General features: G+C 43.5%; 4 protein-coding genes across 10 annotated transcripts; all 4 read right to left on the bottom strand.

Annotated features, from left to right (window-relative positions):
* Window positions 1-39,415: 39,415 nt before the first annotated feature.
* On the bottom strand, window positions 39,416-115,135 carry LOC106606438 (E3 ubiquitin-protein ligase rnf213-alpha). 3 transcript variants are annotated; one of them, XM_014202643.3, is made up of 67 exons: window positions 114,979-115,135; window positions 113,669-113,790; window positions 108,167-108,327; window positions 106,914-107,852; window positions 105,082-105,275; window positions 103,072-103,242; window positions 102,678-102,880; window positions 100,655-100,944; window positions 99,823-100,082; window positions 99,353-99,562; window positions 94,287-94,479; window positions 93,021-93,076; window positions 92,748-92,925; window positions 91,940-92,107; window positions 91,718-91,816; window positions 91,506-91,628; window positions 88,230-88,413; window positions 87,513-87,686; window positions 87,093-87,245; window positions 86,290-86,918; window positions 85,531-85,690; window positions 85,082-85,299; window positions 84,825-84,962; window positions 84,420-84,584; window positions 82,964-84,248; window positions 82,661-82,839; window positions 82,370-82,525; window positions 78,651-82,268; window positions 77,836-77,960; window positions 77,629-77,742; window positions 77,409-77,533; window positions 77,154-77,276; window positions 76,970-77,034; window positions 76,160-76,313; window positions 72,982-73,123; window positions 72,586-72,777; window positions 72,159-72,289; window positions 71,399-71,556; window positions 70,985-71,197; window positions 70,157-70,344; window positions 69,742-69,862; window positions 68,029-68,129; window positions 67,517-67,699; window positions 65,783-65,952; window positions 65,593-65,695; window positions 65,367-65,481; window positions 63,636-63,843; window positions 63,080-63,276; window positions 62,644-62,766; window positions 62,065-62,175; window positions 61,550-61,792; window positions 60,901-60,976; window positions 60,757-60,791; window positions 60,530-60,630; window positions 60,094-60,250; window positions 59,297-59,471; window positions 58,886-58,980; window positions 58,286-58,537; window positions 57,718-57,850; window positions 57,324-57,407; window positions 56,979-57,159; window positions 56,117-56,318; window positions 54,891-54,968; window positions 54,521-54,718; window positions 50,357-50,446; window positions 49,815-49,993; window positions 39,416-40,943 (listed from the first exon to the last, which is right to left on the bottom strand). In XM_014202643.3, the coding sequence occupies exons 2-67, from the start codon at window positions 113,769-113,771 to the stop codon at window positions 40,790-40,792; spliced, it is 16,002 nt and encodes a 5,333-aa protein (XP_014058118.3). In that variant the 5' UTR covers window positions 113,772-113,790; window positions 114,979-115,135; the 3' UTR covers window positions 39,416-40,789. The 3 variants fall into 3 exon arrangements, with proteins under 3 accessions (XP_014058118.3, XP_014058119.3, XP_014058122.3); XM_014202644.3 differs by lacking the exon at window positions 114,979-115,135 and adding an exon at window positions 114,244-114,857; XM_014202647.3 differs by lacking the exon at window positions 113,669-113,790 and having other exon boundaries at window positions 114,979-115,108.
* Window positions 115,136-115,877: 742 nt separating this feature from the next.
* LOC106606439 (B-cell receptor CD22) lies at window positions 115,878-128,825 on the bottom strand. Of its 4 annotated transcripts, none has more exons than XM_045719849.2 (11): window positions 128,486-128,824; window positions 122,616-122,975; window positions 122,265-122,510; window positions 121,902-122,168; window positions 121,491-121,602; window positions 121,346-121,391; window positions 120,603-120,736; window positions 120,471-120,515; window positions 120,325-120,366; window positions 120,014-120,073; window positions 115,878-116,399 (listed from the first exon to the last, which is right to left on the bottom strand). In XM_045719849.2, the coding sequence occupies exons 1-11, from the start codon at window positions 128,547-128,549 to the stop codon at window positions 116,315-116,317; spliced, it is 1,461 nt and encodes a 486-aa protein (XP_045575805.2). In that variant the 5' UTR covers window positions 128,550-128,824; the 3' UTR covers window positions 115,878-116,314. The 4 variants fall into 4 exon arrangements, with proteins under 4 accessions (XP_045575805.2, XP_045575804.2, XP_045575806.2 ...); XM_045719848.2 differs by having other exon boundaries at window positions 115,881-116,399; window positions 120,275-120,366; window positions 128,486-128,825; XM_045719850.2 differs by lacking the exon at window positions 115,878-116,399 and adding an exon at window positions 118,059-119,683 and having other exon boundaries at window positions 120,275-120,366; window positions 128,486-128,822.
* Window positions 128,826-132,073: 3,248 nt separating this feature from the next.
* On the bottom strand, window positions 132,074-164,063 carry LOC106606440 (guanine nucleotide-binding protein G(o) subunit alpha). 2 transcript variants are annotated; one of them, XM_014202653.2, is made up of 10 exons: window positions 163,844-164,063; window positions 163,545-163,689; window positions 160,124-160,215; window positions 159,195-159,287; window positions 156,600-156,760; window positions 149,152-149,280; window positions 144,407-144,536; window positions 144,025-144,096; window positions 137,028-137,115; window positions 132,074-132,602 (listed from the first exon to the last, which is right to left on the bottom strand). In XM_014202653.2, the coding sequence occupies exons 1-10, from the start codon at window positions 163,880-163,882 to the stop codon at window positions 132,412-132,414; spliced, it is 1,140 nt and encodes a 379-aa protein (XP_014058128.1). In that variant the 5' UTR covers window positions 163,883-164,063; the 3' UTR covers window positions 132,074-132,411. The 2 variants fall into 2 exon arrangements, with proteins under 2 accessions (XP_014058128.1, XP_045577259.1); XM_045721303.2 differs by lacking the exon at window positions 132,074-132,602 and adding an exon at window positions 136,794-136,863.
* Window positions 164,064-166,513: 2,450 nt separating this feature from the next.
* On the bottom strand, window positions 166,514-207,794 carry LOC106606425 (ethanolamine-phosphate cytidylyltransferase). The gene is made up of 13 exons (XM_045719846.2): window positions 207,432-207,794; window positions 196,733-196,821; window positions 191,414-191,575; window positions 189,681-189,747; window positions 188,387-188,471; window positions 186,646-186,687; window positions 185,522-185,660; window positions 184,085-184,167; window positions 183,121-183,198; window positions 182,852-182,917; window positions 174,236-174,301; window positions 172,518-172,606; window positions 166,514-171,653 (listed from the first exon to the last, which is right to left on the bottom strand). The coding sequence occupies exons 1-13, from the start codon at window positions 207,551-207,553 to the stop codon at window positions 171,539-171,541; spliced, it is 1,203 nt and encodes a 400-aa protein (XP_045575802.1). The 5' UTR covers window positions 207,554-207,794; the 3' UTR covers window positions 166,514-171,538.
* Window positions 207,795-208,116: the final 322 nt, after the last annotated feature.

The following is a 208,116-nucleotide window of genomic DNA, read 5'->3' as shown; positions in this document are numbered from 1 at the left end:
GTATTGTTTGTGTAACGTTTCTATATACAGTTTATAAATCCATCATAAGGGGCACATTAGGAGCTTAGAATGTATAAATAGTATTCATAAATGGATTGATTCAGAGTCAGAGACATTTCATTATAAAGAGAGATTATTTTTTTTACCGAGAGACTTGGAAGGGAATCGTGACTTGCCATGGAAATATTGCCTCTGTCGACAAAAGAAAAATATACATGTTTCATTTTGGGAAATCAGAGTACAGAACATGAGTGGCCTGCCAGTGCAGCGGCAGTAATAACCAAATGATTGGCCCTGGCAGGAAATGACACGTGTGTCGTTCCTGGACATCACAGGGTGGCGATGACTTGCCCAAAACGCGCCCTGCCAGGATCAACAATGGCACACGAATCTTCTTATGGGTGTCACAGGTTAAAGAGCAAGAGGAGGTTGGCAGAAGTTTCTTTCCCTCATTATTTCCATCTATTCCCCCCTCGCTTAAAAAATCCTCAGCCCATCGCTAATAGCCAAGACATCCAACAAATCACCGTTCTATGGTCCGACTTGGACAGCCTGGATCTCCATGATTATGTGTTCCAGGCTGTTGGTTGGTTGTCCAGGTCAAATGCAATGGATGATTAGGACTATTATGGGGTGCTTTGAAAGTAGGCACGTACCGGGGCACTCTGAAATATCCAGTAAGGGGGCACCAAGTTGATTAAATGTGGACCTGTGTGTGGAGTGAATAGGGGACTTCCCCCAATAGGCCAGCATCCCTTGAGGATGGCAGCAGCCGACATGTTGGGGCTGGCTTAAATATTGAATTCAATACATATAAAATGCAAAAGCTAGAAAAACATATTTTTTTAACCCCAATAGGCTACATGCAGTACAGTCCAATATGTCTCATAAAAACTTCATACGGAATACAGTGCAAGTTTGCATTTCATTCACACACACAGACACACACAGAGACAGACACACACACCCTCCTTACTCGGCTCACAACAGCACAGCTTTTCACCGCAGACTGAAATGAAAAGTGCTGAAAGCTTGTTTTCCAAGCAAGCGGAACTCCAATTGAGATTCCTGTCCACCCCTTGCACCCCTAGACTACTCAGCTCCACACAAAACCGACAATCTGACAGCGTGATTTCCTCACAGGCCATTATTCACTGTGATTATGGTTGAGAACGAGGTGAGCCGCTCTCCGTTCAACGAGTGTTTAGCCAAGGGAGTCTTTTAAGCAAGGTCTCAGTCTGCAGGAACTGCAGGAACGGCATACATTTCTCATATACCTTGGAACACGTGTTTGAGCGATTTACAGCTTCACGGTTTATGATTTTGTATTCAACTGAAGTCCTTAATACACTTATCTCTGACACCCCACTGTTATTGGGTTAACAGAAACGTGAGGCTCTTATACAGAGACTTGCTCTGAAGGAGCATGCACCTTTTATTTGAAGGGATAGTGAACTTTTTTCAAGTTGTGACTTATCTAAGGTGGTGACCTTTAACCAAACTTTATTTAGGTTTTTCGACATAACCCTAGGTAAAGTCGGATATTTCTTTTTTACTTTTAACAGCAAAAAACAGAACCCTCTTTAAACTGTGGCTACCATACATGTGGCCACCTACTATAGCTATGGCTGGTGGTTTTAAAGTCATACTTTCCAACACAGCCACTTATGGCTAAAGGATAAATCTACAGCAAAGTGCTTCGTACATGGCTTAATGGCTACTTTGCTTATTTTCCTCCCAGTGAGTCCTAGTGCAGATTCAGGAGTAGCCGAGCCCAGCAAGGCCTCAACCAACGCCTCAAGGTCACACTCCTACTCCCAACTACTCCCACCTCTGTCACTGTACTACTAGTCAAGAATCCAGATCAGCAGAATTATAATTGAGCACAAATATTATTCTGTGCAATGGGAGAGGGCTTTGCGTATTTACGCTGGGGCTGAGACAGGAGGGTTGGGGAACCAGACACCGACAACAGAGGGAGAAGAGGTGGCTGAAGTAAGAACCATCTACCGCAGGTGTCTCCCTGTAGTATCCATAGAATACAGAGGGTGAAGGGGTCAAGGCTAATGCCGCCTGCTGCCGACACCTCCTCCACACCTCCAGCTGGGAATGAAAGCTGCAAATAAACCACTTGAACAAGGAACAGACCATATAGAATTTACTATATTAACAACATTACGTTTTTGTCATAAACATCCAAATTATCCAAACCACAAGCTAGAACGAGTGCATTTTCATTTCACTAGTAGAATCGGGAAGTTTCAACTTCCTGTGTATTCGGCTGCTCATAGTGAACCACAAAGTCTGGCATTTCTAGCCAATCAAGAACGATGTGTAACGATCGTCGTGCAGGAAGGAAGAAGTGGACCAAGGCGCAGCTGGGAGCGAACTCATGTTATTTATTACAGACTGAAATAACACGGTCAAAACAGAGAATAAACGTATCGCTACTGCTCCAACAAAAAGAGACAACAACCCACAAACATCGTGGGGGGAAAAGGAACTTAAATATGATTCCCCAATCAGAGGCAACTAGTGACAGCTGTCTCTGATTGGGAATCGACAGAACCCAACATAGAAATACGCCCCAAAGCAAGGCTATACCAAAAACATAGAAAATAAACTATAGAAATGCCACACCCTGACCAAAATAGAAGAGTTCACCTGGTCAGGGCGTGACAGTACCCCCCCTCCAACGGTGCGTACTCCCGGCGCACCAACCTAAAGTCTATTAGGGGGGGGGACCCGGGTGGGCGCCTCACCCTCGGTGGAGGCTCTGGCCCCGGGCGTGTTTCTCCCCCTGCCTCCACCCTAGCCCTACCCCTCTGGCCCGGACTGGACCACGGTGGAGCGGCATGCTCAGGCTCCGGAGCGGAGCCGCCGACCGGAACAGGACTGGTCACCGGTGGACCGGACACAGGCCGTGCCGGACTGTGGACACGCGCCGTGGGCCTGGTGCGGGGAACAGGGACGGGCCGGACAGGACCGGGGACACGCACCACCAACCTGGTGCGGGGAGCAGGGACGGGCCGGACTGGCCTGGGGACACGCACCACCAACCTGGTGCGGGGAGCAGGGATGGGCCGGACTGGACTGGGGACACGCACCACCGGCTTGGTGCGGGGAGCCGGGATGGGCCGGACTGGACTGTGGACACGCACCACTAACCTGGTGCGGGGAGCAGGGACGGGCCGGACAGGACTGGGGACACGCACCACTAACCTGGTGCGGGGAGCAGGGACGGGCCGGACTGGACTGGGGCCACACACCACTGGCTTGGTGCGGGGAGCAGGGACGGGCCGGACTGGACTGGGGACGCGCACCACTAACCTGGTGCGGGGAGCAGGGATGGGCCGGACAGGACTGGGGACACGCACCACTAACCTGGTGCGGGGAGCAGGGACGGGCCGGACTGGACTGGGGCCACACACCACTGGCTTGGTGCGGGGAGCAGGGACGGGCCGGACTGGACTGGGGACGCGCACCACTAACCTGGTGCGGGGAGCAGGGATGGGCCGGACAGGACTGGGGACACGCACCACTAACCTGGTGCGGGGAGCAGGGACGGGCCGGACTGGACTGGGGCCACACACCACTGGCTTGGTGCGGGGAGCAGGGACGGGCCGGACTGGACTGGGGACGCGCACCACTAACCTGGTGCGGGGAGCAGGGATGGGCCGTACTGGACTGTGACCGCACACCGGCGACACAGTGCGCATAAGCGGCGCCGGATATCTTGGACCGAGGAGGCGCACTGGAGGTCTGGAGTGCACAGCTGACATCACCCGTTCTGGCTCAACACCCACCTTAGCCTGGCAAGTGTGGAGCGTTGGCACAGAACGCACTGGGCTGTGCAGCCGTACCGGAGACACAGTGCGCGTCCTCGGCGCAGGATACATCGGACCGAGAAGGGGCACCGGAGGCCAGGAGCGCTGAGCCGGCACAACACGTCCTCGCTGAACACTCCCCCTAGCCCGGCAAATGTGGGGCGCTGGCACAGAGCGCACTGGGCTGTGCAGGCGCACTGGCGATACCGTGCGCACCTCTGCCACCCAAGGCTCTTCCTCCACGCTGTCCCTACGCAGGTCCTCCAGGACCTGCCACATCTCTGCCTCCTCCTTCGCCGTTATCCCCCACGAGAGCAGTGGTCTGGGCTCTTCCTCTGCCCTTCCGGACCACCCCATTAGCCCCCCCCAAAAAAATTCTTGGGGGTGTCTTCCGGGCCTCCTCGACCGCCGCCTGCGACTCCTTCCACCGGCTGGCATCACCTCTTCGACCTGGGAATCCTTCCGCCAGGGTCCTTTCCCCGACATGATCTCCTCCCAGGTCCAGAACTCCTTTCCCTCGCGAGCCCATCTCTCGCGCTCCTTTTCCTCCCGCTGCTTGGTCCTGGTTTGGTGGGTTGTTCTGTAACGATCGTCGTGCAGGAAGGAAGAAGTGGACCAAGGCGCAGCTGGGAGCGAACTCATGTTATTTATTACAGACTGAAATAACACGGTCAAAACAGAGAATAAACGTATCGCTACTGCTCCAACAAAAAGAGACAACAACCCACAAACATCGTGGGGGGAAAAGGAACTTAAATATGATTCCCCAATCAGAGGCAACTAGTGACAGCTGTCTCTGATTGGGAATCGACAGAACCCAACATAGAAATACGCCCCAAAGCAAGGCTATACCAAAAACATAGAAAATAAACTATAGAAATGCCACACCCTGACCAAAATAGAAGAGTTCACCTGGTCAGGGCGTGACACGATGCTTACGGTGACCGAAGATTACCCGACGGGATTTTCAGGCTGACAAGTGATGCGATACCATATTCTTTCCCCGAAAATTCTCAAATAGAGGCAACATAATGCTAGCTAGCATGCTAGCCTAGCTGGACTAGGTAAGTCAGATAGCTAGCTAACGTTACAATACTAAATTGAACTCTGAAAGCCATCAGCTAAATCATATATCTAGCTAGCTATCTTTTGGATACACACCGTCAATCAATTTCGCCTATGCCATGGTAGTCACTGCTAGCCTGGTATCTTCAGCAGAGTAAACGTGTTTGTTTCTTTATTCATTCTATCTTTGACTAACATTAGCTAACGTTAGCAAATAAGAGTAGCTCAATCTGGTAGCCATCTATGTACGTACGATATGTACGTACGGTCACAATGGGGAAGACGTCATCGATGCACTTATTGATGAAGCCGGTGACTGAGGTGGTATACTCCTCAATGCCATTGGATGAATCCCAGAACATATTCCAGTCTGTGCTAGAAAAACAGTCCGGTAGGGTAGCATCCACATCATCTGACCACTTCCGTATTGAGCGAATCACTGCTTTGCCAAATGGAGGGCAAGCTTTGTATGTGTCTCTGTGTTTTTTGTATTTAACACGGCAAGTCAGTTATTCTTATTCCCGCAAATTCTTATTTACAATGACAGCTTAGGAACAGTGGGTTAACTGCCTTGTTCAGGGGCAGAACAACAAACTTTTACCTTGTCAGCTCAGGGATTCGATCTAGCAACCTTTCAGTTAAAGGTCCAACACTCTAACCACTAGGCTACCTGCCACTACCTGCCTTTCCTCTGTGTGTGGAACAAAGGTGGTCTAGAGGTTTTTTTGTCTGGTTGCACATGTGACATGCTGGTAGTAATTAGGTAAAACGGATTTAAGTTTTCCTGCATTAAAGTCCCCGGCCACTAGGAGCGCCGCTTCTGGATGAGCATTTTCTTGTTTGCTTATGGCTTTATACAGCTCGTTGAGTGTGATCTTAGTGCCAGCATCTCAGAACTTCGTGGTGGTAAATAGACGGCTACAACAAATATAGATGAAAACTCCCTTGGTAGATAGTGTGGTCTACAGCTTATCATTTTTTTTATTTAACTAGGCAAGTCAGTTAAGAACAAATTCCTATTTACAATGATGGCCTACCGGGTTGAAATGCGTCCATGGTCATAATCATAACCAATGTCAATCCTCATCAATTATGTTACATGGTTAGTTAGTCAAATTATTTACCGTTGCTGATGTTACACATGTTTGCTAACAATTTTAAAGCGTAAGGCACTGCACATAACAAGTTAGCAGGTGCCAGGTTAACTATCTAGCCATCTCCAGTCATGTGCTAACGTCTTCTGGTAAACCTAGCTTTAGGTGGGTGGTTGTAACGTTGTAGCTTGCTGTTTAGCAGCCATATCTATGACTAAAAAGAGAATACATTTTACAATTGAGATACAATTTATCTATTTTTTGTCATAGATATGGCTACCTGTAATTGATTAGCTAAATTAGCTAGCTAGCTAGACTAGCTAGATACCTACCTAGCTAGCTAGATAAGTTAGCAAACAGAAAAAGGATTTGATTTCCCCCCACTGTAACACAATAGTATGTTAGCCAGCAATAAAAAATATGGGCTTCAATAGATAAACAAAAGTTAGCTACCTAGCCAGCTAGCAACCTTAATGTTGATGAGAGGAATCACTCGAAGCCATTGCAGTCTGGTCAGTTCTTTCAGTTTTGCTCAACAGATTGTGTTGTTAGTGTCCACCTCCCTTTCATAAAAGCCTGCCTTGCGGGAGGGTCGGGGCCAGAGCACAAATCACCACCACACATGAGTTGTAGTTTTTCTTAGAGATTGGAAAAAATGTGTCAGCTGGTAAATTTAGTAATGAATCCGCCGATAGGAACATTGCTGAAAGACGTCCAATGGCTCTATCGAACAAGGACAACCATATCTACACACACAAAGACATATAGTGTGATCAGTATCACATAGAGCCTTTGTGAAATGCCACATAGCAGGACTACATTTATTTTCAGATGTCGCCACCACCCATCAATATACCGGAAGCTGTCATAGGGTGTATCATTCAGTGCACGAATCCCAGACCTGCCTTCCTCCAGGGCTATTCTGTGTGAAACACATCTCACTGACCTAAAAATGCCTCGGACATGATGAAAACAAGCCCAGATTCCACCAGGTTGAAATTCCCCTGTAGCGCCTGCAGGTAAAATGTAAATGCTTTTTTTATGTCTTAAAATAAGGCTTGTATTGCGTTATGTTTCTCAGGTATCACTGCTTTAACTGATTCCAAAAGGCTTGTATTTAGTCAGGGTCATTATTAGATGATTATAAGGTTTGTAGTTCATACATGCTCATGGCAAGTTTTACAGTGCATTATAACTGCAGATAAGTAAAGTGTTACCGAACAGACCAGCCAATCGCTCTCTCTCTCTCTCTCTCTCTCTCTCTCTCTCTCTCCTCCTCTCCTCTCCTCTCTCTCCTCCTCTCTCTCTCTCTCTCTCTCTCTCTCTCTCTCTCTCTCTCTCTCCTCTCTCTCTCTCTCTCTCTCTCTCTCTCTCTCTCTCTCTCTCTCTCTCTCTCTCTCTCTCTCTCTCTCTCTCTCTCTCTCTCTCTCTCTCTCTCTCTCTCTCTCTTTTCCCCCTTCTAATTAGCCTTTCATCGGAGGGGTAGGGAAAACATAACCCCATAATCTACACTCTCTAATCTGGTACAGGATGTCTTTCACCACCTCTATTGACTGTGTGACAGGCTCTCCAGGCTTATTATGACACTGGCACCAAGGTAATCATTCTAATCCTCTGGTACCGGCCATGTAAACAGAATCTGTCTCACATCCGTAGCCATTATCTAGTCACCGCTACAAGGCTGTCAGGTAACAACGCATCTCAGGAAGAAGAGAATGAATCGTGAGAAAAATAAATAGAAATGAAAAACATGAGGGAGGAAGAGAGGGAGAGGAGAGAGAGAGAGAGAGAGAGCAGCGGGACCTTTTTCAAGACTTGAATTGCATTATATAAAAAAATATATATATTTGCCAGGCTAGCATCAGTGTTTCTCTTCAGGCAGCGAGATCTTTCTCTTGTGAAAGTAAAGTCCCATTTCGCCTCTGACATTTCTCATACCTATAAAAATGGATACTCATATTATTCTGTTATTTTAATTTATTTTTCAAGTTATTCATAGAACTCCAAAACGAAAACTCTATAGCCTGTTGTCTGCTTTCTGTAAAATCCCACACAACTAAGAGATTGTTGGCCACTGTTTATGACTACCTGTAAGCATTTCACAGATGATTACCATATCAGTGACTCTGATCTGATCCTTTTAAATAAAGTGACCCTTAAAATATTATTTAAAGATAATATTACCCTTAAAGGTTACCCTTAGTCCCTATCCAAAGGGAACCGCCTAAGTCTCCACAGTCACAATCACAGAAAGGGAGAGGCAAAGATGATAATGAGATGTCTTTTTGCTCCTCTTCAGTCAACTTTCGTCAAGCATTTTAGAGAGGTTGTTAGGAGGTAGATGTGGCTGCTGTATGTTGTCAGTATTATGACAGTCACACTAACATGGAAGTATGGACACCAGACAAGTGTGACTTTCTGTAGCTCTTTAAAAGCCGTTGTCTCTCTTCACGGTGCTCTGTGTGGCCTGTGGTGCTAGGACCCATTAAAGGGGCACTCTGCTGTTGATTCATCCATTTTTGGACTTATAAATGAACGATATGTACAAATTGATTCTTGAAGAATATAATTTATAAATAACCCCATCAGAACCCAAAATATAAGCTTGTTTTACTCTGTTTTTAAACAAAGTAAATGTAAACAAACACTATACATCCTCAAAACATGGTTAAAACTAGAATGTTGATATCATGGATGGTCAGTCCTTGCATCCATAGCTGTGTCTAAGAATTTAAGAGTGGTTACATTTCTTCAGCCCCATCCCTCAGCTTTTTATCGCAACAAGGGCGGGGAGTCCACTTTAATATTGTTTCAACTGCTGATTGCCGTTATAAGAGCCCAGATCCAGCAGAACCAAAGTGCTAATCCCTCACACAGGAATTGAAGGGAAAGTGGGAACAGCTGAGGATCTACTGGAGGGCTAGAGAATGAGGAGCAGCTGCTGTGCCTCACTACCTCTCTCAGTGTCTCACAGCATCACCGCTTCTATTCTTACCTCAACGACTGCATCGCTGCGTCTCTGCCTGCCTCCTTCCGTGTCTCTTTCTCTCTACAGTACCTCCCTGTCTGCCTTACTGTCATGGAGGTGGGAGTGTTGAGGTAGAGCAGACAGAGGATTGGTTCTAGATGTAATAACACGATACAGGGTCAGGGGATCAGGATGGACTCAGGAGGGGAACATAGCATTTTTTGGTGATAGCAGATAAGAGAATTTCTGTGCAGTGAGAATATAATGCTAATAATAGAATGTAATATAATATAACAGAAAAGTAATGTATGCTGGACAGAGATATTTTGTATCTGAAACCCATTAAAACCTCACAGGGTGAATTGGGTTGTAGGGAGCAGATTCTTAATATTCCCTGGTTATATTCTGTGGCTTGGGAGACCAGCAGAAAGCACTTCTGTTTCAGCACCTTATAAAAATATTACTCTTTGAGTCGTCGGCCTTGAAACAGAGTGTTCCAAACTTTTCCCCTTCGCAAACAAAATACAATCCTGATGAATGTGCAATGGGGGGAGAATAAGAGGAAGACTGTGGGGTTCTTTCACAAAACAAGACAGAGCGAGAGAGGCGACGGCTTCTCAAAGGTTGTAAAATGTAACACCACCTGACACAGCAGCCCTGCTGGGATTCTTCTTATTGTTATTTGGGAAATGCTAGACATATTTCTGCAGCTTCTCCTCTTAGCATAACCAGGCCAATTCAATATGGCGCTATTATTGCTGTGTGGAGTGCAGGGCGGCAAGGGCCAGAGCTGTCTGCTGGTTGCAGACGGTTTGGTATTGAAATTCAAGTGTTCATAATGAAAGTGGTGTGAAGTGGGGGTTAAGGTTTCATAGCCAGGGCTGGCCAGGGTTTAGGCAGCAAGCCCCTCCACCTGGCCTGTTTTGTAATTACGCAACCACCATAGACATCAGCGAGCAGAGTGCTAAACGGGAGAAAGTCCTTGATCTGAAGGATATCATTTGTTTTTGATATACTGTTTATAGTTATGTTACACTCCTCAGTCTTATCAGTGTTCTACAGCGCGCAGGCCAGGCCAGGGTGGCGTTGTGTGTTGACAACTGGCTATGGAGTAAGAAATCATTTTGATCATGGCCTAGGAGCTAGTTCAGAGTTACATGTCCTGTTGGCAATAACTTGATGAGACAACAGAGCACAATGCGTCAAAGCATATTTGTAAAACAGGCCTTTGTGACAACAATCAGGACTTCCCAAGAATTTCGACTTTTCGAGAGAACAATGGCAAAGAAAAGACAATCTACAAAGCAATATTAATCAAAGCAATCGATGCAAGGCTGGAATTTTGTCATGTTTTTTCCTTTTTCCATGAAAAATGTACTCACTCTGAAACGCTGTGCCTCCCATAATCCATTGTGGTATGTTCCCACTTAACTTGTAAATGTATTTTCTCATCCTATATCTAATAGAAGATGGCAGCGCAACAATCTTAATTTCTTCATTGTGCTTAGAGGGCAACCCAAGTGTTGAGCGCTAAGGAGAAGTGCATACAATTAAGCTAATATAACTTACAGATGTGGTGTATTGGCTTTTGGTGTGGTTTTAGTGCTCAGAGGCTAGAACATAATGTATGCTGGGAGACCTGAGTATCTTGACACCGCAACTAAAAGCAACCTCTCCACTCACCCACTCCTTACCTCACCTCACCCTGACCTAGATACATTTCTAATGATGTCGTAATTAAAATACTCATTTCATAATAATGCAATAACAGAAGCACCCTGGAGGGCTTTTTCAAAGAAAACTTTTATCCAGACCACCAGTAAAGTGTGTGTAATTCCCCAAAGAGAATACAGTAGCTTATGTTGGTGTGTTTTTGGGGGGCTCTGGACCTTTTCAGGGGACGGATTTCATACGGTAATCATTGACATTTTCACTCCCTATTGGCAGGGCTGGTGTCGACCACCCAGTGGATGATATTGGATCCCTAAGGACATTGGTATTTGAAGGGTTGTTGGAAGCACTTCCCAGATCACTGAACTCAGGCCTGAAGTAGGCTATGGGTTGGTGTTTGTAAGGTTGAATTATATATATTTTTTTACAGGCCGTTGTTTCGAAGATTTAGAAGTGGTCTTCTGTTTTCATTGTCGAGGGGTGAGCTAACGGCAGCTCCACTAGCTCCAGGTAGGAGATGGCTCTGGTTAATGGGCATATAACCCTCTAATAGATATGAAAGTGGAGCAATGTCGAAGGCAGGCTGATGACCTAGATTGTAACCAACTTCAGTCATTTCTTATTTGCCCTGGAACACAAAAAGCAGCAGATAGAACTACGTGACACTACTTAAAGGGATAGTTAACCCAAATTACAAAATGACACATTGGTTTCCTTACCGTGTAAGCAGTCTATGGGCGAGATATGGCAGCAATCCGTGCTCTGGTTTAGTTTCTCTGGCACTGTTTCCACACGCTAACGTTTTAGCATGTGCAGCACAAATCCCATTCAAGCCATGGGACCGATAATAGCTTTTTCACGCATGTTCAAATCATCTACAGCATAAGAGACATTGTTGAGCTTCACAATCAATTTCAAATACTTTTGGATGATTTGGACATGATGTGTGAAAATGTAATGCCAATATCAGTCCCATGACTTGAATGGGATTTGTGCCACTAATGCTAAAATGTTAGCATGTGGAAAAAGTAGTAGGGAAACTAAACCAAAGCATGAATTACTGTAATACCTTGTCCATAGACTGCTTACAGGGTAAGGACATTTGGGTTTACTATCACTTTAACGTCCATATGTTGGACCATCCTTATTGTTGGGTTGGGGTACTGTCAGCTGAGTGGGCTTTGCTGTTACAACCGGCTGTTATAGCTGTTTTTGGAGCTGTTAAATCTCTATTCACAAACAATGTAAATGGGATGGGTTGTCATTGTCCTTGGTTTCTGTCTGTTTTCTCTGAGCGTGTGATGCTTGTGATTATCGGCCGATGTGACCCCAATAAACCAAGCCAAACCCATCTCATCAGACAAAGCTGAAGGACACTACTCTGATTGTTTTGTTCAGAGAAGGCTAATAGTGCCATCTAGTGGTCCCAACTGGCCCTGCAGTTAGTTCACAGGGACAACACTCCTCCTTTTGATATAGAAAATAGTATGTCATCATGGGAGGTTTGTGAGTAACATGATGAGATTTACAAAGTATCTATGAATGGATGTAAAAATGACTGCCACACTCATTGAGGGTTGTTCTTTTTCCATGAAAGGAGAGCTGGTGATGGTGAGCAGCTCAATGTTCTGTCCTGGCTATTGGCAAGATAGAGACAGAATCCCTTCGCCCTTGCCAGCTGTATCTCAATGATGCCAGTCCATTTTTTACCAAAGCATCAATCTTTACCCACCGGTCACACACAACCGCTCCATGAATATCATTAGATGTCCCAGATTCCGTGTTGCATTTTCAGCCCTCATTTATTCTCATCAAGGGGACAAAGACAATGAGGCGCAGGGCATCCATTTTGGCTCCTTTGTTTGCAAATTGTTTCAGGCCTTTTGTGAGGATCCGTGCGGCCGCTCTGCTCTAAAGACCACAGAAGTGGAAGGAAGAGGGATTGAGCTTGTTCACTGAGCCTTGGTCATCCAGGCCTGAGCGCTGTAGATCACGTCTCACACCCCATTGTGGGGGTGTTTGTTCCATGTGCTCCCTCAGCGGGGCTCGCTAATGAACACGGGGGCAGCGGGGGTGGTGGCGAGGGTGGCGGGGAAAAGATGTCCACCGAACTCACTGACAGGTTTGGCACACTGACAAGAACTGAACGGGCCAATGCTGCATGCTATTGCATGGGGGCATCATGGACATCCTGCACAGTCTCTCTGTCATTCCACAGGTCAAAATAGAAAACCTCACAGCTGAATATTCATAAAGGCTACTTTATGAATAGTAGGCAGACTATAGACCGCCTGGCATGGACTATAAGACTATAGACCGCCTGGTATGGAAAGTCCTGACCCTATTTTTTTTTGCCATGATATAGACAAACCTCTATAGTGATGTTTATTCCCACTGTTACCATGATATAGACAGCCAAACCTCTATAGTGATGTTTAACTCCCACTGTTACCATGATATAGACAGCCAAACCTCTATAGTGATGTTTAACTCCCACTGTTACCATGATATAGACAGCCAAACCTCTTTAGTGATGTTTATCTCCCACTGTTACAATGATTTACACAGCAAAACCTCTATAGTGATGTTTAACTCCCACTGTTACCATGATATAGACAGCCAAACCTCTTTAGTGATGTTTATCTCCCACTGTTACAATGATTTACACAGCAAAACCTATTTTGTGACATTTATCTCCCACTGTGTTAAATTCAACACCTTAAAGTGAAACCATCTGAAAAAGTAAAAGATGTACACTTAACCCAACCAAGACTGTGGGTGTTGAAAATGTAACACTTTAAAGGTGTCAGTCACAATCAAGAACACTGTAACTTATGTTTAAAGTGTAAGGCTCCCAAGGGGTGTTGGGGGGTAAAAATTATGTTTGAGTATCATTATCCAATTTATTTATGCTTGATACACACAGGAAACTGTTGAGCATGAAAAACCCAGCAGTGTTGCAGTTCTTGACACACTCCAACCCGTGCACCTGGTACCTACTACCATACCCGGTTCTGAATGGCACGCATACTGTACACAATCCATGTCTTAAATATCTAATACCCCTTCATTGACACCGATTGAAGTGGATTTAACAAGTGCCATCAATAAGAGATCATAGCTTTCACCTGGATTCACCTGATCAGTCTATGCCATGGAAAGATGTTTTGTACGATCTCTTATTGACGTCACTTGTTTCAAATTGCTCCTCTTAAGCCTACATTTTCCAAGTCAAAACACAGGCAACATACTCTCTATTTATTTATTTTGAACACTGTCACACATTTTCACGAGTAAATACATTATATCTAGTCATGTATAATTTACATCATATTTGTTGAAGTAAAATATCTGTGCTCATAGGTCTAACTGAAGAACTTTAAATATGGAAAACAGAAAGGGGCATGTAGACATGGTCAAATGTACCACAACCTGTTTGCATCTCAGACAGATGGTAAACAAAGGGAACAAACAGAAACCACAAAATGGAAGAAAGAAACTCATACCCTATGACTCATCTTGAGGCAGTTTATCTAAGAGTATGAGTTTTGTATTTTCATTGGTGTTTCCTATGGTCCTGCCTTCACTGTGTAATTACTTGTTCTTGTCATGTAGGGGGCTCCCTTGAAAAATATACCTTCTTCTCAATGGGACTCCCCGCCTAAATATAAGGTTAAATAAAATAAAATATTATTCATTAATGGTCCAATGCAGCCGTTTTTTAATCTCAATATCAAATCATTTTTGCTAATAATGAAGTATCTTACTGTGATTGTTTTCAATTAAAACGGTCAAAAAGAAAAAACTTCTCAATCAAGAATTTTGCGAGGACTGTCTGGGTGTCAGTATGCTAAATTAACCTGTGATAGTGGAACTGGCCCCTTCCCTCAAAATTCAGTTTAGCATGACATGCCCTACGTTACAAAAATATCAACGCTAAAGGGATAGTTTACTCATATAAAAAACAGTTGGTTTCCTTCCCTTAACACCACCTGACAAGATAAGACCGCAATCCATGCTTTGCTTACCTGGCAACTGTCTGTAAATGCTAACTGTTTAGCATTTTAGTCCAAAAACCAATGCCAGTCCATAGCAGAGGTAGTTACGTGTTTTGAGTCCAAATCTTCCCAAGAGTCTAAAATGTATTGTGTGTAGTTGAATAAAGTCACTATAAGATGATTTGGACATAAACTGTGAAAAATGCTAATATCCAGGATATTAACTTGCATTGGTTTTTGAACTGATGGCCAGGTAAAAAAACAAACAAATGGCAGGTAAATAAGCTACAGCATGGACTACTGTCTTACCTTAACCATAGACTGCTTACAGGGTAGAGAAACCATTATGCAATTTTGAAATTTGGCTGAACTATCCCTTTGACTATGTTTCATATTTTGTTAACTTAGTATAATTCCTCATGGCTTCAATGATTTTACAGCCTGTTGGGCTTTGAGCCAAATATCAGCTACCCTCTCTCGGAAAACAACCTGACCGATGCCCAGGTTTAAAGTGGTGCCGAACATGTAGAGAGAGATTACTGTATACAAGGTTTTATCGTCAAAGTATGTAGAGGAAAGAACGTTGCTTAAGTAATGAATTAAAATCCACACTGCTGTAAAGAGGAAGATAATTCCCTGCAGGATACCGGCGATGGTGACCCTCATCTGACTGTGGAGACTGGGAGAGGAGAAGGGGCTGCCGCTCTCTTTCATGATCTTCATGTGTCTGTGCAGGTAGCACACCGTGGCACAGCTCGACCCCACCATCACACAGAGGCAAAAAAAGACATAGATCATTTCCAAAAACAGACTTGCTGTCGATGCGTCAAGCAGGACATCTTTTAGAAAGGCAGCATCCTCTTTTGGAGTGGCATAAGTTGATGTGAAACCTGTGCTATTGGTAGGCCCCTCTCCAGAGGAATAAAATTCTCCTGCAGCCCTAACAGCAAATTGAAACATAAAGAACATCCTGTCTCCAAATAGGCCCCAGTAGATGATGCTTTTGATGTTCCTCTTCACCCAGGTGAAGAGAGCTCGCTGGGCAGGGACGATCTGGGTGTAGTAGAAGAAATTCAGCCATACAGATGTTGACATGCTGGTTGATGCCATGTACACCATTGTTAGATAAGCTGCATAGAAAAACTCAGAACTGGCAGAAACCATCCACAAGCATTGTGCTGCAATGAGAGAGAATAGGTAAACCGTGGTACAGAATACCATAGATCCCAGCAGTAACTTCACAGGCTGTTTGAGTCCCTCTCTGCCGTGTGGTGGACAGAGCATGCAGAAAGCAAAAAATATGTTTGCAAAGATGTTTAGTATGGTGAGTGGTCCGTTGACTATTTTCACAGACAAGTCGTCCATCGTTATACGTGTCATTTTTGAAGAGTTTATGTGTGCAGGGATTGCTTATCTTCTCTCAGCGTCTGGTGTTCAAATGCTGTACACCCCAAACCAGCCAGCTGTCTGACACACCAGGAAAACAATCTCAAACGTAGCACAACCTATTTACATTGCACATACCCATATGTAAATGATTAAGCTGTACATCAACCCTTTAGGAAAACAATGGGTGACACTTTCAAGTACGCAATAAATGCAATAAATGCCTTATAAGTGCATTTATAATGCCTTATAATACACATTCTGTATAGTGCCTTATAATACTATGTATTATAAGTATTTAAATCATCCTCATAATACATTGCTGTAATGCATCATATGCCCGGAGAACTTAGCCGTCCTGATCAGAAAATGGGTCTGTCACAGGTTGCATAATGCTTATAAGGCACTATGCCACAAGGGTATTATAAAGCGTCTTATAATAGACTTCATACTTAATTTATGATGCTCTATGAAACATTATTCATGTGTTATTGTTTGCTTAAGTAAAGGAGTTCACTTATTTATAAAACACTAAATAGGTATTTGTTGGCTTTAATTAAAACCTCTTCAGGATTGGACATTATTTTTTTTAAAATCATTTTGTATGCAAAGTTTCAGAGTGATCGAGTGAATATTTATATCACTACACAATATTTTGTATATTTTGTATCAAGTCTGCCAGGAGTTTGCCCAGATGTGACAAATTGGTTAACTTATACATTACATAACTATAAAGAACATACAAAAATGCTATGGTAATACATTTATTTGTTTACACACTCCCAGGAATGTCATATATGATGGATCATCAGTTTCCCTACAGAAAAAACACTAACCTTCACACATCTAGATGGCCGGACGGAGCCAGAGACAGCAGTGGGGTCAAACTGTAGAACCCAGTTCCACATTTGAATATAATTTTTTCACACAAACCTATACTACATTTTATCTCTGGGACCCTCAGGATGACAAATCAGAGCAAGATTACCGAATGTAAGTACATTATTTACATTCAGAGGTGAATGTATCAAACCAGTTGCCGTGATAAAAGTGTTTTGTTGTTGTGCACTATCCTCAAACAATAGCATGGTATCTTTTTTGCTGTAATAGCTACTGTAAATTGGACACTGCAGTTAGATTAACAATAATTTAACCTTTCATGTAAGAATTGTCTATGTCCCGGAAAGTTGGCTGTTGTTAACAATGTTTTCTAGTCACATTTTTGCATATTGCGCAACAACTGTCTCAGTTTAGGAACACCGATCCCGTAAGTAAAGTGTGATCATTGTCACAATGGACAAAAAACTCACAACGCAGTTAGCTACCCTGTTAACATTCTTTTTGACAGTGTCAAGTACAGGGATACAGGCAGTTTAACTGTATACAGGCAGTTTAACTGTGAGATTCTTGTTTAGTCATTTACACCCATAGCAGATTATGAGCACGAACAGCCCCACCAATGACTAGCTAGTAGATCACATTTCACATCACATTGTAAGTGTGTGTTTGTCGCATGTGCTACCTCAGCAGGAGCGAGGGTGCCGGGGACAAGATGTCTGCCGATCTCACTGACAGCTTTGGCACACTGACTGAACAGGCCAATGCTGCATGCCATTGCATGGGCCGTCATAGACATCCTGCACTGTCTGTCTGTCTTTCCACAGGTCATATAGAAAACTTTACAGGTGAATATTCATAAAGGCTACTTAACGTAGTAGGGAGACTATAGACCGCCTTGCATGAAAGTCCTGTGTCTACTGACCCTATTTTATTTTATTGTCATGATGTACACAGCCAAACCTCTTTAGTGATGTTTAACTCCCACTGTTACCATAATATACTCCCTTGATCCAGATGTTCCGGCTCCTTCATTCCTGGCGGCTTCCGCTTCAAGATCAGATCTGGTGTTACCTGCGCCTTCGTCCTCTGTTCTGTTTCCCTCTTCAATGGCTTCTAACTTGGTTTCAGATCTTCCGAGCTCCCCCCCTCATCGGACTGTGAGGGTGTCTGATACTGCCGCCTCTCCATCAACCATGATGGATTCTACAGCTGGCTCGGGTCCATCGGGCCTCACCGCTCATCGATCCTCGGCGGGTCTGCGAGGCCACTCGAAGCGAAAGAGCAACCGCACCTCCTCAGCCTTTGCACCAGCTGTTGTCATCGGCAGCTCTATGGTGAAAACATCTCGGTTCCCAGGGTAAAAACCCTGTGCTATCCTGGGGCACGAGTACAGGACATTACAAGGCTGCTTCCAACCGTTCTACGACAAATGCCAGGGTCTGATGCTGTCGTAGTCTATGTAGGGTCAAACGACATTAGGAGGGCTAGCTTGGAACTGCTGAAAATTGATTTTAAAGAACTGATTCTAGCACAGAAAGATTCCAAAAGCGGCCAATTATTTCAGGCCGGTACCATTGTTGGGACGCAGCTGTGAAAGATTCAGCAGGCTTCTGGCCTTACACCTGGCTAAAATATTATTGTAGCCCTGTTGGCATAACTTTTATAGATAACTTGGACACCTGGAAGCAAAGATGCTCTACAGGAATGACAGAGTTCATCCAAATAATCTTGGCTGCTGGACTCTGTCCACACATTTCAAGGCTGCATTGATACAATGACTTATCAATGACCCAAGCCCGGCTCAGATAATCCCTACCATTGTGTCACTGAGTCATAATGCTGCAGCAAATGTGCACTGTCCCAGTAAGTAAAGTAAAAAAGAATACAATAAAATAACAATAATGAGGCTATATGTAGGGGGTACCAGTACTGAGTGTGCGGGGATAATAAACTGCGAGTAGCAGCAGTGTAAAAACAGGGGGCAGGGGGGCCAATGCAAATAGTCTGGGTGGCCATTTAATTAATTGTTCAGCAGTCTTATGGCTTGGGGGAAGAAGTTGTTAAGGATCCTTGCGGACCTAGACTTGGTGCTCCGGTACAGCTTGTCGTGCGGTAGCAGAGAGAACTGTCTATGACTTGGGTGACTGGAGTCGTGGACCACTCTTTGGGCCTACCTCTGACACCGCTCAGTATATAGGTCCTGGATGGCAGGAAGTTTGGTCCCAATGATGTACTTGGCTGTACGCACTACCAACTGTAGTGCCTTACGGCCAGATGCCGAGCAGTTGCCATACCAGACGGTGATGAAACCAGTAAGGATGCTGTCGATGGTGCAGCTGTAAATCTTTTTGAGGATCTGGGGACCCATGCCAAGTCTTTTCAGTCTCCCGGGGGGGAAAAGGCATTGTCGTGCCCTCTTCATGACTTTTTTGGTGTGTTTGGACCATGATAGTTTGTTGGGTATGTGGACACCAAGGAAAATGAAACTTTCGACCAGCTCCACTACAGTCCCGTCGATGTGAATGGGGGTGTGTTCGGCCCTCCTTTTCCTGTAGTCCACGATCATCTTTTTTGTCTCCCTCACGTTGAGGGAGAAGTTGTTGTCCTGGCACCACACTGCCAGGTCTCTGACCTCCTCTCTATAGGCTGTCTCATCGTTGTCGGTGATCAGGCCTACCACCGTTGTGTCATCAGCAAACTTGGTGTTGGAGTTGGTGTTGGAGTCTTGCTTGGCTACGCAGTTGTGGGTGAACAGGGAGTACAGGAGGGACTGAGCACACACCCCTGAGGGGCCCCCGTGTTGAGGATCAGCGTAGCAGATGTGTTGTTGCCTAACCTTACAACCTGGGGCGGCCCGTCAGGAAGTCCAGGATCCAGTTGCAGAGGGAGGTGTTTAAACCCAGGGTCCTTAGCTTAGTGGTGAGCTTTGTGTCGAACGCTGAGCTGTAGTCAATGAACAGCATTCTCACATACGTGTTCCTTTTGTCCAGGTGGAAAGGGCAGTGTGGAGTGCGATTGAGATTGTGTTATCTGTGGATCTGTTGAGGCGGTATGCAAATTGTAGTGGGTCTAGGGTTTCTGGGATGATGGTGTTGATGTGAGCCATGACTAGCCTTTCAAAGCACTTCATGGCTACAGACGTGAGTGCTATGGGGTGGTAGTTATTTAGGCAGGTAACCTTCGCTTTCTTGGGCACAGGGACCATGGTGGTCTGCTTGAAACATGTAGGTATTATAGACTCGGTCAGGGAGAGGTTGAAAATATCAGTGAAGACACTTGCCAGGTGGTCCACGCATGCTCTGAGTGCACGTCCTGGTAATCTGTCTGGCCCCTCGGCCTTGCGAATGTTGATCTGTTTAAAGGTCTTGCTCACATCGTCTACGGAGAGCGTGATCACACAGTCGTCCAGAACAGCTGGTGCGCTCATGCATTTTTCGGTGTTGCTTGCCTCGAAGCGAGCATAAAAGGCATTTAGTCCATCTGGTAGGCTCACGTCACTGGACAGCATGGCTGGGTTTCCCCCTTTGTAGTCCATAATAGTTTGCAAGCCTTGCCACATCTGACGAGTGTTAGAGCCGGTGTAGTAGGATTCAATCTTAGTCTTGTATTGACGCTTTTCCCGTTTGATGGTTCATCTGAGGTCATAGAGGTATTTCTTATAAGCATCAGGATTAGAGTCCCGCTCCTTGAAAGCAGCAGCTCTAGCCTTTAACTCGGGTGAGGATGTTGCCTGTAATACATGGCTTATGGTTGGGATATGTACGTACGGTCACTGTGGGGACGACATCATCGATGCACTTATTGATGAAGCTAGTGACTGAGGTGTTATACTCCTAAATTCCATTGGATAAATCCTGGAATTTATTCCAGTCTGTGCTAGCAAAACAGTCCTGTAGCGTAGCAACCGTGTCATCTGACCACTTCCGTATTGAGCGAGTCCCTAGTACTTCCTGTTTTAGTTTTTGCTTGTAAGCAGCAGGAATCAGGAGGATAGAATTACGGTCAGATTTTCCAAAAGGAGGGCGAGGGAGAGCTTTGTACCCATCTCTGTGTGTTGGAGTAAAGGTGGTCTAAAAATGTTTTCCTCTGGTTGCACATGTGACATGCTGATGGAAATGAGTTAAAACGGATTTAAGTTTGCTTACATTAAAGTCCCCAGCCACTAGGAGGGCTGCTTTCGGATGAGCATTTATTTTTTGCTCATGGCTTTATACAGCTCGTTGAGTGCGGTCTTAGTGCCAGCGTCTGTTTGTGGTGGTAAATAGATGGCTACAAAAAATATAGATGAAAACTCTCTTGGTAGATAATGGGGTCTATAGCTTTTCATGAGGTACTCTACCACAGGTGAGCAATACCTCGTGACTACCTTAAAGCCTCTTCAGGATCCGCCCCCTTTTTTTCAATTTTCACCTAAACGGACATACCCAAATCTAACTGCCTATAGCTCAGGCTCTGAAGCAAGGATATGCATATTCTTGGTACCATTTGAAAGGAAACACTTTTAAGTTTGTGGAAAGGAATGTGGGAGAATGTAACACCATAGATCTGGTAAAAGATAACACAAAGAAAAAAACAACCGGTACCGCTTGCTGTGCTGTAGCAGAGAGAACAGTCTATGACTAGGGTGGCTGGAGTCTTTGACCATTTTTAGGGCCTTCCACTGACACCGCCTGGTATAGAGGTCCTGGATGGCAGGAAGCTTGGCCCCAGTGATGTACTGGGCCATTCACACTACCCTCTGTTGTGCCTTGCAGTCAGAGGCTGAGCAGTTGCCATACCAGGCAGTGATGCAACCAGTCAGGATGCTCTGGTGTTGGATCGTGCCTGACTGTGCAGCAATGAGTGAACAGGGAGTACAGGAGGGGACTGAGCAAGCACCCCTGAGAGGCCCCTGTGTTGAGGATCAGCGTGGCGAATGTGTTGTTACCTACCCTTACCATCTGGGGTGGCCCGTCAGGAAGTCCAGGATCCAGTTTCAGAGGGAGGTGTTTAGTCCCAGGGTCCTTAGCTTATTGATGATCTTTGAGGAAACTATGGTGTTGAACACTGAGCTGTAGTCAATGAATAGCATTCTCACATAGTTGTTCAGGTGGGAAAGGGCAGTGTGGAGTGCAATCGAGATTGCATCATCTGTGGATCTGTTGGGGCGGTATGCAAATTGGAGTGGGTCTAGGGTTTCTGGGATGATGGTGTTGATGTGAGCCAAGACCAGTCTTTCAAAGTACTTCATGGGTACAGACGTGAGTGCTACGGGTTGGTAGTCATTTAGGCAGGTTACCTGAGTGCTCTTGGGATCAGGCACTATTGTAGTCTGCTTAAAACATGGTGGTATTACAGACTCGGACAGGGAGAGGTTGAAGATGTCAGTGAAGACACTTGCCAGTTGGTCAGCGCATGCTTGCAGTACACGTCCTGGTAATCCGTCTGGCCCTGCGGCCTTGTTGACCTGTTTAAAGGTCTTACTCATATGAGCTGCGGAGAGCGTGATCACACAGTTTTCCGGAACATCTGGTGCTCTCATGCATGTTTCAATGTTATTTGCATCGAAGCGAGCATAGAAGTGGTTTAGCTCATCTGGTAGTCTCGTGTCACTGGGTAGCTCTCGGCTGTGCTTCCCTTTGTAGTCTGTAATGGTTTGCAAGCCCTGCCACATCCGACGAGGGTCAGAGCCGGTGTAGTACGATTCGATCTTAGTCCTGTATTGACGCTTTGCCTGTTTGATGGTTCATCGGAGGGCATAGCGGATTTCTTATAAGCTTCTGGGTTAGAGTCTCACTCCTTGAAAGAGGCAGCTCTAGCCTTTAGCTTAGTGCGGATGCTGCCTGTAATCCATGGCTTCTGGTTGGGGTATGTATGTACGGTCACTGTGGGGACGACGTCATCGATGCACTTATTGATGAAGCCAATGACTGATGTGGTCTACTCCTCAATGCCATCGGAGGAATCCCGGAACATATTCCAGTCTGTGCTAGCAAAACAGTCCTGTAGCATGGCATCTGCTTCATCTGACCAATTTTTTATTGATCTAGTCACTGGTGCTTCCTGCTTTAATTTTTGCTTGCAAGCAGGAATCAGGAGGATAGAATTATGGTCAGATTTGCCATATGGAGGGCGAGGTAGAGCTTTGTATGCGTCTCTATGTGTGGAGTAAAGGTGGTCCAGAGTTCTTTTTCCTCTGGTTGCACATTTCACATGCTGATAGAAATTTGGTAAAACGGATTTAAGTTTCCCTGCATTAAAGTCCCCGGCTACTAGGAACGCCGTCTCTGGGTGAGCGTTTTCTTGTTTGCTTATGGCGGAATACAGCTCATTCAATGCTGTTTTAGTGCCAGCCTCTGACTGTGGTGGCATGTAAACAACTACGAATTATACAGATGAAAACTCTCTCGGTAGGTAGTGTGGTCTACAGCTTATCATGAGATACTCTACCTCAGGCAAGCAATAGCTCGAGACTTCCTTAGATATCGTGCACCAGCTGTTATTTACAAAAATACATAGTCTGCCGCCCCTTGTCTTACAAGACGTCGCTGTTCTATCCTGCCGGTACATTGTATAACCAGCCAGCTGTATGTTAATATTGTCGTCGTTCAGTTCTTAAGGTGAATGCACCAATTTGTAAGTCGCTCTGGATAAGAGCGTCTGCTAAATGACGTAAATGTAAATGTAAAAAAGTCCATGAAGCATAAGATGTTACAGTTTTTAATGTCCCGTTGGTAGTTTAATCTTCGGCTTAATCGTCAATTTTATTCTCCAAGGATTGCACGTTTGCTAGCAGAATGGAGGGAAGTGGGGGTTTATTCGTTTGCCTACAAATTCTCAGAAGGCAGCCCGCCCTTCTGCCCTTCTTTCTCTGCCTCCTCTTCACCCAGATCACGGGGATCAGGGCCTGTTCCCGAGGAAGCAGTATATCCTTCGAGTCGGGCTTGTCAGAGTCGTGAAAGGAAAAAAAATATTTTGCTAGTGAGTAATCGCAGTCCTAATGTCTAGAAGTTATTTTTGGTCATAAGAGACGGTAACTGCAACATTATGTACAAAATTATTTGAAAAATAACTTACAAATAAACGAACAAAAAAACACAATCGGCTGGAGGCACGTAAAACTTCTGCCTTCTTCTTCGGCGCCATCTTACCGAAAGCATCTGGGACAAATCGTTCACTAAACCTCAACTAAATCTTGTAACGAATAATGTGGAAATTGAGCAAGTTGAGGAGAGTAAACTGCTTGGAGTAATCCTGGATTGTAAACTGTTATGGTAAAAACATACAGTATTGATGCAACAGTAGCTAAGATGGGGAGAGGTCAGTCGATAATAAAGCGCTGATCTGCCTTCTTAACAACAATATCAACAAGCCAGGTCCGACAGGCCATAGTTTTGTCACACCTGGACTACTGCCCAGTCGTGTGGTCAGTTGCCACAAAGACTGGCCCAGAACAGGGCAGCACGGCTGGCCCTTAAATGTACATGTAGAGCTAACATTAATAATATGTATGTCAATCTCTCATGGCTAAAAGTAGAGGAGAGATTGACTTCATCACTACTTGTTGTTGTATGAAGTATTGACATGTTGAATGCACCGAGCTGTCTATTTAAACTACTAGCAGACAACTCGGACACTATGCATATGTAACCGATGTGAAATGACTAGTTAGTTAGCGGTGGTGCGCGCTAATAGCGTTTCAATCGGTGACGTCACTCGCTCTGAGACCTGAAGTGGTTGATCCCCTTGCGTTGCAAGGGCCGCAACTTTTGTGGCGCGATGGGTAACGATGCTTCGTGGGGTGTCAGTGGTTAATGTGTGCAGAGGGTCCCTGGTTCGAGGCGAGGAGAGGGACGGAAGCTATACTGTTACACATACCCCACAAGACATGCCACCAGAGGTCTCTTCACAGTCCCCATAGCTAGAACAGACTATGGGAAATGCACAGTACTACATAGAGCCATGGCTACATGGAACTCTATTCCACATCAAGTAACTCACGCAAGCAGTAAAATTAGATTTAAAAAAAAACAGATAAAAATACACCTTATGGAAAAGCGAGGACCGTGAAGTCACACACGGGTACAAACACAAGCATAACATACACACCTGGATTATGTGTAGTAGTAGAGTAGTGTCCTGAGGGCACACACTTAATGAATTGTGAAATCTGTTGTAAAATGTATTTTAATGCTTAGAAATTGTATTATAATGTATATTACTGTCTTAATGTTTTGTTGGCAGCAGCTAATAGGGATCCAAAATAAATACAAATACAGACAGTCAATCCTCTTCAGTGATATTCAACTCCCACTGTTACCATGATATACACAACCAAACCTCTTTATTGACGTTAAACTCCCAGTGGTACCATGATATATACAGCCAATCCTCTTTAGTAATTTTTAACTCCCACTGTGTTAAATGCAACACTTTAAAATGTATACATGGACCCATTTGAAATAGTTTTGAATGAACACTTAACTCAACACTTTAAAAGTGTCAGTCATTCAATCAAGAACATTGCAACTTATGTTTAAAGTGTAAGGCTCCCAGGGGTTGTTGGAACATTTGAATATGTTTGAGTATCATCGTCCAATTGAATTATGCAATGTGAAGTAAGTATGTCCTCCATATGTCCATCCACTACAAGACCATAGTGCTTGCCTACGGAGCAGCAATAGGAAGTTCCCCTCCCTACCTTCAGGCTATGCTCAAACCCTACACCCCAACCCGAGCACTCCGTTCTGCTACAGCTGGTCTGTTGGCCCTCCCACTCCTACGGGAGGGGAGCTCCCGCTCAGCCCAGTCCAAGCTCTTTACTGTCCTGGCACCCCAATGGTGGAACCAGCTTCCCCCTGAAGCTAGGATAGCAGAGTCCCTGCTCATCTTCCAAAAGTGTCTGAAACCCAACCTCTTCAAAGAGTATCTTAAATAATCCCCCCCATCCTTCTAGCTCTGACTTTGCTGCTTTGCTGATAGCTACTTTATTGAGGAAAAGTGTACTTACTATGCCCGTGATATGTGGTTGTCCCACCTAGCTATCTTAAGATGAATGCACAAACTGTAAGTCGCTCTGGATTGGTGTGTGCAACGCCAGGGTTGTGGGTTCGATTCCCACGGGGGGCCAGTACAAAAAAAGAAAAAAAACGCATGAAATGAAATGTATGAAATGTATGCATTCACTACTGTAAGTCGCTCTGGATAAGAGCGTCTGCTAAATGACTAAAATGTAAATGGATAAGAGTGTCTGCTAAATGACTTAAATGTAAATGTAAAAAATTCTAATTGCTCCTCTGTAACGATTGTCTGACAGAGGGGACCAAGATGCAGCGTGGTAAGTGCTCATATTAACTTTAATGACACTTTAAATAAAACAAGAAAACGAAAGCCAACAGTTCTGCCAAGTGAAGACAGAAAACAACTACCCACAAAACCCCAAAGGAAAACAGGCTGCCTAAGTTTGGCTCCCAATCAGCGACAACGATGTACACCTGTCCCTGATTGAGAGCCATACCAGGCCAAAACAAAGAAATACAAAGCAAAGAAAAAAGGACATAGAATGCCCACCCTAGTCACACCCTGGCCTAACCAAAATAGAGAATAAAAACCCTCTCTATGGCCAGGGCGTGACATCCACTTAAGCATAAATGTGCTTATAAGGAAGTCTCCATCAGCCTAAAGTCAAAATACAGGCAACACACTAGCTATTTCTTTAAGTAAATACAATGTCATATTTATAAAAAATTGCACACAAGAAAAAGTGCAAAACAATATGATGAAGGTTTAAAAGATAGAATTTCCATTACTTTTGTGGAAGTAAAATATCTGTGCTCATAGGTCTAACTGAAGAACTTTAAATATGGAAAACAGAAAGGGGCATGTAGACATGGTCAAATGTACCACAACCTGTTTGCATCTCAGACAGATGGTAAACAAAGGGAACAAACAGAAACCACGAAATGGAAGAAAGAAACTCATACCCTATGACTCATCTTGAGGCAGTTTATCTAAGAGTATGAGTTTTGTATTTTCATTGGTGTTTCCTATGGTCCTGCCTTCACTGTGTCATTATTTGGTATTGTCATGCAGGACTCCCCTGCCTAAATAAAAGGTTAAACAAAATAAAAAATATTATTCATTAAAGGTCCAATTCAGCCGTTGTGTAACGCCCTGGCCATAGAGAGGGGTTTTTGTTCTTTATTTTGGTTAGGCCAGGGTGTTACATTGGGTGGGCGTTCTATGTTCATTTTTCTATGTTTTTGTAATTCTTTGTTTTGGGCCATGTGTGGCTCCCAATCAGGCACAGCTGAAGTTCGTTGTTGCTCATTGGAGTCACACATAAGGAGCATGTTTTTCCTTTGGGTTTTGTGGGTAATTGTTTCTGTTAGTGTTTTGCACCTGACAGGACTGTTTGGCTGTCGGTTTTCTTGGTTTGTATAGTGTTCTTTCTGTAATTAAAATAATGAACACTAACTCCGCTGCACCTTGGTCTACTCTCTCTCCCAACAGCCGTTACACGTTATTTATTTCAATATCAAATAATTTCAGGGTAATAATTAAGTAGCTTACTGTGATTGTTTTCAATGAAAATGGTAAAAAAAGAAACAAAAAATGGCTTCTTGGCAAAGTAATTTCTCAGGCAAAATGTTTGCTAGGACTGTCTGGGAGTGGTCTGAGTAGTGAGGGGGATATGAAAACTAGCTGTTATTGGTAGAGGTATCTAACTCTTATTCTTATTGGTGTATTAAGTAATTTACTTAAATTATTTAATACAGGCAGGCCAAAACTCCATCGCACCAAAAAAGTCAGACATTTCAGGTGGTCTTTTCAAATAGCTTATACACTAAAAGGGCATATTCATTTTTTACAGTATTATTCCAACCTCAAAGTGTGGAAATATTTAAAACACAAAAATCTAGTTTTTGACTGCATTAGGCATTTAAATTATACATCATGGGTTGGTTTCATAGAGCCCAGTTGAATCAAAATCCATGTGTTGTAAAATGGTATTTCATTTAGTTCATTCATTCATTCCAGTCCCTAGACTTCCTGGCGCTGACGGAAACATGGATTACCACAGATAACACTGCTACTCCTACTGCTCTCTCTTCGTCTGCCCACGTGTTCTCGCATACCCCTAGAGCATCGAGCCAGCGGGGTGGTGGCACTGGAATCCTCATCTCTCCCAAGTGGACATTCTCTCTTTCTCCCCTGACCCATCTGTCTATCTCCTCATTTGAATTCCATGCTGTCACAGTTACCAGCCCTTTCAAGCTTAACATCCTTATCATTTATCGCCCTCCAGGTTCCCTTGGAGAGTTCATCAATGAGCTTGACGCCTTGATAAGTTCCTTTCCTGAGGATGGCTCACCTCTCACAGTTCTGGGTGACTTTAACCTCCCCACGTCTACCTTTGACTCATTCCTCTCTGCCTCCTTCTTTCCACTCCTCTCCTCTTTTGACCTCACCCTCTCACCTTCCCCCCCTACTCACAAGGCAGGCAATACGCTTGACCTCATCTTTACTAGATGCTGTTCTTCCACTAATCTCATTGCAACTCCCCTCCAAATCTCCGACCACTACCTTGTATCCTTTTCCCTCTTGCTCTCATCCAACACTTCTCACTCTGCCCCTACTCGGATGGTATTGCGCCGTCCCAACCTTCGCTCTCTTTCTCCCGCTACTCTCTCCTCTTCCATCCTATCATCTCTTCCCTCTGCTCAAACCTTCTCCAACCTATCTCCTGATTCTGCCTCCTCAACCCTCCTCTCCTCCCTTTCTGCATCCTTTGATTTTCTCTGTCCCCTATCCTCCAGGCCGGCTCGGTCCTCCCCTCCTGCTCCGTGGCTCGACGACTCACTACGAGCTCACAGAACAAGGCTCCGGGCAGCCGAGCGGAAATGGAGGAAAACTCGCCTCCCTGCGGACCTGGCATCCTTTCACTCACTCCTCTCTACATTCTCCTCTTCTGTCTCTGCTGCTAAAGCCACTTTCTACCACTCTAAATTCCAAGCATCTGCCTCTAACCCTAGGAAGCTCTTTGCTACCTTCTCCTCCCTCCTGAATCCTCCTCCCCCTCCCCCCCCCTCCTCCCTCTCTGCGGATGACCTCGTCAACCATTTTGAAAAGAAGGTTGACGATATCCGATCCTCGTTTGCTAAGTCAAACGACACCGCTGGTCCTGCTCACACTGCCCTACCCTGTGCTTTGACCTCTTTCTCCCCTCTCTCTCCAGATGAAATCTCGCGTCTTGTGACGGCCGGCCGCCCAACAACCTGCCCACTTGACCCTATCCCCTCCTCTCTTCTCCAGACCATTTCCGGAGACCTTCTCCCCTTCCTCACCTCGCTCATCAACTCATCCTTGACCGCTGGCTACGTCCCTTCCGTCTTCAAGAGAGCGAGAGTTGCACCCCTTCTGAAAAAACCTACACTCGATCCCTCCGATGTCAACAACTACAGACCAGTATCCCTTCTTTCTTTTCTCTCCAAAACTCTTGAACGTGCCGTCCTTGGCCAGCTCTCCTGCTATCTCTCTCAGAATGACCTTCTTGATCCTAATCAGTCAGGTTTCAAGACTGGGCATTCAACTGAGACTGCTCTTCTCTGTGTCACGGAGGCTCTCCGCACTGCTAAAGCTAACTCTCTCTCCTCTGCTCTCATCCTTCTAGACCTATCTGCTGCCTTTGATACTGTGAACCATCAGATCCTCCTCTCCACCCTCTCCGAGTTGGGCATCTCCGGCGCGGCCCACGCTTGGATTGCGTCCTACCTGACAGGTCGCTCCTACCAGGTGGCGTGGCGAGAATCTGTCTCCGCACCATGCGCTCTCACCACTGGTGTCCCCCAGGGCTCTGTTCTAGGCCCTCTCCTATTCTCGCTATACACCAAGTCACTTGGCTCTGTCATATCCTCACATGGTCTCTCCTATCATTGCTATGCAGACGACACACAATTAATCTTCTCCTTTCCCCCTTCTGATAACCAGGCGGCGAATCGCATCTCTGCATGTCTGTCAGACATATCAGTGTGGATGACGGATCACCAGCTCAAGCTGAACCTCGGCAAGACGGAGCTGCTCTTCCTCCCGGGGAAGGACTGCCCGTTCCATGATCTCGCCATCACGGTTGACAACTCCCTTGTGTCCTCCTCCCAGAGTGCTAAGAACCTTGGCGTGATCCTGGACAACACCCTGTCGTTCTCCACTAACATCAAGGCGGTGACCCGATCCTGTAGGTTCATGCTCTACAACATTCGCAGAGTACGACCCTGCCTCACACAGGAAGCGGCGCAGGTCCTAATCCAGGCACTTGTCATCTCCCGTCTGGATTACTGCAACTCGCTGTTGGCTGGGCTCCCTGCCTGTGCCATTAAACCCCTACAACTCATCCAGAACGCCGCAGCCCGTCTGGTGTTCAACCTTCCCAAGTTCTCTCACGTCACCCCGCTCCTTCGCTCTCTCCGCTGGCTTCCAGTTGAAGCTCGCATCCGCTACAAGACCATGGTGATTGCCTACGGAGCTGTGAAGGGAACGGCACCTCCATACCTTCAGGCTCTGATCAGGCCCTACACCCAAACAAGGGCACTGCGTTCATCCACCACTGGCCTGCTGGCCCCCCTACCTCTGAGGAAGCACAGTTCCCGCTCAGCCCAGTCAAAACTGTTCGCTGCTCTGGCACCCCAATGGTGGAACAAGCTCCCTCACGACGCCAGGACAGCGGAGTCAATCACCACCTTCCGGAGACACCTGAAACCCCACCTCTTTAAGGAATACCTAGGATAGGATAAAGTAATCCTTCTAACCCCCCCCCCGCCCCCTTAAAAGATTTAGATGCACTATTGTAAAGTGGTTGTTCCACTGGATATCATAAGGTGAATGCACCATTTTGTAAGTCGCTCTGGATAAGAGCGTCTGCTAAATGACTTAAATGTAATGTAAATGTAAATTTACTCATATACCTGTTATGGTGTTACAATAATCCTATGATGGTGGAACCGGCCCTTTCCCTCAAAATTCAGGTTACAAAAATATAAACGCTAAAGGAATAATTTGCATTGGTTTTTGGATTGATGGCCAGGTAAAAAACAAACAAGTTACAGAATGGATTACTGTCTTACCTTAACCATAGACTGCTTACAGTGTAGAGAAACCATTATGCAATTTGGGTGAACTATCCCTTTAATGTATTAAATGACTCATATTTAGTTAACTTAGTATCATCCTCATGGCTTCAATTATTTTACAGCCTGTTGGGCTTTGAGCCAAATATCAGCTGCCCTCTCGGAAAACAACCTGACCGATGCCCAGGTTTAAAGTGGTGCCGAACATGTAGAGAGAGATTACTGTATACAAGGTTTTATCGTCAAAGTATGTAGAGGAAAGAACCTTGCTTGAGTAATGAATGAAAATCCACAGTGCGGTAAAGAGGAAGATAATTCCCTGCAGGATACCAGCGATGGTGACCCTCATCTGACTGTGGAGACGAGGAGAGGAGAAGGGGCTGCCGCTCTCTTTCATGCTCTTCATGTGTCTGTGCAGGTAGCACACCGTGGCACAGCTCGACCCCACCATCACACAGAGGCCAAAAACAGACTTGCTGTTGATGGGTCAAGATGGACATCTTTTGGAGAGGCAGCATCAGTGGCATTAGCTAATGTGGTTGTGTTATTAAGCAGCACCTTTATGGGAGAGACATTAGCAGTGCCATTCATTGATGTGAAACCTGTGCTATTAGAAGGCCCCTCTCCTGAGGAATAGAATTCTCCTGCAGCCCTAACAGCAAATTGAAACATAAAGAACATCCTGTCTCCAAATAGGCCCCAGTAGATGATGCTTTTGATGTTCCTCTTCACCCAGGTGAAGAGAGCTCGCTGGGCAGGGACAATCTGGGTGTAGTAGAAGAAATTCAGCCATAAAGATGTTGACATGCTGGTTGCTGCCATGTACACCATTATTAGATAAGCAGCATAGAAACACTCAGAACTGGCAGAGACCATCCACAAGCATTGTGCTGCAATGAGAGAGACCAGGTAGACAGTGGTACAGAATACCGTAGATCCCAGCAGTAACTTCACAGGCTGTTTGAGTCCCTCTCTGCCGTGCGGTGGACAGAGCATGCAGAAAGCAAAAAATATGTTTGCAAAGATGTTTAGTATGGTGAGTGGTCCGTTGACTATTTTCACAGACAAGTCGTCCATCGTTATACATGTCATTTTTGAAGAGTTTATGTGTGCAGGGATAGCTTATCTTCTCTCAGCGTCTGGTGTTAGAGTCTTGACTCTAACCTTTCTCCCATTTGCCTGTCTCCCCATTTCATTACTGTCTGAATAAAGTGTCAAACCACCTAAAGAAAAAAAAGGAAACAAAAATATTTGCGTTCTTCAAATTTCATCCTCCAAAAATCTCAAAGTAACAATGTTATCACATTTTGAGTGTTAATTTAATATTCAAAGCATCCTGAATATGCCTGACCTGTGGTTCATGTCAAAATATGTAGAATTGCAGGAAATTACTTTAAAACAGTAAAAGATTCATGGGGGAGGACACCCAGACCCCTTGTCTAGGGGTTGTGCCAGGTGGCGATGAAATTCACATAGCAAATCTCACTCCAAGCTTTCTTCAAATGTTGGCAGCACTGTAGTAAAATGCAATAATTTCAACAATGGATATAACAATGCACAATAACACACACATAGCTACCCTGGTAACATTTTATTTCACAGTGTCAAGTACATGGAAAGTGCGTGTTTAGCAAGCTAGGTGGTCACATGCATCCATAACTTTCCCTTCCACAAGTCTGTAGCCGGTCTTCTAGCTAGCTCTGAGCTCTATCAAGTCTGCAGCCAGTCTGCTAGCTAGCTTCCAGCTCTTTCAAGTCTGTAGCCGGTCTTCTAGCTAGCTCTGAGCTCTATCAAGTCTGCAGCCAGTCTGCTAGCTAGCTTCCAGCTCTTTCAAGTCTGTAGCCGGTCTGTTAACTAGCATCCAGCTCTATAAAGTCTGCAGCCGGTCTGCTAGCTAGCCACTTAAGGATCGTAACATTGGCGTCTAAAATGACATACCCAAATCTAAATGCCTGTAGCTCAGGACCTGAAGCAAAGACATGCATATTCTCGATACCCTTTGAAAGGAAACACTTTGACGTTTGTGGAAAAATGAAATTAATGAAGGAGAATATAATACATTAGATCTGGTAAAAGATAATACAAACAAAAAACGTAGAGAAAGGCCATATAATCAGATAGGAGTTTAGACACAATTTAGATTTTGGCAAACAGATGGAAGCAGTGTGTATGCAAAATTCCAAACTGATTCAGTGAAGCATTACTTTACTACACTATATATAGTCTGCCAGGAGTTTTTCCAAATGAGCCGTTTTTCCAAATGAACTTTTGATTTCACCAAATGTGCATTACAGTGGCTAATGATGGCAAAGTTGTTTTCTACAAATTATTTGCCTACTTTAGCACTGTGTAATTTAGATGAAACAGTCATTAGCAACCATTCGGAATGACTGGGCATCAGTCATCAGTTGGACACAAATATGGCTGCAGCTTCTGTAGAAAGTTCATAACAATGTCAACGATGCAACCAAGCAACCCATGAATAGTGCCTTTTAAGCATTATGCCACCTGTGACAGACCATTTTCTGATTAGTAGGGCTGTAATGCATTATATGTTATACAATGTCTCAAGGATGCTATACAAGCAATTATATCGTATAGTGAGTATTATAAATCACTATAGCTGTATACACTTATAAGGCATTATATGTGTACGCATCAAAGTGTTACCGACCATTGCATGACATTCCTGCATGTGTAAAATTAGCTAATATGCTATGATTGGTGGCAGAGGGACTACATCAACATTTCTGAAAGGCTCTTGAAATCTCAGGTTGATTGCTTTTACGGAGGTATCGCTCTTCTAAAAAGGAAATAGTCTGTATGCCAGTATGAAAATGGGTTCAAATGTTCCATAACCTGTTTGCATATCAAAAACAGATGGAAATACCAACCAGCTTCCAGTTGCTGGCGTGCCACTGAAGCTAAGCAGGGTTGGGCCAGGTCAATCCAGGGGTGTATTCATTCTGTAGTAAAAAGGTTTCCTAAACAGAAGCAAACGTAATGAAACAGAGCTGGACCAACCTGAATTTGTCCAATAGAAACTTTTGTTTTGCTTGGTTTGCTTCCAATTGGATCTTAAGCGATAAACTGTTTCCGTAATGAATATACCCCAGGTAAAATGCTTCTGGAAGTGGTGTTGGAGGGCCAGTAGGGGGCACTATTCAAAAATCCCAATGCCCCAGGGCGGTGAATGGGAACCACTGCCCTGGGCTCGGTTTCCCAAAAGCATCTTGAGGCTAAGTTCATCTTAGAACCATAGGATCCTACGGTGCTAACGATGAACTTAGCCTTGTGGGAACAACATCCCATTCATAGAACATGTTGTTCCCACTGACGATTAGAATTTATTCAAACAAAAAACTTTGGGTAGAGCGCAGCATTCACGTAAAACTGAAAGACATTTACCCATGGCAAGGTGACTGGGAACATGGACATGTACAAACAGACCAGCTATGCCCGCCGTAAGGCAATCAAACAAGCAAAACGACAGAACAGGGACAAAGTGGAGTCGCAATTCAACAGCTCAGACATGAGGCATATGTGGCAGTGACAATCATGGATTATAAAGGGAAAGCTGGCCATGACACCGACGCCTTGCTCCCGGGCAAGCTAAACACCTTCTTCGCCCGCTTCAAGGAAAACACAATGCCGCCAATGCAGGCCACCGCCACTCACGATGACTGTGAGCTCTCGTTCTCCGTGGCCGACGTGAGTAAGACATTCAAGCGTGTTAACCCTCGCAAGGCTGACAGCTCAGAGCATGTGCAGACCAGCTGGCTAGAGTGTATAATGACATATTCAATCTCTCCCTATCCCAGTTATAGTCCCCACTTGCTTCAAGATGTCCACCATTGTTTCTGAACCCAAGAAAGCAAAGGTAACAGAACTAAATTACTTCTGTCATCATGAAGTGCTTTGAGAGGCTAGTTAAGGATCATATCACCTCCACCTAACCCGACACCCTAGACCCACTACAATTTGCATACCGCCCGAACAGATCCACAGATGACCCAATCGCCATCGCACTGTACACTGCCCTATCACATCTTGAATAGAGGAATACCTATGTAAGAATGCTGTTCATCGACTACAGCTCAGCCTTCAACCCCATAGTGCTCTCCAAGCTCATCACTAAGCTTGGGGCCCTGGGTCTGAGCCCTGCCCTGTGCAACTGAATCCTGTACCTCCTTCCGGGTCGACCCCAGGTGGTGTAGGTAGGCAACAACACCTACGCTACACTGATCCTCAACACGGGGGCCCCACAAGGGTGTGTGCTCAGCCCCCTTCTGTACTCCCTGTTCACCCATGACTTCGTGGCCATGCACATCTCCAACTCAATCATTAAGTTTGCAGACAACACATTAGTGGTAGGCCTGATTACCAAGAACAACGAGAGCCCACATGGAGTAGGTGAGGACCCTAGTGGAGTGGTGCCAGGAAAATAACCTCTCCCTCAACGTCAACAAAAATGCAGAGACAGCAGAGAGAGCACGCCCCCATCCACATCGATGGGGGCGCAGTGGAGAGGGTGAAAAGCTACAAGTTCCTTGGCATGTATATCACTGACAATCTGAAATGATCCATCCACACAGAAAGTGTGGTGCCTCCTCAACCTCATGAAGTTGAATAAATTTGTCTTGGCCCCTAAGAACGTCACAAACCTCTACAAATGCACTATACAAACTTCTACAAATGCACCATTGAGAGCATCCTGGTATGGCAATTGCAGCATCTGCAACCGCAGGGATCTCCAGAGGTTTGTGCAATCAGCCCAACGCATCGCCAGGGGCACACTGCCTGCCCTCCAGGACATCTACAGCACACAGTGTCAAGGACCTCATCCACCCGAGTCATGGCCTGTTCACCCCACTACCATTTAGAAGGCTTCCCACGGCTGCATTCTTAGGTGTTGTTAGGCCCAAGACAAAGTCTACGTGACAACTGGAGATCAACTTTTAATATAGAAACAATGTTGCAAATGTCAAAGAGACAGACAACAAGGTTTATACAAATTAATCTCCACTATTGAAAACGAAATGTTACTCTAAAAGAAATGTGAGATAACATCTAGATGCTTTTTATATTGGAGGTCAAGTTGATAAATTGCTTGGCTGGGCTGATGAGACAGTGGATTGTACAGTCAGATGGAACAGAGTAAATAGGCGTTTTAACGTCATAGATTTAGCCGGTGGTAACTTGTGGAATAGACAACGGCGGTAATGAGGTTTTAACCAATCAGTATCCAGGATTAAACCCATCCGTTGTATAATTCTTGATACACACAGGAAACTGTTGCGTGAAAAACCCACCAGCGTTGCAGTTCTTGACAAAAAACGGCGTGCCTGCCACCTACTACCATACCCTGTTCAAAGGCCCTTAAATATTTTGTCTTGCTCATTCACCCTCTGAATGGCACACATAGACAATCTATGTCTCAATTGTCTCAAGATTTAAAAATCCTTCTTTAACCTGTCATCTACACTGATTGAAGTGGATTTAACAAGTTACATCAATTAGGGATCATAGGATTCACCTGGTCAGCAGGTGTTCTTAATGTTTTGTCCACTCTGTATATATTTATATTCCTGACTGACTCGTTCTGATATTTCATTTCTTTAAATTTTTGGGGGATTTGTGTGTATTATTAGGTATTACTGCACTGTTGGAGCTAGAAACATAATCTTTTTGCTTCGCTTCCAATAACATCTACAAAATACGTGTATGTGACAAAGCATTTACGAAATGTTTTTTACAGTCCGGGTTAAGTTGAATCCTTCTCTACCACTAATGGTTGCATAAATTATGCTAATGATGCAGGTGACTTATGCAATAGTTGCTTTTTGTGTTGACGTTACACCTCAATCATTTGCATGTATCTGCAATGTAAACAGGTTACGCTACGTTTGAGTTTGTTTTCCCGGTGTCTCAGACACCAGGCTGGGATTTGGTGTCCAGTATTTGAACACCAGACACTGACAGAGAAGATAGGCAATCCCTGCAAACAAAGACCTCTTCAAAAATGACACGTATCATGATGGACAACTTGTCATTCACAATAGTCAACGGACCGCTCACCTTTCTCAACATCTTTGCAAACATATTTTTCATCTTCTGCATGCTCTGCCCACCGTGTGGCAGAGAGGGACTCAAACAGCCCATGAAGATACTTCTGGGATCTATGGTATTATGTACCACTTTCTACCTGGTCTCTCTCATTGCAGCACAATGCTTGTGGATGGTCTCTGCCAGTTCTGAGATTTACTCTGTGGCTTATCTAACAATGGTGTACATGGCAGCAACCAGCATGTCAACATCTGTATGGCTGAATTTCTTCTACTACACCCAGATCGTCCCTGCCCAGCGAGCTCTCTTCACCTGGGCGAAGAGGAACATCAAAAGCATCATCTACTGGGGCCTATTTGGAGACAGGATGTTCTTTATGTTTCAATTTGCTGTTAGGGCTGCAGGAGAATTCTATTCCTCAGGAGAGGGGCCTATTAATAGCACAGGTTTCACATCAATGAATGGCACTGCTAATGTCTCTCCCAAAAAGGTGCTGCTTAATAACACAACCACATTAGCTACTGCCACTGATGCTGCCACTCTAACAGTCCTGCTTCACACACTGATAGCAAGTCAGTCTTTGAAAATTATCTATGTGCTTTTTGGCCTCTGTGTGATGGTGGGGTCGAGCTGTGCCACGGTGTGCTACCTGCACAGACACATGAAGAGCATGAAAGAGAGCGGCAGCCCCTTCTCCTCTCCCCGTCTCCACAGTCAGATGAGGGTCACCATCGCCGGTATCCTGCAGGGAATTATCTTCCTCTTTACCGCACTGTGGATTTTCATTCATTACTCAAGCAAGGTTCTTTCCTCAATATACTTTGACGATAATATCTTGTACACAGTAATCTCTCTCTACAAGTTCGGCACCACTTTAAACCTGGGCATCGGTCAGGCTGTTTTCAGACAGAGGGCAGCAGATATTTGTCTCAAAGCCCAACAGGCACTGAAGCTGTGACCTGAGATGATGCTACAATAAGTAAATATAAGTGTTTTAGTAATACGAAATTAATGTTTGTCATTTTATTAACATGTCATGCTAAACTCAATTGTGAGATAAAGGACCAGTTTAACCATCTCAGGTTCTCTGGCAGGAATGTGAATTTTTGTTATGCCATTTTAGAACTGGATATTGATTTAATGTGGCCTTGTGAAACAGCCCATAATGTTTCATCTAATTCAGTGGTATTCATAGTAAAGGTCGCAATGCCTAGTAGAGTCAAGGTTGCGGGGGAAATGCAGTGAGGTCCACACCTACAAATAAAATAAAAAACAAGAATATAGATTATTGTATGGGACAATATAAATATCATTTGAAAAATAACATCTTGCATAACCAATCTCAAAATAGCCTACTCACAGTACTGCAAAATGTTATTTTTACAGTTAACTTTTGAAATAGTAGCTAGCCAAATGAGAACATTTAGTTAGCATGCCATAGCTGAATACAGAGTTTCAACACACTAATTTCCCACAATGACTTTAAATCGGTAAATGACTTCCATTCCATTTACTTTTTGTTGTAGTTCTCAGGACAAAACATTTAAGCAAACAATCTCAATTCTAGTACAGTAGCAGCACAGTTTCCAAACCAGAGGCCCAACATTGCCAGACTGTTTATTTATTTAGTTGATTAAATTGGCAGTTTATTTTGTGTTAACATTATTCGTGAAAGTTCTAATATTTATTGGTTCTCTTCATTTTTATGAGAAATTAAAATGGAATTAATTTAATATTGGTTGATATAAAATTGAACATTTACAGATTTTTTTTAAGTGGGGTCCCTACTAAACAAGTTTGAATAACACTGATCTAATGTACGTATAATCAGAGGTAAACTGCCTTCTCCTGTTCATAATGAGGCTTATGGATTTAGTACTTTTTTCCTTTTTTGTATTTGCCATTTCTTCCTTTTCCATTATATGCTACTTATTTTATTTCTGTTGCAATGTTGAGGTAAACCTGCAAGTCAGCATTTCATTGTACTGTGTACACAACATGTATCCTGTGCATATAACAAATAAACTTTGATTTTAGATTTTACTTCAACTATCATAATCTAATAAATATAATTTATATTTGTCCAAATGTGTGACTGCTTTGTGTGCTAAATAAAGAAACAGAACAGAGTTTGTTGCCTGCATTTTGACTTTGGGCTGATGGAGACCATCTGGTCAGTAAAAAAATAATGATGCTTGTATTATCTTCTTTTCACTTATGTGTTACACATCACAAACAGAAACATTTGATTATGACTCACAAAAATGGGACAGTCACTTTAAATGTTAATTTTCTACAACCACAGTCCCGAACCTGACGCTGTTCTTTGATCGAATGACTGTCATTTTTAACAGTCTTTAGCGGCAAGAAAGACCAACAAATTGCCAACAAAAAAAGATTTGCTGAGAGGCAAACAATTTATTTTGTTTTAACATAATAATCACTGCATGTCACGCTCTTCAGCAATGAAATGGAACACAGAAACAACATTTGGTCCAACTTTAAGTTCAACAAGAAGAACTTAAACTGCAAAATACAATGAGCATGGTTTATTCTGTAAGGCAGTGATTCTGAAAGTGGAAACTGTTATGCCATTTTTGACTAGATGATTGAAGATGAGTCCGTTATGAAAGAACAAAACATATCACTTGAGGCAAAGCCATGTAAATAGAATTCTACAGTGGCCCTAAATGAACAAAGTGAATTTTAAAACCTACTTTTCCATTGGGGACACCGTAGATATTAATAACAAGGCAGCTTCAGAAATGTGCAAACTTATTTCCCCCATTAGAAAACATCACCTATGATAAATCTTGAATATTTTCTTGATTGCTGTTTGGTTGAGATAAAAATGTCAGACCCCAGAGTTATAGCCCAACATCTCACCTAGTTGCATCCCTGAGTCTAAGACCAAAAGTCTATCGATATAGAATTCAGTCTTTCCCTCCACTACGTGGCAGAGAAATTCACATTGGAAAAGTGCACAAAAGACCATCAGCAAGCAAACATTTTGTGCATCCCAGGAGATTGGTGGCACCTGAATTGGGGAGGACGGGCTTGTGGTAATGGCTGGAGAGGAATAGGTGGAATGGTACCAAATACATAGTTTCCATGTGTTTGATGCCATTCCATTGCCTCCATTCCAGACATTATGAGCCATCCTCCCCTCAGCAGCCTCCACTGGATTTGCATATTTATCAACTAATAAAACAAATATTTGCTAACTACAACTTTCAAACCTTCCTCCCCTTCACTCATTGTACAAATCACATTTGACTTTTTAGATAGCAGAATTAAACAGTTTATAGGTATTGTACATGAGTAGAACCTGCCTGCTGGCACTTTGAAAGTGCATTTCCGAAAAGGCACTCATTTCATGTTCCCCTGTGTAAAACATATGCATCTATATCCTATAAATGTATTCTTAAAACATGATTGTAAACATATCTGTGGCCCTTACATACAGTATACAGGGACTATAAAGTCTGTACAAAGTCTGCATCTGAAATGGCACCCCAACCTGGTCGGTCAAAAGTAGTGCACTACATTGGCGGAGTCTGGGGTTTGGAGCTTTGGCTATGCTCCCTTCCGACTTGTCATTCTTCCAACATAGTCTGTCCCCCTGACTTCATACTGTCCTGTCTAAAAACCAATAAAAGTATGAAATGATGTTTGACTCTTCAGGAAGAAAAAGCAGTGCACTATGTAGGGAATAGGGAGCCATGTGGGATGCACCCAAAGGCAGAGTAAAATCAGTGAGGAGGTGGTTGAGCTATCTCTGGCTGCGCTCCTGTTTGAAGGCCACGGTGAACTTCCAGGCTTCTATGTACTGAGCCAGGGTGATCTCTCCGGGGAACAACTCGTCCACGTCGTGGGGAACGTCAAGGTCTTTCCGCTCCATGTAGGACACCAGGGTGTCTTTCAGGCTGCAGGACAATGGAGGAGAGGATAATGGACACATGTTCGACTTTCCTGTGTGTGTGTGTAAGTTTTCCAGACAGTGTTTGCGATTTTTACTTTCATCAAACATGCTTCACACTGAGATGTTTGTGGCCCTTATGAAACATACAATACCAGTCAAAAGTGTTAGTACACCTACTCATTTCAAGGGTTTTTCTTTATTTTTTACTATTTTCTACACTGTATAATAATAGTGAAGATGTCAAAACTATGAAATAACACACATGGAATCACATAGTAACCAAAAAAAGGTGTTAAACTAATCAAAATATATTTTATAGCAGCCACCCTTTGCCTTGACAGCTTTGCACACACTCTTGGCATTCTCTCAACCAGCTTCATGAGGTAGTCAACTGGAATTAATTTCAATTAACAGGTGTGCCTTGTTAAAAGTTAATTTGTAGAATTTATTTCCTTCTTAATGCGTTTGAGCCAATCAGTTGTGACAAGGTAGGGGTGGTATACAGAAGATAGCCCTATTTGGTAAAAGACCAAGTCCATATTATGGCAAGAACAGTAACATTTTTATTTTACCTTTATTTAACTAGGCAAGTCAGTTAAGAAGAAATTCTGATTTTCAATGACGGCCTAGGAACAGATTTCATTTGTACCTTGTCAGCTCAGGGATTCAAACTTGCAACCTTTCGGGTTACTAGCCCAACGCTCTAACCACTAGGCTACCCTGCCGCCCCATGCAAATAAGCAACGAGAAACATCATTCAAATCAAATTTTTATTAGTCACATGCACCGAATACAACAGGTATACAGTGAGGTATACCTTACAGGTATACCTTACAGTGAAATGCTTACTTACGAGCCCCTAACCAACAACGCAGTTTAAAAAAAATACGGATAAGAAATAAAAGTAATTAAATAGCAGCAGGAAAATAACAATAGTGAGATTATGTATATACAGGGGGGTACCGGCAGAGTCAATGTGCGGGGGCACCGGTTAGTTGAGGTAATATGTACATGTAGGTAGAGTTATTAAAGTGATTACGTATAGATGACACCAACAGAGAGTAGCAGCGGTGTAAAAGAGGGGACGGGGGGGACGGGCAATGCAGATAGTCTGGGTAGCCATTTCATTAGATGTTTAGGAGTCTTATGGCTTGGGGGTAGAAGCTGTTTAGAAGCCTCTTGGACCTAGACTTGGCGCTCCGGTACCGCTTGCCATGCGGAAGCAGAGAGAACCGTCTATGACTATGGTGGCTGGCGTCTGACAATTTTTAAGGCCTTCCTCTGACACCGCCTGGTATAGAAGTCCTAGATGGCAGGAAGCTTGGCCCCAGTGAGGTACTGGGCCGTTTGCACTACCCTCTCTGTAGTGTCTTGCGGTCGGAGACCGAGCAGTTGCCATACCAGTCAGGATGCTCTTGATGGTGCAGCTGTAGAACCTTTTGAGGATCTGAGGACCCATGCAAAATCTTTTCAGTCCCCTGAGGGGGAATAGGTTTTGTCGTGCCCTCTTCACAATTGTCTTGGTGTGCTTTTACCATGTTAGTTTGCTGGTGATGTGGACACCAAGGAACTTGAAGCTCTCAACCTGCTCCACAACAGCCCCGTCAATGAGAATGGGGGTGCACTCGGTCCTCTTTTTCCTGTAGTCCACAATCAACTCCTTTGTCTTGGTCACGTTGAGGGAGAGGTTGTTGTCCTGGCACCACACGGCCAGGTCTCTGACCTCCCTATAGGCTGTCTTGTCATTGTTGGTGATCAGGCCTACCAATGTTCTGTCACCGGAAAACTTAATGATGGTGTTGGAGTCACGCAGTCATGAGTGAAGAGGGAGTACAGGAGGGGACTGAGTAAGCACCCCTGAGGGGCCCGTGTTGAGGATCAGCGTGGCGGATGTGTTGTTACCTACCCTTACCACCTGGGGGAGGCCCCCGTCTGGAAGTCCAGGACCCATTTGCAGAGGGACGTGTTTAGTCCCAGGGTCATTAGCTTATTGATGAGCTTTGAGGGCACTATGATGTTGAACGCTGAGCTGTAGTCAATGAACAGCATTCTCACATAGGTGTTCCTTTTGTCCAGGTGGGAAAGGGCAGTGTGGAGTGCAATGGAGATTGCATCATCTGTGGATCTGTTGGGGCGGTATGCAAATTGGAGTGGGTCTAGGGTTTCTGGGGTAATGGTGTTGATGTGAGCCATGACCAGCCTTTCAAAGCACTTCATGGCTACAGACGTGAGTGCTACGGGTCGGTAGGCATTTAGGCAGGTTACCTTAGTGTTCTTGGGCACAGGGACTATGGTGGTCTGCTTAAAACATGGTGGTATTACAGAATCGGACAGGGAGAGGTTGAAAATGTCAGTGAAGACACTTGCCAGTTGGTCAGCGCATGCTCACAGTACACGTCCTGGTAATCCATCTAGCCCTCTGGCCTTGTGAATGTTGACCTGTTTAAAAGGTCTTACATCGGCTGCGGAGATAGTGATCATACAGTCTTCTGGAACAGCTGGTGCCCTCATGCATGTTTCAGTGTTATTTGCCTCGAAGCGAGCATAGAAGTTGTTTAGCTCGCCTGGTAGTCTCGTGTCACTGGGCAGCTCTCAGCTGTGCTTCCCTTTGTAGTCTGTAAGGGTTGTATTGACGTCCTGTATTGATGCTTTGCTTGTTTGATGGTTTGTCGGAGGGCATAGCGGGATTTCCTATAAGCTTCCGGGTTAGAGTCCCGCTCCTTGAAAGCGGCAGCTCTAACCTTTTAGTTCAGTGCAGATGTTGCCCATAATCCATGGCTTCTGGTTGAGGTATGTATGTACGGTCACTGTGGGGACGACGTCATCGATGCACTTATTGATGAAGCCAATGACGGATGTGGTGTACTCCTCAATGCCATTGGAGGAATCCCAGAACATATTCCAGTTTGTGCTAGCAAAACAGTCCTGTAGCTTAGCATCTGCTTCATCTGACCAGTTTTTTATTGATCTAGTCACCGGTGCTTCCTGCTTGTAAGCAGGAATTAGGAGTATAGAATTATTACTAAGACATGAAGGCCAGTCAATCCGGAAAATGTCTTCAAGTGGAGTCGCAAAAAAACATCAAACGTCAAACTGTCTCAAGGAAGACCCAGAGTTACCTATGCTGCAGAGGATAAGTTCAATACAGTTAACTGCACCTCAGAATGCAGCCCAAATAAATGCTTCAGAGTTCAAGTAACAGACACAGCTCAAAATCAACTGTTCAGACGAGACTGCGTGAATCTGGCCTTCATGGTTGAATTCCTGCAAAGAAACCACTACTAAAGGATTCCAATAATAAGACGAGACTTGCTTGGGCCAAGAAACACGAGCAATGGACATTAGACCGGTGGAAATCAGTCCTTTGGTCTGATGAGTCCAAATTTGAGATTTTTGGTTCCAATCGTTGCGTCTTTGTGAGACACAGAGTAGGTGAACAGGTGATCTCCGCATGTGTGGTTCCCACCGTGAAGCATGGAGGAGGAGATGTAATGGTGTGGGGGTGCTTTGCTGGTGACACTGTCTGTGATTTACTTAGAATTCAAGGCACACTTAACCAGCTTGGCTACCACAGCATTCTGCAGCGATACGCCATCCCATCTGGTTTGCGCTTAGTGGGACAATCATTTGTTTTTCAACAGAACAATGACCCAACACACCTCCAGGCTGTGTATGGGCTATTTGACCAAGAAGGAGAGTGATGGAGTGCTGCATCAGATGATCTGGCCTCAACAATCACCCAACCTCAACCCAATTGAGATGGTTTGGGATGAGTTGGACAGCAGACTCTTTATGTATTATTTCTTACACTGTTACCCCAGGAAATCTTAAGTCGGGAAGAACTATTGGATATAAGAGCAACGTCAACTTACCCACATTACGGCCAGGGATACGACTTTCCCGAAGCGGATCCTCTGTTTGGACCACCACCAGGACAATGGATCGGATCCCAGTAGGCGACCCAAAACAACAACGCCGCAGAAGTGCAGACGGAGCAGTCTCCTAGTTAGGCTCCGTAGACGGGCACATCGCTCACCACTCCCGAGTATACTACTCGCCAATGTCCAGTCTCTTGACAACAAGGTAGACAAAATTCGAGCAAGGGTTGCCTTCCAGAGAGACAGCGATTGTAACATTCTCTGTTTCACGGAAACATGGCTCACTCGGGATACGTTATCAGAGTCGGTACAGCCACCCGGTTTCTTCATGCATCACGCTGACAGAAACAAACATCTCTCTGGTAAGAAGAAGGGCGGGGGTGTATGCCTTATGATTAACGAATCGTGGTGTGATCATAACATACAGGAACTCAAGTCCTTTTGTTCACCTGACCTAGAATTCCTTACAATCAAATGCCGAATGCATTATCTACCAAGAGAATTCTCTTCGATTATAATCACAGCCGTTGTATATCCCCCCCAAGCAGACACCTCGACGGCCCTGAAAGAACATCATTGGACTCCATGTAAACTGGAAACCACATATCATGAGGCTGCATTTGTTGTAGCTGGGGATTTTAACACGGCTAATCTGAAAACAAGGCTCCCTAAATTTTATCAGCATATGGAATGTGCGACCTGGGCTGGCAAAATTCTGGATCATTGCTACTCTAACTTCCGCAACGCATGAAAAGCCCTCCCTCGCTCTCCTTTCAGCAAATCTGACCACGACTTCATTTTGTTGCTCCCAGCCTATTGACTGAAACAAAAACGGGAAACGCACGTGCTCAGGTCTGTTCAACGCTGGTCCAAACAAACTGATTCCACGCTTCAAGATTGCTTCGATCACGTGGACTGGGATATGTTCCGGATAGCCTCAGACAACAACATTGACGTATACACTGATTCGGTGAGCGAGCTTATTAGCAAGTGCATCGGTGATGTTGTTCCCACAGTGACTATTAAAACCTTCCCCAACCAGAAACCGTGGATTGACGGCAGCATTCGCGCAAAACTGAAAGCGCAAACCACTGCTTTTAATCATGGCAAGGCGACCGGAAACATGACCGAATACAAACAGTGTAGCTATTCCCGCCGCAAGGCAATCAAACTAGCTAAGAGTCAGTATAGAGACAAAGTAGAGTCGCAATTCAAGTGCTCAGACATGAGACTATGTGGCAGGGTCTATAGTCAATCACAGATTACAAAAAGAAAACCAGCCCCGTCGGGGCCACCGACATCTTGCTCCCAGACAAATTAAACAACTTCTTTGCTCGCTTTGAGGACAATACAGTGCCACTGACACGGCCCACTACCAAAACCTGCGGGCTCTCCTTCACCACAGCCAACATGAGTAAAACATTCAAAGGTTTTAACCATCGCAATGCTGCCGGCCAGACAGCATCCCTAGCCGCTTCCTCAGAGCATGCGCAGACCAGCTGGCTGGTATGTTTACGGACATATTCAATCAATCCCCATCCCAGTCTGCTGTTCCCACATGCTTCAAGAGGGCCACTATTGTTCCTGTTACCAAGAACGCTAAGGTAACTGAGCTAAATGACTATCGCCCCGTAGCATTCACTTCCGTCATCATGAAGTGCTTTGAGAGACTAGTCAAGGACCAGATCACCTCCACCCTACCTGACACCCTAGACCCACTCCAATTTGCTTACCGCCCCAATAGGTCCACAGACGACGCAATCGCAATCACACTGCACACTGCCCTAACCCATCTGGAGGAATACCTATGTAAGAATGCTGTTCATCGATTACAGTTCAGCATTTAACACCATAGTACTCTCCAAACTCGTCATTAAGCTCGAGACCCTGGGTCTCGACCCCGCCCTGTGCAACTAGGTCCTGGACTATCTGACGGGCCGCCCCCAGGTGGTGAGGGTAGGAAACAACATCTCCACACCACTGATCCTGAGAACGCCCCATAAGGGTGCGTTCTCAGCCCTCTCCTGTACTCCCTGTTCACCCATGACTGCGTGGCCATGCACGCCTCCAACTCAATCATCAAGTTTGCAGACGACACTACAGTGGTCGGCTTGATTACCAACAACGACGAGACGGCCTACAGGGAGGAGGTGAGGGCCCTAGGAGTGTGTTGTCAGGAAAATAACCTCTCACTCAACATCAACAAAACAAAGGAGATGATCATGGACTTCAGGAAACAGCAGAGGGAGCACCCCCCATCCACATCGTTGGTAGTGGAGAAGGTGGAAAGTTAAGTTCCTCGGCGTACACATCACGGACAAACTGAAACAGTCCACCCACACAGACAGCGTGGTGAAGAAGGCGCAACAGTGCCTCTTCAACCTCAGGGGGCTGAAGAAATTTGGCTTGTCACCAAAAACACAAACTTTTACAGACGCACCATCGAGAGCATCCTGTCGGGCTGAATCACCGCCTGGTACGGCAACTGCTCCGCTCACAACCGTAAGGCTCTTCAGAGGGTAGTGAGGTCTGCACAACGCACAACCGGGGGCAAACTACCTGCCCGCCAGGACACCTACACCACCCAATGTTACAGGAAGGCCAAAAAGATCATCAAGGACAACAACCACCCGAGCCACTGCCTGTTCACCCCGCTATCATCCAGAAGGCGAGGTCGGTACAGGTGCATCAAAGCTGGGACCGAGAGACTGAAAAACAGCTTCTATCTCAAGGCCATCAGACTGTTAACCTGTTGGGGCTAGGGGGCAGTATTTTCACGGCTGGATAAAAAAACGTACCCCATTTAATCTGGTTACTAATCCTACCCAGTAACTAGAATATGCATATACTTATTATATATGGATAGAAAACACCCTAAAGTTTCTAAAACTGTTTGAATGGTGTCTGTGAGTATAACAGAACTCATTTGGCAGGCAAAACCCTGAGACAGATTCTGACAGGAAGTGGATACCTGATGTGTTGAATTACCTTTAAGCCTATGCCATTGAAACACACAGGGGATTATTAATGTTTTGGCACTTCCTATTGCTTCCACTAGATGTCACCAGCCTTTACAAAGTGTTTTGAGTCTTCTACTGTGAGATCTGACCGAACAAGAGCCTTGGAACGGTGATGGCCGATTAGACTCTGGCGCGCGAGGTCATGTTGGGTACCCTCGTTCCAATACGTTTTAAAAGAGAATGCATTCGTCCACCTTGAATATTATTCATGTTCTGGTTAAAAAAGGCACTAATGATTTATGCTATACAACGTTTGACATGTTTGAACGAACGTAAATATATTTTTCCCCCTCGTTCATGAAGTGAAGTCCGGCGGGCTTAGATCATGTGCTAACAACACGGAGCTTTTTGGACATAAATGATGAGCTTTTTTGAACAAAACTACATTCGTTATGGACCTGGGATTCCTGGAAGTGACATCTGATGAAGAGAATCAAAGGTAATGGATTATTTACATAGTATTTTCGATTTTAGATCTCTTCAACATGGCGGTCAGTCTGTATCGCAAAGCGTATTTTTCTGGGCGCAGTGCTCAGATTATTGCAAAGTGTGATTTCCCAGTAAGGTTATTTTTAAATCTGGCAAGTCGATTGTGTTCAAGAGATGTAAATCTATAATTCTTTAAGTGACAATATAATATTTTACCAATGTTTTCTAATTTTAATTATTTAATTTGTGGTGCTGACTTGACTGCCGGTTATTGGAGGGAAACGATTTCCTGAACATCAACGCCAGAGTAAAACGCTGTTTTTGGATATAAATATGAACTTGATAGAACTAAAAATGCATGCATTGTCTAACATAATGTCCTAGGAGTGTCATCTGATGGAGATTGTCAAAGGTTAGTGCATCATTTTAGCTGGTTTTATGGTTTTGGTGACGCCTGTCTTTGAATTGACAAAACATTACACACAGCTATTGTCAATGTACTCTCCTAACATAATCTAACTTTATGCTTTCGCCGTAAAACCTTTTTGAAATCGGACAACGTGGTTAGATTAAGGAGATGTTTATCTTTCAAAGGGTGTAAGATAGTTGTATGTTTGAAAAATTTGAATTTTGACATTTATTTGGTTTCAAATTTGCCGCTCTTGAAATGCACCTGCTGTTGATAGGGTGCACCACGGGTGGCACGCTAGCGTCCCACATAGCCCCAAGAGGTTAAACAGCCATCAATAACATTGTGTGGCTGCTGCCAACATACTGACTCAAATCTCTAGCCACTTTAATAATAAAAAAATTGGATGTAATAAATGTATCACTAGTCACTTTAAACAATGCCACTTTATATAATGTTTACATACCCTACATTACTCATCTCATATGTATATACTGTACTCTATACCATCTACTGCATGTTGCCTATGCTGTTCGGCCATCACTCATCCATATATTTATATGTACATATTCTTATTCATTCCTTTACACTTGTGTGTATAAGGTAGTTGATGTGAAATTGTTAGATTACTTGTTAGATATTACTGCACGGTCAGAACTAGAAGCACAAGCATTTCGCTACACTCGCGTTAACATCTGCTAACAATGTGTATGTGACCAATAAAATTTGATTTGACTGAAGGAAAATCAGCCAACAAGTGCTCAGCATATGTGGGAACTCCTTCAAGACAGTTGGAAAAGCATTCCAGATGAAGCTGGTTGAGAAAATGCCAAGAGTGTGCAAACCAGTCATCAAGGCAAAGTGTGGCTACTTTGAAGAATCAAAAAAATATTTTAATTAGTTTAACACTTTTTTGGTTACTACATGATTCCATATGTGTTATTTCATAGTTGTGATGTACAATGTAGAAAAAATAAATAAATAAAAACCCTTAAATGAGTAGGTGTGTCCAAACCTTTGACTGGTACTGTCCATGATGTTCATATGATGTAAACAATACTACAATATCAAAAATGGAACCGCTAAGAGTGTCAAGAAAGACTACACCATGCCAGTTAGCTGTTATCCCCTTGGCTTACCCCCAGTCAGGCCTGTATGTGTCGGGGGCACGGGGGCTCTTCAGGACCAGCAGCAGAAACTCGTGCATCTCCAGCAGGAACGAGTCAGCGCTGCTCTTGGTGAAGAACGTAGTGAGTAGCCTCCGCTCTCCATCTCCCAGGGGATTCCTGTATTCCTCTGAGACCCCCACAAACGGGTCCTGAGGATGGGGAGGGAAGGAGGGATGGAGAGGGGGGGTTTAGTGAAACTTTAATATACACTAGGGTGTAACATGACATTATGATCATTTTCTATTTATCAGATTATGCAAGTTAGTGTAACTAAGGTTAGTTTAACTGAATTTGGTAAGTTAGTGTAACTAAAGTTAGTGTAACTGAATATTGTAAGTTAGTATAACTTAAGTCACAATGTTACAACTTGTATTGTAAGTAATACAAGCACATCTCACCCACACAAACAGTAATCCAGACAAACAACTTTATAACCAGTGTAAAAAAACATGACCCTTACAAAATCATGTGAAGACTTGTCTGGGTGAATGTGTGGTGTCTCGTTGTCTTACCCTCTTCAGGCGCAGCAGGTTCTCAGACTTGAGTGAGGTGAGGAGCTGCCACAGGGCCACACAGTGCTTCAGACTACACCTGCTCAGGGCCTGCATGAGGACAACAGGACAACACAGTGTTTCAGACTACACCTGCTCAGGGCCTATATGAGGACAACAGGACAACACAGTGTTTCAGACTACACCTGCTCATGGCAACATTGCACTGGATGTGTGCTAAAAAGGTTAGCATTTGAAACAGTGGCCAGGTAAACAAAACCAAATAATGCATTGCTGTCTTACCTTGTCAATAGACTGCGTTAATAGACAGGGTCAGGAAACCAACATGTCCTTTTGTAATTTGGGTGAACTATCCCTTAGTTTAATATAACCTCTAATCACATGGTCAGAAAACATGAAATCACTGCCAATGGGTTCTCTTGAAAGAGCTCACCTTACCGAGGGATGTGTTGTATTAACTTTCAGCTACAATTAATACCAAATTAGGCTAGATACTGACTGATAATATGCTAGCTACAGTTGAAGTCGGAAGTTTACATACACGTAGGTTAGTCATTAAAACTCGTTTTTCAACCACTCCACAAATGTCTTGTGAACAAACTATAGTTTTGGCAAGTCGGTTAGGACATCTACTTTGTGCAGGACAAGAAATTTTACCAACAATTGTTTACAGACAGATTATTTCACTTATAATTCACTGTATCACAATTCCAGTGGATCAGAAGTTAACATACACTAAGTTGACTGTGCCTTTAAACAGCTTGGAAAATTACAGAAAATGATGTCATGGCTTTAGAAGCTTCTGATAGGCTAATTGACATCATTTGTGTCAATTGGAGGTGTACCCGTGGATGTATTTCAAGGTCTACCTTCAAACTCTGTGCCTCTTTGCTCGACATCATAGGAAAATCAAAAGAAAAAAGCCAAGACCTGGAGAAATAAATGGTAGACCTCCACAAGTCTGGTTCATCCTGGGGAGCAATTTCCAAATGCCTGAAGGTACCACGTTCATCTGTACAAAAAATAGTACGCAAGTGTAAACACCATGGGACCAAGCAGCCGTCATACCGCTCAGGAAGGAGACGTGTTCTGTCTCCTAGAGATGAACGTACTTTGGTGCAAAAAGTGCATATCAATCCCAGAACAGCAGCAAAGGACCTTGTGAAGATGCTGATGGAAACAGGTACAAAAGTATCTATATACACAGTAAAACAAGTCCTATATCGACATAACCGGAAAGACCGCTCAGCAAAGAAGAAGCAACTGCTCCAAAACCGCCATAAAAAAAACAGACTACGGTTCGCAACTGCACATGGGGACAAATGTCCTCTGGTCTGATGAAACAAAAATAGAACTGTTTGGCCATAATGACCATCGTTATGTTTGGAGGAAAAAGGGGGAGGCATGCAAGCCAAAGAACACCATCCCAACCGTGAAGCACAGAAGCACAGGGGGGCAGCATCATTTAAAAAAACATTTTTTTTTAACCTTTATTTAACTAGGCAAGTCAGTTAAAACCTGTTGGGGATAGGGGGCAGTATTTGCACGGCTGGATAAAAAACGTACCCGATTTCATCTGGTTACTACTCCTGCCCAGTAACTAGAATATGCATATAATTATTGGCTTTGGATAGAAAACACCCTAAAGTTTCTAAAACTGTTTGAATGGTGTCTGTGAGTATAACAGAACTCCTATGGCAGGCCAAAACCTGAGAAGATTTCAAGCAGGAAGTGGCCTGTCTGAGAAGTAGTGTTTCATCTTGGCTCTTTTTATTGAAGACTCAGGATCTGTGCAATAACGTGACACTTCCTACGTCTTCCATAGGGTCTCAGAGCCCGGGAAAACGTTGAACGATATCGAGGCAGGCTCTGGCTGAAACACTTTATCGCTTTTGGCAAGTGGCCACTCAGAGTACTATGGGCTTAGGCGCGTGCCCGCTTCGACCGAATGGTTTCTTTTCCTTTGTCTGTTTATCTAAACGCAGATTCCCGGTCGGAATATTATCGCTTTTTTATGAGAAAAATGGCATAAAAATCGATTTTAAACAGCGGTTGACATGCTTCGAAGTACGGTAATGGAATATTTAGAATTCTTTTGTCACGAATTGCGCCATGCTCGTCACCCTTATTTAGCCTTTAGGATAGTGTCTAGAACGCACGAACAAAACGCCGCTGTTTGGATATAACGATGGATTATTTTGGACCAAACCAACATTTGTTATTGAAGTAGAAGTCCTGGGAGTGCATTCTGACGAAGACAACAAAGGTAAGAACATTTTTCTTATAGTAAATCTGACTTTGATGAGTGCTAAACCTGCTGGGTGTCTAAATAGCTAGCCCTGTGATGCCGGGCTATCTACTGAGAATATTGCAAAATGTGCTTTCACCGAAAAGCTATTTTAAAATCGGACATATCGAGTGCATAGAGGAGTTCTGTATCTATAATTCTTAAAATAGTTGTTATGCTTTTTGTGAACGTTTATCGTGAGTAATTTAGTAAATTCACCGGCAGTGTTCGGTGGGAATGCTAGTCACATGCTAGTCACATGCTAATGTAAAAAGCTGGTTTTTGATATAAATATGAACTTGATTGAACAAAACATGCATGTATTGTATAACATAATGTCCTAGGGTTGTCATCTGATGAAGATCATCAAAGGTTAGTGCTACATTTAGCTGTGGTTTGGGTTTATGTGACATTATATGCTAGCTTGAAAAATGGGTGTCTGATTATTTCTGGCTCGGTACTCTGCTGACATAATCTAATGTTTTGCTTTCGTTGTAAAGCCTTTTTGAAATCGGACAGTGTGGTTAGATTAACGAGAGTCTTATCTTTAAAATGGTGTAAAATAGTCATATTTTTTTAAAATTGAAGTAATAGCATATCTAAGGATTTGAATAACGCGCCACAGGATTCAACTGGCTGTTGAGTAGCCCTAGCCCATAGAGGTTAAGAACAAATTCTTATTTTCAATGACGGCCTAGGAACAGTGGGTTAACTGCCTTGTTCAGGGGCAGAACAACATATTTGTAGGGGTGCTTTGCTGCAGGAGGGACTGGTGCACTTCCCAAAATAGATGGCATCATGAGGATGGAAAATTATGTGGATATATTAAAGCAACATCTCAAGACATCAGTCAGGAAGGTAAAGCTTGCTCGCAAATGAGTCTTCCAAATGGACAATGACCCCAAGCATACTTCCAAAGTTGTGGCAAAATGGCTTAAGGACAACAAAGTCAGTGTATTGGAGTGGCCATCACAAAACCCTGACCTCAATCCCATAGAAAATTTGTGGGCAGAACTGAAAAAAGTGTGTGCGAGCAAGAAGGCCTACAAACCTGACTCAGTTACACCAGCTCTGTCAGGAGGAATGGGCCAAAATTGACCCAACTTATTGTGGGAAGCTTGTGGAAGGCTACCCGAAACGTTTGACCCAAGTTAAACTATACTGCTCAAAAAAATAAAGGGAACACTAAATTAACACATCCAAGATCTGAATGAAATAATCTTATGAAATACGTTTTTCTTTACATAGTTGAATGTGCTGACAACAAAATCACACAAAAATAATCAAGTTTGATTTCACAGAAGTGTGATTGACTTGGAGTTACATTGTGTTGTTTAAGTGTTCCCTTTATTTTTTTGAGCAGTGTATTTAAAGGCAATGCTACCAAATACTATTTGAGTGTATGTAAACTTTTGACCCACTGGGATTGTGATGAATGAAATAAAAGCTGAAATAAATCATTCTCTACTATTATTCTGACATTTCACATTCTTAAAATAAACTGGTGATCCTAACTGACCTGAAACAGGGAATGTTTACTGGGATTAAATGTCAGGAATTGTGAAAAACTGAGTTTAAATGTATTTGGCTAAGGTGTATATAAACTTCCGACTTCAACTGTATATACCACAAAATGCTAACGACAACAAGACAGAAAATTAAGTTACTATGTTTCTCTTTAGGGTATCCATCTGTTTACTGGTTCCTGTAAGGAAGCCAATGAGGAGCCAGCTAGATGGAGAGAGCACTGAAACAATCAGGCTTTAGGCTCTCAACTAGCTGCTTAACCAGAGGAAGAAACAGAGTATAGGGCACAGAGCTATGTTACTGCTGCACCCGGACAGTCTGTGGGCTCTGGACGGAGGAAGGGGGCTGACCTTTAGGATGTGTGGGCCAGTCTGGTCTCCCATCTGCAGAACCTCCTCCAGGTAGCGCTCCAGCTGGAGCTGGGGCTCGCCTCCCGTCATGGCCAGGAAGCCTAGAGCCACCTCCACGGTGGAGAGAGCCTCACACACCTCGCTGTATGACTGCAGCTCCCCGGCCAGCGCCGACAGGGTCAGGATGGGCAGGGGCTCCTAGGGACACAAAGGGAAATGACAGAGACGTGGACCAGGCATAGAACAGGGTCAACTCAACCTCATGCCAGGGTTGTGTTCCAAAATTGGATGTAGTGTACCAATTCTAGATTTCATATCATGTTCATACTGTACCATGTGACAACATATCACCAGAGTTATTGTGACTTACCTGTTGAACCTTTCCTTTCACATCCTTGAGGATATTTTCATAATTGCGGTCATGTCTGTTCACCAGGGTTGGGATTCCCTGTATGAGGCGGTAAGCAACACATCAAAACCTGTCTAATACACGGTCATATAGTAACTCTTGTCTTTAACCTCACTTTGGCTGCGTTTACACAGGCAGACACATTCTGATCTTTTTTACTCTAATTGGTCTTTTGACCAATCACATCAGATCTTCTCACATCAGATCTTTTTCAAAGCTGATATGACTGGTCAAAAGACCAATTAGTGAAAAAAAGATCAGAATGTGAAAACGCCGCTTGTGACAGCTAAGTGTTTCTGTAAAAAGGGAAATCTATACAGTTCTGGTCTAACCTCTACCGCACACTAACTTCAGTAAAACATATGTTTATACGTGGATGTAGTTGCACCATTTAAGAGCATATTTCAAAAATGTATTTCATTGCATTTGTTATTGTTAGACGATTGCTAATGAACTTGGCGTTACCCTACGAGATAGTTTGTCACATTAACAATGTACCCTGTGTGAATTTAGGTATGCTCCCTAATTCTCTCGGAGGAGGAGGACCTGAGCCCTAGGACCATGCCTCAGAACTACCTGGCCCCAGTCCACCTGGTCATGCTGCTGCTCCAGTTTCAACTGTTCTGCCTGCAGCTATGAAACCCTGACCTGTTCACTGGACGTGTTACCTTGTCCTGGACCTGCTGTTTTGGACTCTCTCTCTCTCTCTCTCTACACCGCACCTGTTCTCTTTAACTGAATGATCGGCAACAGCCATTTACTCCGGAGGTGGTGACCTGTTGCACCCTCTACAACCACTTTGATTATTATTATCTGACCCTGCTGGTCATCTATGAACGTTTGAACATCTTGGCCATGTGCTGTTATACTCTCCACCCGGCACAGCCAGAAGAGGACTGGCCACCCTTCATAGCCTGGTTCCTCTCTAGGTTTCTTCTTAGGTTCTGGCCTTTCTAGGGAGTTTTTCCTAGCCACCGTGCTTCTACATCTGCATTGCTTGCTGTTTGGGGTTTTAGGCTGGGTTTCTGTATAGCACTTTGTGACATCAGCTGATGTAAAAAGGGCTTTATAAATACATTTGATTGATTAACTGATTGATTGACCTTGCTGCAGCACAGGCATTTAGTAACTTTGTCGATGCCGAGAACTGTACATTTGACTGACCGAGTGCTGACAGACAGACTCACGTTGAGGGTGATGAGTGGCTTTCCCTGCAGGAAGCGGGCCAGGATCTGCTGCTGGATCTTGGGCAGGTCGTACTCGTGCAGGGTCTCCTGGCCACGCTCCACACTGTACTGGCAGTTGGACAGAACCAAGGGCAGCAGATCCCTCTCCGGCTCGTAGCGGATCACGTGCAGGTCGCTCAGGTCTGCCGGGCTCACCGTGTAGCTGGGGGAGAGAAAGGGGAAGAGTGAACTAATGTGGTGATGTCAACCATGTCTGCTTCCTATCAGTTCAGTAGGGGTTCCCAACCAGGGGTACTTGGGAAGACTCAAGAGACCATAGTCCTACTGGTAAAATGCACGAGGGGGTACTCTGGGCAGAGTAAAATTCAGTTGGCAGTATAGTAACCGAAAAAGGTTGGGAACCACTGGCCTTGCGGTTAAGAATGTTGGACCAATAACCAAAATGTCGCTGGTTTGAGTCCCCGAGCTGGCAAGGTGGAAAAATCTGCCGTTCTGCCCTTGAGCAAGGCAGTTAACCCCCAACAACAACGGCTCCCCGGGCGCCGATGACGTGGATGCTGATTAAGGCAGCCCCCCACACCTCTCTCGGTTAAATGTGAAAGACACGTTTCAGTTGAATGCATTCAGTTGAAACTGACTAGGTATCCCCTTTCCCTTACCTTTCTGTCTGTACATCTCAGACCGACCATGCATACAGCATTTTTTCTAACAAGCCTAATGAGACCAGGGGCCATATGTATCAGAGTAGGAGTGCTGGTCCCGGATCAGGTCCCCCCCATCCACGTGATCTTATTGCGATCCTAAAGGAAAAATTATCCTGAATCAGCACTCCTACTCTGAGATAGGACAACAGCACCCTCACCTGGTCTCCTCTCCAGTGTGCTTGTCCACGCAGTAGACCAGTTCGTTGTGCAGGGCGATGAGGTAGCTGACCAGCGCCGTGGAACATAGGCCGGGACCCTGTCGCCGTGGCAACAGAACCAGGAAGTCACTGGTCAGGTCCAGGTCCTCCCGGCAGAACTCGCCAGGGATTTTAATCTCACCTGGAGCAGAGCCAAAACACACAGATTATAATCACAAAATAGCAGACTAAGAAATCATGCATGAATGCCCCTCCAAAGAGCATATTTTGAAATATTGTATATATTCATATTATTCATTTATTAATAGAGCCCTAGAGTTGTGCTATGATTATCTGTGCTCATACCGTTGGTTGCCAGGGAGACCCGGAGCTGATTCCATGTTGTCAGGAAGATTTTGACCCGTTTCTCGCACAAGGCTGTGAGGGAGGCTGTGACAACAAACATAATAATCCACATGGAAGCCTATATTGTAAACAAACTGGAATACCCTTTTGACACTAGTGTTCTGGCCTGAACTGTACTGAGCTGACTCTTCTATTATATTTTCCAGCCTGTATGGTGGAGGTATAACCAGGCCACTACACTACAGTACAGTTTAACTCAGCTGGCCTCAGTAGAGTGAAACGAATGATACATCTGCTCGCTGTACCATGCCAATAACACAAACAATACCACTGATTGTTTTCAGTTGGACATACAGTACTGTGACTAACCCAGAAGTATAGTTTAAACTAGTACCTGCTTTCTGGCAGTGAAGGAAGTCAGCGATGGTACGGCAGGTGAGGTCAGTCACGTTCTGGAACCTCTTCACCAGATCTCTCTGCAGTGCCAGGATGTCAGGAAGGAACTTCACCAACCGCAGCTCTGCCTCCTGTCACCAGACCAATCACAGGGAGGGTGATGTTACGGCGACCAATCACACGGTACGATAAAACAAACCAACTGCCAATCACACTGCACAGAACGAAGGTCTGACCAACATTGTGACTGTCAATGAGACTGTAAACACGTTTATTATAATTATAATGAATGTTTTGGTTGAGTTTCACATTATTCTGTGCCCAATAGAAATTAATGGTAAATAATGTATTGTGTCATTTTGGAGTCACTTTTATTGTAAATAAGAATAGAATATGTTTCTAAACACTTCTACATTAATGTGGATGCTACCATGATTACCGGAACAAGGCGAGACTACAAGAACCTGTCCAATAAGAAACACTCGCTTCCGATGCAAAACATTTTGCTACGCTGTGCACTAATGAATAAGACCAAGGTTTCCGTTCAGCGGTGCCTCAGCTCTTACCCTCTGCAGGAACCGCCAGAGCATGGGCAGGGTGTCCCTGCCGTTGTGCTGCTCCACGATGTGGGCGAGGCTGAGTAGAGACACCCGCTCCCTGCAGCTCCACACAGCCGAACTGTGGATCAGAGACTCCCGGGGCAGAGAGGCCAGGAAGAGGCGCGGGTCCCCGAACACCAGCCTCATCACAGGGTTGGAGGAGACCCGCAAGTCGGCCCGGACGAAGGCGTTCACTTCCTTCAGCCGCCTGTCCAGGTGCTGGAGACGGGAGGAGGGGAGAGACAGAGGGGGGAAGAAAGGGTCTCATTTAGATAATGTTTCTGTTATTCAGGGCAGTGTTCATTAAACACTAAACAGAAGAAAACAAATTCAAAAGAGAGAGGGACTACCTAGACTTGTCAATAAGAAAATGCTAAATGTTTTTTTTCTCCATTGCAAACATTTTAAAACGTTTTCCATTGCGTGTTCTAATGAACACGACAGTTATAGATGGACCACCGAAAGAAAACAAATATTGTTGACTGTATTAAAAAAGGTACTAAAGTAATTTATTCATCTAGAGATGATGAACTGAGTCAAATGGTGACTGATGTAATCAGTTGGTACCTTCAGCTGAGGTGTGATGATGTCATTGCTGACGGTGGTCTCCCAGCCGTTTCGGGCCTCCTTGGTGGAGAGCAGGTTGTCATAGGGAACAGGCCCTGGAGAGAGAAGCAGAATAGAGTGAAGGAAACTTTCAGCGTCTGATATCAATCACAGACAATGATTCAATAATGGTACATTTTTATAAATGCTTTCACTTTAAACTACCTTCACCTTAAAGCACATTCTAAGACATTTCACCCCTCTAAAGAATGTACATATGATTCTAAAACTTGAATAAGGGATAGCTAATTTAATAGCACTGTTAGCATGCTTAGTTGGCTTCTAATCAGACAGTATTAGTGTCCTAAGGCGATGCTTGTTTTTAGTGATTGTAAACCTATTGAGGACAAGGAGGTGTTTCTGGTCCCTTACACTGGCCAGGCTGGTGGGGCTCCAGAAGGCTGCTGATGACCAGGTGGACGGTGTTGACCGTGTCGTCAGACCCCTTCCCCAGCGACCTGGTCACCTGCTCCATGTCCTTCAACAGGTGGGCCCACAGGAACGCACCGGGGTCGGGCACTGGGGGCTTGATGATGGCACCGATGACCTACAGAGAGAGAAAGAGGGGGAAGGTAGAGGGAGTGAGAAAGGGAGGGAGCGGGGATGAAAGAGAGCGAGAGTGAGCAGAGAGAGAGCCGGAGACAGAGAGAGAGAAAATGAGGGAGATCAAGAGACTCCGTTGAGGCAAGTGTCCTTCAAGAGATGTAACGGTCACCACCGGACAACAGTCAAACCAATAACCCCATCCATCCATGTACAGCAGGTACCTCTAGTGCAGTGGTTTTCAACCTCCTCAGACATTTCACACTTTAGTTGTTGTGGCCCTGAACTAACTCTTATTCACCTTTTAACTTTTATTTAACTAGGCAAGTCAGTTAAGAACAAATTCTTATTTACAATGACGGCCTACCCCGGCCAAACCCACGACGCTGGGCCAATTGTGCACATGGCCAGATGTGATACAGCCTGGATTCGAACCAGGGACTGTAGTGATGCCTATTGCACTGAGATACAGTGCCTTAGACTGCTGCACCACTCGAGAGCCCTAAATGCTTGATGATTCGTTGATCAGTTGAATCAGGTGTGTTAACTCTGGAATAGTTCCAACACATGGAACGGCTGTGTGTTCACGAGGAGACGTTTGAAAACCCCTGCTCTAGTGGACTTACCTGGGGGTGACTGCTGGCCCCTAGCAGCATGGCCATGTGTGTGATCAGGCGCAGCAGGTTAAAGGGCACTGGGGACATGTTCTTGGTGTCCTGCATGTCCAGGTTGTCTCTCCGTCTGGGCACTCCCAGGATGTGTCCGGTCTGGGTGCGGTCACCCCTGTGAAGACGGGGAAAAACAACATTTGTTTTTCTCCATTCTCCAGTGCTGTCATGATACCAGACCTGGGTTCAAATAGTATGAGCCTGCTTGGATGGCCAGATGGGCGGGGTTTGTACTTTGGGGGTTATTCCATTGGTTCCATTGTGCCAGGTCAGCTCAATCAAGCACAGCTAAACAATTTGAAATAAAATACTGTTTGAACCGAAGTCTGCACAGTGCAGCAACTGCTCAAGCCATTATCAACTGTCTTAGAAATTCCATAAAAATCCCACTCACTGAATCTGAACGGCTTGGAAGCCAGGGACAGCTATGTGGTTGTCCCCTCCAATCTCAAGGCCACAGTCCAGACAGCGACTCCTCTCCATGGGCTGGCCACACTGTGGTTAGAGGGGTCAGACAGAGGGGTAGGAGAGAGAGAGATTCTGAGAAACGGTACTTAAACTGAAAGTTAGGGCCAAAGATAATTCAGAATAATCTTAACTCAAAACTCAAATGTTACGTACCTCGCCGATGGTGCACGGGTGATTGTTGGGACAAACTGTGGAAGAGCAGAAGAAAAGCTTGGACGACTTCACATTTTAGACAGTTAAATCTGCTAAATCTTTCAAAATTCACACATCCTTTGTTGTGGCCGTTACTATACTTACAGTACCACTGCAGCTGCCCCATAGCTTTGTGAGCCACTGCTAGCATGTCCTCTGGCATGGTGGGGAGGAAGGCTCTCTATAGACACACAGGAACAAACATCAACGTTAGCTGGACTATATATGAACAGAAGGGGATACTAGGACCACCCTGGAGATAAGTCACTGGCTTTAATGTGTTGAACGCTGTTGTTTTCCATGGACTGTATTGACTGATACTTCACTGATGTGGTGGATATGCCTTTTAAAGTATTTCAATAATTAATCAAACAACCATTTTCAGACTACAGGGCAAAGCCAAACCATACTGCGCTGGCATTGATATTTATTTTCACAGGTTACCTTCTCAGCACGATTCTATTAAATGTTGAATGCATACCAGGCCAGCCCAGTACAGCTTGGCTCAGCTCAGTAGTGTGAAAAGGGTTTCGCCTGGATTCCTTCCAGACCAGGGGTGTCAAACTAAATCCCTGGAGGGCCGTGTGTAAGCTGGTTTTTGTTATTTCCTTTTATTCATGTCAAATGAAGACCTAGGCAACCAGGTGAGGGGAGTTCTTAACTAGTCCTTACACCATGGGCCATGGTCAAAACTAAAGTAGTGCACTACATAGGAAACAGTGTGCCATTGGGCACACAGCTACAGAGTTCCCACCTGCATGTTGGCAGGCAGTAGGGCCAGCTGCTGGAGGGGCGTCAGTAGACCCAGGTTCCCACAGAGCAGCACTGCAGCCAGGTGGATGCTCAGCTCCACCACCACACACTGGGCCCCAGAGGCCCCGGGACGGACCTCCAGGGGCCCCAGCCGGTTGGCCACCAGGGCCTGGGCGAAGGCCCTCACCTCTGGGCTGACCAACACCTTGGAGGCCTGGATGAACGCCAACAGGGCCTGGCATTGCTGGGGGGGATACAGTGTTAGCGTTAGGTGTAAAGACACTGTTAAAGAGACAGGTGAAGTATGGAAGCTGAGGAGACAGCTGATACACAGTGTTAGCTTTAGGTGTAAAGACACTGTTAAAGAGACAGGTGAAGTGTGGAAGCTGAGGAGACAGTTGATACAGTGTTAGCTTTAGGTGTAAAGACACTGTTAAAGAGACAGGTGAAGTATGGAAGCTGAGGAGACTGACAATAATACGTCACAGTATTGTGTCTTTGTATAAGGACTCTTACCACAGGTTTAGGATGGAAGCTGTCATTGGCTGATCTGTAGAGAGAGGTGACTTCTCTGAACAGGGCCAGTAGCAGGTAGACTGCTTTCTTCTGTGGAGGACATTTACAGCCCTGCACACACACAAGTCCAATGCAGTGTTTTTCCCCCAATATCAAAATAATTTATTGGTAACAATTAAGTACCTGTCTGGGAGTGGTCTGTGGGGATGGAAAAACTGAAAACTTGCTGTTATTGGCAGAGATTTAGAACTCTTTCTTATTGGTCTATTAACTCATTTACAGCATGGTGATGTCACCATGAAGGCCAAAACTCCATCCCACCAAAACAGGCTGAAAAACAGCTCTCACACTAATAGGGCATTATCATCACTTTCACAGTATTATTCCAACCTCAGTGTGGAAATATACATACAATACAGGAAAAATCCTGTTTTGACTGCACTGGGCCTTTAACACTTTAAAAACAGAATATCTGATAGAAAGAACATACAACTGAACAAGCAAAATCAAAATCACAAGCTTATGCAAAATGTTCTGCAGGTGTTTCAGTTATGAACTAAAGTAGAACTACAACAATACCTCACAAGCGTTGTCCAATCCCTCGATTTTGCCTTCCATCATTGCCTTGGCAACAGCATCTCGGATCGTCTTGTAATCCTCTCCACACACAAGATATTGGTCTATCTGGCTGCCAACTTCGTTCTGAAGGACAACAGAAGAGAGCAAGAGTGGTTCAAATGGTATGAAAGATGTTTTATACCGTCACATCAATACAGGAATACTTAGTAAAACATTTTTCTTTTTTAAATCGCTACATACTCCAAAAATGCTAGCCATGAGATTCTAGATATTAAATACCCATTTAACAAATACAAACTTAAAAACATTTTGGATGAAATAAGAACACCCTAAGCTAAAAGGTTGACTATCCCTGTACCACTTCCAGCTTGGTATTGACATCGTATTGCTCCCTACATTACTCTCCTATAAAGAAAGACAAAATGGCCACCATTACCTGCTGCAGAACTTCAGCTGGGAACAACCACCGGATGTCAGCCACCTTCAGGAGTGTCTGAACAAACTCCACGCCGCGCTGACTGCAGATCTTACGGATGAGGTAGACCCGGTACCAGTCGTTCCCGCTGCGTCTACACAGTTCTATCACGCTGGTCAGGAAGGCCGCAACGCCGTTAGGAGACTCCTCCTGCGATCCTATTGGACCATAATGGGAGAGGGAAGTGCTCAAGAGCACATCGACAGATTTTCCACCTTGTCGGCTCAGGTATTCAAACCAGCAACCTTTCAGTTACTGACCCAACAATCTAACCGCTAGGCTACCTGCCCTCCTACTGTATTAATTAAATCATTGAATAGTCTATCAAACCAATCATATATATTGTACGACAGTTGACCTACACCAGCAAGTATCATTTTGAAACACAAGGGTAGTGTTCAACAGGAACAAAATGGAAGAAAATAACTTTATTAAATGGAGTGATACTGGCAGACTACTTGAAATGAGCCAATACTAGTTGTACCCTACTGAACAGGATCCAGGATGACGTACGTACCTGTGGCAGCAGCAGACAGCATGTGGACCAGCTGGTCTGCAGCCCTGTCCAGCCCCATGCGCACCCTGGCCACCTGCTGCAGGTACTCTACGGTGGCTGCGTGGCCGGATTCCAACTGCAGGAAGTCCCCCAGGAAGACCCTCTCATCCTGCATGCAGGCCTGCTGCTCTGCCGCCGTGTGGCACTGCATCCGCTCAAACATGGAATCCTGGGATGGAGAGGAGGGTGTGACAATGATGTCACTGAAAAAGCATGTCACTGAAAGATGCTACATGTAGAATGTGTCTGATAAGAGAATTATCTAATAAGGGTAAATGAATCAATAATCCATCATTAATTAGTAGTTATGTAGCATGGATAATTAATAATTAATGTACTGAACGTAAGTCTCACAAAGGTCTAGTAGAGGCTGGAAAGGGAGAGAAATGTGTGTATTTAGAGATACCAGGAGGAGCCTTCAAGGTTCTCCTAATCTATGGGGAAAGGAACAGGCAGTGCTGGAACAGTGGTAGCAGGTCAAGGAAGAGATACTGTTCACCTACTGTCTGTGCGTATGTGTGTGCATAGGTTATCTACTTTTGGGTGTGGATGTGTGTGCGTAAGCGGAGAGAGGATAAAATGAACATCTTTGTTATTTGGACCTCAGAACGTTCTCTGAATAAACTGAACAGACCTTTTGCAGAAAGCTGAGTCCTTGCCTAATTATGAACCCAGTGTCTTACAAACCCTGGGGATTAGTCAAGGCTTATTGATTGTTAATTTATAGCATTAGGACATAAAATTCCTTTATCAGTGCCACCCATGTAGAAGCTTGGTGAACTGCAACTACACTTAGGCTCAATATAAACAATTCCCTCCCCTCCCCCGCATCACGGTGGAGGTTAGTGCCATCTGACTTCCCAAGGATCCTTGATAGCAAGACTATTTTACTTTCAGTTACGTCCATCAACTTCAAAACAGACGTAAAAATTATATTTTGGGTAACTGGAAACATATTTCACAGTGATTTAGATGGTACAATGATTCCCTACACTATTCAGTGCTTGTTTTCTCACATATACTGAAATTGAGCATGGAATTTCAGTAACCAGGAAATGACAAAGCCATTTCTACATTGGCCGCTTGCCCCAGTCTGCCATTGTTCATTATGCTCGATGAGGAGATGACCATGCCTTTTAGTGGCGTCGCTGTAAGAGGGAGGGTGTAGTTTTCCCATCTGGCTTTTGTTGTCAAATAGCAAGTCTGCATTTTAGAATGCTATTTTGTATTGGCCCAAAATAATTTGTGTGAAACACTATCATTCCACTATTACTGCAGATAGAATATTATGGACATTTTCTGAAATTACAATGCAAAAACTCCACATGTAGCTGCTTGAAATAGCATTATTTTTCTGAAATAGCACGCGTCACTGAAATGGCACGCGTCACTGAAATGGCACGCGTCACTGAAATGGCATTATTCACTGAAATAGCACATGTAGACATTGACATAACTAAATCCACAGCAGTAAAGACTGAGTTTCAAGCATGACACTATGTATTACTTTTAAGGCTAGGATTTTGCATCAACTCCAAACAGTCAAGTCAATGTACTTAGCCGATATCTCTTCACACCAACAATTACTGATGCATAACTCTTTACATACACCAACCACATAAATGCTACTGTAGATTCAAAATGGGCCATATATACTCCTACCGCCATTCAATTGGCCATATGTACACCTACCTCCAGACAGTTGATATACAGAGAATACAGTTCATTCTTGTCTGATTCCTCCAAGATGTTGCTCTGTTCAACTGCTGTCAGGTGCTGCTGCAGGTAGTCTTTCACGTCATCAAAGCTTCAAAAACAAACATGAATTTAATCAAACAGTGAGGGGCATTTGAAAAATGTTGATATACTTAAAATCATGAATAAAAGAGTAGTCTAGCAGTACTAGTCACATAATCACCTGTATTTGAGCAGGAGTTTGAGAACAACCGACCGAACTACTGGGTTTTTGTCAACAGAGTCGTCAAAGGGAGAGAGGGCCTTGGTCAGAATCTGACGATGAGCTGGCAAAGAGGAAGAGGATTGTGAGGACAACCACACACCACAAGACAAACACACAGCGGCCCACACCCCCATCTCCACCCACTCACCACCTCTGATGATGGGCACAGAGTGGACCTTCACCATGAGGAAGGAGAGCAGGTGGAGGATGATGGCCCTGCAGGGGGGAGAGTTGTCCTTGAAGCACAGTGTTGAGACCAGGTCTATGAAGAAGGCGTTGCACTGCTTCCTGAAGCGGGCGTTCTGGTTGATGAGAACTCTGTATAATAACATGATTGACACAACCGTGACCAACAATGCAATGAACCCACACATACTGTATGTTAATAATTCAATTATGTTACAGTATTGATGGGTTCTGACTCTAAACTTGAAATCGTGTTATACATGTTATACATACATTAAGTGTTATACATCAAAATAAAGCTTAACTTCTTGTTAATCCAGCCGCTGTGTCAGATTTCAAAAAGGCTTTACGGCAAAAGCAGACCATGCGATTATCTGAGGACAGCACCCCGCATACAAACACATGAAAATCAGATTTCAACCAGGCAGGTGCGCGACAAAAGTCAGAAATAGCGATATAATTAATGCCTTACCTTGGAAGATCTTTGGCACTCCAAAATGTCCCAGAAACATCACAAATGGTCCTTTTGTTTTATAATGTCCTTCTTTATGTCCCAAAAATGTCAATTTATTTGGCACGTTTGATTCAGAAATACACCGGTTTCAACTCGCCCAACATGCCTACAAAGTATCTAACAAGTTACCTGTAAACTTGGTCAAAACAATGTTCCTAATCCAAACTTATGTATCCTAAAATGTAAATAATCGATAAAATTTAAGACGGGATATACTGTGTTCAATACCGGATATAAACAACGTGAAGCACGTTCCAAGTCACGCGCAACAAAAGACTTGAGTCCATCTGAGTGACACATGGAAAGAACAGGACTACTTCTTCATTTCGCAAAAGAAAAACATCAACCAAATTCTAAAGACTGTTGACATCTAGTGGAAGCCATAGGAACAGCAACCAGATTCCTATTAAAAAGGGTTTCCCATAGAAACCTAATGGAATACACATTGACAAAAAAAAAAAAAATCATCCCTGGACGGATTGTGCTCGGGGTTTTGCCTGCCAAATCAGTTCTGTTATACTCACAGACATTATTCAAACCGTTTTAGAAACTTCATGGTGTTTTCTATCCAAATCTACTAATAATATGCATATCCTAGCTTCTGGGCCTGAGTAGCAGGGAGTTTACTTTGGGCACGCTTTTCATCCGGACGTGAAAATACTGCCCCCTAGCCCAAAGAGGTTTTAAGGGAGAAGGAACAGTTTATGGCCCGCATTACTTAAATTCCTGCCTAGCAATAAAGAGAAGGAGAAGACTCCACACAAACTGGGGTATATATACCACCACTGGTGGAAATATGTCTTTGTCTTATGCAGCTGTAAACTTGGTTTGAGCTTTAGTAATCGTCCATGAGTTTTTACAAGGTTCATTTAGAACCTAACAGTATGAAAGCAATTAAAACTGGTGAGCCTAAAATACATACACAAGAACGGTATTACGTAATTAATGAATTGCAGTGAAATTAATGAATTAATAAGTGAATGGCAGTGAAACTAATGAATGGCAGGGAAATTAATGAATGAATTGAAGCTTAATCAACAATAAAACATTAAAATAGGATTAAATCACAATAAAGTCAGAGTTATTTCCATGAGGTTATCTTCTTCAGATAACAAACAGACCCATCTGAATGTCTAATAACCTTAGTCATGTACTAATCAACATGAGAGGGTCCGCCCTCACCTTATGTCTTCAGAGGGCCTGAGAGCGAAGTCGTCTGGCACAGCCTGCATGCAGAGAGGACAGAACATCTGACCTGGGACCAGCCACTGTCTGATGCAGGCCAGGCAGTATATGTGGTCACACGGCAGGCTCAGGGGGTCATGGGGGTCGCTCATACACACAGGGCACGGCTGGAGGCCAAACCTGGACACGGACAAGATAGCGGTATGCAAGTTAAGCATACAGCATGCAGGGTGCTGAGTTTGTTAAAATTATAGAGCTAGACACTAGTTATATACTATAATGAAGGCCCTGAGTTTATCTTTGTTATGTGAACATGACCAGGAAAAACTCCAGGTCCTTGTTTCCACCCACTATAAGTATAGCCCTGAGGTTTTAGTGGTCGAAGTCCAATCATGATCCAGCCATATGTTCCCTTTGTGGTATAATACCAGCCAATCTCTGCTTTGCTGGATCAGGATTCCAATAGAAATATACTTCCAGACAGATGAGAAAGGAAAGGGAATCCCTACCTGAAAATGCGCTCCATTGCTCCGTCTTTGCAGGCTTTCAGTATACCGATCACTGCCTCAAACGGCTTCTTCATTTTCAGGTCAGAGTCCTTCTCCAGAACCTTGATAGAACAAAGACAACAAATGCCATTTTGAAAGGAAATTGACACTGAACAAAAAGATAAACTCAACTTGTAAAGTGTTGGTTCTATGTTTCATGAGTTGAAATAAAAGATTGAAGACATTTCCCATATGCACAAAAAGCGTTATGTCTCTCAAATTTTGGGCACAAATTTGTTTGCATCCCTGTTAGTGAGCATTTATCATTTACCAAGATAATCCATCCACCTGACAGGTGTGGCATATCAAGAAGCTGTTTAAACAGCATGATTATTACACAGGTACACATTGTGCTGGGGACAATAAACCTGCACATTTTAGAGTGGCCTTTTGTCATACAACATAATGGCACATATGTCAAACATTTTGAGGGAGCGTGCAATTGGCATGCTGATTGCAGGAATGTCCACCAGAGCTGTTGCCAGAAAATGTAATGTACATTTCTCTACCATAAGCCTCCTCCAACATTGTTTTAGAGAATTTGGCAGTACATTCAAAATTGGCTTCACAACGTGTATGGCATCGTGTGGGTGAGCGGTTTACTGATGTCAACGTTGTGAACAGAGTGCCCATGGTGGCGTTCTGGTATGGGCAGACATAAGCTACGGACAATGTACACAATTGCATTTTATCAATAGCAATTTGAATGTACAGAGATACCGTGACGAGATCCTGAGGCCCATTGTCGTGCCATTCATCCGCCGCCATCACCTCATGTTTCAGCATGATCCCCATGTCACAAGGATCTGCACACAATTCCTGGAAGCTGAAAATGTCCCAGTTCTTCCATGGTCTACATACTCACCAGACATGTCAACCAATGAGCATGTTTGAGATGCTCTGGATCGACGTGTACGACAGCGTGTTCAAGTTCCTGCCAATATCCAGCAACTTCGCACAGTCACTGAAGAGGAGTGGGACAACATCCCACAATCAACAGCCTGATCAACTCTATGCGAAGATGATGTCTCGCGGCATGAGGCAAATGGTGGTCACACCAGATACTGACTGGTTTTCTGATCCCCACATCTTTTTAAGGTGTCTGTGATCAAGAGATTCATATCTGTATTCCCAGTCATGTGAAATCCATAGATTAAATGAATTTATTTCAATAGACAGATTTCCTTATGTGAACTGTAACTCAGTAAAATCTTTGAAATTGTTGCATATTGCATTTAGATTTTTGTTTAGTATATTATTCTGATATTAGTCCAGGCAAATCAGAGGAGTGGTGTGGTTACCTGTTAAAGTGACTAAAATAGACCACTGAAGGGCACCATTTTATTTAACTAGGCAAGTCAGTTAAGAACAAATTCTAATTTACAATGACGGCCTACACTGGCCAAACCTGGGCCAATTGTGCGCCGCCCTATGGGACTCCCAATCACGGCCGGTTGTGATACAGCCTGGATTCGAACCAGGGTGTCTGTAGTGAAGCCTCTAGCTCTGAGATGCAGTGCCTTAGACCGCTGTGCCACTATACAGTACTATGCATACACTAAAAGGCGGTTTCCCAGACACAGATTAAGCCCAATCCTGGATTTAAATAATTTTGGATGGAGATTCTCAATTGACATCAGCATTCCTATAGATATGACCCCAGACCACACTGACCTGGCACAACCCTCTGGTGTGCTCCAAGACCAGAGGCTTCAGCTTCTTCTCCACCGCCTCGATGCCCAGTAACATGTGCTCCACAAACAGAGACAGGGTGACGATGCGGTTCCACCCGGTCCTACAGAAACCACAGAAAAAAACAAGTCACAGAAAATACAACTGGCATTCTGTTGTTCTAAAGTTTTAGCAGCTACCAAATAATACAAAACTGCCCTTCAGATGACTGGACAGCTTTACACTTCTTTTAAATCACAATTAAATAAAAGGGACTTTTGAAGGGACAATGCAACAAACAAAAAACAACAGTTGATAAATAGAGTCAGTTTATATACTGGCCATGTCAATGTCACTGTGTCAACCTTGCCATTCATGTTCCTGTCATTGAGATTGAATAGAATCCCTGTTAACTCACTGAACTCTGTGGACCATGGCCATGCTCCTGTCCTTATAGTGTCTCAGATTCTCCTCGGAGCAGACCAACTCGATAGGAACCTGGAGCCTCTTGACCTGTCTGAGCCAGACCAGCCGCTGGCCGTCCGTGTCCAGAGCCTGGGGCTCCAGGTACTCAACACAGGCCACGGCCGCATACACGTCCAGCACCTGGGGAGTTAAGGCATGCTTTGAGGGGTAACACAGTCTCATGTAGCTAGACATTACATACACGTCCAGCACCTGGGGAGTTAAGGCATGCTTTGAGGGGTAACACAGTCTCATGTAGCTAGACATCGCGTTATCACATTTGCTCTGCATCCTGGCAGAGGAGAACATAAATGCCAGCCACACAAGGCTATGGTCAATGCAAAATGACACAATGCAGAGGAATATACTTAAGATATCCTTGTTCCTGAAAATGGTTTATATTAACACAAGTAACACAGCATAAAGGAGTGATATTCCAGCAAGCATCTCTCCTGTGCTTGAGCTCAAACGCAAATATTTACCTTCCATTTCATCTCTACCAGCATTCAAAAGACTGGAAGAAAACAAAAGTATCATTGCTTGAAATAAAATGACGAATCCCTTTAACACTGAACTGGCCTGCTATACTATACTTCAGTGGAGGCTGCTGAGGGGAGGGCGGCTCATAAGGGGTGTGCTGCTCCTGGTTTTAATGTCAACATTTTCACACCTAGAACCCTCGAGCTCTGCTTGCGCTGGCCAACAGTTAGGACTCCAGTGCAGCTGTTATAAAACATAGTGTTTTCCCAACGCCCCAGTGTAGCTTCCCAGTAATACTGACCAGTTCATCCCCCTCTCTGGCATGCGTGTTCCCCCGGAGGACCTGGGCCAACTGGGGCTCCATGCTGATCATCCTGGACAGGTTCTGCAGGCGGTTCTTAAACTCATGGTAGGCAGCGTGGACCCAGGGCAGCGAGGTCACTTCCTTCTCCATGACGTCATCGTGACGCAGCCGCAGCTCGTTCACACAACAGGTCAAGGCACCGCAAAGGAGCTGGATGGTTGGTTAGGATGTATGGATGCGTACACACACACACACACACACACACACACCTAATAATTAACACCTTGAAATAACAATTCATCTTTATCTAGCCAGGACTGTCCAGTCAGAATGATGATTGCTGGGATCCATAAAAACAGACTAATGACATCATTATATAAATGTTGAAAGTAAAAGAATGAAACTCATTACCTGCAGATCCTCCTGACAGGTCACATTCATGGTCATGGAGATGAAATCCTGCAGGTACCTGTGGAAGAACTCAGCCTGCATCTCCGGGTCTGCCTCTGAGATGTAGCGGCCCAGTGGGGTCTTCCTAAAGAACTCCTCAAACTGGCCCTGAGTGTGACCTGAAAATCCCAGAGGAAAACACCATAACTAAGTTAAATGAACAGAAAATAACATCATTCCTAGAGACCTAGTACTGAAGAATTATGGAACACAACACAGACTACAACCAGGGATGTAGCATTAAAACAATGCTGAACGTTGGTAAAAACGTAATGCCCTATTCACTAAATAAATTAACGATCCTCCAATACAACCCCTGGTTACAACATATAACAGGGTTCCCCAACTGGAGGCCTTAAGGTTTTCTGATTAAAAAATAAAAAAGAATAGAGAATACTTTTTTATTTTCATTGTTGGACATAAGACTGTAAAAACACCAGGAAATCAGCACCAAGTGATTTTAATTTAAGAAATCTGTTCCAAAGTATTCCCACGCATAACAGAGAGACACGTGATTGTATACAAATGTAAGCAAGGTTTGAAATGATTATGTTTTAGTCAAACATATCTGTTTGGGCTTCTTGCAGTCTACAAATTATTGTAATTATGTTCTGGCCCCCCAACATCCACTCAAAAAAATTAAAATGGTCCCTCGGTTGAATCTAGTTGATGATCCCTGACATATAACTTAGATGTATGAGGTATTGTCATAACCCACTACCTTCATGCTGCAGAGCATGGACCCAGAGTTCATCCAGGTAGTCCCTGATCCTCCAGCTGAAGGGCATGATGCAGCCAATGTTCTTGTCCAGCCCAATGTAGTTCTGGACCAGGATGGTCTTTGACTCTGAACTGGGACAGGGAGGGAGGGGTTAATATAGAGTGGCGAGAGAGGGAGTTGTTGATTCACTGACATTCTAGAATCAGAGCTGACAGAAGACAGCATCTCTAGTCTTGAACACAGAAATATAATTACTAGAAGGGACAAAGCCCCTCAGACCATGATAATTTGACTGGAATACTCAATATGGCCGCCGGTCCACCCATTGCACAACAACAACTTGATTAGAAATGGCTGTTCTTGTCATTCCATTTCTATGCCCTCTAGTCCAACAACATAACCATTGCTGTGACAGTACAGTACTTACTTGCGGTCCAGTCCTGTGTAGGGAACCTCGAGTAGTTTGTCGTTCCCAAAGATGTCCAACCAGAGTTTCTTAACCGCCTCTCCAGAGTTGGAGTCCAGCAAAATGTTCAGGTTGCGGTCGCGGTCAATGACAGAGACCAGCTGGGCCAAGAAGGGAATAACCACAGCCTGCACCCTTTTCCATAGGGTGTGTCTGGTTCAAAAAGGTAGAAAAACTGTTTTGTAGAGCTATTTATGGACAATATGTCAAAATGTATGGTTATTTGGCCAATCAAAAATATCTGATGTCCCTTAAAGAGTTAGTTAAAAAAAGTTATCTTTAAAGTCCCTTTGAAATAAGCAAACAATGAGGATTTGTACTGGTATAAGAGGTTTTGAAATCATAGTGGTCACTCACCTGAATGTCCCTCCTTCCTGCAGTGCGTCAATGTTGGACGCCTCCTTGATGACCCAGTGATTTGAGGACAGTTTGAGCGTGTTGTCATCATGAATCGACAGCAACGAGTGAAGACGTCTCTTCACGGTCCTCAGAAATTCAGCTGTTCATAAACATTCATAGTCTGAGTATTATCATTGTTTTTTATTATTTTTTATTTCACCTTTATTTAACTAGATAGGCAAGTTGAGAACAAGTTCTCATTTATAATTGCGACCTGGCCAAGATAAAGCAAAGCAGTTCCACACATACAACAACACAGAGTTACACATGGAGTAAAACAAACATAAAGTCAATAATACAGTAGAAAAATAAGTCTATATACAAAGTGAGCAAACGAGGTGAGATAAGGGAGGTAAAGGCAAAAAAGGCCATGGTGGCAAAGTAAATACAATATAGCAAGTACAACACTGGAATGGTAGACTTGTAAAGTAGAAATAGAAATAATGGGAATAATGGGGTGCAAAGGAGCAAAATAAATAAATAAATACAGTAGGGGAAGGGGTAGTTGTTTGGGCTAAATTTATAGATGGGCTATGTACAGGTGCAGTGATCTGCGAGCTGCTCTGACAGCTGGTGCTTAAAGCTAGTGAGGGAGATAAGTGTTTCCAGTTTCAGAGATTTTTGTAGTTCGTTCCAGTCATTGGCAGCAGAGAACTGGAAGGAGAGACGGCCAAAGGTGAAATTGGCTTTGGGGGTGACCAGAGAGATATACCTGCTGGAGTGCGTGCTACAGGTGGGTGCTGCTATGGTGACCAGTGAGCTGAGATAAGGGGGGACTTTACCTAGCAGGGTCTTGTAGATGACCTGGAGCCAGTGGGTTTGGCGATGAGTATGAAGCGAGGACCAGCCAACGAGAGCGTACAGGTCGCAGTGGTGGGTAGTATATGGGGCTTTGGTGACAAAACGGATGGCACTGTGATAGACTGCATCCAGTTTATTGAGTAGGGTATTGGAGGCTATTTTGTAAATGACATCGCCGAAGTCGAGGATCGGTAGGATGGTCAGTTTTACGAGGTTATGTTTGGCAGCATGAGTGAAGGATGCTTTGTTGCGAAATAGGAAGCCAATTCTAGATTTAACTTTGGATTGGAAATGTTTGATGTGAGTCTGGAAGGAGAGTTTACAGTCTAAACAGACACCTAGGTATTTGTAGTTGTCCACATATTCTAAGTCAGAACCGTCCAGAGTAGTGATGCTGGATGGGCGGGCAGGTGCAGGCAGCGAATGGTTTAAGAGCATGCATTTAGTTTTACTTGTATTTAAGAGCAGTTGGAGGCCACGGAAGGAGAGTTGTATGGCATTGAAGCTCGTCTGGAGGGTTGTTAACACAGTGTCCAAAGAAGGGCCAGAAGTATACAGAATGGTGTCGTCTGCGTAGAGGTGGATCAGAGACTCACCAGCAGCAAGAGCGACATCATTGATGTATACAGAGAAAAGAGTTGGCTGAAGAATTTAACCCTGTGGCACCCCCATAGAGACTACCAGAGGCCCGGACAACAGGCCCTCCGATTTGACATGTTGAACTCTATCAGAGAAGTAGTTGGTAAACCAGGCGAGGCAATCATTTGAGAAACCAAGGCTATTGAGTCTGCCGATGAGGATGTGGTGATTGGCAGAGTCAAAACCCTTGGCCAGGTCAATGAATACGGCAGCACAGTATTGTTTCTTATCGATGGCAGTTACGATATCGTTTAGGACCTTGAACGTGGCTGAGGTGCACCCATGACCAGCTCTGAAACCAGATTGCACAGCGGAGAAGGTGCGGTGGGATTCGAAATGGTCGGTAATCTGTTTGTTGACTTGGCTTTCGAAGACCTTAGAAAGGCAGGGTAGGATAGATATAGGTCTGTAGCAGTTTGGGTCAAGAGTGTCCCCCCTTTGAAGAGGGTGATGAACGCAGCTGCTTTCCAATCTTTGGGAATCTCAGACGACACGAAAGAGAGGTTGAACAGGCTAGTAATAGGGGTTGCAACAATTTCGGCAGATAATTTTAGATAGAAAGGGTCCAGATTGTCTAGCCCGGCTGATTTGTAGGGGTCCAGATTTTGCAGCTCTTTCAGAACATCAGCTGACTGGATTTGGGAGAAGGAGAAATGGGGAAGGCTTGGGCGAGTAGCTGTGGGGGGTGCAGTGCAGTTGACCGCGGTAGGGTAGCCAGGTGGAAAGCATGGCCAGCCGTAGAAAAATGCTTATTGAAATTCTCAATTATAGTGGATTTATCGGTGGTGACAGAGTTTCCTATCCTCAGTGCAGTGGGCAGCTGGAAGGAGGTGTTCTTATGCTCCATAGACTTGTGTCCCAGAACCTTTCAGAACTTTTCTCCAGTGTCCCAGAACTTTCTTGAGTTTGTGTTGCAGGAAGCAAATTTCTGCTTGAAAAACCTAGCCTTGGCTTTTCCAACTGCCTGTGTATATTGGTTTCTAACTTCCCTGAAAAGTTGCATATCACGGGGGCTGTTCGATGCTAATGCAGAACGCCACAGGATGTTTTTGTGTTGGTTAAGGGCAGTCAGGTCTGGAGAGAACCAAGGGCTATATCTGTTCCTGGTTCTAAATTTCTTGAAAGGGGCATGCTTATTTAAGATGGTGAGGAAGGCATTTAAAAAAAATAACCAGGCATCCTCTATTGATGGGATGAGGTCAATATCCTTCCAGGAAACCCGGGCCAGGTCGATTAGAAAGGCTTGCTCGCTGAAGTGTTTCAGGGAGCGTTTGACAGTGATGAGTGGAGGTCGTTTGACCGCTGACCCATTACGGATGCAGGCAATGCGGCAGTGATTGCTGAGATCTTGGTTAAAAACAGCAGAGGTGTATTTAGAATGTATTTATTGTGTTGTATTTAGGTGTATTTATTGTGAATGGAATGCATGTCAATGATGACCCATTGTTGTGCTGTATCCATGCAAGCCTGGATATGGTAATGCCAGAGAAGTATGGAGATCGCTTGTTGAGTCTCAATTTTCAAACTTCTCCGGCGCTAGCACGCACTACTGCTTAGATATAGCACGCCAATGGGTAAACAGTTATTAAGAATTGGCCTAAACAGCAATAATAATATATTTATTTTATATAGCGCTTATTACTACAAGAATAATCTCAAAAATAAACAATTAGTACTATAGTAGTAGTTATCCTACCTCTAATTTGTTGGTTGTCAGTCAGGAGTGTGAGCAGGATCTCCACTCTCCTGGTGCTACGGACTCCGCCCTCCAGCTGGTCTCTGAGCATGCCCACTGCGCTCTGCACACAGCTACGTACCAGCGCCGTGGAGTCCACAACACTCCCCCAGCTCTGCAGTAGGAACATGGTCATGACACATGAAACATGAGGAAGGTGTTCCAAAACAACATGGGTACAGTAAAACATGGGTTATGTACACATGATATTTAAATGGCGCTACAAACAGAATTTATTTTAATTTTTGCATTGTAATTTCAGAAAATGGCCATAATATATCTGCCGCTAATAGTGGAATGATAGTGTTTTACAGTATTACTGTAAAAAACTACAAGAGGAAAAGGCTTTTACAAGAGGAAGACCAACATACAGAATGCCAAAACAATATTGTAGCAAATAATAACAGCTAAATATTAAAATGCTAAAGTCTAACATCAAAAAGTGCATCCTCTTTTAAAGCATTAGATTGTATCTCAGTTTATAATGCTAAATAGTGTAGACCTGTCATATAGGACACTTTTCTAACCAAAAAAATGATGGTATTTACGCTCTTTGTGTAATTTCAGCGCTTGTTTACTCACAAACTGAAATTGAGTGTGGAATTTTAGCAACCAGGAAATTACATTTGCGATTTGCACTAAGTAACACAGCCACGAAGTCAGAACGGCAATCCCATTTTGACAACGGATGCCCCTCTGGCGAGAGAAATCAATAGGCAAATATCACAGCCAATCACAACACTGTTGGGTAAGTAATAGTGTAAAACTCACTGTTTGGTCTTCATGTTCCAGTTCCCGTTGCTCTGTCTCAGTGTACATGTCATCTACCTCCATAGCTGTGCATAAACATAGAAGGCTCTTTTAACTACGTCAACAGGTCATTTTTTAAGAAGAAGTGTATCAGTACGAAGACATTTTGTCATTATCATCAATACGAGTGTAAAAGGTCATTCACCTTCAGGCTCATCCTTTTTCTCCTCAAACAGTTGACTGATGGTAAGGTTTCTCAAGGCTTTGATATCTGACACAATATCTTTTGATCTTCTGAGGTCATCAATATGAACCGACCTCCAGGGGTCTATATGGGATTTCAAAAAAAATAATAACTTCATAAAAAAATTAAAAAAAATCTCAGATTATCTTTTGTGTACGTAACCCATTTCAACATGTTCTAAAGTTGTAAAATGTTTGAAACCAACGATAACCTCACCTCCAAGAAATCCGACATAGGATGTCCCTCCTTCCATTCTTGGCAGTTTAGTAATGAAGTAGACGAAGACCTTGCCTCCCATCTCCTCTTGTCTTGATTTGTTGATTTCATTGATGGCAGAATATCTGAAATTAATTAGATAAATTATTAGATATAATCTGATTTAGTTTTTTTTTTTTAATGTATTTATCAAATTACATGTATTCCAGACTTCACTTACTTGGCGGAGGCAATGAGATTGGCACTGTGCGACGCTTCATCAAAATCTGACTGAATGATCAGTATTTTGTTGCCAGATGTATTCTCTCTCCCATTTCCAGATGTGAGGAAATGACTAAGAAGAGAGCAATGTTTTTAACCTGACCAAAAGGTTTCAACTCAACAGCTAATGGACAATCAATAAAGCATGAACTAAACGGTGTCAAACCTGATCTTCTTGAGGAAGGAGTGCTCAGTGTCAAACTGCTGAAGACAGAGAAGCTCAACATTGTTCACGACCTCTTCCAGTGGTCCAACATCTGATGCTGTTAAAAGTCTGGAAAAGGTAGTCACCTTGGAAAGTAAAAAAAAAAAAAATGTGGACAATATAAACAAATGTTTAATAAGAGTTATATAATGTCATATCTCAAAGTTGCCAGGGTTTTCAGAAATCCTGGTTGGAGAATTCCCTCCTGATTATGTGAATCCCCCCATCAAGATCTCTGAAAAAACTAAGATTTTTGATTGTGGTAAAAAAAAAAATGTATACATATACATATATATACATATTTATACACATACATATATATATATATATATACACATATACATATATATATACACATATACATATACACATACATACACATACATATATATATATACACATACATACATATATATATATATATATATATATATATATATATATATATACACATATACACATACATACACACATATATATATATATACACATACACATATACACATATATATACACATATACACATATATACACATATACACATATATATACACATATATATACACATATACACATATACACATATATATATATATATATATATATATATACATATATATATATATATATATATATATATACACACACACACACACACACACACACACACACACACACACACACATATATATATATACATACATACATACATACATACATACATACATACATACATACACACACATTTACATTTGATAAATATATCAAATTTTTACCTCTGTGAAGGAGGAATGGCACTGCTTGTCCTGTTGAGTGTGAGAGAAGATGAAGTCGGCCAAAGAGCTGTGCTTCTGGTCCTCAAAGTAGATCCTGGCCAGATGTTCACTCTCCACCCTGGGGAGACCAGTGCAGTCCAGCCGAACCACCGAGTCTGGAGTGGCACAGTTCAGAAGGATCAGTTTGGCCTCGTCCAGGACTCTTCTTTGGGGGTCGGAAATGTCTGTCTCTCCCCTTTGTTTCTCTGTCATTTGGAGGACTACCGAAGCACACGTGTCAGAATGGTAGCCAATGAAAACATCAGGAGGTAGGTACTTGTATGTCTGGGGGGCCATGGAGTGTTGGTTATTGAGGGCCACAAACTGCCCAACCCATTTCTCCAACTCCACAACAACTGCTCTTTGTTCCTCCTTGAGAACTGTATGGATGTCCAGATAGTGCTTCTCAAGCCTGTTGATGAGAGGGATTGGAAACTGTTTGTAGACCACCTCTTTCTCCTCAATGACAATGAGCCTGAAGTCTTTGTGTACTCTGCATTTGACACGATGTGTCCCCAGTCCCAGGTCAACGTACTTCTGTCCTCCCAAGCAGACGTAGTACTGGTTCAGAGCATCGTAGAGACTTTCGTAGAGGTTCTGCAAGTTCAGGAGCACGACGGTTCGACCGGTTTCCATGCAGATCTTGACTCGGTTGATGTTGCGACAGATCTGGGTGTACTCTTGGTCCATGGGGAAGCTAGACCCGAAGATAATCTCTGGCTGGCAGCTCTCGGAGAAGAAAGTCTGCTGCAGGATCTGTAGTGCTGCATAGTTCTTGGTCAGAACTAGCAAATAGCGGCACTCATCCTCCTGGCCAATCGCAGTAATGTTTTGTCTGACAAGATCGATGGTGCTGATGCTCTCCAGATTCAGGTTGATCTGTATCTTCTGGAGCCTTTGGGTGAAGACTGTGACAACATCCACGTCGTCCCTGCCACTGAAGTTCCTGAGGACCGCCTCCACAATTTTGTCTGCACTAGGCCGCTGTTCGGAAGCCTTGGTCACTGCGAAAACCATCTTGATCAAGCTGTAGTAGTCACGCAAACCAAAGAAACCTTTCCCCTGTTTACGGCAGATGTTTAGGTAGGCCCTGGCAAAGGGTTGGAAGAAATCCCTGACCTTCTCCAAAATCATTGTGTCAGACGAGCATATGCCTTTAGCGCTCTCAATCAGCTCTTTCTCGTCAGGGTCGCAACGTGAGACGAAAATGCCTCTATTCATCTTCGCAGGATCCAAAGCCCAGTTGGAGATGCCGATGAATCCAACCTTTTTGTGCGGTAGCGGCTCATCATCGATGCATCCCTCTTCTAGTAGAGGATGGAGGGTTTTCAGGGGCATTTTGGGCGAATCCTCAGCCAAGCCAATCTCATCCAGCACCACCACAGATATATACTCCTTCAGGTTCTTCCCCTCCTGGAAACGAGCACATTGCTTGAACGTGTTGATGATGCCCTCCGGTGTGGAGTGAGGGCTGCACTGGAAGGACACCAGGTGAATCTGCTTAAGCCTTTTGTAGAGGTCAGAGTGTGCGGCTTGGCCCTGCATGGCGTCTGCCACCAAGGTTTTAGACAGAGATTTTGAACTCCCAGGTTTCCCCACCAAGAAGAGGGGGATTCTCAGCTCTATACAGACCACCATCATGAAGACATTCTCTTTCAGAGCATTGTTTCGTGCAATAGTTTCCCCCAAGGGCACTCCGCTCAGAAGGAGATCCTGCATGAGGGAGATCTCCTGCATCACTTTGAATGGGGTGTAGGTTTCAGTGAGGTATTTGCAGATTCTCTGTCTGTACTTGTCCTTGTTTTCCAAGCAAGCATGGTAGCATACGCCCAGAGCCATCACTACAGACCACAAGACTGGGTCTCTTGCTTCTGGATCCCTCTGGTTCCTCTCACTCCTCTCTGCATTTTGATTTCTCTGATACTGATTTAGCTCAGCAAGCAGCATCGCATGGTTTCTGTAGAACCACACAAAGGCTTGCATGCAACGTTCTACATCCCTCAGACTTACGAAGCTACATTCGTCTTTCCTTGTCCGCATGTACCGCTGCGAAGCAGACAGGACTTCCGCGATCAACCTGGTGTATACTATATCGATCGTGTTGGTCTCAACCACCCTCTGGACAATCTGCTGGATGTACATTTTTTCAGTGTGATCATTGAGCTGGCCAAAGTCCCACACCAGAGGTATCATGCTGGGGGGCAAGGCCTGGACTCTGTACACCAACTGGCGGAGAGGGATGGAGCCCAGCTTCTCATCAGTCTCTTCAGCTCGGACTCGATATCCCAGTCCAGCAGACTCCAACCTCTGAATCATCTCGTCAGTGTGTTTTCTGTAAGGGTTGCATGCGGCGATGATCTGCAAGCCGCAATGGGGCACCAAACACTCTCCCTCCACTGTATTATCACAGAGGACTTCCTTGATACTGCTGATGGCTTCCGTGGTGTTGGCTTCGTCAAAGAAGAGGACAGAGTCAAAGCCGTAGTCTTGTTTGTTGGTGAACGCAATGGCTTCTGCTTCCCGGATTTTGGTGTAGATCATGTCTGAGCTGGTTCCACCATGAACTTTGACTAGCTTCATGTTCTCCGTGGCCACTCCGCTCCTCCTAAGCTCACATAGGAATTTAATGAGCCTCGTCTTCCCACAGCCTGTCTCCCCCATGATGATGACTGGGATGCCACACCTGAACCGCATGTGGATGGCCAGCATCTTCAATATATTGTCAGTGGTGAGCTCATACGTTTCGTCAGGATCAAGAGGCCACTGGATTCCCAAGACGTTGCAAAGGCGTTCAATCTTCTCCCCTCTGGGCAGTTGGTCAAAGTCGATATTGAAAGGGACTCTCTGTAGCTTTAGACCCTCATACAGCTCTCTGGTCATGATGTCTCTTTTGATCACCCTTCTTGTGGATGGATCGACGGCGTCAACAGAGTTCTGTTCGTTGGGCTGAAGATGGAAGCCAATGAAGGTCATGGACACATGGTCATCGTTGAAGAAGATGTACGGATGTGGTTCTGACTCCCATCTCTTCCTGATCCGGAAGGGTGCCAAGTCTTCGTCGCTGACCCCAGTCAGGTCCATCTGCTGCCTCCCGGGGCTCTGGTCAGAGATGCTGAGTGACGGTGTGGCAAAGTCCTTGGCCATCAGAATCATGAAGTCCACCACAAAGTTCTTGAATCCCTGGAGGGTGTCCCCGGTGAAAGAGGCATCACAAAAGACTGACGTCTCACAGTCTCGTAGTTGAAGGTTTAGGAACCATGCGAAATTCCTTAACTCGGCCCACGACGGGTCCATTATGCCACAGAACATAAAGAGCATCTGTAGACATTCTACATAGGTGCCTTCCACCCCACTGTACATGAAGGTGTCCAGGTCGATTTGATTATGGAAACGTGTCAGATACTGGTAGGGTCGTTGGTATGCTTCACTCCTGAACTCTTTGTCATCCATGAATGGGTCTTCAAGCTTTACAAAGGAGGGGTCCTCCCGCATCCTCATTTCCAGATCTAGAACCTCTTTTGGTGGGCGGCAGAAGACATTTGGGAACACATCCAGGAACGTGGAGTTGGCACTTGCATTCTGTGAAGAAATAAAGTGTGAGGAATGAAAGTGTGAGTGTTCTTTTTCTCTTATCACAATGAAAATGTATAGGATTTAACACCAAGAGACTACATATTTACCGTTCTTGGGCCATTTCTGGGCAAGTTTACTGATGGCTGCAGGATCTCAATGACATAAAGCTGCTTGTTGCTGCATTTCCACATCCTTCCCTCTGAATCCATCAAATATCCCAAGACCAACAGTTTAAAGAGAAACTCATAGAGGCCTTTCCGCACCTGTTGATAAAACATTTTTTTAAAGAATTTCATCAAAATATCACAAAACGAATCTACATGGATAAACATTCTATCAAAAATAGTTAAACTATCACTAAACAAATAATAATGACCAATAGGCTACAGTATATTTACCGAAGATGTGACATCGAAGTGGAAGATGAGCTCTTTCAACTTGGGGGTATTCAGCAGAGACTGAAGAATAACATTCTCATCAACCCTTGGCTCGATCAAGCGGATGCATTTCAGCAGTGACAGCTTCTTGGTGGAGTGTTTCAGTTTTTCATACAGCCTCTTGATGTAAAGGGACTTACCTGAAAGTGTGAAGAACATGTCATTATTTTAAGCATAAATCCAGCGGATAAGTAGGATATATCAAACCACCAATTCAATGATCAACACAGGAGTATACATAAACTGAAGGCCAAATATACTCACCAACTCCAGCTCTATTGGACGACACAACTCCAACAAACATTCTGTCCTTGAACACAGCAGCAGCACTGCTCTGATCTGACGGGACCGTGTAGTGTTTGTTGAGGTATCTCTGGATGCTGCTCAGGGGTTCCTGGGGCACCATGTGTAACCTGTACTGGCTGAAGGCCGAGGGAAGGTAGGCATGCTCTCTGTCCGAGCTGCAGATGATCACGAGCCTGTAGTCTTTCCTGCTCTGCATTTTAATTCGCTGGAAAAAGCTCTCCACCTTGGAGCTGACTTCGTAGCTCAACTGATCGCCGTAGAGCATGGTGTAAATCTTCTTTCCTCTGTAGCCGGCAGTGAGGCAGCGTCTGAGGAACAGCTCCACCTGCTCGTAAGGCGTGGAGGAGTTGCACAGTAGGACCTCGTCGTATGTGGGCAGCGGCTCGTGTTTGCTGCTCATGTAAATGGAGATACAAGACGACAGGATCTCGTCGTGTGGGGAAACTATGAGGTTTGGACTTCCGATAGCCAGGCCCTTGGGTATCAATCTTTCAATGCTTTTGTATTTCTTCTCATCAGTCATGTCTCCTTCATTCTCATCACCTATGTTGGCCAGAATATCTAGCAGTCTTCCGAAGCTTTGGATGTCGAGAGTGTCTGGGAGGAAACACTTCATGTCTCTCATGTAGGCGTTCCACATCAAGTCCAACTTTCCTGAGTCGCTAATGTGCTCCACAAGACTTGGACGATTGTCTGAAGAGAGATTCAACTCTCCAATGAAATCCAGACCTCCCTGTACACCGCTCGGCACCTCAACAAAAGTCTGGAAGTCAATGTCCTCATTTTGCACAAGTGGGTTAGTGAGGATCTCGTATTGCAGTATGTGCCAGGTTTGCCTAAGATCGGAAGCTGTGCAGTTGGGTTTGACGAAGGAGAGCATCATGAGAACTTGGTCCTCCAAATTCGACACATTCTGCTGAGTCAGCTTACTGCACAGGTATACGATCTGCTCAGCGGTGTAGTAGTTCAGGTAGTAATTGTGGGATCTCTGTTTGTCCATGAAGTCGTTCCAGTACTTCAGACACTTCTCCATCTTCCTGCACAGCTCGGGAAGCTGCTCCACGATGCTGCCCTCCACTATTATCACACTGACAACGCTGCCAAGGTTGAAGTCCATGATGATGCCGGCATCTTGGCTGAGGGAACTACTGTTGATGTTGGCCTCCCAGTGTCTGAACAGGGGGTTCCCTGCCGTGAACAGGGCAATGAATGCCACAGCTAGCCTCTGGACACTGGCGAAAACCTGAGGAAAAGAACCCAAAGTGAATCCTTGTTTATAATGGCACATACCAAATGCTCCTCTCTTCTATTACTATTTGACTACCAAGCTCACCTTGAAGAAGAGGCTTCAACCTTAACTGACATGCATGGTTAAAGAAAAGGTTAAATTAAAGAAAGAAAAATACTACAGTACCTCCGCAAACTGGTCCACCTCACACTGGCCTTGGTCCCCTTTCCCAGACATGAGCATGAGTTTGTTCTGCAGTTCCCTCAGGTCCTCCAGGGAGTAACGGCGCATCTCATGGCCCTCCTCGTGCTCCTCTGGGATTTGCAGTTTCAGGGCAGTGTCCAGGCTCAACTGGAAGGACAAAAAGAAAAAATTATGTTGAAGCATGGCACTGTAGAACTATGACATAATAATTCTACTCCACTGAAGTATCATTCTACACACTGGAGTGGTAAACGTTTTAACCGAACTTCAAAGCATCGGTAAGCAGTTGGAACAAAGTCCTGGCTAAAATGAACATGAGTAAGAGCTGATACTTTTAAAGATGGTTGAAACTAACTGTATATTCTATGGATTGTTGTTCAGGCCTACCTTCTTTTGGTTCTGGGCACTGATGATGTAGATTCCTTTACTGTTGATGGCTGATGCTAAGGAGAGAGAGGATAGTTCCACAGATCCATGGCTGTCCTTCACAGTCTTCAACCACTCCAGGTGGCGCGCTGTGTCACACTGCAATAAGGACATTCACAGTCAGGTAGTTTTCCACTTTTAAATGGACAGTTGACTTTGAAGTTTTGGCTTATTTAAGGTAGGTTGAAAGTAAGTTAAATATCATAAAACTTCGTCACCAGCTTCTTTGGGAGGTTGTTGTCATTGTCCAATGCCCTCCACAGCTTCTTCAGCACCTCCTTGAAGGCCTGGAAACCGGAGTCTGGCTTCAGTTCGTACAACATCGGAGAGTAACCCAGGACAGCATCATGGAAACAGGCCACACGGTCCACGTCGAGGTCATTCTCCCCAGCAGAGATGGAAGCCAAGTCAACAAACACTTTAAGCTCGTTGATATCTGGAATAGAGCACAACAGACTGATTAATCCAATAGCACTACATTTATCCCACAATGGGTAATTGTGCAGACAAGCAGTTCAGATACAGTATAACAAATAACATGAGACCTCATAATAATCACATGAAATATAATTACACGAAACATGACTGTCTATTTTCAATAGATACAGTTAGTGACTGATTACTGACAGGTTACCCTCTTGAAGGTAAAGATGATCACCCCATTTACCTTCAAGAGCCTCTTTAACCCAGATGACAAAGTTTTTCCTGAGGCCGAGTTCCTGGAGACACAGTCTGCGGGGCTCTGTGATGTCCACCAGAACCAGCTTTGTCTGCATCAGGTCATTGTCAATACGATCCAGGTGCTCCCTCTTAAAGTCCTCATGCGTCTGACAACAGAGAAATACAGAATTTGTTTGAGTATTGTTTGTTCTACCAGTACTTGGCTTCTGATTGGCTGAAAGGTTTAATACACAGTTTAGTTCCATACAGAAAACCAAACACACATCCTGGCAATGTTAGCTTCAGATAACTTTGGCCGGGATTCAAACAAATCACACTACGCCGACAGCGCCCCTGACAATGTCCTTGACATTCTACGAGATAATATTTATGGTAAACGTCACGGGTGTCAGCTCAAACGCAAATTACCTTTTTAAATTCAAGTGTTGCGCGACATAGGCACAATGCAGTTTGTTCGCTAGCTAGCATTAATTTGTAAAACCAACTTTTGACGAGCACTGTCATTTTCAGCAGTGGTGGCCAGGACAGTGGTGGCTAGAAAGCTGATACAATGTTGCCTAGTGGCAAAAGAAAACTTGCTAACATTTTCTGTTTGAGCGGTAGCTTAGGACAGTTGGCTGGCTAGAATAAGTTTATTACCAAAGTAACAAGCTATCTAGCTACGTCAGTGAATGTGCACAAAACAAGATGACATTTGTTTTAAACCTGTGATAAATAAATGAAACGGAAATTCACACCAACTCACAACTTCTAGCAGTGTCTGCAGGACTTGGAAGTTGCCTTGAAGGTTGAGCGTCTGCTTGACCAACATGATGACCTGAGCAGACTCCACAGCCAGGTGAAGCTCGTGGTACTGCTCAATCTGCTGCACCCTTCTCTGGATCCACTGTTTGTTATCCGACTTGTCGTTTCTGCACATGATATCAAAGTCCTGCGCCAGCTCTTCGTACTTGCCCCTGTAGGCCTTGAAGAGAGTATCGACCTCTTCAAGCCGAAGGCTGCCGTTCTTCAGGCATTTGTAGATCTCATCGTACTTCGCGTAGCAAGGAAGAAAAATATTGCTGTGTATCTCGACTGGTCCTACAAAGTAGTCAACCGATTCCTCAGGTTCTTCATGGTCATAGTCTTCATCATATGTACCTCTTCTGGCAAGGTCTCGGGCCTGTTTCTCCCAGCACAACTTGAAGATGTGGCTGTCTTTAAATCTGTGCAGAACCTCTGCCATCTCTCTCACGTCGTCCTCAAGTTCGAAGAAGGTGACTACACCGGCCGTTGGAGAAGAGAGTTGGTCGAATGGATGGACCTCCATGAATTGGTCAAGGGTCATTGCTTCAATGTTGGTCTGTAGGTTTGCTTCCAAGCCTTCAAATTGAACTGCAAGAGAGGGATTAAGCATGAAAACGATTAGGACCACTGATCAGACTGGCCAAACGCAACCTTCCCTCAAAAGATTTTACTTTCATTCACCCATTTGACTTCTCACAAACACAGACCTGCGTAGCAGCTTTGTGTGGATCTTTGACCGAATACACACACAAACACACCTACCTACGACATGTTCCTGTAGTTTGCGGCTCATGGTAAGCAGGACTTCCACCAGCTCCTTCTCATGGTAGACAGCTTTCACCTCCTCCTGCCTACACATTAGCAGCCTTTTCATGGGGGCGCTGTCCTTGTAGCGCTCATTCTCCGAAAGACAGTCTGCATTTAGATCAAAACACACATTTAATAAGCAAACAGCACTAAGACTAATAAAAAAAGACAGCCTTTATCAATATTATGAAATCCTTTCATATGAACAAAGAACTTGGGTTGCAAAATTATGGAAACGTTCCAAAAGTTTGATTATAATTTTTTTAAATCCCGGATGGGGAATTGCCAGTTGAAAGAATCTTCCAAACAGGATTTCTGAAAAAGATGGAAATGTAAGGGACGTTTTCAACCCTAAAAAGCACAACCTCCCATTACCTATTTTCAGCAGCTCTGTGAAAGTATCCCTCTTCTCCAAGACGGAGTTGAGCAGTTTGATGCGGATGTTTCCGTGGACCAGCTGGTTGGAGATGGCAGTGAAGGACGAGATAGCTACGGCCATCCTGTCCCTGGCTTCTTCAGAGAGCTGCTCAATCAGCTTTTTATCTGCACCTAAAACCACATAGGATTTGCATTACAATATGGGGTAAAAGCAGCTGGATACTGAAACAAGATGGGTTAAATGCTTGATACAGTTACAGGACTCTCAATTTGAAACCAGAAAAGTCTAATTGAGATCACAAAAACTATTATAAACACAACATACATTTGAACTCCAAAAACATCACCAGGACTGGGACACAATGATGGCCAAAGACCGCCAGAAGAGGGGAGTCTTTCAGCACTGGGGCGGCAGGTAGCCTAGTGGTTAGACCGTTGGTCCAGTAACCGAAAGGTTGCTGGATCGAATCCCTGAGCTGACAAGGTAAAAATCTAACGTTCTGCCTCTGAGCAAGGCCCACTGTTCCCCGGTAGGCTGTCATTGTAAATAAGAATTTGTTCTTAACTGGCTTGCCTAGTTAAATAAAGGTTTAAAAATATATATATATATTATGTAAAAACCATACGGCAGACATAATTATCATGCAATCGGACCATACACTAAAACAGGCAAATAGACTGATTAAAGAACAGTAAATAGACTGATGGAAGTACCGTGTAGATGGAAAATGTTCTTAGCGGCTGTCCAGGAGAGCAGGTGTTGAAAAACCACGTCATCTTCTTCGTGGTAATCACCATGCTCATCTCTCGGCCAGGACTTCTGGATGATGGCTGAGATGAGTTTACCAAACTTCCAGTTGATCTTCAACCGGTCAAAGAGTTTACCCTCGGACTTGCTCTGTGTAAGAAAAAAAAACATTTAAGAGATTGAGATCTATACAGGATATGAATTCCTAAAATAAGAGATTAGGTTTATGTCCTAGCCAACTTCTTCATCAAGGCTTATTTTCCATTTCATTCAGAAGTGGTTCAGTTTAATATGCTTTAATATGCTTATAAAAGGTCATTATACAGTACCAGTTAAAAGTTTGGACACAAACTCATTCAAGTTTTTTTTTTTTACTATTTTCTACATTGTAAAATAATAGTGAAGACATCAAAACTATGAAATAACATAAGGAATCATGTAGTAACCAAAAAAAAGTGTTCAACAAATCGAAATAGATCTTAAATTTGAGATTCTTCAAAGTAGCCACCCTTTGCCTTGATGACAGCTTTGCACACTCTTGGCATTCTCTCAACCAGCTTCATGAGGAATGATTTTCCAGTCTTGAAGGAGTTCCCACATATGATGAGCACTTCTTGACTACTTTTCCTTCACTCTGCAGTCCAACTCATCCTAAACCATCTCAAAAGGCTTGAGGTCGGGTGATTGTGGAGGCCAGGTCATCTGATGCAGCACTCCATCACTCTCCTTGGTCAAATAGCCCTTACATAGCCTGTGTTGTGGGTCATTGTCCTGTTGAAAAACAAATTATAGTCCCACTAAGCACAAACCAGATGGGATGACGTATCGCTGCAGAATTCGGTGGTAGCCATGCTGGTTAAGTGTGCCTTGAATTCTAAATAAATCACAGACAGTGTCACCAGCAAAGCATCCCCACACCATTACACTTCCTCCTCCATGCTTCACGGTGGTAACCACACATGCGGAGATCATCCATTCACCTACTCTGCGTCTCCCAAAGACACGGCGGTTGGAACCAAAAATCTCAAATTTGGACTCATTAGACCAAAGGACAGATTTCCACCAGTCAAATGTCCATTGCTCGTGTTTATTGGACCAGCAAGTCTCTTCTTATTATTGGTGTCCTTTAGTAGTGGTTTCTTTGCAGAAATTTGACCATGAAGGCCTGATGCACGCAGTCTCCTCTGAACAGTTGATGTTGAGATGTGTCGTTACTTGAACTCTATGAAGCATTTACATGGGCTGCAATCTGAAGTGTAACACTGGGTCTTCCGTTCCTGTGGCGGTCCTCATGAGAGCCAGTTTCATCATCGCGATTGATGGTTTTTGCGCTTCATGGTTTTCCAGATTGACTGACCTTCGTGTCTTAAAGTAATGATGGACTGTCGTTTCTCTTTGCTTATTTGAGCAGTTCTTGACAAATATGGACTTGGCATTTGACCAAATAGGGCTATCTTCTGTATACCACCCCTACCTTGTCACAACACAACTGTTTGGCTCAAACGCATTAACTTGTTATGGATAGGGGGCAGTATTTTCACGGCCGGATAAAAAACATACCCGGTTTAATCTGATTATTACTCCTGCCCAGAAACTAGAATATGTGAGTATAACAGAACTCATTTGGCAGGCCAAAACCTGAGAAGATTCCAAACAGGAAGCGCCCTCTCTGTCCATTTCTTGGCCTTCTTGATCATCTCTATCCAAAACAGGGGATCTCTGCTGTAACGTGACATTTTCTAACGCTCCCATAGGCTCTCAGAAGGCGCCAGAACGTTGAATGATGACTTTGCAGGCCATGGCTGAAAAACAGTAGCGCATTTGGTAAGTGGTCGATCTGAGAACAATGAGACTGACGCGCGCGTGCACGAGAAGAGTCCATTTTAGATTTTTAGTCTTTGAACGAAAACAGGGTTTCCCGGTCGGAATATTATCGCTTTTTTACGAGAAAAATGGCATAAAAATTGATTTTAAACAGCGTTTGACATGCTTCGAAGTACGGTAATGGAATATTTTTAATTTTTTTGTCACGAAACGCGCCGGGCGCGTCACCCTTCGTATAGTGTCTTGAACGCACAACAAAACGCCGCTATTTGGATATAACTATGGATTATTTGGAACCAAACCAACATTTGTTATTGAAGTAGAAGTCCTGGGAGTGCATTCTGACGAAGAACAGCAAAGGTAATCCAATTTTTCTTATAGTAAATCTGAGTTTGGTGAGTACCAAACTTGGTGGGTGTCAAAATAGCTAGCCCGTGATGGCGAGCTATCTACTCAGAATATTGCAAAATGTGCTTTCACCGAAAAGCTATTTTAAAATTGGACACCGCGATTGCATAAAGGAGTTCTGTATCTATAATTCTTAAAATAATTGTTATGTTTTTTGTGAACGTTTATCATGAGTAATTTAGTAAATTCACCGGAAGTGTTTGGTGGGAATGCTAGTTCTGAACGTCACATGCTAATGTAAAAAGCTGGTTTTTGATATAAATATGAACTTGATTGAACAAAACATGCATGTATTGTATAACACAATGTCCTAGGAGTGTCATCTGATGAAGATCAAAGGTTAGTGCTGCATTTAGCTGTGGTTTTGTTTTTTGTGACATTATATGCTAGCTTGAAAAATGGGTGTCTGATTATTTCGGGCTGGGTACTCTGCTGACATAATCTAATGTTTTTCTTTCGCTGTAAAGCCTTTTTGAAATCGGACAGTGTGGTTAGATAAAGGAGAGTCTTGTCTTTAAAATGGTGTAAAATAGTCATATGTTTGAAAAATTGAAGTTTTAGGATTTTTTAGGAATTTGTATTTCGCGCCACGCCTATCATTGGATATTGGAGCAGGTGTTCCGCTAGCGGAACGTCTAGATGTAAGAGGTTAAGAAGGAAAGAAATTCCACAAATTAACTTTTATCAAGGCACTTCTGTTAATTGAAATGCATTCCAGGTGACTACCTCATGAAGCTGGTTGAGAGAATGCCAAGAGTGTGCAAAGCTGTCATTAAGGCAAAGGGTGGCTACTTTGATAAATCTCAAATATGTTTTCATTGTTTAACACTTTTTTGGTTACTAAATGATTCCATGTGTTATTTCATAGTTTTGATGTCTTCAGTATTATTCTACTGTAGAATAATAGTGCAAATAAAGAAAAACCCTGAAATGAGTAGGTTTGTCCAAACTTGACTGGTATTCTATATTGAATCTGTATTTAAGTAAAGTGTTACCATGAGTCTACTTACCTGGCACAGTGAGGTGACAGCTTCCAGGGCACATTTCTCTATACTCTTGGCTACGTGAGGGTGAGATTCATTCAGGACCTCAATCTTCGAACAGTAGATCTCTATCTGATCCAGAGGAGACTCCTAGAAATGCAGAAAATGTATTTCAGTCATTTCACCAATGGCTATTTCAGTCAGGTCTCAATTGTACTATATGTGTGGCCGTTTCATACCTGTTTCAGTTTGCCCTCCAAGTCCCTAGTGAAAGTTTGTCTCCATTCTTTTGTGAAATCGTCATTGGCGAACTTGAGAGAGATTATGTTATTCCACATCTGGCAAATAAAAAAAGAGCATCAGTAAGTTAGTAAAAAAAACAAAAAGATAGAAATACACAAAAAGAAAAGAAAATTCATGGTCATGATTTGCACAACAAAAATAAATCATTTTCTCCTCACCTCTATCTCTGTGGTGACACTGACACTGAGGTACAAGGTGGCCACACTCCTGGCCAGCAACCGGTCTCTGAAGGTTTTGCCGATCCAGGATCTGACGATCACCATCGCCTCGGATAGCAGCTCCAGCTCCTTGGCATGCCTATGCTCTCTTTCCACATCCTTAGTGGCCTTGAAAAGGAATGATAAGTTATTTCCATCCTTTTTCGGAAATGTCTCAACCATAGCAATTTGCCTGGAACACTGACGGGTACACTCAATATGGCCGCCGGTCCACCCATCACAGGAAATTGACTTAAATGGGAATGTCCGTTCTAGTAAATATTTTTCTATAGTCTGAAGTAGTCGGCTGTACCTGCACCAAAACTCTGGTATTTCTCCTTTTAGAGCTTGTTCTCCATCTTCTTTTTAAATAGTGAACCAACATGTTTTAGCACTTTTATTTCCCCGACTTGATCAAAACTCGTTTTCTCATGCTCTCTCTTATCGCTCTGCAGCAGACATATAGTGAGAAATATGTTTGGAACATCGAATCGCAATAAAGAATCATGATACATATAGAATCCCAATACATATCGTACCGGCACCTATGTATTATGATAATATAGTATTGTGACGTCCCTGAAAATTCCCAGAAATACAAGATAGTGGTCAGATTCAAAGACGTGTTGTTAATGTATTTTCTGTTTAATAAATAACTTTCATATCTAAAGATATGATATCTGAAGACACTGAAGCAGCAAACGTTGTGGAAATTAATGTGTGTCATTCTCAAAACTTTTGGCCACGACTGTACTTGATCTCTACATACCTGTTTCTCAAAGGCCCGGGCAAACTCGGATACGGAGACAACCATGTTCATGCATGCCACAGGGATGTCTGTGAAGTTCTGAGTGTAGGTTGAAGTGGACCGGACTCCTCTGCAGATCTTCTCAAAAAGTTTCACTGCAGCTGCCAAGCACTCTCTGCCATACGCCTCACTAAAACAACTGCAATCACAAAAAACAGTGGATGTTTTACAATAACTATCATCAAAGATCAAAAGGAAACGAGTGAACTAAATTAGTTACAGAAAGTCAATCACCTGTATTTCTGCTCGATGAGATTGCTTTGAATATGTGAGAGAGTGTCCGACACATACTGCAGGGCAGAAAAAACACATTGTTAAAAAACAAGTTGATTTGAAACCTTCAATGCTCTATAATACTTTTAAAAAAAAATTTGGTTTATTCGCTAGGATAGAAATAGAGGAGAGAGTATACTGAAAAAGCTGTGGGCCGGATTCAAACACATGCTGCAGGAGTATATAATATGTACTCCTATAAATACACTCCTGTGTTCTGGAGGCAGCGGCTAAGACCGCTAAACTACCATAGCCCACTTCTACAGGGCATTACTTCTTCAACTAGTTATAATAATGGATTGGATTTAGCTATATAGCACATTTACCAGTAGCTCAATGCACTTTACATACTGTGCCTTCAGAAAGTATTCACACTTCAAGATTTGTTGTGTTACAGCCTGAATTTAAAATAGATTACATTCAGATTGTCACTGGCCTACACAGAATAACCCATAATATCAAAGTGGAATTATGTTTTCAAATGTTTTACTAATGAATTAAACATGAAAAGCTGAAATGTCTTAAATCAATAAGTATTCAACCTTTTTATTATGGCAAGCCTAAATAAGTTAAGGACTAACAATTTGCTTAACAAGTCACATAATCAGTTGAAATGGAGCTAAGAACTGGCAAAATCCTAGATAAAAACCTGGTTCTGTCTGCTTTCCAACAGACACTGGGAGATTAATTCACCTTTCAGCAGGACAATAACCTAAAACACAAGGCCAAATCTACACCGGAGTTGCTTACCAAGAAGACAGTGAATGTTCCTGAATGGCCGAGTTACAGTTTTGACTTAAATCTACTTGAAAATCTATGGCAAGACCTGAAAATGGTTGTCTAGCAATGATCAACAACCAATTTGACAGAGCTACAAGATTCTAAAAATAATAAAATGGGCAAATGTTGCACAATCCAGGTGTGGAAAGCTCTTAGAGACTTACCCAGAAAGACTCACAGCTGTAATCGCTGACAAAAGTGATTCTAAAATGTATTGACACTGGCGGTTTAATACTTATCTAATCAAGATATATATTTATAAAAAATACTTCTTTATATATGTAAAAAAAAATAATTAAGTTACAATTTTGTGTAAATCGTTAACAAAATATGACAAATAAATACATTTTAATCCCATTTAGTAACAACCAAATGTGGAAAAAGTCAAGGGGTGTGAATACTTTCTAAAGGCACTGTAGTCAGGGGGGAAACTAGGGTCCAGCTCACCTGGTTGTTGCTATAGGTGACATCCTGAGGGGCCCTCAGAGTGAAGACATGGAGCAGGTCCAGCAGTTCCACGTTAATGAGGACGCTGCATTCCATCAGGTCCTCTATGGGCAACAGACACATCCAGGACCGAGACACTAGTCTGTCCATCTCAACCAGATGGCCATTGTTTTTCATGAGGTTTAACATCGCTCTAAAAAAAGGAGTGGAAAAAGGAGGGATATCAGATATCACCAATTAATATATCAACTTTTTTGGACACACCTACTCATTCAAGGGTTTTTCTTTATTTGTACTATTTTCTACATTGTAGAATAATAGTAAAGGCATCAAAACTATGAAATAACACATATGGAATCGTGTAGTAACCAAAAAAAAAGTGTTAAATCTAAATATATTTTAGATTCTTTAAAGTAGCCACCCTTTGCCTTGATGACAGCTTTGCACACTCTTGGCATTCTCTCAACCAGCTTCATGAGGAAGTCATCTGGAATGCATTTCAATTAACAGGTGTGCCTTGATAAAAGTTAATTTGTGGAATTGCATTCCATCTTAATGAGTTTGAGTCAATCAGTTGTGTTGTGACAAGATAGGAGTGGTATACAGAAGATAGCCCTATTTGGTAAAAGACCAAGTTCATATTATGGCAAGAAGAGCTCAAATAAGCAAAGAGAAATTACAGTCCATCATTACTTTAAGACATGAAGGTCAGTCAATCCGGTAAACAATCAAGCGCAAAAACAGTCAAGCGCTATGATGAAACTAACTCTCATGAGGACCGCCAGTGGAAAGGAAGACCCAGAGTTACCTCTGCTGCAGAGGATATGTTCATTAGAGTTAACTGCACCTCAGATTACAGCCCAAATAAATGCTTCAGAGTTCAAGTAACAGACACATCTCAACAACTGTTCAGAGGAGACAGCGTGAATCAGGCTTTCATGGTTGAATTGCTGAAAAGAAACCACTACTAAAGGACACCAATAAGAAGAAACTTGCTTGGGTCAAGAAACACGAGCAATGGACAAAAGACCGGTCTAATGAGTCCAAATTTGAGATTTTTGGTTCCAACTGCCGTGTCTTTGTGAGACACTGAGTAGGTGAACGGATGATCTCTGCATGTGTGGTTCCCACCGTGAAGCATGGAGTAGGAAGTGTGATGGTGTGGGGGTGCTTTGCTGGTGATACTGTCTGTGATTTATTTAGAATTCAAGGCACACTTAACCAGCATGGCTATCACAGCATTCTGCAGCGATACGTCATCCCATCTGGTTTGCGCTTAGTGGGACTATAATTTGTTTTTCAACAGGGCAATGACCCAAAACACACCTCCAGGCTGTGTAAGGGCTATTTGACCAAGGAAAGTGATGGAAGCCTGCATCAGATGACCTGGCCTCCACAATCACACGACCTCAACCCACGATGGTTTGGGATCAGTTAGACCGCAGAGTAAAGGAAAAGCAGCCAACAAGTGCTCAGCATATGTGGGAACTCCTTCAAGACTGTTGGAAAAGCATTCCAGGAGAAGTTGGTTGAGAGAATGCAAAGAGTGTTCAAATCTGTCATCAAGGCAAAGGGTGGATACTTTGAAGAATCTAAAATATATTTAGATTTGTTTAACACTTTTTTGGTTACTACATGATTCCATATGTGTTATTTCATAGTGTTGATGCCTTCACTATTATTCTACAATGTAGAAAATAGTAAAAATAAAGAAAAACCCTTGAATGAGGAGGTGTGTCCAAACTTTTGACTTGAGGTCATCCTGACTAGTTGCATCACCACCTGGTATGGTAACTGCTCCGCATCTGACTGTAAGGCGCTACAGAGGGTAGTGCGTACAGCCCAGTACATCACTGGGGCCAAGCTTCCTGCCATCCAGGATCTATATAATAGGCGGTGTCAGAGGAAAGCCCATAAAAATGTCAGAGACTCCAGTCACCCAAGTCATAGACCATTTTCTCTGCAATCGCACGGCAAGCGGTACCGGGGCACCAAGTCTAGGACCAAAAGGCTCCTTAACAGCTTCCACCCCCAAGCCATAAGACTGCTGAACAATTAATCAAATGGCCAGCCGGACTATTTACACTGACCCCCCCCTCCATTTGTTTGTACACTGCTGCTACTCACTGTTTATTATCTATGCATAGTCACTTCACCCCTACCTACATGTACAAATGACCTCAACTAACCTGTACCCCGGCACACTGACTCAGGATCGGTACCTCCTGTGTATATCCTCGTTATTGTTATAGTTTAATTTTATTTAAACTTAACTCTTCTTGAACTGCAGTGTTGGTTAAGGGCTTGTAAGTAAGCATTTCACAGTAAGGTCTACACATGTATTCGGCGCATGTGACAAATAAAGTTTGATTTGATACTGTAATTACGAAAGGCCAAACATTTAGCGTAATCAAGGACGCAAACTGATGAGGGCCCAAAAAGGTGATTTTTTTTTTTTTTCACTGAAACATGAAAGAAATCCCTGCCAGAGGGAAATGCAGGTTAACTAATTAATCAACAAAGAATTTGATCTACATGATCAGTCTCGGTGTGTAAAATAAAAAGTGGTTCATGTGAACCTAAGAAAGCAATCCAATGTTATTTGTTGCCTAGACTTTACTGCAAACAAGAAAGAACAATACACTAATATTACAGTTAGCCATGACAGCCTTTATAATAGAACGCTTGTGACCACACACATCTAAATATTGCACTTGGAAAAAAACTTCTTAAAGTAGAAATAGAATTTAACAAACATGCATTCTATTCATGTCCATTATAGTGGCCACTATAGTAGACATCGATCAAGAGCACAAGGCTACATGTGTGCAAAAATAACGGTCACTGAGTAAAATTTTTTTATAATCCCCCTCACTCACACACAAGTGTTTACAGTCAGGTTCAACACAACAAAAGCAAATCTTTGTACTACACATTATTACATTGTACACTTTCTGCCTGTGGACATCTGTTCTACAATGTGCCAGCAGAGCATGATACCGTTTGTTGGCATAATGTCTCTCTTTCAGGCAGAGAGAGTACACCTGGCCCTTCCAGCAGGCAAGTTTAGGCCGCTGCTTCACTCCCACTATCCTTGGTAGCTATGGTGATGCGTGTGTTTATATGGGTTTATCCAATTGTGAAACATAAATAAAAACGAATCTGCCAAATAAATTATAGTATTTAATTTTTTTTAAGTTTGTGTGTGACAAAGACGATTAGTGATTAAGGCAGTAGCCTAACCTAGCCTGTTAACGTTAGCTAGCTACTACTAGTGGATATCACTTTAGCTAAAAGTAAGCTATAGAGATTTGAGGCATTTTGCTACCATGTCTAAGAGACAGGAAGCAAATAAAACATTTTTTAAAAAGAGGCTCAATCTCTAAACCAAAGAAATTCGCTGGTGAAATTTACCAGTGTGCAGCACTGTCCATCAGCCGGTGTGGAGAATGACAAGCCTACGAGGACAGGCCATTCATTCGCCGAGAACGAAGAGCCCCCGCTCTCTGATTCTTTCTCGCCGGGTCTCCGTGGTCAGGCTTCTCACCTACCTCTTCGTTATCGTTCAGAGGATGCACTGCTGTAACTGTCAAACTGCCTTTCCACTGTCCCGCTGTCATTCCAGAGCGCGCGCGGATGCTGTAACGAGCAAATCGCTATCCACAAACAAACATCTTTTGATATGTATATCGATATATGCACTCAATTTTTTTTAGAACTGCAGATATGCAGGTCATTTCCAAAGGCCTTAAGTAAAATGACTGCCATAAAGATTTACACATAGGAGAGATATGCACAAACATGAAAGATAGGGCAAACCTGCAACTCCATATTTGGACGACAAGAAAAATACAAAAAGTTATCACGCGTAGAAAGAGATTTTTATACGTATAAAAAAGGTTTGTACCCATAGAAAGCTATTTCTATACATCACTGGCAGCCTCTCGTTCGGCCTACATTGATGCCTGCCTTTCAAAAGCTGCAGAAATTATAGTATGTTAACCATGTGTAACCATAGTATGTCCAATGTAAATAATCAAAACCCTAGCCCTAGATTACTCTATATTTGCAACACTATTGCAGTGTAAACCCGTTCATCACCCAAATAGTTGAATTAGCTGGCCAGTGTGATAGCACCACTAAATGTGAAGGATATACATTGTAAGTGATTATAATCCATCCACTGTCTCATGTTGCACAGACGATGAGCATTAAGGAGACATAAGTATTTACTGAGGCCCCGTTTACCCAGGAGAGGCATGCAAAAGATAGAGGGGAGGTGTAGGATCAGACTTTGTAACAGCATTGTTTCCATCCCTCTCCTCGCCCCAAACTGGGCTTGAACCATGGACCCTCTGCACACATCGACAACAGTCACCCGCAAAGCATCGTTACCCATCGCTCCACAAAAGCCACGGCCCTTGCATAGCAAGGGAAACAACTACTTCAAGGTCTCTGACTGAGTGACGTCACCGATTGAAATGCTATTAGCATGCACCGCTAACTGGCTAGCCATTTCACACCGGTTACACTCACCCCCTTTGACCTTTTCCACAGCAACCAGTGATCCGGGTCAACAGCATCAACTTTTTTCTACGACTACAAATCGCTTTCTACACGTGAAAACTTTGTCTTTATGGCAGTCATTTTAATTAAGGCCCTTGGAAATGACCTGCATATTGCGGTTATAAAAAAATTCTAATGCAATATATCGATTTACAAGTACAAATCAAAAAATGTTCGTGGATAGTGAATTGCATTTGTGGATAGTGATTTACATTTGTGGAAAGTGATTTACATTCGTGGATTGGAGAGTTACATTTGTGGAAAGTGATTGGTACTTATTTGTACAAATCATGATACACGAATACAAAATGCATGCTGTGAGTTCACAATACATTCGGCATGATATTGATCCCATAGCCTCCCCCCTCCCAAACTTTTCTCATCGGATCTACACGAATCACACAGGTCACCTATTTTGGATTCAAAACAGCGAATTTCGCCAAAAGGTGAGACAATAATGATTTTCTATTACGACAGGGAGAATAGAAGAAGTACTGTACCTCCTGTCCTGGCTGTTGAGTGCCATGTTGCCCGCTTTGAGGCCTTGGAGGCCCGCCCAGGACTGCTCGTACTTGGGGGTGACAGTGATAGATATGGGTGTGAACGGTTTGGAGAATCCCTTGAGGAGGTGGAGCAGGGGGAGCACCAAAATCCACCGGGGGCCTTCAGTCTTCACACTGTTGATCAGAGTCACCAACATGTCTGGCAAGCTGGTCAGGAGAAAAATACAGCAGGTTGTTTTTCACACAAAAACATCAGCACTTTTGTCCCAATTTTTTTCATGAAAACTCATCCACTAACATGTACTGCTGTCAAACACTTTCTGTTAGAAACTGTTTTGAGAAAATGTGTATAAAATATATTACTCTGTTTCAAACTAATACAAATGATTACATATTTTACAACAAACAATAATTATAGTGTCTGCAATAGGCAAAAAATAAGTAGAAATCCCGACGCCAAAACCCACTTTTTGAGACCTGAGACGGCTTGGGCGAAGTCGGTCCAGTACTGCAGGAAGGAGTCTTTGGGCAGCTTGGGCAAGCACAGGACGGTGCAGAGCCGGGTGGACTCTCCGTGGTCCAGCTTGAGGCCGTACTGCTTCCACACGTACAGCATGACCACAGCTGCCCTCATGGGGTCCTGGATGAAGCAACTCTTCCCCTCACCCTCCTTCTGCAGCTGAGGAACAACGTTATCCAGCATGAACTGCTTCAGCAGCTTCCTGACCTTGAGGAAGGCAGAACAAACAGTGAACGTTATCAGATGTGTTGTTTTGGGGACGGTTGCACACTGCAACACAACTCATCCATTTGCTTTTCCCTTCCATATACAAAAGAAACATACAATAAGGCAACCAAATAAAGAAATGTGAGAAAAAAAACAGCAATCATTACAGAAATGATAACTCCCTCACACAAAATTACCTCTGTGCATTTTTGGGCAGAGTTAATATAATATGAGTGGGTTTTATTTGTTTTGTCAAGCAAATAGACACTGAAATGTTTGCCCTCATTTCACTTTTAACAGCAACAAAATAACAGTAACACATTAGAAGAGGGGAGGCAGAGCAGGAGAAAGCAAAACAAGCTAAAGCCAAACAGCAAGGGGGTGGGGGGTAACATCCATGCATGCATTAGCATTCAGGTAGGTGGGGGGAGGGTGGTTACGTCTAGGCCAGGGTGACGAAGTGGGTCTTTAGGCAGGACTGATGGAGATGGAAGATGGAGATGGATTCTGAGTTTCGGATAGGTAGAAGGAGAGAGTTCCAGAGCCGGTGTGACATTTAGAACTTCACTTACATCTTTTTCGTCGTAGTCTAAGGAGCACCATTTCTTGTGTGTCTCCTCATAGACAAACGGGTTCCCGTAGATCTGGTAAAACTGATTCAGCTGACTGAGGAAACTCTTGAAGTTAATGTCAGTCCAGCTCCTGAGGAGGTCAAATATACTCTCCAGCATAACCTTCCCTGCGATTTCTCGGCCTTCGATAACACTTTTCCTTTGTTCCGGCCAAAGAGCATCTTTTAGCCGCTTGAGCATGTTCTTGGATGGCTCCACACAGATGATGTCATCATACTGATGCCAGTCCCCTGAAACCAACCAAAATCACAGTTTAATATGATATTTGGATACATTTGACAATTTCCTCACATGTAAGACAGTGTTTGAACAAAATGGACAAGTAGCACCAAATAGCTGTATGATAAAAGTCGGCAATAAGGTTTTGAACTTCATGTTTACAGTGCCTTCGAAAAGTACTCAGTACCTTGACTTTTTCCACATTTTGTTACATTACAGCCTTATTCTAAAATTGTTTCAATTGTCCCCCCCCCCCCCCCTCATCAATCTACACACAATACCTCATAATGACAAAGCAAAAACAGTTTTTCAGTAAATGTTTAAAAAAAAAATTAAATATCACATTTACATAAGTATTCAGACGTTTTACTCAGTACTTTGTTGAGGCACCTTTGGCAGCTATTACATCATTGAGTCTTCTTGGGTATGACCCTACAAGCTTGGCACATCTATATATTTGGGGAGTTTCTCCCAGATCCTCTCAATCTCTGTAAGGTTGGATGGGGAGTGTTGCTGCACAGCTATTTTCAGGTTTCTCCAGAGATGTTAGATCGGGTTCAAGTCCGGGCTATGGCTGGGCCACTCAAGGACATTCAGAGACTTGTCCCGAAGCCACTCCTGCGTTGTCGTTGTCCTGTTGGAAGGTGAACCTTCACCCCAGTCTGATGTCCTGAGAGCTCTTGAGCAGGTTTTCATCAAGGATCTCTTTACTTTTCTCCGTACTTTTGCTCATCTTTCCCTCAATCCTGACTAGTCTCGCAGTCCCTGACACGGAAAAGTATCCCCACAGCATAGGGATGGTGCCAGGTTTCCTCCTCGCATTCAGTTCAATCTTGGTTTCATCAGACCAGAGAATCTTGTTTCTCATGGTCTGAGAGTCTTTAGGTGCCTTTTGGCAAACTCCAAGTGGGGTGTCATGTGCATTTTACTGAGGAGTGGCTTCTGTCTGGTCACTCTACCATAAAGGCCTGATTGGTAGAGTGCTGCAGAGGTGGTTGTTCTTCTGGAAGGTTATCCCATCTCCACAGTGGAACTCTGGAGCTCTGTCAGTGTGACCATCAGGTTCTTGGTTACCTCCTTGATCAAGGCCCTTCTCCCCCAATTGCTCAGATTGGCCGGGCAGCCAGCTCTAGGAATAGTCTTGGTGATTCCAAACATCTTCCATTTAAGAATGATGTGTTCTTGGGGACCTTCAATGCTGCAGAAATGTTTTGGTACACTTCCCCAGATCTGTGCCTCGACACAATCCTGTCTCGGAGCTTTACGGACAATTCCTTCGACCTCACGGCTTGGTTTTTGTTCTGACATGCACTGTCAACTGTGGGACCTTATAGAGAGGTCTGTGCCTTTCCAAATCATGTCCAATCAATTGAATTTACCACAGGTGGACTCCAATCAAGTTGTAGAAACATCTCAAGGATGATCAATGGAAACAGGATGCACCTGAGCTCAATTTCGAGTCTCATAGCAAAGGGGCTGAATACTTATGTAAATAAGGTATCTGTTTTTAAATTGTAATACATTTGCAAAAATTTCTAAAAACCTGTTTTCGCTTTGTTATTATGGGGTATTGTGTGTAGATTGCTGAGGATATATATTTTTTTTAATCCATTTTAGAATAAGGCTGTAACGTAACAAAATGTGGAAAAGTCAAGGGGTCTATATATGAAGTAAATGGAACATTTTAAATCAGTGACTTGAAATCAAGTACTGCTATAGAAATTGTTATAGCAACTGCACCCACCTTCTTCATTAAGCAGATGGGAATTGACAAAAAGACATCTGTTGGTGGTGGGGTAGTTAGAATCCAGATTGTATATGTACTCAAACTCGTACTTTTGCTTTTTATGCTTGTAGACGAGGTACTTGTATGGTATGGACACGGTTGCATTAGATTTGGTTGTGGTCAAGCTCCCTTCAACTAGGAACCCATGCTCTCCAAGATCCCTGTAGAGGTAATGCATTGGTTTATCGTCTGTTACATATCATATACATTGAACCCCCACGAGTCTGTTGTTTCCTATGTGAGATAGATGGGAACAATGTTGAACATTATAAGCAGGTTCCTATTGAATATATATATTCTACATATTTGGCTAAACTGTCTTGACGGCTGATACATGTATATAAAAACATACTTAGACATAGTGAGCTCAACGGAATTGGTATCCCAGTTCCCAATGTTCCCCCCAGCCCTGATGAAGATGCGGTCCTCGTCTGGGTTTAGCTTGAAATCCTTTGAGAGGACAGCGTGGAAATAGATTGTGAGTCTCTCACTTGCAGAGACCTGTTTTTTCCCTGGAGGTATCCTGAAATTGGACCAAACAAAATGAATCCGATGGGTATTGTGTTAGCTAAGTGGAGGTGTGCATGATCGATGCTGATAAAAATGATTTGAAATGTGCAGAGCTGTGGTCGAATGTGTAACAGTCCCGGCACAAGCACCTCCCCCAACGGAGACTGGGATTCAATCCCCCTCTCCACCCTTCCTCATACAGTGCCTTCAAAAAGTATTCACACCCCTTCACTTTTTCCACATTTGGTTGTGTTATAGCCCAAATGTAAAATTGATTAAATTGAGATTGTGTCACTGATCTACACACACACACACACACACACACACACACACACACACACACACACACACACACACACACACACACACATATATATCCCATAATGTCAAAGTGGAATTTTGTTTGTAGAAATGAATAATAAATTAAAAACGCTGAAATGTCTTGAGTCAGTAAGTATTCAGCCCTTTTGTTATGGCAAGCCTAAATAAGTTCAGGAGTAAAAAATGTGCTTAACAAATCGCATAATAAGTTGCATGGACTCATGTTCAATAATAGTGGTGAACACGATTTGTGTACCCCACACTTACAAATAATTGTAAGGTCCCTCAATCGAGTAGTGAATTTCAAACACAGATTCAACTACAAAGACTAGGGAGGTTTTTCAATGCCTTGCAAAAAGGGCACCACTTGAATATGTCTTTGAGTATGGTGAAGTTATTAATTAGACTTTGGATGATGTATCAATACACTGTCACTACAAAGATACAGGCGTCCTTCCAAACTCAGTTGACGGAGATGAAAGAAACTGCTCAGGGATATCAACCATAAGGCAAGGGTGATTTTAAAACTGTTAGAGGTTGTTTAATGGTTGTGATATGAGAAAACTGATGATGGATCAATAACATTATAGTTACTCCACAATACTGCAAAGAAATGTGGCAAAGAACGGAACTTTGTGTCCTGAATACAAAGCGTTATGATGGGGGCAAATCCAAACCCAACACATCACTGAGTACCACTTCATATTTTCAAGCAGTGGTGGAAGCATCAGGTTATGTGTATGCTTGTCATCGGCAAATACTAGGTCGTTTTTGGGATAGAAAGAAACAGCGCATGCAAAATCCTAGAGGAAAATCTTTCAGAGACAAATTCACCTTTCAGCAAGACAATAACCTAAAACACAAGGCCAAATATACACCGGGAGTTGCTTACCAAGACGCCATTGAATGTTCCTAAGTGGCGTTATTACATTTCACTTAAATAAGCTTGAAAATCTATGGCAAGACTTGAAAATGGCTGTCTAGCATGTAACGATCAACTTGGCAGAGCTTGACGACTGAAATTCTCCTTAAGACTTTCCAAAAACGATTCAAAGCTGAAATCGCTAACAACAGTGCTTCTACAAAGTATTAACTTAGGGGTGTGAATACTTATGTAAATAAAATATTTCTGTATATACTTTTCAATAAATTAGCAAAAATGTCTAACAACATGTTTTTAATGTCATTATGGGAATTGTGTGTAGATGGGTGAGAAAATACATTATTTAATCCATTTTGAATTCTGGCTGTAAGACAACAAAATGTGTAAAAAGTCAAGGAGTATGAATACTTACTTTGCTTCTATACCTGTAGTTAGAGTGGATTCCCACTCTCAAAAACGTGTTTGGAAATAAGCACAACATTGTGTACACAGACAACAATGGATAGTAGCGCTGTGCGGGTTGAGGGTGTTTTTGAAAGTGCTTTTGTGCACCTATAGATGTTTATCAATGCAACAAAAGTGTGCCTTTTAGGGTCTTCATGCTATCATTGTGTGACTTCTGTTATGAACAACACAATTTGCAAATACCTTTTTGGCGGTGGAACATCCTGACCCTTGGTTTCAGAGTCGTCGCTTTTGTTGTCTTTCTGTTTCTCTTTCTTGGCGCCTGGGCTCTGTGGTGTAGGGGAGGAGGCGTCTCCTCCCCCACGGGAAGGCTGCTGCTGGACCTCCACGTTCTCCACCTTCACCTGTGGATCCACACTGGAGCCTCTGCTCTCCACCTGGCATGAGGAGAAACAGACAGTTTGAGGATCAGTCTGCTCTACACCTGGAATGAGGAGAAACAGACAGTTTGAGGATCAGTCTGCTCTCCACCTGGCCAGAGGAGAAACAGACAGTTTGAGGATCAGTCTGCTCTCCACCTGGCCAGAGGAGAAACAGACAGTTTGAGGATCAGTCTGCTCTCCACCTGGCCAGAGGAGAAACAGACAGTTTGAGGATCAGTCTGCTCTCCACCTGGCCAGAGGTCAAACAGACAGTTTGAGGATCAGTCTGCTCTCCACCTGGCCAGAGGAGAAACAGACAGTTTGAGGATCAGTCTGCTCTCCACCTGGCCAGAGGTCAAACAGACAGTTTGAGGATCAGTCTGCTCTCCACCTGGCCAGAGGACAAACAAACAGTTTGAGGATCAGTCTGCTCTCCACCTGGCCAGAGGACAAACAGACAGTTTAAGGATCAGTCTGCTCGCCACCTGGCCAGAGGAGAAACAGACAGTTTGAGGATCAGTCTGCTCGGCACCTGGCCAGAGGAGAAACAGATACTGCGAGAACATCTCTTCAAAGAGCACCTTGGTTGACCTCCCTTGCGCCCTACACCAAAAAACAGAACACCTTACTACTCTACTCATCTTTCTCGTGTGAATACTGGAACTTATATTTTCTTACTAGCACGGATTTTACTGATAGCTGCTTTTATGAGGAAGGTTTCACTTGAAATATCTCTGATATGTGCTTGTTATACCAATCTTAATTGAATGTGCTGATTGTAAGTCAAATGTAAAAATGTAAATTCTGTGTTTGAGGGGATGAGTTTCAGCAGGGTAAAGCACAGAATATAATCACTCAAGACTAAAATTAAAGGTGATATGTAGGTCAGTGGTTCTGCGCAGTCTGACTACAATGTAGTTGATCTCAAACATACACCAAGTCAGAGAAGGTAACAAGCTCCCCCCACACCCTTAGACAAAACAAACTACATCAGCCATAATAACCTAGTCTAAGCAGTTTTTTATTTGATTTAGTTAATTAGCACACATGGTGGCAAATGTTGCCATAATACAGGTTTATAATATGGGCTATATAAAGTTAGGGTTACCTTATGGAAATAAATACTAGCCCGTATCATAGCAACACAAATATATTTTATTGAAAAAGAAAACCTGGGCCTCCTGAGTGGCGCAGCGGTCTAAGGCACTGCATCGCAGACCCGGGTTCATATTCCGGGCTGTGCCACAACCAGCCTGGAGTCCCATAGGATTGGCCCAGTGTACAAAGCATTAGGAATACCTTATATTGTGCACCCCTTTTGCCCTTAGAACAGCCTCAATTTGTCAGGGCATGGACTCTACAAGGTGTTAAAATGTCCAGCAGCGTTGCAGTTCTTAACACAGTCAAAACCGATGCGCCTGGCACCTACTACTATACCCCGTTCAAAGGCACTTCAATATTTTGGCTTGCCCATTCTCCCTCTGAACGGCACACATACACACTCCATGTCTCAATTGTCTCAAGGCTTGAAGTGGATTTAACAAGAAGTCAATAAGGGATCATAGCTTTCACCTGGATTCACCTAGTCAGTCTAATGGAAAGAGCATGTTTTGTACACTCAGTGTATTTTGTAATGTCAAGCAGCTACATTACCTCTGATTTCTTCTGAGAGCCAAACACCATCTCATTGCCAGCGGTGGTGTGCTTCAGGTCCTGGTTCTGCTGATCATCTGTCCCTTTCTGTTTGTCTTGTCTGGTCTGGTTCTGCTTAGCATTCTGGTTCACGTTTGCATTCTGGTCCAGGTTCGTCTGCTTTGAATTGGCCACGTCTTTCTTGTTCTTAGTGGTCTTCACGTCAGCAGCCTTTGGAGCTTTCTGGTCAGCGGTCTTCACGTCAGCAGCCTTTGGAGCTTTCTGGTCAGCGGTCTTCACGTCAGCAGCCTTTGGAGCTTTCTGGTCAGCGGTCTTCACGTCAGCAGCCTTTGGAGCTTTCTGGTCAGTGGTCTTCACGTCAGCATCCTTTGGAGCTTTCTGGTCAGTGGTCTTAACGTCAGCAGCCTTTGGAGCTTTCTGGTCAGCGGTCTTCGCCGATACCACTGAGGCTGACTGAAGATGGGGGATGGTGGTGGTGGTGGATTTGCCAGCCGAGTCGGTGAGACAGGCAGGAGTGTCATTCGGAGCCGACATGGAGGTCTGTTTTGTAGGTGACTGAGATAGGTCTTTCTCTTCACTGCTCTGTTGATCTTTCCCTGCGGCAGGCTGGCTCTCTGCGCTGGCCTCAGGCTGTGACGAGGTAGTGCTTGGAGGATCTTGATTGTCAGATGTGTTCCCAGATGGACTGATTGTACTGGGTGCTGCTGATGATGCTGATGCACTGGCTGGTTTCTCCACTAAGGCAGACGTGTCATGAAGTGAGTTGGGTGTCTCGTCCATGGCGCTGGCATCGCTGTCAGAGGACTCTGCAACTTCCTGTTTCCTGTTAATCCCAAGGCTGTCCATAAGGGAGATATCAGACAGTTCAGAGGTCAGCTGGTCAGAGTTCAATGACGCAGGGCCGCCGTCCTTCTTCTTGGTCCTCTTCCTCTTTTTTCTCTGATTGAGCCAAAGGTTGAAAAAAAGAGAACAAACCTTAGTATATCCACTCTTCCCTCAATCAAAATTACTTACATTTTGTGTTTTATTAGGATGCCCATTAGCTGTTGCAGGAGCAGCAGCTACTCTTCCTGGGGGCCTACAAGCTAGGTGATCAGTTTCTATATCTGGACTGTATCATTGACACAGTTTAGTGACTGATAAAGCAATATCTTCAGATGAAAAAATATTTCCAAACACAGCATCATTTTTATTTTTTTAATCGGAAATTAGAATGAGGAAGTTCTCAAAAACATGTTGGTTTTAATATCAACCTTTTTCTTAGGGTTGCTGTTGGGCTCTTCATTGGGCCGCTTCGGAGAAGTGTTAGTTTCCCGGTTATTCAGGGTTGACACATCACTCTCCATTTCTGTCTTCTCATTCACACTCTCCAGTGATGGCTCTAACGGTTTAGGTGAACTTCCAGAAGTGTTGTCTGCATTTGAAAAACAAAAAAAATCATCAGTTGCATTAGTGCTTGTGAATTACATTGTCAACTTGATCAGAATTCCCTCCGTTTTCTGGTGTAGGCCAATGTTCACTCTAATTTTTTTCAGCAGGTCTAGTGAACGCAAACTTGAACATTGTGAAAATTCTGTGCAACTTCCGGTGAGCATTTACTGTGAACACAGGCTTTACTGCTTTAAGTTACAGTTAACAGTGGTCAAGTAGGCTACTGTGACTTTTGATCATAATGTAGTCCAACCAGAGTGGCCTGCCATCAAAAACAATGGAGAAAATGCATCCCATAACATTTTAACATGGAAATAGCTGTTCTATCATTCAGACTACAGTAGCAACCAATGTGTGGTGTTCAATGTAGGCCTACATTCCATGAAACTGAAAATAAACATGCAGGGCTTGACATTAACCTGTTTATCCACTTGTCCTTCAGACAAGGAGCTGACTGAAAATGTTGTGGTGTTTGATGCATGAAACCACTTTACAAAATAAAACTCATTATTCCCATACCATTTATTACAGAGAATCAGACAAAATATGCTACGCTCTGCTTACTTACCTTATTCAAGACCGTTTCAAAATACAACACTGCCCCTTTAAGACATAGAAAATGCTCTTTACCAGACTTGATTTTCAAAGATGGCTTGAAAGGCACACATTTTGTGCTCTTGTAGGAAGCAACCACTCCCCATTGTTGACTAGAAATTAGCTATAACTGGGCTAATAACTTAATAACTAGCAAAGAATATGAAGAAATGTGCACAGGTGGCTACATGCATATCTACTCACGATAGCTCATGTTGTTCAGTTCTAGGTGAATTGCACAGATCCATATATGTCAATGACTATTTGCATTTAGGCATACTACAGCGCTGATTGGTTATGACGCACCGGTCTGTGTAGAGTAAGGGCCTGAGTTCTGCATGTCAATGCAATCGAATCCTTCTCCAATGCACACTGCCTAAAAGAAAATCTCTCGCACTAAGTCTTGCATAGTAGTTCATTTTGTTTCGGTATGTTACATTGAAGGTGTCTAATATTGTGTTGATTTGAGCACAAGTCCCACAGCAGAACGAAACGTTGATAGTGTTAACTAAAGAGGAAAACTCTAGAAAGTTGAGTGAAGTTCAATCCCTCTTACTGGCGCTGCGCACAGCTTTGAAGGAACATTGGTGTAGGCTATTGGGGCTCCCGAGTGGCGCAGCGGTCTAAGGCACTGCATCTCAGTGCTAGAGGCGTCACTACAGACACCCTGGTTTGAATCCAGGCTGTATCACAACTGGCCGTGACAGTCCATTTACATTTAAGTCATTTAGCAGACGCTCTTATCCAGAGCGACTTACAAATTGGTGCATTCACCTTATGATATCCAGTGGAACAACCACTTTACAATTGTGCATCTAAATCTTTTAGGGGGGTTAGAAGGATTACTTTATCCTATCCTTGGTATTCCTTAAAGAGGTGGGGTTTCAGGTGTCTCCGGAAGGTGGTGATTGACTCCGCTGTCCTGGCGTTGTGAGGGAGCTTGTTCCACCATAGGGGTGCCAGAGCAGCGAACAGTTTTGACTGGGCTACGCGGGAACTGTGCTTCCTCAGAGGTAGGGGGGTCAGCAGGCCAGAGGTGGATGAGCGCAGTGCCCTCGTTTGGGTGTAGGGACTGATCAGAGCCTGAAGGTACGGAGGTGCCGTTCCCCTCACAGCTCCGTAGGCAAGCACCATGGTCTTGTAGCGGATGCGAGCTTCAACTGGAAGCCAGTGGAGAGAGCGGAGGAGCGGGGTGACGTGAGAGAACTTGGGAAGGTTGAACACCAGACGGGCTGCGGCGTTCTGGATGAGTTGTAGGGGTTTAATGGCATAGGCAGGGAGCCCAGCCAACAGCGAGTTGCAGTAATCCAGACGGGAGATGACAAGTGCCTGGATTAGGACCTGCGCCGATAGTCCCTGGTTTGAATCCAGGCTGTATCACATCAGGCCGTGATTAGAAGTCAGTCCCATAGGGCGGCGCACAATTGGCCCAGTGTCGTCCGGGTTTGGCCGTCATTGTAAATAAAAATGTTATTTTATTTATTTAACCTTTATTTAACTAAGTCAGCCTGTTGTTAACTGACTTGCTACACCGCTCGTTGCAAAATACATTTATACTTACATTTTAGTCATTTAGCAGACACTCTTATCCAGAGCGACTTACAGTAGTGAATGCATCCATTTCATTTCATGCATTTTTTTCATTTATTTATTTATTTTTTGTACTGGCCCCCCGTGGGAATCGAACCCACAACCCTGGCGTTGCACACACCATGCTGGTCCTGCAAACACCATGCTCTACCAACTGAGCCACAGGGAAGCTATCTGGAAATCTATATTATTTAATTATCGTACCCACACTGCTCGCGCGCTCCAACAAGCATCTGCGCTGACTACACCGCTCATGTCGCGAAATAAATTTACAAATCTATATTATTCAATTATTGCGCCCACACTGCTCGTGCGTGTCTGCGTTGCCAAGGGCTAAAATAGAAGTCAGTTCTATTTCTGACGCAGATCGCGCTGCAAGTCCTGCCTCTCCCATCTCCTCATTGGTTATAACCACGTGGGTGACTGAAAGACGAACGAGGTCAGTAATGCACCTAATTTATGAAAGTTGCCAATTGCAATATAAAGTCAAGAGAAGAAAAAGCCTGGAAGGAGGAGTGATGACTAGAAACGATTCGGTTGACAATTTTATGTGTGGATTAATTGGCGGAGTAGAGGACCTAGTGCATTTCAGGTAAAATAACAACCCAATGTTTATATCCCAGGACAAATTAGCTAGCAAGTGCAAGCTAGCTAGCTAAATTGCCATAAATGTTAAATACTTTTCGACCTGTCTCCGAATTAATATAATTGGTTCAGTTTGTTTTGATATTTTAACCTGCTCGCGTTTGGTGTGGGGGGACAAAAATCAATTTATGCACGATGGCAGCCGGTTTGGGTTCCGTCTTAAGAACAAATTCTTATTTACAATGACAGCCTACCCCGGCCAAAACCGAATGACGCTGGGCCAACTGTGCGCTGCCCTATGGGACTCCCAATCACGGCCGGATGTGATACAGCCTGGATTCGAACCGGGGACTGTAGTGACACCTCTTGCACTGAGATGCAGTGCCTTAGACCACTGCGCCACTTGGGATACCTTAAGTGACTTACCTAATTAAATAAAGGTTCAATTTAATATATATTTCGGAAGTTTACATATACTAAGGTTGGAGTCATTAAAACTCCTTTTTCAACCACTCCACAAATTTCTTGTTAACAAACTATAGTTTTGGCAAGTCGGTTAGGACATTTGCTTTGTGCATGACACAAGTAATTTTTCCAACAATTGTTTACAGACAGATTATTTCACTGTGTCTCAATTAAAGTGGGTCAGAAGTTTACATACACTAAATTGACTGTGCCTTTAAACAGCTTGGAAAATTACAAATTAGGATGTCATGGCTTTAGAAGCTTCTGATAGGCTAATTGACATCATTTGAGTCAATTGGTTGTGTACCTGTGGATGTATTTCAAGGCCTACCTTCAAACTCAATGCCTCTTTGCTTGACATCATGGGAAAATCAAAAGAAATCAGACAAGACCTCAGAAAATGAATTGTAGACCTCCACAAGTCTGGTTCATCCTTGGGAGAAATTTCGAAACACTTGAAAGTACCACGTTCATCTGTACCAACAATAGTACGCAAGTATAAACACCATGGGAGCACGCAGCCGTCATACCGCTCAGGAAGGAGACACGTTTCCTAGAGATGAACGTACTTTGGTGGGAAAAGTGCAAATCAAACCCAGACCAACAGCAAAGGACCTTGTGAAGATGCTGGAGGAAACGGGTACAAAAGTATCTATATCCACAGTAAAACGAGTCCTATATTGACATAACCTGAAAGGCCGATCAGCAAGGAAGAAGCCACTGCTCCAAAACCGCCATAAAAAACCCAGACTTCGGTTTGCAACTGCACATGGGGACAAATGTTGTACTTTTTGGAGAAATGCCCTCTGGTCTGATGAAACAAAAATAGAACTGCTTGGCCTTAATGACCATTGTTATGTTTGGAGGAAAAAGGGGAGGCTTGCAAGAGGAACTGGTGCTCTTCACAAAATAGATGGCATCATGACGAAGGAAAATTGTGTATATATTGAAGCAACATCTCAAGTTAAAACTTGGTCGCAAATGTGTCTTCCAAATTGACAATGACCCCAAGCATACTTCCAAAGTTGTGGCAAATGGCTTAAGGACAACAGTCAAGGTATTGGAGTGGCCATCACAAAGCCCTGAACTCAATCCCATAGAAAATGTGTAGGCAGAACTGAAAAGGTGTGTGCTAGCAAGGAGGCCTACAAACCTGACTCAGTTACACCAGCTCTGTCAGGAGGAGTGGGCCAAAACTCACTTAACTTATTGTGGGAAGCTTGTGGAAGGCTACCAAAAACATTTGACCCAAGTTAAACAATGTAAAGGCAATGCTACCAAATACTAATTGAGTGTATGTAAACTTCTGACCCACTGGGAATGTAATGAAAGAAATAAAAGCTGAAATAAATCATTCTCTCTACTATTATTCTGACATTTCACATTATTTAAAATAAAGTGGTGATTCTAACTGACCTACGACAGGGAATTTTTACTAGGATTAAATGGCAGGAATTGTGAAAAACTGAGTTTAAATGTATTTGGCTAAGGTGTATGTAAACTTACGACTTCAACTGTGTGTGTGTGTGTGTGTGTGTGTGTGTGTGTGTGTGTGTGTGTGTGTGTGTGTGTGTGTGTGTGTGTGTGTATGTATATATCCCCTCTTTCTTCATTCACCATTACAGTTGTAAAATAAATCATATTTTGATGGAGGTGTCGCATTATTTGCATACTGTTAATGAGGGCCTGTGGGAATGTAGGGGTTCATGAGGAAAGCATCCCTCTCTCATGTGGCTTGCAATGTGAAGTTAGCAATAAACGTGCCTTCATAAAGATACACAGTTAGTAGTTATTTTACTCACGTACAGACAAGTTTGATTACATGACAGGAGGGTCTGAGTTTTTTTTAATGATGACTGTATACAGGCAATTCCACAGTAACTGAGTGACAATGAGACAGATATTCAACTTTAAAATATATGTCAAACAAAAACCAATGATTGCAAAGTAAAACAACCCATACAACTCTATGCACAAGGACTACTTTTAACAATTTCCACAGACATTTTTACAAAAACCCATTTACTTTCTTCAAGTAAAAAAGTAAGAAAATGTATTTATATGACGTAACATTACAGAGCAGTACTGACCAGGCTCCTTGGTGAGTGGTTGTGCAGATAGCTGATGGCCACACTGGCTGCAGAATCTAGCAGTTTTCTCAAACGCAACATGGCCACAACCTGTGCACTTCATCTTGAAGTTTCAATGGCGTCTGTATTTCAGAGGGAACACTGTTTGCATCTGTATGACAGCGCTCGGGACCAAATATCTCACTTTCACTTAAACGTTCTTGAATTTCAATGTAATGTGAGAAACAACTAGCCAGCTAAAGGTATAGCCACTTCCTTAAACTAAAGCCAGTCAAATATATTCTAGGATCTGTTTTGTGGCAGACTATATTAACTGCCCCAAATCAAATCCATACATACAGTAAGTTATCATCATCAGTCCAGGCTATAGCTACTGTTAACGTTATGGCTCTACCCACAAACATATTTTTTCATGTAGTTAAGTTAGTTAGCTAGCTAATGCAATCTGCATGATTTACCTAGAAATTGCTTTTCCTTCCTAAATATTTTTATCCAAGTAATTATAATATATAACATTGCAGACCAAGTAGAAAATTGCTAAATATTTCCCAACAACCTAGCTAGCTCCTGATTACCTTGGGAAAAGCTGAAAGTTGTCAGTACAGTGTTGGTGTTCCTGAATGCGCAAACTCTGCTACCCTCGCGATAGCCACTTCCTCTTTCGTTTCTAGAGAACTACACAACAGCCTAGTGCCTGGATAATTAACTAGACAATTTTTTTACAATTGACGAATGCAAAAGCTCCTCGGAAATGACAATGAAATGCACTGACATTATCAATAACAAGCTTTCTAGCTAGCCTGGCACTTCTCTGTTCAGCTATTGCTACAATCCACTCGACAAAGAGTGGAATGTTAGCTGAAACGACTGGTACCCAGATAGCTAGCTATATGTTAATATTCATCTGTGGCCGGGCTTTTTAGCTAGTTAGCCGCTATCTCCCATATAAACGATTGCAAATGAATGCCATGACAACGTACAGCAGTTTGTTCTGTATTGCTATCTGACATGTAGATAATTATGACATGACACCAACCCTGCACTGCCTCGATTCAAGCAGTTGCCATCTAACTAGTTTGGTAAATAGCCCACACAGTTGTTAGCTGCTACTACTAGCTACGTATACACTGTGACCTAGCTAGCTAGTCATATTGAGTTGCCCGGCATAGCCGTCCACACCATCTGACCTAAGTGCTAGTCTCTTCGCTCCGGGAATGTGGACAGGTCTCCCGGAGCGAAAAGGCTACCTCAGCGCTAAAGTTAGCTAACGGTAGATAATTGAAAATAGCTTTGCTACTGTATACATTTACCTGTGTTAATCACACGAGGGTCTGTTGTTTTACCATTCCACAAAATGGGTGAAGTAAAATTGCACTTTCGTTTTGTGAGAAATGGGCGTCAACAAGCTAATCCGTGTACACTGTCCAACTATTATATTCAGTGAGTTCCCAATTTATCACATGCATTGCAAGCGGTGGCAGCTACATGGTGGGGGTTTTCCGAATGACATGGCATGTTCTTGCCCTTAAACTGTCCAACTGTAAAGGTCATATCATGTTTTGCCAATCTTCTTTCCCCCAAGTAAATTAATAAAGGTTCATTGATTAATCAAGAACTGATAGCAGCTGCTCAGTGTTTGGGCCCCGTGCACATTAAAACAAACTTTTCTGGTTATTTGGCAGCAACTTGCATGCCAAGTTAAATGTGCAATACTTTAACCACCTTTGAACATATGCTTTTTTTGTCTGCAATTATTTAATCATAGGATTTGGCAGGGATAACTGAACCATTGCAAATGTTTTGACTGAAGCAACACCATTTCCCCCTAATGCTCAATTGAGTCAACATGAATGAGATTCAAGGTAATATGATATCTGACTTAATTGCATGAACATTATAATAACAATGTATTTTTGAGGCACAAGTCCTCCTCTACTGTAATGGCGAGGGTGAACACTGAGCAGCATCCACTTATGACAGCGGATCTCACAGATCAGGTTTCTAGCCCAGGGATTTCCCCATACACCCAAAGTGGATGGGGGTACTCTGTGTACGGCTCCCCCAGACGTTTTCTCTACAATCACTGTGACTCAGCTGTCTCTACACCACCCTAGTAGGCTACTACTACTGCTGTACCTCCAGCCAAGTGGCCAGAGCAGGCTCTAAAGTGAGAACGTTGCACAATGCTGGCATCATATTACAGTAAGTCTAGAATACAGCTTGGCTACTCGTCAACTGAGGGTTGGCAATGATGGGAAGTGAAGAGGAGTATTTGCAACGAATAGACATTGATTTATTAATACACCTATTACTAGTATGGAAATCTGAAGGGTAACGGAACATTGCATCTTAATTGTGGGCAATTCTATGGTAACAGAGTGATGCTGAGACTCATATTTTTCACTTTAAAATATTTGTCAAGCAGAAACCAATGATTGAAATGAAGTTAAACAAAGTTAAACAAACCGTACAATTGCATGCACAAGGACTACTTTTAACAATTTCTACTGAATATTTTACAAAAACACGTTTACTTTAAGAACAGTGGAGATGCAAAGTTTGGTAACATAATTGCTGACCTAGCTTTGTGTTCCCCTCATAACCACTTGATGAGTTATCAAAAGAAGAGGTTCTTTGCCCTGACATTCAGCTGGATAGCTGAGCAGTGGAGAAGATGGCATCCAATCTGCTCGTCTTGAATGGAGGCTTGGTGGTCCAGCTAGATGCCATCCTGTAGTGTCACGAGGACACAGGTAAGCATGTGTTATTGACTGGGGTTCGAACTAAATCCTAGGCATTCATCTTCAGGGCCGGTATTTATAAAGCACGTTAGAGTGTTAGTGCTGGTCTAGGATCAGTTTTATCTTGGATCATAATGAGTAAGACTATATGGATTGTAGATCAGCACTCCTCTGAGGCGCTTTATGAATACAGGTCCTTGTCTTAGGCAAGGTCATCACGAGAGCGTAGTTCACCAAACCACCTCCATTACTCATGTATGCAAGGGAAAACGGGCACAATCAACAGGGCATAATATTCAGAACGTGACAGACAGAAGTGTCTTGTACCCAATTGAAAATATCATCTGTCCTTGCTTCAGCATAAGGTCATGAGTCATAATGTTGAGTCAAGTCCATTCCAAACCTTTGCATTTTATATATTTTTTCAGAATGTGAGACTGGCAACTTTCTGTGAGTTGGAATAGTAGACTACACAAGGCTCAATTACGAAATTAGTTTGTGCATCAGCAGTTCTACTCTTATGTCAGTCACAGATAGTCGATTAGCCCATGTCAGCTAACATTCTTTACATTGCTAAGTTTGTTTAGCGGCCAGCTATCTAAACTTGTTATCATGGTTGAATTATCTACTAGGGGGCCCCCATTGATTTGTTAGTCATTCTCACTCTAAAAAAAACTGCTAACATTTCTCTACACCTGTGTAGAATTGGTGGAATTGCAGGAAATTAGCTGTAAAACAGGCGTGCCGGCCTGAAAGGACTACCAGCTCAACACTGAGATGGGCTTCAAGGTAAAAATCTCTCTGTCTCACCAGGGGACAGCACTACTGGGATATCAACCCTCCAGAGGACAACAATAGCCACTGGGCTGTAAGCATCGTCACTTGTACCAGCTCTGAGGACCGTTACAGGATCCTGGGTGGGGGAAGAGGAGGAGGACGAGGGACAGGTGAAAGATGGGGCAGGAGAAGCGATTGGAAAGGCTTTTGCAGCAGCGTTCGCCAAGAGGAAGTAGGTGGACTGTAAGAGGTAGGAGGTAAATTCGAGGCCCTCAGAAGGAAGAGATGGGACAGCAGGAAGTGGGGAATGGTGTCTATGGATGCAAGAAGGAAGAGAGCAAGGTGGTTCAAGAAAAGAGAGAGTTGAAAAAGACAAGAGTACGTCCAGAAAAGAGAGACAGAGAAAGAAAAGAGGTATCAAAAAGTAAAGAGGGAGGTAGAACGAGAAAAAGGGGATGAGCCAGACACTCAGGAGAACACTACTGCAAGGCTGAAGAAAGGGTCAAGCTCTTCCGCAGGTTTGAGAAGGTGCCGTTCTATCCCCTGCACCCAGCCATCACGCTCAGGGAGCTGGAGAGCAGAATGACCTTCAGATGATGAGGTCATGGGTCAAGGGGCTATGCCATGGTGATGCTTCAGCTCAGAAAATGGAGTAGTCCTAGAAGTGGAATAATTAGAACGAACATTCCCATTCAAGTCTATGTTCTGTGATGGATCTAGATCTATTTCTAAGAGGAAATCTGTCATTTAAGAGGGTTTCAGAGGAGAGTTTGTATGTCATCCCCTGTAGGTCACAGAAGGAGTGCACATGGAAAGGTGATGGATTAGTCTGAATTTGCATAAACAAATACAACCTAAATAAATTAGATTGATACGCTTCATGTTTTTATTTAAATGTTTACTTAAGACTGTAAAGTATAATGGTTAAGGATAGCTATAAAGTACATACAATTAAGTTAAAGTACTTTTTTCTGCAGTGGGCTAAATCAGGGTCACAGTGTTTCTTGGTAGTCTTAATAAATCTACTTTGAAACAGAAGTATATATGTCACACATGGTTATGGGCTTAAAAAAGAAGACACCTGTACCATGTCAGATATAGAGTTATTCCATTTTGCATCCCAATATTACACTTTATATACATTATAGAAGACTGAAATATAACCAAACCATCTTTAAATAGAACACCGGATATAATGTTTATTAGTTATGAAATTATAAAAAATATGAACATTCTACCTATGAGAGTGCTTTTGGTCGTTTGACTGCAGGAAAGAGTTTTAAAATTAAAGGAAGTAAAATGCATTGCCAGATGCATATGACTAAGTGAAATACATTTAAAACGTAAAACAAAAATAAACAATGTATCAAAATATTGGCGTCTTTATTCTTATGGAATTAAGACTACATGAGTGGACTGCAGATATCCAAGGTGGCCATCTGCATTGTCTCAGGTGTACTGCAGATATCATAATCTCTTCCTCTGTTCACAGCTGTGAGTTCATTCATCATGCAGAGGCTCTGTTCTGACCTCTAGTGGAGTCTAATAGATCCTCAGGGTCCATTGTGTGAGGTTCACCATCTCAACTTGCCTGACGACTCAAGGTAACTGAAATCTTCAGCCGTTCTGTTTGCTATGTATTTCAGTCAGACTGACAGCGTTGAAGTTGTTTGTGGTGACGTCAAAATGAGGTCATCAAATGGGCCTCTCGGGTGGCGCAGTGGTCTAAGGCACTGTGCCACCAGAGACTCTGGGTTCGAGCCCAGGCTCTGTCGCAGCCGGCCGCGGCCGGTTTGGCCGGCACTAGCGACTCCTGTGGCGGGCCGGGCGCAGTGCGCACTGACCAGGTCGCTAGATGTACGGTGTTTCCTCCGACACATTGGTGCGTCTGGCTTCCGGGTTGGATGCACGCTGTGTTAAGAAGCACAGACTCGGGAGAGGGAGTCCGTGCAGGAGTTGTAGCGATGAGACAAGACAGTAACTACTAACAATTGGATACCACGAAAATGAGGTCATCAGCAATTGGATCATCTCTAACCAATCAGAGTATCAAAGCCAATGAAGAATTTTCAAAGCGCCATTGAAGGCTTCCACCATTTTAATGTAATCAACTGGGTGGGACTTCCAACATTTATTGGCTGATCCCTCCTGGTGGCCATATTGGAGTCATGTCCAACCGGTTCATCAGGAGGGATCAGCCAACCTGAAGAAGAAAATTGACTACTTCAAAATGAAGATAGCCTCAATGGTGCTGCACATGCTGTCACAGATAAAAAGATGAGTCCTCTATCTATGCGCTTTATCCACGTGTGTTCTGGCTCTGGCCCAAACCATCGGTTTCTGGGACCAATCAGAGCGGTTAGAATGTGTTTGCATTCTAGAAATTGTCAGGAAGGTACTCAGATCCAGACTCAGAAGACACTAACATCCGTGGGTGTGGCATAGCGTTTGTTCAGAGCAAGGAGTTTCGTTAGCCAGACAACATCTCAACTACTGCCTGAAACCAAAATAAAGTCTTAAGAAAGCTCAAAGAAAGTTTGAATGGGTCAATGTACACTGTAAAACATAGATTATTTTTTACTTCTGAAATGATCTGCCTTATGTTTACGGTAATAGTACTGCATGATCATAATGTTTGTTGTATTTTAAAACATCAAGGCAATAAAGGCTACGCTTAGACAGGCAGCCCAATTCTGATCTTTTAACATCAGATCTTTTTCAGAGCTGATCTGATTGGTAAAAAGACCAATTAGTGAAAAAAATACAGAATTTGGGCTGCTTGTCTAAATGCAGCCAAAGTGACAAAGTCTTAGTTGAGATGTGTTACCTGATCCCAGCGCTGTAAATGACTGGGTCATCCTGGGCCTGTTTCCCCCTAGGAGTGGGCCTACAAACAAGAACACAGTAATTATCATGGTTGTGGAATTCTATTGTTGTTATCGTTATCTTTTACATAATAATTGCTATTATACAAATCATTGTTGCTAAAGACTGGTTTATACTAGGTCTAAAAACATGGCTGTAGACCATTAGAATATGAAGAAGTGTTGTTGGCAAAAACAACATTAAATTTATACTCAGGACTGACATTGCGACGGTAATTGTCCTTGTTGCAGAGAGGATAGAACAGGTTGGTACCTGGATACTACACTGTAGAGATCCTCCTTGGCTTGTTGCTCCCTGAACATGTGGAAACAGAAACACACATATTGTTATTGGTTATCACAAGAAAATCTAAAGAAAATTGTCATATTAAGTGTATTTTTTTAAAGTAGCATTCTTACCATATAGAGCTGTAGATGGGCGTAGCTTCCTCGTCCTGCTGTTGTCTTACAGAGGACGTGAACACAAACATAGTGCAGTTGGTTAAGGTAACATCACCCATTGATTTGTGGATTGTTTAATCAATTACTTACATGTTTGCCTTTTGCTTGGTGTTGTTGTGCACTGTTGCATAGATGACTTCATCCTGTTGAGATGGATCCTCCTCTCTCCGCTCTTCTGTCAGGCTACAGTCTGACGTGGGGCTGGTTACATGCGCTTCTGTGGTCTAGACACAGTGAGATAGAGACAGAGAAAATACTGGCAATGCATTTGTGAACAGCAGAACTTTCTGCACAATAGTTTAAAAAAAAATCTGGGCAGACAAAGTTAAGCTACAATATTTCCACTTCCTTATGTAAATGATCACACTTTCACATCAATTTCCTCTGTGAATCAGCCAGTACACTTGCTCCTACCCACACATAGACATATACAATTACGATCTATGCTGGTTGCAGGATTTTCTGCTTGCATCTCTCTCACCATGAGCGTTGTGGGTGTTTTTGTGGTGAAGACTATAGGCATGCTGATGGCTGTAGCATAAATAGTGACTGCTTGCATGTTGTTCTGTACATGTGATAGCTGTGCCACACTGTGCTGCAAATGCATTGGGTTCAAACATTGACCCTGCATGACTATCATCATCACAATTAATATGATGATAAGAACGGAATAATTATTGTGTGGTTGCAACACAAAAGCACATATATGACGTGTATAGCCCAAAACAAATAGCTGGAACAAATAGCTGGTAACAAATAGCTGAAACACAAGGCTAGTATCCAATCGCTGGTAACAAATAGTTGGTAACAAATAGTTTAAAACATATTGTCACCTGTGTGTTCTCTTCTGTGTCTGATTTTGGTGCTGTAGTCTTTTTCCTGAGGACACAGAAATATGCAGCATGATTATGACAAATTTAGAATGCAAAGTAAATGAGCTAAAAATATTTGTTTGAGGAAATAGTGGTTTAAACCTACCTGTGAGCAACAAGATGCCAAGCGACCATCGGCAAAATGACAATCATTGGCACTACAGCAAGAACTGCAATAAGTATTGTGAGTGTCACAGCTGCCATCCCCTTTGCATGATCTGCATATTAACACAAAAGCGTTATCATTTAAATTACATTTAAGTCATGTAGCAGACGCTCTTATCCAAAGTGACTTACAATCAGTGCATTCATCTTAAGATATCTAGGTGAGACAACCACATATCACAGTCATAGTAAACACATTTTTCCTCAATAAAGAAGTTATAAGCAAAGTCAGTGCTATTAGGAAAAGACAAGTGTGTTTGTTTTTGCATTTAAGTTGTTCAGATTTCTGATTGCTAGAATTGTTACTCTTTATAAGCCATGTTGTGGTTTTACAAAATGTTATTGTACTTACCTTTGACTTTCAGAGATAGAATAGTGGAATTCTGTCTTCCATGCTTATTGCTGACGACACAGAAGTATTTCCCACTATTACCAGTGTGAGTAACATTAAACTGTAGCTCAGCCTGAGATACCATTTCCAGACAACTCTCTCCATCTATTTTAAACCAAGTGTAGTTCAATGTTGGGTTAGCATTGCTGCTGCAGGTCAAAGTAACATCACTACCCTCCAATACTTCAGATGACGGCCAGACTGAGACTGAGGGATTCCTAGGGCCATCTGAAAGAGATCAGACCACATCATCTAGTTGTTATCTTCCATCAGTGGCTTTTTAGAAAACAGTGTTACTTGTTGATAAAACCTTCCTTTACTCACATTCAACGTTGACCCCGATAACCTCAGAAAGTGGTCTATTGTAATGCTTTGGTGAACATGAGTAGTTTCCAGAGTCTTGAAAGGAAATGTCACAGAGGTAAAGAGTTGAGGACTCCTCTTGCAGGGGTTTTCCATTCCTGAACCACATAACTGCAGATGAACAGTTGTTCATACAGGTCAGATTCACACAATCCCCTTCTTTTATTGGTTCGTGTACTTTGGGTGTTGTCATCGAAATGATCAACTCTAAAAGTGAAGGGGAAAAAACGGTAAATGTCCTAATCTATAGACAACGCAATAGTGAGCTAAGCCCATTTCACGTTTGCAGCAAATGAAGGAAAACAGACTTACCAGAAATATTCACTTTTGCACCATTACTTCCCGTCCACTTGCCGCCGTTATTAGTTTCAAATCTGAATGCATATTCTCCACTGTCTCTCTGCTCTACTTGGTGGATTTGCAAAGAACAATTATGAACTTTGTTACCAACATACTCAAATTTGGTGCCGGTATGAGTTCTACTATTACTATCAATGATGAAAGGGCCATCAAAAAACTGTTTCCTCCCTTGACTCCACATAACTTTTTCCACTGTAAGGTTCTTGTTAACAACCATCTCAGGATAGTGATATGTGCAGAAAATGACAACAGAAGAGCCTCTTACTGCACAGACATCTTGATATACCACAAGCCAGTTGGTGCACAAAACCCCTAAAACAAAAGCAAATGTTTTATTGATTTACACTCACCTACCCTATGTATTTACAGTGCCTTGCTAAATTATCCATACCCCTTGAATTGCTTAACATTTTATTGTGTTACAAAGTGGTATAAAATGTATTTGTCTTTTTTTTTGTCAACAATCTACTCAAAATGCTCTGATGTCAAAGTGGAAGAAAAATTCTATATATTTTTTAAGATTAATAAAAATGTCACAACTAAAATATAGTCATTGCATAAGTATTCAGACCATTTGTTTAGGCAAGCCTACATGAGTTCAGGAGTAAGATTTGGCTTAACAAATCACATAAGTTACATCCAGTGGTGGAAAAAGTACTCAATTGTCATACTTGAGTAAAAGTAAAGATACCATAATAGAAAATTACTCAAGTAAAAGTGAAAGTCACCCAGTAAATTACTACTTGAGAAAAAGTCTAAAAGTATTTGGTTTTAAATATACTTAAGTATCAAAAGTAAATGGAATTGTTAAAATGTATCAAAAGTAAAATTATAAATCATTTAAAATTCCTTATATTAAGCAAACCAGACGGCACCATTTTCTTTGTTTTATTTATTGCCGGATAGCCAGGTGAACACTCCCAACACTCCCAATTTACAAACGAAGCATTTGTGTTTAGTGAGTCCGCCAGATCAGAGGCAGTATGGATGACCAGGGATGTTCTCTTGATAAGTGTGTTAATTGGACCATTTTCCTGTCAAAATGTAATGAGTGCTTTTGGGTATCAAGGAAAATATATGAAGTAAAAAATACATTATTTTCTGTAGGAATGTAGTGAAGTAAAATTAAAAGTTGGCAAAAACATAAATAGTAAAGTACAGATACCCCAAAATCGACTTAAGTAGTACTTTAAAGTATTTTTACTTAAGTGCTTTACACCACTGGTTACATGGACTTTCTCTATGTGAAATAATAGAGATTGACATGACTTTTGAATGACTAACCCTTCCTCTGTACCCCGTACATACAACATCTGTAAGATCCCTCAGTCAAGTATTGAATTTCAAGCGCAGATTCAACTACAAAGACCAGGGAGCTTTTGGATAACTTCATAAAGAAGGACAGTGATTGGTAGATGGGTTACAATAAGTCAGATATTGAATATATCTTTAAGCATGGTAAAGTTAATCATTATGCTGTGGATGATGTAATAAACCACCCAGACACAACAAAGATAGAGTCGTCCTTCTGAACTGAGCTGCAGGACAGGAAGGAAACTTTTCAGGGATATTACCATGGGATGTTACCACCAAATTGGTGACAGTTACAGAACTTGAAGAATTAAGAAAATAATAATGGGCTAATATTTCACAATCCAGGTGGCTAAAGCTCTGAGAGACTTACCCAAGAAGACACAAAGTTGTAATTGCTGTCAAATGTGTTCATAACATGTATTGACTCACGGAGATTAACACTTATTGTCACGGTTGTTGTCGGTGAATGAGGACCAAAACGCAGCAGGTACGTGAATGCTCATCTTGCTTTTTTAATTATCTTTCAAAACGAACATACAAAATAACAAAAACACGAACGATCAACAAAAACAGTCTGGTAAGGCACAAGGCGAAACACAGAACAATCACCCACAAATCACACATACAAACACACCCTAATATATGGAACTCTCAATCAAAGGCAGATAGACAACACCTGCCTTCAACTGAGAGTCCCAACCCCAATCAACCAAACATAGAAACACACAACCTAGACTAACCATAGAATTACTAAACATAAACCAAAACCCGGAATTACTAAATCAAACACCCTTACACAAAACACACCACCCCGAACCACAGAAAACAAATACCCCCTGCCACGCCCTGACCAAACTACAAAACAATTAACCTTATATACTGGCCAGGACGTGACAGTACCCCCCCCTTAAAGGTGCTACCCCAGAAGCACCTTAACAAAAAATAACCCCAAGCAACACCAACAAAAAGTCCCCTTTTCTAAAGGGAGGGAAGGGAGGGTGGCTGCCGTCAACGACGGCACTGTGCTACACCCCCCCTCCCCAACCCACCTATTTCTGGAGGTGGCTCTGGCTCCGGCCGTTCCAGGCTGTCGGGCCACTCTGGCATCGCCGGGGGGCAGTCGGGGCAGTCTGGCAATTCGGGACAGTCTGGGCAGTCTGGCAATTCGGGACAGTCTGGGCAGTCTGGCAATTCGGGACAGTCTGGGCAGTCTGGCAATTCGGGACAGTCTGGGCAGTCTGGCAATTCGGGACAGTCTGGGCAGTCTGGCAATTCGGGACAGTCTGGGCAGTCTGGCAATTCGGGACAGTCTGGGCAGTCTGGCAATTCGGGACAGTCTGGGCAGTCTGGCAATTCGGGACAGTCTGGGCAGTCTGGCAATTCGGGACAGTCTGGGCAGTCTGGCAATTCGGGACAGTCTGGGCAGTCTGGCAATTCGGGACAGTCTGGGCAGTCTGGCCACTCCGGCAGTTCAGGGCAGTCTGGCCACTCCGGCAGTTCAGGGCAGTCTGGCCACTCCGGCAGTTCAGGGCAGTCTGGCCACTCCGGCAGTTCAGGGCAGTCTGGCCACTCCGGCAGTTCAGGGCAGTCTGGCCACTCCGGCAGTTCAGGGCAGTCTGGCCACTCCGGCAGTTCAGGGCAGTCTGGCCACTCCGGCAGTTCAGGGCAGTCTGGCCACTCCGGCAGTTCAGGGCAGTCTGGCCACTCCGGCAGTTCAGGGCAGTCTGGCCACTCCGGCAGTTCAGGGCAGTCTGGCCACTCCGGCAGTTCAGGGCAGTCTGGCCACTCCGGCAGTTCAGGGCAGTCTGGCCACTCCGGCAGTTCAGGGCAGTCTGGCCACTCCGGCAGTTCAGGGCAGTCTGGCCACTCCGGCAGTTCAGGGCAGTCTGGCCACTCCGGCAGTTCAGCGCAGTCTGGCCACTCCGGCAGTTCAGCGCAGTCTGGCCACTCCGGCAGTTCAGCGCAGTCTGGCCACTCCGGCAGTTCAGCGCAGTCTGGCCACTCCGGCAGTTCAGCGCAGTCTGGCGACTGTTGACTGGCGGGCAGCTCTGACGACTGTTGACTGGCGGGCAGCTCTGACGATGACTGTTGACTGGCGGGCAGCTCTGACGATGACTGTTGACTGGCGGGCAGCTCTGACGATGACTGTTGACTGGCGGGCAGCTCTGACGATGACTGTTGACTGGCGGGCAGCTCTGACGATGACTGTTGACTGGCGGGCAGCTCTGACGATGACTGTTGACTGGCGGGCAGCTCTGACGATGACTGTTGACTGGCGGGCAGCTCTGACGATGACTGTTGACTGGCGGGCAGCTCTGATGATGACTGTTGACTGGCGGGCAGCTCTGATGAAGACTGTTGACTGGCGGGCAGCTCTGATGAAGACTGTTGACTGGCGAGGCTGGGTTGACGCACTTGTAGCCTGGTGCGTGGTGCTGGTACTGGGCTTACCAGATTATGTACACGCACCTCCAGGCTAGTGCGGGGAGCGGGAACAGGACGAGTCGGACTGGGTTGACGCACTTCCGGGTCCGCACGAGAGACAGGAGCTGGAAACCCAGGGCTATGGAGGCGCACAGCCGGTCTAGATCTTACCTCCTGCACAACCCGCCTTGGCTGGATGGAACTAGTAGCCCTGTACGAGCGGGGTGCTCGTACAGGGCAGACTGGGCTGTGCAGGGGCCTGATGGTAGCCGTGCGTAGAGCGGGAGTTGGGTAGCCTGGTCCTCGGAGGCGTACCGGCGACCAGATGCGCTGCGCAGGCATCCTCCTACCAGGCTGGATGCCCGCTCTAGCACGGCACCTGCGAGGGGCTGGAATAACGCGCACCGGACTGTGCGTGCGTATGGGTGAGATAGTGCGCTCCTCAGCGAAACATAGCGCTCTCCACCCCATACGCTCCTCCATATAACCACGAGTAGCTGGCTTCCGGCTCTTCTTACGCCTAGCCAAACTACCCGTGTGCCCCCCCCCAAAATTTTCTTGGGGGTGCCTCTCGTGCTTCTCCTTCAGCGCGTACTTGGCCTCGTACCACCGCCTCTCTGCCTTGGCTGCCTCAATTTCCCCCTGCGGGCGTCGATAATCCCCAGCCTGATGCCAGGGTCCGGCCCCGTCCAGAACTTCCTCCCAAGTCCACTTCTCCCGCCAGTCCAACTCGAACTCCGTCTGCTCCTTCCTCTGCTGCTTGGTCCTTTGGTGGTGGGTGATTCTGTCACGGTTGTTGTCGGTGAATGAGGACCAAAACGCAGCAGGTACGTGAATGCTCATCTTGCTTTTTTAATTATCTTTCAAAACGAACATACAAAATAACAAAAACACGAACGATCAACAAAAACAGTCTGGTAAGGCACAAGGCGAAACACAGAACAATCACCCACAAATCACACATACAAACACACCCTAATATATGGAACTCTCAATCAAAGGCAGATAGACAACACCTGCCTTCAACTGAGAGTCCCAACCCCAATCAACCAAACATAGAAACACACAACCTAGACTAACCATAGAATTACTAAACATAAACCAAAACCCGGAATTACTAAATCAAACACCCTTACACAAAACACACCACCCCGAACCACAGAAAACAAATACCCCCTGCCACGCCCTGACCAAACTACAAAACAATTAACCTTATATACTGGCCAGGACGTGACACTTATGCAACAACTATATTTTACTTTTTAATTTTAATTTAAATGAAAAAACAAAATTTAAAAAATTCCACTTTGACATTACATGTTATTCTGTTTAGATTGTTGACAAAAAAAATTAATTAAATAAATGTTAATCCCGCATTGTAATACAAATCCAAGGGGTATGAATACCTTTTCAAGGCACTGTATTTAGACAGTGAATCTCTATACTCAAGCATTTGGGTTTGAGATAAAATGTTTTATGTGAGGTGATAGTACAGAATGTCACCTTTTATTTGAAGGTATTTTCATATATATTTTTTACAATTTAGAAATGAATGCACTTCATGTATCTAGTCCCCACATTTTAAGGTGTCAAGTATTTGGACAAATGAACTTAAAGTGCAATATTGTGTCATTTTGGAGTGACCTCTTCTTATTTACACTTTTATTGTAAATAAGAATAGAATATGTTTCTGAACACTTCTACATAAATATGGATACTACCATGATATGGATAGTCCTGAATGAATTGTGAATAATGATGAGTGAGAAAGTTACAAGTGCACAAATATCATACCCCCAAGACATGCTAACCCTTACAATAACCGGGAAGGTTAGCATTTTGGGGTATGATTTTTATGCGTCTGTAACGGTCTCACTCATCATTACTCACGATTCTTTCAGGACTATCCGTAATCATGGTAGCATCCACATTAATGTAGACGTGTTTAGAAACATATTATATTCTTATTTACAATAAAAGTGACTCCAAAATGACACAATACATTGTATACCACTAATTATACATGATACATATAATAAATGACTTCCTAGTGTTATATTTCTAATTTCCTTCGTTGTTCTTACCAGGCAAAATGAGTAGAGACAGAGCCATTTCCATACAGATGGGTTGTGTCAGCCCAACACTCATCTTTGTAGCCAAACAGCAATCTCTCTAAGGTCCTTCACTTGTGTCAGAGTTCTTAATACAGCAGTCAAAAATGCAGAGTGAACCTCAGTCCTCTAGTTTAAAACACAGACGTTTTGTGTCAATTCATGTACGGGCTTGGAGTTACTCATCAGGAGCTGCGCTGCAAAAAGGCAAACTGTCTTTGCAAGTGTCATCAAAAGACAAAAAGTCTGGGTGTATCAGCTAGCTAATGAGCTGAGTGAGAGTCACCTGTTGACATCAGAGACACTCGCCGCAACCAAATCAGGTCATTTTACCACAGGCACAACGTGCCACCTACAGCGCCTTCAGAAAGTATTCATAGCCCTTGACTTATTCCACATTTTGTTTTGTTACAGCTTGAATTCAAAATCGATTAAATCGATTTTTTTTGTCACCCATCTACACACAACACCCTATAATGACCAATTGAAAACATGTTTTTAGAAATTGTTGCTAATTCATTGTAATATAATACATGAATATGAAGAGTGGTACTCAGTGATGTGTTGTATTGGATTTGTCCCAAACATTACATTTTGTATGCAGGATATAAAGTTAATTTCTTTGTCACATTTGTTGCAGTTTTATTTTAGTGCATTATTGCAAACAGGATGCATGATTTAGAATATTTGTATTATGTACAGACATCCTTCTTTTCACTCTTGTCATTTAGGTTAGTATTGTGGAGTAAGTACAATGTTGTTGATCCATCCTCAGTTTTCTCCTATCACAGACATTGAACTCTGTAACTTTTTTAAAGTCACCATTGGCCTCATGGTGAAATCCCTGAATGTTTTCCTTCCTCTCCGGCAACTTAGTTAGGAAGGACGCCTGTATCTTTGTAGTGACTGGGTGTATTTATACACCATCCAAAGTGTAATTAATAACTTCCCCATGCTCAAAGGGATATTCAATGTCTGCTTCTTTGTTGTGCCCTTCTCTGGGAGGCATTGGAAAACCTTGCTTGTCTTTGTGGTTGAATCTGTTTGAAATTCACTGCTCAACTAAGGGACCTTACAGATAATTGTATGTGTGGGGTACAGTCATTAAAAAATCATGTTAAAAATTATTGCAGAGTGAGTCCATGCAACTTAAGACAATTTTTTACTCCTGAATGTATTTAGGCTTGCCATAACAAAGGGGTTGAATACTTATTGAAACAGGACATTTGAGTTTTTCATTTGTAATGAATTTGTAATTAACTTTGATATGATGGGGTATTGTGTGTAGGCTAGTGACACAAAATCTCAGTCAATTTAACACAACAAAATGTGGAAAAAGTCAAGGGGTGTGAATACTTTCTGAAGGTACTGTAAGTCATTTCCATTTATACTGTATGTTAGCCAGGGCGCGTGACCCAGATTGTACCCTCTGCTCAGGGCAAAACAAGTAGGCCTGCCAATCACAAATTCTGCTGGTGTCCAGACCAAATAAGGAGAATATTGTTACACTGAAGTGATTGTGTGTGATGTTGTACATTGTCCACATGGTGGCAGACTACTGTGTATGACTCACATTTCCGGAAGTAAATTATACCCAAATCTATGCGTTATTCCACACAGAAGATTTATAGAATAAACCAACTATATGAACATGCGCCATACATTTGTGAAACCAAAAATGAATATTAGACAAAACAGAGAATAGGTTATACTATAATTGAAAAAACTCAGAGAAATCATTTTTAAAAAATGTTTACCGTAGGCTAGGTAGGCTATATGCTAAACTTCACAGTGGGTTTCCAATAACATAAAAACATAACATATTAATAAATATATAGGAAACTTGAGCAACATTGTGAATTGTAAACCTTGTAAATAATCAGAAAATTAAAGTGTGCTTTGATGTGTGCAGAACCTGACGTTACTACCCTTCAGCAGTTTTATGAACTGATACATTCGCTGAATCTAAATTAAACGTCAGATCATGTCTGACACCATACCACCCTTCAGACTCCACAAGCCTACGTCCCTGGCTCTCCAACGCGTAAAACGGATCAATCCACACACGATTCGATCAAGCGGAATATGAATCACCCACTCTATCGTAGCCTAGTTGACGAAAATTAAATACGATCACGAGGTCACTATATAAGAGAGGACAGTAGGGAAAAAACATATACCAAGTTCTCATCGAGGTGAAGTTATAGGGAGAAAGTTAAAGGAGCGCAAGAACGAGAACTTCACACAGTGTTCGACATGGAGAGGTCCGTTAAACTTGCTTTAGTAATTGTAGCTATTTCCATGCTGGTTTCTTGCAACCCAACCGAAGCGTGGTACAAGCAAGTTTCCGGCCCAAGCTACTACTCTGTGGGCAGAGCTTCGGGTTTGCTGTCCGGGATCCGGAGATCACCATATGTTAGGAGGTCCGAGACCAATTCAGTGGCGGACAGCGGAGAATCTACGGTGAACAGCATCCTCTCGGGACCGAGCAGTCGACTGAATTCGGTCCTTAAATCTATGGTAAGAGGCTATATTTTATATTACTGATGTTCAATTGAGCAATGCGCATTGGAAACAGGCACTTCCTGTGGTGCGTAAAAGTGCTTAAAGGTGCGTAAAAGTTACATTTCACCGGGCACAGACAACAAGAATATTCAAAAGTAGTCCAATTATGTTTTGTTTTTTTGGTAGACTATATTTCAAACAGTTTTGACACCCTGAAACTGGATCATCATGAAGGAGCTGTCCATTCAGCACCAGCGCACCACCAAGTAGCCTACAGCCTCATTATACAGTCAAGTTTGGACTGATTAGAAGAAAACAATAAATCAAAAGGACATATTAGAATGTCAGTTTATAGTCATAAATTGTTATTTTCAAAATCCACATTTTGGGGAAATTAATCTCAAACAGCCACAAGTCTTGAACATCAACGAACTTTCTCATAATTCGCTTAATGTTGCATTATGTTGATTAAAATGTCTTGTTTTTTTTTCAGTCTATTTGTATCAAAGATATCACACCGAATCTGCAGAGCTGCGAACTTGTTCAGGATGGTTCAAGGTTATTTCAATGTAAAGCAGACGTGTTCGTGTCGCTCGACTCATTGGACTGTGTGGAAGCATGATCAGCACCGCGAACGTGGATGGACTGATAATGTTCGATGGAACCGAATGTTTCTTATTTTCACAAATATTGTGTGAAAGTCTGTTTTAGACTGCGCATGGCAGTATGCTGACTACTACTTCCCCTAACGGGTAATAGCCAAAGTGTTTGTTAAATCATATGTAATGCATAGCAATGTACATATGTATTAATTTCCTTGTTTAATGAATAAATACATCTTATATTGCACTCAAATTATTTTACCCAATTATTTCGCCCTATAGGTCAAAATGAATCCTGCTTCACACATTTGTACAATTATATATCAATCATCTATACACCTATTTGTATGTAAATGTTAAGACACATTTTAGTTAACTCAAATAGGCCATAATACAAACCACTCAAGCTTAGCATACATCTGCCGCCATCTTAAAATAATTACCAAAGACAAGTAGGCCTATACATTATTTTATTGAATTAAAAAAGACTTATAAAATGTCAAGAATACAGTCAAAATGAAGAATGTCCATCCATATTAACTTAGCTCAGTCCTTTAAATCCCTGATGACAATACAAATTAACTAAGGATATAGCTTTGAATGTCCTGAGCAACTAAATTAAGTTGGTTTTACAGATCATAACAGTAAAAATAAATGTACAAAACACAATGACAGTTTTCTGTAGTTAGTAAATATTACATATGTTAAATTATATAAAAACAAATATCCATCAATAAAATCTAGAAAGTGTCTTTAAGGCACTGATGCAGTCAAATGCACCCAGGTCAGGGCTTATAGCAATGAGACCGCCTCCAAGTTCTCCTTGATGATGGTGTCCATGACGACGTGGAAGACCACCCGTACGTTGTGGGTGTCCGTGGCAGTGGTGTAGTGGTGGTAGACAAGCTTGTTGGGGGTCCTGTTACAGGCCACAAACATGGCAGTGATGTGACGTGCAGCAGCATCCACGTCCCAGTCGGCTCCTGTATTAGGGGACGTAGCAGAGAAGTCACGTCAGTTGAGTGACATATCCAATTGAGTGACGTGTACAAGTTGAATTTCTAGTTCAATCTCCCACAATTTACTAGCCATAGGGAAGTTTGGGCAACTGCCTGATGGGCTGGTCCATCTTCAGCCCATGTTGTAGTAAATGTAGTTTTTTGTGCTGTGATCATTATTTGGCTAATGAAGGGGCCCCCAAAAAAAAAAAGCATAAATCCAGTGTTACAAATTCCATGGCAAATATATTTTCTCAGTCCTCCCCTGTCCATCTCTATAGGCTTGTAGCTTATTCCATATCTTCAACTCCATCACACGATTACAAAGACTGACTCTGGTACAAGAGTGCTGTAAGGAAACATGTTTAGTAGCAATCATGCGTCAATGGGGTTTGCGGTCCTAAAAATGAAAAACGGTGAGTCTTGCTCCTAGATATTCCTTCCTTCCTTTTTTTTTAAAACTGGATTAGCTAGATGTGTGCATGTTTCAAAATCATGGACAGACACGTGAAAGGTTTGGAAAAATCCAGTGTCTGGAGATAAATGTCTCATTTAGGCATGATGAACTGAAACTCAGTGAACAAGTGAAATTATGTTCCGTGACAAGTTCACGCAAAACAACTTGGTTCTTATAGAGTGGACAAACGGAGAGAAAACAACCCCTGCAGCTCAACTGAAGACTGAAGACCTCCATGTTAATTACCACACCTCCTGCTCTGCAGGATGAGAGTGAAATATGTTACTGTTACGGAGCCCTGAGGACCACAGAGGCTGTGTATAAGTGAGGTGTTATCGGTCTGCCATGATAACCCCCTGGCAAGACATTCTGGCTTCTGAGTGGCTGCGTCTGAAATGGTACCGTATAGACCTCTGGTCAGAAGTAGTGCACCATGTAGAGAATAGGGTAATATTAATTACAGAGAAAGAATTTTATAGGTTAGCATGTCATATTCCTTAATCCGGCATAGCCAAAAACACGACAATGTGTAAATAAGTATTGTTTATATTATTTTTAACAGAATGAGCAAACATTTTGAAAAAAACTGTTTTATATATATATATATATATCTCAATCTCAATATATATATATATATACACTGCTCAAAAAAATAAAGGGAACACTTAAAGAACACAATGTAACTCCAAGTCAATCACACTTCTGTGAAATCAAACTGTCCACTTAGGAAGCAACACTGATTGACAATAAATTTCACATGCTGTTGTGCAAATGGAATAGACAACAGGTGGAAATTATAGGCAATTAGCAAGACACCCCCAATAAAGGAGTGGTCCTGCAGGTGGTGACCACAGACCACTTCTTAGTTCCTATGCTTCCTGGCTGATGTTTAGTCACTTTTGAATGCTGGCGGTGCTTTCACTCTAGTGGTAGCATGAGACGGAGTCTACAACCCACACAAGTGGCTCAGGTAGTGCAGCTCATCCAGGATGGCACATCAATGCGAGCTGTTGCAAGAAGGTTTGCTGTGTCTGTCAGAGCATGGAGGCGCTACCAGGAGACAGGCCAGTACATCAGGAGACGTGGAGGAGGCCGTAGGAGGGCAACAACCCAGCAGCAGGACCGCTACCTCTGCCTTTGTGCAAGGAGGAGCAGGAGAAGCACTGCCAGAGCCCTGCAAAATGACCTCCAGCATGCCACAAATGTGCATGTGTCTGCTCAAACGGTCAGAAACAGACTCCATGGGGGTGGTATGAGGGCCCGACGTCCACAGGTGGGGGTTGTGCTTACAGCCCAACACCGTGCAGGACGTTTGGCATTTGCCAGAGAACACCAAGATTGGCAAATTCGCCACTGGCGCCCTGTGCTCTTCACAGATGAAAGCAGGTTCACACTGAGCACGTGACAGACGTGACAGAGTCTGGAGACGCCGTGGAGAACGTTCTGCTGCCTGCAACATCCTCCAGCATGACCGGTTTGGCGGTGGGTCAGTCATGGTGTGGGGTGGCATTTCTTTGGGGGGCCGCACAGCCCTCCATGTGCTCGCCAGAGGTAGCCTGACTGCCATTAGGTACCGAGATGAGATCCTCAGACCCCTTGTGAGACCATATGCTGGTGCGGTTGGCCCTGGGTTCCTCCTAATGCAAGACAATGCTAGACCTCATGTGGCTGGGATGTGTCAGCAGTTCCTGCAAGAGGAAGGCATTGATGCTATGGACTGGCCCGCCCATTCCCTAGACCTGAATCCAATTGAGCACATCGGGACTCGTCTCGCTCCATCCACCAACGCCACGTTGCACCACAGACTGTCCAGGAGTTGGCGGATGCTTTAGTCCAGGTCTGGGAGGAGATCCCTCAGGAGACCATCCACCACCTCATCAGGAGCATGCCCAGGCTTTGTAGGGAGGTCATACAGGCACGTGGAGGCCACACACACTACTGAGACTCATTTTGACTTGTTTTAAGGACATTACATCAAAGTTGGATCAGCCTGTAGTGTGGTTTTCCACTTTAATTTTGAGTGTGACTCCAAATCCAGACCTCCGTGGGTTAATAAATTGGATTTCCATTGATTATTTTTGTGTGATTTTGTTGTCAGCACATTCAACTATGTAAAGAAAAAAGTATTTAATAAGATTATTTCTTTCATTCAGATCTAAGATGTGTTGTTTAAGTGTTCCCTTTATTTTTTTGAGCAGTATATATATATATATACACACACACACACACCTATCTATCTCACCAGGATCCATATTGACCATACAGTTGAAGTCGGACGTTTACATACACTTAGGTTGGAGTCATTAAAACTCATTTTTCAACCACTCCACAAATTTCTTAAGAAACTATAGTTTTGGCAAGTTGGTTAGGACATCTACTTTGTGCATTAAAAGTAATTTTTACAACAATTGTTTACAGATTATATCACTGTGTCACAATTAAAGTGGGTCAGAAGTTTACATACACTAAGTTGACTGTGCCTTTAAACAGCTTGGAAAATTCCAGAAAATTATGTCATGGCTTTAGAAGCTTCTGACAGGCTAATTGACATCATTTGAGTCAATCGGAGGTGTACCTGGATGTATTTCAAGGCCTACCTTCAAACTCAGTGCCTCTTTCCTTGACATCATGGGAAAATCAAAATAAAGCAGCCAAGACCACAGCAAAGAAATTGTAGACTTCCACAAGTCTGGTTCATCCTTGGGAGCAATTTCCAAAAGCCTGAAAGGTACCACGTTCATCTGTACAAACAATAGTACGCAAGTATAAACACCATGGGACCACGCAGCCTTCATACCGCTCAGGAAGGAGACACGTTCTGTCTCCTAGAGATGAACGTACTTTGGTGAGAAAAGTGCAAAAACAATTCCAGAACAGCAAAGGACCGTGTGAAGATGCTGGAGGAATCGGGTACAAAAGTATCTATCCACAGTAAAACAAATCCTATATCGACATAACATGAAAAGCCACTCAGCAAGGAAGAAGCCACTGCTCCAAAACCGCCATAAAAAAGCCAGACTACAGTTTGCAACTGCACAGGAGGACAAAGATTGTACTTTTTGGAGAAATGTCCTCTGGTCTGATGACACAAAAATAGAACTGTTTGGCCATAATGACCATTGTTATGTTTGGAGGAAAAAGGGGGATGCTTGCAAGCCGAACAACACCATCCCAACCGTGAAGCACGGGGGTGGCAGCATCATGTTGGGGGGTGCTTTGCTGCAGGAGGGACTGGTGCACTTCACAAAATAGATGGCATCATGACAAAGGAAAATTATGTGGATATATTAAAGCAACATCAAGACATCAGTCAGGAAGTTAAAGCTTGGTCGCAAATGGGTCTTCCAAATGAACAATGACCCCAAGCATACTTCCACATTTGTGGCAAAATGGCTTATTAAGGACAAAGTCAATATATTGGAGTGGCCATGACAAAGCCCTGACCTCAATCCCATAGGAAATTTGTTGGCAGAACCCTAACCCTACCAAATACTAATTGATTGTATGTAAACTTCTGACCCACTGGGAATGTGATGAAAGAAATAAAAGCTGAAATAAACCACTACTATTATTCTGACATTTCACATTCTTAAAATAAAGTGGTGATCCTAACTGACCTAAGACAGGGAATTTTTACCAGGATAAATGTCAGGAATTGTGAAAAACTGAGTTTAAATGTATTTGGCCAAGGTGTATGTAAACTTCAGACTTCAACTGTACCTGAAGAATACACACGTGAAGAGGTCATTTTATTCTCCTCACAGCCTTATCTTAAAGCAATGGCGTTCGCTAAATCATCAGCAAAGGAATAAAACAGATTGATTATTTTAGGAATAATGCAAAATGCATAATTTCTTTGACAAGTACAATTTTACATGTTTTTGGATTGACTGATTTGGACAACAGCGAAAACTAACCAGAATTGATACCAATATATATTTTTTTTACTTTACCTTTGTAACTAGGGAAGTGGAGTCGCAAGTGCCTTCCTGAGTTTATGATCTTCTCCTGGAAGAGGTCCCTTTTGTTCATTAACAGAATCTGAAAAAGATTTGATGACAAACAATATATAATTCTGATAAGACTAGAGCTTCATTCCACAAATCTAAATAGCTAAATCAATGTCAACATTTGAACAATGAGGACATAAAGTTAATAAAATCAATAAAGATGCATGTCAAATAGTTCTGAAAGTAAACCTTTAAACACTCTCCCATACATTCCTTCTAGTGTCACTCCTGACCTATACCAACTCACATGACACACAATAGCTTCCTAGAAGAGAACCAAAAAGACTGATATAGGTTTTTCAATTCAGGGTCCACAGCTGGTGTCAAACCTGTGAAAAGCATTTTAACAAATAAACAATGCATTCAGAACTCTTCCCTTTTTCCACTGTTACATTACAGCCTTATTCTAAAATTATTTTATAAAAGGTTTTATCCTCCAATCTACACACTACCCCATAATGACAAACTGAACAGGTTTAGAAATGTTTACATATTTATAAAAACAAAAAATATATTTAAGTATTCAGAGCCTTTGCTATGAGACTCGAAATTGAGCTCAGGTGCATCCTGTTTCCATTGATCATCCTTGAGATGTTTCTACAACTTGATTGTAGTCCACCTGTGGTAAATTCAATTGATTGGACATGATTTGGAAAGGCACACGTCTTTATAAAAAGGTCCCACAGTTGACAGTTCAAGTCAGAGCAAAAGCCAAGCCATGAGGTTGAAGACAGAATTGTGTTGAGGTACAGATCTATGGAAGGGTACCAAAACATTTCTGCAGCATTGAATGTCCCCAAGAACAGTGGCCTCCATGATTTTTAAGGGAGGTGACCGAGAACCCGATGGTCATTCTGACAGAGCTCCTTTGTGGAGATGGGAGAACCTTCCAGAAGAACAACCATCTCTGCACCACTCCGCAATCAGGCCTTTATGGTAGAGTGGCCAGACGAAAGCCACTCCTCAGTGAAAGGCACATGACAGCCCGCTAGGAGTTTGCCAAAAGGCACCTAAAGGACTAATCAGACCAAGATTGAACTCTTTGGCCTGAATAACAAGCATCATGTCTGGAGGAATCCTAGCACCATCCCTACAGTGAAGCATGGTTGTGGCAAAATCATGCTGTGAGGATGTTTTTCAGTGGCAGGGACTGGGAGACGAGTCAGGATCGAGGGAAAGATGAACAGAGCAAAGTACAGAGATCCTTGATGAAAACCTGCTCCAGAGCGCTCAGGATCTCAGACTGGGGCCTAGGTTCACCTTTCAACAGGACAACGAGCCTAAGCACACAGCCAAGACAACGCAGGAGTGGCTTCAGGACAAGTCTCTGAATGTTCTTGAGTGGCCCAGCCAGAGCCTGGACTTGAACCTGATCGAACATCTCTGGAGAGACCTGAAAATAGCTGTGCAGCGACGCTCCCCATCCAACCTGACAGAGCTTGAGAGGATCTGCAGAGAATAAATGGGAGAAACTCCCAAATACAGGCGTGCAACGCTTATAGAGTCATACACAAGAAGATTGGAGGCTGTGATCACTGCCAAAGGTGCTTAAACAAAGTCCTGAGTAAAGGGTCTGAATACTTATGTAAATGTGATTTCAGTTTATTTTTAATACATTTGCAAAAATTTGTAAAAACAGTTTTTGCTTTCTCATTATGGGGTAGTGTGTGTTGATTGATGTGGGGGGAAAAAAACAATTTAATAAATTTGAGACAAAATGTGGATAAAATCAAGGTGTCTGAATACTTTCCAAATGCATTGTACATCATTAGGTTGTATGAGAAAGAGATACCAGTAACGTAACCTAAAAATGTGAAAGACAAGAGAAATGAGTTGGGAGGTTGGCCATGCCCTACCACTGTGATTGAGATATACACTGCTCAAAAAAATAAAAAGGGAACACTTAAACACCACAATGTAACTCCAAGTCAATCACACTTCTGTGAAATCAAACTGTCCACTTAGGAAGCAACACTGATTGACAATACATTTCACATGTTGTTGTGCAAATGGAATAGACAACAGGTGGAAATTATAGGCAATAAGCAAGACACCCCCAATAAAGGAGTGGTTCTCAGTTCCTATGCTTCCTGGCTGTTTTGGTCACTTTTGAATGCTGGCGGTGCTTTCACTCTAGTGGTAGCATGAGACGGAGTCTACAACCCACACAAGTGGCTCAGGTAGTGCAGCTCATCCAGGATGGCACATCAATGCGAGCTGTGGCAAGAAGGTTTGCTGTGTCTGTCAGCGTAGTGTCCAGAGCATGGAGGCGCTACCAGGAGACAGGCCAGTACATCAGGAGACGTGGAGGAGGCCGTAGGAGGGCAACAACCCAGCAGCAGGACCGCTACCTCCGCCTTTGTGCAAGGAGGAGCAGGAGGAGCACTGCCAGAGCCCTGCAAAATGACCTCCAGCATGCCACAAATGTGCATGTGTCTGCTCAAACGGTCAGAAACAGACTCCATGAGGGTGGTATGAGGGCCCGACGTCCACAGGTGGGGGTTGTGCTTACAGCCCAACACCGTGCAGGACATTTGGCATTTGCCAGAGAACACCAAGATTGGCAAATTCGCCATTGGCGCCCTGTGCTCTTCACAGATGAAAGCAGGTTCACACTGAGCACGTGACAGAGTCCGAAGACGCCGTGGAGAACGTTCTACTGCCTGCAACATCCTCCAGCATGACCGGTTTGGCGGTGGGTCAGTCATGGTGTGGGGTGGCATTTCTTTGGGGGGGGGGCGCACAGCCCTCCATGTGCTCGCCAGAGGTAGCCCGACTGCCATTAGGTACCGAGATGAGATCCTCAGACCCCTTGTGAGACCATATGCTGGTGTGGTTGGCCCTGGGTTCCTCCTAATGCAAGACAATGCTAGACCTCATGTGGCTGGAGTGTCAGCAGTTCCTGCAAGAGGAAGGCATTGATGCTATGGACTGGCCCGCCCGTTCCCCAGACCTGAATCCAATTGAGCACATCTGGGACATCATGTCTCGCTCCATCCACCAACGCCACGTTGCACCACAGACTGTCCAGGAGTTGGCGGATGCTTTAGTCCAGGTCTGGGAGGAGATCCCTCAGGAGACCATCCGCCACCTCATCAGGAGCATGCCCAGGCATTGTAGGGAGGTCATACAGGCACGTGGTGGCCACACACACTACTGAGCCTCATTTTGACTTGTTTTAAGGACTTACATCAAAGTTGGATCAGCCTGTAGTGTGGTTTTCTACTTTAATTTTGAGTGTGACTCCAAATCCAGACCTCCATGGGTGTCACGTCCTGACCAGTATAAGGGTTATTTGTTATTGTAGTTTGGTCAGGACGTGGCAGAGAGTATTTGTTTTATGTGGTTCGGGGTGGTGGTTTATTTAGTAGGGCGTTTGATTTATTATTTCCGTTTTTTTGGGGGTAATGTTCTATGTTTGTATTTCTATGTGGTCTCTGGTTTTTTGTATTTCTATGTCTGGTTTATTGGGGTTGGACTCTCAATTGGAGGCAGGTGTTTTCTCGTTGCCTCTGATTGGGAGTCCTATATATGGGTATGTGTTTGGTTTAGTGTTTGTGGGAGATTGTTTCTTGTTTTGCATGTGTGAGCCTTACAAGACTGTTTTGTTGTTCGTGAGTTCTTCGTTTTTGTTATTTTGGTGTTCACTTTATTTAAAATAAATATCAAGATGAGCATCCACATTCCTGCTGCGTTTTGGTCCTCCATTCCCGACGACAACCGTTACAGTGGGTTGATAAATTGGATTTCCATTGATTATTTGTGTGATTGTGTTGTCAGCACATTCAACTATGTAAAGAAAAAAGTATTTAATAAGATGTCATTCATTCAGATCTAGGATGTATTAGTGTTCCCTTAATTTTTTTTTAGATCATACATATATATGTATACACACACATGCACACATATATCGTATGTATATACACACATATATATGTATGTATGTATATATGTATGTATATATACACATATATGTATGTGTATATGTATATACACGTGTACATACATACACACATCAAAAATAAGACTTTACTGAGTTAGAGTTCATAAGGAAATCAGTCAATTTAAATGCATTCATTAGCCCCAAATCTATGGATTTCACATGTGCATCTGTTGGTCACAGATATCATAAAAAAATGTGGGCGTGGATCAGAAAACCATTCAGTATCTGGTGTGAGCACCATTTGCCTCATGCAGCACGACACATCTCCTTTATATATAGAGTGGATCAGGCTGTTGATTGCAGCTTGTGGAATGTTGTCCCACTCCTCTTCAATGGCTGTGTAAAGTTGGATATTGGCGGGAACTGGAACGCGCTGTTGTACACCTCAATCCACAGCATCCCAAACATGCTTAATGGGTGACATGTCTGAGTATGCAGGCCATGGAAGAACTGGGACATTTTCAGCTTCTAGGAATTGTGTACAGACCCTTGCAACATGGGGCCGCGCATCATCATGCTGAAACATGAGGTGATGGCGGCAAATGAATGGCACGACAATGGGCCTCAGGACCTCGTCATAGCATCTGTGCATTCAAATTGCCATCGATAAAATGCAATTGTCTTTTGTGGTGGTTAATTTCTGCATTACCAAATGACGAGAGAGAAACTTCACACACCAGTCAGTTATTATTAAAGATGTAGTTTAAGTATAAGAGCTTTGCAATAGCACTGACGTTCAATGATGCACCATTTCTAATGAACCATTGAAAGTGACAACACAAAAGTACAAATATCTTTTATAGCCAAGATACACCCCTCTCAACCTACATGACGAACAATAGATACATAGAATGGTTACAAGGTTAAGATTTGTATGTAAGGGTATCTATAATACATAGCAGACAGTTACTGCTGTGTCAACAGTTTATTGTATAGACCAGTGTCTGGCCCTCCTACTCCAAACTGGAACCGTCTAGCACAAAAACACCAACTCATCCAATGGCATAACTCAATTGTCAACTCTAGATACTCCCATCTCAAGTAAAACCCCTTCTTGACCCCACTTCTGGACAAGCTCACTGAGGGGAGTGAGTCTCTAGGTCATATACTATCCCAGGATAAGTGCAACATCAGAGAGGACATGGTTCCATACACTGCCATACACCTCCCCCCAATGCCAAACGAGGGAGTGACTTGCGCACAGACATTGTGGAGACAAGTAATTGTTTCTCCATTAATCATGCCATCCCTTCACATGGTTTAAGAATAGGTAAAGACACATTCACATATAAAGACAAGGTTCCATCCTGTCCTCTTCCCTTTCTGATATTCTGCATAACACCAGATGCATGTAAAAGACAAGTCTGACCTCTCCCCTCTCTGGGACCCAGGTGACTGAGCCCCAGCTGAGGGAAGAAGTGCAACTGCCGACACCAGAGTCCAAAGGAATACATTCTAATAACAGGTATACCACATAAGCATATTATGCAGATAAGACATCTTAATTATCTATGTTACCCAACTAATTCTGATTCATTCGCCACACTGTTGTCTATAGCTTATGCCTGCTCATAGCTTATGCCTGCTCATACCATAACCATCGCCACCATAGGGCACTGTTCACAACAGTGACATCAGCAAAACGCTCACCCACACAATGCCATACACGTGGTCTGCGGTTGTGAGGCTGGTTGGACATACTGCCAAATTCTCTATAACGTTGGAGTCGGCTTATGGTAGAAAATTAACATTCAATTCTCTGGCAACAGCTCTGGTGAACATTCCTACAGTCAGCATGCCAATTGCACACTCAATCAAAACTTGAGACATCTGTGGCATTGCGTTGTGTGACAAAACTACACATTTTAGAGTGGCCTTTTATTGTCCACAGCACAAGATGCACCTGTATAATGATCATGCTGTGTAATCAGCTTCTTGATATGCCACAACTGTGGATGGAGTATCTTGGCAAACGAGAACTGCTCACTGTAAACATTTGAGAGAAAAGCTTTTTGTGCACATGGAACATTTCTGGGATTATTTTATTTCAGTTCATGGAACCTGGGACCAACACTTTACATGTTGCGTTTCTATTTTTGTTGAGCGTAATTAACGACAGAAAACACCCGCGACTGAAAACTGATTATGACTCACATCCACAGTCCAAACGTCTTTTACAACCTTTTAGTCTAAACGAGACAAATTAAAACAAGCTCGTTACACGCTTTTTATAAAACAGTCCTCCCGGCCTCAGCGCTGAACTGAGATCACCTCAATTATGCCCCTTGTGTGGTAATTGCCTGTGTCTGAGGCAATTAGAGGCAGTTGTGCCGCCTGCGGCTGGCTGGGTAGAGGTGGTTAGCAGGAGGCACTCTGGGGACTCCATGGGCTTTAATTACATCCACTGGGCTGCCCTCAGCAGGTCACAGCGTTGTGCTTTTATTTAACCTTTATTTATACAGCTCAGTCAATTAAACACCATGATGCGATGGCGACATGTTTGAACGTTGTGGAAAGTTCAGAAGGAGCTGTGTCATGTGGAACAGAAAGGCCTCTCGGACGTGTAGAATAAGGAATCATGTCAGCTCCATATGTGATATGCCTGAACTTGGCCCTGGACTCTGCAACACCGCATAGACAGCCCCAAGCACGTGACATTGGGAGTACAGGAAGATGTTTCCTCTAAAACCACTGTTCCAGGGACATATTATTTTCTCCCCATAATTGAAATAAGGTAAGAATTGGGTGGTATGCTAATCTAATGCTTGATCTGTCATTAAGGGCAACTTCTACCTGCAGCTGAATGTGGGTAACTGGAAGTGGCCAGAGGAGAAACCATCACTAAGGTGGACAAAGTAATTTGTAACCTTGATTGGGTGTGTAATGGTTTTACTTAAGAGTGACAATGTTTGGGAAAGGCAATCAGTTCGGAGGACTGTGTTAAGACAGAAATGTGTTACGTAGGTGTTGTCAGACAATCACCATGTGAAAACTTACCAATGAGGTACTTCTGAAAACTATGTTGGTGCAGATGGAGGTAAAGAGTTCAAGGCTCTCTTGTAGTCGGTTCTAAGAGGGATATGAACAGAGTGAGCAAGCACGAGCATGACAGAGATAAAAGGGGTGTGGGGGAGATTAAGAAAATCAATGATACTGGACATAGAAGATCTAAACAAAGTTTCACTCAATCTGTCAGATATGACTTCAAATCTAGATGGTACCATACACAACTTTAGGCCATTCTACTGGTTTGTTACATTGTTCTGACGTAGAGAAGGTACTGTAGTGTACACAACATCCCCCTCTACTTTTTAATCAAAGCTGAGACTGAACAGCTCTAACTCCCATACCTTCTGCTAAATGGTATACTATCTATTACCATAGAGCGGTCCTCCATCAGGGTCATGTCGTAGTCACTGAGCGCCACAACAAACAGTAAGGCCCGGACACAGTCAAAGTAGCTGAGCCACTTCCTCCTCTTGGTCCGCTGGCCGCCCACATCATACATCCTGTAGGTAGGCAGACAGACAACTTTATTCACAACTTAGAGACATGAGGTGACAGAACAAATTAACAGGCTACAGTTTCTGGTGTCAATCATTTAATTTCCAAAGACTTATAAAATATGTACATCACCCTCAACAAGGGATATTGTAAGTTTGAGGTTGAAAAGGTTGAAAGCACTGAAGCAAAACACCTTAAATAGTGTATGAACGATGGACAGACTTCATATAACTGAAGTAAATCTGAAGAAAGATTTGACAGATTGGTACAGTCACTTGGGGAGAGTTATTGGCAGCAGTGTCCAGATGCAACATGTGGTAAAAATGTTTTTATTTATTTCATGTCACTGTTAATAACAACTTAAATTTCACTAATTATATCCTGTGTCATCTTGAAATGTGATTAACATAAATGAAGCAAAATAACTTACAGATCCATTCAAATGCATGAAAATAGTCCAGAATGTTCAACATAATTGACTGGAAAAATAAACGAAATAACTCCACAACCGCCCATCACAAATGTTTCCAACTTCCACATTTCATTGATTTGTCCTTCTGTCCACACAAGGTGTCAGGTACAAGGGAAATGAGAGTTCCAGAATCAATGTGATTCTCCACTCCAATTCTCCAGTTCCACCTTGGGACTTAAAACATATGTCTCCACATCAGCTCACACTTCCCATCTATAGTGAACAAAAATATAAAATGCAATAAATTCAAAGACTTTACTGAGTTACAGTTAGATATGAATCTGTTGGTCACATATCTTTTTTTTTTTTTAAAGATATATGTGTGGATCAGAAAACCAGTCAGTATCTGGTGTGACCACCATTTGCCTCATGCAGGCGACATCTCCTTTGCATAGAGCGGATCAGGTTTGTGGCCTGTGGAATGTTGTTCCACTCTTCAATGGCTGTGTTTAGTTTCTGGATATTGGCGGGAACTGGAAGACGCTGTCGTACACATCAATCCAAAGCATCCCAAACATGCTCAATGGATGACATGTCTGGTGTGTATGCATGCCATGGAAGAACTGGGACATTTCTCAGCTTCCAAGAATTGTGTACAGATGCTTCTGACATGGGGCCGTGCATTATCATGCTGAAACATGTGGAGTTATGACAAGACAATGGTCCTCAGGATCTCGTCACAGTATCGCTGTATATTCAAAATTGCCATCGATAAAATGCAATTGTGTTCGTTATCCGTAGCTTATGTCTGCCCATACCATAAACCCACCATAGGGCACTATTCACAACGATGACATCAGCAAACCGCTCGCCCACATGACGCCATACATTTGGTCTGCAGTTGTGAGGCTGGCTGGACGTACCGCCAAATTCTCTAAAATGATGTTGGAGGCAGCTTATGTTAGAGAAATTAACATTGAATTCTCTGGCAACAGCTCTGGGTGGACATGCCAATTGTACGCTTCCTCAAACCTTGAGACATCTGTGGCATTGTGTTGTGTGACAAAACCGTACATTTTATAGTGGCCTTTTATTGTCCCCAGCACAAGGTGGACCTGTGTAATGATCATTCTGTTTAATCAGCTTCTTGATATGCCACACCTGTCAGGTGGATGGATTATTTTGGCAAAGGAGAAACGCTCACTAACAGGGATGTAAACAAATATGTGAACATAATTTGAGAAATAAGCTTTTTGTGCATATGGAACATTTGTGATCGATTTTTGTTCAGAGTATATTACACCCAGCACCACCAGCAAACACAGGAATAGGCCTACTGTACTCCAGTCTCTAGGGATTAACAACAAGATCGTAGCAGTCTGGTCCCTTATTGTACGTGCTGTAACCAACAACTCTGAGGATTGTCTAAAACACAAACAGTAGGAGTAGAGCATTCTGGGCTAAACATTTAAACTCTCAAACCGGAAAAGTAGTATTCCATGTTGAATCCCTGTGAAGCTCAGGGTCTTGGTGACACAGGTCATTGTGATAGTGACCAACCTGCATCTGACGGTCACCAGGAGTGTGATTACACTACCCTTGTCAGAGACACTTAAGCCGTGTCTTTGGGGTCACATTTTGTTTTAAAACCCGGCATAGCAAAGATAGCCTGGTCCCATACGGCATACAACTCTTCCATAGGTGTCATGTCATACAATGAACGAACACACAACACAGAGGAGTTAGCTAATTACTGGACTACAAGGCTACAGCAGCAATCCCTGAGATAACGGTGATTGAGGTAGAGTATTTTTGGAACCATTACAAGATTGCTACATGACTGGGTCTCTGATACACATTCATAAACGTTGGGCTTGTCGTGATGAGAAAAAAATAAAGTTGACATTTAATGTTGCTGAAGTTCCGTTTCACAACCAACTGTATCCACGTCTAATACCTGGTAGTGTCATTGATCATTGTTCTACGTCGAAAGCACAGGAGTGGAGCTGAAGCATGATGACGTGATGTGTTCCGAAGGCTGGAGCACAGTACAAGGAGAATCAGCAAGGAGAGAAGGGGGTGTAGAGGGGATTTAGTGGCCATTAGGAGGAAACCTCTTGCTATTCCTTCTCTCTCTCTCTCTCTCAGAAGCACAGAGAGCACGAGGACATGAGCGAGAGACATCAATATCTCATAGGTCTGATTCATTCCTCAGTATGCCGCCTCCCTTGCAGCTGTGAGCGGGGTGTCTGCTAGCACTCCTCAGGCACCCCTCGCTAAGTCGTGAGAAGGGCCAGATGGGGCCACCATGGGACATTAGAGCCCAGAGAGTAGGGCAATCAGCAGGGTAGGCCGGTTTATAACCCAACCCCTTCCCACCCTGGAGATCAGCATGCTCCTTCTTTGTACCAAGACACTTTGGGAAAAGTGCAGTCCAACAAATGATTCTGATCACCAGAAGGCATACTCAACTGTTTACTACACTGAAACACTACATTTGTTTCAGTCAAACAGAAGCCCTGGCTCTTGGTTTGCTATAAAGCTGAAGGATAGAGCTGGTGAAATGTAGATGGAACTTGAGCTGCACAAATCCATTCCCACTTTATTTATTATTTTTTTCCAATGGGCACACTCATTTTGCAAGCGGGGAATAACATTCACCACCCGAATCTACAGTACTCAATACAATGGCAAACTCCACCTTCACTGCCCACGTAGTTTGGCATCCCCTGGCTATTATTCACATTTGGCCACATTCATTATTCAATAAGGTCAATTGAAGAAGACAGCAAAACATTTGACTGAAATTAGAGGCATTGATATTGCATGGAGATTTCAAGAAAAGTCATGCAGATGTAATGGATTTGATTTAAAACGCATACATTTCATTATTGAAGAAATTAAACCGAAGGGGGGTTTGGAAATGATAATACAAGCAACAAAAATACATATTAAATATAATTGATTTCAAGTGTCCTATAAACTTTGCTCAATATTTCATGATTACATAGAAACACAAAACTAAAAAACTATTAGCAGCATATAAACTAGATATTACCAAATGAGTACAAAAATTACTTAATCATTTTCTTAGCTGCCTTTATCGATTTATGCAATTTTATGCCCTTTGTCCATGGCATCACATTGTGGGAACAAAGTGATATGGCTGCGGTATGATTCACTAAGTTTCACCCACCCCTCCATGTCACAGCAAGGCAAGCCAAAAAATAACAAAGATTAATTCATGGCTCTAAGGTGTCTGACAAGCCAAATGTCATAATTTCTGTTTGCCCCTGTAGTACATTTTAAAATGGTAGACATCCGAGTGATCCTTTTATTTTTCTAGGAATAGTCACAATATGACGTGCCTAACGGTCATTTTTGTATTCACGCTGGGCTGAAGCACGTCTGGGTACGCTTGCATTTATGAATTCAAGCCTCTGGAAAACAGTACTGCATCTTGGGAAAGTGGTTGCCATCAGTTTAAACTTTAATACATGACAATCTCTAATGACGTGATAGTAATTCACCGACAATCTTCCTGCACAGTTCTCTGTGCATCAGGAGACCAAGAAGCCAGAGACAAACTGACAACTTGTCTGAAGCCATTTCTTTTACAATCACACACAGCTGAAACACCAGACATACAGAGGCTTCTTATAGACAGGCGTGAGGCAAAGAGGGAACATTGTCTTGATACTACAACAGTTTACTAGAATGAGTCAATACAGAATTGGTTTGGTTTGAGATGAAGCACTATGGACATTCATAATAATGCTCATTTGAAAATGGTCACTCAAGGAACCATAAAATGACAAGCAGAATTATTTTTGAAATATGACCCCGTCGCCTGTAATCATGTAGTGTTGTCAGTATGACACCAACCCGCTCTAAACAGCCATACCACAAACCCATTCACAACACCACCCACCTGCCTACAGAAATGACACTATGATACTGAACTGAGAATGTATGATCACACAGAATATTTAAGGTATCAATGGGTGTCATTGTCTTATGACAGAGTTGTTCGTTATACTCAGAAGTAAGACAATGGAGGTGTACATTTGTTATAAAGAACATATGCAAAATAACGTTTAGAAAGCATGATGAATGTATTGGACAAGATTCATGGGTGGACGAATTATGGACTGGTTTAGACAAGGCAATTCTCACATGAAATAGAGCCAGTGAGAACCATTGCTTACCTGAAAACCATGTGATTGACTGGAAACTGAGTCTCGATGATTCCGGAGGTTCGCACTCTCACCCGCAGTACGTCCGCCTCAGTGGGAATGTATCTGGGAGAGATGATCCGATTTATGTTCTCAAAGAAACTGTGAAAGGCAGATGGAGGAAACGACAGTCAAAACAAACAAAAACAGCTTTAAGAACGTAAATGGTTTAACTGAAGAACATAAAATCAGGCAATGTTGATTAAAAAAAAAAAAAAAAAAAATGTTTTTTTAAAACATGGTGAATTATGTTCAAAATGATATTTTATTGATGCATTAACAACCTCTCTGGGATCGTTCGGGACGCTAGCTTCCCACCTCGCCAACAGCCAGTGAAATTGCAGGGCGCCAAATTCAAACAGAAATCTCATAATTACAATTCCTCAAACATACAAGTATTATACACCATTTTAAAGATAAACTTCTTGTTAATCCAGCCACAGTGTCGGATTTCGAAAAGGCTTTACGGCGAAAGCACACCATGCAATTATGTTAGGTCAGCGCCTAGCCACAGAAAACCATACAGCCATTTTCCAAAGAAGGAGAGGTGTCACAAAAGTCAGAAATAGCTTTAAAATGAATCACTAACCTTTGATGATCTTCACCGGATGGCACTCCTAGGACTCCATGTTAGACAATAAATGTGTGTTTTGTTCGATAAAGTTCATCTTTTTGTCCAAAAACCTCATTTGAAATTGGCGCGATGTTCAGAAATGCATTGTCTCAAACAAACATCTGGTGAAATTGCAGAGAGCCACATCAAATTACAGAAATACTCATCATAAACATTGATGAAAGATACAAGTGTTATACATAGGATTAAAGATAAACTTCTTGTTAATCAGTGCATAACGGAGTAAAAATAAAATTACACTCCAAATGTTTGGGGTCACGTAGAAATGTTCTTGTTTTTGAAAGAAAAGCGCAACTGGCAGCGTCATTAAATAGTACCCGCAAAACACCAGTCTCAACATCAACAGTGAAGAGGTGACTCCAGGATGCTGGCCTTCTAGGCATAGTTCCTTCTCAAACTAGACACTAATGTACTTGTCCTCTTGCTCAGTTGTGCACCGGGGCCTCCAACTCCTCTTTTGCTGTTCTGTGAAGGGAGTAGTACACAGCGTTGTACGAGATCTTCAGTTTTTCGCATGGAATAGCCTTCATTTCTCAGAACAAGAATAGACTGACGAGTTCCAGAAGTAAGTCTTTGTTTCTGGCCATTTTGATCCTGTAATCGAACCCACAAATGCAGATACTCAACTAGTCTAAAGAAGGCCAGTTGAATTGCTTCTTTAAAAATCAGAACAGTTTTCACCTGTGCTAACATAATTGCAAAAGGGTTTTCTGATGATCAATTAGCCTTTTAAAAAATTAGAAACTCAGATTAGCTAACAACCTGCCATTGGAACACAGTAGTGATGGTTGCTGATAATGGGCCTCTGTACGCCTATGTAGATATTCCATTAAAAAAACAAATCTACCGTTTCCAGCTACAATTGTCATTTACAACATTAACAATGTCTACACTGTATTTCTGATCAATTTGATGTTATTTTAAAATGGACATAAAATGTACTTTCAAAATCAAGGACATTTCTAAGTGACCCCAAACCTTTGAATGGTAGTGTATGTATATATGATGAGTTGTATGAGTATATGGTCTCCGAGGCAGTTTAATGAGTAACTTGTACTGAGCGAGAGAGAGAGAGAGAGACGGGAGAGAAATCTAAATGAAGCAGTCATTTGGGAGTGTGGGATCCACCACCAGAGGACAGTCCACCAAGTGGCTGGCTAGGTGGGATCCACCACCAGAGGACAGTCCACCAAGTGGCTGGCTAGGTGGGATCCACCACCAGAGGACCAGCATTCTAATTTATGTGATGAAACAAACGTCCACACAAAAAGTATTCTGTGAGAGATGCTTTGTGTTGAACGTGTTCATAGAAAACTCACTTCATCCGTAGGATCCACGGGGACTTGAGTCAGAAGATGTCCATAGTGATAAGGGATAGTCAAAAACATCCAAAACTGTGAATGGTGTTAAAACACACCAAGCCTTAGGGAAATGGCCAGTCTCTAGAATTTGCAATTATAAAGCATGTTCCGTATCAACACACCTTCAAGGCTTTTACTCATTGTATGCAAATCAGGTTCATGAGCCATATCAACGCAAGCTTTTTACTGGAATACTTTGAAGGTATAATGGCATAGCTCTGTTACCATAGCCTGACTGTTTCAGCAGAGCTCTAAAAGCAAAGTCCTTTCCATAAGAGAGAACTCATCATTAGAACACGTCAAAATAACAAGTCACTTCTCATGCCACAATAAAAAGGTACAGACAACCATTAGAAGGGAAAGGCCAAATGAGTGGTGTTGATCTAAGGGGGGAGGAATAACATGACATATTGGAGCTGACCTTTTGATCACACAGCAATTAGCACTTCTCACAAAGCAACACACACAAGCTGGCGCAGTAGAGAATGTCACAAAGCGCTGTAAACTGATACCTAGAGGGTGCGACAGAGGCTTCCGCCAACCACCTTTCTACCCACGCTGCACTACACCGCCACGAGCCAGGCATTCGTGACATTCCGGTCCAGTCTCATTGTGTCATCCACCAAAGATGCACACCCACCCCCTCCCTCCATCCTCACACCCTCCTCGAATGCAGCACTCCCTACATGGCACTGGTGATTTTGAGTTGTGGCCAACAGGCCCTGGGTTCAAATAGTATTAGTTCCCATTCAAATACATTGAGCGTTTGATTGAACCTGGCCTGGAGTGTGCCGGGTGTGCAGAGGCTATTCCATTGGCCCCCAAGACAAGTTCAATTGAGCGCAGCTAAAGTATGCGAAAGAAGATGAATACCATTTCAACCCAGGTCTGGTGGCCATGAAGCCCACGCCAAACTGTCCACTGTCCGGCAGGCCATAGTGGCATGTCAGTGGGCCACGGAGGCCCAGACTACAGGGGCGGGAGCTCCAGGCAGGCTCAGCTGCAGTGGGGGGGGTTGATCCAACCTAGCACCCTCAAACAGGACACCAAGCCTGGGTACGGTCATGACACCCACTGCTATCCTCTGCTGGGCTGCTGTCTTGAAGGATCGGGAGTTTGGAAGCAGAGCTTCAAAGTGATGGGGATGGACTGTACAAGCAGTTCTTTTCAGCTTGGGTTAGCAGTGTTTACAGAAGCCAACAGTTCCAGTTCCTCAGCCTCCTCTAAAACCCAGTGGAACAGTAAAGAACTACAGGTCAGGACAGTTGATTCAGAACAGGTCTGTATGAAAAAAAACAGTTGTCTCTTCTACATGTAAGCTGTCAGTTTACTGTATAGCCTCTTGGACAGTCTCAATACTTAAGTTTCCTCTCCTCATTACCTTTCCTGTCACAATACTCTAGAATGGCTTCCTCTCCTCATCACCTTCCCTTCATGACTACCGATGAGTGAAAGGTTTCCATTATATTGCTTTCACCTGAAGTGACCTGCGAGATCAGTGATCGGCAGAGGAGAGAAGACCAGGAAAAAACGTTGAGCCTTTGAGTCCATTTTTAAAAGGGCAACAGGGGTTCAGTCAATCATAATTTCCTCCCTTCACAATCCAGAGGAAGTCAAAGTGTGTCACGACCGTCTGATCTGCCAATTCATGTGGAAGAGATCAATTAGAACAGGAGGTCTAACAGACAGAGGACAGACCGGGGAGAGAGCTGGGACAGAGGTAATCCTTAGTCATATCAAGGGTGTCTGAAATGGAACCCTAAACCCTAGTGACTAAAGGGTTCTGATCTAAAGTGGTGCACTATAAAGGGAACAGGGTACCATTTTAGATGCAGACAGACTCTTTATTTACGTGTGGTCTAAGGACAGTGGGAGAGAATGGGAGGTAGAGAGCTGGGAAGAAAGAGGTGATCCTTAATGTCACATCACAACTCCCGCTCCCAGCCAGAGGAGGAGACACTAGGAGTCCCGATAATGAAGTTGTCATGGTGGACTGGTCTTTCCTCAGTTTGGGAAGATACTTAACACTTGGACCCTCACACGAAAGAACCCGGCACCTGTTGTTTCACTGATAAGAGCACCCGCCCTTTCACTTTTACATATACACAGAGTACAAAACATTACAAACACCAGCTCTTTCCATGACATACTGACCAGGTGAATCCAGCTGAAAGCTATGATCTCTTACTGATGTCAATTGTTAAATCGGGTTAAAGAAGGATTTTTAAGCCTGGAGACAATTGTGAAATGGATTGTGCATGTGTGCCATTCAGAGGGTGAATGGGCAAGACAAAAGATTAAGGTGCCTTTGAACGGGGTATGTTAGTAGGTGCCAGGCGCAACGGTTTGAGTGCGTCAAGAACTGCAACATTACTGGGTTTTTAAACGCACAACAGTTCCCTGTGTTTATCAAGAATGGTCCACCACAGATGGACATCCAGCCAACTTGACAACTGTGGGAAGTATTGGAGTCAACATGGGGTCAGCATTCCTGCGGAACGCTTTTGATACCTTGTAGAGTCCACGCCCCGACAAATTGAGGCTGTTCTGAGGGCAAAAGGGGGTGCAACTCAAAAGTGTGTGTGTGCACCTCTGCTGGCTTGCCTCTGAAGCTAAGCAGGGTTGGTCCCTGGATGGGAGACCAGGAGCCCTTTATCATGACTCAGTTCTATTACATTACATTACACGAGTCATTAGATGACAGCATCTTCTGTTAATTAAGATCTGCGACACTCGGTCTGAACATTAACACGTCACTTGCAGTACGGCTTTGGAAGCAAAAGGAACTTTCATATTAGCAATAAATCATTTTCCAAAATCAAAAGGTTCAATTGATACACACCTTTATATGGTTAGGGTTCCCACTTGGCCATATTTTCATGTTACAGCGCTTGTTTACAGAAAACAGACAGAGTGAACTACCTGTGCTATTTAGCCATCTGCGTCTCCGAACACCTGTTTGTAAACAGAAGAGACACCACAAACATGTTGTCACTAAAAAAATAAAATAAAAACTGTCCGCTGCAACTGTCCCCCCTACAGTAAGTGTTATTATTGTGATGTGAAAGTATAGGCATTTATGTTTCTAGAACCGTGCCGCAATTGAGAATCAATTCACGTTTAGATGGAATATTTGGCTGTTTCGGCTTCCAGAGCCAATTCATCCTTTAAACAGAACATGTAAGGTCCTTGGACTAAGGAGTAAGGTTAGGTTCCTTTAAGCCATTATTGGGCTAGGAGATCAGATGCTGCTGGAAGTGGTGTTGGAGGGTCAGTAGGAGGCACTCTGGTCTAAAAAAGATGAATGCCCCAGGGCTGTGATCGAGACATTGCACTGAGTAGGGTTCCGTCTTTTGGATGGGACATTAAACGGGTGTCCTGACTCTGTCTTCACTAAATATTCCCATGGCACTTATTGTTAACAGTATGGGGGGGTTAACCCCGGTGTCCTGGCTAAATTTACAATCTGGCCCTCATTCTATCATGGCCACATCATCCCGAGCTTCCAATTGGCTCATTCATTCCTCCTCCCCCCCTTCTCTCCCATGTAACTACTCCCCAAGATCATTGCTGTAAATGAGAATGTTCAGTCAACTTACCTGGTAAAATAAGGGCACATTCTTTTAAATACTTTTTTTTTATCAAATAAAACTCACGACATCAGTGTGAAACATAACTAAAGAGAGCAGAGCAGAATGCTTCCGCCGTTAACCCAAACCATAATCCACACTTCACTTGAACAACACCCCATTCAGCAAAGGTAATGTCCCTGAAAACAAGGCATAAAGAGGCACTAAATTGGGATTTGATGACACTTGAAACAAAATGTCATAAAAACCCGCCACACTTCACATGAAGCGCCTAATTGCGTCGCTCACCAAGGACGTGGTGCCATGTCCCATCATATCACATGCTTAGAAACACAGCTGATCAACCCCCACAACAGAGGACGTGGTGCTATGTCCCATCATATCACATGCATAGAAACACAGCTGATCAACCCCCACAACAGAGGACGTGGTGCTATGTCCCATCATATCACATGCTTAGAAACACAGCTGATCAACCCCCACAGAGGACGTGTGTCTGACACCAGAACAATAAAATAATAACTATTCTGAGCATGACCTCAGTTCAGGGCAGGGGCCTGTTTTGGGAACATGTAAAACACACACATGCCTCCAACTACAGAATGACATCATGGTGTTTAAGTAGCCATCTACATAAGCAGTCTAATATACAGGAGTATATTCAAAAAGAAGACAAATCGAGAATAAACTGGTGCAGATTAAATTGGAGCTGGGTAACGTCACAATACATGTGGATCCACCACCAACCCCTCTGGCTGGCAATCCCATACATAGCCCTCTGATGCCACCTTAGCAACAAACCCATACATAGCCCTCTGATGCCACCTTAGCGGCAATCCCATACATAGCCCTCTGATGCCACCTTAGCAACAAACCCATACATAGCCCTCTGATGCCACCTTAGCGGCAATCCCATACATAGCCCTCTGATGCCACCTTAGCGGCAAACCCATACATAGCCCTCTGATGCCACCTTACCAACAACTGCCCCCCAGGTGGTGGGTAAAGTAAAGCTGAATTGCTGTGAAGCAGAACACGTGGCCGCTGCTTAGTTCATAACGCAGACAGTCAGGAGTCTTTTAACCAATTATCCCAATCACAACACGCCTCTGTAAATAGTAGTATGTACACAATCCCCGGTTATCGTCCCCTCACTTGCTCACTAGACACACAAGCATTTCAAACTTAATTCTCATGTCTTTTTTTCCATGTCCTTTTTGAACCAACCACCACGTTTACAAAGATATTCCACAGGCATTACATTATAATGAAGGACCAATTAAAAATGTCAATTCAGCAAAATGTCAGGAGAATCATTTCCTGTGACGGATGTATTTTTTTGCTACAATCCCATTATGTGCATATCGACGAGGAAGTAAGCAAAGGCTTCCCTTGTATGACCTGTGAGGATCCACACGGTCTAGTCAGTCTGAACGAGGTGGGACAGCGCAGATACAACATGCGTCACGACACCAGTAGCACGATTCTTGATTTTCCACGGCAAAGAAGAAAAGCAGCCACGAGACAGACTATTAAACTCTATGAGCCTTGAAGAACCTGCTTTATGTCATATGCTTTCTGCTATACCGTCAATTATAGGATGTGAGTGACGACAGTGAAAAAGACCACATTGCTGCTACCTCACTCTCCAATAGAGGTTGATTTTATATATATATATATATATAGTGTGTTAAAACCAAAACGCAGCATTTCTATCAACTTCCACTGTTTCACCATGAAATTCAGTGAGCTCCATATGTGGTTTCCTTGACATGATAATACTTCAGAGAACTGTGATACTGAGTACAGTGACAACACTACATGTAAGGTACTCACTAGAGCGCGGAGTCATTCAGTTGGAACTCGTAGCCCCTGGCAGCTGCAGCTCTCACACCCTGGTCGGCCCAGAGAGCACAGAAAGACAGGGCCACAAACGGCAGCAGCTCCCCGTCCTCCCCGAAACACTGGCCACAGGACAGCACAGAGCGGGCATGGGCCTGTATGGGGACAACAGGCAGAGGGCTTCATGATCACCGATACTCCAGGGCAGTGGTTCCCAAACTTTTTATAGTCCCGTACCCCTTCAAACATTCAACCTTCAGCTGCGTACACCCTCTAGCACCAGGGACAGCGCACCCTCAAATGTTTTTTTGCCATCATTGTAAGCCTGCCCCACACGCAAAATGATACATTAAAACATAAGAATGAGTGGGAGTTGTCACAACCCGGCTCGTGGGAAGTGACAAACAGCTCTTATAGGACCAGGGCACAAATAATAATCAATCATTTTGCTCCTTATTTAACCATCTTACATATAAAACCTTATTTGTTCATCAGAAATTGTGAATAACTCACCACAGGTTAATGAGAAGGGTGTGCTTGAAAGGATGCACATAACTCTGCAATGTTGGGTTGTATTGGAGAGTCTGTCATAAATAATTTCTCCCAGTCTGTGCCTGTATTTAGTTTTCATGCTAGTGAAGGCTGAGAATCCACTCTCATATAGGTACATGGTTGCAAAGGGCATCAGTGACTTAACAGCGCAATTTGCCAAGGCAGGATACTCTGAGCGCAGCCCAATCCAAAAATCTGGCAGTGGCGTGTGATTAAAATCAATTCTCACAGAATCGCTTGTTGTAATTTCAATGAGGCTTTCTTGTTCAGTTCATCGGTAAGTGGACTGGAGGCAGGGCATGAAAGGGATAACGAATCCAGTTGTTTGCATCATCCGTATCGTGAAAGTACCTGCGTAATTATTCACCAAACTCACTCAGGTGCTTCGCTATATCACATTTGACATCGTCGGTAAGCTTGAGTTCATTTGCACAAAAAAATAAATAAATCATACAATAATGTAAAGACCTGTGTGTTGTCCTTGTTAATGCAGACAGAGAAGAGCTCCAACTTCTTAATCATAGCCTCAATTTTGTCCCACACATTGAATATAGTTGTGGAGAGTCCCTTTAATCCTAGATTCAGATCATTCAGGCGAGAAAAAACATCACCCAGATAGGCCAGTCGTGTGAAAAACTCATCATGCAAGAGGTTAGACAAGTGAAAATTATGGTCAGTAAAGAAAAGTTTAAGCTCGTCTGTCAATTTAAAAAACAAACGTGTCAATACTTTGCCCCTTGATAACCAGCACACTTCTGTATGTTGTAAAAGCGTTACATGGTCGCTGCCCATTTCTTTGCATAGTGCAGAAAATACACGAGAGTTCAGGGGCCTTGCTTTAACAAAATTAACCATTTTCACTGTAGTGTCCAAAACATCTTTCAAGCTGTCAGGCATTCCTTTGGCAGCAAGGGCCTCTCAGTGGATACTGCAGTGTACCCATGTGGTGTTGGGAGCAACTGCTTGCACGAGCGTTACCACTCCACTATGTCTCTCTGTCATGGCTTTTGCACCTTCAGTACAGATACCAACATGAGCAGCAGCTACATTTAGCTACATACGGACCGTTAGTGGAATTCCCGCGAGAGAGTAACGGTTAATGTGATTGGATATTAATTATTTGACTAGGCTACCTGTATTTGACATTGTGTTGTTATTTCACTGAAACACTAGATGGTTTCATTTTATTTTTGGCAGTGAAACGAGGCTAATCAGGAGAAAGTTTTTTTTTTTTTAAGTTTAAAAATATATATATATATTTAAATGTGAATCAGATTTTTATTTGGCGTACCCCCGACGGCATTGCCCCAGTTTGGGAATATGATGAAAATGTGCTGTCTCGGGTCGTGTTCATTAGGGAATGAAAGACATATGCTTTTTATTTGAGTTTTGCTATGTAAAATGAGTGTTTCTTATTGGACTAGTCCAGGTAGTCCCTCTCGGTTTCAGTCTTTTCTTCCATTTGGTCTTAATGAACAACCCAACTAAATCATAATGACAGATGTAGAAGATAAATGCCAGTCCCTGTGTCCACTTGTCGTTATTAGTGAGGTCAAGAAAGATGTATGAGGCAAAGAGGCCTTTAAACTTCGAGATATGGCTTGTGATCGTGTAAGGGACATAGCTAGGAGAATACCAGAGCAATGCTGACATCTAACGTGACATCTGAGCGCTACAGTTTCAAAAAGAGGAAACTATGACCATGGGCAGAGATGTACGTCTAAAACTGGGCTGACTAGTTACACGGTATGATCCTGTTAGGTCAACATGTGTTAAATGGGGGTACAGAATGTGTTGCATCATTACTAGAGGGTGTGAATAGAGACCATATTTCAATAATGTGTGCTGTATCTGTATGATAGAAGACCACAAATGGTCTTCTGGCTAGTACCCTCTGCTAGTTGTGGTTTATGTATCTGTTGCCTGGAGTAACTATGTATTTTAAATTGTCAAATCAAAAAGGCCCTAACAAGGTGGTCAGTAAGTAGCTCACATGAGATGATGCTCCAAGACTAGCTGCTAGCTCTTCTCCCTCACCTTGTTCTTCTTGTTGGCCAGATTAATCCTCAGCAGTCCCATGCCGCGCAGCACAAACTTCATGGAGGTCAGGAGGTTATCCAGCACTGCAGCCTGTGAAGGGAGGGAGTTTGAGTTTTATTTCGGTATACATGGCAGCTAAAATCTGAAGTGTGAATACATCAAGAAAGACAAGTAAATCAATAAATATGTTCACTAATCGAGAAAGTTCAGTAGTCTGATGGAATCACTCATGGAGGGCTCAGTTTAAATACTTCGGATGGGGAGTGAGATGGAGGGAGAGAGAGGGGTGACTATTGAGCACTGGGACTGGGCTATTCTTCACAACACTGCAGATAGAACAAAAATTTGAATGATTCCCTATTCTACCAGACAGATATTCATGCCTGTTCTATGTGAATGTTCAATAACATAACACCCACCTTTACAGACCCCTAGCTAAGGACAATACACAGTAAAAAAAACATGGTTTGAACAGTATACCTAGCATTATATAGCTACCATTAACCGCACCAAAGCTGTTCTACCTCCATGGTCTGATTGGTAGGAGGTAGAATCACCTTTCCCAAACCCCAGCCCCCATACATCCAGACGCAACAACTCCCTCCCTAAACTCCCAAGTGGAGTCACTATCAGCTACATCAGTGCCCTGTCCAGCCCAAACACTATTCGATTAAGCATCAGTAAGAGCATTTTCTTGCAGAATGGAAGCATACAGTATTAATCGAGGGCAGTATGCATTGATCATGGTATCGTGACTGTTGAATACAGCCTTTTTAAGCCAACAACATAACAGGCTATGGGCCTGTCTGGGTTCTTTAGAATAGTGAGAATGTAGTGTAACAAAGCCAAGAATCCCCTTTAAAGAAAAAAACAAATACCACAACACATTCGAGAATCTCTGCCAAGGAGGGTAAAGCGTGCAGTACCTTGAAGCTAATAAGCTCTGGCTTGGAGAAGCCATGACTGTGGATGATCTTCATCTGCTTGACCATGGTACTCTTACCACTCTCTGCAGCACCTGGAACAAAGTAGTCATCACATCTGTGCAATCTAATGCCAACTTAAATCACAAACATAAATACATTAAATATATTCTGCAGTGACATGGTTGGCCATATCTGTGATTTGTAACCAACCTGGTCTCAGAGCATTTCGTATTTTTTTGTACATAAATCCAAGACACCACATTTAGTATGATATGTTACGTTTCTTATGGTATGTATTCATTTGTGGATGTCCATCACCCATTTCGTATGATATGTTAAGAATTACAATTTCTAATTACATGTTACGACTCTGCAAAACATTTCATATGTTACAAATTCCAGGTAGGTGGCTAAGGTTAGCTAGCTCGCTAACTTTAGAGTTAAATTCCTAAACTTGTTTAAAGGGTTAAGGTTATGGGAAGGGATCGCTAACATGCTCGTAGTTGCAAAATATCAAGTAGTTAAAAAGTTGACAATTAGCTAAAATGCTAAAGTTGTACATGCTGAGATTCTAAATTATCTAGCAACCATTTGCATTATAAGGTTAAGTTTAGGAGTTAGGTTAAAGGGTTAAGGTTAGGCAAAGGGCTAGCTAAAATGGTTAAGGTCAGGGTCAGTGTTGGAAAAATACCCAACCTTCATACTTGAATATAAGTAAAGATTCCTTAATAGAAAATGACTCAAGTAAAAGTGAGTCACCCAGTAAAATAGTACTGAGTGAAAAAGTCAGAGTATTTGGTTTTAAATAGGCTTAATTATCAAAAGTAAATGTAATTGCTGTAATTTTTTGGGTGACCTGGCCAAATTCACACTGTAGAAATATGAGTTATAGATCTATTACTCTAGTTGAACGCAAGTCTAAGAAGCGGTAGATCTGTTCTTTTGCGTCTTCAAATGGCTAAAATAACTTTGGGATTATGGAAAATATATATCACAAGGATTTAGATGGTTGAATGATTCTCTACACTAGAGCAGCTTATTTTGTTAAACTGAAATTAGGCAAACTACAAAATTGTAACACGTAAAGTGTTGGTGCCATGTTTCATTGGCTGAAGTAAAAGATCCCAGAAATGTCCCACACACAAAAAGCTTATTTCTATCAAATTTAGTACATCCCTGTTAATGAGCATGTCACCTTTGCCAAGATAATCCATCCACCTGACAGGTGTGGCATATCAAGAAGCTGATTAAACAGCATCATTACACAGGTGCCCTTGTGCTGGGGACAATACAATGCTTATCTAAAGAATTTGCAGTTTTGACACAATGCCACAGATGTCGCAAGTTGAGGGGAAAGGGGGGATATTTAGTCAGTTGTCCAACAATGTATTCAACTGAAATGTGTCTTCCGCATTTAACCCAACCCCTCTGAATCATAGAGGTGTGGGGGGCTGCCATAATCAACATCAACGTCTTCGGCACACAGGGAACAGTGGGTTAACTGCCTTGCTCAGGGGCAGAACGACAGATTTTTACCTTGTCAGCTCGTGGATTCGATCCAGCAACCTTCCGGTTACTGGCCAAACCCTCTAACCACAAGCCATGCAATTGGCATGCTGACTGCAGGAATGTCCACCAGAGCTGTTTCCAGAGAATGTAATGGTCATTTCTATACCATAAGCCACCTCCTACATTGTTTTAGAGAATTTGGCAGTATGTCCACCTGGCCTCACAACTGCAGACCACGTGTAACCACGCCAGGCCCTCCAGATCCAGCTTCTTCACCTGCGGGATCGTCTGAGACCAGTCACCCAGACAGCTGATTAAACTGTAGGTTTGCACAATCTATGAATTTCTGCACAAACTGCCAGAAACTTTCTCAGGGAAGCTCATCAGCATGCTCATCGTCCTCACCAGGGTCTTGACCTGACTGCAGTTCAGCACCGTAACCTACTTCAGTGGGCAAATGCTCACCTTCGATGGACACTGGCACGATGGAATGGTGTGCTCTTCACGGACGAATCCCAGTTTCAACTGTACCGGGCAGATGGCAGACAGTGTGTATGGCGTTGTGTGGGCAAGCGATTTGTGGTTGTCAACGTTGGGAACAGAGTGCCCCAGTGGTGGTGGGGTTATGGTATGCCCAGTCATAAGCTATGGACAGCGAACACGATTGCAATTTATCGATGGCAAATTGAATATGAAGAGATCGAGGCCCATTGTCATACCATTCTTCCGCCGCCATCACCTCATGTTTCAACATGATACTGCACGGCCCCATGTAGCAAGGATCTTTACACAATTCCTGAAAGCTGAAAATGCCCCAGTTCTTCCATGGCCTGCATACTCACCAGACTTTACTCACCAGAAATGTCACCCATTGAGCATATTTGTGATGCTCTGGATCAACAGCATGTTCAAGTTCCCACCAATATTCAGCAACTTTGCACAGCCATGAAGAGGAGTGGGACAACATTCCACAATCAACAGCCTGATCAACTCTAAGCGAAGGAGATGTGAAGGAGATGTGTTGCACTGCATGAGGAAAATGGTGGTCACACCAAATACTGACTGGTTCTGATCCTCGGCCCTACCTTTTTTTTTAAGGTATGTGACCAACAGATGCATATCTGTAATCCCAGTCATGTGAAATCCATAGATTAGGGCCTAATGAATTTATTAAAAATTTACTGATTTCCTGTAACTCAGTAAAATCTTTGAAATGGTTGCATATCACATTCATATTTTTGTTCAGTGTATTACAGTTTTAGCAACCAATGGCGGAGCAATTTCTGCAGTGTAACTAAGTATCAAAAGTATACATAATTTTAAATTCCTCATTAAGCAAACACAGCACCAACACTCATACATTTACAAACAAAGCATTTGTGTTTAGTGAGTCCACCAGATCAGAGGCAGGAGATGACCAGGGATGTTCTCTTGATAATTGTGTGAATTGGACACTTTTCTTGTCCTGTTAAAACATTCGAAACGTAAAGAGTACTTTTTTGTGTCAGGGAACATGCACGGAGTAAAAAGTACATTATTTTCTTTAGGAATGTAGTGGAGTAAAAGTAGTCAAAAATATAAGAGTACAGATACCACAAAATAACTACAGTAGTAGGGCCTACTTCAAAGTATTTTTTCTTAAGTACTGTACATAATTGGGAAGGGTTAGCTAACATGCAAAGTATATCAAAAGTAGTTCAAAAGTAGCCTAAATGATAATTATCCATTTGGATTTCTAGAAATTTGCATTATACCCACCCAGCCAAACTCCTTTCAATTTTGCATCGGTCTCAAGTAACCATACCAAAGATAACTTATCGTACTTAAGTGTCTCGGATTTCCATACAGAATAATACAACATTCTGAGACCAGGTTGTTGCAACACATACACACTGCACGCACACAAACTTACCAAGTAGCAATATTTTGATCACGTTCACCTCAAGCTTGGCTTGTTCAAACAAATCTCGTTCTATATTAGAGCTTTGAATTTTCGCCCTTTTCTCATCCTCAGTAACGTCGGGTACGGGGTGAATGCAAATTGATCTCACGCACATCTAGGTTTGAAATGTCAATTTTAGTCGAAGATACAGTATGTTCTATTAGAATGTCGCATAACGACTGGCCGGAGATGTTTGCTTGATTTAAAATGTATTGAAAACAAATGAGGTTTACACATTAAACACAAACAAAGACAACATTTTGATATACCTGCAGAGGAGCTGGCAGAATATTGAAAAAGCGGAACATCTTTGAGGTAGCCTACCGCATAGAGCTCAACGTTTGCTACAAACTGGGGCTGAAAATACAACACGAGATAAAGAGAAATGAGGTAAGCCTAAAGAACAGGGAATATGTCCAGTTAATTTCTATAGGCTATATTACTCAAAGGTTAAATCGTGCAGTTTAGCGTTACACATGGGAGGTGACCTAACACATAACACCTGTGCATTATTAGTGGAGATCCGTGCTCATTTCATGAAGAAACCAATCACGCGCGCGAGACTGAAGCGAAACTTAATTAAAGCCTACAAATACCTATTACAGTGTTCTATAACTAAGTTGATCACTTTATTTAAACAAACACATGCATAGTGCTGTATAATAAGCTTTATGATACATTACGTGCTCTTGTAAAACAAACCACTATATAGCCTCAACATGGTTAAAACTAGAATGTTTACATCATGGATGGTTAGTCCTTGCATCCATAGCTCTGTCTATGAATTTGAGTGGTTCCATTTCTCCAGCCCCATCCCTCAGCTTTTTACTAAAACAGGGGCGGGGTGATTTTGTTATTGTTTTAACTGCTGATTGCCACTGTAACGCCTCGATCACACGGATATCATTTTAGCGTTTTACGGACACCAGAAGTACATTAATTTACAATGGAACACTGTGTTTACCTTGCAGCATTGCGTTACAGTGTGTTCTGTGTGGTGCATACATTGGATTTGTCGAACATATGCATCAAATTGTATGCGTAGACGGTTTGACAGAAATGGTAGCAGGTGAATGTTGAACTTTTGTTGCACACATCCAGATGATGTTGCGTACCATTTTGCGCAACAACGATGTAGGTGTGATCGAGGTGTTTAAAAACAATGAAACAATAAACGGTGTAAATTGTAACCTGACTCATATAGCGAGGATCGCTACTCTAACCCCTCACATGTCCAGGCCCGTGAGCTCCAATGACCTCACAGCCGCCATCCCACTTCTGACACCAATGTAGCAAACATTGGTGTCAGACTGGCGTGAAAGCCTATGCATTGCGTCAATAGGGTTAACTGAATTGGTGGGAATTGTAAAGTGTCTCATATAGCAGGATCGCAACAGTATAACAATGTGTCTACAAACTATATTGTCTGTGTTTCCAAACAAGTATGGCTATAATAATGCCTTATAACTCATTATAGTCAATTATCAATAAAACATCATACAGAGTTTTATCACCACTTACGAGTTATTCCCTCTCCCTTCCTATTATAGATGCTTACAAAACATAGGAACACGTGCTCTTTCCATGACACACACTATCCAGGTGAAAGCTATGATCCCTTATTGATGTCACTTGTTAAATCCACTTCAATCAGTGCAGATGAAGGTGAGGAGACAGACAGGTTAAAGAAGGATTTGTACTACTTGAGACATGGATTGAGTATATGTGCCGTTCAGAGGGTGAATGGGCAAGACAAAATGTTTAAGTGACTTGGAACGGGGTATGGTAGTAGGTGCCAGGCGCACCGGTTTGAGTGTGTCAAGAACTGCAATGCTGCAGGGTTTTTCACGCTCAAGTTTTCCATGTGTATCAAGACTGGTCCACCACCCAAAGGAAATCCAGCCAACTTGACACAACTGTGGGAAGCATTGGAGTCAACATGGGCCAGCATCCCTGTGGAACGCTTTCAACACCTTGTAGAGTCCATGCCCCAACGAACTGAGGCTGTTCTGAGGGCTAAAGGGGCAACAAGATATTAGGAACGTAATATTTTGTACACTCAGGGTATAGTCAGTGTCATAACGCATTATAAAGGATATTATAATATAAAGCATTGTACAAATGTTGACCTACTTCATAGAAAGTGTTAATTCTCCACTGTATATTCAATATATCACTTTTCTGTATGAGGAATGAGGATACACTGCATACTAATTAGGCTCGGGATAATTAAAAATGGTCAAAGTAATAAACTGACATTTCCCGACTTAGTAGTGTGAAGTGATTGATAGATGCAATTTGACCCTAATTTCGGCTGATCACAGGTCCTATCTGTCCAACACATGACCTCATACTCTTTAATGAATGATGATGATTACCTGTATAATGCCTTTGCCTATAATGATCACTTTACTCAAATCATCTTCAAGTATTTTGCTCATTAGTCCACTGTAGATATGGTGCAAGACCCTAAGTTGTCAAGATAGAGCACTTTTAGTAAAAAGCTAAAAGTGTGATGATGCAAATGCACCATCGTCACACTTTTATTTTTAGCTAAAGTTCCCTATCTTGAAAACTTAGGGCTCTATTCAATCTGTATTGCAGAAGCGTTACAGATTGCCTGATCGAAATTCACAGGTAATTTCCGATTGAGCCGACATATGCAGCTTTTACCGTGAATGCAGTCTCTGCTAACGCGGGAACATTGCCTTTAAATTTCAACCACGCTGTAACACTGAATTTCCGCGATACTGATTGAATAGAGACCTTAACTGCTGACATGCATGGTCTAATTAACAAAATACAAAATATATCTATATTTTTGCTGTAAATTGATCCTTTAAGAACAACTAGGCAGCAAACAATATCACCCTAACACACCTTCTATTAGTAAAATCGTTTTTTAAAATACGGAGACAAAGTCAAGATGACCAACACAGTTTTTCAGATGGAGTTGTTATTATTAACAATGATAATATACTGTACCAAATTCCACAGCGTTTGTCATTTAGAAGATCAGAGTTGTCAATAACATAGGATAACACTGTAGCCTATACAGTACATTGAATACATTCCAACTTTATAGACAGACAACGTTTTATATGCTTTTGAAACATATGAAACCAACCAGAGTTCATGTCGAGGTGGTCTGACTGAAAAATATACATTTATGAAAAATATAGTATTTAATCCGATTAACGTTTTGAAATGGTGAATTTTTTTCTCCAGAGGTTAAGACTTTTGATCGTATGACAGTAAAAGGTCATTTGTTTATCTAAGTTAACAGCACCGTACATATTTCATAATCTCCTATCGTTTAAAATAATTTGCCATTAAAAGCATCTGGTTAAAACTCAGTTCAGTGCTCTACCAGAATGTGCAAGGATAAGTAGTGTCTTTTACAGAGGAAGAGTGACCTGCTGTGGTTAAAACAAGAACTGCGCTCAAAGGTTGGGCAATGGGTCCTGGAATAATAGTTTGCATTTGTTGTAGTGGAGAACCGTTCTATCTATATTATAGATTCATTCTATAACATAGAACAGTTCCAAGGCTTTCCAGTCAGTACGTTCTGGTAGTATTATCTACATGAGGTCCCATAGGTTGGCCCATCTACACAAAAGGTGCTATATAGAACCCAAAATGGTTCTTCAGCTGTCCCAATAGGAGAACCCTTTGAAGTACCCTTTTTGGTTCCAGGTAGAAACTTTTTGGGTTGCCAAAAGGGTTCTACCTGGATTCAAAATGGAACCAAAAAGGGTTCTATTTGGAACCCAAAAGGGTTCTCCTATGGGCACAGCCGAATAAGCCTTTTGGAACCCTTTTTTCTAAGAGTGTAATATTTAATTCCGTTTCTCTTCTAGAAAGTGATTAAAACTGTCCGAAAGCTGAGGGTAGCCTCTGATAGAAAGCTTGAATCATTAATGACCTCAGCTTGTCCCAAGGTGAAATCGACCAATCGGCTCTCACAGAGATGGTACATTTTCAAACCCATCCCTGAACACCTCTAGTGGTTTCAACATCTTCCAGAGAGTTCTCCTGGTTAATATTAATTTATAATACATACATACAGTACATATATACAGAGATAGATAAGATAGGACTGTAAGTTGTGAGGGGATCAGCCCATTGCCACGATGACAGCAGCAACAGTCCCTTGGAGAATGACAACGGCTGCATCCGAAATGACACCCTATTCCCTATTTAATGCATTACTGTTGACCATCAGATCCATGTTAAAAAGAGTGCACTATATACAGTGAGGGAAAAAAGTATTTGATCCCCTGCTGATTTTGTACATTTGCCCACTGACAAAGAAATGATCAGTCTATAATTTTAATGGTAGGTTTATTTGAACAGTGAGAGACAGAATAACAACAAAAAAATCCAGAAAAACGCATGTCAAAATGTTATAAATTGATTAGCATTTTAATGAGGGAAATAAGTATTTGACCCCCTCTCAATCAGAAAGATTTCTGGCTCCCAGGTGTCTTTTATACAGGTAACGAGCTGAGATTAGGAGCACACTCTTAAAGGGAGCCAGAAGTCATGTTTTGCAGAGGGGTCAAATACTTATTTCCCTCATTAAAATGCAAATCAATTTATAACATTTTTGACATACGTTTTTCTGGATTTTGTTGTTGTTATTCTGTTTCTCACTGTTCAAATAAACCTACCATTAAAATGATAGACTGATCATTTCTTTGTCAGTCGGAAAACGCACAAAATCAGCAGGGGATCAAATACTTTTCCCCCTCACTGTAGGAAAAAGGGTGCCATTTTGGATGCATCCAATGTGTTGGTTGTTCAATAATCGCTGTGCGAGGAGCAGCAGAGGTGGTTTGATGGGTCTCCAAAGCAACAAGTCCAAGCCTCGGCCGACAGACTTCAACCTAACCACACTATTTCTCCCAGAAATGAATAATTCATAATTCTCCTGTTTAATAAAGCTCAATCAACCCCAAGAAAAATAACTTGCGTTATGATAATTATTTAGAAACAAATATTAGTCTGGCATTAACTTGCACAGCCAGATTTATTTAGAGACACACCTGTCTGGTTCCACAAGACTCTGTTGGGCCTTCTGGTTCCCTGTCTGGCTGTTTATAACTCAGTGACTAGGCTGGGACTTCTGGTTCCCTGTCTGGCTGGTTATAACTCAGTGACTAGGCTGGGACTTCTGGTTCCCAGTCTGGCTGGTTATAACTCAGTGACTATTTTGGGCCTTCTGGTTCCCTGTCTGGCTGGTTATAACTCAGTGACTATTTTGGGCCTTCTGGTTCTCTGTCTGGCTGGTTATAACTCAGTGACTATGTTGGGCCTTCTGGTTCTCTGTCTGGCTGGTTATAACTCAGTGACTATGTTGGGCCTTCTGGTTCTCTGTCTGGCTGGTTATAACTCAGTGACTATTTTGGGCCTTCTGGTTCTCTGTCTGGCTGGTTATAACTCAGTGACTATTTTGGGCCTTCTGGTTCCCTGTCTGGCTGGTTATAACTCAGTGACTATGTTGGGCCTTCTGGTTCCCTGTCTGGCTGGTTATAACTCAGTGACTATGTTGGGCCTTCTGGTTCCCTGTCTGGCTGGTTATAACTCAGTGACTATGCTGGGCCTTCTGGTTCTCTGTCTGGCTGGTTATAACTCAGTGACTATGTTGGGCCTTCTGGTTCCCAGTCTGGCTGGTTATAACTCAGTGACTATGTTGGGCCTTCTGGTTCCCTGTCTGGCTGGTTATAACTCAGTGATTATGTTGGGCCTTCTGGTTCCCAGTCTGGCTGGTTATAACTCAGTGACTATGTTGGGCCTTCTGGTTCCCAGTCTGGCTGGTTATAACTCAGTGACTATGTTGGGCCTTCTGGTTCCCTGTCTGGCTGGTTATAACTCAGTGACTATGTTGGGACTTCTGGTTCCTTGTCTGATTATAACTCAGTGACTATGTTGGGCCTTCTGGTTCCCTGTCTGGCTGGTTATAACTCAGTGACTATATTAGGCCTTCTGGTTCCCTGTCTGGCTGGTTATAACTCAGTGACTATGTTGGGCCTTCTGGTTCCCAGTCTAGCTGGTTATAACTCAGTGACTATGTTGGGCCTTCTGGTTCCCTGTCTGGCTGGTTATAACTCAGTAACTATGTTAGGCCTTCTGGTTCCCTGTCTGGCTGGTTATAACTCAGTGACTATTTTGGGCCTTCTGGTTCCCAGTCTGGCTGGTTATAACTCAGTGACTATTTTGGGCCTTCTGGTTCCCAGTCTGGCTGGTTATAACTCAGTGACTATTTTGGGCCTTCTGGTTCCCTGTCTGGCTGGTTATAACTCAGTGACTATATTAGGCCTTCTGGTTCCCTGTCTGGCTGGTTATAACTCAGTGACTATGTTGGGCCTTCTGGTTCCCAGTCTAGCTGGTTATAACTCAGTGACTATGTTGGGCCTTCTGGTTCCCTGTCTGGCTGGTTATAACTCAGTAACTATGTTAGGCCTTCTGGTTCCCTGTCTGGCTGGTTATAACTCAGTGACTATTTTGGGCCTTCTGGTTCCCAGTCTGGCTGGTTATAACTCAGTGACTATTTTGGGCCTTCTGGTTCCCTGTCTGGCTGGTTATAACTCAGTGACTATTTTGGGACTTCTGGTTCCTTGTCTGGTTATAACTCAGTGACTATGTTGGGCCTTCTGGTTCCCTGTCTGGTTATAACTCAGTGACTATGTTGGGCCTTCTGGTTCCCTGTCTGGCTGGTTATAACTCAGTGACTATTTTGGGCCTTCTGGTTCCCAGTCTGGCTGGTTATAACTCAGTGACTATTTTGGGCCTTCTGGTTCCCTGTCTGGCTGGTTATAACTCAGTGACTATGTTGGGACTTCTGGTTCCTTGTCTGGTTATAACTCAGTGACTATGTTGGGCCTTCTGGTTCCCAGTCTAGCTGGTTATAACTCAGTGACTATGTTGGGCCTTCTGGTTCCCTGTCTGGCTGGTTATAACTCAGTGACTATGTTGGGACTTCTGGTTCCCAGTCTGGCTGGTTATAACTCAGTGACTATGTTGGGCCTTATGGTTCCCAGTCTGGCTGGTTATAACTCAGTGACTATGTTGGGACTTCTGGTTCCCAGTCTGGCTGGTTATAACTCAGTGACTATGTTGGGCCTTCTGGTTCCCTGTCTGGCTGGTTATAACTCAGTAACTATGTTGGGACTTCTGGTTCCCTGTCTGGCTGGTTATAACTCAGTAACTATGTTGGGCCTTATGGTTCCCTGTCTGGCTGGTTATAACTCAGTGACTATGTTGGGCCTTCTGGTTCCTTGTCTGGTTATAACTCAGTGACTATGTTGGGCCTTCTGGTTCCTTGTCTGGTTATAACTCAGTGACTATGTTGGGCCTTCTGGTTCCCTGTCTGGCTGGTTATAACTCAGTGACTATGTTGGGCCTTCTGGTTCCCTGTCTGGCTGGTTATAACTCAGTGACTATGTTGGGCCTTCTGGTTCTCTGTCTGGCTGGTTATAACTCAGTGACTATGCTGGTCCTTCTTGATCCTTGTCTGGTTATAACTCAGTGACTATGCTGGTCCTTCTTGATCCTTGTCTGGTTATAACTCAGTGAGGGAAGGGGAGACAGTGAGAGGTCTATATTGTTTGGGTGGTTTGTGAAACCATAAGAAATAAAGAACATGTAAATCCATTCAGCCTGTATTAAGATATAAAGACAAAGAAAACAGCCTCACCTAACATGTTACCATGTCAAACCTACAACAGAACTCCCATTGTAAGAATACTGCATGTTGAAAACAAAGGCTCGCTGTCTGGCTGTTGGTAAGGAGAGTGTATGACCTGCAGGGTGTTGGTTGGGAGTTGGAACACAGGTGAGGTGGATTGACTGCGCTGCATTGGTGGTGGGGATTAGATGTATTGGGTTTAGTCAGTCTCAGATTGACCCTGAGGGTGGTCAATGGTTCCTCGTGGTGGGAGTGCTCCTTCGGGCCTGTCGTCCTAGAGCACAGCCTGGGCTCTCTCCTTGCCTTTCTCCTCCTCTCTTCTCTTCATGGCTTGGATCACAGCCATCTCTTTGGCCTCTTTCTTCTGGTTCCTGGCCTCGAACAGCAGCCTACATCGCAGGGGACACAGAGGGGAGGTTTCATTAGTATGGTAACGCATGGAATATTTACCCTTCTGTGATTTAGAGTATAGTATAATTGGAATGTCTTGGTAGCGCATGATGCTTGCAACACCAGGATAGTGGGTTCGATTCCCGGGACTACCTGTACGTAAAATGTATGCGTGCATGACTGTAAGTCGCTTTGGCTAAAACAATCTGCTAAATGGTGTTATTATATTATTTTATATTGGGAGCTGAAAACGCATACCCAAAATGCTGTGCAGGTTCAGACAAATGGTTCATACACTTACAAAGTAGAGAAAGGTTACTGGGAGTAATATAGTGTGTGACTTTCTTTACTTTCCCCCAATATTATCATGATGACGTGACCTTAGCATCATTACAACTACAGAGATATTATCATGATGACGTGACCTTAGCATCAGTACAACTACAGAGATATTATCATGATGACGTGACCTTAGCATCATTACAACTACAGAGATATTATCATGATGACGTGACCTTAGCATCATTACAACTACAGAGATATTATCATGATGATGTGACCTTAGCATCATTACAACTACAGAGATATTATCATGATGACGTGACCTTAGCATCATTACAACTACAGAGATATTATCATGATGACGTGACCTTAGCATCATTACAACTACAGAGATATTATCATGATGACGTGACCTTAGCATCATTACAACTACAGAGATATTATCATAATGACGTAACCTTAGCATCATTACAACTACAGAGATAGTATCATGATGACGTAACCTTAGCATCATTACAACTACAGAGATATTATCATGATGATGTGACATACCAGGTTATCTCACTTCTTCCTGCCCTTACCTGTTTTTGATGATCCTCTGAACAATACTATCAGTGGTGAGGCTGTTCATACTGTCCACAGTGTGCAGTATTCCTTTCTTTCTGGGCTCCTGCATTTAGAGAAACACAGTCCACACTTAAACATTCACTTAGACATTGCACGCTTTGGATAAAAGTTTGCAAAATGGCATATGTTATTATATACTATACTGTATATTATATTAGTCTTCCAAATACATTGTAACCACTTAGAAACCAAGTAACAAAGGCTTTTTAAATGAAGAAGTTCATCCCTACATTTTTCTGTGAGAATGCCTTGATGGGAAAAGTACTGTAAGCCCCATGATAAATTGTCCAACATTTTTCGTTTACTAAAGTGGTGGCCATTATCCCCTTTGGTTTTCTGCTAGTCATACACTACCCTTTCAAAGAGCATCTTATACGGCGGCAGGTAGTCTAGCGGTTAATTGCATTGGGCCAGTAACCGAAAGGCACGGAGCCTGCAGCGACAGTCCCGAGTCCGGAACCTACAGCGACGCTCCCCAGTCCGGAGCCTCCAGCGACGCTTCCCAGTCCGGAGCCTCCAGCGACGCTCCCCAGTCCGGAGCCTCCAGCGACGCTCCCCAGTCCGGAGCCTCCAGCGACGCGCGGCAGTCCGGAGTCTTCAGCGGCGGCCTGCAGTCCGGAGTCTTCAGCGGCGGCGGCCTGCAGTCCGGAGTCTTCAGCGGCGGCGGCCTGCAGTCCGGAGTCTTCAGCGGCGGCGGCCTGCAGTCCGGAGTCTTCAGCGGCGGCGGCCTGCAGTCCGGAGTCTTCAGCGGCGGCGGCCTGCAGTCCGGAGTCTTCAGCGGCGGCGGCCTGCAGTCCGGAGTCTTCAGCGGCGGCGGCCTGCAGTCCGGAGTCTTCAGCGGCGGCCTGCAGTCCGGAGTCTTCAGCGGCGGTCGGCAGTGCAGAGCCTCCGGCGATGAGCCACGGTCTGGTTCCTCCGGCGACACAGAAGCGGGAGGATCAGCGGGCGGAGTGGGGGCTACGCCCCGAAACAGAGCCGCCGCCAAGAATAGATGCCCACCCGCACCCTCCCCTATAGGTTCAGGTTTGCGGCCGGGAGTCCGCACCTTTGGGGGGGGGGTACTGTCACGCTCTGACCTGAGAGAGTCGGTTAATTTCTATATTTTGTTAGGTCAGGGTGTGGGGTGGGCATTCTATGTTTTATATTTCTATGTTTTGGCCAGGTATGGTTTCCAGTCAGAGGCAGCTGCCTATCGTTGTCTCTGATTGGGAACCATACTTAACCATACTTCCCTCCTTGAGTTGTGGGATGTTATTTTTGTACTGCTCAGTAAGCCTGCAAGACGTGACGGTCGTTTACCTTTGTTTATTATTTTGTTTAAGTGTTCTGAGTAAAAATAAATATCAAGATGAACACTTACCACGCTGCACCTTGGTCTACTCCTTTGGACAACCGTTACACTCTGAGCTGACTAGGTGAAAAATCTGTTGATGTGCCTTTTGAGCAAGTCACTTTACCCTAATTGCTCTGGATAAGAGCGTCTGCTAAATTACGTAAATGTAAAATATACCAAGTCCCCATGGCCTTGTAGTTTTCTGCCAGTCATAGTCTACCCTTTCAAAGAGCAACCTTATACCAAGTCTCCATGGCCTTATAGTTTGTATCAATTGGAGTGCACCAGCACATTGTTTTTTAGTAACAGAGTTGTCAGAAAAAGGTGCAGGGTACTCACGGCATAGGGGTCAGACCCGTCTTTGTCAGGATGCACCTCTGTCTTCCCATGACACACAAGGTCCACCTGCAGAAGTAGACCACGCATGATGAGACCCAACACTAACCCACTGTAGATACCACACATGATGAGACCCAACACTAACCCACTGTAGATACCACGCATGATGAGACCCAACACTAACCCACTGTACATACCACGCATGATGAGACCCAACACTAACCCACTGTAGATACCACGCACGATGAGACCCAACACTAACCCACCGTAGATAACACGCATGATGAGACCCAACACTAACCCACTGTAGATACCACGCACGATGAGACCCAACACTAACCCACTGTAGATACCATGCAGGATGAGACCCAACACTAACCCACTGTAGATACCATGCAGGATGAGACCCAACACTAACCCACTGTAGATACCATGCAGGGTGAGACCCAACACTAACCCACTGTAGATACCACGCATGATGAGACCCAACACTAACCCACTGTAGATACCATGCAGGGTGAGACCCAACACTAACCCACTGTAGATACCACGCAGGGTGAGACCCAACACTAACCCACTGTAGATACCATGCAGGGTGAGACCCAACACTAACCCACTGTAGATACCATGCAGGGTGAGACCCAACACTAACCCACTGTAGATACCATGCAGGGTGAGACCCAACACTAACCCACTGTAGATACCATGCAGGATGAGACCCAACACTAACCCACTGTAGATACCATGCAGGGTGAGACCCAACACTAACCCACTGTAGATACCATGCAGGGTGAGACCCAACACTAACCCACTGTAGATACCACGCATGATGAGACCCAACACTAACCCACTGTAGATACCATGCAGGGTGAGACCCAACACTAACCCACTGTAGATACCACGCAGGGTGAGACCCAGCACTAACCCACTGTAGATACCATGCAGGGTGAGACCCAACACTAACCCACTGTAGATACCATGCAGGGTGAGACCCAACACTAACCCACTGTAGATACCATGCAGGGTGAGACCCAGCACTAACCCACTGTAGATACCATGCAGGGTGAGACCCAACACTAACCCACTGTAGATACCATGCAGGATGAGACCCAACACTAACCCACTGTAGATACCATGCAGGGTGAGACCCAACACTAACCCACTGTAGATACCACGCATGATGAGACCCAAAACTAACCCACTGTAGATACCATGCAGGGTGAGACCCAACACTAACCCACCGTAGATACCACGCAGGGTGAGACCCAGCACTAACCCACTGTAGATACCATGCAGGGTGAGACCCAACACTAACCCACTGTAGATACCATGCAGGGTGAGACCCAACACTAACCCACTGTAGATACCATGCAGGGTGAGACCCAGCACTAACACACTGTAGATACCATGCAGGGTGAGACCCAACACTAACCCACTGTAGATACCATGCAGGATGAGACCCAACACTAACCCACTGTAGATACCATGCAGGGTGAGACCCAACACTAACCCACTGTAGATACCACGCATGATGAGACCCAACACTAACCCACTGTAGATACCATGCAGGGTGAGACCCAACACTAACCCACTGTAGATACCACGCAGGGTGAGACCCAGCACTAACCCACTGTAGATACCATGTAGGGTGAGACCCAACACTAACCCACTGTAGATACCATGCAGGGTGAGACCCAACACTAACCCACTGTAGATACCATGCAGGGTGAGACCCAACACTAACCCACTGTAGATACCATGCATGATGAGACCCAACACTAACCCACTGTAGATACCATACAGGGTGAGACCCAACACTAACCCACTGTAGATACTATGCAGGGTGAGACCCAACACTAACCCACTGTAGATACCATGCAGGATGAGACCCAACACTAACCCACTGTAGATACCATGCAGGGTGAGACCCAACACTAACCCACTGTAGATACCATGCAGGGTGAGACCCAACACTAACCCAATGTAGATACCATGCAGGGTGAGACCCAACACTAACCCACTGTAGATACCATGCAGGGTGAGACCCAACACTAACCCACTGTAGATACCACGCATGATGAGACCCAACACTAACCCACTGTACATACCATGCAGGGTGAGACCCAACACTAACCCACTGTAGATGCCATGCATGATGAGACCCAACACTAACCCACTGTAGATACCATGCAGGGTGAGACCCAACACTAACCCACTGTAGATACCATGCAGGGTGAGACCCAACACTAACCCACTGTAGATACCATGCAGGGTGAGACCCAACATTAACCACTGTAGATACCACACATGATGAGACCCAACACTAACCCACTGTACATACCATGCAGGGTGAGACCCAACACTAACCCACTGTAGATGCCATGCAGGGTGAGACCCAACACTAACCCACTGTAGATACCACACATGATGAGACCCAACACTAACCCACTGTAGATACCATGCAGGTTGAGACCCAACACTAACCCACTGTAGATACCATGCATGATGAGACCCAACACTAACCCAATGTAGATACCATGCAGGGTGAGACCCAACACTAACCCACTGTAGATACCATGCAGGGTGAGAGCCAACACTAACCCACTGTAGATAGCACGCATGATGATACCCAACACTAACCCACTGTAGATACCACGCATGATGAGACCCAATACTAACCCACTGTAGATACCATGCAGGGTGAGACCAAACACTAACCCACTGTAGATACCACGCATGATGAGACCCAACACTAACCCACTGTACATACCATGCAGGGTGAGACCCAACACTAACCCACTGTAGATGCCATGCATGATGAGACCCAACACTAACCCACTGTAGATACCATGCAGGGTGAGACCCAACACTAACCCACTGTAGATACCATGCAGGGTGAGACCCAACACTAACCCACTGTAGATACCATGCAGGGTGAGACCCAACATTAACCACTGTAGATACCACGCATGATGAGACCCAACACTAACCCACTGTACATACCATGCAGGGTGAGACCCAACACTAACCCACTGTAGATGCCATGCATGATGAGACCCAACACTAACCCACTGTAGATACCACGCATGATGAGACCCAACACTAACCCACCGTAGATACCACGCATGATGAGACCCAACACTAACCCACTGTAGATGCCATGCATGATGAGACCCAACACTAACCCACTGTAGATACCATGCAGGGTGAGACCCAACACTAACCCACTGTAGATACCACGCATGATGAGACCCAACACTAACCCACTGTAGATGCCATGCATGATGAGACCCAACACTAACCCACTGTAGATACCACGCATGATGAGACCCAACACTAACCCACTGTAGATACCATGCAGGGTGAGACCCAACACTAACCCACTGTAGATACCATGCAGGGTGAGACCCAACACTAACCCACTGTAGATACCATGCAGGGTGAGATCCAACACTAACCCACTGTAGATACCATGCAGGGTGAGACCCAACACTAACCCACTGTAGATACCACGCATGATGAGACCCAACACTAACCCACTGTAGATACCATGCAGGGTGAGACCCAACACTAACCCACTGTAGATACCATGCAGGGTGAGACCCAACACTAACCCACTGTAGATACCATGCAGGGTGAGACCCAACACTAACCCACTGTAGATACCACGCATGATGAGACCCAACACTAACCCACTGTAGACACCATGCAGGGTGAGACCCAACACTAACCCACTGTAGATACCATGCAGGGTGAGACCCAACACTAACCCACTGTAGATACCATGCAGGGTGAGACCCAACACTAACCCACTGTAGATACCATGTAGGGTGAGACCCAACACTAACCCACTGTAGATACCATGCAGGGTGAGACCCAACACTAACCCACTGTAGATACCATGCAGGGTGAGACCCAACACTAACCCACTGTAGATACCATGCAGGGTGAGACCCAACACTAACCCACTGTAGATACCACGCAGGGTGAGACGCAACACTAACCCACTGTAGATACCACGCAGGGTGAGACCCAACACTAACCCACTGTAGATACCACGCAGGGTGAGACCCAACACTAACCCACTGTAGATACCACGCAGGGTGAGACCCAACACTAACCCACTGTAGATACCACGCAGGGTGAGACCCAACACTAACCCACTGTAGATACCATGCAGGGTGAGACCCAACACTAACCCACTGTAGATACCATGCAGGGTGAGACCCAACACTAACCCACTGTAGATACCACGCATGATGAGACCCAACACTAACCCACTGTACATACCATGCAGGGTGAGACCCAACACTAACCCACTGTAGATGCCATGCATGATGAGACCCAACACTAACCCACTGTAGATACCATGCAGGGTGAGACCCAACACTAACCCACTGTAGATACCATGCAGGGTGAGACCCAACACTAACCCACTGTAGATACCATGCAGGGTGAGACCCAACATTAACCACTGTAGATACCACGCATGATGAGACCCAACACTAACCCACTGTACATACCATGCAGGGTGAGACCCAACACTAACCCACTGTAGATGCCATGCATGATGAGACCCAACACTAACCCACTGTAGATACCACGCATGATGAGACCCAACACTAACCCACCGTAGATACCACGCATGATGAGACCCAACACTAACCCACTGTAGATGCCATGCATGATGAGACCCAACACTAACCCACTGTAGATACCATGCAGGGTGAGACCCAACACTAACCCACTGTAGATACCACGCATGATGAGACCCAACACTAACCCACTGTAGATGCCATGCATGATGAGACCCAACACTAACCCACTGTAGATACCACGCATGATGAGACCCAACACTAACCCACTGTAGATACCATGCAGGGTGAGACCCAACACTAACCCACTGTAGATACCATGCAGGGTGAGACCCAACACTAACCCACTGTAGATACCATGCAGGGTGAGACCCAACACTAACCCACTGTAGATACCATGCAGGGTGAGACCCAACACTAACCCACTGTAGATACCACGCATGATGAGACCCAACACTAACCCACTGTAGATACCATGCAGGGTGAGACCCAACACTAACCCACTGTAGATACCATGCAGGGTGAGACCCAACACTAACCCACTGTAGATACCATGCAGGGTGAGACCCAACATTAACCACTGTAGATACCACGCATGATGAGACCCAACACTAACCCACTGTACATACCATGCAGGGTGAGACCCAACACTAACCCACTGTAGATGCCATGCATGATGAGACCCAACACTAACCCACTGTAGATACAACGCATGATGAGACCCAACACTAACCCACCGTAGATACCACGCATGATGAGACCCAACACTAACCCACTGTAGATGCCATGCATGATGAGACCCAACACTAACCCACTGTAGATACCATGCAGGGTGAGACCCAACACTAACCCACTGTAGATACCACGCATGATGAGACCCAACACTAACCCACTGTAGATGCCATGCATGATGAGACCCAACACTAACCCACTGTAGATACCACGCATGATGAGACCCAACACTAACCCACTGTAGATACCATGCAGGGTGAGACCCAACACTAACCCACTGTAGATACCATGCAGGGTGAGACCCAACACTAACCCACTGTAGATACCATGCAGGGTGAGATCCAACACTAACCCACTGTAGATACCATGCAGGGTGAGACCCAACACTAACCCACTGTAGATACCACGCATGATGAGACCCAACACTAACCCACTGTAGATACCATGCAGGGTGAGACCCAACACTAACCCACTGTAGATACCATGCAGGGTGAGACCCAACACTAACCCACTGTAGATACCATGCAGGGTGAGACCCAACACTAACCCACTGTAGATACCACGCATGATGAGACCCAACACTAACCCACTGTAGACACCATGCAGGGTGAGACCCAACACTAACCCACTGTAGATACCATGCAGGGTGAGACCCAACACTAACCCACTGTAGATACCATGCAGGGTGAGACCCAACACTAACCCACTGTAGATACCATGCAGGGTGAGACCCAACACTAACCCACTGTAGATACCATGCAGGGTGAGACCCAACACTAACCCACTGTAGATACCATGCAGGGTGAGACCCAACACTAACCCACTGTAGATACCATGCAGGGTGAGACCCAACACTAACCCACTGTAGATACCACGCAGGGTGAGACGCAACACTAACCCACTGTAGATACCACGCAGGGTGAGACCCAACACTAACCCACTGTAGATACCACGCATGATGAGACCCAACACTAACCCACTGTACATACCATGCAGGGTGAGACCCAACACTAACCCACTGTAGATACCATGCATGATGAGACCCAACACTAACCCACTGTAGATACCATGCAGGGTGAGACCCAACACTAACCCACTGTAGATACCATGCAGGGTGAGACCCAACACTAACCCACTGTAGATACCATGCAGGGTGAGACCCAACATTAACCACTGTAGATACCACGCATGATGAGACCCAACACTAACCCACTGTACATACCATGCAGGGTGAGACCCAACACTAACCCACTGTAGATGCCATGCATGATGAGACCCAACACTAACCCACTGTAGATACCACGCATGATGAGACCCAACACTAACCCACCGTAGATACCACGCATGATGAGACCCAACACTAACCCACTGTAGATGCCATGCATGATGAGACCCAACACTAACCCACTGTAGATACCATGCAGGGTGAGACCCAACACTAACCCACTGTAGATACCACGCATGATGAGACCCAACACTAACCCACTGTAGATACCATGCAGGATGAGACCCAACACTAACCCACTGTAGATACCACGCATGATGAGACCCAACACTAACCCACTGTAGATACCATGCAGGGTGAGACCCAACACTAACCCACTGTAGATACCATGCAGGGTGAGACCCAACACTAACCCACTGTAGATACCATGCAGGGTGAGACCCAACACTAACCCACTGTAGATACCATGCAGGGTGAGACCCAACACTAACCCACTGTAGATACCACGCATGATGAGACCCAACACTAACCCACTGTAGATACCATGCAGGGTGAGACCCAACACTAACCCACTGTAGATACCATGCAGGGTGAGACCCAACACTAACCCACTGTAGATACCATGCAGGGTGAGACCCAACACTAACCCACTGTAGATACCACGCATGATGAGACCCAACACTAACCCACTGTAGATACCATGCAGGGTGAGACCCAACACTAACCCACTGTAGATACCATGCAGGGTGAGACCCAACACTAACCCACTGTAGATACCATGCAGGGTGAGACCCAACACTAACCCACTGTAGATACCATGCAGGGTGAGACCCAACACTAACCCACTGTAGATACCATGCAGGGTGAGACCCAACACTAACCCACTGTAGATACCATGCAGGGTGAGACCCAACACTAACCCACTGTAGATACCACGCAGGGTGAGACCCAACACTAACCCACTGTAGATACCATGCAGGGTGAGACCCAACACTAACCCACTGTAGATACCACGCAGGGTGAGACCCAACACTAACCCACTGTAGATACCACGCAGGGTGAGACCCAACACTAACCCACTGTAGATACCACGCAGGGTGAGACCCAACACTAACCCACTGTAGATACCACGCAGGGTGAGACCCAACACTAACCCACTGTAGATACCACGCAGGGTGAGACCCAACACTAACCCACTGTAGATACCACGCAGGGTGAGACCCAACACTAACCCACTGTAGATACCACGCAGGGTGAGACCCAACACTAACCCACTGTAGATACCACGCAGGGTGAGACCCAACACTAACCCACTGTAGATACCACGCAGGGTGAGACCCAACACTAACCCACTGTAGATACCACGCTGGTTGAGACCCAACACTAACCCACTGTAGATACCACGCAGGGTGAGACCCAACACTAACCCACTGTAGATACCACGCAGGGTGAGACCCAACACTAACCCACTGTAGATACCACGCAGGGTGAGACCCAACACTAACCCACTGTAGATACCACGCAGGGTGAGACCCAACACTAACCCACTGTAGATACCACGCAGGGTGAGACCCAACACTAACCCACTGTAGATACCACGCATGATGAGACCCAACACTAGCCCACTGTAGATACCACGCAGGGTGAGACCCAACACTAACCCACTGTAGATACCACGCAGGATGAGACCCAACACTAACCCACTGTAGATACCACGCATGATGAGACCCAACACTAACCCACTGTAGATACCATGCAGGGTGAGACCCAACACTAACCCACTGTAGATACCATGCAGGGTGAGACCCAACACTAACCCACTGTAGATACCATGCAGGGTGAGACCCAACACTAACCCACTGTAGATACCATGCAGGGTGAGACCCAACACTAACCCACTGTAGATACCACGCATGATGAGACCCAATACTAACCCACTGTAGATACCATGCAGGGTGAGACCCAACACTAACCCACTGTACCTTTGGAGTTTCCACAAATCTTAGCATGCTCAGCCTGGTTCAAATGGCTCGGCAGAACAAGTGTAGTGTCTTGAGCCCTTACCTTGAAGTGGTCTAGTAACTCTCTCGTGACTGCATAAGGCGCACCAATCACCACCTCAGAGACATACTACAGACAGAAACAGAACAGAAGCACATTAGATTATTATACTCATCACTTCTCATCATTTTATTTGACCTTTATTTTAACAGTCCCATTGAGACCGAGGTCTCTTTCACAAGGGAGCCCCGCATACACACAATTTACAAAATGACTCTTATAAAATAGATGTACAGTATCTCTTATGAAAGAGAAAGAGAGAGAGAACTTACTCGACAGGCCAGCACACTGAGTGTTCTCTCATGGACGTTCATAATGGGGTAATTCTTCCCTTTGTAGCGATTCACCTCCTGAAAAATTCACAGAAAACCCAAAAGTAAGAATAAGATGACGCAAATTTCCACTATCAGTGGCAGGATTTAATTTGACAGTGGGTTGGTTATAGGCATTGTGGTTTTTAAAGGAAATTTCTGATTGAGCCGAAATATGCAGCGTTTACCGTGAATGGGATCGCCGAGAACATTGTGGGATCATTGCCTTCGATAGCCATCACCAGGCGGTAATTGGTTAATAGACCAATAACAAAGAGTTCCAAACCTCTCTGTCAATAACAGCTAGTTTTACATTTTCCTCTCCCCACTGAGACCACTCCTAGACAGTCCTTGCTAAATTCTTGCTTGAGAAATAGTTTTTTGCTGAAAAGCCATTTTTGTCCATTTTAATGCACAATTATTACAGTAACTGTTACCCAGAATGTATACTTATTGATATATAAATGGCTGCATTAGACCTATAAATCCCAGCCTAAATTATCTATTTTACAGCTGAACTGAGGAGACAATAGACCAGATTGTCTCAAAGAGGAACCCCACTATAACATATGGCTTGTCAGACTCACCTGGTCAAAGTGTAACCACACTATAACATATGGCTTGTCAGACTCACCTGGTCAAAGTGTAACCCCACTATAACATATGGCTTGTCAGACTCACCTGGTCAAAGTGTAACCCCACAATAACATATGGCTTGTCAGACTCACCTGGTCAAAGGTGGCGAGACCCCGGCAGGCTATAACATATGGCTTGTCAGACTCACCTGGTCAAAGAGTAACCCCACTATAACATATGGCTTGTCAGACTCACCTGGTCAAAGAGTAACCCCACAATAACATATGGCTTGTCAGACTCACCTGGTCAAAGAGTAACCCCACTATAACATATGGCTTGTCAGACTCACCTGGTCAAAGTGTAACCCCACTATAACATATGGCTTGTCTGAAAGCCTGGAAACAGCCTCCAAGAAGTCCACATGGCCGATATCTGAGAAGACATTGGTCAAGGCCGACAACAACAACAACTATAGTATCTACAAACTAGGCCTCTGAGTCCAGTCTATAATCTCAAACCTCTCCACACACTGTAGATGACTGGGCCCAGGTGTTTTGGCTGACCACAGGAACAGCCAGTTATAGAAATACAGAACATCTACGTCACATAAGTGTAGTGCAGCTAGGTAGTGTAACAGTATAGCTTCCGTCCCTCTCCTCACCCCTACCTGGGCTCGAACCAGGGACCCTCTGCACACATCAACAACTGCCTCCCACGAAGCATCGTTACCCATCGCTCCACAAAAGCCGCGGCCCTTGCAGAGCAAGGGGAACAACTACTTCAAGGTCGCAGAGCGAGTGACGTCACTGATTGAAACGCTATTAGAGCGCGCCCCGCTAACTAGCTAGCCATTTCACATCGGTTACACTAGCATGAGGGGTGTTTGTCTTTCTATGGCCCAGTTTTTCTTGGTCAGGTCACATGGTCAGAAAATAACAACTCTTTGCTCTAACATGGTAGATATGAGTGTATAGAGTCACCTGACATTGATGTATCCTACCATCAGGGCCTTCAAAGCTGTCAGAGAAGGCCTTAGTAACAAGTCAAACCATTCTTATGTACATGTAACTGACAAAATAAAGGAAACACTTGAGTAAATGAGGGATACAAAGTATATTGAAAGCAGGTGCTTCCACAAAGGTGTGGTTCCTGAGTTCATTCAGCAATTAACATCCCATCATGCTTAGGGTGATGAAAAAATGCTGGGTAAGCCATTATTTTTGGCTACCATGGCAATGCCACCATAGGATGACAATGTCCCCATCTACAGGGCACGAGTGGTCGCTGAATGAGCAAGAAAACGATGTAAACCATATGCCATGGCCGTCTCAGTCACCAGATCTTAAACCAATTGAACACTTATGGGACATTCTGGAGCGACGTCTGAGACAGCGTTTTCCACCACCATCAACAAAACACCAAATGATGGATTTTTTGGTGGAATAATGGTGTCTCATCCCTCAAATAGAGTTCCAGACATGTGTAGACTGTATGCCAAGGCAGAATGAAGATGTTCTGGCTCGTGGTGGCCCAACACCATATTAAGAGACTCTATGTTGGTGTTTCCTTTATTTTGGCAGTTACCTGTATCAACTCACTTCATATTATAGACATGCTCAGGAAAAGCTCCTGGCACCAGACCTGGTAAATATGAGGAGGCTGGTGGAGGGAGACATCACCATGCGGGATTCCAGCCATTGTATTCGCTGGAATGCAACGAATGGAATGGTATCAAACACACGCAATTGAAAGTAGTGCATTCATGGAGCCACCAGACAGAGGATACGGAAGAGGTCGAAGGCTCCAGCCACATAGATGATGGTGTCCCCAGGCTGAGGCTCCTGTCCTGAGGCAAACTGGATAATCTTCTGGGACGTCTGGAGGAACTGGGACACCCCCGTCCACGGACTGTGGCCCTTCGGACCCTGCAACACCCATAATGCACAAAGACCACAAATAAATACAGTGTAGCACTTGACAAACCACGACTAAATGTTCATTCCAAGCCAGCAAAGGAATGATATCATTACACTGAGTAATAGATGATGCTGTATGATATTCCTTACAGAGGCTAATACAGGTGGAACCTCTGAGAGAGTTATTGAGTCCCCTAAATGGAATGAAGTATTGTCCATAAATGTGTTCATTGGGCAGAAAGGGGAACAACACACCATGCCAGTATGTGGCAGCTTGACTTATTAAAATCCTATAGCATTTGCTATTCAAAGTTGGTATTCAATATTCACTACGGTCTTTTCTCATAGGAGAAAATGATCACACTGCGTCACCCAGTGGCCAAATGAGTAAAACACCATCTGAGATCCCTCTTCCTGAACATCCAGTAGCCAGTCAGTCAGCACTGTGAGGTATATCTCAATGTCCGTCAGAGACCCCAACACATTTATTCAACACTGGACAAATATATTTTTCTCTCTCTTTCAACGTATGAAAAAGAGAACATTTGTTATGTAACGGTGATCATTCTAAAGTAGCGTTCTCTTTCCCACCCCCATTTGGAATCCAAACGTTGTTCAAATGTAGATCCTCTGGTCAGTTTCTGCATTCAGAGGGAACAGAGGTGGTATTCATTACCACCTAGCCAGGCCCAGAGTTTTGATTATCAACTGGGCACCACAGTAACGCCCTTTGTTTCAGAGAGGGAGTTGGCGAGAGTTGGGGGGGGGGTACTAAAGCTGTAGCAGAGAAAGTCTACCCAGGATTTGGACACAAATAGTGGACCATGACAAAGCAGTTGCTATGGTCAAGTGCACTCTGATTTTTAAAGGGCTCTTCTTTATTTAAATGATCAAAAACAGACAGCTGTGCATTTCACAGAGTGAGCCTTTGTGGGATTTAAAAAAATAACTTTTCTTGAAGTTGTACATGTATGAGAGTAGACATGGGACCTACCTTCCCAAAGTTGTCTGTGTGCTGTTGATAGTCTGAATGGCCCTGAGGGGACACAGGAGAGGAAACAGGCTCCAGTTGATCTACTATTCAACTGGAACAATAGGAGCTAGGAGACATGACAGATACGAGCAAATCATGACTTCTACATTTTTGATGTCAACAGGAGACTAAGTGGAAATTCGACTGAAGTGGAAGAACTCCTGGTCCTATTGTAGCCTATGAGGGGTTTTTATACTCACTATGGTAACCTATGAGGGGTTTCTATACTCACTATGGTAACCTATGAGGGGGTTCTATACTCACTATGGTAACCTATGAGGGGGTTCTATACTCACTATGGTAACCTATGAGGGGTTTCTATACTCACTTTGGTAACCTATGAGGGGTTTCTATACTCACTATGGTAACCTATGAGGGGTTTCTATACTCACTATGGTAACCTATGAGGGGTTTCTATACTCACTATGGTAACATATGAGGGGTTTCTATACTCACCATGGTAACCTATGAGGGGGTTCTATACTCACTATGGTAACCTATGAGGGGTTTCTATACTCACTATGGTAACCTATGAGGGATTCTATACTCACTATGGTAACCTATGAGGGATTCTATACTCACCATGGTAACCTATGAGGGGTTTCTATACTCACTATGGTAACCTATGAGGGGTTGCTATACTCACTGTGGTAACCTATGAGGGGTTTCTATACTCACTATGGTAACCTATGAGGGGTTTCTATACTCACTATGGTAACCTATGAGGGGTTTCTATACTCACCATGGTAACCTATGAGGGGTTGCTATACTCACTATGGTAACCTATGAGGGGTTTCTATACTCACCATGGTAACCTATGAGGGGTTACTATACTCACTATGGTAACCTATGAGGGGGTTCTATACTCACTATGGTAACCTATGAGGGGTTTCTATACTCACTATGGTAACCTATGAGGGGTTTCTATACTCACCATGGTAACCTATGAGGGGGTTCTATACTCACTATGGTAACCTATGAGGGGTTTCTATACTCACTATGGTAACCTATGAGGGGTTTCTATTCTCACCATGGTAACCTATGAGGGGTTTCTATACTCACCATGGTAACCTGTGAGGGGTTTCTATACTCACCATGGTAACCTATGAGGGGTTTCTATACTCACCATGGTAACCTATGAGGGGTTTCTATACTCACCATGGTAACCTATGAGGGGTTTCTATACTCACCATGGTAACCTATGAGGGGTTTCTATACTCACCATGGTAACCTATGAGGGGTTTCTATACTCACCATGGTAACCTATGAGGGGTTTCTATACTCACCATGGTAACCTATAAGGGGTTTCTATACTCACTATGGTAACCTATAAGGGGTTTCTATACTCACCATGGTAACCTATGAGGGGTTTCTATACTCACCATGGTAACCTATAAGGGGTTTCTATACTCACTATGGTAACCTATGAGGGGTTTCTATACTCACTATGGTAACCTATGAGGGGTTTCTATACTCACTATGGTAACCTATGAGGGGTTTCTATACTCACTATGGTAACCTATGAGGGGTTACTATACTCACTATGGTAACCTATGAGGGGTTGCTATACTCACCATGGTAACCTATGAGGGGTTTCTATACTCACTATGGTAACCTGTGAGGGGTTTCTATACTCACTATGGTAACCTATGAGGGGTTTCTATACTCACTATGGTAACCTATGAGGGGTTTCCATACTCACTATGTTGCTGTGGTGGGCTTTGGTCATCAGTAGCATGCGACCGACCAGGTCTGTGGTAGAAACTCCCTGGGTTCGCTTGCACTCCCTGGAACAACACCAGCCATGAGACAAAATTGTACAATTGTAGACAGAGCATAACAACAGCAATAATAATATGATAATATATTAAATAATATATAATATACTAAATAAAATATAAACGCAAAATGCAACAATTTCTAAGATTTTGCAGTTACAGTTCATATAAGGAAATCAGTCAATTGAAATACATTCATTAGGCCCTAATCTATGCATATGACATGGCTGGGAATACAGATATGCATCTGTTGGTCACAGTAGGGTTGTGAATCAGAAAACCAGTCAGTATCTGGTGTGAGCACCATTTGCCTCATGCAGCACGACACATCTCCTTGGCATAGAGTTGATCAGGCTGTTGATCACTCCTCTTCAATGGCTGTGTGAAGTTTCTGGATATTGTCGGGAACTAGAACACGTCGTACCCGTTGATCCAGAGCATCCCAAACATGCTCAATGGGTGACATGTCTGATGAGTATGCAGGCCATGGAAGAACTGGGACATTTTCAGCTTCCAGGAATTGTGTAACAGATCCTTGCAACATGGCGCTGTGCATTGAGGTGATGGCGTCGGATGAATGGCACGACAATGGGCCTCAGGATCTCGTCACGGTATCTCTGTTCATTGAAATTGCCATCGATAAAATGCAATTGTGCTCATTGTCTGCAGCTTATGCCCGCCCATACCATAACCCCACCATGGGGCACTCCGTTCACAGACGCACTGCCAAATTCTCTAAAACGGAGTTGGAGGAGGCTTATGGTATAGAAATGAACATTCAATTCTCTGGCAACAGCTCTGGTGGACATTCCTGCAGTCACCATGCCAATTGCACGCTCCCTCAAAACTTGAGACATCTGTGGCATTGTGTTGTGTGACAAAACTGCACATTTTAGAGTGGCCTTTTATTGTCCCTAGCACAAGGTGCACCTGTGTAATGATCATGCTGTGTAATCAGCTTCTTCATATGCCACTCCTGTCAGGTGGATGGATCATCTTGGCAAAGGAGAAATGCTCACTAACAGGATATAAACAAATTGGAGCTCAAGATTTGAAAGAAATAAGCTTTGTGTGCATATGGAACATTTCTGGGATTTTTTATTTCAGCTCATGAAACATGGGACCAACACTTTACATGTTGCCTTTATATTTTTGTTCAGTGTATATTATTAACGACAGCTTAATATCAAGGTTCATTCCAGCTTGAGTAACTCTCACCTGTACCTCCCTGACCTCTTCACCTCTTCGTATGTGTCCTTCCCATCCGCTGTTAGTGTGATGTCATCTGAAATGACACATTCAACATGTCTGCTATATTCTGATCAAGGCGACAGACATGAGATACTTTACAGGAGTTCAAGGGGCAAGATAGAACCATTAGATACTGGGAAAACACGAAACAGGATATTACCCCCCAAAATATGAAAACTAAATAAAATAAAAGTGTATTGGTCGCGTACACAGTTTAGCAGATGTTATAGCGGATGCAGCGAAATACTTGTGTTACTAATTCCTCACAGTGTTACTATGTTAATATAGTATGTTAATGGGTTAATAAGTTACTATGTTACTATGTCACTGTGCTAATATGTTACTGTGTTAGTATGTTACTACTGTTACTGTGCTACTATGTTACATTTACATTTTAGTCATTTAGCAGACGCTCTTATCCAGAGCGACTTACAGTAGTGAATGCATACATTTCATCTCATACATTTTTGTTTCTGCGCTGGCCCCCCGTGGGAATCGAACCCACAACCCTGGCATTGCAAACACCATGCTCTACCAACTGAGCTACAGGGAAGGCTAATGTTAATACGTTACTGTGTTACTACTGTTACTGTGTTACTATGCTACTGTGTTACTGTGTTACTATGTTACTGTGTTAGTATGTTACTACTGTTACTGTGTTAATAAGTTACTGTGCTACTATGTTAATACGTTACTGTGTTACTACTGTTACTGTGTTACTATGTTACTGTGTTACTATGCTACTGTGTTAATAAGTTACCTTGTTACTGTGTTACTACTGTTACTGTGTTACTATGTTACTTTGTTACTATGTTACTGTGTTAATAAGTTACTATGTTACTATGTTATTACCATGTCACTGTGTCACTGTTACTTTTCTACTGTGTTACTGTGCTACTATGTTACTACTGTTACTGTGTTACTATGTTACTTTGCTACTATGTTACTGTGTTAATAAGTTACTATGTTACTACTGTTACTGTGCTACTGTGTTACTAAGTTACTGTGCCACTGTTACTGTTACTACTGTTACTGTGTTCTAGCTGGACTCGTTACTGTGTTACTACTGTTACTGTGTTACTGTGTTACTATGTTACTGTGTAACTGTGTTACTACTGTTACTGTGTTACTATGTTACTGTGTAACTGTGTTACTACTGTTACTATGTTACTACTGTTACTATGTTACTGTGTTACTATGTTATTGTGTTACTTTGTTACTACTGTTACTGTGTTACTATGTTACTACTGTGTTACTATGTTACTGTGTTACTATGTTACTGTGTAACTGTGTTACTACTGTTACTATGTTATTGTGTTACTTTGTTACTATGTTACTACTGTTACTGTGTTACTATGTTACTGTGTTACTATGGTTACTGTGTTAGTGTTAATACGCTAGTATGTTACTATGTTACCACTGTTACTGTGTCACTATGTTACTACTGTTACTGAGTCACTATGTTACTGTGTTACTATGTTACTGTGTTACTATGTTACACTTCACATTAAAACAATACAATGAAAATAAGTGAAGTTCTACTCTACTGTTTCTGAGTCTACCTATCAAAGACATGGGGGGATGTTTCTCTCTCTCTCTCTCTCTACACAAACAGTTGCTGAGTGGACTATCCTGGATTTAAAAAAATGAACAGAATATTCAGAACCGGCCCACCCATTCAAGTATCTCATCAAACTCACCTCCGTGCACACAGAAGTCACTGGTGTACTTGTCCAGGGTCTCCAGCGTGGTGACGTAGGGCGCTCCCTCCACTATCTCATCCACCCACTTGATGGCTCTTACCATCTTGTATCGTTCATCCTGGGTGAAGACCGGGGGACCCTTGTGCTGTGAGATCTCACCTACAGGGTGACGAGGTATTATTACTAATGGTCACTGATATTCATCAAAACACACCGACCACCAGAAGCTAATAGCTGTAGAGTGTTTTTTCACCTGGCATTAAAGGGACAGTTCATCTTTTAGTATTTTGTTCATTAGAACACTGTTAACATGATCCCCCAAAAAGTGTCCATATCAGCAGTTAAGTTTTCAAGATAGAGCACTTTCAGTACAGAGAAAAAGCTGTGATGATGATGAAATTAGTTGAGTGAACTATCCCTTTAACAAGTGTCCTGTGGTCAGTTCCGGTCCACATTTAGATCCATGTCTGCACATGTTTACTATAGACGAGTCATGATGACCATGTTTACTATAGACGAGTCATGATGACCATGTTTACAATAGACGAGTCATGATGACCATGTTTACTATAGACGAGCCATGATGACCATGTTTACTATAGACGAGCCATGATGACCATGTTTACTATAGACGAGTCATGATGACCATGTTTACTATAGACGAGTCATGATGACCATGTTTACTATAGACGAGCCATGATGACCATGTTTACTATAGACGAGCCATGATGACCATGTTTACTATAGACGAGCCATGATGACCATGTTTACTATAGACGAGCCATGATGACCATGTTTACTATAGACGAGCCATGATGACCATGTTTACTATAGACGAGTCATGATGACCATGTTTACTATAGACGAGTCATGATGACCATGTTTACTATAGACGAGTCATGATGACCATGTTTACTATAGACGAGTCATGATGACCATGTTTACTATAGACGAGTCATGATGACCATGTTTACTATAGACGAGCCATGATGACCATGTTTACTATAGACGAGCCATGATGACCATGTTTACTATAGACGAGCCATGATGACCATGTTGACTATAGACGAGCCATGATGACCATGTTTACTATAGACGAGTCATGATGACCATGTTGACTATAGACGAGTCATGATGACCATGTTTACTATAGACGAGTCATGATGACCATGTTTACTATAGACGAGTCATGATGACCATGTTTACTATAGACGAGTCATGATGACCATGTTTACTATAGACGAGCCATGATGACCATGTTGACTATAGACGAGCCATGATGACCATGTTGACTATAGACGAGTCATGATGACCATGTTTACTATAGACGAGTCATGATGACCATGTTGACTATAGACGAGTCATGATGACCATGTTTACTATAGACGAGTCATGATGACCATGTTTACTATAGACGAGTCATGATGACCATGTTTACTATAGACGAGTCATGATGACCATGTTTACTATAGATGAGCCATGATGACCATGTTGACTATAGACGAGTCATGATGACCATGTTGACTATAGACGAGTCATGATGACCATGTTGACTATAAACGAGTCATGATGACCATGTTTACTATAGACGAGTCATGATGACCATGTTTACTATAGACGAGCCATGATGACCATGTTTACTATAGACGAGCCATGATGACCATGTTTACTATAGACGAGCCATGATGACCATGTTTACTATAGACGAGCCATGATGACCATGTTTACTATAGACGAGTCATGATGACCATGTTTACTATAGACGAGTCATGATGACCATGTTTACTATAGACGAGTCATGATGACCATGTTTACTATAGACGAGTCATGATGACCATGTTTACTATAGACGAGTCATGATGACCATGTTTACTATAGACGAGCCATGATGACCATGTTTACTATAGACGAGCCATGATGACCATGTTTACTATAGACGAGCCATGATGACCATGTTTACTATAGACGAGCCATGATGACCATGTTGACTATAGACGAGCCATGATGACCATGTTGACTATAGACGAGCCATGATGACCATGTTGACTATAGACGAGTCATGATGACCATGTTTACTATAGACGAGCCATGATGACCATGTTTACTATAGACGAGCCATGATGACCATGTTTACTATAGACGAGCCATGATGACCATGTTTACTATAGACGAGCCATGATGACCATGTTTACTATAGACGAGCCATGATGACCATGTTTACTATAGACGAGCCATGATGACCATGTTTACTATAGACGAGCCATGATGACCATGTTTACTATAGACGAGTCATGATGACCATGTTTACTATAGACGAGTCATGATGACCATGTTTACTATAGACGAGTCATGATGACCATGTTTACTATAGACGAGTCATGATGACCATGTTTACTATAGACGAGCCATGATGACCATGTTTACTATAGACGAGCCATGATGACCATGTTGACTATAGACGAGCCATGATGACCATGTTTACTATAGACGAGCCATGATGACCATGTTGACTATAGACGAGCCATGATGACCATGTTTACTATAGACGAGTCATGATGACCATGTTTACTATAGACGAGTCATGATGACCATGTTTACTATAGACGAGCCATGATGACCATGTTTACTATAGACGAGCCATGATGACCATGTTTACTATAGACGAGCCATGATGACCATGTTTACTATAGACGAGCCATGATGACCATGTTTACTATAGACGAGCCATGATGACCATGTTTACTATAGACGAGTCATGATGACCATGTTTACTATAGACGAGTCATGATGACCATGTTTACTATAGACGAGTCATGATGACCATGTTTACTATAGACGAGCCATGATGACCATGTTGACTATAGACGAGTCATGATGACCATATTTACTATAGACGAGTCATGATGACCATGTTGACTATAAACGAGTCATGATGACCATATTTACTATAGACAAGTCATGATGACCATGTTTACTATAGACGAGTCATGATGACCATGTTGACTATAAACGAGTCATGATGACCATATTTACTATAGACAAGTCATGATGACCATGTTGACTATAAACGAGTCATGATGACCATATTTACTATAGACAAGTCATGATGACCATGTTTACTATAGACGAGTCATGATGACCATGTTGACTATAAACGAGTCATGATGACCATGTTTACTATAGACGAGTCATGATGACCATATTTACTATAGACGAGTCATGATGACCATGTTTACTATAGACGAGTCATGATGACCATATTTACTATAGACGAGTCATGATGACCATATTTACTATAGACAAGCCATGAGCAGATAGTGCTCTGAACGTCTTGATCAGATAAGGTATACTCAGCAAGACGTTGCAACAAACAGCACCACAGATATTGAGACGAGCAACCAAAGACTTTGCTCTCACACAGTCTCTGTGTGCTTCACAGTGCATGGTCATGCCCCTTCCCCCCCCCCCCCACACACACACAGCTGAATAATCAAAGCTTGATGATGTGTTGAATATCTGAATCAGCTGTGTAGTGCTAGGGCAAAAACGTGCACCCAGGGGGGACCCAGGACCGAGTTTGGGAAACCCTGCTATACTGCATGCGCTGTAGCCAACTGTCATGTTGTAGTCAACCATTGGCATGACAACGAAGAAAGAAAATAGTAGGCTAGAGCATCAAAAGACTGGACCAGCAGGCTGCTACAGTAAATAGTGTGATGGACTCAAACAGTAACAAAGTGTGTACAACATAGGGATATACTGTATGACCGCCAACACTTGGTTGACTGTGAACTTGTTTTAATAAAGTGAAATAATCCAGCCTGGTCCCAGAACTGTTTGGGTTGTCTGCCAAATTAACCCCTATGCTCAATGGCATGCCTTGCCATAGAAGTTGGCAAGACAGCACAAACATATTTTGGTCCAGGCTAGAAATGATCAATGTGGGTATGACAAGGGCTTTACAGTCTGTGTATATCTTTTTGCAAAGTCATCAAAACTGCATGTGACATTGACCTTGTCTGTTATAAACCTAAGGGGGATATAGGGGGATGGAGAGAAATACATGACCAGCTGTATAATAGTTTCACACTGACTGTACAGTACATTATCCACACTGTAGCAGAGATAATCCATTATCACGCCTCTCTCTCGCCTCTCTCTCTCTCTCTCTCTCTCTCTCTCTCTCTCCACCTCTCTCCTCTCTCTATCCCCCCCCTCTCTCTCTCTCTCCCTCTCTGTGATAGAGAGGTTATAGCCTACTATCTATGTGCTCCTTTGTCCCTAACAGACCACAGTGTGTGAGGCTCTATTGTTTGAGTTAAGCCATGTAGTTCTGGGTTATGGTAAACACTGACAAGGCGCCCGTCGCACAGTGTGTCTGTGGTCCCAGTGTCAGAGTGCCCTAGTGTGCCATGGGAGGCTGTGATGTGTTGTTGTGTCCCAGCCACTGTTTGGGCCCCTGTGTTACTACTGTCACAACAGTCGCAAGATCTCCCAAGTGGCTCGTGTTCATTAGGAAACGCAATGAAAACAGGTAGTCCATCCAGGTATTTCATCCTTGTTTCAGTCCATTTTTATTTAATTTGGTGCCTAATGAACACAACCCTGGTGTCTGATGGTGATGAGTTATTAAAGCAGTGGGAGGCTGGCTGCCCAACACCTCCCCATGGCAGGCTGAAGGGTTTGGGAGAGAAGGAGGAGAGGGATAGGGTCTGGTGGGAGATGCTTTGATGTGTGTGTTTGGAGGGTGTTGGCTCTGTGTTGAGGTGATGCAGGTCAAGTCTGGTTGGGCTCTTGGTTGGGGTAGGAGATGTAATGGGGGACTGGTAGTGGCAGTTGAGGGCTGAAAGGATGAGGTCACTATGCTAGGTCTGGGCGTCTGAGGGGATTGGGAGGTGGTGGTTATTCCATGGAGGTCAGGGTCACATTCATTAGGGCCCACAACGGTGTGGACCAACACAAATGTTGGACGAGGTAACTCCTGGTATTATTCCAGGTAACTCCTCCCTGTTTCCATCCATTTTCTTACATTCAGTGCTTAATGAATACAACCCCTGGTATGATGGAGACTCTCCTGTTGCATGCTGGGACTGGAACCCAACCCTGGTGTGATGGAGGCTCTCCTGTTGCATGCTGGGACTGGAACCCCAACCCTGGTGTGATGGAGGCTCTCCTGTTGCATGCTGGGACTGGAACCCCAACCCTGGTGTGATGGAGGCTCTCCTGTTGCATGCTGGGACTTGAACCCCAGCCCTGGTGTGATGGAGGCTCCCTTGTTGCATGCTGGGACTGGAACCCCAACCCTGAAGCTCTTACCGTCTGTGTGTACTCCAACGATGAGGTAATCTCCCATGGCCTTGGCCTGCCGCAGCTGGTTGGAGTGACCATAATGGACCATGTCATAGCTAGAGGAAGGATAACAAAGCCACAGTTAATACTAGGGGGCATTCATAGGGTCAGTTTCCAAGATGTAGATTAAGCCTATTCCTGGACTGAGAATGTTTTGTAATATAGGAGTAGGCTTAATCTGGTTCCGGGAAACCTGTCCATAATGTACATCTAGTACCACCAAACTGTCAGAGAAACAGTGTCACTATATCCATAGTAGCCATGGAGACCAGCACTGAGCACTCCATCTGTAGTTGATTTGATTATAGCCCAGATTGGGACACAGGTTGGTACAAAGTAATCTAGCACGGTGATGACTAACAGGTGGACATTAGCATTAGCCTGCTATCACTCAAACTGCTGACATGACAGGCCCTGCAGTGGTTTGGTGTCTGTTCCGGCTCCTCACTCAGTGGTGGTTGAGGTACAGGTACAGTGAGAATTAGCACAGCAAGTGGTAATGCTATACTGTAGGCCCCCTGATGTATGGATTCATAAAGCTTTTATAACAGCTACATAAGACGTTAAACCATCTGTCATAGTCAGTCATAAACATTATGAACCATGGTATTAGATACAATGAAGCTTGTCATAATGGGTACTAGAGATAACAGGATGTTTTTGTCCTGTGTAGAGGTCGACCAATTATGATTTTTTTCAACGCCGATGCCGATTATTGGAAGACCAAAAAAGCCGATACCGATTAATCGGACGATTTAAAAAAAAAAAAAAAACGTTTTTATATATATATATATATATATATATATATTTGTAATAATGACAATTACAACAATACTGAATGAACAATGAACACTTATTTTAACTTAATATAATACATAAATAAAATCTATTTAGTAAAAAAAAAAAGAATGACATGTTCAATTTGTTTTAAATAATGCAAAAAGGGTTGGAGAAGAAAGTAAAAGTGCAATATGTGCCATGTAAAAAAGCTAACGTTTAAGTTCCTTGCTCAGAATATGAGAACATATGAAAGCTGGTGGTTCAATATTCCCAGTTCTTCAATATTCCCAGTTAAGAAGTTTTAGGTTGTAGTTATTATGACGCGTTGACTATTTCTCTCTATACCATTTGTATTTCATATACCTTTAACTATTGGATGTTCTTATAGGCACTTTAGTACTGCCAGCCTAATCTCGGGAGTTGATAGGCTTGAAGTCATAAACAGCGCTGTGCTTCAAGCATTGCTAAGAGCTGTTGGCAAACGCAGTAAAGTGCTGTTTGAATGAATGCTTACGAGCCTGCTGCTGCCTACCACCGCTCAGTCAGACTGCTCTATCAAATATCAAATCATAGACTTAATTATAATATAATAAACACAGAAATACGAGCCTTTGGTCATTAATATGGTCAAATCTGGAAACTATCATTTCGAAAACAAAACATTTATTCTTTCAGTGAAATACGGAACCGTTCCGTATTTTATCTAACAGGTGGCAACCCTAAGTCTAAATATTGCTGTAACATTGCACAACCTTCAATGTTATGCCATAATTATGTAAAATTCTGGCAAATTAGTTCACAGTTCGCAACGAGCCAGGCGGCCCACACTGTTGCATATACCCTGACTCTGCTTGCACTGAACGCAAGAGAAGTGACACAATTTCCTTAGTTAATATTGCCTGCTAACATTAATTTATTTTAACTAAATATGCAGGTTTAAAAAAATAAACTTCTGTGTATTGATTTTAAGAAAGGCGTTGAGGTTTATGGTTAGGTACATTATTGCAACGATTGTGCTTTTTTCGGCAATGCGCTTTTGTTAAATCATCACCCGTTTGGCAAAGTAGGCTGTGATTCGATGATAAATGAACAGGCACCGCATTGATTATATGCAACGCAGGACAAGCTGGTTAACCTAGTAATATCATCAACCATGTGTAGTTAACTAGTGATTATGTGAAGATTGATTGTTTTTTATAAGATAAGTTTAACGCTAGCTAGCAACTTACCTTGGTTCCTTGCAGCCACAAGGTCCTTTTGACGCTGCATTCGCGTAACAGGTGGTCAGCCTGCCAAGCCGTTTCCTCGTGGATTGCAATGTAATCGGCCATAATCGGCACCCAAAAAGGCTGATTACCGATTGTTATGAAAACTTGAAATCGGCCCTAATTAATCGCACATGCCGACTAATCGGTCGACCTCTAGTCCTGTGACCTCTTTTGGATTTATCACTTTCCCCATTCCATTTCCTAGGCCCACCAGGGGTATTCATAATCTTACCCTACGAGGTCCAGAGCCTCTTGGTTCTGTTCTACCTGATCATTATTTCACCCACCTGGTGTCCCAGGTCTAAATCAGTCCCTGGTTAGAGGGGGGAAATGGAAAAAAGCAGTGGAACTGGCTTCCAAGTTGTGTTGAATTTGAGGGCTATAACTTACATTATGTGGCAAATGACATCATAGTCTCCTCAGTAGCATGTTATAGTGGAACTGGAATAGCACATTTGTAGTCATGTAACCTGTGTTATAGAGGCACTTGACATAAAGGCACATTGCCTACAGTAAAGTATTAGAGAGAAAGTTGAAACCTGGAGAATTCTTATCGCCAATGTATTGTGTCAATAAAATGTCTGTTAACGGTACACATCAACTGTAGTAATTTGACGGATCATAAAAGTGGATAAAATCAGTCATAAGCCATTTACAACTACTGTACATGACCTGCTGCTGCTATAAAATGTCATCAAATTAGAGATGTCACGCTTTAGAGATGTCCAGCCCAGAGCAGTAAGAGAATCTCATGTTGCTAAGTAGCCTGCCTGTCTAAGGGGTAGGGCAGTGATGACACAGTGAACCCCTGAACCATGGTGTGATGTGGTCGTATCACTATACACTGCAGACTGCTCTTGTTCCTACTTCCTACTGCACTTAAGTGAACTTTCAAGATGGACCACTTAATGTTATCACTTTTTGTATCAGCTTTCTTTCCCACGTGGCTGTTCTTAAAAGCATTTTTTATTGTTTATTTATTTAACCTTTATTCAACTAGGCAAGTCAGTTATCAACGGTACTGAATGTTAAATGAACACGTTGTATGGCGCGACCAAAAGAACATTGTTTTGTGTGATGACTGAACAGCATAAGCAGTCCCTGACCGTTTCAGACGTTTTGTTCACACTGTCTGTTAGAGCTGTGGAATGGAATCCACATGTTTATTCTAAATAGGGGGCTTAATGTGACTACTGAGTGTGGCTGGTCAGGCCAGAAGTGGTGTGTGTGTGTGTGTGTGTGTGTGTGTGTGTGTGTGTGTGTGTGTGTGTGTGTGTGTGTGTGTGTGTGTGTGTGTGTGTGTGTGTGTGTGTGTGTGTGTGTGTGTGTGTGTGTGTGTGTGTAAGGAGACTGAGACAAAGGACTAAGGGTTACATAAGAGACTATGCTTGTGAGAGAGGCCCTGCAGTCCTAGGCTTGGTGTCCATGTCTCTCTGCCTTCCTGCCTGCCTGCCTGCCTGCCTGCCTGCCTGCCTGTCTATCTGCCTGTTTGTCTGCCCTTGGACAGTGTAACCCAGGAACGCTAGGTGGCTTGAAAGGTGGCCTGGGCTGATGCTGTTCCTGTTGTTTTTTTTAGCAGGGTAGGAATCACCAGAGGATCACAGGCCGTGATGAAATATTAAGTAGTGTGGCAAGGTCAGCTAGCAGATAGACACCCAAATAGCACCAGAGCTGTTTGACAATAACGCCAGCTAGGTCTAGGGTAGGGAATGGTATAGTGGTACAATAACACCAACTAGGTCCCAGTAGAGAATGGTATAGTGGTACAATAACACCAACTAGGTCCTAGTAGAGAATGGTATAGTGGTACAATAACACCAACTAGGTCCCAGTAGAGAATGGTATAGTGGTACAATAACACCAACTAGGTCCCAGTAGAGAATGGTATAGTGGTACAATAACACCAACTAGGTCCAAGTCTGGAATGGTATAGTGGTACAATAACACCAACTAGGTCCCAGTAGAGAATGGTATAGTGGTACAATAACACCAACTAGGTCCATGTCTGGAATGGTATAGTGGTACAATAACACCAGCTAGGTCCCAGTAGAGAATAGTATAGTGGTACAATAACACCAGCTAGGTCCCAGTAGAGAATGGTATAATGGTACAATAACACCAGCTAGGTCCCAGGAGAGAATGGTATAATGGTACAATAACACCAGCTAGGTCCCAGTAGAGAATGGTATAGTGGTACAATAACACCAGCTAGGTCCCAGTAGAGAATGGTATAATGGTACAATAACACCAGCTAGGTCCCAGTAGAGAATGGTATAATGGTACAATAACACCAGCTAGGTCCCAGTAGAGAATGGTATAATGGTACAATAACACCAGCTAGGTCCCAGTAGAGAATAGTATAGTGGTACAATAACACCAGCTAGGTCCCAGTAGATAATGGTATAGTGGTATTGAGATAGCACAGCAAGGAGTGCACAACTAAATAGATAAACGATAGATAAACAGAATCACTATAATAAGGTAAACATGATAAAATGGAAGAAATCTGTGGTAAAAATAGTAAAATAGAATAACTATAATAACGTAAAGATCCCTTTAAGTCTACACCATGTCACATGCGATGAAAAAGTACACTTACTGTATGTTTTTTTAACTGACATATTTTCAAATATACAATCTCTAAGTGTTCGTGCACTTACTGTAAGTTTAAATTGATAGATTGAGCCTCAATGTCTAAAATCAATCATGTACTCCATTTTGGAGCAATCATGTCGTTAAGGGGATCCTTTAACTGTTTTGTGACAGAGAGCACTATCAGAGGAAGTAGACAGACAACAGAAGAGCACAAGCCCAAAAAAAAGAAGTCCCAAGACCATCTAATTTCCATTACTGACCCCTAGTCTGGCTGATACCAGTCCTCCTGACTTCAGAGTCTGGCTGATACCAGTCCTCCTGACTTCAGAGTCTGGCTGATACCAGTCCTCCTGACTTCAGAGTCTGGCTGATACCAGTCCTCCTGACTTCAGAGTCTGGCTGATACCAGTCCTCCTGACTTCAGAGTCTGGCTGATACCAGTCCTCCTGACTTCAGAGTCTGGCTGATACCAGTCCTCCTGACTTCAGATTCTGGCTGCTACCAGTCCTCCTGACCAGAGTCTGGCTGATACCAGTCCTCCTGACTTCAGATTCTGGCTGCTACCAGTCCTCCTGACTTCAGATTCTGGCTGATACCAGTCCTCCTGACTTCAGAGTCTGGCTGAAACCAGTCCTCCTGACTTCAGATTCTGGCTGCTACCAGTCCTCCTGACTTCAGATTCTGGCTGATACCAGTCCTCCTGACTTCAGAGTCTGGCTGAAACCAGTCCTCCTGACTTCAGAGTCTGGCTGATACCAGTCCTCCTGACTTCAGATTCTGGCTGATACCAGTCCTCCTGACTTCAGATTCTGGCTGATACCAGTCCTCCTGACGTCAGAGTCTGGCTGATACCAGTCCTCCTGACTTCAGATTCTGGCTGATACCAGTCCTCCTGACTTCAGAGTCTGGCTGATACCAGTCCTCCTGACGTCAGAGTCTGGCTGATACCAGTCCTCCTGACGTCAGAGTCTGGGAAGCTGTTTGATGTTGTCAGCACCAAACGTCGATAATGAACGGAACTGTGCCTTTACTGGTTGGTTGTCCTCTGTGTCTCTCTCACTCAAACACGCACTGCCACTCAGAGCCTCCAAGTGTCTTCCCCTTGTTTAACAACTGTTGGGTTTTCAAATCCAAACAACCAGAGCTCTCAACCCCCAAGATATATATTTTTTGAAAGAACCAATCAATATGCCTACTCTGAGACGGATCAAATATGAAATTATAATGACTGGCTTTCCAAACCATTGGGGCACAGCGCGCTGTGTACAAAGTGGGTCTGCACAACGTGGGTCTGCACGTCAGCCAGGCTAGCAACCCTCCAGCAAGACAGCCCAAACATTTGTTCTCGTTTTTCTTGTTGTTCAAATCTTTGTTTGATGCCTGTGTCTAATGGTTTCTTGTATTTACCACAAATACTTCATATGATATCGCTCTCATAAAGATAATCTATGCTGTTATTAAAATGTGCTTGGACATACTATCTATACATGATATACCATGTACCATAGATACATGACACAGGCCTAGAAAGGCTTCTTGTGCTATCTCTATCATAAAGATAATCTATGGTGTCATTACATCTGTTAGGATTATTACTACTACTACTACAGACGTCACCTCAGAATGACTCTTCCCCTGACTGAGATTATTACCACTGGGGATTTACAGACAGACATCACCTCAGAATGACTCTTCCCCTGACTGAGATTATTACTACTGGGGATTTACAGACAGACATCACCTCAGAATGACTCTTCCCCTGACTGAGATTATTACTACTGGGGATTTACAGACAGACATCACCTCAGAATGACTCTTCCCCTGACTGAGATTATTACTACTGGGGATTTACAGACAGACATCACCTCAGAATGACTCTTCCCCTGACTGAGATTATTACTACTGGGGATTTACAGACAGACATCACCTCAGAATGACTCCTCCCCTGACTGAGATTATTACTACTGGGGATTTACAGACAGACATCACCTCAGAATGACTCTTCCCCTGACTGAGATTATTACTACTGGGGATTTACAGACAGACATCACCTCAGAATGACTCTTCCCCTGACTGAGATTATTACTACTGGGGATATACAGACAGACATCACCTCAGAATGACTCTTCCCCTGACTGAGATTATTACCACTGGGGATTTACAGACAGACATCACCTCAGAATGACTCTTCCCCTGACTGAGATTATTACTACTGGGGATTTACAGACAGACATCACCTCAGAATGACTCTTCCCCTGACTGAGATTATTACTACTGGGGATTTACAGACAGACATCACCTCAGAATGACTCCTCCCCTGACTAAGATTGTAAACTGCATGTTTATAGGCTGTGTTCTTGGTCGTCTTCATTAGGGCACACACGTTTTCAAACATTTTGCAACGGTAAATGAAAATGAGCATCCAGGTAGTCCCTTCCTGTTTCAGTATGTTTTTTTGTTGCCTAATGAACACAACCCAGCCTGGCAGCAGCTATGTGAAAGCCTGAGTGAGGAGTGTCAGTGGACTTTAGAGCTCAGTTGATGATGTTGCTGACTTGGACCCTGGCTACCTTCTGTCACTGGAAACCAATTAACAACAGAATGTCTCAACCTTCAACCCTAAAGGCAGGACAGTGTCTAGATTAGGGTTGCAAAATAAATTCCCTGGTTTTCCAGAAATCCTGTTTGAATTCTGGATTTCCTGCTTATTCCCTCCTGATTCCGTGAATCCTCCTACAGGGATTTCGGGAAAACCAGGGAATTTATTGAAAGTTCACGGAATTGAATTTTTTTCTGACACTGACAAGTGACACTCCAACAATTGATAGTTTAGCAGATTTAAGGCTAGATTCAATCAGATCAAGCGTTAACTAGTTAACCGCATAGCTGATGTTTTGGCGGTGTCGGAGGTGTAACTGCATTATAGACGTCAAAGCAGAGTGTCTGCTCGTGTGGTCATTGTCACAAAGCCACAACCCCTCCCACTCGCGTTAGAAGTTCAGAATGAGTAAGTGTTGGCTATTTCGGGAAAAATTACACTCAAATTGAAAATCACAAAACAAAATTATGAGAAAATGATTATTTCTATCAGCCTAATAGAGGGGCAGATTACAGCTCACATTCCAGTGCTCAAACTTCTAAACAAGTTAGGATTTCTCTTAATGCAACTCCATGCAGCCAATGGCAATGTCCGCTTTAGGTATAATGCCACTTGTGGATATGACAGCTCTCACTTCCAACACTGCCAAAACAACCGCCATGCGGGTCTTGGCTAGCGCAGATCTGACAGAATCTAGCCTAAAGTCTCACTGACAGACAACAAATATATATTTCCTTTCCTAAGTCAATCTGCCCAGTGCCGCTCCTAGGGCCTGCTACAGATGATGCTGACGGTGCTAGATGTCAACAAGAATATGGTGATGCTGCTGCAATGTATGGCCAAACAATGTACTGTATTTAGCGAGGACAGACGAGTGAGTCCGCAGGGCATGAACTTTCATGGACATGGCAGGTGTAGGCCGAGGGGTTAGAAGGGTTAGTGAAATGAGCTCTGTTCACACAGGCTCGCTTTGGGAACTCACCCCACCGATTAATATTCTGGCATCCGAAACATTCTGCAACATTCCATCTAACCACGGCTAGGTGGCTGCACCAAAACGACTGGAATTCTCCCAGAGAAAGCCGCCGTAATGCTGATCTTCACGAGGCATGAATTCAAAGCGTGTTTTTTTTCCCTACATTCCTGACGTGGGTCAGGTACATGTCCTGTAGCTTCTGACTCTGCCCCAGGGGGAGACTGTGTGTGACGGTGTTTCTCATGGCAGAAACACTCGACAACGTCAGTGTTTAGTTTCCACACACTACCACTCCGTTTTGAAACAAACTCTGACCACGGAACAATGGCAGGCTTGTTAGTGTTTCCACTGCCCGTACGCTCGGCTGCTTCATAAGCAGGTTACAACACAGAGGAAGAGGGTGCTGTGGTCTATACGCCTACAGCACAACACAGTGGGTGTCAGGGAGGTGGAGCGAGTTATAGTGCAGGCCTATGGGGTGCTGTTTGTAACATGCTGTATTTTGTGAAAACTATGAATTCCGTGCAGCAAAATACAAACATGCAAAGAAATATAGCATGCAACAAACGCCCTTGTTCCTGGAGAGAGGGACAGATGTTGAAGCCTTCAGAGTGCTGACACTGTACTCTGAAGTGTGTTGGAAGGAATGTGGACTGTTGACACTGGGTATTATCTCAGAGGTCCCTCTTTCTGTCTTGAATTATCTGACTTTTGGTGGTATTTAGGTGGTATTCCATGCACTGTGCACAGGAATGTACAAGTAATTCCAGATCAAATATCCGAAATCCACAGCAAAAGAAGTAGAGTCAAGTTGTACACTCGTACAATAGGGGCGTTCCTGCATATGGGCATTCCTGCATCTGCAGGAACGCCCCCCCCTCAAGTATCCCATTGGTTCCTTCATGAACATCCCCCCCATCGAGTATCCCATTCATTCCTGCATGAACGCCCCCCTTCGAGCACCCTATTGGTTCCTGCATGAATGCTGGGAGGCTAGGGCAACACTGTGTGCTAGTTAAATAACTAACGCACAAAAAACATATTTGTGCACAAATTGTTTACATCCCTGATAGTGAACAGTTCTCCTTTACCAAGATAATCTATCCACCTGACAGGTGTGGCATATCAAGAAGCTTATCAAACAGCATGATCATTACACAGGTGCACCTTATGCTGGGGACAATAAAAGGCCACTCTAAAATGTGCAGCTTTGTCACACAACACAATGCCACAGAAGTCTCAAGTTTGAGGGAGCGTGCAATTGGCATGCTGACTGCAGGAATGTCCACCAGAGTTTTTGCCAGAGAAATTAATGTTAATTTCTCTACCATAAGCCTTTGTGACAATGGGGTTTTAGAGAATTTGGCAGTATGTCCAACCGGCCTCACCACCGCAGACCACGTGTAACCACGCCAGCCCAGGACCTCCAAATCCGGCTTCTTCACCTGCGGGATCATCTGAGACCAGCCACCTGGACAGCTGATGAAACTGAGGAGTATTTCTGTCTGTAATAAAGCCCTTTTGTGGGGAAAAACTCATTCTGATTGTGTAACAGAGTCCTCCTGCTGTGTAAGGGAGTCCTTCTAAGGACTAGCTGGCTGAGTTAGCACACGGTGTACTTCTCTCCCACCTGCTGAACACCTGCCCCCGCTGTCGTTACCTGAACTGCGGAAAACAGTGCCTGTCAGGCAAGGGGTGAAGGACACTGTCTACCTGTGTAGGGCTAACTAGCTACCGTTGTCACCCCACCCCTTCTTCTGTGGCGTTTATCCGTGGCCGGCATCCAACCTTATTGTGCATTAACGCCACCAACTGTACTGGAGCACCCCTACCTCCTGCTTCTCCCTAACTTAAACATTTACCAATAGAAGTATAAAGAGGGGTTCCTGCAGATGCAGGAATGTCCACATGCAGGAACACCCCGAATTGCCGGGCACAATTGCACCCTTCTCCACCTGTATGCACACTATGCGTGAATGTAGTTTGCCTAGGCTACGGTCGCCGTGCATAGCCTATCCTATCGCTTCAATAAGATGCAAAGTGAATACCCTGGTGGCATGTTGCCATTACTGAGAGTAAGACTGGAAGGTAAACATACCTGGCATGTGATGCGGCAGCCTATTGAAACACTTTTCTGTTTTGACAGGCGGGATGCCGATGGAATGGAGCAACCATGCGCTGCTGTTTATGGCAGTATTTCTAAGTGCATTGGCTATGGACAGTTCACTGTACATCACATAAATTGTGAAATGATGCTACGTTTTCCCCACATTAAAATATACAATCTTTGTAATATACTATATTTGTGTAAGTATCATAGAGGTGGGCATGCCTCAAGTTTGTGAGAAAATGTAATTTAATTGTATGCATGCTCAGGGCAACAATGTAGCAACACAGGCCTTCTATCTAGCTGTCACTGTAACGTTAATGTTATTCTGTGTCACTCACCACCCGTCACACCACACCCGGATGGTTCGTCTTCTCTTCTCCGGACTGCAAGCTGTAGCGCCGAGGTTCGTCCCTGCATCTTTCCCTGTTGTGTTCATTGGGTGATGTCCGTTCTTGATCATTTTGTGCACGAAAAGACTACGATGATATTATATATGATATTTCAACGTAGCCTGTATCCTGGACAAGCAACCCCTAATAATAGCACGAACGAAGACACAAATATACCTGCACCGTTCGATTTTATGTCTAGGCTTTATCTAGTGTATGTCCTTTTGCAGGATAGCCGGTTTCTGCATAGAAGTGACGCCTGAGCAGCAGAACCGTGGGACAACGCCTCCTATCCCGGGGAAGTGGCGTCACATGGCATTGGATCGTACGATGACTGCTAGAGGATAGCCGACATATTGTTACATAATAGAGGCATGCTCCACTGTCATGTGATTAGATCTGGATTCACACGTAAGGCTAACCATGTGTATACACATTAAGAATATAGTTACAGTGTGAAATGAAAATGAAATAGAAGAGGACATCTGGTCCCAGTTCTTCACATTCATTCTTTAACATACAGGCTACAATAGGCTACATCCATAATCCATCAAATAGCAGGTCCCAGAGCCTGCAAGTCCCTTAGAATAGAATATAACCTACATATATACAATAGAATAGACACGTAGAATAG

The sequence above is a fragment of the Salmo salar genome, chromosome 06 (genome assembly GCF_965601325.2).
Source record: "Salmo salar chromosome 06, fSalSal1, whole genome shotgun sequence".
Taxonomy (NCBI): Eukaryota; Metazoa; Chordata; class Actinopteri; order Salmoniformes; family Salmonidae; genus Salmo; species Salmo salar.
Note: the sequence above shows the minus strand (reverse complement) of the source record. Positions and strands in the feature narration are given on the sequence as shown.

Bases quoted from the DNA above. Each gene is read 5' to 3' on its own strand.
- LOC106606438 (XM_014202643.3), bottom strand. From the start codon at position 113,771: ATGAAGTGCACAGGTTGTGGCCATGTTGCGTTTGAGAAAACTGCTAGA. The intron at 108,328-113,668 runs GTCAGTACTGCT...TTTCAAATGCAG, and splicing joins ACCACTCACCAAGGAGCCTG to ACAACACTTCTGGAAGTTCA. The intron at 57,408-57,717 runs GTACTAGTTTAA...TTGTTGTCACAG, and splicing joins CCTTCACTGCCAGAAAGCAG to CCTCCCTCACAGCCTTGTGC.
- LOC106606439 (XM_045719848.2), bottom strand. From the start codon at position 128,549: ATGAGTGTTGGGCTGACACAACCCATCTGTATGGAAATGGCTCTGTCT. The intron at 121,603-121,901 runs GTAAGTACAATA...GTTAATATGCAG, and splicing joins TCTATCTCTGAAAGTCAAAG to ATCATGCAAAGGGGATGGCA. The intron at 120,074-120,274 runs GTCAGTCCTGAG...TCTTGTTTGTAG, and splicing joins AGGACAATTACCGTCGCAAT to GCCCACTCCTAGGGGGAAAC.
- LOC106606440 (XM_014202653.2), bottom strand. From the start codon at position 163,882: ATGTTCCGCTTTTTCAATATTCTGCCAGCTCCTCTGCAG. The intron at 144,537-149,151 runs GTAAGCAATGGT...GCCTACCTACAG, and splicing joins GTCAATCACATGGTTTTCAG to GATGTATGATGTGGGCGGCC. The intron at 137,116-144,024 runs GTAAGTTTTCAC...AATCTTTTTCAG, and splicing joins TTTTCAGAAGTACCTCATTG to ATTCTGTTAATGAACAAAAG.
- LOC106606425 (XM_045719846.2), bottom strand. From the start codon at position 207,553: ATGATCAAGAACGGACATCACCCAATGAACACAACAGGGAAAGATGCA. The intron at 196,822-207,431 runs GTGAGTGACACA...TCCTTCCTCTAG, and splicing joins CGGGTGTGGTGTGACGGGTG to CTATGACATGGTCCATTATG. The intron at 184,168-185,521 runs GTATCCTCTGTC...ATGTCTTCTCAG, and splicing joins TGGAGCCTTCGACCTCTTCC to ATATCGGCCATGTGGACTTC.